This window comes from Erythrolamprus reginae, chromosome 5, assembly GCF_031021105.1.
Source record: "Erythrolamprus reginae isolate rEryReg1 chromosome 5, rEryReg1.hap1, whole genome shotgun sequence".
Lineage (NCBI taxonomy): Eukaryota > Metazoa > Chordata > Lepidosauria > Squamata > Dipsadidae > Erythrolamprus > Erythrolamprus reginae.
Genome location: NC_091954.1, coordinates 65,916,292 through 66,204,649, shown reverse-complemented (window position 1 = coordinate 66,204,649; position 288,358 = coordinate 65,916,292). Strand labels below are relative to the sequence as shown.

Sequence of the window (288,358 nt, the reverse complement as noted above, 5' to 3'; positions counted from 1 at the left end):
GTCAGGCATGGGGGAATTGAGATCCTCTTTCCCCCTAGGCCTTTACAATTCTATGCAGGGTATGTATGTATGTATGTTTGGTTTTTATATTAATGGGTTTTTAATCGTTTTTAGTATTGGATTACTATTGTACACTGTTTTATTGTTGCTGTTAGCTGCCCCGAGTCTCCCGAGAGGGGCGGCATACAAATCCAATAAATAAATAAATATAAAAACATCATTAAATGTATTTATATCATATTATCTAGAGCAGGGGTGTCAAACTGATGGCCCACAGGCCAGATACATCATGCGCAAGCCATTTCCCCCCAGTGCCTACACTGGAAAAACATCATGAAACATGTGAGAGAAACATGATGTGGCGAGTTTGACACCTGTGAGTATAGGACACCACATTTTTAAGGTCAAGGTTACATGCAGATGTGAAGGAGAGAATTTGAAGGATTAGGGAGGAAACTAGGCATTATGAAACCTTGTAGTATGTGTGTGAATGTCCAAAATAAAATCACATTTATCCCTCTTCTCCAGTATATAAAAAATCATAAGCAGGGGAGAATGCAACATTTAAGCATAAAACATATCAGGAAAGACTTCATGAACTCAATCTGTAGAGTCTGGAGGACAGAAGGGAAAGGGGGGACATGAATGAAACATTTAAATATGTTAAAGGGTTAAATAAGGTTCAGGAGGAAAATGTTTTTAATAGGAAAGTGAACACAAGAACAAGGGGGCACAATCTGAAGTTAGTTGGATCAGAAGCAACGTGAGAAAATATTATTTTACCGAAAGAGTAGTAGATGCTTGGAACAAACTTCCAGCAGACATGGTTGGTATATTCACAGTAACTGAATTTAAACGTGCCTGGGATAAACATATATCCACCCTAAGATAAAATACAGGAAATAGTATAAGGGAAGACTAGATGGACCATGAGGTCTATACTCTTTGTATAGAGCAGGGGTTGCCAAATTTGACAACTTTAAGACAACTCCCAGGATTCCTCAGCCAGCCATGCTTCTATTTTTGCCATTGTGCAAGAGTGAAACTGAATATAATTCTAGAGGGCTTTTACAAATGAATTGACCTTAAAAATGTAAATATAATGACCCTAAAATTGAGCATTGAATTGACCCTCTTTGGTTCTCAATTTGTGAACTAAGATTGGTGGATCCCTAATGTATCTATAAGCACGAAATGTCTTTGGAGTATCACAAGAGCCTCTCTGTTAAATGTTGATTGAGCTTAACATGCTTCCCATGTGTGATGAAGTGGAAAGTATGGTGCTGCAGTGAAGAGAGATGGGGACGGAGAATTAAACAATAATGAAGAGAATTACAGTGTTCCCTCAATTTTCACGGGGGATGCGTTCCGAGACTGCCCGCGAAAGTCGAATTTCCACAAAGTAGAGATGCAGAAGTAAACACAGTACACTGTTTTTGGCTATGAACAGTATCACAAGCCTTCCCTTAGCACTTTAAACCCCTAAATTACAATTCCCCATTCCCTTAACAACCAACAATCACCATGTTTATTTATTAAAGTTTATTAAAAAAATATTTATTAAAGGCGGACAAAAATTTGGCGATGACATATGATGTCATCGGGCGGGGAAAACCGTGGTATAGGGGGAAAAACCGCAAAATATTTTTTTATTAATATTTTTGAAAAACAGTGGTATAGACTTTCCGCAAAGTTCGAACCCGCGAAAATCGAGGGAACACTGTATTCAGAGAAACCAATGCCCTGCTGAAAACAAGTGCATGATTAAGGCAGTAAAGGAGAAGAGTGAGTTTAAAAAGAAACTCCAGGTAACAGGTTACTATTTTTCACAATTAACATTTATCAGACATTTTGAAAAATATTCAGCTGAACTATGTACTACCAACTAACGTTTGTATAGGTTTTTAGTTTCCCAAGGGTCTTTACGAGTCAATTTGGTATAGAGGTTAAATCATCAGGGTGAGTGACTTTGGGCTAATCATTCTCTCTCAGCCCTAGAAAAAAGGCAACAGCAAACCAGATCTGAAAAACCTTTGCCAAGAAAACTGTAGAGATTAATCCAGGTATTCACCAGGAATCAAAAGTGTGCATATACACACAGACACACACACCATGGGTCTTTGCTTTATTTCGGTTTTAGGTCCCGTCAACTAAACAATGTCGGTTGGCGGGCCCCAGGGGAAGAGCCTTCTCTGTGGCGGCCCCGACGCTCTGGAACCAGCTCTCCCCAGAGATTAGAACTGCCCCTACCCTCCTTGCCTTTCGTAAACTCCTTAAAACCCACCTTTGTCGTCAGGCATGGGGGAACCCGGGCCTATACAATTTATGTATGGTATGCTTGTATGTATTGTTTTTATTGTGTTGTGAGCTGCCCCGAGTCTACGGAAAGGGGTGGCATACAAATCTAATAAATAAATAAAAAAATAAAAAAATTTGCTTGACATAATTCTACCCAGAATGCTCAATTTCATGATGATTTGAATGGTGTAAAGTCCTTTCAGGTCTCACCGTAGAACTTTCTGCTTGTATAGAAGATATGGGGCCAAATTATAACATGAAACTAAGGATACTTTCTCACTTCTGGTGAAGATTCAGATTTCCTTTAGAGATAAAAACAAAGCCTTAATCAAAAGTGATAGACCACCAGACTAAGAACAGAGACAAAAACAAGCTTCTCATAAGAAAAATAGCATGGATGCTATGATTATGTTGTACATTTCATTTTCCTCAGTTAAAAACAAAAAACGGGATTAACTTAATTAAAATGGACGTACATTTCCAATAGAAATGGGTGTGTTTTCTGTCATGTTTTCACTTTTCTTTTAAATATCTACCTCCCTCCCTCCCTCCTTCCTTCACTTACCACTTTTGCCAATTTTTGCCACTTTTCTTAACTTGGAGATGTTCATATATTTTTTCCTATTGTCCCAATGCAGCAATTTCCAGGCTTCGACGTAAGGAAAGAGATGTACACCTCAGTGATTTGAAATGGACACCGAGAAGCAGCATCGCCTGCAGGCTAGAATGTCTCTAGATGGAAGCCCCAGAGTTTTGCTAATTCATTTGTTCAGTAAATCACCCACAACTGTGGCAGGAGCCCCAAAGGTTCTTTGATAAAGTTTGTTTAGGCTTCTTTTTAAAATATACACACACAGGTCTCAAGTTACAGTTTTCCTCACACTGACTTTTGTCTGAACTTTTCTGTCCTGCCTGCTTTTACATTTGATGACTTGAGCATACCAAACATTGTCTCTCTGACTGTTTCTCTAGGCAACAGCCTCAATTCCTATACATGTGGCTAATTCTGTGAAATAAGAATTAGGCTGACTTAAAATAATTATAATTCAAAGTGCTTCCTAAACAGTCCTAGACTGTTGGGTTGGGTTTTTTTTTTTTGCTGAACTGTCTTCATTTGCACTTTTTAAAAACTTATATACTGTTTTATATGCTGCAAACCCGAGCCTCCAAACTGTAACCTGAAAAGGCAGGGAGAAGCCTCTGTGGGGCCTCTCTAGGAATCTCCTGGGAGGAAATAGAGCCAGAAAAGATGGGGAGGAGCCTCTGTGGGGCCTCTCTAGGAATCTCCTGGGAGGAAACAGAGCCTCCACCCTCCCTGTGGTTTCCCCAACCCAGTGGTGGGCTTCTATGGGTATGGTAAGGTACGCAGTACTGGTAGCAAAATTTTGGTCAGGTACACAGTACTGGTAGCAAAATTTTGATTTTTTGATTTTTTGATTTTTTTGATACAAATCTAATAAATCTAATCTAATCTATTGGCTCACTTTGGAGTTAATCCAACATAGAATAGAATAAAATAGATTAGAATAGAATAAAGTCTTTATTGGCCATCTCCAGGACCGTCTTCTGCCGCACGAATCCCAGCGGCCGATAAGGTCCCACAGAGTTGGCCTTCTCCGGGTCCCGTTGACTAAACAATGTCGTCTGGCGGGCCCCATGGGAAGAGCCTTCTCTGTGGCGGCCCCGGCCCTCTGGAATCAACTCCCCCCAAAGATCAGAACTGCCCCCACCCTCCTTGCCTTTCGTAAATTGCTTAAGACCCACCTATATCGCCAGGTATGGGGGAATTGAGACATCTCCCCCAGGCTTATAGAGTTTATGTATACAGTAGTATGTTTGTGTTGTATGCTTTTTTTAAAAAAAAATGATGGGTTTTTAGATACTTTCTTTTAATATTAGATTTGTTACATTGAGTCTTCGGAGAGGGGTGGCATACAAATCTAATAAATTATTTATTATTATTATTATTATTATTGGTATTATTATTGTTGTGAACCGCCCTGTGTCTGCGGAGAGGGGCGGCATACAAATCTAATAAATAAAATAAATAATAAAATAAATAAGTGTGAATGGACACACAAGGAATTTGGTGCATGTGCTCTCAGTGTACATAAAAGAAAAATATACATTTGTCAAGAATCAGGAGGTACAACACTTAATGGTTGTCATAGGGGGTCAAATAAGCAATGAAGAAACAATCAATATTAATAAAAGTCTTAGGATACAAGCAAGAAGTTATAGTCCTACAGACTGTATGAAGCAGAATGAAGAAAGCCAGTACAGAAACACTGACATTTTCACTGGTGATCCCCTGCTCTGGGCTATTGTGTGTTTTCCTTCTAATAATCAAAGCAGGTAAATGAAGACTTGCTCCCATGAATGCTGCCCTGGGGCCATGTTTGTGCTGTGGGTACACACAACAAAGTCATTCCCATGGAGCATGCCCTACAAGGCCGGGGAGGGGACCCTCTGAGCCTGGGAGAAGCAATGTTAATTGGTCTTACAGCCTTGCCTGCGGCAACTGGGACTCACCCAGCCATGGCAGAGTTGTGCTGCTGTCACTATAAAGTGTTCCATTAATTTGGGTCTCCTTTTATAGAGGTGGTGGGAGAGATCATTGCCTGTGCTGTGAACTCTGAGATTGTTTTCGTTGACCCAGTCCCATCAGTTGTCCAGGTACTTCCTTGCCTAAGGTATAGATCTACCTTGATTTTCATGTGTCCCACATTTTGGCTTATTAAGGAAGAGGCAGACAGAGGGGGTGGGTGGTAAGGGAGAAAAGCACAGCAGTGGCCAAGATGGACCAACCATCATTTGAGAGGTTTAGTCCTTGGTTGAACTGGATGTCTGTTCTGGCCCTTGTGTGGGCCAAGAGCAGCCCAAGGGTTCTTTTATTTTATTTTATTTATTTGTTTTGTCCAATAAGGGCCGTGCATAAGCGCACCATTGTGCCTACCGTCCCTGTACTGTTGTCTACTTTTTATCATGACTTATCTAATGTTTAATATGTACAAATTATCACCCTATAATTGTTTGACAAATAAATAAATAAAATATAAAATAAATAAATAAAATACACAACAATACACGATGAGGGTTATAGAGGATATAATCAGGTAGAATGTATTAAAGGGGGAATAGAGGAGAAAATAAAGGAGTGAAATATAACTATGAGAGAATAGCAGAAAAAGATATAGGTATAGAAGAGAAGATATAGGAGATATAGGAGAGACAATAGGATAGGGGACGGTAGGCACTCTGGTGCAGTTATGTACGCCCCTTACTGACCTCTTAGGTGAGGTCAACCGTGGATAGTCTAAGGGTAGAATGTTGGGGGTTAGGGGATGATACTACAGAGTCCGGTAGTGAATTCCACGCTTCGACAACTCAATTACTAAAGTTGTATTTTTTACAGACAGGTTTGGAGTGGTTAATATCTATCTATCTATCTATCTATCTATCTATCTATCTATCTATCTATCTATCTATCTATCTATCTATTATTATTTATTAGATTTGTATGCCGCCCCTCTCCGTAGACTCAGGGCGGCTCACAGCAATAACAAAGACAATGTAAAAACAGATCTAATAATTTAAAAAACACTAAAAACCCCATTATTAAAAGCAAACATACACACAAACAAACATACCATGCATAAACTGTATAGGCCTGGGGGAGATGTCTCAGTTCCCCCATGCCTGACAGCAGAGGTGGGTCTTAAGAAGTTTATGAAAGGCAAGGAGGGTGGGGGCAGTTCTAATCTCTGGGGGGAGCTGGTTCCAGAGGGTCGGGGCTGCCATAGAGAAGGCTCTTCCCCTGGGTCCCGCCAAATGATATTGTTTAGTCGATGGGACCCGGAGAAGGCCAACTCTGTGGGGACCTAACCGGTCGCTGGGATTCGTGCGGCAGAAGGCGGTCCCGGAGATATTCTGGTCCGATGCCATGAAGGGCTTTATTTGTTTGTTTGTTTGTTTGATTGATTGATTTGTATTGTATGCCGCCCCTCTCGGCAGACTCGGGGCGGCTCACAACGATAATAAAAAACAATGTATCACAAATCTAATATTAAAAATTCTCTTAAAAACCCTTATTTAAAAAACAAGACACACACACACAAACATACCATAATATTAAGCTTGTATCTGTTGTGGGCTCTTGTGCTGTTGTGGTTGAAGCTGAAGTAGTCTTTGACAGGCAGGACATTGCAGCATATGATCTTGTGGGCAATACTTAGATCATGTTTGAGGCGTCGTAGTTCTAAGCTTTCCAGACCCAGGATTGTAAGTCTAGTTTCGTAGGGTGTTCTTGTTGCCCAAATGATGCTTCCCAGTCACCCAAATGTAAATTAGCAAAGCCAGCCAAGGTTTTACACAAGGTAGCAAATACTGTTTCTTATACATACCTCACTTCTTTTGGAGGGTTGTGTAACAGGAAACTGGTAAGAAATGAGCAGCAAAAGAAAACAATTTTGTTTGTTTGTTTGTTTATGTATTTATTTATTAGATTTCTATGCTGCCCTTCTCAAAGCGACTCAAGGAAGCGTACAACATTGTAAGTGCACACAATATATATGGAAAATATAATTATTTTAAAAGGACATATACAAAATTAATAAAAAATCTAAAACCCCTTATGCAGTCATCCAAATTCATCCAATTCAATTATTCATATCGTCTCGGGACAATTCCGTTGCTCACCGTCCCCATGTCCCCATATATTTATATATCTCACCCTATCCCCCAATTGAAATTGACCTAACTCAAGGCCTGGAGGAAGAACCAGGTTTTTAAGGCTTGATTATAGGTAGATAGGGTAGAGATCGTATAAAACTCTAGGGCAGGAGTATCAAACTGGCGGCCCACAGGGCAGATACATCATGCACAGGCCACGCCCACCCCAGCTCTGTGAAGGGGGAAAACGTTGCAAAACATTGTGTGATGGCAGCGGCAAAAGCCATGAGTTTGACCCCCGTGTTCCAGAGGACAATAATAGAGAAGTCCTTCCTGTCAACAACTACTTCAGCTTCAACCACAACAACACACAACAGTTTAAAGTAAACCACTCTAAATTTGACTGCAGGAAATACAGCTTTAGTAACTGAGTAGTTGATGCATGGAACTCACTACCAGGCTCTGTAGTTTCATCACCTATCCCCCAAAACTTTACCCTTAGACTATCCACTGTTGACCTCTCCCGATTCCTAACAAGTCAGCAAGGGGCGTGCGTAAGGTCACCAGTGTGCCTACTGTCCCCTGTCCTTATGTTTCTCTTTTACTAGGATCATGGACATAAATATCATTATATCTCTATATACCACCAATATGTACTTGAAAAAACAAATAAATAAAAATAAATAAAACATTTCCTGGGCCCTGTGTCGTGTTATTGCTTAATTGAAAAGGCCTGAAGTAATTCTGTTGCATCATAGAGGGCAGAGAGAAGCTATGGATGGTAGATAATAATAATAATTAATAATAATAATTTATTAGATTTGTATGCCGCCTCTCTCCGAGGACTCGGAGCGACTGAGGACTGGTCCCTCAGGGGACCTTCTATGATGGCTTAAAGGCTTTAAAGGTAATAGAGCCGGGGTGGTGCAGCAGGTAGAGTGCTGTAATGCAGGCCACTGAAGCTGACTATAGATCTATAGGTCAGCGGTTCAAATCTCATCACCGGCTCAAGGTTGACTCAGCCTTCCATCCTTCCGAGGTGGGTAAAATGAGGACCTGGATGGTGGGGGCAATAGGCTGGCTCTGTTAAAAAGTGCTATTGCTAACATGTTGTAAGCTGCCCTGAGTCTAAGGAGAAGGGTGGCATAAAAATCGAATAAATAAATAAATAACCAGCACTTTGAATCATAACCAGAATCTTACTCGTAACCCAGTCTTTTGGCTAAGACTAAGTGTAGTAACCCATGTAGCTCAGCAACAGGCAAAAAAAGGCAGAGGAACGTAAAGCCATCAAAATAAAAATTACACAAGCTCAACTACCCCCAAGCCCCCATGCCTGGGAAAACATCCAGATCTTAAGGGGTTTATGGAAGGCCAGCAAGGTCAAGGCCAATCAGTCTTGAGTGGAATGGTTTTCCAAAAAGCAAGTGCAGCAAGAGGAAAGGCTGACTCCCCTGGCTCCCATCAGAGGACACTCTTTAAGTGCCACTCTTTAAGTGTCAGGACCTGGAGCATGCTCCTCCTGTCACATCTAACGAATTGGAGATAAGCGCTCCCTTAAATATCCTGCTCCCACGAAATGAAGGGCTTTATGGGTGACAACTAACACCTAGAATTACATTTAGGAACTCTGGGGATTCAGTGCAATTCCTGAACCAAAAGTTTCACACAAATATTTTAAGGCAGTGATGGCGAACTTTTTTGTGTGCGTACATGCACACTATCGTGCATGTGTGAGTGTCTACACCCATAATTCAATGCCTGGAGAGGGCAAAAAACAGCTTCCCACCCCTGGAGGCTGGAAATGGACAGTTTCCCAATTTCTAGTTGTTGTGGTTAGCTCTGGCCCAGCTCCTGCCCCAAGGACTGTGGATGCGGGGGAGACATCCACATGCCGCAGGCCTGTTTTGCTCCCGGTGGAATCTGCTGATGAAGGCTCCTCTGACCAAGAAGACATGAGTGACATGGAGGAGGAGAGTGTGGCAGACAGCTCAGAAGGAGATCAATTATCTAGCTCCTCCTTGGATTCAGAACAAGAGTTAATGATACAGCCACGCATGCGGAGAGCTATGCATAGGCAGCAACAACTGAGAGATTATTATCAAAGAAAATGAGTCCACCTGTGGTTGGGTGGGGCTGTGGTCATTAGTGAGGCTGCTATAAATAGCAGCCTGTGGGTTTGGCCATTGTGGAGGATTATCTGATCGTTGTGTTTCGTGCCTGCCTTGCTGACTTCGACCTTTGTGTGCTGATTTTTCACCGCTTTGAAACTAAACCAGAGCAAAGTGTGTTTCACTTTGTGAAAGAAGAAGGACTGTGAACTGCCTCACAGCCGCAAGCCAAGAATCACAGAACTGATAAGGGACTTGTACAAATTACCAGTTTATTTGGAGACGAGTGCTCTTTGCTATACAAAAAGAGGGCTTAGTTTATTTGAATTTTCGGTATAAAGAACATTGTTTTGAATTTTCAAACGTGTGTGTGTCTGAAATTTGTATCTGTGAATTTTTGGGAGGATTCTACCAGAGAGCTCAACAGAACACTAGTGGGCCCAGTAGGGTTGTGTTTTGCCCTCCACAGGATCCAAAGGCTTCCCTGGAGCCAAGGGAGGGTAAAAACACTCTCCTCCATCCCTCCGGAGGCTCTCTGGAAGCCAAAAACAACCTCCCAGAACCTCTGTGGGAACCAAAAGTCAGCTGACTGGCATACACATGCATGTTGAGGCTGGGCTACAGTGCCAGCAGATATGGCTCCATGTGCCACCTGTGTCACCTGTGCCACAAGTTCGCCATCACTTAAGGCCTACCAATTGCTTTCATAGTATTCTCTATCCATTGTGATGTTTTTCATGACTTGCCCCATTGTGTTAAACCAGGAAATGACCGAATCACAAATGACTGTGGGGAATACTTCCTGATCCAGGAAGAGGCACAATCGATACACAGTGCCAAAATTGTGCAAAAGCCCTCCTGTCCACTGCTGCCTCCTGCTCTTTGAGTAGGAGCTGCAAGTCCAGTAGCTGCCACCCCAAACGGCACACTGTTTCTGGAGTGAATCAAGCCCAGCTGTCCCCAAACTACGGCCCGGGGGCCGGATGTGGCCCACTGAGGCAATTTATCCGGCCCGTAGCAGCCCACAAGATTTTATCAATAGATATAATAAGCTCCCGAATCTCCTGTCAACTAACCATGGTCTGCTGCTGAGCGAGGAGGCAAGGGGCAGGGAGGATAGGAGGGAGATAGAGAGGGAGGGAGAGAAAGAGTGAGAGATACAAAGAGGGAGAGAGAAAGAGAATGAGTGAGAGAAAGAAAGAGAGAAAGAGAGAGAGGGACAGAGAAAGAAAGAGAGAAAGAGGGAGAGATAGAGAGGAAGAGAGAAAGGGGGATAGATGGAAAGAGTGAGAGAGAGAGAGAAAAGAGAAAAATGAGAAAATGATGGAGAGGAAACGAGGGAGAGGAAAATGAAACAAATGAGAGAGAAGGAAGAAAAGAGAGAGGGAAGAAAGAAATGGAGAGGAAGGAGGGAGGGAAGGAAGGAAGGAGAAATGGAGGGAGTTTGTTGATTTAAGTTTAAATTTACTTGTTAATAAAGAAGTATAAATTGCTTTATTACTTAATTATTTAATTACTTCTTTATTTTAAATATTGTATTTGTTCCCATTTTGTTTTTTACTTTAAATAAGATTTGTGCAGTGTGTATAGGGATTTGTTCATTGGTTTTTTTTATAGTCCGGCCCTCCAACAGTCTGAGGGACAGTAAACTGGACCCCTGTGTAAAAAGTTTGGGGACCCCTGTGCAAACCCATCCAGTATTAAAGATCAAAATCACTCAATTCAGGAGGCCCTGAAACTCAAAGCCACTCAGTCTTCTTGTGTTCGAGTTGGTTGGTTGGTTGTTCCTCATCCAGACCCCACAGTTGTTTACTTATACATTTTAGAAATGATTAGCTGTATCCCATCCGTTTTAGCAAATAGCGATGCTCCTTCTTCCCATTTTCCATGGAATTTGTAACAAATACTTTATAACCGTGTGATGCTACAGTTGTGCAGCTGGTTCAGAAATATGAAGCGGTGGAACAGTTTGTCTTCCCAGGATTATGGCTGCTCCAAAGCTGGAGCCTTTCAAGAAAAGATTGGACCATCCTTTTCTCTGCTTTGGGCAGGGGATTGATCTCGAAGTAATCCAAGGTCCCTTCCAATTCTATGATTCCATTATTCTATTTTTAAAAATTGATAGGTTTTCTTTTTAATCTATTAAATTAGCTTGATGTATTATGAGGGTCGCCCAGAAAGCAATGCTGCAGCTGCCATAGCATAATGTTAGGATAGGATTTGATATCTGTACTTCTGACATAAATGCCTCATACACTCCGACTTCATTAGCCAGGAACAGGACTGCACGTAGGTCACAAAGTGAGTCTGCATTTCTGGTGAAATCTGCTTAGGAAGTGACTGGCCATAAAACGGTTCAAAGCAACTCTCCTCGAATAACAAGAATGTAAACAGGACGAAGGCTGTGATAAAAGACCTTGCTTTGTGGTAAACAGGAGATAGCCGTATTAACAACAAAGGGGCCCAGGAAATTGGCCATGAGAGACATTTGTTCAGTAGAAACTAGTTACGTGCCATATGTAGATGGGAAGGACTCGGAAGTTGTGTCATATCTTAGAGTTATGTTATTGGATGTTTGTATATCACTTGACATGTACGTATAATCAATCCCATTTGCATATTCCCCCCAATAAAAGGAGGTGCACGGCTCAGTACTGTGTCATTTCACCCGGAGAGAAATGTGTCCAAGTTTTTTTCTAGGATTCACGTTCGTGAGTGACCCCCCCATGGCTGGGGTTGCTCTAAGTCCCTTTGAAGACCTCGTTCCTTTCAGGGACTTTGCAGCATCCTCAGGATTTTTTTTCTCAGCCTACAGTAATGGTACGAATGCAAAACTTTAAATATACATTATTTGAATTGTCAGGAGTGAGTGTGTAAATTTTGTGTTTCTTCAGACAGATAGCATAGCTGTAGCAGTGTTTTGAAATGGCGTCTGTAAGCGATGTACGTTACAAGCAGCATGTCGTCATTGAATTTCTCACTGCGGAGAAAGAAACTGTTGGGAACATTCACAAACGTTTGTGTACAGTTTATGGAGAATTTGCAGTTGACAGAAGTACGGTTAGTCGCGGAAAACATTTTGAGGATGACGAAGAGGTGATTCGCACAGTGCAGAAATGGCTTAGTGACCAGAACAAGGAGTGGCATACACGCCCTTGTGTCTCACTGGAGGTTACGAAGAAAAATAGGGAGTGTAGAAGAAACATCATTCTTTCTTGTGTATAAGTTTCATTGTGTTCAATAAATGATTGTTGAAGAAAAAAAATGTGGTGCATTACTTTCTAGGCGACCCTCGCATCATATCATTGTTAATTTTCTGTTGCAGGGAACCTAAACGTTCATTTCCCACTTTTTCCTTCATGATATGAATGTCCAGGATTTTTATTTAGAGTGGCAAAAGGATACTATTAAGAACAAAATATTTATTTTATAGAATACTCATATGTTCTGTCGGGCTCTCTGGTAGAATCCTCCCGAAAATTTACAGGTACAAATTTCGGACACACACACGTTTGAAAATTCAAAACAATGTTCTTTATAATGAAAAGTCACTTAAACTAAGCCCTGTTTTTGTATAGCAAAGAGCACTCATCTCCAAACAAACTGGTAATTTGTACAAGTCCCTTATCAGTTCTGTGATACTTAGCTTGGAGCTGTGAGGCAATTCACAGTCCTTCTTCTTTCACAAAGGGAAACACACTTTGCTCTGGTTTAGTTTCAAAGCAGGGAAAAATCAGCATACAAAAGGTCAAAGTCAGTAAAGCAGTCACGAAACACAACAATCAGATAATCCTCCACAATGGCCAAACCCACAGGCTGCTATTTATAGCAGCCTCACTAATTACCACAGCCCCACCCAACCACAGGTGGCCTCATTTTCTTTGATAATAATCTCTCAGTTGTTGCTGCCTATGCATCGCTCTCCGCATGCGTGGCTGTATCATTAACTCTTGTTCTGAATCCAAGGGGGAGCTAGATAATTGATCTCCTTCTGAGCTGTCTGCTACATTCTCCTCCTCCCTGTCACTCATGTCATCTTGGTCAGAGGAGCCTTCATCATCAGATTCCACCAGGTGCAAAACAGGCCTGCAGCATGTGGATGTCTCCCCCACATCCACAGTCCTTGGGGCAGGAGCTGGGCCAGAACTAACCACAACACTATTAAGAACAAAATATTTATTTTATAGAATACTCATAAATATACAATATAAGAGAAACAATTTCCATAAAAAGCAGATTTACAAAGAAAACCATCAAGAAAAGGTTTATACATGTTAGTGCTTCCAGAGAAGCCTATCTAAAGTGTCATTCATGCTGATCTTTGAACAAACTAAAATGGAAACCAGAGAAGCCCTTAAAATGAACTGAATAAAATGAGCTTGGCAACACTGTGTTCTCTAAAAATTACAAGAGATCGATTCACTTATACCGCCAGGCATGGGGGAGTTAAGATATTCCTTCCCCCTAGGCCATTACAAGTTATGCATGGTATGTCTGTGTGTATGTTTGGTTTTATAATAAGGGTTTTTAGTTGTTTTATTAATTGGATTGTTACATGCTGTTTTTATCATTGCTGTTAGCCGCCCCGAGTCTACAGAGAGAGGCGGCATACAAATCCAATAAATAATAATAATAATAATAATAATAATAATAATAATAATAATAATTCTACTCTGGGTAGTGTGACATAAAATAAGGGAATGCACATAGCCCATTCTCATCCAAAATCCACGCCTGAATAATTATGACCAACCTTGTTGACACAAAATGTGGATGAATTTTGAATTTTTCTCATGAGCTCACCTAAAAAGCCAGCAGTGCTGTGATATTATGCAACAATATACAGGCTGTTCTATACCGCAAATAACGAATCTTTTGCAAAATGTCCTTATCAGATAATTCACCTTTGATATGCATCCAATTTTATATGTGAAGGCAATTGGGAAAAGATGTCTCATTTATTGGATTAGGATAGTCTTTCGTAAGCTCCTTAAAACCCACCTTTGTCGTCAGGCATGGGGGAACTGAGACATCTCCCCCGGGCATATTCAATTTATGTATGGTATGTTTGTATGTATGTTTGCTTAATAATGGTGTTTTTTTTTTTTTAAATACTTTAAATTGTAAATTATTAGATTTGTCATGAACTGTTTTATTGTGTTGTGAGCTGCCCCGAGTTTACGGAGAGGGGTGGCATACAAATCTAAATAAGTAAGTAAGTAAGTAAGTGAGTGAGTGAGTGAGTGAGTGAGTGAGTGAGTGAGTGAGTGAGTGAATGAATGAATGAATGAATGAATGAATGAATGAATGAATAAATAAATAAATAAATACATAAATAAATAAACAAATGAATGAATGAATGAATGAATAAATGAATGAATAAATGAATGAATAAATGAATGAATAAATGAATGAATAAATAAATAAATAAATACATAAATAAATGAATGAATGAATGAATGAATGAATAAATAAATAAATAAATAAATAAATACAGTGATCCCTCGATTAGCGCGGGGGTTACGTTCCAAGACCTCCCGCGCTAATCGATTTCCGCGTTATAGTGGTGCGGAAGTAAAAAACACCATCTGCGCATGCGCGCCATTTTTTTCATGGCCGCACATGCGCAGATGGTGGAGTTTGCATGTGGGCGGCGGGGAAGACCAAGGGAAGGTTCCTTCGGCCGCCCAACAGCTGATCTGCTCCGCAGCGCGGAAGCAGCGAGGAGCCGAAGATGGGGTTTCCCCGTTGCCCAGGCAAAGGGGAAACCCCATCTTCGGCTCCTCGCTGCTGCCGCGCTGCGGAGCAGATCAGGTGTTGGGCGGCTGAAGGAACCTTCCCTTGGTCTTCCCGCCGCCCAGGCAAAGGGGAAACCCCAAGATCACTTGCCGCTTGCCGCTTGCCGTATTGCAGCTTGGAGCCTTGCTTCGCCTCCTTCGCTGCAATACGGCAAGCGGCAAGCGGCAAGCGATCTTGGGGTTTCCCCTTTGCCTGGGCGGCGCTGGGGCCATGCGGAGCCGCTCATCTAGGGGGGCGTGGACCGGCAAGGTGCCCTCCGCTCTCTCTCTTTCTCTCCCTGTTACCGGTGTGGTATAAGAGAGAGAAAGAGAGAGAAAGGAGGGCGACTTGCCAGTCCACGCCCCCCTGGATGAGCGGCCCCGCATGGCCCCAGCGCCGGACTCCGCCGTTGCCTCCGCCCTTGTTCGGCTCTGCAGCTGAGAGGCCACATCCACCCCCTCCTCGGTGTCCCCGGCACCCAGCGTCCCCACGCCGCCTCCACCTCCCGGTAATGCGCCCGACCTCTGCCTCTCTCTTTCTCTCTCATATACCACGCCGGCAACAGGGAGAGAAAGAGAGAGAGAAATGATAGAAAAAAGTGGAGAAAAAAAGAGAAATAAGAAAATGATTGAAGCAGAGAATGACAGGAAAGATAGAGAAAGAGACAGAGAAGTGACTCTTGGTGATGACGTATGACGTCATCGGGTGGGAAAAACCGTGGTATAGCAAAAAAACCGTGGAGTATTTTTTAATTAATATTTTTTGAAAAACCGTGTTGTAGCGTTTCGCACTAATCGAGACCGTGCTAATCGAGTGTAGTCTTCTTTTCCAATTTGCCCTTTGCTCATTTGTTAATTACTGGAGGCAGGAGTATTTCCCCCCCTTTTTTTGTCAAATAGAAAAATGCTTATATAAAATTAGCTTATTTTAAGATTAGTCAGTATCAGAACGATGCACATTCTCTGGTTTTCCCTCCATCAGTGCCAGCAAAGGAAGAACTGTGAATAGTCTCATATTTTAATTAAAAGTCCTACTCTAATGCAATTTGATACCAGGGATTGTAATATATTTTAATATCAAATATCTAGCTTTGTCATGCAAGAAGCACAGAACTTCTGTCATTAAAGCAGACCTTGCAGAGATTCTGCTGCTAATTCTGGTTATCATGAAAATAATTGGGATTAAAATAGATGGGATGCAAACTAGAATAAAACTGAGAACAAGGGATAATTCAAAAGGAAATAGCTTGTCTTGAGATGAAAATATGGATAAATACAAGCAAGCAAAATAAATATGGTAACTGAAGATGCAAGAAATATGAAGATGTCTTGTTGCAAAAAAATATTAGAAAGGGATCTAAACTTATTTGAATTTTGGGTTTTGTTTTTCTTCAGGTCTGTAAAATGTCTTTAGAGGGGCATGAGTGCCACCTGGTGGACAACAACTAAGCTTACAGCAAGGGTATCATGCATAAAATGGTAAAGTGGCTTTCTCTGGAATTACCGTACATAGAAACATAGAAGTCTGACCGCAGAAAAAGACCTCATGGTCCATCTAGTCTGCCCTTATACTATTTCCTGTATTTTATCTTACAATGGATATATGTTTATCCCAGGCATGTTTAAATTCAGTTACTGTGGATTTACCAACCACGTCTGCTGGAAGTTTGTTCCAAGGATCTACTACTCTTTCAGTGAAATAATATTTTCTCACGTTGCTTTTGATCTTTCCCCCAACTAACTTCAGATTGTGTCCCCTTGTTCCTGTGTTCACTTTCCTATTAAAAACACTTCCCTCCTGAACCTTATTTAACCCTTTAACATATTTAAATGTTTCAATCATGTCCCCCCTTTTCCTTCTGTCCTCCAGACTATACAGATTGAGTTCATTAAGTCTTTCCTGATACGTTTTATGCTTAAGACCTTCCACCATTCTTGTAGCCCGTCTTTGGACCCGTTCAATTTTGTCAATATCTTTTTGTAGGTGAGGTCTCCAGAACTGAACACAGTTCTCCAAATGTGGTCTCACCAGCACTCTATATAGCGGGATCATAATCTCCCTCTTCCTGCTTGTTATACCTCTAGCTATGCAGCCAAGCATCCTTCTTGCTTTCCCTACCGCCTGACTGCACTGTTTACCCATTTTGAGACTGTCAGAAATCACTACCCCTAAATCCTTTTCTTCTGAAGTTTTTGCTAACACTACTCAGAAATCAAGATCACTATGGTCCTATTTATAACAGTTCTGTACAAATGTCTTCTGTTTCTCAGCACTTCCGATTTTTCATAATGCATTTGGTAAGAGTTCTAGCTTTTTTGACCACTTGAAGATCTTTTTCAACATCAGGATGCATGGTCACATTTATATATTTACGAATATTTTCTTCACACACACAAAAAATTACCCCAGTTTTTTGGGGGCAATTTGTTATTCTTTAACCATTCAGTTATTTTTGGCTATATTCAGTATGAACAGAATGCATCCACGACTTTCCTATTAATTAGAATTAGAGTTAGAATTTTTATTGGCCAAGTGTGATTGGACACACAAAGAATTTGTCTTTAGTGCAGATGCTCTCAGTGTACATAAAAGAAAACATAGATTTGTCAAGAATCATGAGGTACAACGCTTAATGATTGACATAGGGATCAAATAAACAATGAAGAAACAATCAATACAGTGATACCTTGTCTTACAAACTTAATTGGTTCTGGGACGAGGTTCTTAAGGTGAAAAGTTTGTAAGCTGAAACAATGTTTCCCATAGGAATCAATGGAAAAGCAATTAATGTGTGCAAGCCCAAAATTCACCCCTTTTGCCAGCTGTTTTTGTGCTGCTGGAATTCCCCTGAGGTTCCCCTTCATGGGAAACACCACCTCTGGACTTCTGTGTTTTTGCAATGCTGCAGGGGAGTCCCAGCATCACAAAAACACCGAAGTCCTTGAAACCCCACCTCCGGACCTCTGTGTTTTTGCGATGCTGCGATTTCACTGAGGCTCCCCTCGCTGGGAAACCCCATTTCTGGACTTCCGTTGCCAGCGAAGCGCCCATTTTTGTGCTGCTGGGATTCCTCTGCTGGGATTCCCCTGCAGCATCACAAAAACACGGAAGTCTGGAGGTGGGGTTTCTCATGGAGGGGAGCCTCAGGGGAATCCCAGCAGCGCAAAAACGGGTGCTTCAGTGGCAACGGAAGTCCGGAGGCGGGGCATCCCAGCGGTGGCGGCGGGTTTGTAAGGTGAAAATAGTTTGTAAGAAGAGGCAAAAAAATCTTAAACCCCGGGTTTGTATCTCGAAAAGTTTGTATGACGAGGCGTTTGTAAGACGAGGTATCACTGTATTAATAAAAATCTTAGGATACAAGCAACAGGTTATAGTCATACAGTCATACATTAATTGCTTCTTTAAGTCTTTATAAGCTCATGATTCTGTCATCAGTGATAATAGTCAGATTTCAGTGATTCTGCCAGTGCATGATTATACTCAATAGTAAATGTCTGGAGATTCTGGAACTGCAACTAGGACCTGCCTGATATCCCGTTAGTTCTGGTGCAGGAAGAGTATTGCTAAGACTGCCTGGCAATTGTAGTTCACCTCTGTTGCTCAATTGGACAAGGGTAACACTGTGTGGTCACAGTAAGGAGGAATGTCCTTTGATGCCAGACTTTGACAGTGAATTTTATACTACACTGGATTTTCTCTCTTCTTTTTTCCTCCAGCTCTTTTTCTTGGAAGTCTAGCTAATGTTGGAAGATTGCTGCACGAATCCCAGTGACCAGTTAGGTCCCACAGAGTGGGTCTTCTCCGGGTCCCATCAACCAAACAATGTCTCTTGGCGGAACCCAGAGGAAGAGCCTTCTCTGTGGCGGCCCCGACCCTCTGGAACCAACTCCCGCAAGAGATTAGAATTGCCCCCACTCTCCTTGCCTTTCGTAAGCTGCTTAAAACCCACCTCTGCCGCCAGGCAGGGGGAACTAAGATACACTTTCCCCCTAGGCCTTCACAATTTTATGCATGGTATGTCTGTATGTATGATTGGTTTTTATATAATGGGTTTTTAACTGTTTTTAATATTGGATTTTGTTATATACTGTTTTACTGCTGTTGTTAGCCACCCCGAGTCTGCGGAGAGGGGCAGCATACAAATCCAACAAATAAATAAATAAATAAGCTAAGCAAAAAATGTCACTTGACTGGCACTAGGAGTTCCTACAATAAGTTTGACTGAGTGCAGGTAGTTTATCCCCATGGATAACTAGGTCTGTTGGGAGCTACATTTAGACAAATTGGGGTTGGGTGAATGGACTAATTAACCTTTTTTTAAAATATTCCTTGGGCTTCTACATATTTTATAGTTGTATGTGTGTGTATGAGTGCGTATGAGTGTGTGTGTGTGCTTGCATCTATTTACCTCTCCCTCTGTGTGTGTGTGTTTATAATTTGGACATTATCACTTAGAGATTACTCACTTTTGTTGCTGGCAGTTTAGACATTAATACCGTGTTTCCCCGAAAGTAAGACAGTGTCTTACTTTCTTTTTACCCCCAAAAGCCCCACTACGTCTTACTTTCGGGGTATGTATTACATTGGAGGTGAGGGGCGCGTGGGGAGCTGCCGGAAAGGAGGCAGGTGAAGGAGGGCGCAGCTCCAGCCGCTCGCCTTGGAGCCGGTCGGCCGCGCGCCCCTCGCCTTCGCCTCGGCGCGGCGCCACCGCCTCTTCCCCTGCCGAGGCTCGGCTGCAAGCAGCCAGCGAGGCCGACCGGCTCCAAGGTGAGCGGCCGGAGCTGCGCCCTCCTTCGCCCGCCTCCTTTCCGGCAGCTCCCCGCGCGCCCCTCGCCTTCGCCTCGCCGCCACCGCCTCTTCCGCTATTCCGAGGCTCGGTTGCAAGCGGCCAGCGAGGCCGACCGGCTCCGAGGCGAGCGGCCAGAGCTGCGCCTTCCTTCGCCCGCCAGAAGGGAGGCGGGCGGGGAGCTTGGAAGCGACGTCATCGGGCTCCCCCCCCGGCAATACCCCCGTGTTTCCCCGAAAGTAAGACATATGTCTTACTTTCGGGGTACGGCTTATATTAGCCGACCCCCCTGAAACCCCCGATACGTCTTACAATCGGGGGTGTCTTACTATCGGGGAAACAGGGTAGCTGTTGTGTTATTTTGAGGGGACAGCATATTTACACTGTTATACAAGCTGTATACTCACTACTTTACATTGTAGCCAAGTGTCATTTCTTCAGTAGCCAAGTGTCACATGAAAATATATACGTAAATATTTACAAAATGTGAGGGGGTCAGGGGTGGGTTCTAGGTTACCTCGCTGCTGGTTCGCTTCCTCCTGTGCCACATAGATGCATGTGCGCTACACATACGGGAGCATGCGCAGCACTATTTTTTTAAAAAAAAAAAAACCCCTAAACGCTAAAACAAGAAATTTGGTTTCTGCACATGCTCAGAAAGAAAAAAACTCCAAAAGTTCCCCCCTAAAAAAATATCAAAAAATATATTTTTTAAAAAATTAAAAGACGGCGGCGTCCACAGACCCGCACTGACCCAACTGGTTCTGTGACATTGTTACATCATCAGCGGGTTGCTATCCGTTCAGGAAAACTGATCAGAACTGAGAGGAGCCCACCTCTGGAGGAGGTGTACTCACTTCTATGACATATTGTATATGACTTGAAGTCAGTGTTGATTCCTGGTGACTGCCTAGGCATGCTCCTGTAATTTTTCTTGGCAATAGAAACATAGAAACATAGAAGACTGACGGCAGAAAAAGACCTCATGGTCCATCTAGTCTGCCCTTATACTATTTTCTGTATTTTATCTTAGGATGGATATATGTTTATCCCAGTCATGTTTAAATTCAGTTACTGTGGATTTATCTACCACGTCTGCTGGAAGTTTGTTCCAAGGATCTACTACTCTTTCAGTAAAATAATATTTTCTCATGTTGCTTTTAATCTTTCCCCCAACTAACTTCAGATTGTGTCCCCTTGTTCTTGTGTTCACTTTCCTATTAGAAATACTTCCCTCCTGGACCTTATTTAACCCTTTAACATATTTAAATGTTTCGATCATGTCCCCCCTTTTCCTTTCTGTCCTCCAGACTATACAGATTGAGTTCATTAAGTCTTTCCTGATACGCTTTATGCTTAAGACCCTCCACCATTCTTGTAGCCCATCTTTGGACCCGTTCAATATTATCAGAAGCGATGTACCATTACTTTCTTCTTAGGACTGAGATAAGATGACTGGCTCAAGGCTCAACCCAGTTGGTTTTATCCCTAACTAGAATTCATAGAATTCACCACACTCACATGTCATATAGATCGTTTGATACATACTTTTTGTCTATCCAATCCAATTTATCCAGTTTAGAAAGAATCGTAATTGAAATAAGTATCACGGTTGACAGAAATCAAATTCCTTAACGTTTACCGAATTGCACATTCAAAATCTTTGATATCCAAAAATTCTGCAATATCCAAATAGGATGGCATACTTTTACTTCCAAAATGGAAATGAATCCAAGATAAGCAAAGTAATACCCTGAGGGAGGTAGAATTTGAAACTTGAAAAAGAATATGTCAATCTAAAATACCTTTCTACCCCCACCCACCCCATATTATCTACTAAAATGAAAATGTGAGCCTCATTTATTTGGGAGATGAAGGAACAAAGAAAAAACTGAAGCAAGCTGTGCCCTTCTTTTGCTCTTTGGGTCTCTCTCTCTCTCTCTCTCTCTCTCTCTCTCTAGGGGGGGGGCTCTAAAGAGAGGGGGGGAGGAGAGAAGCAGGGCACCAGCTCTTTAATCTGTCACTCATGGCTCAAGTTGACAGGAGCTGTCCTGGTGGCAAAAAGCACTGATTGCTGATTTGAGGAAACAAAATAGCAGTTGTAATTACGGGCCTTGATAAGATAAGGCCTTCTGAGAAGAGGAGGGGAGAGTCCTGAGCCATCACCAGCCATTTACACTGAATTAGCAGCTGTCACTCATTCCATCTTGGCCAGGAGCACAGTGGGAGCACCCTTTGTTTCCGTAATTTATTTGTAAGGAAGAAGAGCTTAGAAGGTACCTTAGCCACAGAAGAATCCTCTCCTCCTTTCCAAATTCTGTACAAGTGTGAATGGCCCCACACCTGACCTGGGATAAGAAAATAGATGATCTCTCTCTTTCTCTCTCTACCTCCCTCCCTCTTTCTTCGCTCCTCCTTTCTCTCCCTGAGTTACTGTATGTGAAAGACCTTCACCTGAGTTTCACTAATTCACTCATGCCACACTGCCTCCTGACCAATGGTAACACTTGCAATCCGCAGGTCCTCAAGAAAGCTACCCTTAATCTTCCTTAAAAGAGTGACAACCTTTTGTTGTTCTCCTCCACTGACAAGGACTTCTCTTGTTATGGGCAACCTGTGTTTGAAAATCAGGGGAAACTTTGAACAATCAAAAGGACTCAGATTACTATTCTACCTGGACAAAGTGGTATAATTAGACACAAAAAAGAAACTCAAATCAACAGTTGCGGCCCTATTTGGACAGGGAGTCATTGCTCACAGTCACTCATGCACTCATCACCTCGAGGTTCGATTACTGCAACGCTCTCTACATGGGGCTACCTTTGAAAAGTGTTCGGAAACTTCAGATCGTGCAGAATGCGGCCATGAGAGCCATCGTGGGGCTTCCTAGATTTGCCCACATTTCTGCAACACTTCGTGGCCTGCACTGGCTGCCGATCAGTTTCCGGTCACAATTCAAAGTGTTGGTAATGACCTTTAAAGCCCTACATGGCATTGGGCCAGAATACATCCGGAACCGCCTTCTACTGCATGAATCCCAGCGGCCGATAAGGTCCCACAGAGTTGGCCTTCTCCGGGTCCCATCGACCAAACAATGTCGTTTGGCGGGCCTCGGGGAAGAGCCTTCTCTGTGGCGGCCCTGGCCCTCTGGAATCAACTCCCCCCAGAGATTAGAATGGCCTCCACCCTCCTTGTCTTTTGCAAATTACTCAAGACCCACCTTTATCGCCAGGCATGGGGGAGTTAGGATATTCCTTCTCCTAGGCCATTACAAGTTATGTACGGTATGTCTGTGTGTATGTTTGGTTTTTTATAATAAGGGTTTTTAGTTGTTTTATTAAATTGGATTGTGACATGTTGTTTTTTATCATTGTTGTTAGCCGCCCCGAGTCTGCGGAGAGGGGCGGCATACAAATCCAATAAATAATAATAATAATAATAATAATAATAATAATAATAATAATAATAATAAGAGATGGAACATTATAAAGAAATATGTGTACAAATGTATAAATATATCATGTGTACAAATGTACAAGTGTATAAATATATAATATATCAACGTGAATGTAAATATATGGATGTTAACCCACCTAAAAGCATCAAGATGTAAATATTGAAAAAATCTATTAAAATATAATTTAAAAAAAAGAAAATCAGGGGAAACGTTTGCCTTAACAACGGGATGTCTATCTTACAGTTTTCTGAAATCAATGCAGACCTGGAATTTGTCAAGTGCCGAAAGAATGATTTGGTGCTGTGCAGTCCAGTTCTAATTTCTGCCTGAGTTGAATGGGATTAACTCCTAAGTAAGCAGACAGAAATTAAAATCAAAGTGGTGGTGAGCTAATTAGCTGGAACCACCATAGCAAAAAGCATTTTTCAAGTTTTTGTGGTGTGGCTCTTACTGAAGTCTTCAACTTCTCCTTTCATTTCTTGCAAGTGTTTTAATTGTCAGTGCTTAGCATATCTCTGCGAGGTCATTTGCCATCTACTTCTGAACAAGATTCTTCTCTGGTTTGATCCCCAGCAGATTCTTGTTCAAAATATGTCTTTGGTATTTGTGCACTTCAATGTTTTTACTGCCCCTTTGCTGTGTTTTCCCCTCCTCTCTATTTCATTTTTGCACAACCAATTGGACATTGTCAAGTCTTTTTTTTTTTTAACTCTTCTTTCCATTCAAAAACAAAAGCACTAGTTCCATATTTCCATACTGGGAAATAAGCTCCCTTGAACTTGGTGAGACTTAATTGTTTCCAAATGTAAAATAATGCACTTGGGGAAAAGTAATCCTCAATCTGAGTATTGCATTGGCAGTTCTGTGTTAGCAAAAACTTCAGAAGAGAAGGATTTAGGGGTAGTGATTTCTGACAGTCTCAAAATGGGTGAGCAGCATGGTCGGGCAGTAGGAAAAGCAAGTAGGATGCTTGGCTGCATAGCTAGAGGTATAACAAGCAGGAAGAGGGAGATTGTGATCCCCTTATATAGAATGCTGGTGAGACCACATTTGGAATACTGTGTTCAGTTCTGGAGACCTCACCTACAAAAAGATATTGATAAAATTGAACGGGTCCAAAGACAGGCTACAAGAATGGTGGAAGGTCCTAAGCATAAAACGTATCAGGAAAGACTTAATGAACTCAATCTGTATAGTCTGGAGGACAGAAGGAAAAGGGGGGACATGATCGAAACATTTAAATATGTTAAAGGGTTAAATAAGGTCCAGGAGGGAAGTGTTTTTAATAGGAAAGTGAATACAAGAACAAGGGGACACAATCTGAAGTTAGTTGGGGGAAAGATCAAAAGCAACATGAGAAAATATTATTTTACTGAAAGAGTAGTAGATCCTTGGAACAAACTTCCAGCAGACGTGGTTGGTAAATCCACAGTAACTCAATTTAAACATGCCTGGGATAAACATATATCCATTGTAAGATAAAATACAGGAAATAGAATAAGGGCAAACTAGATGGACCATGAGGTCTTTTTCTGCCGCCAGTCTTCTATGTTTCTAATTCCGATTAGGTATGCCAGTGATTAAGCATTTAATTTCTTGTAAGTACAGGTGAAACTCGAAAAACTAAAATGTTGTGCAAATGTTCATTTATTTCAGTAATGTAACTTAAAACGTGATACTCATAACATGCAAGTGGACTAACACCAGCAGATGACATGGCTCCCTAAATCAACACAGAAAGTGGAAACTTTTGCGTCTCATTTGGAAACCAAGGACCCAGAATATGGAGGAAGAATGGAGAGGTAAACACAACAAGATGCTGGAAGTCTAGTGTGGAGTTTCCACTGTGTTGATTTGGGGAGCCATGTCATCTGCTGGTGTTGATCCATTGTGCTTCATGAAGTCCAGGGTCAATGCATCCATCTACCATGAGATTTTGGAGCACTCCATACTTCCATCTGCATATGAGCTTTAGGGGGAGGGTGACTTAAATTTTCCAGCAGGTCTTGGCACCTGCCCACACTGCCAAAAGCACCGAAACCTGCTTCAGTGATCATGGGATTCCTGTCCTTGATTGGCCAGCAAACTCCCCTGACCTGAACCCTATAGAGAATCTATGGGGCATTGCTAAGAGAAAGAGGAGAGAACTGACACAGAACAATGCAGAAAAGCTGAAGGCTTGAGGCAGCAATTGCTGCAAAAGGGGCCCAAACAATATACTGAGTACATATGCATGCTTATACTTTTCAGAAGTCTGATATTGTTCTATGTACAATCCTTTTTTTATTGATCGCACATAATATTCTAATTTTCTGAGATGGGGGATTTGGGGTTTTCATGAGCTGCACCCCATAATTATCACAATCATGACAAACCACAGCTTGAATTATCTTGCCTTGCGTGTTATGGGTATCTCTCACATATTAAGTTTCACCAAGTTCAAGTTTTCGAGTTTCACCTGTAGGCAAAAGAATAAGGTAGATCCACTCATTATTTATTATTATTATTATTATTATTATTATTATTATTATTATTATTAATTAAATTTGTATGCCGCCCCTCTCCGCAGACTCGGGGCGGCTCACAGCAGCAATAGAAAACAATGTACAATACAAATCTAATATTACAAAGTTAAAAACCCATAATTTAAAAAACAATACAGTACCAGTTTAGTTTCTATAAAGGAGAACATGTGTCTGTGCCCCTCTTGAAATGGATATCTTTGCAAATACAAAAATTAATAAATTAACACAGAAGGATCAAAGCAGACAGTTTTAAAATGCTGTGCCTGATTGAGAATAAATGAACCCATACATTGATTATTTATTTTGAAAACTTTGGAAGTTTAAATTTACAACTGGTTTTTGAATGACAGTGAAGATATCACATAGCCCTGTTTAAATGGCGGAAACACCTTCCAGAGATAAGCCACCTATTATGCTGTATGAAATATAGAGGCATGTTGTGGTTAGCTCTGGCCCAGCTCCTGCCTCAAGGAATGTGGAGGTGGGTGTGGGGGAGACATCCACATGCCGCAGGCCTGTTTTGCTCCCAGTAGAATCTGCCGACGAAGTCTCCTCTGACCAAGGAAGTGTGAGTGACAGGGAAGAGGGGAGTTTCGCAGACAGCCCAGGAGGAGATCAATCATCTGTATCACCCCTGGATTCTGGACAAGAATTAATGACACATCCAAGCATGTGTAGAGTGATGCATAGGAGACAACAACTGAAGGATTATTACAAGAGAAAATGAGGCCACCTGTGGTTGGGTGGGGCTGCTGTAATTAGTGCTACAGATAAAAGTGCAGCCTGGTGTTTTAGTCTCATGGCAGTTTATCTGATTCATTGTTTCGTCAAGATCGTGGTTTTTGTGCTGTTCAAGATTGTGTGTGGACTCTCTGGACTTTAGAATTGGACTCAATTACCCAGTTATTGGGTGAACAATTGGATTGCATTTAGCCTGTGCCTTGTGTGTACCAGAAAATCCCTTTGACATTTAAAAAGGACCTTTTTCTGTTTTTCTGTTTATAAAAACTTTTGGCTTTTCCTTTTATTGTGTGGTGTGTGTCTTCCTGGACTAATTACCCTATAATTACGGGCAGTTGAGACACACCGGCAGAACAGAGGTCCTTGGTGCTCTGTAGGCTTAGTTGTTGCTTGCCGACATTTTATTACCCAACCAGGTAACACCATCAGTACAAGTGAGTGTGCAGTTTGTTTCCTGTTTATACATAGTAGCCCCACATAGAAGTATAGAGCCACAAAAGGCTATTCTCTTCCCTTCTTACTGAAGGCATATTTCAAATATGTGGATTGCTACTTCCAGACTGTTCTAGTCAACAATTAGTGTTGTTGCTGAGAGTGTATATATCTCAAGGATATTTACATTGTAAAGGTTGGGGTACAAATTGGAGAAGCTACTATAAAATTTCCTTTTAATTTTCAATTAATATTAATACTCTGGTTCCTTGTTGGTCTTTTCTCTAAAGAAATAGCCGATTTAATTATCATCCTAATAGTAACTGGAAACAGCTGAAATGTCATATTTTTAAAAGAAAATTATATGGCTTCACTTATTATATTCCTATTGGGATTTGATTGAAAATTTATATTTAAAGCAATTTAGTTATAATTCAAGGTGTCACTAAACAGGGGCATCCATTTATTTTTAAAATCAAGTTGACTGCAAAACTGTACAATTGAAGTTTTATCCCTTTTATATACAGTATGCTACATGTTAAATCGGAGTAGAACTTCAAGTGTATGATTTGGCTGCCATCTTGACTTTTTTTTTGCCTTTATCACAAACTGTCCCAAAGGTGCTTTCTCAAGAAGCAACTGGGCTTTCTGGGAAGTGCAGTTTCCTCTTGAAAAAAGCACCTTTGAGACAACTGTGGCCTAGATGACTGAGAATCTCCATAGACATGTATCACAAACTGTTTGAATGAGTTCTTATAGAGTGTAACCCCTTCAAAAGAATAATGAACATCCTTGTAGATAGAATACAGTGCTCTAAATTCACTTACAGTGTTCCCTCGATTTTCGCGGGGGATGCGTTCCGAGACCACCCGCGAAAGTCGAATTTCCGCGAAGTAGAGATGCGGAAGTAAATACACCATTTTTGGCTATGGACAGTATCACAAGCCTTCCCTTAAGACTTTAAACCCCTAAATTACCATTTCCCATTCCCTTAGCAACCATTTACTCACCATTATTACTGGTACTCACCATTGAATAAAACACTTGGTGATCCTGATATTTATAAACATAATTATTTATTAACAATAATTGGGGTTTTTTTGTCATTTATTTCCAAAAAATATTATTTTGGTGATGACATATGATGTCATCGGGTGGAAAAAACTGTGGTATAGAAAAAAACCCGTGAAGTATTTTTTAATTAATATTTTTTGAAAAACCGTGGTATAGGCTATTCGTGAAGTTCGAACCCGCGAAAATCGAGGGAACACTGTACTTTGAAATGCCTTTCTTTTTCATTTCCTTTGGATTTTGTAAAAGTTTGTAAATGTTTTGACAGATTAGATAGATAGATAGATAGATAGATAGATAGATAGATAGATAGATAGATGGGTGGGTGGGTGGGTGGGTGGGTGGGTGGGTGGGTGGGTGGATGGATGGATGGATGGATGGATAATGATGATGATGGATGGATGGATGGATAGATAGATAAATAATGATGATGGATGGATGGATGGATGGATGGATGGATGGATGGATAGATAGATAGATAGATAGATAGATAGATAGATAGATAGATAGATAGATAGATAGATAGATAGATGATAGATAGATAATGATGATGGATGGATAGGTGGATAAATAGATAAATAGATAGACAGATAGATAGAAAGATAGATAGATAGATAGATAGATAGATAGATAGATAGATAGATAGATAGATAGATAGATAATGGATGGATATATAATGATGATGATGAGGAGGAGGATAAGGATCGATTGGATAGATAGATAGATAGATAGATAGATAGATAGATAGATAGATAGATAATGATGATGATGATGGATGGATGGGTGAGTGGGTGGTGGTGGATGGATGGATGGATGGATGGATGGATGGATAGATAGATAGATAGATAGATAGATAGATAGATAGATAGATAGATAGATAGATAGATAGATAGATAGATAGATAGATGCACAGATACAGATATAGATATACTTTACAAATTGCCTGGAGTTATACAACTTTTATAGAATAGCCTACCCACACCTCTTTTTTACCTCTGAGATTTATAATGAGAAAACACCTTTTTCATTCAATCTTTACTCCTTTATATAGCTATCTGGGAAAAGGTGACCAAACCTTTAGATAATTGTTTTGGATAAAAAGGGATAGCTCTTTATACAGTGTTACCTTGCCAAAGAGACAACAACAATGAAGACCTCTCCTAACCTTAAAAGCTCTCAAACTTATTGTGGCGAATTAAAAAAGTTAATCTTTAAGGTAACAAGGCTTTTATAGCTGTTGTATAGTGGCCCCATGGATCTTTCAAAGAGTTACACTTCGGCGTGAACCATTTAAAACTGAATATACCGAATACTAGATCGGAGATGATTTGGGGTTTTTTCTAATAAACCGAAAAAGCATAGCAATTTGCAAAGGCAAAGTGATCTGAAAGGAATGTTCTGTATTTTAGATACCTCCCTGCTTCTCTCTATTCCCAATAAAGTTTGCAAGGCTGTCACACCATTGGCCTTATCAGCGCAGAGCAGATAGAGTTACCTTCCAGACAGAAGCTGTGCGGCTTCTGTTGTTTCTGGCCCTCTAGCTAACTGCATCCTTGCTTGATCTTAGCTTCAGCAGACAAGAGGAATCATTACTTTGGAACCCTTTAATGGTTTTCTAGGGGTTTATGCCACCAGTTTTCTCCCCCATTACCAAACCTGGTTTAAGCAGCCTTTAAAGTAGAGTGAAAGAAGTGGGCTAAGCGGATAATGAGACTTAAAACAGATAATAGCCTTGGTGGCTTATTTATTTGTTTAGTAGCATGTTCTTCCTCTCCCGAAACTCTTGTTCTTTACTCTAATCCTTTGAATGTCTATCACTTGCTGTAGGTCGCTTGTGTCGACTGCCTCAATCCACAAAACCAGATTTCCACAGCTCTGCGCATAATGATTCGAGTCCAGCACCTTCCTTCGCTCTGCTGCAGTGGGGTACGAGCATCCAAGCAACCTCCTCTAATCTAAGACTGGGCCGATTCCCATCCTCTTTAATCTGAAGTGGGTCTAGAGAAGGTGATGTTCAAAGCATCTGGGAGGCCGCTAGAGCAGGAGGCCTGCAATGTCGCGTAGGTTAAAACTGCAGCTGATGTCGCTTGTGAGTGTTGAACATGACAAGCCATTTGACTGTCAATGTGTGAACATTTCCCACTTCCCCCACAAACACTTGACTGCTCTCATTACCAGAAACAAAATTGCAATGGGACGGGGAAACACCCCTCCCCTGGCTACAGAAAGTCACACTATAGATTCTAAATTTGAAATTAAGGAGTTGCATAAGAAATTGTTATATAATCATGGGAAAATTACAGTACAGTGGTACCTCTACCTAAGAACGCCTCTACTTAAGAACTGTTCTAGATGAGAACCGGGTGTTCAAGATTCTTTTGCCCCTTCTTAAGAATCATTTTTTACTTAAGAACCCGAGCCCGGAAAAATTTCCCAGGAAATTTGAGAGCGGCACGAAGGCCCAGCCAGTTTCCTGCCATTCCCCCTGGATTTCTCTCTCTGGCGCAGTGTATGGGAGGCAGCCTCACGCTGGGTGTATAGGAGGTGCGTGCTTCTCCTCGCCACCTCAGAGTCCCTCTTTTTCTTTTTAAGCCTTAAAGTTTTGGATTTTTTTGATTTCCCTCACCTCACCTTCTTCCTTCGGCAGCGACTATCCTCTTCCTCTTCTTCCTCCTCCTCTTCCTGTTCTGCTAGCGTGTTTCAACCACCCGTAATTACAGGGTAATTAGTCCAGGAAGACACACACCACACGATAAAAGGAAAACCCAAAAGTTTTTATAAACAGAAAAACATAAACAGCTCCCTTTTTAAATGTCAAAGGGATTTTCTGGTACACACAAGGCACAGGTTAAATGCAATCCAATTGCTCACCCAATAACTGGGAAATTGAGTCCAATTCTAAAGTCCAGAGAGTCCACACACAATCTTTGAACAGCACAAAAACCATGATCTTGACGAAACAATGAATCAGATAAACTGCCATGAGGCTAAAACACCAGGTTGCACTTTTATCTGTAGCACTAATTACAACAGCCCCACCCAACCACAGGTGGCCTCATTTTCTCTTGTAATAATCTTTCAGTTGTTGTCTCCTATGCATGTGTGGATGTGTTATTAATTCTTGTTCAGAATCCAAGGATGATACAGATGATTGATCTCCTCCTGCCAAACTCCCCTCTTCCCTGTCACTCACACTTCCTTGGTCAGAGGAGGCTTTGTCATCAGATTCCATCGGGAGCAAAACAGGCTTGCGGCATGTGGATGTTTTCCCCACATCCACCTGCACATTCCTTGGGGCAGGAGCTGGGCCAGAGCTAACCACAACACTTTCCACCCAAATTCTGAGCTTTTCTTTCTTTCCTAATGGGTTTGCACATACTATTTGCTTTTACATTGATTCCTATGGGAAAAATTCCTTCTACTTACACACTTTTCTACTTAAGAACCTGGTCACAGAACGGATTAAGTTCTTAAGTAGAGGTACCACTGTATTTCAGAACATACCACCCAGTAGTAAGTTCCGAATGGAATGGTAAAGGACACTACACCAGTAGCAAAAGTTGACCTACACAAACATCTTCAGGTATCTTGTGTGTGCACGCGCACATGCCCCTGCGTGGTTTTGCTTCTGAGCATGCATGTGCAGGAAGCAAAGGAACCACCAAAATCTCTGTTGTGCGCATCTCCCCTCACAAAATTTAGTGCACCAGTAGTGGTGATAGGAGCAATCTGCCCCTGATGCTTCACCATCACCTAGTGCAGTGTTTCCCAACCTTGGCAACTTGAAGAGATCTGGACTTCAACTCCCAGGATTCCCCAGCCAGCGAATGCTGGCTGGGGAATCCTGGGAGTTGAAGTCCAGATCTCTTCAAGTTGCCAAGGTTGGGAAACACTGACCTAGTGAATGAATTCTTAGATGCTTTTTACAGAATGGTCTTCTGGTTTGGTGCTGCACTTTTCTGTTGTAGTTGTGGTTGTTATTGTTTGGTATTATTCTGTTTTGAGGTTCACAGGTAGACCTGAGAAAAGGGATTGTAAAATTTATCATATGTTATTACTGTCTACAGTCTCTGGGATTGATCTGTAACAAATGTACAGTACTTATTTCTAACAGCCAATCAGGGCAGCCTCCAGCTTGTGCCTTCTTGTTAACAGAATTGTGGTTGGGTACAAGACGATCAAATAACCAGAAATTTAAGAACAGAAGAAAAGAATAGAATAGAATTTTATTGGCCAAGTGTTATTGGATACACAAGGAATTTGTCTTGGTGCAGATGCTCTCAGCGGACATAAAAGAAAAAGATACATTTGTCAAGAATCATGTGGTACAACACTTAATGATTGTCATAGGGGTCAGAACATTAAAATAACAACTTGCTTAAGATGTATATTGAAATTGACAATTTGAATGACTTGAACCTTTGTATTGTCGATTAAGATAAGGTGGTAGAAAATATAATAGATGTACTACTGTATATAGAAATTAATAACCGAAACAATCTTTTTTCTTATACCAACTGTATTTGCCCAAAAAATGAACATAAGGAAAGTATTTGATGGAATGATATACTTTAACTTTTATACAGTATATACAGTATTTTTATTTTTCCTTTGTTCTGTAAATGTAGTATTGTTATGGGTATGTGTTTCCCGTTTTTTGTTGTTTGTATGTATGTTTGTTTTCTTTTAAACTTTTAAATTTCAATTAAAAATATTTTAAATTTAATTTTAAAAAAAATTCTGTAAAACATAGTTGCTTACCCAGAGGTTTTTCATTGGGGGGGGGGGGTGTGAAGGAGGAGGAAGAGGAAGAGTAGGAGGAGAAGAAATGCAAGCTTCTCTTTTCCCAACTTAGTATCTAGATCTGTGAGATGCTTACTATGATCATTTTGGAACCAGCTGTATTTTATTCATACTTACAGATGTGTTATGTTTGGATATAGTGTTCTAGCTAAGGTTGGGGCTTCGGGACCAAAGTTCAAATCTGGGGAGAAGGGGGGGGGGGTTGCAAGAGAATTCCAGGAGATGGAGAAACATATCCAGACTGATCTGTCAATTGGCAAAGACATGTTGGGTTGCAACTGGGCAGCTGTTGCTCTTTCCATTTTTTCTTGATAGGTGAACATATGCACATAGTTGCCCATGCTTATCGTAACAATTCTGTTTTAAAAATATGTTATTTCTTCCCATAATTAAATGATGTATATTCCATCATTTATTATTCCATTATAATACACATTATTCCAAAATAATGTGCATGGCTATTTAAAGGTAGGGGAGTGGAGAGGCAGGAAGATGATAAGTTATGGGTGTCATCAGTGTCTGGAAGGAATTCTAAATGAATGATTTCAGTTTTAAACAGAAGGGAAGGGTGGGGAACAATAGTCAGATATTTTTGGATTCCAATTCTCATCAGCTTCAACCAGCATGACCAATGCTACAGATTGACTAGGCCAGTGATGGCAAACCTATGGCATGGGTGCCGCAGGTGGCATGCGGAACCATGTCTGCTGGCACATGAGCCGTTGCCCTAGCTCAGCTCCAACATGCATGTGTGTGCCGGCCAGCTGATTTTTGGCTCACACAGAGGCCCTGGGAGGATGTTTTTGGCTTCCAGAGAGTCTCCGGGGGATGGGGAAGGACGTTTTTACTCCCCCAGTTCCAGGGAAGCCTTTGGAGCCTGGGGAGGGCGAAACGTGAGCCTACTGAGCCCACCGGAAGTTGGGAAACAGGCCATTTCTGGCCTCCAGAGGACCTCTGGGGGTGAGAGAAGCTGTTTTTGCCTTCCCCAGGCATTGAATTATGGGTGTGGGCACTCTCGCATGCGCGATAGCACCCGCCCAGACTTTTTCAGCACCCGAGGGAAAACAATAGGTCACTTGACCTATTGTCCAACAGCAATGGAAGCATCTACATCTGGGGTCCCCAATCCCCAATCCTCGATCCATAAACCAGCACCGGTCCACAGCATGCCAGAAGTGAGGCCACACAAACAATTGAAGCCCCATCTGCGGGATACAGGAAGCAGGTGAAATCATGACCCATCCAGTCTGTGGAACCCATCCATGGTGTCCAATAGGTTGGGGTCTACTGATCTACACTACATTCACTGCTGCTACCTCATAGGGGGTGGGACACAGTGGGGGTAGTAAGTCTATGCACTATTTATTGAATTCTTAATAGTTTTTTTATTGTCCTTCCTTCTCTAGTACCTTAGTATGATCCTTAGTTACTTGTAAAATAGGAAATAATTAAATAGTATGTTTTACCCATAAACGCTTTAATCATTTTAATGATTATCTAGAACTGAAGTTTTATAGCAATTAAAGAAAATCGAACTACTTGCCTAATCTGTTATCATACCGAACCTTGTGGGTTTAGTACAAAATCTTAAAATGTTACTGTGCTCCTCAACAAATAATGATGTCTATCATTTGCCCTTTTAGTGGCTGTTCGAATAATGTGACTTAATCAGCTGAAAAAGAGTCCAAGCACCTATTTGAGAACTTATCTTGGTCGGTAAGCCACTCCCACCCAGTTACATGACCTTTAAGCCACCCCCGGTCACATGATTGCCAAACCACTCCCAGCTGGTCACATGGCTGGCAAGCCACTCCTACTTGGTCACATGACCATCACAATAAGTCACGCCCACAGTGTGGCAGTAAAGATTTTGGCAACCCATCACTGATTACATCCCATCTTTCTGCTGCAAACAACCTGGAACCAACAAAATGGCTTCCTACATAAAGCCTCTTCTTTTTAAGAATCAGCTAATGGGGTTTTCCTCTGGGTAGGCACTTTGAGGTGGTGAGACTGGGTTAAGTGTAAACAAACATTTTCATTTTCATAAGCTTCTTTGGACATGTCCTTGTTTGTGTCATTTAGTTATACTGTAAAATGTTCCACTCTGTGAGGTTGCTTTGTTTTTATTGTGAGAGGGTCAATATTGTTGAAGTTTTGTGTAACGTTTTCAAATTGAGAGGGGCCACATTACAGGTGTGGGCATAGCTGGATTTACAGGTGAATTTGAGGTGGTGTTTTTTTCTTCTTTCTTTTGAGTAGCTGTTTCCATTTATTTCCTGAGCATGAAGGGAGGCTTCCCAGTTTTCAGTAGTCAAGGCCAGAAGGAGCTCTAAGAGTTGCAGTTGCAGGTTGCTCACCTACTTGCTTTATCAATCCTGATCAAGCTTCAGTTTGTGGAACTACAACTCCCAGAATTCCAAACTGCATATCTGATGGAGATCATTTGTTGGAGAAGACAACATGTACTGTATTGGGAGGAGGATAGACCCTCTTCCCTCTGCTTTGTCACCTAAGAAAATGAGAAGAGTCTTCTGTGTCATATACACTGCTCAAAAAAATAAAGGGAACACTTAAACAACTCAATATAACTTCAAGTAAATCAAACTTCTGTAAAATCAAAGTGTCCAGTTAGGAAGCAACACTGATTGGCAATCAATTCCACATGCTGTTGTGCACATTCAACTTTGTACAGAACAAAGTATTCAATGAGAATACTTTCATTTATTCAGATCTAGGTTGTGTTATTTGAGTGTCATTTGTTCTCAACACTTGGCCTTCTTCAGAGGAAATCTTTCCCTGAGGACTTTCATTTTCAGGACCATTATTTGGAAATTGAAAGGTCCTGCAATACTGAGATTAAGATATTGTATATAGAATCAATTCACAGGTTGTACAAAACCGCATTGTAGCTTATTTGCTTTTGACTCAGTATCATGTATGGATCCAATCACGATGGCTTAGCATTATGAGTAAACCAAGCCACGATGTTCAAGAACTTGTTCAAGAACTTTTTTTTGCCCATTCCATTTTTAAATCCTGGTTTAGCATTATGTGTGAATGTAGAGAATATATGAAGTTCTCTGTTTCAATTCTTTTCTCCCCCCCCCCCAACTACTATCTACTAAATTATTTTGCTGTTGGTAATTTCAAGGCTGCATTTGAGCCAATGGAATTCAGTTTGCTTCACTTTCTCCCCATCTTATAGTTAGAAAAGGTGGGCAGGAGCTGCAGTTTCACCATTCTTATTGTATTTTAATCTTCAAAGCGATTAATTTCTGAAATCCAGGAAGGTTTTCTAGCTGGTATGGAAGCTCAGCCTCCCCTCTCCTCTCCGCTTCTTTCCCTCTGTTAACTTAGGCATTGTTTGGTCTGCCCTGGCTGGGAAGCGCTGAATGGTTTCAGGTGTCTTAGAGCTGTACCACACCATTAAAACCAACCAGGGCTGAAGGGCAGGTTGTGTTTGTCTCTCTCTCTCTGTGTGTGTGTAGGTTTGTGTTCCTCTATGTAGTCCTAGGGTGAGGAAGCCATTTCTGGTTTTTATAGGTATTTGATATTGCTTCACACATGCTAACTGCTCACAAAGCACCGTTGATTGATCAGGTACATAATGCGTAGGTGTGCATGCTCATATATCTGAGCTCCCCGGCTTTATATCTATGGTTCAATGCTAAAGGAAGCTCCTTGCTTTGAGGAATTTCTCTGATGGTGTTTTTATTTATTTATTTATAGAAGCATAGAAGATTGACCGCAGAAAAAGAGCTCATGGTCCATCTAGTCTGCCCTTATACTATGTATGTGTGTGTGTGTGTGTGTATTTGTCAATCAAGTATAGGATAGTAGTTTATATAAACATAACATAGAAAGTAATGATAAAAAAGACAATAGGACAATAGGACAGGGACGGTAGGCACAATGCTGCGCTTTATGCACGTAGGATGTAAATGTAGAAGTGTTAGATGTAAATGGAGGGAGCGCTAAATACTCAGTCGCTCTTTGGAAAATCAGAAGTATCCCGAGGTTTGATCGGGCATCCCTCCCCCTTTAGTTTTCTTCGAAGCTGCTTCCCAGACTCCGCGCCGAAAGCCCCGGAGGAAAGCCGGCATTGGCTTCACCGCTCAGGTGGACCTCTTTCCCGGTACTTTCGCGGGGATTTCTCTACGGCCTTGCGACCTCCCTCTTTTACCCATCTTCTCCCTCAACCGTTTCTCCAACCGGTCGAGCAAATGCCCGGCCAGACTTTAACACGTGGGTGCAAAAAACGTCGGGCGGAAAGGAGCGCTGCGGTGCTCGCGGTGCTTCCAACGGGGAAAATCCCAGCCGCCTTTTACGCATAGATCCTGGGACTTGAAAAGGGGCCACACTACCCTCCTCCGCAGCCTTTTTCATCCCGGCTGCAGGTGTTACACCGAGGGGCAGAAATCCTGCCCGTGCGCAAAGCGCGTCCGTAGCCTCTTTCCCGCGGTCCAAGGCACCCCAGAAAACAGGCGGAGGCGTTTGCGAGCAGCTCTCCTCTGGCCAAAGCTGCGGGGTGAGCAAAGTTGGGGGTGGAGTGGGTGGAGGGAGGGGTGGGAAGGAAGGGAAAGTCCCTGGGAAGCCAGCGCATCGCGGCCAGCGGGATGCTTTCAAGCGCTGCTGGGCTGGTCCCGTCGAGGGCTGGATGGGGGACGATCTCTGTTGGGGTGGGGTGGGGGGGAGAGGTGGGGAGGACGCGGGTCTAGGGACATCCCCGGACAGATGAGAAGGGGCTGGCACATTGGCGAGCAGCGCACAAGAGGAGGGACCAGGGCTGGCTGGTGCGTAACTGCTCCTCGGGCGCTCCGAGAGGGGAGCGCACACCCACCCACACACCCGGGGCCGAGCGCCTTGCCTTTCTCCTCCGCGGCCGCCAACCTCGAAACGCCGAGCTCTCCCTGCTCCTGGCGCGGAGCTGTCAGCGGAGCCTTTTCTCCTCCTCCTCCTCCAACTCTCAGCTTGGACCGCGGAGTCTCCTGACAGCCAGCCTCCGGCGCGCCCAGCCGGCCCAGACCGAAGCTCAGTCCGGGACGCTCCTTCGAGGGATGGGCTGGGAGCGCCCGGAGAGCACCTCGCCCTGACCAGGTGGTTGAGCGACCCCCGGCTGGAGACGGTCTGCGGGCAGAGCAGCGCCCGGCGGAGGGGAAAAACGACGCCCGCGGAGAGGAACCGAGAGCCTCCGCACCCCTCTCCAAATCCCTGCTCCGGATTCCCGCCGGTTCACACAAGCCAAAAAGCAAAGCAAGAAGCGCCTGTTTCTGCGCCCGGAGCCAATCAAGTCCCCGCGCGTAAAGAACACCACCCAAAAAAATCTCTCAGGATGAATCTCTTCTCTTCCATATTCAGTTATTTGTAAGTATTGACTCTTGCCGCTTTGATGGGACCGATTTCGATTTCCCTTCCCCTCCCTCCCCCGAAAATAGTCTCCTCGATTTTCCATTTTTATTTCTGCTCCATTTCAATGGCGAAATTCATCTCACCATCTACTTTGTTTTCCCCTCCACTCCCCCTTTTCCATTATTCTAGGCTACTGCACTTGTTTGCTTTCTGCTTGCAGGCACAGGTAAGGAATTGTTTTAATCCTTTCTAAATAGCTGCGGTGTTTTGTTTTGTTTTTGTTTTTTAAATTGTACGGATAGAGCCAAGATTTCTTTCTTTTATTTTTGTCCTCTCTGCTTCCCCCTTAAAAAAAACAATCTGATGTAATAAAAAGGAGTCCCTGTGATTAAAGAGATTAAATGCGGGGAGTAGAGAATAAAATGCAATACGTGGAAATGGTGGAGTTAAAGTAAGAATAGATGCAGTTGTAAGTGTTGAAGAATCCCGATAGGAAATTAGTGATGATCTATTTAAATCTTAGCAAACTGTTTTTCCATCCAATTTCCAGACTTAAATAAGAGCACATTCCTTCCATTTTTTTAAAATTATACTTAAGAGATGTTACATTAATTATGGGAAAGACCTTATTCTTGCTTCCTAGAAATTAGAAACCTCATTAACATATGGAGCAACACAGTCCGATACTCTGGAATTTATAACCCTTTTGGTGTAGTATTGATGGCAAGTCCAGAGAGCGGAAAGCTAAAAGCTTGCAGAAACATTCCCCCTGCAAGAGGACAGGTGTAGGATTTGGAATTAAATCTGGAAGGATTCCCTTGTAAAACTGAGTAAACAAATTGAATTCAGTGGACCTGAGTGTAAAGAGAACGTAGGCTCACCGTGTTGTAATATTTGGGGACATGAGATGGAAATCAAAGAGTATTGTGGTCGGCCACATGGTCTACTCATTAGAGAAGGCAGAGATGTTACGGAAAGAAATACCAGTAGGAAACCCGTGCATCCCTCACGCAACACAGAGACAAAAGATAAGAGAGAGACATGATCAAGGGAAGGCTTCTATAAAGTCTGTCTTTCAGGAAGAAGCGGCTTCCCTGTATCTTTGGACAACTTTAGTAGCCGATACAGGGCTGAAGATGAGCGGGGAGGGAGGGAGGCTTTTTTTCATGTGCTGCCACCCCATGAAGTTGAAAGGAACAAATCTCCTCAACATTTGCTCAGAATACGTCTTTATAAATGTCAGGGGCAAACTAAAACCCTTCAGACTTAAAAGGGGAACTGGAGATATATTGGGGGTGGTGGGTGGTGGAAGAAGAGCAGCCAGAGAGAGGAGGGGAAACAGACACAGGAGACCCCGTGGCAAAGCCCAACTACATGGTTGCGATTGGACCTCAAATCGCCAGTTGTTGAACTGGCTAACAGACTCATCATGATAACTTTGAATGCAGGCGGTTGGGTGGGGGAAACCTCATAAATACAGTATTAGCGAGAGACAATTCTGAACTGCCTGGACTGCTGACACAACTGCTGTTTAAGGGGATAAAATACAGCCACCCCCATTCCACCCACCACCCACCACCCACCCACCAATCACTCAGGTCCAGGGCACAGATGGACAAAGCTCTCAGACGGACCAGTTGAAAGAGCCGAAGAGCCAATATCAAAGCGATAGAAACAAACCCAAGGGTTAAAAGCCTGGTTTCCAGGCAAGTAGGATGCATTGTATTCCAGGTGATTGTATTTAGGCCACTTCAAGATTGAGTAAGTCTTGCATGATGTATGATTGTGAATGATGGGGGCAGGTTCATTTGTATGTTTGTTTGCCTTGTTGAATTTTTCCGTATTTAAAATGCCACAAGCAGGATTGAGTTTAATAAACCTAGTTTAAATCTGCATAAGTCTAGACCGATCTCTGAAACCAAAGGTGAGCCATGTTAGTACAGTGTTCCCTCGATTTTCGCGGGTTTGAACTTCATGGAAAGTCTATACCACGGTTTTTCAAAAATATTAATTAAAAAATACTTTGCGGGTTTTTTCCCTATACCACGGTTTTTCCCACCCGATGACATCATATGTCATCGCCAAACTTTTGTCTGCCTTTAATAAATATTTTTTTTAATAAACTTTAATAAATAAACATGGTGAGTAATAATCTGAATGGTTGCTAAGGGAATGGAAAATTGCAATTTAGGGGTTTAAAGTCTTAAGGGAAGGCTTGTGATACTGTTCATAGCCAAAAATAGTGTATCTACTTTTGCATCTCTACTTCGCGGAAATTCAACTTTCGTGGGCGGTCTCGGAACGCATCCCCCGTGAAAAGCGAGGGAACACTGTACTCCGATTCCAAGCTGGACTCATCTTTATTTCCCCTCTGGCATGCTTGTTTCCCAGTGATCAATCCCTGGGCAGCCCAGTAAACTTTTCAGCCACTGCTAGAATCCTGGTCTTTGCTATATCAATGCCCAAGAGCCTCAACTCTACACTGCACCAACTTGGTGCCCCCCTCCAGATACGCCAGGAACACACCAAGATAGCCTTTCTCAGAGGAGTAGAGATTATAATGGTGTGTTGTGTATTTTTCAATTTCCTAAAGGTAACTGTTCAGTCCCCACCTAATTTTACACAGCATGTGAGGGAGCAGAGCCTGGTGACCGACCAACTAAGCCGGAGACTCGTCCGGACCTATCAGCTATACAGCCGGACCAGCGGGAAGCATGTTCAAGTCCTGGACAACAAGAAAATCAATGCTATGGCAGAAGACGGGGATGCTCATGGTAAGTCTGTCTGGAGCATCGGGAGAGCTGGGGGTGGGTGGGTGGGGAGGGAATGCACGGCAGCCCAGTAATTGATGATTTCCGTCCCCTTTGTTGGGCCAGAAATCATTACAAGCATTTGGCATGCAGAAAGCTTCTGAATGTGGGGATCAATATTTGCAATAACAGTATAATGCTTTCCCTTTGCGGATTGAGTCGGAGCTTCTGTGGAGGAGGTTGGGCTGGATTTTACACCTGATCATCGGCCACGGAAATGGTGGGATGAGTTGTAGGTTTGAAGAATTAAAATCACAGGGACTCTGGGAGAATAGGTGTCGTCTTGCGATATGTTCTAGCCTAACACTGCAGCGGAAATAAGGAAAGTGTGAGCATGCTGTGATGTTAGCCCCAGGTTTTGTAGAAATCACAGGCAAATCTTGCCTTCAGCTAAGGAAAAATAAGCTTTTAGGATGCACAAAATATTTTTCCCAAAGAAAAAAAGATGTAAGCATAGAAGACTGGCTGTAAAGTTTTAAATGAGACTTAGTTTTACAAATGATCAGTTCATCGGGAAAAAATAAATCCATGTTCTCCTTTCTAACTTTAATTATGCTTATGAAACACTGTACAATATTAAATGAGATGCTCCATAATTGCATTGTCTTCGATTTGTGGTCTGTAATGCACATCCTAGTATTGAATCTCCATATCGCTACAATTTATGTACGATGACTACAATTATTGACCTCTCGCATTAGCCACAATTTTCCTCTCTCCCATCAAACTAACCAGGCAGGCTTGCTTACATTTAAGCTGGCTGAAGATGTTATTAACATTTTTTAGCAGGCACTGACAGTGAGGGCAAGGTTTGCATGTTACAATGTGCAACTTTGCTTTCAAGGAAACTGTCCCGGCCATACTTGAAATATACAATATAGTTTTTGATTCTAAATAAAGAAAAAATGAGCATCCCTTCTTTAAATATACCTTTCTCTAAAAAGTTACTATATTTAAATAACAGCATCACAACATGCAGGAATGAATGATTTGAAAAAGAAAATATCTATTAAAACTTTTAAAGTTTTGTTAAGTTCAGCATTTGAAGCACAAGAAGCAAACCCAGCAGTGGTTTCAATAGAAGGAGCACACAAGCAGTTTTTCAGATGTACGGTTTTAGGAGAATTGCAAGTCTGTAAATGTTAAAATAGAGGTTCAGGATTGTTCTATATGAATCTCAGGAGAGACCCCCATGTCTGGAAGAGCTATTAAAAGTCTTCTTACTTTCACCTTTTTAAACATTTCCTGAATACTTTCTCCTCTTCACAGGCCAGTTAGGGGATCAAGTGTGCCTCGCTGCATTTTTCCTGCATCTACGTAGCCACTTTCCTTTCAAAGTTTGAGCATGAAACATAATTTTTACTGGGATAAATCTGTCACTAAAGAGAAAGAATAGAGTTGGAACTGTTAAGCTTTCACCCCTTCACTAACAAAACCAACTTTTCACACCCTTCACCCATCTTATGTTATACTTCAAGTTGTTTTGTTTTGCTTTTTAGTTATTGTTTTTCTTTCTTTCTTTCTTTCTTTCTTTCTCTCTCTCTCTCTCTTTCTTTCTTTCTTTCTCTTTCTTTCTTTCTTTCTTTCTCTTTCTTTCTTTCTCTTTCTTTCTTTCTCTTTCTTTCTTTCTTTCTTTCTTTTTCTTTCTTTTTCTTTCTTTCTTTCTTTCTTTCCTTCCTTCTTTCTTTCTTTCTTTCTCTTTCTTTCTTTCTTTCCTTCTTTCTTTCTTTCTTTCTTTCTCTCTCTCTCTCAAAAAAGTGATTTATTTCCACCAATGGCCATTTTCTCTGCTGTGACATTTTAATAGCTGATTTAAGGTCAGGTCCATTTTTCTTGGTTATCTGTCTTGATGGTCAATATCTGGCTCAGTTTTCTAATTAGGAGCACAGCCTATGGATCTTAAAGCTCGGTGTCCTTCTGTCTTGTACAGCAATCTGTAATCTGGCTTTGAATCACTACATCATTATGAAGAGGGAGCAGTGTTAGACGTGAATTATAAGCATTGCGTTCGTTTTCTGTTGCTCCTTTTGGGAAGCTTAGGAATAATAATAATAAAACCTACAACTTTGGAATTCCTTCTAATTATTTTAGGATTGGAATGGGCATTTTCCTAGTTCTTTGCAGGCAGGTTATCGTTTTCTCTCTGACATTTTCCGCTCTGCTTTCAGTCCCTATCTCTGTGCCAAAGCAATGCAGTTGGGTTTGTCAAGGCAGCAGCAATTCAGTGTTGGAGGGGGAGTCCCAGAAGAGGCTCGTGTGGTAAAGCTGACCAACAGGCAATAAATCAGAAAAAAAAAGGCCTTTGAAAAGGTAGAAGAGAGGAAAAGCATGTGGTGTTCTGCCTGTGTGTTGGGGCTGCTTTTCTATGCCTTTCCACCAGTCAGCAGAGGGAGAGCATGAAAACTGATGCTCTTTAAATGTTAACTGCTTTCTTGATCGACCTCCCTTACTCGTGTCCCCCAAAGAGAGATAAATAAGGGAACCTTGTCTATGCAGTTCAATGAAAAGGAGTCAGGGGTCCAATTGTCCTTGGGCAAGGAGGAGGTTACAGATGTTAATATTTTATAGACAAAAAAAAGCAATAAAGTTAAAGGGCTCATAATAGGTTAGAAGAAGAAGTGATGTGGTGCTGGAATTTAGCAGTTTTCAACCTGGGGATTAGAGTTGGTGAAGTCCAATGCCGCTTTGGAGAAGGCTACAGTGTTCACCCCGGGAAGAGAACTGGTCTTAATTGAGGCAGAAAGAGATGGTGAGAGGGGGATGACGTCAGGTTAGATGGCTTCAAAAAGGATTCATTAGGCTTACGGAAAAATTGGTGTCCATCTCAGTAGCTGAATTGGTGCCATGCGTAAAATGCCCTGCACACTTCCACTAGTAGCATCCATTTCCAATATTAGGTTTTTTTAAAAAAATACAATTTATTTTGAAAGATGTTCTCAAGGATCTGGGCCATGAAGTAGAAAAACTGAAGGCTCTTGTAAAGGGGGGAAAATGCTGTTGAGAAATTTCAAGTTATCTGTTTCTGCATGTCGTCTGGCGCGACCCAGGGGAAGAGCCTTCTCTGTGGCGGCTCCGACCCTCTGGAATCAACTCCCCCCAGAGATTAGGACTGCCCCCACCCACCTTGCCTTTTGTAAACTCCTTAAAACCCACCTCTGTCATCAGGCTTGGGGGAACTGAGACATCCCCCCCTTGCCTATGTAGTTTTGTGCATGATATGACTGTGTGTATGAATTTTATATATTGGGTTTTTTTCTTCTTAGACTTTTTAATGTAAAACTGTTATTTTAGATTTTTATTATTAGATTTGTTAACATGTATTGTTTTTATCACTGTTGTGAGCCACCCAGAATCTATGGAGGGGGGCGGCATACAAATCTAATAAATAATAATAATAATAATAATTAATAATAATAATAATAATAATTAAATATTATGTTATTGGACTTGTCTTACCATTATGGGAAATGGAGTTCTGTTCTAGACAGAACTTGATCTAACCCAGCAGCAATTGCAGCTATGCTTTAATGAGAATAAGAGTAGAATAATGTATTTTTATTATAGAACAAATTATGTTTCTGCAGGAAAGCATATAGGATGCTTGGCTAGGGAAAGGTAAGACAAGCAAGATCATAGGTAGCCAGGAGCCTTAAAGGGATTCCTACCTGATCAGTTTTGTGCCCCATTGTAATAGTGAGAAGGCTGTTTAAGATTTGAATAGTGGTATGTGTAATATTTTGGAGGAATTCATTGATGGCAAACCATCAAGGTTCTTTTAATCTCATTAGAGAAAGTGCTCCTTGTGAAAAGTAATAAGAACTTATAGTAGCCACCATCATTTCTTTTTTTAAAAAGAAAGAAAATATAATCTTTATTGAAGATAAATAGGTGAGGGGATACATGAAGCAAAATGTGAATATTGGTACAAATGATTTTGTGGTACAAATGGTACAAATATTGGTACAAATATTGGTAGAGATATTGGTACAAATGAGTTTTGAGTATACACTTATATATATAAAAGGAGAGAAAGCTAAAGGGAGAGAGAGAGAAGGAAAGGAAAAGGAAAAGGAAAGAGAAGGAAGGGAAAAAATAAAAAAGGAAAGAAAGAATAAGAAAGAAAAGAAGGTAAATTCATATCTATAAATTTATCAGATGTCGTAAATAGTGTTGACTTATCTGTTGACCCGATTACTCTACAGCTTTTAATATCTTTACTATCAGTATAAATGAAAGTTTTGAGTTTCTAAACTTGAGTTTAAATTTTGTTGTCTTGAATTTGTTCATCCTTTTATCAATGATTTGTAATGTTCTTTTATGGGTTCGTGGGATAGTTATTTGGGGGAAGGCTAAGAAGGGTGAGAGGCTCAACTCCACAATTACATACAACAGCCACCATCATTCCAAGCATGAGGTTTTCATCCCCAAAAGAGACATACAGTACTTATATTTAAAATATTTTCATGCTGCTGTCTTGTAGCATCTTCTTGCATCACCCAGCCACCGCATTATATCTTGAATCACTCCACAATAGTTGGATGTCTCTAGAAGATGTTGCAAGTTCCTAAGGGGGGGATCTGGACAAAGTTCAGTTGTAGCCCACAAACATTGCCCTGTAAAAGACATGGTCTTCTTTGTGACTGGATTCACTTTTTCACTTTTGCAATCAGTGCATTCTCGTTGTTGTGAGCCACTCCGAGTCTTCGGAGAGGGGTGGCATACAAATCTAATAAATTATTATTATTATTATTATTATTATTATTATTATTATTATTATTATTATTGTCACGATGGCCATATCCTGTAACTCCCAACAGCCAAAGTGAAGACTCTCTCATTTCTTTATTTTATTTATATATTCAATTTTTTAAAATGCCGCCCTTCTCCTTAGACTCAGGGTGGCTTACAACGTGTTAGCAATAGCACTTTTTAAAAACAGAGCCAACCTATTGCCCCCACAATCCGGGTCCTCATTTTACCCACCTCGGAGGGCTGGAAGGCTGAGTGAACCTTGAGCCGGTGATGAGATTTGAACCGCTGACTTGCAGATCTAGCAGTCAGCTTTAGTGACCTGCAGTACTGCACTCTACCCACTGCGCCACCTCTCGACCTCTGAGAGAGTCTGTACTTTTGAAGTAAAGCAATATCTCATCAAATTGGATTTAATAAACCAATCCAATCAGTTTATTTGGGCTGTTATGTGGCCCTTCTGAGATGAACGTTAGCATTGGAACTATGGTGGGGGAGGTAGGCAGGAGTTGAAGAGTTCAATAGGAAGGAGTACATGTAAGTCCTATATTGTCCATCTCTGTGGCATTAAAAAAATGGAAGGGGCAGATTATCATATCTCAAAAAGTGTTATAACCAGACTCTAGTCATTACAAGCTTCCATTAATTCAGGATACTCCTGAGGTTATTGGGGCAGCCTTGACTTGACGATAATGGTATCTTGACTGGCTTCCACTTAGTGTATTTATTTGTCCCAGTAGAGGGGCATTTTATGGGCATCTCACGTTGCAGGGCTTGTGTGTGGATTTCAGAGCAATGGATGCAGTAAATAACAAATAAACAAGTTCTTGCCTTGCAAGCTGCAAGATGAACAAAGAGAATAAAATCCAAGGCTTCATTAAGGTGTTGAGTTTTCCTAGACACAGAAGTGGTAGAGGATGTTTCAGTATTAACATAGTAGCTTGGGCACTAAAATGATAATCCCGTGAAATCTCTCCCTCTTTCTCCTACCTGAGAAAAAGATTAAAAGGAAATAGTTCGCACTTAGCTTGCTGCATGGTGTAGGTTCAAGAAGGCAGGTCAGAAATTGTTTTTAAAAAGAGACTGAAAGATCTAATCAACTCCTGTAGAAATGTTCATTTCTTCTGGAAAAAGCACATCATTAAGCTGAGGTTGAAAGGGTATTTTTTTTAGCCTTCCCTTGATTATTTATTAAATATGCACTCTTCCTTGTTGCAAAGATATCTTTCCTCTGCTTGAGGCAAGCATATCACACCATCAGAATTGATAGGATAATTGATAATAAATTGGTGTGGTAATTTATTGCTGCTAGGCAAACAAGGAACCCCTCCCAATCTAGCATTCCTGGGACACTCAGAATTCCTGGAAGTTACTTATAGTGGTTGGGAATTCTGGGAGCTGTGGTCCAAATGTATCTAATTGTATGCAGAACAATTATGGTTGGAAAATGTGGCTATTATTATTATTATTTATTAAATTTGTATGCCAGCCCTCTCCGTAGACTCGGGGCAGCTTACAGCAATGATAAAAACAATATATAATAACAAATCTAATAGTTGGAATCTAAAATAACAATAATACATTTAAAAAGTCTAAAAAACAAGAAACTCCAATATATAAAAACATACATACAGTCATCATACACAAAAAACTACATAGGCAGGGGAGATGTTTCAGTTCCCCCATGCTTGACGGCAGAGGTGGGTTTTAAGGAGTTTACGAAAGGCAAGGAGGGTGGGGGCAGTTCTAATCTCTGGAGGGAGCTGATTCCAGAGGGTCGGAGCCACTACAGAGAAGGCTCTTCCCCTGGGTCCCGCCAAATGACATTGTTTAGCTGACGGGACCTGAAGGAGACCAACTCTGTGGGACCTAACCGGTCGCTGGGATTCATGCGGCAGAAGGCGGTATAACGATTGGTTAAAAAAGAACAGTTCCTCCCACTGTTCCCAAACATCATGATGGTGAGTGAGGCAGTATGGCTACGGATGACTCAACCCGTGTTAACAAGAGCAGCATAAAAGCAAGATTATTGGAGAAAAGGCAGAGATTAATCCTCCAGGACTCATAAATCCTTCCAAATGGCTATCTGAACTGCAAAATTGTGGATGATGCTGACATGGCAGCCGAGAGAGACACTCTCTTTTTTTGTTTAATCATCTAGTGATTACTATAATTTTGCAGGGCAGTTTTAATAATTCTATTCTTTCCCCTTATACAGAAGTACGTCTTGTATTGGAAACTGATTAAAGAAATGATGACTTAAAAGAGATGGAAGTGAGGGAAAGATCATTAGGAAACATAGAAACATAGAAGTCTGACGGCAGAAAAAGACCTCATGGTCCACCTAGTCTGCCCTTATACTATTTTCTGTATTTTATCTTAGGATGGATTTATGTTTATCCCAGGCATGTTTACATTCAGTTACTGTGGATTTATCTACCACATCTGCTGGAAGTTTGTTCCAAGGATCTACTACTCTTTCAGTAAAATAATATTTTCTCATGTTGCTTTTGATCTCTCCCCCAACTAACTTCAGATTGTGTCCCCTTGTTCTTGTGTTCACTTTCCTATTAAAAACACTTCCCTCCTGGACCTTATTTAACCCTTTAACATATTTAAATGTTTCGATCATGTCCCCCCTTTTCCTTCTGTCCTCCAGACTATACAGATTGAGTTCATTAAGTCTTTCCTGATACGTTTTATGCTTAAGACCTTCCACCATTCTTGTAGCCTGTCTTTGGACCCGTTCAATTTTATCAATATCTTTTTGTAAGTGAGGTCTCCAGAACTGAACACAGTATTCCAAATGTGGTCTCACCAGCATTCTATATAGCGGGATCATAATCTCCCTCTTCCTGCTTGTTATACCTCTAGCTATGCAGCCAAGCATCTTACTTGCTTTCCCTACCGCCTGACTGCACTGTTCACCCATTTTGAGACTGTCAGAAATCACTACCCCTAAATCCTTCTCTTCTGAAGTTTTTGCTAACACAGAACTGCCAATACAATACTCAGAGTGAGGATTCCCTTTCCCCAAGGAGAATTAATAAACCAAGGTTAAGCAGTTTGTGCAGCTTCTCCTATGCTCATGTGTTTGCCCTTAATGTGTACTTTTATTCTTGTGCCACTGTTGGAAATAGTTTTTATATTGAAGACTTCTGCTGAATGTAGCATTTGGGGTAAAATACACTGAGCTGGTATAATTCCAGCTGTTCTGCATGTCCACCAGCCTGGTTTTTCACTGTAGAGCTTTGACGTCCAGTCTAAAAAGTGAAATACTAAAAAGATGCGAGGGACAACAATGGGTATCTTGGAAAGCATTGTGGCTTATCTCCATTGCTATACTTCTCCTTCTCTAAAATTCATTACAGGTGAATTAGTCTACTGCTGCTTTTGAAAGGACCTTGCAGATAACTATTCTGCAAAGGCTGAAGTGCCATTAAAAGCAATCATCTGGCTGGCTGAGCATGTTTGTGTTTATATTTCACCTGGCGTGATTAGCACAGCCTCAGTGAAGTCGGATTTGCATTAATGGATGTAAATTCAGGATCAAAGGTGATGCACAAAAGTTTTGTTTTGTTTTTTAATGGCAGTAACATTCTAGGTCCTTTTTCTTTTGGTAGGAGATAGGTAACTTTATGCTCTCCAGATATTTGGATTGCAACTTCCTTCAGTTCTAAAGCCGGGGTGGCGCAGCAGGTAGAGTGCTGTACTGCAGGCCACTGAAGCTGACTGCTAGATCTGTAGGTCAGCAGTTCAAATCTCATCACCGGCTCAAGGTTGACTCAGCCTTCCATCCTTGTGAGGTGGGTAAAATGAGGACCCGGATTGTAGGGGCAATAGGCTGGCTCTGTTAAAAAGTGCTATTGCTAACATGTTGTAAGCCGCCCTGAGTTTAAGGAGAAAATAAATAAATAAATAAAATAGTTGTCATGGCTGTGGCAAGAGACACGGTCAAAGGCTACCTGTTCTTAGACTCTTGTTCAGCACTGTTGTTCCTGACTGTAGCTCTGGGCTACATCTTTTCAATTCCTAACTTATCTTATGCCTTAAATATGAACATAGCATGTTCTAGCCCAGTGGTGGTGAAACTACGGCACGTGTGCCACAGGTGGCATGCGAAGCCATATCTGCTGGCACACGATCCGTTGCCCTAGCTCTGCTCCAGCGCGCATGTGTGTGCCAGCCAGCTGATTTTCAGCTCATGTAGAGGCTCAGGGAGAGCAATTTAGGTTTCCGGAAGGCCTCTGGGGAGAGAGAAGCCTCTGGAGCCTGGGGAGGGTGAAAAAATGGGCCTACCAGGGCCACTAGAAGTCAAGAAACATTTCCAGCCTCCAGAGCAGGGGTGGGCAATTAATTTTGCCATGAGGCCGCATGAGAAATTGGGATGGTTTTAGAGGGCCGGACTAATATAATTAACTCAGGTCTACTCTCTTCCTTGTTTTCTTTCTCCCAAATTACTCCACCCCCCCATACACACATACACACACAAAGAGTGCAAACCTCCCCCCGTTCCTTATTTATTTGCCCTTCTGCTCTCCTCCCCCTCCCCCTTTCACTTCCTCACTCGCGCTGCCCCTCCCCAGCAGGCCACCCCCCCACTTCCGGCTGGCCCTGCCCCTGCATTATCACACAATATTAACACACAATATAGCGCCCACCTACCTTCCTCCCCAGGTATTGAATATTGGGTGTGGGCATGCACTTTTGGCACCTGAGGGGGAAAAAGGTTTGCCATCACTGTTCTAGCCTGAGCAATCTGTGGTTTGCCACAATCTTCTCTAAACCCCTGTAGCGGATTGGTCAAACTGAATGTGAATGAATGCCTTCTGTGGACTCGTCCCAACCCTTAACTCATAATGGCTAGGAATACAAATTTGTAGGAATTATAGGGGAGAATATTTGGGAAGGCTAGAAGTAGCAACATAGAACTTTATTATCTATCTACAGTGTTCCCTCGATTTTCACAGGTTCGAACTTCGCGGAAAGTCTATAACAAAATATTAATTAAAAAATACTTTGCGGGTTTTTTCCCTATACCACGGTTTTCCCCACCTGATGACGTCATATGTCATCACCAAACTTTCGTCTGCCTTTAATAAATATTTTTAAATAAATTTTAATAAATATTTTTTAATAAACTTTAATAAATAAACATGGTGAGTAATAATCTGAATGGTTGCTAAGGGAATGGAAAATTGTAATTTAGGGGTTTAAAGTGTTAAGGGAAGGCTTGTGATATTGTTCATAGCCAAAAATAGTGTATTTACTTCCGCATCTCTACTTTGTGGAAATTCAACTTTCGCGGGCGGTCTCGGAACGCATCCCCCACGAAAAGCGAGGGAACACTATACTACAAAATATTTTGTTGTCGTGACCTTGACTGAATGAAATGGTGTATCATAAGGCAACAATTTTTGAAGCAAGGTACTTCAACTAATTTATAGAATGCATCCAAAATCTGAGACCCATGACTTTGAGGGAATGAAATTTGGAAAAGTTGTGGCTGCTTCAGTGCTACTGGCTGTTGCTGCGCTGCTAGGTTACCGCTGTGGTCATGTGATCTTAATTGCCAATGTTCAATGACAGTTTCCCAGTCAATCTCATAATTCCTTTGCTTCCTTCCTCACCCAGCAGATTTCTGATGCTCTTGGTCATTCTCTGTTTAGGTGAGGAGATATTTCTGAAACCATAACCCAATGGCCTGTCTATTTCATATTAAAAACAGGTCCTTGATAGAATGGGGTGGGGGAAGGTAAGAGAAAGAATCAAACATGGACCATTGTTGTTTTATCTGTACGAAATATGATGAATTCCAATCACAAGTGTGGATATTATTATAAAGTTACAGAAATTGCTCTCTGTCAGCAAAAGCCCTTGTCTGTAATGGCTCAAGTTTTATTGGAAAAAAAGAAGAGTGGGATGCAACTTAGAGATACGACATCATTTTATGATCAGAAATGACAAGTAAGAAGTCCACTTCTCCATAGAAATTTGGGCGCCCTGAACCCATTATAAAAGTTCCATGTAGAATCCTTTATTTCTTACAGACACAATAATATGGCAGAGTTGGAGTGCTGAGATAGTTCCTGGAGGATAGCTGGCTCCAAAACTTGGGGTTTTTGCAAAAGCAAAAAGAAAGGACAAGCTATTGATCTGTAATTTGCATAGCGACTCCATAAACCCATCAATGCCCATTAAAAAAAAGCTGAGATTAAATCAATATATCCTCTCAACTCTCACAAAGATAAAATGCATTAAGGGGTCAGATTTTCTCTGCAAAATCAGCAACCATCCAAGGAGGGAAGAAGGTGGAGAAGGGTCTTAAAATGTCTTCTGGTTCTTCATAGCCTACATAGAATAGAAATGCAATGAAGATAAGATAATTAAGGAAGAAATTCTAAATTCTTTTTGTTGCATAGAACATACTGTTAACTTTAGACTATACTGTTATTTTTGTATTTATTGCTGACCTAGCTTTTGTATTAACATCTGATTCTCTTGTCTCTCCATGTTTTGTGCTTTCACCATTTGTCCTGAGCACCGCAGAAGTATATGTGGGCAATATTTTTACGTGTGTGTTTCCCTGATGTTGCCTTTATCTTGTCCCCAGACTATGAGATAGACAGGCTTAATCTCTTCTTAGATGTTCCCATATGAACATTATGGAACATTATTAGGGAGATTATGATCCCGCTATATAGAATGCTGGTGAGACCACATTTGGAATACTGTGTTCAGTTCTGGAGACCTCACCTACAAAAAGATATTGACAAAATTGAACGGGTCCAAAGACGGGCTACAAGAATGGTGGAAGGTCTTAAGCATAAAACGTATCAGGAAAGACTTAATGAACTCAATCTGTATAGTCTGGAGGACAGAAGGAAAAGGGGGACATGATCGAAACATTTAAATATATTAAAGGGTTAAATAAGGTCCAGGAGGGAAGTGTTTTTAATAGGAAAGTGAACACAAGAACAAGGGGACACAATCTGAAGTTAGTTGGGGGAAAGATCAAAAGCAACATGAGAAAATATTATTTTACTGAAAGAGTAGTAGATCCTTGGAACAAACTTCCAGCAGACGTGGTAGATAAATCCACAGTAACTGAATTTAAACATGCCTGGGATAAACATATATCCATCCTAAGATAAAATACAGAAAATAGTATAAGGGCAGACTAGATGGACCATGAGGTCTTTTTCTGCCGTCAGACTTCTATGTTTCTATGTAACATAGTCCTTTCCCTTTATTTCAAAATTGGCCAAGGTCAATATCAGGGTAATCAAAATCTATAAGATTGTATTAATGTTACCTTGGAAGTAACTAGACGACTACAGTAAGTTGAAACAAAGAGTTGATGCAAGATAGGGACCTGCTATGGGGACAGCTAATTTCATGGTGGTGTAGGGTTTTTTTTCCAAATGAAGAATGGAAAAATAGTATTTCAATTTGGAAGTCATGAAAGACTGTCCATCACAGATTTCTCCCTGCTCCTCCCCTTTCTTCTCTTGTTTAGTTAAATTCTAAGAGGTCTAACTTTAAGAAGGTATAAAAAATTTAAATAGCCACATTGTTTGCTTTCTTTATTCTAACTTTTGGGCAAAGGCTGCTGTTACAATAATGAAATGAAAATTTTCCCCCTGTTGCTGCATATATACAACAGGGACTAATGCAAAGAATAATCTTGAGATGCCTTAAAAATTAACCGAGTTATTATAACATAATTCTTCATGGCTGGAAAAATTCCCCAGTCTTCCAGTGACAAGTGGAAAAACACATTGCAGTAGTGCTACTGATATCTTTCTTGACTCCCTTACCATAGGGGAAACATAATGTACAGTACAGCTTTTGGTTCCCTGTAAAACATATTCCTTTTTGTCTTTGCTTCAAATGGAGATCCTTAAATGAGATTTGGGTGTGGATGGAGTTTCAGCAGGCAAGTTGCTCTGTGTATTGAAAAATAAATGTAAGTGATGTTACATCCATATTCCAGAGTTTTACTCCTTATCACAAGAATAGCAGACAATCCTGAGACTCTTTTGTCTTTATAGTTATTGTACACAATGCCCAAGTACATGGAGAATCACTACTTTTCATTGTGCTACAACTGAAAAATTCTATCTGGATCTTTTAAAAATCCGGGACGTCTATATAATGTTGATCTTATAACTTGATTTATTCTTCTGTTGCCTTATTTTTTCCAGCTAAGCTTATTGTGGAGACTGATACTTTTGGGAGCAGAGTAAGAATCAAGGGAGCAGAGACAGGCTTCTATATTTGCATGAACAAAAAAGGAAAGCTGATTGGCAAGGTAAGAAGACAGACAATGAACTTTTGGGAAGATTGTATGAATATGGCTAAATTGTATGAATATGGCTGAAGCATGGAAAATTGTATGAATATGGATTGTATGAATATGGCTGAAGCAATGGAAAATAGCCTTATGCGAACAGGAGGTTATGTGACTGAAACTAGAAATTTGTTCATTTGCACACTTTCATTTGTTTTGGTAAATCTTAATGCAGCAAGTTTATCTTAACCTCAAGAATCCAGCATTTAAAGCAGTCAGTTAAACACAATTTTAGAAGGTGCAGAAAAGAGAAGAGGCTTAAATCAGTACTAGGCAGGTGATTTTTTTGGATTGGAAGAATATTTGGATAGACAAAAATATGTAGTGACTCTCCTAACGAAATAGTTAGCATTGGAGTACATATAAACGTGACTATTTACAAAATGTTTACACCATGGCAGATGTGACCATTCACAAAACACTTATTTCTATAATAGCATTTTGTTTTCCCTCTTGCTTCTCTTTACAATGCTATTGATTTTACTGGTCATAAATAGTCAAGAAAAAATTACATCAGTTTTAGATGCAATGTAAAATATAAATGGATGGGAAGACACCGCATATGACCTTGTAGCCATCTTATTGCATGATGAGATCTATCACAAACATGATACATCAGGATTTTTTTTTCAACCACAGACTATTCATTTTAAAAGATCAACCATTTTAACCTTAAGTCTTCTGCAGGTTAGCTGGAGACCAAAAATGTTTGTATTCTAGACAAAATGTGTGACCCTGACCCTTGTAGAAATCCAAATATTTGTTGAGTCAACTTATTTGATGAGGTGAGGAGAACAGGGAGATTTTAAAATTAAGAACATATAAGTACTCTGATGAATTTAAAATGAGAACATTAAAGCTAATTTTGACACAAATTGCCCACAAATTCTATAACTCAAAGGTAAGACCTTGAAAACAGTGGCTTATCTTTTTTCTGTAAAAGAAAATCATGCGTGGTGCTATAAAAATAGTGATTTGTAGAATGCACTAATAAGAAACTTAGAATTTGCCTCAGAGTTCCTTTACCCACCCTGAAAGCTATTATGTTTAACATCACCTTAAATCACAGTACAGTGTTCCCTCAATTTTTGCGGGGGATGCGTTCCGAGACCGCCCACGAAAGTCGAATTTCCGCGAAGTAGAGATGCAGAAGTAAATACACTATTTTTGGCTATGAACAGTATCACAAGCCTTCCCTTAACATTTTAAACCCCTAAATTACCATTTCCCATTCCATTAGCAACCCTTTAGATTATTACTCACCATGTTTATTTATTAAAGTTTATTTAAAAAAATATTTATTAAAGGCAGACGAAAGTATGCCATATGACGTCATCGGGCGGGAAAAACCATGGTATAGGGAAAAAACCCGTGAAATATTTTTTAATTAATATTTTTGAAAAACCGTGGTATAGACTTTTCACAAAGTTTGAACCCGCGAAAATCGAGGGAACGCTGTATTATGAAGCATTCTGTTTTTTTTTAAATTCTCCCCTTTTTCTATATTTATATGAAGTATTTACATGCTGTTTATTCCACTAATGCTCCATAGGAATACAATTAAAACAAAAGTACTTTTGAGTATAGTTCTTAAAATGTTATTAAAACATTAAAGGTTTCACAATAAATCAAAATAAGTTAAATATATTTAAGAAGGGTATCTACAAAAGACTTCGACAGCAGTCTAGTTAGGGACAAGCTGCGTGGCACAGCTACCACTTTTCTTCAGGGTTGACAGTCTAGGCTGCCCGAGGCAGTTAGTTCAGTCTGCTTGATGGTAGGGCCAGTTCCTTCCGATTAAATCCTGAGGAGTTAGACACAACATCAGCATCCTGATCCTTGGGGATTAAAGACGACACTGGGCATGACCATGCAGCCATCGCAAAAAGATTGAGGAAGGCCTTGGCCCCGGGGATAGACCAGGCTATTTTACTGCCTGAAGTAGAAGAGCAAACACAGTCTTTCCCCAGAGAACATGTGTGTGTGTGTGTGTGTGTGTGTGTGTGTGTGTGTGTGTGTGTGTGTAGGGAGGGAGGGAGGGAGGGATGAATCCTGGACAAGTTAGTTGGCACCTGAGACAGAAAATCCACAGACTTCTCTCTTAGGTGTAAAAATAAAGTAGCAATAAAAAAAAGCCTTTTCTTTCTTCTCGTGAAAACTATGAAAAATTTTTCCATGGATGAAACTAACTGCATGTACAGCCACTTTAAAGACAGAAATTGCAGTCTAGGGAGGTTTAATATTTTCTCCTGTTATGCTTCCCTAATTCAGACATTCCCTAATTCAGTCTGATAGATTACATAAAGAAAGAATTTAAACTTTTTTGTTTGGCATTGGGGATCTACCTGTCCGTTTCACACACACACACCATCACCCTTCACTTCCCCCTACTCCCAGAGGACATTTTGATCAGAGATCTCGTGTTGCATCTTCTCAACTTTTGAAAAGTTAATAAAAAAATCTAAAATTCCCAATCTCCATTATTTTTTGCATTAAGGAAGAATGAACCAGTTGCTTTCATTTTTGCTGAATTTTGACTCAAAAATGAAAATTCTGATAAAATCTTACTATAATTTCTTCCCCCATGGTAACATATGGCAACATTGCCACGTACGGTAATTCTTATGTGTATGTCTTCCTTAAAGGCAAGAAGTGGCATAGGAAATCTGCAGAAAAGAATGGTATTGTTGTAGCTCATTAACTTTTTCAACAGAAATGCAATCTAAAAAAAAACTACCGTAATCAGGATCAGACCTGTGAATAGTTGAGATTGCCTTGACATACCAGGGTTTTAAACCAAACTAGGAAATTGAGAAAATATCTTTGAATGGGCAAATACTAAGTGTCAAAAAATCCTATACTGTATATATGTCTCTGTAAACTCTGTACGGAGTTTATATATAATGTGTGTGTTTGTGTGTGTTTGTATGTAGGGGAGATTTGAAACTGAATGCAGTAACAATATCGTTTATTAAGAACTACATTTTAATAATGTATTTTGTATTCCCATTTTTTGTGTGTTTGAACTATGTTTCCCCCCTCTATCTTCACATTTTTAAAAAACAATGTAAATAAATTTTAATTTATTTCTCCCATTTCATGTGGGGGGTGGGACGACACATTCTTCTGTGGTTTATTTATTTCTCCCTTCCCTATTGTGGATGCATGTGAAATTTTGAAGGGAAAAAAAATATAAAAATTCTGCACCACAAAAAAAACCCACCTACAGATGGCCCTTATTTAATTCCTACTTGTCCAGAAACTCTTCAACCTTACAATGGTGCTAAATGAGTAATAGTTATGATTGGTCCTCAAAGTTTCGACTGTCACAGTCTCTCCGCAGCCCTGTGTTTACAATTCCTAACTTCTCTACTTGGGTCTGATAAGTAAAATCAATGTTGAAGCCAGCAGGAAGTCACAAGTTATGGTCCTGTCTTTACTTAAAAATGGCCATTGTGAGACTGCAAGAACATCCAATGCTAAATGGTGCAGTCAGATTAGTCTTTCAGCTTACGACTATGTTGTTTGAGGATACATTTTCTGGTCCCCATGAGCATTCTTGGGAAAGGACTGCCTTAGAGATGTTTACATACCTTATCTGCACATTCAATATAAAATATAGATGTTGCCCTTAGTTATGCACTTTTTCCTTTCTCTTCCCTGCCCTCTCTCTTAGAGCAGTCTTTGGTTCTATGTATTCCCTAATTTTTTATTTTTAAAATTGTGAAGACATCTGAGGCTCTTGGAACAGAACCTTGAGATAGATTTGCAAGCTAGACTTGGGTAACATGACATGGTTGAGGGAAATCAGGAAAAATCACCTCGAGGTTCGACTATTGTAATGCTCTCTACATGGGGCTACCTTTGAAAAGTGTTCGGAAACTTCAGATCGTGCAGAATGCAGCTGCGAGAGCAATTATGGGCTTTCCCAAATATGCCCATGTTACACCAACACTCCGCAGTCTGCATTGGTTGCCGATCAATTTCCGGGCACAATTCAAAGTGTTGGTTATGACCTATAAAGCCCTTCATGGCATCGGACCAGAATACCTCCGGGACTGCCTTCTGCCGCACGAATCCCAGCGACCGATTAGGTCCCACAGAGTTGGCCTTCTCTGGGTCCCGTCGACTAAACAATGTCGTTTGGCGGGACCCAGGAGAAGAGCCTTCTCTGTGGCTGCCCCGACCCTCTGGAACCAGCTCCCCCCGGAGATTAGAACTGCCCCCACCCTCCTTGCATTTCGTAAAGCTCTTAAGACTCATCTCTGCCGTCAGGCAAGGGGGAACTGACACATCCCCCGGGCCTATACAGTTTATACATGGAATGTTTGTGTGTTTGTTTGCTTTTAATAATGGGGTTTTTAGTGTTTTTTAAATTATTAGATTTGTTCTTACATTGTTCTTGTTATTGTTGTGAGCCGCCCTGAGTCTACGGAGAGGGGCGGCATACAAATCTAATAAATAAATATAAATAAATAAATAAATAAAAAAATATGTGCTAATATTCTGCAAAGGTTGTATTATATTAGTTGATGAAAAAAAGGCTCAACAGTATAAAAGCAAAGTGCATTCCTAAGCCTTGCCATATAGATGCATTTCTTCCCATGGATTCCACTGCTACTTTTAGTAAAACGTTCCACAATAGTTACAACATGTAGGGATGAGATGTAGCCAGGGGTGGGCTGCTGCCCAGATTGGGGGTTGGGAACGCAGTGGGATAGAGAAAATGGAGCTCCACCCCAGAGCACCCCATTTGCACTGAAAGAGGTTGAAAGAAAATTCAGGGTGTCCCGCATAAGCCACACCCACACTGTGGTAGTAAAAATTTTGGTAGCCCTTCATTGGATGTAGCGGTGTCTTGTGTTTTGAAACACAAGACCCAAGGTTTAAATTGTAGTCAACCAAATAAGGCTTTAGCTTAAAAGCGGCTAACATTACCAGTAAGCAAAGATGGTATCGAGCTAAAAGGATTAGGATCGTACCTGGTATAAATTGCTTGTCATGTTCCTATTGAAATGGTCCTACACTAGAATATGGGACCGTTTATTTTAAAAAGATACTGTTAGACTTCAAGGTCCTTTGGTTTCTTAGCAAAGCTTCCAATGTTGTTCATCTTTCCATTCAAATTATTAGCCCAGATTTAGATAAATAGATATATATGTTATTCCATGATGACTCTTGGTTGTCTTTTAGATGGCTCACTTTTGCTTTCATTATGGTTAGAAAGGATCAGCAACAGAGAGTGCAGAATTGATGAATCTAGCATTGAGATGTCTATACTGGAGCCTAACTACCTCTGTCAATCAAGAACCACAACAACACCATTCAATCCACTATGGATATGCTGTAGTGCATTCGGTTTTCTGAATGAATCTGCGTTCTTCTAATGGCAATTATTATTTGATATTTTAAGCGGAACATTTTAGGAATTATAGTAATTATACACACTCTAGATGTTTCTGCTTTCTTTTGACAGAAAATTTATTATATGTGGAGGACAAGAAATCCAGTCAGAGTAATCCCTTTTGGGCCCCCTCTGGATTTGCCAGTTGGTGTAAAGTGTTAGTGTTTTGTTTCCAAACACTCCTATTTAAATCTGTAATGAATGAGGCTACATTCAAATGAAGCGACACTAATTAGCGGCATCCCAAGTCTGCCATGTTTGTAATAAGTGCTAAAGATACTTGGCACCTTCTGCGAGGTGCCATCTTCTGCATCACTTCAGAGCCTAAGTATTAAGGCAGGGAAAGATGCATTCTACCTAGATACAGCTTTATTAACTAAAACATAATGAAAGGAAACAGATAAATACAAACTATAATTTATGCATGCAAGAGAGTGAAGTAAGTGGGGAAATATACAGACATGACAAGGACATATCAAATGCCTCTTTCAGTTTCTCTAACTTTACTTTTCTAGAAATAGATGTTTGTTGAATAGAGAGCCAAATGAAAGCTGCAATGTTTGTGCTACTGAATATATCCAGCATTAAAATTAGTACTCCGCAGTCTGCATTGGTTACTGATCAGTTTCTGGTCACAATTCAAAATGTTGGTTATGACCTATAAAGCCCTCCATGGCATTGGGCCAGAATACCTCCGGGACCGTCTTCTGCCGCACGAATCCAAGCGACCGGTTAGGTCCCACAGAGTCGGCCTTCTCCAGGTCCTGTCGACTAAACAATGCCGTCTGGCTGGACCCAGGGGAAGAGCCTTCTCTGTGGTGGCCCGACCCTCTGGAACCAGCTCCTCCCGGAGATTAGAATTGCCCACCCTCCTTGCCTTTCGCAAGCTCCTTAAAACCCACCTCTGTTGTCAGGCATGGGGGAATTGAGATACTCCTTTCCCCCCAGGCCTATACAAGTTATGCATGGTATGTTTGTGTGTATGTTTTGTTTTTTTTTAATAAGGGGTTTTTTAATGATTTTTTAATTATTGGATTTGTAATATATTGTTTATCTTGTTGCTGTGAGCCGTCCCAAGTCTGCGGAGAGGGGCGGCATACAAATCAAATCAAATCAAATCAAATATCAAATCAAATATCAAATCAAATCAAATGTCTTATTGTTAACAGACTCTAACTTTCAATACTAGTTTTTGTAAAAAGTAGGAGAAAAAGTTTCAAAGTGACATGTAGTATAGGTACACAGTTTGGTAGTTGAAGTATAAATAGATACTACTAATATTGCCACTACTAACAACAACAACACCACCACCACCAACAACAACAACAACAACAACAACAGAGTTGGAAGAGACCTTGGAGGTCTTCTAGTCCAACCCCCTGCCAAGGCAGGAATTCCTACATTACTTCAGACAAATGTTTGTCTAACATTTTCTTTAAAACTTCCAATACTGGAGCATTCACAACTTCTGGAGGCAAGCTGTTTTCACTGATATTATCACTATTCATAGAACTATTAGTATTCTGATTATCCACAATGATTTTGTAAAGTAGCAGTATGTAAAAATGTTTGTCTCTTAAATTAGAGTTTTGGGTAATATAAAAGAAAAGACATTGTAGTTGTATGGATAAAAGGATAATCAAAGTATGATAAATAACCAATAATCATGAGTGAATAGATGAGTACTCTATGTAATTATTATAAGTTTAGTTACTGTACCAGCCACTGCTCTCTGAATTTATGAAGAAAATATTTTTCTTCAGTCGTGAAATTATGCTATATCACAATCATTGTGAAGCTGCTTGGCATAATGGAGCATAGAAGATGGGGCATTTAAATTTAACATTTAAATATGTTAAAGGGTTAAATAAGGTTCAGAAGGGAAGTGTTTTTAATAGGAAAGTGCACACAAGAGCAAGGGGGCACTATCTGAGGTTAGTTGGGGGAAAGATCAGAAGCAACGCGAGAAAATGTTATTTTACTGAAAGAGTAGTAGATGCTTGGAGCAAACTTCCAACAGACGTGATTGGTAAATCGACAGTAACTGAATTTAAACATGCCTGGGATAAACATATATCCATCCAGTGAAGGGCTACCAAAATTTTTACTACTACACTGTGGGTATGGCTTATGCATTTTCTTTCAACATCTTTCAGTGCAAATTTGGTGCTCTGGGATGGAGCTCCATTTTCGCTACCCCACTGTGTTTAAGCCCCGTCCAGGCGGTAGCCCACCCCTGTATCCATCCTAAGATAAAATACAGGAAATAGTATGAGGGCAGACTAGATGGACCATGAGGTCTCTTTATGCCGTCAATCTTCTATGTTTGTATGACTGATACCTGCCCAAAGCGGCTTTAAGGACAATAGAGATGGATAAGATGAAAGATGTCAAATTATTCACTCTTTTTCACTTGCAGAGCAACGGCAAAGGCAAGGATTGTGTCTTCACCGAGATTGTGCTGGAGAACAACTACACAGCGTTGCAAAATGCAAAATACGAAGGATGGTACATGGCCTTCACCCGGAAGGGACGTCCCCGCAAAGGCTCCAAGACCCGTCAGCATCAGCGTGAGGTCCACTTCATGAAGCGGCTGCCCAAAGGCCACCAGACAACGGAACCTCACAGACGCTTCGAATTTCTCAATTACCCTTTCAACCGAAGGAGCAAAAGGACTCGAAACTCCAGTCCAAAGCCATCGCCCTGACCTGCCTCACCTGGTGCCACTCAGGACCACTTTCCTTTGCTGGAGGACATTGTGCAGAGACTCGGTTGACGGACAATAACTAGAGTCTTATCTATGATGATGATGACTATAAAAGGGGAATGGAGGAAGAGGGGGGGAAACAAAACTTGATTTAGTTGTTTATAATTGTTCAGTGTTTTTTTAAAAAGAAACAAAAGATGCTCTATTTTTGTATTCCAACTTTAATGCTTTTTTAAAAGAAAAAGCAGTATAATGTTTAAATACTCATGGAAGGTTGCGCTTCACTTAGGAAGATTTTGAGTTCTTTGGGAGGGGACATGCATTATGTTTTGTTAGATTGGTTTTTTACTTGTGGTAGGGATTGGTAGGAGTTAGTTGATCTAGGCATAAGCATAGAACATGCCCTCTTCAACAAATCATACACTTGGGACCAAATTTCTACCTCAGATAATGTAACTTAAGAGGATGGAGTCCATCCCCAATGCTTTGTACTAGGGGCTTATTTTGGTGTGTTTATGAAATGTCTCTGATACTTGCAGACGGTAATCTTCCCTGAAGTTAAGATTTGTTCAAATAAGTCTTTTAGGTCCTATCCAGAAGGGACATCTTCATCGTTTTCATTTTTGTGTAATAGAGAAGAGATGATGAAAACATAGTGATTGCCCTTGCTGAAGGAGATGCTAAAGGCCTTAGTTTGCTTTGTTCTTTCAATCCTAATTGTTTTTCCAAAGGTCTGAATTTTTTTTAAAAAAACACCATAGATTTTTTTTTGTATTTGTTGTCCTGTCAGTAAAGTATCGATAAGTTAAAAGTGATATTTCACTTATTATATTTCCATTTCTAAGGATATTCCATAAGACCAAATAAAATTCTCTACTGGGGCCATCAGAGTATTTTCAGCCCTTAGTTAATCCAAAGCAGGTTTCCAACCGTATCAACTTTAAGACTTGTGGACTTCAACTCCCAGAATTCCTCAGCTGAAGAATTCTGGGAGTTGAAGTCTACAAGTCTTAAAGTTGACAAGGTTGGAGACCCCTGATCCAAAGGACAAAAGAAGCCTTCTTTCTAGAAGGTTGGAAACTTTTAACCTCTCTGACCTAAAGTCATTCCTTGAAAGTTTTTCCTTAATCTTGCAATTTTGCCGCTCTAGAATTTGAATTTTATTTGTAAGCCAACTTCCCAAAATATACTTCGAGGAGAATTAACAACTGAACTGATTTGTGATTATTTTTGTTGCCATATTGTTAGCACATATCAGTTATTCTGAACCTGTAGCTACAGATGTGTAGGTATTGTGCTTCACATGAGGTTCAAATGATAAATATGTCAGCTGGAAAAATATCTAGAAATATTTTGCTGTTTTTATCATCTTTTCTAGTTTTCACTGAACAAACTAGACTATCGAGTCCTCAGAGAGGGGCCACATAAAAATCCAATAGATAAACAAACAAACAAACAAACAAACAAACAAACAAACAAACATTGGCTACCAGGTTTATACTCTATTAGGCCTGTGTTTATGTTTTCATACACTGCTCTGATTTGAAGATGGATTTTTAAGACAATGATGTAGGTTTATAAGTTTTTAAAATTTCCCTTTTACATTAATTTGATTAAAACCGAGGGGTAGGGGAGAATCATGCATGAGAGATATACTAAGTCCAAAGGGCTTAATTTCTCACAAACTTTTCCTGACCAAGCAAGCTTTGCAACAATATTAGAGTTTTCCACCATCCTCATGACTGTTTTATTCAGAATTTACGAAGCAACATTATTTGCCATTCTGTCTTGATTAGACTTCAAACTGGTTACTATGTGAGATGCTGATGGTTTCTACATCTTTTCCGTGCCATGCTTTAGTTCTTTATCTGGACAAAACATATTTTGATACAGTGCTCAAAAATGATATGTCCTGCCTAAACAGGGATTTCAGAAGGCTTCCATATCTCTGAGGAATGAGATTCTATGTCACAAATTTTAATAAAAAGTATATTTTCAAAGGGTCATTTAAAACAACACCAACAGAAAAAAGGTAGTATGTTAAAAAAGAGTATAAAAGCTATGAACAACCTTGCTGTAACAGCACATTTTTCTCTTCTTGCTCCTTCAGGGCTTAAAAACGTTTACTGTATACAAATTGAAACATGAAATTGTTGGAAATATTTATTTAATACGTGCATTAAAATTTCTACTAGTACAAATGAACTTAATTTTTTTGGCTTTGTGACTTACAGTAGGGACAAGGATCTCCTAGGAGTGGAAGATGAGACTTGGGGGGCAAATCTGCAAAAAACTTTGTTGAGAAAAAAAGATTCTGGCTCCTGATTTTGTCTCTGAGACTTTTAGAGCAGCTTGGATGCACTTTCTGCAGACATTCTAACTGTTCTGTCGGGCTATCTGGTAGACTCCTCCCAAAAATTCACAGGTACAAATTTCAGACACACACACGTTTGAAAATTCAAAACAATGTTCTTTATAATGAAAATTCACTTAAACCAAGCCCTCTTTTGGTATAGCAAAGAGCACTCATCTCCAAACAAACTGGTAATTTGTATAAGTCCCTTATCAGTTCTGTGATACTTAGCTTGCAGCTGTGAGGTAATTCACAGTCCTTCTTCTTTGACAAAGTGAAACACACTTTGCTCTGGTTTAGTTTCAAAGCAGGGAAAAATCAGCACACAAAAAGTCAAAGTCACTAAAGCAGTCACAAAACACAATGATCAGATAATCCTCCACAATGGCCAAACCCACAGGCTACTATTTATAGCAGCCTCACTAATTACCACAGTCCCACCCAACCACAGGTGGCCTCATTTTCTTTGATAATAATCTCTCAGTTGTTGTTGCCTATGCATCGCTCTCCGCATGCCTGGCTGTATCATTAACTCTTGTTCTGAATCCAAGGAGGAGCTGTCTGAGCTGTCTGCCACACTCTCCTCCTCCCTGTCACTCATGTCTTCTTGGTCAGAGGAGCCTTCATCAGCAGATTCCACCGAGGGGGGGGGGGGAACAGGCCTGTAGCATGTGGATGTCTCCCCCACATCCACAGTCCTTGGGGCAGGAGCTGGGCCAGAGCTAACCACAACACTAACTATGGTTTCCCACTCAGCCTGGGAGAATTTTAATGATCCTTAAAATTTTTAGAACAGTGGTAAGCAGGGTTGGGCATTCTCAGTAGGAGCCCAGACAGGGGAGAACGCAGTGGGGTAGCGAAAATGGAGCTCTACCCCAGAGCACCCAATCTGCATGGAAAGATGTTGAGGAAAATGCTGGACGTCCTCCATTAGCCACGCCCACAGTGTGGTAATAAAATTTTTGGTAGCCCTTCATTGTTGGTAAGCATCAGAGCAGGGAAATTTCAAATGCTAATTTTCAATAATTTAGAATGGTTTGCTAATGATTTAAATTTATTTCACTAAAACTTGATAATTTAATTTTTATTTTTTAAAAATTTTGGGGTTAATTTCATAAATTATATTTAAAATGATATTATTTAACAGCTTGTACTACATAATTTAAACTGAAGCTATATCATATTTGGAGGTAAATTCCATTTAACTCAATAGACTATTCCTATAAATAAGATTCCTCTATTAAAGAAGGTTAATATTCTTGTACCTTCTTTAACACTATATGGATTCAGTCGTCATGCATAATTAACTTACAGATTTCATTGTCAGTAGGAGCAGGGTACGTCATCTGGGCACTGCTAACAAACCTGATTTTTTTTCTTTAAAAAGCCAAAAACAAGATGGTGACTGTATGCACAGTGACAGAAACTTGGCTTCTGCACATGCTCAGAAGAAAAAGAAAAAAAATTGGGGGTAAAAATTAAAAAATTCAAAAAAAGATGGCGGCACGCACGGACTGGGTAGATGACATCAAACTGGGTAGATGACATCACCGTGATGTCACAGCGGGTTGCTACCAGTTCAAGTGAACCGGTCAAAACTGGAATGAACCCACCCTGAATGGGAGACAAAGCTTTGAAAAACTAGAAAAACAGTGGACGGTTCTATTAGCAGCATACGTTTTTATATATGGCAAAAAAAGGGAATAAGCTAATACCAGATATGAGTAGGATGGGGGTGAAAAAAATTACTGTGTGAGAAGCCACAATAGGCGTCACAATCCCAATAAGAAATGTTTCCTCTAAATGTGTTGATCTATGAGTCCTTGGAAATCAAACATTGAAACATAAGCAGGGGATCTGTAAAGCAGCATGCACAAGTTGAAGCTGAGGTAAAATAAGTGAAAACTTACCAGAGCTTACAAAACTTTCGCCAGACCCATCCTCAAATACAGCTAATCTGTTTGGAATCCATATCGCATCTCAGACATTAACACTCTTGAAAATGTCCAAAGATATTTCACCAGAAGAGCCCTTCATTCCTCCACTCGAAACAGAATAGGTAAGAAAGTGAAATATTTCTTCACCCAGAGGGCCTTTGGTTTATGGAATTCACTTCCAGAAGAGGTCATGACAGCTGTCAGCCTTGATAGTTTCAAGGCAGGATTAGACAGATTCATGGATGCCAAGCATATAGATGGTTATTGAAATGGATGTCCAAGTGGGTGGGTTGGGTAGGTAGGTAGGTAGGTAGGTAGGTAGATAGATAGATAGATAGATAGATAGATAGATAGATAGATAGATAGATAGATAGATAGATACCTCAAAAGGTTCTTTCCAATTCTGTAATTCTATATTCTGTGAGATTCTGGTCTAGCTGAAGTTATATACAGACAGTAATTATATTTCATGTTTCCTTGTGGTCCTTCTTTCTGTGAGGAATTCATGCTCGTATTGAGTGTTCATTGCCTTTTGAAAGGAAAAGGCCTTGTGCTGTTCTTTTCTTGGCATCTTGCTTTCCTTCGTTACTGTACCACCTTCAGCCCAAACAAAGATATGTACCGCAATTCCATCGACTTCTCTTGCCGTTTAACGACACGAAGGCTTTTCGGTTAGGCAGAACTTTTGGTAGACTCACCCCTGACTCACTCACACTCAGCTTCCTCCTAACGTCCCACTCTTTATGCAATGAATGAAGCCCTTACGGAACAAAAGGGACCATGGTGCCAGGACTGAAGATGGAAGCCCCTGAGTTAAATCTCCCAGGTGCCCTGATTCTACAACAGTGCTTGTTCTGTCTGGGTTCCCCCAGACCTCAACACCAACTGGAAAAAACAGCCAGACACTCTGGTAAAAGCCAAAAGTATTTTATAGCTGGAAAAAATAAGCACAGAGGAAAACCTGTTCTTCCCAACAGACAGGCTATAATACATTACAGCAGGGCCCTGATGTCCAGACAATACAGCAAGCTTCTTGCTGGCACCCCCCCCCCCCAAGGTTTCAATAGTCAAAGGCACAAACCAGGATTCCAAGACGCCAAAGTTCACAGCCAGGTCCCAAGACTCTCAAAGATAAAACTCCACAAGTCAGGAAGGGTGGGTCTGCCTTTTAGCCTTTCCCAAGAGCACCACACCCAAACCCAGCTGTTGCCTCTTTAATGCTGAAAGTACTTAGCCAATTGATTTCTTCTCTGAGTAGCTCTTCTTTGTCGCAGATCAATTATGGCTTGTGCATTTTCCTCTAAGGAATCCAGGCTGCTTGCTGGGGAGAGCTCCCCCTGGTGGGACTCTGGCTGTCCTCCCTCTTCTTCAGCCTGGGATTCCTCCTCCTCGTCTGTCTGCACCTCCTGTTCCTCAGCCTCTCCCTCTGAGCTGGAAACCGACAGAAGATCAGCCGTTCCCTGAGGGGCCTCAGACGGAACCACAACAAGTGCTTCTCAATTATATCCTGTTAAGCCCCCCCACAAGAGGAAGAAAACATTTTATGTCCTTCCCCCCAACTCTCCAAACTGGCCCCCAATGGAATTTTAGTGTTAATATTTATTTTAGCTGCAAGCAAACTATTGACTGGGGAAGGGTGCACTACCCACTTACCTGGGAGTAAGTCCCACAGAACTCCGTAGTATCTTCCCCTAACCCACAACATTTTACCCTTAGACTATTTTATTTATTTATTTTGTCCAATACACAATGAGAGCTTTAGTGTGTGTGTGTGTGTGTGTGTGTGTATGTATGTATGTATGTGTGTGTGTGTATATATATATATATATATATATATATATATATATATATATATGAATGATGAGGCAGCAGCCATCTCGATCACCGGAACATAGAAACTTTAATAAAACCACTTAGCTTTTGTTAGCGTGCTGCTAACTTCGTCAGAGTATTAAAATGCCATGGGAGACAATCACCTTTATAAAGCATTATTCAGTCTGCTCATTGCCCGCGTCATAGGGCCACACCCTTCCCTCCCCTCTGCGGCAAGCCTAATTGTGGGCTTGCTCATGCTGGCTAAAGGGGGATCTACCGCTTTTACTCGTGTCTGTTGCCTCTTTCTCTCCCCAAGGGAGGAGGTGGAGTTATGAGGCAATACTTCGGAGGTGTTCGGTATTACTTTCCCCCCCCCCCCCCATTATCGTTGTTACTTTCTATAGTGGTACATGTCTGCTCTTGCAATTTTTTTGCCCATGCCCTCGTCTTAGGTCTGCACTGTTCTAATCCCCCCTTGTCCCCTGTGTTGGAACTGCATTGTGCCCCTCCCCCTCTACCTCCATGTTGCTCCAGTATGTTCCCTTGCTTCCCGTTGGGGGTTGCAAAGGTTGCAGGTTCAAGTCCCAGTGGGTATGGCTAGCTGATGAGGCCAAAATAAGGCCGAAATAGATCTATCCTAGTCTCCCTTAATTTTCAAATTCAGCAAAAAAGCATGTGACACATATAGATAGAATTGTCGTCTATCAATAAAATTAACTGCCTTGGAAATGGCCCTGGGTTGGGCCAAGAGGCAAATAAGGAGCTATGATGTTCCTTCAATACACCAGGGTGATTCGACACAAAAAATATGTAACCCTTCCCTGGTGCAGAGCTGAAGGGATTGGATACTGTAGTCTAGAGGATAATTCTCTGCCTTACAAGGCCAAGGTTGCAGGTACCAGTGGATATGGCTAGCTGATGAGGCCAAAATAAGGCCGAAATAGATCTATCCTAGTCTCCCTTAATTTTCAAATTCAGGAAAAAGACGTGACATATATATATATATATATATATATACACACACACACACACACACACACACACACACACGTAGTAAAATACATGATGAAGGTTATAGAGGAGATACTCATAGTAAAATATATCTATGAAAGAATAGAAAAGAAGATATAGTAATAGAACATATCAATGAAAGAATAGAAGAAGAGATATAGCAATAGAAAAAAAGTATAGGAGATATAGGAGAGCAATAGGACAGGGGATGGAAGGCACTCTAGTGCACTTGTACTCGCCTATCTCTACTCTCAACTATCCACAGTTGACCTATCCAGATTCCTAAGAGGTCAGTAAGGGGCGTGCATAAGTGCACTAGCATGCCTCCCGTCCCCTGTCCTATTGTCTCTCCTATATCTCACATATCATATCTACTATTCTTCTATTCTACTACTACTATAAGTAGTATATTCTTATACTACTCTCATAATATCCTTCTATTCTCTCATTGATATATTCTATTTCTAAATTTTCACTTCTATTCTTTCTCTAATGTATTTTACTCGAGTGTAACCTCTACAACTTTCATTGTGTATTGTTGTGCATTGGACAAAATAAAATAAATAAAAAGAACTCAGTGGCACCTGTTTTCAGTTAGGGGAATCAATTGAGAGGGACCACGCATGTTCCCTGAGGTCGCACCCTCTGGCATTGCTCTGGGGGACCCCGCCCCACTATTTGAGAAACACTGCTCTACAAGAACAGGCCAAGAACATCTGTTTATTGCTTAGGACTCTGCTTTCAAACATCTTTCCTTTAGTCCTGTGTGTCCTCCTCCTGCTCCAACGGCCCTCCCTGGTCCTTTAATTAATTCTGGTTACAAAGTGCTGCTTTATTGTACCATAGAGCCAAGGGTTCCCCCGTGGGAAAAGTCACACCTTCTGAACAGCTTCTGATGCCATGCAAATGAAGGAGAAGTCCAGGAAATGCTTTCATGTGGGACTCGTCCAACCCCCTGCTCCATTAATTACACATGTTTCATTTGTTTGAGAGCAATTCCAATTGATGGGGGAGGGGAGGGAGGTAAAGGGGGCTTTGGGTTTGCTGCTAATTTCTCCTGCATTTTCTAAAGACCTCCCTCCTTTTCAAGAGATTTATAGCCAAACAGGGATTGTAAAAATCCCACCTGGAAGATTCCATATTAATTCCCTTTTTTCCCCATTCTCCACTTCAAACTGACTTGACTTGCAACCTTTTGCCCACTATTGCTACCTGCTGAATGTTCCAGGGCAAATTATATTCTTAGCACCTGTCAAGATAGAACCACCAAATAGTTACTGTCTTCATTCTTACTACTTTTAAAACTAAGGTTAGGAAGATTATATATCTGAAATCAGCAGACAAATCTTTGATCAACATTAAAATTGACGTGTGTTAAAAGTTACAAAGAGATCAGAATTTACCAGAATTTTTAAATATATATCTTTTGGGGAGTGGGGGGTGGGTAAAGGAACAAAAATTGGATTTAAATTTGTGTTATCTGGCATTTAAACCAAATACTGTACTAGATGATTTATCTGTTTAAATTGGATATCTTTGGAATAATATACGGATAGAGGACATTACATTTCCCTTCCAATTCTGAAGAAAACTACTCTCTTGTTCCACAATATGCAAACCAACAACAGTGATAGGAATTGGGATTTGTTGTGTTAACCCAATGCACAAAAAAATGTATATTTGCCTAGCCAGTCAACATGCATTTTCTCCGTTAATTGCCTAGATTTTGATTTCCCATCAAATTCAGCTCCTATGTACTTCATTGAAATCCTACCCAAATCAGTTGCTTCCATAAGGATGGTTTCCATTACTTAGCTCTCAAAATATGTTGTGTATTTATTCCAACTTCTTCTCTTTAACAGATTCCCTCTCTTTTTTAAAATAAAAACTGTGTATGTGTTTTGGGGAAAAAGACAAAAGAAGTGCTGGGGAAACAAAGAAGAATTACAAATTATTATTATTATTTATTAGATTTGTATGCCGCCCCTCTCCGTAGGTGAGAGGTGTTGTCTGGATCTCCATAAAATTTCACGACTAAAAGAGGTGGTTGCATGATAATCTCACACTTCCTAGCGGCCAATTAGAGCCCACAGGGTTGGCCTTCTTCAGGTCCCAACAATGCTGGTTAAACAATGTTGACTGGGACCGCATGGGAGGGCCTTCTCTTTGGCAGCTTTGGCTTTCTGGAACCAGCTTCCCCCGTACATCCGTACTGTCCTTTTCAATTCAATTCAATTCAATTTATTAGATTTGTATGCCGCCCCTCTCCGAAGACTCGGGGCGGCTCACAACAATAATAAAAACAATATTCCAGCGAAAACAAATCTAATATTAAAAAGCACATAAAACCCTATCATATTTAAAAAAGCAAACAACATATACATACCCAAACATAAATATAAAAAAGCCTGGGGGAAAGGTGTCTCAACTCCCCCGTGCCTGGCGGTATAGATGGGTCTTGAGTAATTTACGAAAGACAAGGAGGGTGGGGGCAGTTCTAATCTCCGAGGGGAGTCCCTCCTTACTTTCCGGAAAGCCTTAAAAACCTGGCTTGCTGGCAGGCCTGTGGTTGTTGAGCAAGAGCATCTAACTCCAAACTAGAAGTGATGAATGTTATTATAGAGCAGTGATGGCGAACCTTTTTTCCCTCGGGTGCCAAAACAGCATGTGTGCATGCTATCATGCGTGCAGGAGTGCCTATACCCATAATTCAGTGCCTGGGGAGAGCAAAAACAGCTTCCCCCATCCCCAGGCGATCTGTGGAGGCTAGAAATGGTCTGTTTCCCAAGTATTGGTGGCCCTAGTAGACTTGTGTTTCGCCCTCCCCAGGCTCCAAAGGCTTAGATTTGTTACATTATTATATTGTTACTAGTGATGGGCGAACCGAACCTGCACAATTCGGGTCCATACTGAATTTTGCTGTGTTCGGTATGCCGAACATGAACCCGAAATATTTTGAAACTTCAGGCAAAGTTTGGGGTCGTGTTCGGCGTTCGGAGCTTTGACGTCACCGGCAGGTTGCTAAAGACGCCAAGGTGATCACTTCCTGGATTCCATGGAATCCAGGAAGTGATCACCTTGGCGTCCTTAGCAACCTGCCGATGACGCCAAGGCTCCGCCCCCAGAATCTCTTAGTGGGAGGGATTCCTCAGCTCCTTCAAAGGGAGGTCTTCACGTAAAAATAAACATTGTTATTTTTACGAAAAAGGACACCGCAGTGGCGCTGCAAGCAAAGGGCAGTCCTTTCATGTAAAAATAAACATGTTTATTGTATGAAGTGATTGTATCATGATACTCAGACGTTCTATTCTTAGTCTTCTTTGCAGTTTTGTAAAGGTTGCTGATTGATACCTCTAGAACTAGGTGCAGTCCCCCCTCATAAGTCTCCATAGTGTAGACATTCCCAAAAGTGATAACCTTGAGCAATTAAACTATTAGCTAAATGGTTTTGGTGTATTTTAGGCTACCTTTGTGAAAATAGTTATGTGGGGAGCTTGATGAATGGTAGAGGAGAAGATCCAAGGAGTGGGACCAAATTAAATTTCTTTATGGCCCCTAAGAAATCATTTGTAGAGGTGGAGCTCTTGCTTCACAATCAGGAGGTTGTGAGTTTGATCCTAGGTAGAGGCAGGTTTCCTGCTCGGGCAGGGGGTTAGACTAGATGACCTGCAAAGTCCCTTCCAACTCTGTTAATCTGTTAATTTTTGTACTTGCTGGCACAAGTGAGTTGGTGCTGACAGACTGATGCAAATGCAGTAGTCTATTGTAGTTAAGAGGAGTTCAGGCACATAGGAGTAAAGGTGTCACCCAGACTGGATTCAAACAATGTATATTGGAAGCTGCTTCACTCAGACTATACCTTATAATCTTTCACTTGTCCTTTCAGTTTTCTCTGTTGACTAAGTTAATGCATTTTCAACTCTTTTCCACTGTTTGCCATCCCCTCCTAGTTCTTCAAAGAAAATATGTCCTGATATGGATTGGACTTTTCCTGTAGAGGATAGTGGAGCAGCAGGAGGCATTACAACCAGGGGGTTTGATTGTTGGGGGATGTCGAACAAGTTTTCACAGCCACTTTGCTAACAATTCTTAGTGTTTCTAGTGTAAATTAAAAATGCCACGCTATCATCATCTAACTAATGACATGATTTTCACCCTCTTCTTTAACAATGAAGGCAAAATAGAATTAAAGTAGGCACAAAGACAATTAATTCTAAATACTACCCACCTCATACCCAAGTTCTAGATGTCTTCCTTCCAAATTGTACTTCTGTTACATAGATTTTATGGCATGTATTGGAAAGATTTTCCTCTCTACACCAGCCAGTATATCATTGCAGGCAAGTATTGGATTTTTTTGTTTTAGATATTTATCCTGCATTTTTTTTCATGTAGTAGGTGGTGAACCCACAACAACCACCCTGTTGTGAGTTGAGCTAAGAGAGAGTGACTGATACAGATATGATGCCATCATTAATAGAGACAGAACTCAGTTCTGTATCACTCATATCTTTCTAACATTTTTTAAAACCTGTTTACATTTTTAAAATGACTGGGCATGTTGCTACACTGAACTGATCATTCAAATGAGGCTTCAACAAACTTTGAATGTTGGAAATTCATATTACTCCTGAGTCTAGTTATTGTTATTATTATTATTTATTGGATTTGTATGCCGCCCCTCTCTGTAGACTCGGGGCGGCTAACAACAGTGATAAAAAACAGCATGTAACAGTCCAATACTAAACAACTAAAAAAAACCTTATTATAAAACCAAACATACATACCAAACATACATACAAACATACCATTCTACTAGTGTAGAATCTAAGGTAAATTCTAGTGTAGAACGTAACACCAACACTTGCATTCAAAAATGGCTCTTAGGATCTTTGATGGAGATAAAACATGGTCTTTATTGGCATTTTTCAGTTGCTTCCAATTTTATGTTCCAAGCAATTTTGATTCACTCCTACTGTTTATGAAGTGCGTATGTAGCTTATCATTGTCCTAAAATTCTCTACATTCAAAGGGAGATGAGAGATGGAAATTAAAAACTGATCAATGATATCTTTAGTCCCTTTAGCTCCAACAATTTAGTCCAAAATGTGGTAGGATCACAGTTCTTAGAATCTCAGGTTGATGGGAGGTACAACTTTGGTGAAGAGTAAATATGTTAAAGGGTTAAATAAGGTTCAGAAGGGAAGTGTTTTTAATAGGAAAGTGAACACAAGAACAAGGGGACACAATCTGAAGTTAGTTGGGGGAAAGATCGAAAGCAACGTGAGAAAATATTATTTTACTGAAAGAGTAGTAGATCCTTGGAACAAACTTCCAGCAGACGTGGTTGGTAAATCCACAGTAACTGAATTTAAACATGCCTGGGATAAACATATATCCATCCTAAGATAAAATACAGAAAATAGTGTAATGGCAGACTAGATGGATCATGAGGTCTTTTTCTGCCATCAGTCTTCTATGTTTCTAAGAGTTAAGATATTGGTAATTAATTTAATATAAACTTTTTTTACTTGCCAGTAGCCTTTCATAGAGAAAATGAAACAGGCTGTTTAATAGATTTCCAAATGCAGTCTTCCCTTCAAGTGTCTAGCCTCAGGTCAATGGTAGACTAACTTTGAGAAGAAAATGGGTCCCAGTGCATTTAATCATTTTTCTAATGCTGGACAAAATCTTTTAAACAGGCAATGCTTAAACTGAATGTGATAATCCAAAGGGTGGTCTTCATTGAATAATCCACAATAAAGTCATCAAGCACCAGATTCATCTTTTATCATGAAGACATTGATTTGTTGCTTACAGTCCACATAAAGTGATACACAATAGGGAGAGAAAGACCTTTTGCTAATAGCTTGTGAACTTCTCTTTATTGCCCGTTATCACAGCCCTGCCTGCTAATTTTAACACAAGGTAAATTGCTGAGCATCTCATGTCTCTGTGAAGCAACTGCTGGAAACCAGCTCTTATTGCAATTAACCACCAGTTGGTTTCAGTTCAGCCTGTTAACTATCAGCCTCCTATCAGGAGCTGGTAATGATTGATTCTTAAATACTTGCAAATAGATAGAGAATGAAGACATGGGCCATGGAGTAGTTTTATAGTTTATGCCAGTTTGGGACTTGCCAAACACCCTTTCCATAATTCTAACCAGAATTACCAAGTGAATTATGAGATTAATGCCTTGCTGGGAGTTAAGGGGCTTTCTATCCATATAAATTGAGGCATTTTAATTTCCAGACTACCTTTTTGGGGAGTTATGGAAGTAAGATCTGATTGAGTCATGTTATCTGGGAATTATGGGAACTAACAAAAGTTACCGGTATATATAATTACAGAGTTGGAGGATACCAATTTGGGAAAGGCTGTTGAATGTACTGGAAGGAAGGAAAAACCTTTTTTCCTGGGAATTTAGATGGTGGCATGAGGGCCATGGAACATCTACTACCCCAAATTTCTTAAGAGTGATCTTAGAACACATTATCTGTGAGCTGCCCCGAGTCTTCAGAGAAGGGCGGCATACAAATCTAATAAATAATAATAATAATAATAATAATAATAATAATAATAATATTTATTTATCACATTGTTATGGTATAATTTTACCCTGTTTCCTATGGCATTCAATCTGTTATGGTTCTGGCTCATCCAATAATAAATGTTATAAAATTTTCTTCTTAGAAGTTTAATTACTTCTTTCAGTCATTTCCACCAATTGCAAAAACCATTCTCAAAAGGCATCTCCAAATCCATTAAATAGAGAGTTTATATTAGTATTTGTACTGAAAGATTAATGGAACTACAGTTATGGGGGGAAAAGAAGTAGGTGAAATTGGAAAAGGAAATTAATAATATAAATAATAAGGAGTTATTATTTTAAAAATGGAGTAAAATAGAAATTAATAATTTAACCGACCCTCTGAAAGCAGGTTTAGAAATATGGTTTAAATGGCAGGGGAAATGGGGAATTAGAAACTCAAAATTATCAACGTTACATGTATTGAATACAGGTAATGACGTTAACTTAAGCAGAATTATAAAAGAGTTAAATAGCAAAGGGATAATGAGAATTGAACAATTATATGAAAAGGACAGGAGAGTTAGCAGAACTCGGCTGGAATGGTGGCTGGGTCAACAGAAATGGCTGCAGATTAATGCAATAAGTAAATACTTAAATAAAAGTGAGAATAAAGAAGCTTTCTTGAGAGAAGAAAATTGTTTAGAGAAAATAATAAAAGAAAAGATTAATAATACAAAAGCTCAAACTAGCAATATATATAGAATGTTATTGCAAGCAGAAGAGGAAGTAATAAAAGGTTTGACAAGATGCTGGCAAAATGATTTACACATAGATGAAAGTGAAATGAAAGAAATAGTAGAAAATATACATAAGATTAAAAACACAAGAGTTAAAGAGATGAGAAGAAAAATCTTACACAAATGGTATTATACACCAGCACAACTTGCACACTTCCAGGGGAAAGAGAAAGGTAATTGTTGGCATGGTTGCCAAAAGAAAGGAATTTTCATGCATATGTTCTGGGAGTGTGTAGAAATTCAGAAATTTTGGAAGGAAGTGCAGAATGAAATAAATAAAATGTTAAATATTAATTGGACAATTACAAAAGAAATAGCGATTTTAATTAAACAAAGGGAACTAAGAGATTTTAAAGAAATAAAAACTGCAGCATTGGAAAGTGCTCAAGCGGTAGTGGTATTGGGTTGGAAAGAGTCTATAAAATGGACATTACAGAACTGGTACTGGTACATGGTGGATCACATACATTTTGAAATCATGGAAATAAGATTAAACAACTTTGATGAAAACAAACTGGAGAAGCTGATGGTACGATGGAATAAGGTGAAAGGTTATATGTTGAGTAGAATCTGTGATGCAAATGTGAAAAATAAACTCCAATCACTCTTTCAGTAATAACAAATGCAAAGTAGAGGCAAGGAAATATATATATATATATAAACTAGTAAATTTTCGAACCCCCCGCAATGGGTGGTGGTGGTGATGGGGGTTCTTTTGTCGGTCAGGTGATGGGCACATGCACTGTGCACTGTTTTATGTTTGTTTTTTATGTAACCATATTTACAAAATCAATAAAAATATATTTAAAAATATATATTAGTATTTGTACTCATATTCTATTTTACATGTTGCATTTGTAGGAAATTTCTTAGGGCTAATTTAATTTTAGTTTTAAATAATTGCCATATAGTTGTTAGACCAGCCTTACAAGAGAGATTGTTATCATTTGGTATATACACTTGACTTCAATGTAGAGAAACTCCTTTTAAGAGATATATTCTTAATTAAAACGTAAGACAAAAATTGATCTGGAATTCATAACTGCAAAGATTGTAGTAAGTGTGGCAAAAGATACTGAAGTAAGATAACCACTACTATTTGTGGACATAGAAATGTTGTAAAATAATAATGAATTATTTCCTCAATTATTTTTATCATCCTTCCTACAGGATAACATCTGTATAATTCTTTTCTCTAGTTTATCAACCATTCCATAAAACAATTAGACTAAGATACCCACAGTAGTCAATTGAAAATTTCCTGGGGAAAATAGTTAAAAGGAGTTTTGAATTCACTTCTCTTAAAGTAATCCATAGTTCCTGGTTCTTCATTATACAGTATTTCATTAAGACATTTGTTTGTGGATGACCCAAAATTCAATTCTGCTCTTGAAATGCAATTATTTTTACAAGGGGGGGAGGGTTGAAAGTGTCCACATACCTGAGTAACTAGGTAAAGCTCTTAAATACTTTGATAATGATTATTTTTGAACAAAATAAAACCCCCAATATAACATCTGAGACATTCTTATGTTTATGTTATGCCTTTCAGATGAATTTATCTACTGCATGCAAAATCCCTATTTTATAAAAGAAATGGAAATTGTGGCCATCAGTTGATCAAAAAACATCAGTGTGCTAAATAGGTTTATTGTCATGAAATTGCTAGAATGTAGAAGTAATGGAAAATTCAATTACTATGTTTACAAATCAAAGATTTTCCTTCTTTGTTTTTGCAAAAAGAGATTTATAAATAAATAGACTTTGTAGGCAATGGTAAATTTTACACATTTTCATATACCATTGAAAAGGGCACTAAGCATGCTAAACTATTGATATACGGTAATTAAATTATCGCTGAAAAGTAAACAGGAGTTTAAGCTTTCAATATATTTCTTTAGAATGTGTGTATAAATCTATATGATCAAGAACAGATTATTATGAAAGATTCTTGCAATGTTTAGGGGACAGATGTGATTCCAATGCAGTTTTCCCAGGCTTGTTTTTCAGAAGAGACAAAAATATTACATATTTTTATTTAAATGTAAAAACCTTATTTTAACATTGGAGAGAAAAATACGAGAGAATTTTCAATGAGGGGAAGGGAAGAAAGAAGCTTCTGGCCAGCTACTAATCTTCCCTAGTCTATTGCTTTACTCTTGTCTCTAGCACTACCTGATATATCTGACTTTGAGTCTACAGCATTGTTTCTGGTACTTAGGAGCTTTGCTTACACATATGATCAAAGCTTCTGGTTCAAGCTGTAGCATGTAAAGTGGTGGAAAGAGGCTGACACCTGTTTGAAAATATTTAGAAGACAGAGAGAATGCACCACAGTGATGGAATATCCCTGACCTTATGAAATGTAAAGAGATATAGCTATGCAGATGTTCATACCATCACGGCCAGGGAAAGTAGATAATGCAAAGATTGAATTATTGTATTAACTTCTCTTTCAGGAGCTGGACTTTGTCAGCATACTGTCATGTTTATGGATAATTCTTGGGGAGACGGACTAAATAAACTGCTAAGCAGTTTGTGGTTTCATTTGAGCAGAAATTATTACAGAAATTTGAAAACTGCTATATGTGACATGATAGCAAACCCTTAGGTAAACTCATTACAGATAAAGTGACAACTTCTGTTAAGTCCATTCTATGATGAAGGGAGAGTGAGTTTCCAGGAGAAGGGCAGCATAGAAAGAATAGAATAAATGTATTGGCAGTTCTGTGTTAGCAAATACTTCAAAAGAAAAGGATTTAGGGGTAGTGATTTCTGACAGTCTCAAAATGGGTGAACAGTGCAGTCAGGCAGTCAAGCAAGTAGGATGCTTGGCTGCATAGCTAGAGGTATAACAAGCAGGAAGAGGGAGATTGTGATCCCGCTATATAGAGTGCTGGTGAGACCATATTTGGAATACTGTGTTCAGTTCTGGAGACCTCACCTACAAAAAGATATTGACAAAATTGAACGGGTCCAAAGACGGGCTACAAGAATGGTGGAAGGTCTTAAGTATAAAACGTATCAGGAAAGACTTAATGAACTCAATCTGTATAGTCTGGAGGACAGAAGGAAAAGGGGGGACATGATCGAAACATTTAAATATATTAAAGGGTTAAATAAGGTCCAGGAGGGAAGTGTTTTTAATAGGAAAGTGAACACAAGAACAAGGGGACACAATCTGAGGTTAGTTGGGGGAAAGATCAAAAGCAACATGAGAAAATATTATTTTACTGAAAGAGTAGTAGATCCTTGGAACAAACTTCCAGCAGACGTGGTAGATAAATCCACAGTAACTGAATTTAGACATGCCTGGGATAAACATATATCCATCCTAAGATAAAATACAGAAAATAGTATAAGGGCAGACTAGATGGACCATGGGGTCTTTTTCTGCCGTCAGACTTCTATGTTTCTATGTTTCTAAATAAATTTTATGCTATGTTTGTTTGTCCCTGATATTTATTTATTTATCTATCTATCTATCTATCTATCTATCTATCTATCTATCTATCTATCTATCTATCTATCTATCTATCTATCTATCTACCTACCTACCTACCTACCTACCTATCTACCTATCTACCTATCTATTTATTAGATTTGTATGCCGCCCCTCTCCGTAGACTCGGGGCGAGTGTTCCCTCTAATTTTTTTTTGGGGTGGGCGGAAAAGTATAGTGTCTGAGCGGCAGTCACTTCGGGACTGGGCGGCACAGAAATAATAAATAAACAAACAAACAAACAAACAAACAAATAAAAAACCCACCCTGTTTTGCCTCAGAGAATTTCAAAATAAAATACTGTACTGTGTGTCTATAACAGTGAGCTCATAATAGGGCAACTCTATCAATATCAAAATGCCACTTAAATAGTTGAGCTAGTTTCAAACTAGATTTTGATTTTCTTTCTCTTCCTTACTCCCTTTCTTTTTCTTTTTCTTTTCCTTCCTCTCTTTTTTCTATCTGTTTCTCTCTCTTCCTCTCTTCCTCTCTTCCTCTCTTCCTCTCTTCCTCTCTTCCTCTCTCTCTCCTTCCCTCTCACTCTTTCCCTCTCGGCTTCTGGGCAGGTTTGGAAAACTCTGAGTTGATGATGATTTTTAAGTGAGCAATTGCTCACTGCTCAGCTTAGAGGGAACTATGCTTGGGGCGGCTAACAACAATAGTGAAACAATATGAACAAATCTAATATTTAAGTTAATTTAAAAAACCCTTATTTAAGAAACCAATCATACACACAGACATGCTCCCAATGACTTATTCATAGATCTTCTGTTGACAGAATTTACTGGGGTCATATTGGATTTCCAATTAGAATTTTATCCCTCAAAAAATATGTTTTGATTACAAAATGGTTTTGAAAGCAACAAGTTATTTAATCTTATGTCAGTCTACTTATGATGAGCAGAGGAGGCAATGCCCTTATGGGATCATATTGTGGTCAGAATTTCAATAAACTTTGAAGAACACAATATTAGCATTTATTCGAATTATTTATATCATGCCTTTAATATTTTCCAAAATTGCCTTATAAGCAATACAAATGACTGTAAATTAAAATACAGTCGTACCTCTACTTAAGAGCGCCTCTACTTAAGAACTTTTCTAGATAAGAAACCAGGTGTTCAAGATTTATTTGCCTCTACTTAAGAATCATTTTCTAATTAAGAACCTGAGCTCGGAAAAATTTCCCAGGAAATTTGAGAGCGGCACGAAGGTCTGACCAGTTTCCTGCAATTTTCCCTTTTATCCCAGCCATCTCGGGCTTTTCTGGGCTGCCAGAGGAGCCTTTCGGTGGTGTTTAAGGAGGCTTTGGCAGCCCAGAGCAAAGGGAACGTTTTCCTTTCTCTGGGCGCCACCTCAGAGTCCCTCTTTTTTTTTTTAAGCCTTAAAGTTTTGGAATTTTTTTTATTCCCCTCACCTCACCTTCTTCCTTCGGCAGCGACTGTCCTCCTCCTCTTCTTCCTCCTCCTCCTCCCACCCAAATTCCGAGCTTTTATTTCTTTCCTAATGGATTTGCATGCATTATTTGCTTTTACATTGATTCCTATGGGAAAAAATTGCTTTTACTTAAGAACTTTTCTACTTAAGAACCTGGTCACGGAACAAATGAAGTTCTTAAGTAGAGGTACCACTGTACAATTGTGTACATTCAATGAGGAACAAAGCAACTTCTTCCCACAGGGTAGTTGGTGGCAATGGCTCTATGGCTCAGGGGTGTCAAACAGGGGTGTCCCGCGGGCCAGATAAGTCACATCACATGCAGGTCACACCCGCCCCAGCTCTGCCAATGGGAAAAACATCACATAACATCATGTGATGACTATGTGATGCTGCAAGTTTGACACTCATGTTCTATGTGCTGAAGGTGATGTAAAGAAAGAGTCCAGATGAGCAAACTACAGGGATGATGGTCAACTGCCTTGCTCCATCATTTTCCAAGAATCCTGATCCTTCTCCTATCACAGGATGGTTGATAGCCATGGGCAAGTTGAGGCCAAAAGGTAATGTCCTGATGAACAGGCATCGCCTGGTGCACCAGTTGTGGCCCTATCTGGATCGGGAGTCACTGCTCACAGTCACTCATGCCCTCATCACCTTGAGGCTCGACTACTGTAATGCTCTCTATATGGGGCTACCTTTGAAAAGTGTTCGGAAACTTCAGATCGTGCAGAATGCAGCTGCGAGAGCAATCATGGGCTTCTCTAAATATGCCCATGTTACTCCAACACTCCGCAGCCTGCATTGGTTGCCGATCAGTTTCCGGTCACAATTCAAAGTGTTGGTTATGACCTATAAAGCCCTTCATGGCATCGGGCCAGAATATCTGTGGGATCGCCTTCTGCCGCATGAATCCCAGCGACCTGTTAGGTCCCACAGAGTTGGCCTTCTCCGGGTCCCGTCGACTAAACAATGTCATCTGGTGGGACCCAGGGGAAGAGCCTTCTCTGTGGTGGCTCTGACCCTCTGGAACCAGCTCCCCCCAGAGATTAGGATTGTCTCCACCCTCCTTGCCTTTCGGAAACTCCTTAAAACCCACCTCTGCTGTCAGGCATGGGGGAATTGAAACATCTCCCCCTTGCCCATGTAGTTTTTGTGTACTTGTTTTTTATATATTGGGGCTCTTTTGGATTTTTTAACTTAAAACTGTAATTTAGATTGCGAAATATTAGATTTGTTACTATGTTTTGTTTACCATTGTTGTGAGCTGCCCCGAGTCTACGGAGAGGGGCGGCATATAAATCCAGTAAATCTAAATCTAATCTAATCTAATCTGGAGTGCTTGTCACTTGCTTGCTTCTTCCTCTTTAAATAGATAGTTAATTACATATTTAATTACTTAAAAGGAGCTGCAGGGCCTACCATCCATTTTGCTTTGGATCTCTTGATGCGGAAGTGTTACTGAGGACCCCATTCCCAAAGGAAACAATTGGGAACATCAGATTTGCATTGAATGGGATTTCCTCTGAATAGAGGATGTCTAGTTTGGTCTTTGTAAACATGCTCCCATTTAGAAGTTATGCAACATAATCCTTCAGGTGAAAGAGAAGCAATGCAGACACTCCTATACCTTGGCAATATTGTCAAAAGGAAAGGAAATAACTGCAAGAAGAACAGCCACATGAAAACTCCATAGCTTTCTGATGAAGCATATAAACTTTGCCCCTTCTTTTTTCCTCCTCCTCCTCCTCATTCTGGAATTGGCTTCTGCTTGGGGAAAAAACAAATCTATTGGATTGCAGACAATTTTAATAATATTTGGTAACTCAGCATAAATTATTATTCAAACAAATTGTGGAGATATGTTTCTAGCAGACAGAGAAAGGATTAGCTGAGTCTCTCAGGGGTCAGCCTTCTGTTAAATTCAGCAATGATACTGGGGAAAGAGAGTGGGCTGATATAATACAATCCACAGATAACTACTGTTACAGGGAAAGAGCAGGAAATGAAGCAGGGTGGGTACAGATTATGTCATGAATAGGAGAAACAGAAAGAAAATGCAACCCGGTAACAAAAGAAGTACGGTAAGTCCATATTTTGTCATCATTTGGGGGCTCTTCTGCTTGAAAACCCGAGAGCAATGAAAGCCTATAACAGTGATGGCAAACCTATGGCACGCATGCCAGAGGTGGCACATGGAGCCATATCTGAGGGCACGTGAGGCATTATCATTATTACTGCAATTGACAGATGGAGATTTTGTCAATTCCAATGGTTTTCAAATGTCCGCTGATATCCTTCGGCACTGCGCCCAGCGTGCCAAGTACCACTGGGACCACTTTCACTGGCTTATGCCAGAGTCGTTGCAGCTCGATTTTTAGATCTTCTTATTTCACTAATTTCTCTTGCTGCTTCTCTTCAATTTATTATTATTATTATTATTATTATTATTATTATTATTATTACTATTATTACTATTACTATTACTATTACTATTATTGTTGTTGTTGTTATTATTATTATTATTATTATTATTATTATTATTATTATTATTATGTCAATACAACACAGCAAATGAGATCACTATGCTGGATTTCGTATTTCATCACCAGTCGGGCGCTTCCCAAGCACCTAGGACTGTGTGATGTAGCGGCGAATTATGTTTGCCGATCCCAGTAAAAGGGCATTTTGCAATTGACAGATGGAGATTTTGTCAATTCCAATGGTTTTCAAATGTCCGCTGAGATCCTTTGGCACTGCGCCCAGCGTGCCAAGTACTACTGGGACCATTTTCACTGGCTTATGGCAGAGTCGTTGCAGGTCGATTTTTAGATCTTCCTATTTCACTAATTTCTCTAGCTGCTTCTCCTCAATTCATTATTATTATTATTATTATTATTATTATTATTATTATTATTATGTCAATACAACACAGCAAACGAGATCACTATGCTAGATTTCGTATTTCATCACCAGTCGGGCACTTCCCAAGCACCTAGGACTGAGTGATGTAGCGGCGAATTATGTTTGCCGATCCCAGTAAAGTGGCCTTTTGCAATTGACAGATGGAGATTTTGTCAATTCCGATGGTTTTCAAATTTCTGCTGAGATCCTTTGGCACTGCGCCCAGTGTGCCAAGTACCACTGGGACCACTTTCACTGGCTTACGCCAGAGTCGTTGCAGCTCGATTTTTAGATCTTCGTATTTTACTAATTTCTCTAGCTGCTTCTCCTCAATTCTGCGGTCTCCTGGGATTGCGATGTTGATGATCCATACTTTCTTTTTCTCCACAATCATGTCTGGTGTGTTATGCTTCAGAATTCGGTCAGTCTGAAGTCAGAAGTCCCACAGTAGTTTTGTTTGCTCATTTTTGACCACTTTTTCTATTATTATTATTATTATTATTATTATTATTATTATTATTATTTAGATTTGTATGCCGCTCCTCTCCGAAGATTCGGAGCGGCTCACAATAATAAAGCACAGTACAAATACAATGATTAAAACAATTTTAAACCCTTAATATAAAAACAATCATACATCCCAGACATACCATGCATAAAAGGGAATGGCCCAGGGGAATCAATTTCCCCATGCCTGACGGCAGAGATGGGTTTTAAGGAGTTTGCGAAAGGCAAGGAGGGCGGGGGCAGTCCTGATCTCCAGGAGGAGTTGATTCCAGAGGGTCGGGGCCACCACAGACAACATTGTTGCGTTGACAGGACCTGGAGAAGGCCAACTCTGTGGGACCTGACCAGTCGCTGGGATTCGTGTGGCAGAAGGCAGTCCCAGAGATATTCTGGTCTGATGCCATGAAGGGCTTTATAAATATAGTTGAAGGGCTTTATAAATATAGTTCTTTCTACTTTTTAATAGCTTAAATTCTTATCTTGGATCAAAAAAGGATGGAGGTGTAGAAATCTTTCCTGTCAGTTAATACACAATCTAGAAATGCCTCAGCAAATACAATCCTATCTTTTGATACCACAATTTTTAAAATTTAAGTCCCTCCCCCAAACTCAGAGGTGTTTCCTCCCGATTCAGACTGGTTTGCCCAAACTGGTAGCAAAGTGCTGGTAACATCATGATGATGTCATGGAACCGGTTCTGACCTCTCTTTTTTTAATTTTATTTTGGGGGGATTTTTTTAAAAAAAATTCCTGGGTATTTTTTCTTCTGCACATGTGCAGGAGCCATGTTTTTGGCACTACGCATGAGTCGCCATCTTGTTTTTGGCTTTTTTTGAGGGGGGTGAATGTTTTGGGGAATTTTTGGCACTGTGCAAGTGCGGGTATGCTTTATGTATGCATGGCCAGATGATGTGGGCGGAAGCGAACCAGCAGCGAGGTAAGTTAAAAACGGGTGTGCTACTGCTTGGATGGGGGGAGGAACGCAGTGGGGTAGCGAAAATGGAGCTCCACCCCAGAGTACCTAATTTTCACTGAAAGATGTTGAAAGAAAATGCAGAGCGTCCTGCATAAGCCACACCCACAGTAAAACTTTTGGTAGCCCTTCACTGCTTAGAAACCACCCCTGCCCAAGCTTGACAGGTAGAGTTCAGTTTGCTCCTCCCCTCACACACATCTATGTATGTATGTGTATGTAAAGGTTGAATGGAGCATAGTCTCCTAGGTTTGGAATATTGTCTTAATGGACTACAGCATCCTTGGATCAGTAATATTACAAAAGAAACATCTACTCCTGACCAGCAGTAAAGACAGTAGTGCAACACAACATGGCTGCACAGGGCAGTGACCAACTATTGGAGGGAATTATATGTGCGCTGGCCGTCACAGCCAATCAGAGCTGAGGTTGTTACTAGAATGGAATGAGGAGCTGGAGAGCATTCTCTCTGAAGGGCTTAACATGGCTCTGGTGGGCACTTTTGAATAGGGCTGCTTGCAATGGATCGAGACTGAGAGGAATATGACATCATCTGTTCCTGCACACAGGAAACGGAGTAGCTTGTACTCCCTGTAGTAGAAAATATGGATTTTCCCTTAAATTTTTATTACTATCCCTTTTCTGAGTTTCTGATTGATGCTACTTTGGATTATTTGTTTGTTTGTTTGTTTGTTTGTTTGTTTGTTTATTTATTTATTTATTTATTTATTTATTTAATTTCTATGCCGTCATTCTCAAAGCAACTCATGGTGTTGTATAACATAGTAAATACAAACAATATATGTGTAGAAATCTAATTATTTTAAAAGAAATATACAAAATTAGCAAAATTCTAAAAAAAAAACCATGCAGAGTCATTCACATTCATTCAATTCAATCATTCATAACATCTGCTGAAGACAATCTCGTCACTCATGGCTCCCATGCCTGCCAGCAGAGGTAAGTCTTCAGAGCTTTACGAAAGGTAAGAAGGGGGGGGTACATATCTTTGTTCCAGAGGGCCGGGGCCACCACAGAGAAGGCTCTTTCCCAAGGCCCCATCAAACAAAATTTTGGACAGGACCCGGAGAAGGCCAACTCTGTGGGACCTAACCGGCCGCTGGGATGCATGAGGCAGAAGATGGTCTCGTAAGTAATTACTGAGAGGACAAAAAATTGGATTTCCCCCCCCACAGACAATTGAAAGTTTTGCTTTGTTTTATCTAGAGTTCTGGTGACTTTTTATAAATCCAGTTCAAAAGAACATACTTGTGCAATGCTTTTCAAAATTCTATCAGTCTCAGGTTGTTGCAGGAAAAAAAATGTTTAGGATGGTAAAAATTATTTTGTAATACATTTCTTGATTTAAAAAAAATAAGCCACAAGATTCCTTGTTATTTATGTGCAAAAACTTTTTTCTCCCCTGGCAGATGGTCTTCAACAAATATAGAATAAGGAGAAATTTTACTAGTTAAACTTTATTCAAATTTTTAAATTGTAGAATTTATCCTTGTAAGAAATGAAACGAAAGGTATAGGAACTCTGGAAAAGAAAAGAGATACACATTTTTTGTAAAGAAAGCATTTAAAGCAATGCATAGCTCATATTTTAAATTTTACAGGAGCATTAAAGTGTATAGAGCAACTTATTTTAATTCTGAAGAATCAATCAACTTTGTAATATCAATATATGTAGACTCCCCAGAGCAGATGCTGTTTGACTTTTACATGTACACACACATCTATCATTCACCTGTAACATAAAATATATCTTATGGGAACTCTATATTATTTTCAAATGCCCGTGAACATTTTTCGAGAATGAGAGATGTCTGTTTTTTTAAAAGAGAGAAAACGAATCTCTCCTACTTGATTGGTGCTAAGTGAAGATGGAAAGTCTCTAGTGGGATTTGAAAAAAAATCAGTTATCTACTTGCAGACTAGAGGAAGGACAACGGGGGAAAATTCACTTCAAAAGTAAAAAGTATGCGAAAGTCTCCTGGAACTGAATGAATTCCTACAGGTGATAAATTTAGAACTTGAGCTACCAAGAGTCAGATGCCTCCAATGGGGCTTTGTATGATTGGATTTATTCACTATTTATTCAATAAGACATACTTTCCTTAAACATAATTTGTTGAATTAGCCATAAGTGGGTGGAAAAATGTGAAACACAGCAAATTATGCACCTCTAATAGGGTACTGGGATTGCTAGTGCATCCACAGACGCCTTTCTGCTTTTCAACAGGCCATATTTGTTTAAGAAATGTTAATAATCAGAAAATTTTCCTAAACTAAGACTTTATTTCCAAGAATGCTCCTGGATCCTTGATATATTCTTATTTTTAAAAATGCTAGAGAATTAAAGTCTAGTATTTTGTTAGGAACATTGCTTGCCTATAGAAACATAGAAACATAGAAGACTGACGGCAGAAAAAGACCTCATGGTCCATCTAGTCTGCCCTTATACTATTTCCTGTATTTTATCTTACAATGGATATATGTTTATCCCCGGCATGTTTAAATTCAGTTACTGTGGATTTACCAACCAGATCTGCTGGAAGTTTGTTCCAAGGATCTACTACTCTTTCAGTGAAATAATATTTTCTCACGTTGCTTTTGATCTTTCCCCCAACTAACTTCAGATTGTGTCCCCTTGTTCTTGTGTTCACTTTCCTATTAAAAACACTTCCCTCCTGAACCTTATTTAACCCTTTAACATATTTAAATGTTTCGATCATGTCCCCCCTTTTCCTTCTGTCTTCCAGACTATACAGATTGTGTTCATGAAGTCTTTCCTGATACGTTTTATCCTTAACACCTTCCACCATTCTTGTAGCCCGTCTTTGGACCCGTTCAATTTTGTCAATATCTTTTTGTAGGTGAGGTCTCCAGAACTGAACACAGTATTCCAAATGTGGTCTCACCAGCGCTCTATATAGCAGGATCACAATCTCCCTCTTCCTGCTTGTTATACCTCTAGCTATGCAGCCAAGCATCCTACTTGCTTTTCCTACCGCCTGACTGCACTGATCACCCATTTTGAGACTGTCAGAAATCACTACCCCTAAATCCTTCTCTTCTGAAGTTTTTGCTAACACAGAACTGCCAATGCAATACTCAGATTGAGGATTCCTTTTCCCCAAGTGCACTATTGGGTGAGGTGGGGTAATAGCTGAAATGGGAGCAAGAATCTTGCAGATTTAGAGAAGGCAGCTGGAAGGAACCTTACCAATGTTTTCTTTTGATAAAGAAACTAGACTTACAATCCTGGGTCTAGAAAGTTTAGAACTACAATGCCTTAAACATGATCTAAGTATTGCCTACAAGATCATATGCTGTGACATCCTGCCTGTCAACGACTACTTCAGCTTCAACCACAACAACACAGGAGCACAAAACGGATTCAAACTTAATATTAAACGCTCCAAACTTGATTGTAAAAATTATGACTTTAGTAATCGAGTTGTTGAAGGGTGGAACTCATTACCGGACTCTGTAGTGTCATCCCCTACTTCCCAACATTTTGCCCTTAGACTATCCATGGGTGACCTCTCCAGATTCCTAAGAGGTCAGTAAGGGGCGTGCATAAGCGCACTAGTGTGCCTTCTGTCTTCTGTCTTATTGTCTCTCCTATACTGTATCTCATATATCTTTTCTTCTATTCCTATATCCTTTTTCTATTCTTCCATTGATATATTTTATTTCTATATCTTCTATTCTTTCTCTGATATATTTTACTACGAGTACAACCTTCATTCTGTATTAGACAAAATAAATAAATAAAATAAAAAATAAATAGAATGTCCATAACAAATTCCCAAAATTCCATGTGTGCCCACTTCTCTGTAAAGTTGAAGATCCTGTACTAAACTAATAAATTATGGTCTGCAAACTACATTGGCTTGGTCCTTACTATAAAGAAATCTCAAATCAACCACACATTTTAAGTTAGTATAACGTGTGTTATCCACTGTTATAGAATGATAAAGAAATCCAGATTGTCAACTTCATGAAAGAAGGCAAATGTATGTGTTCCAGTATAATGATGAATGGTTGAATCTGGGTCAGTCACCGGGACCAAAGATTTATTCTTCTGAGCTTTCGGATTCATGCTGGAGCTCATTTTCAGGGAGCTTCTATGTATTGGAATATATAATTCATGTTTATGTGGTGCCTTCCTATTGGCTTAGGAAAGCACCACATAAATACAACTCACGGACTAGCCCAAAGCAAGTATTCCAGTAGAGAGGAGTTCCTTTTAAGATGTGCTCCAGCACAATCTGGAAGCTTGGAAGTTTAAATCTCTGGTCCAGGTGACCGACCCAGATTCAGCTGTCAAGTTCACTTGTCCTTTGTATCTAAGAGTTTGCCAATTAGAGGCAATCTGTAGATGGATAGGTGGCAGGTGGATTTTTCTTGAAAAAAGAAATTAACATTTATATATATACATAGAAACATAGAAACATAGAAGACTGACGGCAGAAAAAGACCTCATGGTCCATCTAGTCTGCCCTTATACTATTTCCTGTATTTCATCTTACAATAGATATATGTTTATCCCAGGCATGTTTAAATTCAGTTACTGTGGATTTACCAACCACGTTTGCTGTAAGTTTGTTCCAAGGATCTACTACTCTTTCAGTGAAATAATATTTTCTCACGTTGCTTTTGATCTTTCCCCCAACTAACTTCAGATTGTGTCCCCTTGTTCTTGTGTTCACTTTCCTATTAAAAACACTTCCCTCCTGAACCTTATTTAATCCTTTAACATATTTAAATGTTTCGATTATGTCCCCCCCCCCTTTTCCTTCTGTCCTCCAGACTATACAGATTGAGTTCATCAAGTCTTTCCTGATACGTTTTATGCTTAAGACCTTCCACCATTCTTGTAGCCCGTCTTTGGACCCGTTCAATTTTGTCAATATCTTTTTGTAGGTGAGTTGTCCAATACACAATACATATAGAAGAGAATAGACATGAGATAATATATATAAAGAAAAATATAAAATAGAGGAGAAGATATATGAAAGGAAGAAAATATATATGATATATGAGATAAAGGAAAGACAATTGGACAGGGGACGAAAGGCATATGATTATGTACGCCCCTTACTGACCTCTTAGGAACCTGGAGAGGTCAATTGTGGATAGTCTAAGGGAGGAATGTTGGGAGTTAGGGGTTGACACTATTGAGTCTGGTAATGAGTTCCACGCTTCGACAACTCGATTGCTAAAGTCATATTTTTTACAGTCAAGTTTGTAGCGGTTAATATTAAGTTTGAATCTGTTGCGTGCTATTGTGTTGTTGTGGTTGAAGCTGAAGTAGTCATTGACAGGTAGGACGTTGCAGCATATGATCTTGTGGGCAATACTTAAATCGTGTTTTAGGCGTCGTAGTTCTAAACTTTCTAGACCCAGGATTGTTAGTCTATTTTCGTAGGGTATTCTGTTTCGAGTGGACATATAGGAGTGGACAAACAGAGAACCCCAAACTATTTATGGTTTGGATTACAAAGCCATTTTTTCATCCATGTCTGGCTAGAACTGCTAAAAGTGGTGAGATAGTCACAAAAGAAACATTCAAAATCTGTCGTGTACGCTTTGAAATAGGATTGACAGAACAAAATATCTGCAAATTTCCTCCAAACCCCAGAATCTCCCTACATATCTTCAGTTTCCTTACTTAGCATCATTATCCCCATGGCTCTTGGATATCTTAGAAATATTAAATGTGGCTCCAGGACTTTTCCAACCCTGTATTACAGTATTGTCTTTTTCTCTATTGTTACTGAACATAAACAGCACAATATGAGTTCTGCCATTCATTAAATTCCAGCTGGTTACTAATTGAAATACTTGTTAGGTGAAAATCTTATATGCTATGCTACAAGAGAAAAAAGTTCCAAAGAACCTTAGGTTGCAGTCTAATGCTACTTTACATGGGAAGTGAGCCCCTTATCCAGGAATACAATGAATGCATTGTAAGGTGTATAAATGGGATTCTCACATCATGCTGAGTCATAATGTAATTTGTCTGGTTTTAGCATGATGTGTGAACCAGACAACTGTGGCTGGTGATTTTCTATGGCAACACCACTACCTTTGTTTTGTTTTTTTAAATCAGGATTGCTGAGCCTCATGAGATTTTGGCACAAGAGCCACAGAAAGATTTTGAGCAAAAATACTGAAATCATGCGAAAGCTGACAAAATTGTGACATTTGAGTTTAAAAAACGGCAGAAACTTATTTTGAAGTTTCAGAGATGTCGTTTGAGAATGTTGTGAGCAACATGGTGCTGATGGGTACGCATGGTCAACTCCTGAGGTAGTGGGATACAGGACCCCAGCAAGTGGATTTTCACTTTTTCTTTACTTTCTAGTGCAGCCTCTCTAGCCAATATATATTAGATATTCCTCACATCTATTTTACCATATGTTCTTGAAATTTAGACCAGTGTTTCCCAGCCTTGGCAACTTGAAGATATCTGGACTTCGACTCCCAGAATTCCCCAGACAGCATTCGCTGGCTGGAGAATTCTGGGAGTTGAAGTCCAGATACCTTCAAGTTGCCAAGGTTGGGAAACACTGATTTAGACTGAAACAGATTATTGTCTACTAGTTGTTGTTGTTGTTGTTGTTGTTGTTGTTGTTGTTCTTTTTATTATTTAAAGGCATTTATGAACTTGTAGAACTCTGAAGTTTCCTTTTATTTGGAAAGTAGAATCCTAATGATTATCAAGAGTATAGGAACAGAGTTGGATACTGTTGTGGTTATCTCTGGCCCCAAGGAATGTGCAGGTGGATGTGGGGAAAACATCCACATGCCGCAGGCCTGCTTTGCTCCCAATGGAATCTGCCAACAAAGCCTCCTCTGACCAAGGAAGTGTGAGTGACAGGGAAGAGGGGAGTTTGGCAGACAGCCCAGGAGGAGATCAATCATCTGTATCATCCTTGGATTCTGAACAAGAATGAATGACACATCCACGCATGCATAGAGCGATGCATAGGAGACAACAACTGAAGAATTATTACAAGAGAAAATGAGGCCACCTGTGGTTGGGTGGGGCTGCTGTAATTAGTGCTACAGATAAAAGTGCAGCCTGGTGTTTTAGCCTCATGGCAGTTTATCTGATTCATTGTTTCGTCAAGATCGTGGGTTTTGTGCTGTTCAAGATTGTGTGTGGACTCTCTGGACTTTAGAATTGGACTCAATTTCCCAGTTATTGTGTGAGCAATTGGATTGCATTTAACCTGTGCCTTGTGTGTACCAGAAAATCCCTTTGACATTTAAAAGGGGAGCTGTTTCTGTTTTTCTGTTGATAAAAACTTTTGGGTTTTCCCTTTTATCGTGTGGTGTGTGTCTTCCTGGACTAATTACCCTGTAATTACGGGCGGTTGAGATATGCCGGCAGAACAGATACCAGTATATATGTGATGCACCTATGATACAAAGGCATGTTAGAGGGCTTAGTGTCATGTAGAAAGTGCAAATCATCCTAAGGGAAAAATCATAACCAGCAAACCTCAACACAAAGGTTATCCTCTTATGCTAAGTTAGGGTTCCTCCAAACTATATTGCCAACATAGCTTAGTATACTCATCAAGAATTGATAGTAGTTTTCTCACTCAAACATTCCTCTCTCAAAAGAAAGAAAAAGAAAGATGGACTTTTTATAGCAATCAATGTTCATAGTCAATCTTAGTATTGCTACATGCATGGACCTGTCCCTGCCTGCTAAGAGTCATGACCCCCAATGATTGGAGCCTTCACCTTCCACTCGGTATAAAAGCTGAATGGTTTCCAAGTCCTGCACTAGTCAAAACATATCATATTATAACTTAATGTGGTTTGTATAAACCTGTGTTCCAGTGTTTGGAATTCACTTTCCCAATGTAATCTATGAAAAGCACATAGATAGGAATGTTCTGATTCCTAGAGCTTAACAGTTTAAGATTTGTCCTTCAGCTCAGATAGTGATCCCAGTAATGCAAGTTATTTCACTTTAGTTTTTGTCTTAAAAACATAGAAACATAGAAGTCTGATGGCAGAAAAAGACCTCATGGTCCATCTAGTCTGCCCTTATACTATTTTCTGTATTTTATCTTAGGATGGATATATGTTTATCCCAGGCATGTTTAAATTCAATTACTGTGGATTTATCTACCACGTCTGCTGGAAGTTTGTTCCAAGGATCTACTACTCTTTCAGTAAAATAATATTTTCTCACGTTGCTTTTGATCTTCCCCCCAACTAACTTCAGATTGTGTCCCCTTGTTCTTGTGTTCACTTTCCTATTAAAAACACTTCCCTCCTGGACCTTATTTAACCCTTTAATATATTTAAATGTTTCGATCATGTCCCCCCTTTTCCTTCTGCCCTCCAGACTATACAGATTGAGTTCATGAAGTCTTTCCTGATACGTTTTATGCTTAAGACCTTCCACCATTCTTGTAGCCCATCTTTGGACCCGTTCAATTTTGTCAATATCTTTTTGTAGGCGAGGTCTCCAGAACTGAACACAGTATTCCAAATGTGGTCTCACCAGCATTCTATATAGCGGGATCATAATCTCCCCCTTCCTGCTTGTTATACCTCTAGCTATGCATCCAAGCATCCTACTTGCTTTCCCTACCGCCTGCCGTTGTAGAATGAAAGCTCAGAGAGCTACTTTCCTTTAGGGATGATGGCGAAACGTCTTTGGAATATATTTTAGTGCAAATCTATCCAATTTATTCTTTTTATAATGTACAAAATACCCAATATTTTTATTATGTGTTCACGCTGCGCAGAGTTATACTGAGTTGGGCAACTTTATAATTTTTTAAATAAAGCAAATGAACGAACAAGCAAATAGGTAAACTTTAATGCTTTTTATACCAAAATGGCCCTATTTTATATTCTTATAAAATTTAAGACATTTGAGCCACACTATGAACATGGTTTACCACTGCCATCTTCCAGGAGTTTTTTTTTAATACTCCCCAGCCTAGTTTACAATCTTAGAATTTTAGTGCACTAGGGATTCATAAATCCAATATTTCATGGTTGCTCTTTCATGATAAATGTGGGGAACATTATCTCATTTCTTTGTGCAGTGCACATGGCAGAAAGACTGTCTGGGTAGCCACAAGTTGCCATGTCAGTTTGTTCCTATTGCACATAAAACAACTTTTACCATCTATTAGTTTTCCCTCCATTGTCTTGTTAGGTTCTGCAACCTAGCAAGACAGACACAGAGGATAATCAGAACTGCAGGAAAAACTATTACTGCCAACCTGCCTTCCATTGAGGACCTGTATCCTGCACAAGTCAAACAGAGGGCCATGAAAATATTTACGGAGCCTTTGCATCCTAGACATAAACTATTTCAACTCCTACCCTCAAAATGTTGCTACAGAGCACTGCACACCAAGACAACTAGACACAAGAACAGTTTTTTCTTGAACGCCATCACTCGGCTAAACAAATAATTCCATCAACACTGTCAAACTATTCACTATGGAAGCATTACTATTACTGTACTGTTAGTTTTTCTCATTGTTCCTATCACCCATTTGCTCCCACTTATGACTGTATGACTGTAATTTACAAGGAAAGGTTGCTGGAACTGGGCGTGGATAGTCTAGTAAAAAGAAGGGCTAGGGGGGACATGGTAGCTGTATACAGGTACTTAAGGTGTTGCCACGGAGAGGAGGGGGGCACACTATTTTCCAGGGCACCAGAGAGTTGGACGAGAAACAATGGTTGGAAGCTGACCAAGGAAAGATTCAACCTGGAGATAAGGAAGAATTTCCTGACGGTGAGAGCGATCAACCAGTGGAACGGCCTGCCAGCGGAGGTTGTGAACTCCCCGACTTTGGACATTTTCAAGAGGGGATTGGACTGCCATTTGGCTGGAGTGCTGTAGGATTTCCTGCTCAAGCAGGAGGTTGAACTTGATGACCTGTAAGGTCCCTTTCAACTCTAATAAATAAATAAATAAATAAATAAATAAATAAATAAATAAATAAATAAATAAATAAATAAATAAATAAATAAATAAATAAATAAATAAATAAATAAATAAATAAATAAATAAATAAATAAATAAATAAATAAATAAATAAATAAATAAATAAATAAATAAATAAATAAATAAATAAATAAATAAATAAATAAATAAATAAATAAATAAATAAATAAATAAATAAATAAATAAATAAATAAATAAATAAATAAATAAATAAATTGTTGCTTATATCCTTATGATTTATATTAATATTGTTTCCCGATTGCTTACTTGATCCCTATGACAATCATTAAATGCTCTACCTCATGATTCTTAACAAATGTACACTGAGAACCTAAGCACTGAAGACAAATTCCTTGTGTGTCTAATTACACTTGGCCAATAAAGAATTCTATTCTATTCTATTCTATTCTATGCTATGCTATGCTATGCTATGCTATTCTCCCTGACTTTATATGAATGCACTCTCATGGTTAAATACCTTTACTATTTAGCAAGAATTCCAGATACCAAATGATAAAAATATACTGCTCAAAAAAATAAAGGGAACACTCAAATAACAGATCCTAGATCTGAATGAATGAAATATTTTCATTGACTACTTTGTTCTGTCAATGTTGAAAGTGAACAACAGCAGGTGAAATTGATTGTCAATCAGTGTTGCTTCCTAAGTGGACAGAAGTTTGATTTACTTGGAGTTATATTGTGTTGTTTAAGTGTTCCCTTTATTTATTTTTTTGAGCAGTGTATATCAGGTGATGTTTTTCTTAGATAGGTTTTTAGTGTGGCTGGAAGGGTATTGGTGAATGTCTGACGAAATGAAAAACTATCTGCTAGAAAGAATCTGCTAGGAAAAGCAAGAAACCAAAGCAATCTAGCCATAGCTTATGTTTTCTGCCAGCAGAGGGCGCACTATATCATTAACAAATACAATACTGTACATTGCTTTCTGGACTGAAGCTTGCAACTTGGGAAGCAAAAGCGAGAGAAATAGAGGTAGACCATGAGCCAAAGGCAACTGCAAAACTCCTTGATTTAATGCTGTGGACTAAAAGTAGAATGGACACAATGAAAAAGATCAGGAAGAGGTAATGCTGACAGTGTGAAATGTAAGCAGTTAAGCAAGAGACAGAATTTTTAAGTCTAGGAGAAACTAAACAGTGTGGAATTTCCCTTAGAAATTAATGTCCCTCTTGAGGTAAACGTTCACACACACACACCCGCATGTGTGTACTAGTCGTTTTCATATCCATTTCTAAGTCAAGTCTGAAGACATCTTGGTCATGTCAGCCACATGACATGCACGGAGCACTGTTACTTTCCCACCAAAGCGGTCCCAATTTTTCTATCTGCATTTTTACATCATTTTTGAACTGCTAGGTTAGCAGAAGCTGGAACAAGTAACGGAAGCTCACTCCATTATGCGGCGCTAGGGATTCGAACCACTGAACTGCCAACCTTCTGATCACCAAACTCAATGTCTTAGCCACCGAGCCATCGTTGAGTCACCTCATAGTTAGGCGCTATTAAGGTAGATCTGATTCCTGGTGACTGCACGGATAAATGTTTGCCATCTTGACCCTTCTTCACCAATAATTCAAAGCTCTTTCAAGGACATTCATTGATATTAAATTTTTAGCTACATTTTATTGGTAATCTATAGATATGCCAGATCCCAAAGACATAAAATTAAATGCTTTCTACTCAAGAATCAGTGTGAGCACTCTTATGTGATTTTTATCAGTATAAACTGTATAATAATAAGCTTTGGTAATGATATTACAGTGTTCCCTCGCTTTTCGGGGGGATGCGTTCCGAGACCGCCTGCGAAAGTCGAATTTCCGCGAAGTAGAGATGCGGAAGTAAATACACTATTTTTGGCTATGAACAGTATCACATGCCTTCCCTTAACACTTTAAACCCCTAAATTGCAATTTTCCATTCCTTTAGCAACCATTCAGATTATTACTCACCATGTTTATTTATTAAAGTTTACTAAAAAAAATATTTATTAAAGGTAGACGAAAGTTTGGCGATGACATATGACGTCATCGGGTGGGAAAAACCGTGGTATAGGGGAAAAACGATGAAGTATTTTTTAATTAATATTTTTGAAAAACGTGATATAGACTTTTCGCGAAGTTCGAACCCGCGGAAATCGAGGGAACACTGTGTATATAATTATCCATAATAACAATATTAATTAGCACTTAAAAATAATTTATCTTTGGTGTCGAGCACACCAGCACACACTTCTAATATCTTAAGACTATCTTAACAGAAAAAAAACCCTAACATGATCCAAACTACAGATTAAATGAGACCAAAAACAATTTGCTAGGTGTTACGATAAAACCTGATAGGTTTATTGAGAGTCATTTTGATTGCAATAGCATAGAAATATGTTAAGCCAACAAGGAAGCAAATAGATCACTCTAGGAGCCATTGGATTAAGATATCACATTGAAATCCAGTGTAGAAAAGTTGGTAGAAACCTATTGTGAAAGTTTATTTATTTCATAAATTTGACCTGAACTGTATGAGAGACCTTTTTAATGTATACAGTAATTACATTAGAATAGCTGATTCAAATTTATTTGCTTTGATACCAAATAATCTGTCACCAGGCAGCTATTACCAGATGCTTGTCTATTTTTTTTTAATAAACCCATACTAAGATGGGTGATTATAAATGGTATTAATTTCTGTAGCCTGTTGCCTAGTATTTCAGTTAATATTTTAGTGTCCATGTTGAGCAAATATATTGGTCTATAATTTACACATCCAGTAAGGTCTTTCTCAGGCTTTAATATTATTGCAGTACAAGTCTCATAAAAGAATAGAGATTAAATGATTGATTGCAGACCTTTAACAATATAGATGCCAATAGGGTTATAAAAGTTCTGTATCATTCAGCTGGAAATCCATCTGGCCAAGGGTTTCCCAAAGTTCATAAACTGGATTGTCTCTGTAATTTGCGGTTCAGTTACAGAAATCTCTGATTTATATAGCTGAGTACCACAATCGTACAACTGAAAATTATTAAATTGTGTCAGTAAATAACTGTGTATCAGCAGCCTGAATTCTAAATCAAAATTGTATTGCTTTTGTCATTTCAAATGATGAGTAATAATAAGTAACTTTACAATTACCTTTTACTGTTTTTATTTATAAACTGCCCAGAGTCAGATGGGTGAGATGGGTGATACAGAAATTAAATCAATCAATAAATTTTGATGCTCCCCCCCCCCCCGATATTCAGTGGAGAGAATATTCAAAGTACATTCAAATTCTTCTGAGAACAATGACTGCAAGTTAAACTTTGCTGCTACTGTATAAATGTTTGACATGATTCATCAGTGGAAGAAATATGGATATCATCTTGATAATATTCAGAAAACATTTATGGAACCTCTCTGATTCACCAGGATATAATATAGGGAGATAAAGGATAATCGGGTTGTAATATTCTTATTATGTCTATCTCAAAAAGCTATAATTCAAATTTTGAATGGATTACTGCAATGCATTTTCCATGGATCATCCTTGAAGACTACAGCTGATGTAGAGAACAGCGGCAGCAGCCTCAAAAGGCAGCAAGAAAAGCCGTCGAGCAGCTGGGAGGCTCAGCGGCATAGGCGGTGATTCCTGGGGGCCCGGGGCAGCAGTAGCGGCGGCGGTGGAGGCAGGAGGGTCGGTGGTGATCAGCCTCTGGAAGAGCGGGGGAATCCCTGGCATGACGTGGGCAGCAATGGGCCTGAAGGCAATTATTTCAGCAGGACTCCCCGTTGGCAGGGCACACGAGGCGGCCAGTGGCACAAGGAGGGCAAGGAGGAAAAGGCCTTACCTTGGTGCACACGTAGGTAAGTTACTCTCTCGTCGCCAGTTGTTAAATCTATACAAGAAAGAGACTTTGTAGGCTGGAAACCATTCAACCATTTATTATTATTATTATTATTATTATTATTATTATTATTATTATTATTATTATTATTAATTAAATTTGTATGCCACCCTTCTCCATAGACTTGGGGCGGCTCACAACAATAGTGGCAAAACAATGTAATACAAATCTAATAATTTAAACTAAAAACCCATAATTTAAAAACATGCACACAACACACCATACATAAACAATATAGGCCTGGGGAAGTTATTTCAGTTTCCCCATGCTTGACGGCAGAGGTGGGTTTTAAGGAGTTTACGAAAGGCAATACGGTTAAGGCAAACGGTTACTAGAACAAGTAATACAACAAAAACATGGCTGTGCATGGCAGCTATTTATATCCCTGTTGCCAGGCTGAGGTAACCAATCCTGATTCTGTATTTTCCCGCCCAAGGAATAAGGGTGGGTATCCATAGCATACTTACCTCTAGACACAACAAGTGGCATTTTACCATTTGGTTCCAGAGCAATTCAAGGTACTGGTAACCATCTATAATGGCAAAGGCCTATGCCCCCTACACACACACACACCACGCAAAACACAAATTTTGTTTCTATCTGTCACTACTGTAGCCTAGTCTAGCAAGTTGTATGAAGGGAGCCATGAATTAGTCATGTAGGGAGATTTTGATCCCCTTATATAGAGCACTGGTGAGACCACATTTGAAATACTGTGTTCAGTTCTGGAGACCTCACCTACAAAAAGATATTGACAAAATTGAATGGGTCCAAAGACGGGCTACAAGAATGGTGGAAGGTCTTAAGCATAAAACGTATCAGGAAAGACTTAATGAACTCAATCTGTATAGTCTGGAGGACAGAAGGAAAAGGGGGGACATGATTGAAACATTTAAATATGTTAAAAGGTTAAATAAGGTCCAGGAGGGAAGTGTTTTTAATAGGAAAGTGAACACAAGAACAAGGGGCCACAATCTGAAGTTATTTGGGGGAAAGATCAAAAGCAATATGAGAAAATATTATTTTACTGAAAGAGTAGTAGATCCTTGGAACAAACTTCCAGCAGACGTGGTTGGTAAATCCACAGTAACTGAATTTAAACATGCCGGGGATAAACATATATCCATCCTAAGATAAAATACAGAAAATAATATAAGGGCAGAATAGATGGACCATGAGGTCTTTTTCTGCCGTCAGTCTTCTATGTTTCTATGTAAACGAGAGGTGACCAAACCTTCTATTCCAAGATTAAATGTAGCTGATGCACCAGGTGAAATCAAAGGTATTCCTGGTTGGTGCCACTTTCTGACTTTGCAAGAGCAACACTGGATTCAAAACCAGGGGTAAACTGAGCACTCAGAGGAAGTGCGGGGAATAATACTACAGACTACAGGAGGCGGTACCTCCGAGACCGCCTCCTGCCGCACGAATCCCAGCGACCGATTAGGTCCCACAGAGTGGGCCTTCTCCGGGTCCCGTCAACTAAACAATGTCGGTTGGCGGGCCCCAGGGGAAGAGCCTTCTCTGTGACGGCACCGGCCCTCTGGAACCAACTTCCCCCGGAGATTAGAACTGCCCCTACTCTTCCTGCCTTCCGTAAACTCCTTAAAACCCACCTTTGCCGTCAGGCATGGGGGAACTGAAACATCTCCCCCTGGGCATGTTTAATTTATATATGGTATGCTTGTGTGTATGTCTGTTAGTATATGGGGTCTGTTTTAAATCTTTAAATATTTTTAAATTTGTCAAATTATTTATGATTTGTTTCCACGTGTTGTGAGCCGCCCCGAGTCTTCGGAGAGGGGCGGCATACAAATCTAAGTAATAAATAAATAAATAAATAATAAATCTCCAGTGGCTGCCCAAACCCTTTGACATTCTTGTTATTTCATCACACAGAATATCTGGGTAAGTTTCCTCTAGCTGTTTCAGCATTTGGGCCTTCACATGATCACCAGAACTGTGTTACTCCTTGCTTTGACCAAGTCCAAGGAGATGTAAATGTGTGAGCAATCTAGGAGGCAAGTATAAAAATGTAGACGTTTCGAAAGCATTTTACTACTGTGACCTCACAGCAGTTTTTGATACTGTCAACAATACTATCCTTCTGGATTGGTTCAGAGGATTAGGAGTTGATGGACAAAGTTTTGTTGGTTTGTCTCCTTCCTTCAAGGTTAATTCTAGTCCGTGATGACTGTGGAGGAGAGGTCCTGCCCTCAGCTCCTAGTATGGGAGGGCTACAGGTTATCCTTCCCTTTTTAATATCTATATGAGGCTGCTGGGTGAGCTCATTTATTGCCATAGGACAGTGATGGCGAACCTTTTTTCACTTGGGTGCCGAAAGCGCATGCGCACACACTATCGCGCCTGCACGATTGCCCACACCCATAATTTATTGTTTGGGGAGGGCGAAAATTGCCTCCCCTGCCCCCTCTGGAGGCCCTCTGGAGCCCATTTCCCAACTTCTGGTGGACCCAGTAGGCCTGTTTTTCACCCTCCCTAGGCTCCAGACTCCAGAGGCTTCCCTGGAGAGCAAAAACGCACTCACCCACCCCCAGGGCCCTTCCAGAAGCTGAAAATGCCCTCCCAGAGCCTCCGGGCAAGCCGAAAATCAACTGCCCGGTCTGCACATGTGTGCTGGAGTTGAGTGCCGGCTTCAAGTGGCTCCTTAAAACCCATCTCTGCCATCAGGCATGGGGGAACTGAGATATTCTTTCCCCCTAGGCGTCTACAATTTATGCATGGTATGTTTGTATGTATGTTTGGTTTTATAAATAAGGGTTCTTTAGTTGTTTTAGTATTGGATTGTTACATGCTGTTTTTATCACTGTTGTTAGCTGCCCTGAGTCTACAGAGAGGGGCGGCATACAAATCCAATCAATCAATCAATCAATCAATAAATCAATTTGCTTATTGGCTAAAGAGCACCAAGAAATATTTGGGAGATATCCAACTTACTGCAATCTGGAGATATATTGGGTGATTCACACCTCATGCAGGTGCTTATAGTCCTCACTGGTCAGCAATAGCTCTGTCTATGTGAGAAACACATTGGATTAAATGTTCCCTCCATCCAGTGAAGGACTACCACAATTTTTACTATCACACTGTGGCCGTGGCTTATGCAGGACGCCCTCCCTTTTCTTTCAACATCTTTCAGTGCAAATTGGGTGCTCTGGGGTGGAGCTCCATTTTCGCTACCCCACTGCGTTCCCTCCAGTCCAGGCAATAGCCACCCCGCCTTTATCCCACCCAAAATGAATGGCTAAACTTCTTTGGGTGGAAATGTTTTATACCAGGATTAGAACCAGAGGTGGAACGGTGACAGGTGCTCTCCCCTCTGTTTCTGAGTGCTAGCGGAGTCCAGTGCAATTATGCTACTGCACCTGGTCGGTGTGTCGGTGTGCGACTTTACCATCTGCCCAGGTGCAGTAGCATCATTGCGCTGGACTCCGCTATCACTCAGAGCCACAGGGGCGAGCACACGTCCAGGCAATAGCCACCCCGCCTTTATCCCACCCAAAATGAATGGCTAAACTTCTTTGGGTGGAAATGTTTTATACCAGGATTAGAACCAGAGGTGGAACGGTGACAGGTGCTCTCCCCTCTGTTTCTGAGTGCTAGCGGAGTCCAGTGCAATTATGCTACTGCACCTGGTCGGTGTGTCGGTGTGCGACTTTACCATCTGCCCAGGTGCAGTAGCATCATTGCGCTGGACTCCGCTATCACTCAGAGCCACAGGGGCGAGCACACGTCAACGTTCCACCTTAGCAGCCCACCTCTGATTAGAACACTCTTTCCTACTAATTGCTGGATCAGGACAACTGTATGTTTAAACACAGTGTTCTCTACAGAATGTTTGAGTTTCTTTTTACAAAATACAAACTGTTTTTTTTAAATCGCTTTTTAGCCCAATGCTAAAAAGAGTACCTCCGGAACCGCCTACTACCGCACGAATCCCAGCGACCGATAAGATCCCACAGAGTTGGCCTTCTCCGGGTCCCGTCGACCAAACAATGTCATTTGGCGGGCCCCAGGGGAAGAGCCTTCTCTGTGGCGGCCCCGGCCCTCTGGAATCAACTCCCCCCGGAGATTAGAACTGCCCCTACACTCCTTGTCTTTCGTAAATTACTCAAGACCCATCTATACCACCAGGCATGGGGGAGTTGAGACACATTTCCCCCAGGTTTTATATATATATATATATATATATATGTTTGGGTATGTATATGTTGTTTGCTTTTTTAAATATGATAGGGTTTTATGTGCTTTTTAATATTAGATTTGTTTTCGCTGGAATATTGTTTTTATTATTGTTGTGAGCCGCCCCGAGTCTTCAGAGAGGGGCAGCATACAAATCTAATACATTGAATTGAATTGAATTATTCGCTGGGCCATTTACCGATTTATCATGGAACACTGTCAGCTATTCTGGTGGGAGCATGAAACTCAGCCTGGCAGGATGAAAATAGCAGCGGACAAATGATCGTCCAAACCTGACTTTTGAAAAGGAGGCTCAATTTCTCCAAGATAAAGTGAGCCAAAATGAGCTGGAATGCCTTGCTAACCCCTCGAGACCATCGCTATGATAACAGTCGTTGTCCTGGAAATCCAATGCCTGCAAAAGGGTTAAATGCTGGCCAATGGGCGATATCAGTGACATGCCTCTGAATTGAACATGCTCCTAGAGTGAGACTGCGGACTGGTGTTTCTCAATGAATAGGGGCCACTCCAAGGGAGTTTTCCCTTGAATGGAATGGGGTCAGGGAGCCGCTTTGGGGAACAATGGTTGCCACCAGCAAGCTGAATTTCTTACAATCACACACCATACCCCCTGATCAAATAGCTCCTTTGTCAGGCTGATATAAAAACATGTCATACAATGATGATCTGGAAGAATGACATGGGCTAGCCTTTCATGGAGATCAGAAGGGCTTGTTGCGCACAAAAGGGAGCCCCTGTCAGAGTCAAGAATGGGGGAAAGAAACAGAGAATAAAAGGGAGCAAAGGGAAACAAATAGTAACAGCCACAGCAGCAACAACAACAACAGAAAAGGGACCGAGCGGGGAAGTCGCGCTTGGTTCTGCTGCAAGATGCTTCGGGGGGACTGAGAAAATTGCTCTAAATCTGCTGGGGTGTCAACAGATAATTCTAGTGGGTTCGGTCCGAGGGGCTCTATTGTCATTCTGCACTGGGACAGAAAAAATTGCTGGGTGGGAAAAGGTCAGCAGGCCCAAGAAACCTGACCCAAGCTTATTTTTTAAACTTTGCCTCCATCTCTGAGAAATCAGCATTCATAGACAACAATAAAGCAGATAAAAAGGAATTAACTGTTATATATAAAGAGGCAGAATTCGTTTCTCTTTTTTTGGGGGGGGAGGCAAATTTCCAATTTTTTTTAAAAAATATATTTATTAATTTTTTCCTTTTAAAAAAAAAAGTACATAGTCATATTTACAGATGAATCTACATCGTATATACATTCCTATCGACATTGTCTTCTAATTACTTTTAGATTTCTTGATGTTTTATTCCAATGCTTCTTTTAAGTTTCTTTTTTTTGTCCATTGGTACCATTTTGTCCAGGTTTCATAACAGTCCGATTCTTTTCGATTATTAAGTCCCATTGTCAATCTGTCCATCTCTGCACAGTTGTATATTTTCTTGATAATCTCATTGTCTTCAGGTATTTGCGGATTTTTCCAGTTCTGTGCAAATACAACCCTTGCAGCTGTTGTAATATGGAAGCTTATATATTTTACATTTTTAGAATAGTTACCTCTCATAATACCCAATAAAAAAAAATTCTGGCGTATATTCTATTTTTGTATTTGTTATTTGACACAACCAATTATTTATTTTTTTCCAGTATTTTCTTGTCTCTGGACATAACCACCATAGGTGAAAGAAGGTGCCTTGAGTGTTTTTACATTTCCAACACATCGGGCTGTAATTATTGTGCATTTTAGCTAGTCTTTTGGGTGGAAGATGCCAACGGTATAGCATTTTATATTGGTTTTCTTTGTATATTGTGGATTTTGTTAATTTGATATTTCTCTTCCAAATCTGTTCCCATTTCTCTATATATATATTATGGCAAATTTCCAATATTTTAAAGCCTAGTAGTAAATAAAAGTGAAAGTTAAGATCGAGAACACAGCTGGGGAAAAAAAATAATTTCCTGAGGATAGTCTAAATGTTTCATCACACAAGATTTTAAAGAAAAGTCTTAAATAAGTATCATTGGGGATTCTTGTAAAAATCGATACAACATATACAATGGACTATTATAGCTCTTATAGCATTTTACAATTATTACCTTTGGTAATAAAAGTAGGAATGAGCCATATGAATATTCTGATCATGGTTATCCCTTTTTGTTTCCTAGATAGTGGGAGATTATATGGGATTGCAATAGTATTTGCTATGTTTTCAAAACTTCTATCCACATTTGTCTTTATTTATCTTTGCTAAATAATAATTTTATTTCCCACTTTTGGCAAAAAAAAAAAAAAGATAAAAATTATGTCTCTTGTTTCCTGGTGATAAAAAATATAAAATGAATAAAATGATGAATAACATTAGTTATCTGATTACAATAACTTAATTCCATCAAGATGAACCGCATTTACTGAACAAATCATTTTTGCATGCTATCACAATTTGACTCTTAATAACTGGGATGAAATAAAATGTAATATTAAAGGTAGGCTATAAGAAGAAACTTTTTGTGTGACTCATGTGTTCATAGTTCCCTCTAAGCTGAGCAGTGAGCAATCGCTCACTTAAAAATCATCTTCAAATCAGAGTTTTCCAAACCTGCCCAGAAGCCGAGAGGGAAAGAGTGAGAGGGAAGGAGAGAGAGAGGAAGAGAGGAAGAGAGAGAAACAGACAGAAAAAAGAGAGGAAGGAAAAGAGAAAGAAAAAGAATGGGAGTAAGGAAGAGAGAAAGAAAATCAAAATCTAGTTTGAAACTAGCTCAACTATTTAAGTGGCATTTTGATATTGATAGAGTTGCCCTATTATGAGCTCACTGTTATAGACCCACAGTACAGTATTTTATTTTGAAATTCTCTGAGGCAAAACAGGGTGGGTTTTTTATTTGTTTGTTTGTTTGTTTGTTTGTTTGTTTGTTTGTTTATTTATTTATTTATTTATTTATTTATTTATTTATTTATTTATTTAATATTTCTGTGCCGCCCAGTCCCAAAGGGACTGCCGCTCAGACACTATACTTTTCCGCCCACCCCCCAAAAAAATTAGAGGGAACACTGCATGTGTTGGTTGCATTTCAGCTTTAAAATTAAACTTTCTGCAGCTAAGGTTAACTTACCATATTTTCAGAGTATAAGATGCACCTGAATATAAGACGCACCTTAGTTTTGGGGGAGAAAAACAGGGAAAAGAATCTGCTTACCAGGTATTCGTCTGGCTAGCATTCTTAGTCTGGTCAGCTTCAGCACATTATTTTATTTCCTGGTTAAGGGCTTAAAGAAAGTTATTCTGAGAGAATAACAAGTAACAAGCTTGCAAGCCAGTAAGAGCTGGGAACATCATTAGCACATGGAAAGAAACAGTCTGAGCAGGTAGAGCAATGGAAAAAAACCCTGCAAAGACTTAGGGCTTGGAAAACATTCTTCTTTGCAGAGAGTAACAATGAAAGAGCTTGCAAACCATAAGAGCTGGGAACATTAATAGCAGCTTGTTAGGGCTTGAAGGAAACATTTGGAGCAAGTAAAGCAATGAACCTCCCCCCCCCCCCAAAAAAAAAGACAGGGTTTTGGAAAAAATTCACAGAGAATAACAATGAAAGAGCTTGCAAGCTGGTAAGAGCTGGGAACATTGTTAACACTTGGTTAGGGCTGAAAAGAAACTTACTCAGAGCAAGTTAGAGCAATGAAAAAACCCTGAAAAGACTTATGGCTTGGAAAACATTCTTCGTAGAGAGAAACAATGAAAGAGCCTGCAAGGTAAGAGCAGGGAAGATCATTAGCTGCTAGCTAGGGCTGGGGGGGGGGAAGCTACATTAATAGTATAAGACACACCCAAATTATCAGTCTGTTTTAGGTAGGAAAAAGGTGCGTCTTATAAACAAAAAAATACGGTAATTTCTTAATATCCATTAGATAGCAGATTGTTAACAGAAGCTACTACACTCTACATCAAGTCTGCTAAAAATATAAAAGAATGGTAAATTATTGTTTTATAAGTAACAGACTTCAAATTTAGTTGCTGTCATTTCCCTGTTTTGGGAAAGATCTAGGACCGTGATGGCAGGCTTGACACAAGTGGCACGCAGAGCCAGGGATGGGCTGCTAGCCAGAATGCTAAATTGGGCTCACCGCCGTAACTCGGGAGTGCTTGCATGGCCAGTGAGATTTTGCTTCTGCACCTATGGAAGTAGCAAAATTATGTACGGAGCTACAGGTGGGGTAGGGGTTTTTTGCTTCCGCGCATGCCGAAACACGGGTGCACCTGTGGCTCTTTGTATGATTTTGCTATCTCCACAGGTGCAGAAGCAAAATCGCGCTGGTCCCTCAAGAACTCACAAGCCGTGGCGACGAACCCAATTTAGCATTCTGGCTAGGGCCCACCCCTGCGTGGAGCCCTCTCTGCAGGCATGAGGGTTGTTGACCAACTCAGCTCCACTGAGCATGTGCAAGTGCCTCCTGCCGGCCAGCTTCCCCCCCCCTCCCAGCTCCATTTGAGGAAAGAGGCTTTCTCCCCTCCCAGCTCCATTTCTTAAGAGGCTTTTAGTGATGTGGTTAAATTATTTAAAAATTGCAGTATTCATTTTGTAATTAAACAAACGTGGGGTATATTTAGCGGTGGGCTATGAGCTGGAACGCTAAATTGCACTCGCCACTGTGGCTCGTAAGTTCTTGCAGGGCTGGCGCGATTTTGCTGCTGCCCCTGCGGAGGTAGCAAAACCGTGCATGGAGCCGCAGGTGCACCTGTGTTTCAGCAAGATTTTACCTGTGCCTCTGTGTGTGATTTTGCTATCGCCACAGGTGTAGCAGCAAAATCGTGCTGGCCCCGCAAGAACTTACAAGCCGTGGCGGCAAGCGCAATTTAGCATTCCAGATCGTAGCCCACTGCTGGGTAGATTATATGTGCTATTTAGAATATTAGTATACTGTGTGGTAGGCTAGAAATAAAGGAAGGCAGAAAATATAAATCAAAACTCTACTCTCCATTTCAATACTGTCTTCTCTTTCAACACAGAGAAGACTCAGGGCGGCTCACGTGTTGTGAGCCGCCCCGAGTCTTCGGAGAGGGGCGGCATACAAATCTAAGTAATAAATAAATAAATAAATAAATAAATAAATAAATAAATAAATAAATAAATAAATAAATAAATAAATAAATAAATAAATAAATAAATAAATAAATAAATAAATAAATAAATAAATAAATAAATAAATAAATAAATTTATTTATTTATTTATTTATTTATTTATTTATTTATTTATTTATTTATTTATTTATTTATTTATTTATTTATTTATTTATTTATTAATTATTTGGATTTGTATGCCGCCCCTCTCCGAAGACTCGGGGCGGCTCACAACAAGTGTAAAACAAATCATAAATAATTCAATTAATTAAAATATTTAAAGATTAAAAAAAACCCCATATACTAACAGACACACACACAGACATACCATGTATAAATTAAATGTGCCCAGGGGGAGATGTTTAGTTCCCCCATGCCTGACGGCAAAGGTGGGTTTTGAGGAGTTTACGGAAGGCAGGAAGAGTAGGGGCAGTTCTGATCTCCGGGGGTAGTTGGTTCCAGAGAGTCGGTGCCGCCACAGAGAAGGCTCTCCCCCTGGGGCCCGCCAACCGACATTGTTTAGTTGACGGGACCCGGAGGAGGCCCACTCTGTGGGACCTAATCGGTCGCTGGGATTCGTGCGGCAGAAGGCGGTCTCGGAGATATTCTGGTCCGATGCCATGAAGGGCTTTAAAGGTCATAACCAACACTTTGAATTGTGACCGGAAACTGATCGGCAGCCAATGCAGACTGCGGAGTGATGGTGAAACATGGGCATACCTGGGTAAGCCCATGACTGCTCTCGCAGCTGCATTCTGCACGATCTGAAGTTTCCGAACACTTTTCAAAGGTAGCCCCATGTAGAGAGCATTACAGTAGTCGAACCTCGAGGTGATGAGGGCATGAGTGACTGTGAGCAATGAGTCCTGGTCCAGATAGGGCCGCAACTGGTGCACCAGGCGAACCTGGGCAAACGCCCCCCCTCGCCACACAAATTATTATTTGATCTGTATACACTTAGAAAAGGAAAGAACTAGTATCACATAGCTAGTTATATACAGCTTCTGAAACTACTGTAGCTCCAAAGTTTTTGAATGATTGCAGATACTGTATGATACCTGTTTTACCTCTCTCTCTCTCCCCTTTTCACTTAAATAATAAATACATTTATGTAATTAATAAATGGAAGTTTCTGAAAATATAGCCATGATGGGTAGTTAATCCAGTTATCCAAAATAAGTTTCTATATAGGTTGTGGTAGGGTAACTTTAAAAAATAAATTAGATCTGCTTTTGCATTAATACCACAGGAAGACATTAATGGGATCACTTCCTTTCTTTCCAGGAATTGAAGAACAAGAATTCTGTAAACTCAAAATTCCTTCAAACTATTATACTATACTCATTTAGCAGAGAAATGAGCTGGGGTGGCGCAGCAGATAGAGTTCTGTACTGCAGGCCACTGAAGCTGACGGTCAGCGGTTCAAATCTCATCACCGGCTCAAGGTTGACTCAGCCTTCCATCCTTCCGAGGTGGGTAAAATGAGGACCCAGATTGTGGGGGCAATAGCCTAGCTCTGTTTAAAAAGTGCTATTGCTAACATGTTGTACGCTGCCCTGAGTCTAAGGAGAAGGGCGGCATAAAAATCAGATAGATAGATAGATAGATAGATAGATAGATAGATAGATAGATAGATAGGTGGGTGGGTGGGTGGGTGGGTGGGTGGGTGGGTGGGTGGGTGGGTGGGTGGGTGGGTGGGTGGACGGACGGACGGACGGACGGACGGACGGACAGACAGACAGACAGACAGACAGACAAACAAATAAATAAGAATCAGAAAAAAGCATCTGAACATAAGGAGACTTGAATATTCACTGTACTTCTAAAAATGTTCTCATGCTTCAATATTCAATATTGGACAAAATAAATAAATAAAATATCAGATACGTGAACTTGCATGCATTAATATCAAACTATTAGTCAAATTTAAGATCCATCCAATGCCACAGATGCTATATCTACTATAGAAAATCCCACTGTAAAATTCCTACTACTGAGTTCCTGCAGTTGAATTCCTAATTATATTTACTCAGAAGTAAGTCCAGTTGAGCTGAATGGTGCTTACTTTGTGATAGGTATTCCCCAATGTTCACTGCAGACATAGGTGGACACATACAGTGTTGCACATTTGTTCTCTTGTAACCTTGCAAGTAATTTTCTAGTAAATCTGATCTCCAGTGCTATACCACAATGGATGCCTGGTGTCATGTATTATATTAATACAAAAGCACTCAGATACCATGGTGATAAGTGCATTAGAAATCCTTAAAACAGCTGCATTCTTATTCTGCAAATTGCACCCCTACCAACTCTGGGCATTTTGAACTGACGAGGCACTTGAAACCTATGAAAAAGACCTTGTGTTTTTACAAGAAACAGAAGCTGCTGGACAGTTCATTGCTATGGGGATGTAACTAAACTGGACTTGTTTAAAGCAGAGGGCACAAACTGAGAACAAAAAATAGACACAAGAGAGGGGGGAGAAGGAAGGAGCTGCATTGATTTCAGTCTGTTCAGGTCTAGCTAGAAAACACAATGCCACGAAACGCTCCCTTAGGCGGCAAATCTCTTTAGTGAGTTTTTTCCCAGGGTTTGAAGTAGAGTTGGGATGGTGCAACGGAGATGTGAAGCATGTCTTACAGAAGTGTAAAGTGCTATCTTTCTGCTATCTATCTATCTGTCTTTTTTGTATTTGTTTGTTGGCATACAGGTGAAGCAGAGCCAGGTAGATAAAGATGTCAGTCTTGTCTCATTGTAGGTGCAACTTCTAAAAGTTCTAACGCCTTTGAGGAAGTTGGTAGGAAAACTGATTTGATCGATTCACGAATCCTGTTCTCTTTTGTTATTCTGAGGCCTGTCCCATACTTCCTTCTTTTGTTTAATTTCTACTCAGATTTTCCTTTAATGTTTATAGTAAATGTAAAGTGCACTCTATGTTTCTTTCTTCCCATTTTTTTCTTTTTATGAGGTGTCAAACTCGATTGCATCACGTGATGTATTGCGATATTTTTTGCCTTTACAAAACGGGGGTGGGCGTGGTCTGCACGCGATACCTCTGGCCTGTGGACCACCAGTTTGAGAAGGCTGCTTTAATCCCTTTTCTTTGGGGTGGAGTTGGGGCGACTGAATGGAGTGGAGGATTTACTGGCTGGCTGCCCTTCCTGATGCCTACATGGAGTCCACAGCAGATTTATTTATTTATTTATTTGTTTGTTTGTTTGTTTGTTTGTTTATTTATTTATTTATTTATTTATTTGTATTCTACCTTTAACTAAGGAACACAGTAAATAGGTAAGATTTGAAAGAATATGTCACTGTCCTAAAGTCACTCCATAAATTAAATTACAATGTGTTGCACTCTCCTTAATAGCATTAGCCCTTAGACTTACTTATTTATTATTTATTTATTTATTGGATTTGTATGCCGCCCCTCTCCGTGGACTCGGGGCGGCTAACAACAATGATAAAAACAGCATGTAACAATCCAATACTAAAACAACTAAAAAATCCTTATTATAAAACCAAACATAGATACAAACATGCCATGTATAAATTTTATAAGCCTAGGGGGAAGGGAATATCTCAGTTCCCCCATGCCTGAAGGCAGAGGTGGGTTTTAAGGAGCTTACGAAAGGCAAGGAGGGTGGGGGCAACTCTGATCTCTGGGGGGAGTTGGTTCCAGAGGGTCAGGGCCACCACAGAGAAGGCTCTTCCCCTGGGTCCCGCCAAACGACATTGTTTAGTCGATGGGACCCGGAGAAGGCCAACTCTGTGGGACCTAACTGGTCGCTGGGTTTCTTGCGGCAGAAGACGGTCCCAGAGATATTCTGGCCCGATGCCATGAAGGGCTTTATAGGTCATTACCAACACTTTGAATTGTGACCGGAAACCAATCGGCAACCAATGCAGACTGTGGAGTGTTGGTGTGACATGGGCATATTTAGGAAGGCCCATGATAGCTCTCGCAGCTGCATTCTGCACGATCTGAAGTTTCCGAACACTTTTCAAAGGTAGCCCCATGTAGAGAGCATTACAGTAGTCGAGCCTCGAGGTGAAGAGGGCATGAGTGACTGTGAGCAGTGAGTCCCGGTCCAAGTAGGGCTGCAACTGGTGCACCAGGCGAACCTGGGCAAATGCCCCCCTCGCCACAGCTGAAAGGTGTTTCTCTAATGTGAGCTGTGCATCGAGGAGGACGCCCAAGTTGCGGACCCTATATTTTCTCTTTGCCTAGGATTTAACTCTCAACCCTCCGAGTTGAAGGTGAGCATCTTCACCTCCAGGCCTCTACACAGCTCTTTCTTTCCTCCTCTCTGCTATACTGTATAATTATTTCTATCCCCCCACCCTTCATATTATCAGTTGCTTTGCATTGACATGAATCATTATTTATCAGGCTTGTTTACAAAGTTACAACTGCTAGTTTCACATCTTGCTGCTAAGACATAAATTATTGCTTTAAAAATTACGTTAGTTGAGCTGACATGCTAAACCATTAATATGCTAAACCATATACGGGAATCCTTCTGTCTTATACTGAAGCTGTTTTCCATGCTATTTTCTCACTTGAAAGACATTTTATTTTCTTCATCTATTGAATGAGTCAGAATGAAGTATAATAAATATGCTAATGAAACTCAATGCCGTAATTTCTATCATTTCAATCAGTAAAATCCACAGGGTATCTGGTCTCAGGAATGAGCTAAATGAAGCCAATGAATTGAAATTCTGACAAGATTTAAGCTCTATGATTCACCTATTAATTTATGGACATTGGGTGTGTAAGGTTATAGACTAATGATGGTAAACCTATGGCATGGTTGCCACAGGTGGCACACGGAGCCATATCTGCTGGCACGTGAGCCATTACCCTACCTCAGCTCCAATATCCATGTGCATAACGGCCAACTGATTTTAGGCATGCCCAGAGGTTCGGGGGGGGGGGGGGGCATTTTCCGTTTTCAGAGAATCTCCGAGGGAAATTTGCCTATGGAGCCTGAGAAGGGCGAAAAACGGGCCTACTGGGCCCACCAGAGTTTGGGAAATGGGCTGTTTCAGGCCTCCACAGGGGAGGCCATTTTGGCTGTCTCCAGGCATTGAATTATGGGTGTGGGCACTCCTGCATGTGCACACGCGCAGGCGCTTTTGCCATCCAAGGAAAAAAAGGTTCGCCATCATTGTTATAGACCAGTGTTTCTCAACTTTGGGTGTTTAAAGATGGGTGGACTTCAACTCCCAGAATTCCCCAGCCAGCGTTGCTGGCTGGGGAATTCTGGGAGTTGAAGTCCACCCATCTTCAAATGCCCAAGGTTGAGAAACACTGTTATAGACAGTCTTACATACACCTTGAAAATCTGGTAGACTTCCTGGATCCGGTATTGTCACCTGCATAGAGCTGACTTCTGAGGTTCAAAGTACCAAATCCTCAGCTGTTTTATGAAGCATGTCAGCTGTAAATCAGAGATTGTCTGGTCATATTTAATTATGTTTCCATAGGTCCTTAAGTAGCCTACAGTACTGGTTAAAATATAAGTCAGAATGTTTCACTACTATAGTATGAAATGTTTATATATGTGATCAAATGACATCTTATTATATTTAAAAGAACTGCAGTTGTTGCCACATTATTTTTGTGACCATTGAAAGGTACAGGTGTTTTTCTTTAAAATATTAAGTACATGAGGCTAATTATTTAAAGAAACATTTCTCTCTATTGCTACCTTCCCATATTTTAAGTACCTTTTGTTCATATATTACAATGGCAATTTGTAAAATACTTTTCCCAGAGAGGTATCATTGTTGTAATTTAACACCAGTCTTTTTAAACTGGCCATCCTTGCCCAATATATTTTCTTGCCTTCTAAAGTTGGTTATTTTAATGAATTTTAAAATGTTATTTTCATGTCTGCATAGAGAGTCTCTTGATACAGATTGGTATAGACTTCCTATCAATATTAATTAAACTCCCCAATTAGAAGTATGGTCTGAACTGGCTTTAGATTTTTTAAATTATTATCTTATGTTGTTGCTATTCATGATATTGCCATGTTTATTTAATGTTTATCAAATTAATTAAAATTAAGTGAAATTATTGTATGCACAAAGATGGAATCATTCAGCATTACCCACAATGGAGAAATGGTCGGTGAAAAGGATGAAATGGCTAAATTTACTTCTTTGGTCAAAGAAATGACAATGTCTACATTTATTGCTGCCTGGAAACACTTTATAGAATTTTTTGAATGAAAGAGGAAAAAAGGAACTTATGATTTAAGGTTTTGATAATCAGATAGGAATACATTACATAAAGAAGGAAGTAATACTGCAACAATAGAGTAAGAGGTAAACTTTTAATTGGGTTTTACTGTTGTAAAGAAAATCAGGAGCTATTTCTTTGGGTTTCCTCCCCCTATTTTACTTTTCTTTTCCTTCTTATACTTATAGCTTTTTCTTTGACTTATTCCCTGTTTCTTAATTTATATTAGTTTGTATTAATTTTTATCTTCTCTTTAACAGAATAAAGATTTTTGGAAGTCTACTAGTCCAACCCCTTGCTCAACCGGAGACCCTACAGCATTCCATACAAGTGGATGTCCAGTGTCTTCTTAAAAGCCTCCAGTGATGTGCACATAATTTCTGAAAGAAAGCTGTTCCACTGTGAAGGAAGTTATCACCCATTCCTCTCCTGGAAAAATGAAATATCCTAGGAAGTATTGAAAAGGACAGTTATGTTTCCCTGGATGAGGAAGGGAGAAACATGTTCTTTTTTAAAAAATATTTTTTTATTATTTTTCATTAGACAGACAAAGACAGACAACATTCAACATTCAAGGAGCTATCATTGCTCCGCTTATCATAGAAGTCTAACTAATAAAAAAAAAAACCTAACTATAATCAGATCGATTCAGAAATATAACACTCTCACTCTATATTCTTATTAAATTTAACTCTGTTGTTTATACATTATAGATTATATAACTTTAATTAATTTTCTTATCTATAAAATATAAAATACTTAAATTAATAATACAATATTAAAAATAGTACTTTAATATTAGTGATATTGCAAAAATGCTCTATATTTTTATTATTTTTAAACTATTACATTCTATCTATTACTGTCATGTTATTTATTTAATTAATTAATATTTACTTATTTAATATAACTAAAAACAAAAAAAGAGAAAAAAAGAACACATTGTTCTAAAGACAAAGCAGCTTCCCACATCAGCTTCAGGGGGGATGAGATGAAGACCTTCACCCTTAGGACAGGATAGGATTAGCCCTCTATCCATTTTTCACCTGGGAAGATTGCATCAGGCAGTGAGGCTCAAGCAAACGTGGACTCAGGACAGCCTACAGAGTTGTCCCTGCATGGCCCCATGGGCAGCGGTGGGTTCCATTTACCTTAGCCACCGGTTTGCATTGTGATGTTTTGCAAGCATGCATACGAATTCTGTTTCCGTGCATGCTCAGTAGTTATGATCAGCCCGAAACACAGCTGAGGTTTGGGCGAAGTAAGTATAAACCCAGCGGCAGGGCTCTTTTTCAAGCAGCAGTAGAGAAAAAACTCCCCCCAAAAAGATGGCGGCGCCCACGAACTGGCACCAGTCAAATGGGGATCGTTGACGCCATCGTGACATCACCAGTGGGTTGCTATTGGTTCGGGCGATCTGGTCCAAAGCGGCAGGGACTCACCAGTGGTGGATTCCTACTGGTGCAGTCCAGAGCATCGCACTGATAGGAACCCACGGATGACACAATGTTTGGTGATTCTTTTTCCCCCAGGGTCTCATGCAAAGAAGGTTCTCAGCTGTGCTTCAGACAAAGAATAAAGGTCTGCATTAGGACAAGGGAGGGCAGGAGGGCTTCTTCCGACATGGAGATGCCGGGAAAAAATTGCCGAAAATTGCATCATCAGTGGGTTCCTACTGGTGAGGCACTCTGGACTGCACTGGTAGGAACCCACTACTGGAACCTACCTGTGCCCATGGCAGTCTGACAGCCAATTAGAGTGCATTTCTTACACAGGAGCAGAAGGCCCCATGCTGGGGCCAAAGAGAGGGCATAAAACAAGGGACTCTCAGCATCTCTTCCCTTTTCTCTTCCCCCAACATCTGGAAGCATGTGATCCACCTTTTCTGTTCAGGAACTCATGCCAGGTGCTCCTGTCCACCATTAAACTTTCTTTCCAAGCAACTTCCATGAATCCAGTGTCTTTTTCCCACTTAGATCTGAACCGAGAGGGACATTTCTTCCTACAACTAGTTAAGTTTCTCATCATTAGGAAATTTCTCCTTAGTTCTAGGTTACTTCTCTCTTTATTTAGTTTCCATCCATTGTTTTTTGTCTTGCCTTCTGGTGCCTTGGAAAATAGGTTGACCACCTCTTCTTTATGGGAGTCCATAAAAACAATAACTAAATAACATACACAATTTTCCAACTGTTCTTCACATGTATTAACAAGAATGGTTGCAGAAATTAAAATGATTAAAATATTTAATACAAGTATATAAAAATTAATTAAAAATTACAGAGTCAGTTTGGTGTAGTGGTCAAGGCATTAGACTAGAAGACAGGAGACCAGGCGTTCTTAGGCACAAAGCCAGCTGGATGTCCTTAGGCCAATCATTCTCTTTCAGCCTCTGTGGGCAGTGGCAAAGTACTTCCAAAATCTTGTCAAGAAAATTGCAGTCATTAGTCCACTGACAGGGAAAGAAGGAAGGAAGGAAGGAAGGAAGGAATGGAGGGAGGAAGGAAGGAAAGGAGGGAGGGAGGGAAGGAAGGAGGGAGGGAGACACTGGATCATTTAATAGTAAGTTTTCTTTGCACTCCAGATAACATTCTTTCATATAACATTCTTTCATATAACATTCTTTAAGTGGTTATTTATCCCCCCTCCCACAAAAAGCTAACATTTGTTAATTTTTCTAAGAACAGCATGATAAAACTGATCCAAATGTATGAAATAGTTTTATAAAAGAATGATGCATTGCGGGAATCAAAAAGTATAAAGAAATTGACCTAATCATCATTAGTTGAATCAGATTAGACCAGTGACGGAGAACCTATGGCACGGGAACCACAGGTGGCACGTGGAGACATATCTTAGGGCACGTGAGGTGTTGCCCTATGTCAGCTCCAGCATGCATCTGCGCGCTGGCCAGCTGATTTATGGCCTTCTTTTTTGGTGAAAAACTGACCAAGCTGAAGTTTGTTTTCAAACTTCCAGTTGGGCCATTTCTCACCGGCCCCAGGCTTCAGGAGCCCAGAGGCTTCAGTGAGGTCTCTGCACATGCGCAATTGGGTGGGGGTCGTGTGCATATGGGGGGGGGGGCGGCGCATGCACCCTTTTGGCACCTGAGCCAAAAAAGGTTCACCATCACAGGGCTAGATTCAATACTAGATCTATAGCATTCTGTAAATATTCAAAGCAGAGAGAAGAGTAGAATGGAGCCTTCAAAGTTCAGCATTCTACTCCTGAATTTATGCATCCTTTACTGTTTCGGAAGAGAGATTTAACATAGTTGAGTCTGGACTAAGAAAGGCAATCCTTTCAGAATATAATACAGTGACATAATGCATACATATACATCAAAAATTTGTGTGACCTGGCCACCCATTTCCTGGATCACAGATGTTAAAACCATCAGAAACGTCAGTCCTTGTAGTTCTGAAGAGAAACGTCTACTCTTTAAGAATGGGGTTGTTTTTTATGTAAATAAATAAACCCACAAAAGTACCATGCTTTTCAGTGGCAAGACTGACATATTACATGAAGCGAGCCTAACAAAATGTACTATATACTATCAGAAATATATTGCTTCAATGTTATTGATAAAAAATCAGGGTCTGCCCCCCAAAATGAAAGATCGTTCTATAAAATCTGTATAATTTGTCATAAAGGATAATAACTTTATTATTCCATATACTGTATACTGTACCTCTATTTTATAGCTATAAAGAAAGACAGCATATTCTGTCAAAATTATAAAAATGAAAAGAATGCAACATTTTGATTGGGTCTTGCATTGATATATTGATGTTTAATAACCTGCATTCCATTCTTACTAAAAAATAACTTACAACTATATTCTAGTGCTACTCCAATACACAATTAATTGTACTATTATAAATTATTATAATAAAATGCAGACTTCTCAAATGTAAATTTATTTATTTATTCAATAGTATATATTGATGTAATGTAAATCAGTCTTGAAAACACAACCTTGTAAATCATAAAGTCTGTAACTAGATGCTAAATTAATCATTGTATAGAAAGCATAGAATAAATGTTTAAATATATGTGTTTGCTGTTAAATCTACATGCAATATTTTAAATATTACTGCCATTTTAAACACACTTATCTGGGAGCAGCCCTCATTTATTTCAATAGGCCTTACTTCTGAATAGATACACAAAGGCTTACATAAATACAATTTTTTTAATGTAACCATATTTACAAACTCAATAAAAATATATATTTTTTAAAAATACAATGTTTTCCATCTTTTATCTTAGCACATTAACTTTTTTCTTTTAAACTATAAAGGTTTTATAAGAAAAGGGAAGGACAGTTGATAATATCAGCACTTTGATCAGCAAAGATTATTGTGGATAATACGAAAATACATAGGTGCTAAGCTATACATTTCTAGCAAATATAGCCTACTAAATCAATTTGTACTTATCGTTATAGGGGATTTATTGTTAAATTAAGCAGAAAATAATTTGTTGAACATAATTTTACATTTAAAGGACACATGCATGCCTGAGGATAGCAATGCGAATGAAAAGCTTTAAAAGGCCTGTGAATCTTGTATGTGTCTGGTGGGGGTGTGTGTCATATTATGGACTGTTTCTTTGACTCTTGCCTTTGCAGTAAATAGAAAGTAGGCTCAAGCAGTCTTTCTATGAAGTTCTAATTGTTCATGACAAAAGCTTTCAGCAGCCCACAAAAAATGTTCACTGAAATGGGCCCAATTCTGCTATCAAAGGAGTAGGTGGGATTTTGCTATTGATTTCTGGAAAAGCAAGGTCAGGCTTCAAGTGTGAAGGGGGGGGGGAGGCTTCTCTTAAAATAAATATCTTTGTAAGAGCCCACTAAAAAGACCCAGGATTCAAACACATTCCTTCTGGAGATCAAGGATGTCCGGCCTTTGAAGCCTGAAGGGTTGGGGCGTTTCACAGTCTGTGTGGCAGTCACACTGTGGCATTAGAAATTGTGCATTTGGAATTGTAAAGCATTTTAAATGGAATCTTTCAGAATTCCACAGCTGGCTGGTGAGTGACAACCTGATATAGCCTGGGGCACAGGGAGAGATGACATTGTTTGGATTAAAGTTAAAGTGATCTCCTTGTGAAGAGATACTTAAGAACATTTTGGTTAAAAAGAGGGAATAAAATAAAATTCAAGAACAAGGCCGAATGTTTTGTATGGTAACGAAGAAGTCTGGTCAAAAAATTAAATGGTTATACAGTGTTCCCTCGATTTTCGCGGGTTCGAACTTCCCGAAAAGTCTATACCACGGTTTTTCAAAAATATTAATTAAAAAATATTTTGCAGTTTTCCCCCCTATACCACGGTTATCCCCGCCCGATGACATCATATGTCATCGCCAAACTTTCATCCGCCTTTAATAAATATATATTTTTAATAAACTTTAATAAATAAACATGGTGAGTAATAATCTAAATGGTTGCTAAGGGAATGGGAAATTGCAATTTAGGGGTTTAAAGTGTTAAGGGAAGGCTTGTGATACTGTTCATAGCCAAAAATAGTGTATTTACTTCTGCATCTCTACTTCAGGGAAATTCGACTTTCGCGGGTGGTATCGGAACGCATCCCCCATGAAAATCGAGGGAACACTGTACTGCAAACTGAGCTGCATTAATAGTAACTAAACATATTTGTTAGACATAAGAGATACTGCATTTTATGGGATCTGGACTGTGTTTTTTTTGGAATAAACCTTCCCGAACTAAGTTAAACTTGTTTTTGTACAGACATGCATAGTAGAAATTTCAGTCTGCTTATAAATTATAAATTCATCTGTGGATTACAGTCAATCCCGAACCACTGTAGAAGAAATATTGAATCTAGATCAGTGTTTCCCAACCTTGGCAGCAACTTGAAGATATTTTGCTGGCTGGGGAATTCTGGGAGTTGAAGTCCAGATATCTTCAAGTTGCCAAGATTGGGAAACACTGATTTAGATGGATTTTGCTACATCTCTCTTTATCTTTTAAAACTGCTAATATTTACCCCTTTTATTTGTCATAAGAGACCAATATCTCTTTCAAAATACTAAGTCTGGAAAGGAGACAGGGATGTTTCCAATATGGTTCCCAATAGGTTCTATCTAAAGTTGTAACCAGATTCAACTGAATGTGAGTATTTTGTTCCCACAAAGAAGAGAAAATTGGAGTGTAGGCACTGCTTGTCTTGTTCTCTTTTTTATGCTTAATTTATGCTTTATGCTTAATATTTCAGGCACTGAAATATATTTAAGGTTGTACCTAGAGACATAAGCAGAATAACTTAGAGATGATAGGTACACAATAGATAGAACACAAGAACAAGGGGACACAATCTGAAGTTAGTTGGGGGAAAGATCAAAAGCAACGTGAGAAAATATTATTTTACTGAAAGAGTAGTAGATCCTTGGAACAAACTTCCAGCAGACGTGGTTGGTAAATCCACAGTAACCAAATTTAAACATGCCTGGGATAAACATATATCCATTGTAAGATAAAATACAGGAAATAGTATAAGGGCAGACTAGATGGACCATGAGGTCTTTTTCTGCTGTCAGTCTTCTATGTTTCTACTCATATAAGAGAAATTGTATCTTGGTTGGACTAGCTGATATGGATTCTTAGTAGAGTAGAATCCTCAGAGAGCAACCGTAGAAAATTACTGAACCTTTTATTGTTCCAAAGTTCTTTTATAAGAATATTCCAAATTTTTCTTATGGTCAGAATATTATATGTATTTCAGATTTCAAATCTGAAATCTATGAAAGGAAAGAGCCTTAAGTCTTAATTTTTTAAATTAATAAAGTTACTTAGATCTGGGAAATTGCTCAAAAGGTCAGAGGACATGGCTTTGGGGTTGGTTTCTGTCTTAATCGTTATAAATAATACTTTTTTTTAAAAAAGTCATACATGCAGAACAGCTCCCACTCTGTTATTTGCTGTGATTTGCTTTGCTACTTCTTCAGAGAAGTGAAATACATGAAGCATAATTTGGAGAGAAGACTGCACCCCAAATTCAATGCAACCTTTTTTATCCCTCTTAATCCTTTGATAATTTTTTGTGCTTCTCTAGTAGAAAAGCAATTTTGCTAATCACCTTTGTGCCGATGCCTGCATTCCTGACAATAGCGTGAACAACTTCCATCAAAGTCTTTGATGTGGGAAAGACACGCATGCACACACATATAATCTGAAAACAATTCCATTCCTTGCCCCTCAATGGAGAGCACTCTGCTTTAATAGAGAGCCGATTCTGTAGAAGTTTCTAATCCTTTCTGCCAAAGAAGAGAGGGACTCAGCCAGGTAGCCCACCTTATTCAGGAGTTAAAATAACATGGTTTTGCTCTCAAGAGAAAATCAAAACAACTCAAGATCAAAACCAGATTTCCCCAACCCTAACAGGGCAGCCTCTCTACTCAGATAACTCTTGATCTAAGTGTGTAACAAGTAACTGGCTTTAATCCCTCAAAGTGATGGCGTTACAGATAAGTACCTCACTAGTATCAGAGGTGTCTTGAATTTCAGGAATACACAAAAGTGTTAGCTGGAAAGAAAAACAAAAGAGAAAAATCTCATCCGCATGGCTAGTGTCATTTGCTGAAGAGGTAAAAAGCTTGAGCAGCATAAAGAGCAGGTCTTTGGGGGGGGAAACCCACTGCAAATAAAAGTAACAGTCAGGTAATGAAGAGGTAATTCTTCAATATAGTGCCTGGTGACTTTTGGTTATGTTTTAATATCTTTCATAACTGGTTGCCCTCTGGGTATATTGGACGATATTATGCTAACTAAGAAGAGGGGAAGATTAAGTCCAACAATGTAAAAAGCAGAGATTAGGGATAAATTTGTTCCATGTTCCGAAAACCACCTTATGCAGTGCATTGCATAAGCATATCTATGTAAATTCCTGTACATCTAACAAAAAGACGGGGAATCACTAACATATCCATTTCTTAACCTATTCTTAAGAGATAGTTCACATAAGATCTAATAAATTCATTATCAAATTTATTCATTTAGAGAACATGGGGAAATTGCTCTTGATAACTAAGGTTTTTCTCTCCCATCTGAAATCTTCTTAGGTCGGAAGCTCCTGCCACCCCACTCTACATTTTTTACCTCATAGACCAGTGATGGTGAACCTTTTTATCCTCAGGTGCCGAAAGAGCGTGAGCGCGGGCTGTCACGCATGTGCGAGTGCCCACACCCATAATTCAGTGCCAGAGAAGGACAAAAACTTCTCCCACTCCCCGGAGGCCGGAAATGACCTCTTTCCCAACTTCTGATGGGCCCTGTAGGCTTGTATTTCACCCTCCCCAGACTCCAAAGGCTTCTCTAGAGCCTAGATGATACAAAACACCCTCTCCCATCCCCATGGAGGCTCTTTGGAAGCCAAAAATCCCTCCCAGCGTCTCCATGTGAGCCAAAAATCAGCTGACCAGCACACACATGCACATTGGAGCTGAGCTAGAACAATGGCTTGCGTGCCAGCAGATATGGCTCCATGTGACACCTGTGGCACCGTTCCATAGATTCGTCATCACTGTCATAGACTTACATACCAATCAGAGTGTGACCAGTTCTTACAGATGGACATTTATGCCTATCAAATATGTGATCTTATTCTACATACCACAACTGAGGTATGCATTCCGTTTGGGCTTTCAAAATTGTTGTTTACTGTAAACAGGTTCCATGTTCTTCAAGGAAATTGGGCCTTGCTAATTCCCATCGCCCAGCTTCCTTTTAATCAGTTTCCTCTGTATCTTACCTGATCTCTAAAATGTTACCTTCTCAAAGTAGTGAAGAAACAAAATTATGTAACCAATCTGTAAATATAATCAAAACATTTTTCTAACACTTTGATTCTGCTGGTGTGCAAGAATAGCCTGCTTTCTATATCCGTGAAATGTATTTTATTTCATTTGAAAGTTCCATGGAGTTACTATCCATAACGACAATAGAAGCCTCACAAATGTTGAGTTCTCTATCAGGCTCTGCATGCTTGTCTTTAATTTTGCAGATAAAACAGAATTAATGCTGTAGTCAAGTGAAAGAAAAAGGCAAATTTATTAACCTGAGAAAACAAATAATGGCTGGACATCCGGAAAAAAAGGAAGCCTGCAACCACAAGAGACTAAATGTACCGTATTTGAAATGGCTATAGTGTGTGATCATGACTTTTTGCTGATTACAGTATAGGACAGACATGATGAAACTTTTCAAAATTTAATGCCTTTTGTGTTTTATTTATTTTAAGGAAACATGTTTTTCACATTTGGAAATAAAAATGAAGTTAATTTATTAATTGTATGCTTTCACCCAATTACTTGCATTTAGATTTGAATTCTTGCTTGATTTTCAGTTTTACTTTATGATAACAGTGATCTAACTGGTTTGGCACTGCAATGTATAACCAGTATCAAAAAGTGGACCAGAGCATCAGTAGATCTTTGGAGAGGGGCGGCATACAAATCTAATAAATAAATAAATAAATAGATAGATAGATAAATAAATAAATAAATATTTATGTCCATGAGAGTTATTTGTACAGTGCATCAAAGGCATGAAACTTCAAATCAGCGTGGGTTGTTTTTTTGGGGGGGGGGGGATCAAATATGGAGACCAAAGCTCAGTCAACCTATTATTTTAAGAAGCTGTTTCTACCCAAATTTTAGAGTTTTTTTTTTAAAAAGAATCTAATGTAACTGCTACTATTACTATTACATCATCCTAGGTACTCAGAAAATTAATACATTTGATTTCTCTTAATAGATAAGCACCCCAATATCATTTATAAGAGGGTAAACATATTCAGTCTCAAGGAAGCTCTTGATGTATTTTAAATGAATTTTTGTTAGGCAATATTTTATAATGATGTATATAATATATACAGTATATCACAACTATGTAAAAATGAATGAAAACTGGCCTTGGACTGTAATAAGGAGAATGCTTGCTAATGAAGATATTTCCAAATCTGTGACAACTTTAAGGAATACAATTTAACATTGTACTTTCATTCAAGGGTTACAATTTATTAGAATTGTGTATCTGTTTCAAACTAACAACTTTTCAACTCTCAGCTCCCCTCTATAAACATAGAGGTAATCTGTTTCAGGTATTTATTTACAGGATTTCTATTCAATACAATAAGATCCCTGATTCTAATTACAGTAGTCCCTCGCTATACTGCGCTTCACCTACTGCGGCTTCACTTCATCGCGGGTTTTTCAAGAAATATTAATGAGAAAAATCATTCGCGGATCTTCGCTGGTTCGCGGGTTTCTGAGGAAGTCGATCGGCAGATTTAAACAGCCCGCCAAACTCGATCGGCAGGTTTTTCAAAAAATATATATCTAAAATTGTAAATACTGTATTTAAATACTGTATCTAAAATAAATACTGTGTGGAAAGGGTTTATAAACACTTAAAACAATGAAAACTTACCAAACAATTACAATATAAATACTTAAATACCGTATATACTCGAGTATAAGCCGAGTTTTTTAGCCCCAAAAATGGGCTGAAAAACACAGCCTCGGCTTATACTCGGGTCACCACACGAGGGCGCCATTGCTTGAGCCAGAGCGAGGAGGCACCAGCTTTTGTCCCCTCTGGCACGCCGTAGTTCCTCTCCCTAGCTCAAGCAAAGAAGGCAGCCATTTGCAATGGTGAGTCGTATTAAAAAGGCCCCCTGCTGTCAGATTCTCCTCCCCCTCCTTTGAAAGGATTTAAACTGTTTAAAAAATGGTATTTTGTGGTAGTTGCTGTCCTTGCTTGGATAGGATCTAATAATGTGTTATGAGGCAGAGCTAGACAGGAATTCTTTTTCTATCTGTCTATCTTTCTATCTATCTATTTTTCTATCTATCTATCTATCTATCTATCTATCTATCTATCTATCTATCTATCTGTATCTATTTCTATCTATCTATCTATCTATCTATCTATTTTTCTGTCTGTCTATCTTTATATCTATCTATCTATCTATCTATCATCTATCTATCTGTATCTATTTCTATCTATCTATTTTTCTATCTAACTATTTTTCTTTCTATCTATCTATCTATCTATCTATCTGTATCTATCTGTATCTATTTCTATCTATCTATCTATCTATCTATCTATCTATCTATCTATCTTTCTGTCTGTCTATCTATCTTTCTATCTATATCTATCTATCTATCTATTTCTATCTATCTATCTATCTATCTATCTATCTATCTATCTATCTATCTATCTATCTATCTATCTATCTTATTTTTCTGTCTGTCTGTCTGTCTATCTATCTTTCTATCTATATCTATCTATCTATCTATCTATCTATCTATCTATCTATCTATCTATCTATCTATCTATCTATCTATCTATCTATTTGGTTTTCTATGCTGATAACCTCACAGCAGCTAATGCTGAAGCTCTTCTTTGGATACACTTATTTGTTTGTTTGTTTGTTTATTTATTTAATTGGATTTGTATGCAATCCCTCTCCAAGGACTCAGGGTGGCTCACAGCATATATAAAAACAGAACAATAATGTAAATCCAATTAATGATGAGAAGGAATCCAGTTTTGAAGGATTTTAACTCTTAGGTTTTAGCTTTGTTCCTGATCAAGCTACTTTTTTTACTTTTTAATTTATTGTTAATATTGTTAATTTGTTTACCCTCTTTTAAATTTACAGAGCTAGTTTACTGGTTTTCTTTAAAATAAATATTCTAAAACATGTCTCAATTAATGTAATTTTATTGTTTTCCATTTTTATAAGTTACCAGTAGCCACTGCATTTTCTAACCTCGGCTTATACTCGGGTCAATACGTTTTCCCAGTTTTTGTGGCAAAAATTGGTGCCTCGGCTTATACTCGGGTCGGCTTATACTCGAGTATATACGGTAAGTACTATCAGTCGATAAATTCCCCATCACGGATTTCACCTATCGCGGCCGGGTCTGGAACGTAACAGCAGCGATAGGTGAGGGACTACTGTATCACTAGATTATGTGACAGTATGGACAGCAACTGCATCCATTTTCTTTATACTTGAAAAACAACACTGTATTGATAACAAAATCTGTAGCCCATATTAACTGTCATTATCAATGTATTTCTTCTATGCTGCAGGGATTTTGGAAATAGCAACTATTCACATATCCAACTGTTTTGATAATAATACACATTTTGTTAAATACTTATATTTTTAATTCATTTGCTTGCCCTCTCCTGTGTACATAAAAAGAAATGAAAAATATGCAGATATTGGGCAAACATCAGTCAGTTATATTTTGAGATATTGATATTATGGAGATGATAAATATGGAGTGTCTAAGGACAAAAGGAAAATTAAATGACTATACTTAAACACATATACAGTGGTACCTCTACTTAAGAACTTAATTCGTTCTGTGACCAGGTTCTTAAGTAGAAAGGTTTGTAAGTAGAAGCAATTTTTCCCATAGGAATCAATGTAAAAGCAAATAATGTGTGCAAACCCATTAGGAAAGAAATAAAAGCTCAGAATTTGGGTGGGAGGAGGAGGAGGAGGAGAAAGAGGAGGACAGTCGCTGCTGAAGGAAGAAGGTAAGGTGAAGGAAATAAAAAACCCCCAAAACTTTAATGCTTAAAAAAAAGAGGTGGCAAGGAAGAGCACATGCCTCACATTCACCCAGCATGAGGCTGCCTCCCATACACTGCGCCAGAGAGAAACCCAGGGGGAATGGCAGGAAACTGGCCAGGCTTTCGTGCCGGTCTCAAATTTCCTGGGAAATTTTTCCTGGCTCAGGTTCTTAAGTAGAAAATGGTTCTTAAGAAGAGGCAAAAAAATCTTGAACACCCGGTTCTTATCTAGAAAAGTTCTTAAGTAGAGGCGTTCTTAAGTAGAGGTACCACTATATTTATTTGCATTGTTCCTGAAATCTCTCCATGATGGACAGTGGGATGTTTCTGAGATGTTGTTTGAACATTTGATTCTTCTTAACGTATAATAATTATTGTTCTTTATGAGGAGACATATCTAGAAACATACTGGTAAAGTATTGCAGTAAGGCTATATTATATTTATAAGAAGTGTAATATTGAAAGTAATCAGATATAAGTCCTGCATTTTGCAGAACTTTTTTCAAATTATGGCAGTTCCAAAATATGAAGTGGCTTAGAGACAGATTTTCACTTAGGAACTAAGGTTCCTAATTTTTTAGTAATTGTGATGTTCCATAACAAGAAAACTTTAGTTTGGAGTTTTAGTGTTCAGGGATGCTGTCTATAGAACAATTGCTTTCAAGTCCTATCTCAATACACATAGGTATAATTTTTCTGAAATGACAACTGAGCAATTCAAGCAACACAGATACTCACCACTTGTTTAGTAACCAGGAAGGTACATACCTACTTCTATTGTCTGTATAAGGTATAATGCCATTATATATTGGATGGATAGATGGATGGCAATTATTTTAAATTGAAATGTTTTTATACTGATTCATGTTCGTTTTTGTTGTGAGTCCCTAGGGAGTTGGGCGGCATAGAAATAGACATATTTATGTATGCATGTATGTATGCATGTATGTATGTATATGTATGTGTGTCACATATTTTTGCTGATAATTATATGTTTATGCATGTGTGTGTGTGTATATATATATGCATATACAGTATATATGTATATGTAGGTGTGTGTATATATATATGTGTGTATGTACGGATATGTATATATTATGTCGGATCATCCTGGTATATTGAAGGAACATCACAGCTCCTTTTTGCCTCTAGGCCCAACCCAGGACCATTTCAAGGCAGTTAATTTATTTATAGCCGACAACTATATTCTGTATGTGTCAAATTTGACATCGTAGATTTTTACGGGTACAGGTATGAAGGTCTTGCAATATTCATGTTTCTTCCTGTACGTTTCAGAGATTTCTGGCGACATTTTGACAAGGTCCCACTCGTCATCTTCAGGCTGGTGCTTTTGTCCTTGTGCTAGGGCGAACACATATACATGCATATACAGTATATATGTATATGTAGGTGTGTGTATATATATATGTGTGTGTATGTATGGATATGTATATATACACTGCTCAAAAAAATAAAGGGAACACTCAAAGGACACATCCTAGATCTGAATGAATGAAATATTCTCAATAATTTTGTTTTGTACAAAGTTGAATGTGCTGACAACATGTGAAATTGATTGTCAATCAGTGTTGCTTCCTAAGTGGACAGTTCAATTTCAGAGAAGTTAGATTTACTTCGAGTTATATTGTGTTGTTTAGGTATATATCCCGAGGGAGGAAAGTATTCAGAAAAATCTTGCAGACATAATGAATCTATCATAGCATGAGCAGGTTTTGCATAAGATACTTTATTTATTATTTAAATTTCTAAGCTGCCCAACCCCTTGAGGACTCTACTTAGCCATTATTAATCGACCCCTTTTCTGGACTTATGCATGAATTAAAATAATCGCTCAAGCTAGGTTCTCACAATATGCGAGTCTATGGAGAGGGGCGGCATACAAATTTAATAAATAATAATAAAAATAATAATAATTCTAGAGTATGTCTAAACTATCCTTGGCTATCACTTTATTAGCAGAACTAGGTTTGCCTCCAACTAAGTGTATCCTTACGATAAACATATGCTGGCTCTAGGGAGAAAAGAGTATCCAATTTTCTTTTTCTATTCTGAACTCCACGCAGAGCCAGCTCAGGCGTTTAATGCATTACCGAAGACCGGTCTTTGGAGGGCCGGGCGCGCTCATGTGACCGCTCCGGCAGGCGGGCAGAAACAGCGGCCCCGAAGAACGACGGCCTACCCGGGCCCGGCAAGCAGCAGCAGCAGCAGCGTTCCCGCTGTTGATTTTGTCGCTGCCGGGCCCGGCTGGGAGAGATCGCCCCTCCATGGGGAGGCCGAGCAGCCCTCTCCAGGCCGAGATCCGATCTCCGCTGTGGGCGCTGCCGGAGGAACTGCTGCTGCTGATCTGCTCGTACCTGGACGCGAGGGCCTTGGGCCGCCTGGGCCAGACCTGCCGCCGCCTTTTCCGTTTCACTTGCCGGGATGTGCTGTGGAGGCGCCTCGCCCGTTTCTGCCTCAACGCAGGCTTCAACGCGCTGGGCGCAGACCTGTAAGCGTCTAAAGCTGGGAAGGCCGGTTGGGAAAAACCAGGGCGTGCGGCCTAGCTCGTTGCTAAGGAACGGATTCTGAAATCAAGGCCCGCCCGCTCGCCGAGGAGGGCTGTGTTTGAAACGGCGTAGTCGGGGGGCGGAAGCAGGGGGAAATGCTGCTTTAAAGCTCTGGCTAGAAGCTTTGCTTTGTGCAGGTGGGAGGTCTCAGGTCCGCCTTGGGTCCCGCGCTGACTCTGAAGGAGCTTTGAGTTCAGTTGCTCAAAAGGGAAAACTTTCCCGTTTTAAGTTTCCCGGAACATAGTAGCGTGCTATATTGCAGTACTGTATTTCCCAATCTTGGCCACTTGAAGATATTTGGACTTCAACTCCTAGAATTCCCCAGCCAGCGAATGCTGGCTGGGGAATTCTGGGAGTTGAAGTCCAGATATCTTCAAGTGGCCAAGGTTGGGAAACACTGCTATATTGGATACGAGGTTGCTGGTGATTTTTCTCACTCCAGGTTTTTTTATAGTTATCCCACCCCGAGTTCGAATTAAAACCATAGTTTAGCATATTGTGAGAACCTAGCTCAGGCAGTTATTTTAATTCATGCACAAGCCCAGAAAACGAGTGGATTAATAATGGCTAAGTATCCTATGCAAAACTGCTCATGCTATGGTAGGTTTATTATCTCTGCAGGAGTAGTCTTCATACTTTTCTCCTTCAGGATTTATTTAGATATATACTGCTCAAAAAAAATAAAGGGAACACTCAAATAATACATCCTAGATCTGAATGAATCACATTGAATACTTTGTTCTGTACAAAGTTGAATGTGCGCAACGGCATGTGAAATAGATTGGCAATCAGTGTTGTTTCCTAAGTGGACAGCTTGATTTCACAGAAGTTTGATTTACTTGGAGTTATATTGTGTTGTATAGAATGTAATATAATAGAATAGAATTTTATTGGCCAAGTGTGATTGGACACACAAGGAATTTGTCTTGGTGCATATGCTCTCAGGGTACATAAAAGAAAAAGATACATTTGTCAAGTGTTCCCTTTGTTTAAGTGTTCCCTTTATTTTTTTGAGCAGTGTAGATATAGATATATATTGTAAAGCAAATCCGAGTTTAGGACAAGTTTAGCTGGCCCACTCTAAAGTGGGTCCAGGGAATAATAAACTGTGGCAGTTCATTTTGACGGGTTACCCTGTTTTTACCTACCTCTAAAAAAGATGAGGATGGCATTTTGCACTTTCCCCAGTTATTTTTCAGTGAAGCTTGGGTTTGCTTTTCCCCCCCAAACCTAAAAACATTATTTTAGGAATTTTGCTACAGTGTTCATATGTTTTTCCAATCAGAATAATTTTGGGCTGCCCAACTGGTTATTTATAGTTAAAGCACTTCCTTAGAAGCTGTGCAAAAGCTATTTGAGCCAATAGTTGCCTTAAATTTGAAACTTCAAAATGTTTGTAATTGTGTTAGAATGTGAGTTTTGTTGGGTCTGCAGGGTTATATGAATTTGTAGAATTTTTAGCTTGTGAAGTGAATGAAACTTCGAAATCTGCATTTGTTTCAACATGTCCCAGTCCATTGATAACAAGTATAGTAATAGCAGGGGAGGTGTTTTCTTATCTTTAGTGTGACAATCACACATACAGCATTTCTGAATTTACGTTAATCCAGAAAGAGGAAAAAAATGGAATGTCTTGCCATTGCCTGCTTTCTAGAGCTCAAAGAGATCAACGGGCCCAAAGTAACTCAACTGACATAGCTTAGGCAAAGGGTAGGCAAAGTTGGCTCTTCTATGATGTGGACTTCAACTCCCAGAATTCCTGAGCTAGCATGATTGGCTCAGGAATTCTGGGAGTTGTAGTCCACAAGTCATAGAAGAGTCAACTTTGTCTTACACCCCCTCCCCAGCCTAAGGGTTAGAACTCACTGCTCTATCCTCACACTTAACCACTACACTAAATTGGCTCTTTGTTATTAGATTAGTAATAGTATTTAAATGCTTCATAGAGTAGCTGGATGCTAAAACTACTACAGTCATACCTCGTCTTACGAACCTAATTGGTTCCAGGGGGAGGTTCGTAAGACGAAAGATTCGTAAGACGAAACATTGTTTCCCATAGGAAACAATGTAAAGTCAATTAATCCGTGCAACCCCCCAAAAAACCCGCAAAAAACCCGCTGCCGCCCGGCTGTGACCTTTTAAAACAGCCGCGCGGCTTCCCAGCCGTCTCCCGAAGCCGAACGCCAAACCCAAACTTCCGCGTTTGGCGTTCGGAGGCTGCTGGGAAGCCGCGCGGCTGTTTTAAAAGGTGACAGCTGGGCTGGGGGGCTTCCCAGCAGCCTCCGAACGCCAAACCCGGAAGTTCGGGTTTGGCGTTCGTAACACGAAAAAAGTTCGTAAGAAGAGGCAAATTTTTTCTGAACCCCGGGTTCGTATCTTGAGTTTTACCTCAAGATACGAGGGGTTCGTATCTTGAGGTACCACTGTATTAACATTCTAATGAATTAACTCTAAAACAAGTTTATCAGTAACAGCATTAAAGATAAATTGTAAATTATAATTACAATAATAATTGTAAATTAGTATTAGAGGAACCATAATTTTCTAATAGAAGATACAGAAGGTCCAGGTTTAATCCTTAATTGTTCAGTACAGACTCTGAGCATAGGGATTGTTCAGGAATGAGGGAAACTCTGAGATGGGGCCTCCAGTAGGCTTTCTAGAACCTCATCAATCCCTGAGATGCCACCTGCTCCCCTTAACATCCATGTGTTTGCTTAACAGTTGGATCAGGTGCAGCATGCAGTGTGGAATTGTTAAAGGAGGCTTTCTTGTTTAATGGCCATTACCACTTGGGATGGTAATGTGGAGGACTGCCTGTATATACATTTTCAAACGTATAGTCATAGTTTCTATTTGATTTATTATATTGCACCACACGGTCCAAAGAAAAGCAATCTAATTTCCTTTTACGCTTAACAAATTATTCAGTTTCTCATCTCTTGCTAATTCTTCTTATATCTCCTCTTATTTGGTGCCCACTGCATATGTTGCAACTATATTGGGAAATCTGATAATTCTAATATTGCCCGTTGCAAATAGACATATTATTTAATATGTAATGTACTTTATTTTGAATTAGCCTGCATAGGAATCCAGTCATGATCTGTAAACACATGGTTTTTTGTTTCACAAACATATGGTTAAAATATAGTTAAAGTAGTTAAAAGAAACTTACTGGTAGGTTTAAATTCATATCCTAGTTTTAGCTTACCCAAGTCTTAATCAGTTTCATCTGTTTCAGGCTGTATTCTTATTCATTGAAAAGGGGATTAAATTTTATTATAATAGATTGTCAGAAAATTATACATTATCATTAAAACCCTCAAGCGTTCAGGCAATATCATTAGAGTACAAATGGGATAAATAATGAATACATTATTTTTAACAATAGCCATTACATTTTTTCTATTGAAAATGTGCAATGCCAATCAAAAATTATATAACACTTAGAATTATATACCCTTTAGAATGATAGCATAAGTGATAGATAAGGAAAGTGCCTACTTCTTTCCCATAGGGTTAGCATGATGTCTTAAAGTATTGTAGGCAATATACACTGCTCAAAAAAATAAAAGGAACACTTAAAAAAACAGAATATAACTCCAAGTAAATCAAACTTCTGTGAAATCAAACTGTCCACTTAGGAAGCAACACTGATTTGACAGTCAATTTCACATGCTGTTGTGCAAATGGAATAGTTGTGCAAATGAAATCTTCAATGAGAATATTTCATTCATTCAGATCTAGAATGTGTTATTTGAGTGGTTCCCTTTTATTTATTTATTTTTGAGCAGTATATTATATTCCGGTATAGCCTTATCCCTATAAGCATTCTAATAAACTGAAATAAAAATAGACTTTTTATTGGATTAGTGGTACCAATGTATGGAGATAATGTAATATACGGAGTATAATAGATGCTGTTGAAAGTTTTACATGTTGAAGCTTTCTCAACATGTAAGTCTCAGAAATGGCAAGAAAAAGTTGGTTAAAATATAAGGGGAGAAAAAAATGCAGAATAGTTAATATGAAAGATTGCTACATGGCAGGAGCTGATCATCATTATAAAAATGTATTTTACATCTACAGATAAAGCTTATCTATTAGAGTCTTATCCTTAACTGGGTTTTAACCAGGGGTGGGCTGTTAGCTGGAACGCTAAATTGGGCTTGTCGCCGCGGCTCATGAGTGCTAGCAGGGCCAGCGCGATTTTGCTTCTGCACCTGTGTAGGTAGCAAAATCGCGCACGGAGCTGCAGGTGCGCCTATGTTTCTGCAAGGTTTTTTTGCTTCCGCGCATGCCGAAACACAGGCGCACCTGCGGCTCTACGCAATTTTGCTACCTACACAGGTGCAGAAGCAAAATTGCACTGGCCCTACTAGCACTCATGAACCACGGCGCTGAGCCCAATTTAGCATTTCGGCTAGCAGCCCACCCCTGGTTTGAACTTTTAAATTCACAAGCATTCTTAGAGAGAAGTGTATTGCCATTCCCACTATGCATATGCGACATTTGCTAATATAGGTTACTATGTCAGTCGCAATTTTTCTCCCAATAGTTTGTGCCCAGTTACAGTTATCCATCTGTCATATCATCTAGATTGGAGTTCAGACATTTCTTCCGAAGGTGAAATATCAAAATACAACTGCCAGACTCCCAAATGGAAACATTTGCTTTGAGCATATAGCATTAGTTTAATTCTGGACTCGGTTCAACAGATCAGTGTTGACATTTAAAATCTTTCATGGCTTGAGTCAGAGGACTAAAGGACTACCTAGCGATATAACTGGAGGTCCTTTTCTACCACATATAGAAATAACCATTTCAGAGACTGTATGCTGACCCTGTAGTGGTTTCCCTAGATAAAATATTCTACAGTCATCTTACTTTGATACTCAATAGAGATGTATTTTTTAAAATTTTCCTTGCCCTTTTTCAAAATTACTTTTTTATATTTGTATTTTTTTATATATTGCTCGGTCATGGAACAAAGAGTTGAAGGACAAAATGTAAATAGTCATATACAATAAAATAACTCCTTTAAGTAGGCTGCATTGAATAATATCTATCTATCTATCTATCTATCTATCTATCTATCTATCTATCTATCTATCTATCTATCTATCTATCTATCTATCTATCTATCTATTTATTTAGTCCAATACACAATGAGGGTTTTAGTGGGTATATATATATATATATATATACACATAGTAAAATACATGATGAAGGTTATAGAGGAGATACTCATAGTAAAATATATCTATGAAAGAATAGAAAAGAAGATATAGGAAAGAACATATCAATGAAAGAATAGAAGAAGAGATATAGGAATAGAAGAAAGCTATAGGAGATATAGGAGACCAGGAGAAGATTTCTAGGTGAAATAAATCTATATGTTTTGTGTAAAGCTGATCCCATGCAGAGGAATGCAGTCAAATTATAATGGTGACAAAGTGCCGGAAAAGGGAGTGGAACTGAAGAGTAAGAATAATTGAGCCACAGGCAATGGGGAAAGAGCTGGGAATACTGGTTTGGCCAGGCCTCAGGGCCAGGTTACACATTCTCCCATGCATTAACAGCCACAAGAGATCTTTGTTTAAGAGGGGTTTCCCTCCCCCTTCTTCTGGGCACTTTGTCATTTTTGAAACAATAGTAGTGCTTGGGAAAAGAGGTAAGAAGGATAACTGTAATTCTTCTACAGTGTCATTTAGTGGTCTTTCATGTGTCGTAGTTACAAATGTGATCTTAACTGAATTCACAAATAAATCCTTAGTAGAATATCCCAACTCATCCTTTAGTAATAATAAGCAGTAATAAATAAACTATTCAATTATTATCTGATTTAACAAAGCAAGCCAAAACCACAGATATGTGCAGACACAAATCCAAAATACACTTATTTGGGATAGAGCCCAGTTAAAAGAAAGATATGAATATGATTATTACAGGTTATGCCACTTACTTTATGTCAAACAAATTTTCAACACAGTGGAAAAGGATCCATTGTTAAGCAGGTTGGAGATGACAAAAAGAAAATTTCTCAAGACCATGAAAATTGACATACAACTTTCACTGTTTTGAATTGGCATGTTAAAAAAAAAGAAGTCATAAAATAAATATGATTTTAGTTGTCTTAAGTTTTACCACCCAGCAAGCAATGCTTAATATCCCTTTAATTCTAACATAGCCTATTGAGACACAAAAAGAAAACTCTTTAAAAGCACCACTTTTTGTGTGTGTTTCTATTGTTTTAAATGTATTATTCATGATTTTTGAGGTCTGTCCAGTGATGCATGAAAGGAGCTTTTTCTTTGTTATCCCTCACAGCTAATGGGAAGTTAGAGATCTTCAATTCAGCGTCATGTTTGACAGATGGAAAATCTCCAATTGCAGCCTTTTTGTTTGTTTATTTGACAGCAGAGCCTAGTTCATGTTTCCACTCCTACTTGTTTACTTATTTACATACTTCTATAACTATTTCTGTGATTGTATAGAGCAGGAGTAGTTCTAGTATTGAATTTCTAGTATAATAAAGAATGAAAGATGTCACAGAAAACGGCTATGTATGTCTCTGTTTTAAAGTAACTCTGTGATGGATAAGGATAGATGTCTTTAGCACGCATGAGTTTTGTTGAGCTATTTTGTGTTGTACTTTGTAATGGCCTTGGGAAGCAAGCCTTACTTAGGGTAGCAAGCCTTACTTAGGCCTTGCTTCCCAAGGCCATTGTGCAGTCGGGCGGTAGGGAAAGCAAGTAGGATGCTTGGCTGCATAGCTAGAGGTATAACAAGCAGGAAGAGGGAGATTATGATCCCGCTATATAGAGTGCTGGTAAGACCACATTTGGAATACTGTGTTCAGTTCTGGAGACCTCACCTACAAAAAGATATTGACAAAATTGAACGGGTCCAAAGACGGGCTACAAGAATGGTGGAAGGTCTTAAACATAAAACGTATCAGGAAAGACTTGATGAACTCAATCTGTATAGTCTGGAGGACAGAAGGAAAAGGGGGGACATGATTGAAACATTTAAATATGTTAAAGGGTTAAATAAGGTTCAGGAGGGAAGTGTTTTTAATAGGAAAGTGAACACAAGAACAAGGGAACACAATCTGAAGTTAGTTGGGGGAAAGATCAAAAGCAACATGAGAAAATATTATTTTACTGAAAGAGTAGTAGATCCTTGGAACAAACTTCCAGCAGACGTGGTTGGTAAATCCACAGTAACTGAATTTAAACATGCTTGGGATAAACATATATCCATCCTAAGATAAAATACAGAAAATAGTATAAGGGCAGACTAGATGGACCATGAGGTCTTTTTCTGCCCTCAGTCTTCTATGTTTCTATGTTTCTATGTAGTGTATTAGGCACTGTTATTCACTATTGGGTCATTCTTTGTCAAGTGGACCTATTCTGTGGACTGATTTTTGCAGCCTTATTTGAAAAGAAACCATCACAAAAACAACATATATGATAGAAAGAAATGTGCTCTTTCTAATGAAACTAAATGAAGATGATTGAAGGTGAGAAAACAGAGAACTCTGTTTCATCACCTTCAATCACCTTCACTTTTATTTCATTAGAAAGAACATGTTTTTTCCTATCATATATGTTGATTTTGTGATGGTTTCTTTTCTAATAAGGTTTCAATTTCACCTGGTCCACTTGACAAAGAATGACCCTATTGTAACCTTGTTTTAAAGGGCAAAGCTAGACCATGAGTATTTAATGGAAAGCAGATTTTTGTATGAAAATTTGTACAAAAATGGTGCATGCAGATATGACGAATTGATATGGATCAACATTGCTTTTGCTAGGCTTACTATAAAGTTACTATAAAGTTTCTAAAGTTACATGTAATGATATGGACTCTCTCCCTTCATACTTACTCTATCATAGAAAATCTGAGCATTTTGTTGAGTTCCTGGAAGTAAATATTTGGAATGATAGTAAAAAATATGTAAAAGGAAAGCTTGGAGTGTCTGGACCAACATATGCCAATAACTGAGCATTATTTGACAAAAATAAGTCATTGTTACAAGTAATTTTGAGGCCAAAATTTAGCAATAAGGATGACCAGAATAATAGGAAAGGAAAATGTGAAGTAAGGGTAATGAAGGATGGAACGTGCAGAAAAAACCTGCTTAATCTAGACTGTTGAAGTTGACGGTAGCTAATTAGCCTGAATTCACCTTTCTAGCTTCATGAGAACAATATCCTTTCAAATTTGTGTTAATAATAAACAGCTACAATAACTCTAGTTTTGCAGCTTGCAAATTTGAATGTGAGGGGGTCGGTGGTCAAGAGCTTGTTGATAGAATGCACAAGGCCTTGATAAAAACTTTTCTGGAGGTTGCTTCTTGCACTGTTTTTTAAAAGTAGTTTGATTTCATGCAGACGATTTAGGGGATACTCATTCTTCATTTTGTTAGTCCAGTGTTTCCCAACCTTAGCAACTTGAAGATATTTGGACTTCAACTGCCAGAATTCTGAGAGTTGAAGTCCAAATATCTTTAAGTTACCAAGGTTGGGAAACACTGTGTTAGTCCACTAAGTACTAAATTTATTATTATTATTATTATTATTATTATTATTATTATTATTATTATTATTAATTTATTATTATTATTTATTAGATTTGTATGCCGCCCCTCTCCGAGGACTCGGAGCGGCTCACAACAAGAAAAAATAGTACAAATCCAATATTTAAAAAACCAGTTTAAAACCCTTCACATAAAAACAATCATACATCTCATGCAAACCATACATAAAGTGGAAACGGCCCAGGGGAATCAATTTCTCCATGCCTGACCTCAGAGGTTGGTTTTGAGGAGTGCGAAAGGCAAGGAGTGTGGGGGCAGTCCTAATCTCCGGGGGGGGGGGAGTTGATTCCCGAGGGTCGGGGCCGCCACAGAGAAGGCTCTTCCCCTGGGTCCCACCAGATGACATTGTTTAGTCGACGGGACCCGGAGAAGGCCAACTCTGTGGGACCTAACCGGTCGCTGGGATTCATGTGGCAGAAGGCGGTCCCAGAGATAAATTTAAACTCTGACCTCTTGATAAGTGCTGGTTAAACAAAACCACTTTAATGTGTGACTGATCATTTTTCATTTAAAAATGAAATTCTTGTTTTCTTCCCTTTGTACTGTTTTTGGCCAAGTCCTATTTGCAGTTTATAGATTTGAGCTATAGTTATGAATATATTGCTCTACATGATGATTCATTGTGAACCACATGCTTTCAAATGAAACTAAACTAAGCACTGACTTGGAAAACAGGAATGAAATGTCCAGGAAAAAAAGGTTGTAAATTTAATATTGATCAGAAAAAGAAGCTGCCCAGTTTAGTAGCCAGTTTACTAAGCTGTTCACCTCCCACAAAAAATCAAATTGTGGAACTTAAGCTGTCATAAGACAAATTCTTTTTCAAATTCATACTTAAAGATACAACCTAGCTTCCTAAAATGGTGCACCAGAGTGTCAGAAGCATATGATAACTATGGGAAGAAATATTTTCTAAATTCATGGAAAATAATGACATACATATAACCAAGTCTGCTAAATTGCTGGAAATATGTACAGTCAGTGTAATGTGTTTGTCTGTCTGTCTGTCTGTCTGTCTGTCTGTCTGTCTGTCTGTCTGTCTGTCTGTCTGTCTGTCTGTCTGTCTGTCTGTCTGTCTGTCTGTCTGTCTGTCTGTCTGTCTGTCTGTCTGTCTGTCTGTCTATCTATCTATCTATCTATCTATCTATCTATCTATCTATCTATCTATCTATCTATCTATCTATCTACTTATTGGATTTGTATGCCGCCCCTCTCCGCAGACTCGGGGCGGCAAACAACAATGGTAAAACAACATGTAACAATCCAATTTAATAAAACAACTAAAAACCTTTATTATAAAAAACCAAACATACGCACAAACATACCATGCATAACTTGTAATGGCCATGGGGAAGGAATATCTTAACTTCCCCATGCCTGGTGGAAAAGATGGGTCTTGAGTAATTTGGGAAAGACAAAGAGGGTGGGGGCCGTTCTAATCTCTGGGGGAATTGATTCCAGAGGGCCGGGGCCGCCACAGAGAAGGCTCTTCCCCTGGGGCCCGCCAAACGACATTGTTTGGTCGACGGGACTCGGAGAAGGCCAACTCTGTGGGACCTTATCGGCCGCTGGGATTCGTGCGGTAGAAGGCGCTTCCGGATGTATTCTGGCCCAATGCCATGTAGGGCTTTAAAGGTCATTACCAACACTTTGAATTGTGACCAGAAACCGATATTTGTCCACTTCATCAGGTGTCACCAAGTCAAACTCCTCTCCATCTAGAAAATTTCAGAGTTTATTTGCTTGTTTACAAGGACTGCAAGTATATTCTATTGCAGTAAAGAGGATTATATTGACTGGCCAATTCTGTTTTTATTTTCTTTTGAAAACTGAACTGTAATAAAATCACCAGTTCTTTAGGGCATATCATAATTTTCATGAAGTCCTATCAGGTCCTGACTTAAATTGTCTTTTCTTTCCACAGAGCGGTAGGAGTCCCAGTGAAAGAAAGGGTCAAAGTTTCTCAGAATTGGAGGCTTGGACGCTGTCGAAAAATCCCACTCCTCAGATGGAAACGCAAGCAAGTGATTCCTTTTCTTTCTCACCCTACTATCTACAGCTAGAATTACCTTTCTTTGGAATTCATCCCATTTTTGGTCTCTATTGGGCTATTACATTGAATTTGGACATTTTACAATGGCTTATTGTAAGGCTCTATTAGCTTATATCACTAATATTTTTCTAGTACTCGAGTTCTCAAAATATTCTTAGTTTTATACTATCCTTTTCCTGTCACCTAAGTGGAGACAATGGTGATTACTAATTTTAAATACCACTGAGTGAAGGCTAGTTAGAAAATAGCCTCTCTTTCATTACTTTTTGCTTCCAAGAAGGGTGAAAGATTTTTCCACTACAGTAGATGAATGGATGGATGGATGGATGGGTGGATGGGTGGATAGATGGATGGATATAAGAAAGAAAGAAAGAAGGAAGGAAGGAAGGAAGGAAGAGAGAGGAAAAGATAGAGAGAGAAAGAGAGAGAAAGAAAGAAAAGAAAAGAAAGAAAAGAGAGAGAGAGTGAGAGAAGGAAAGGAAGGAAATAAACAAACAAACAAGCAAACAAACAAATAAATAAATAAATTCAGATGTACGTGGTGTTATGGTGTGGTTTTGGAGAGAAAATGCATTTAAAGATCTATTAGTTGCACAGCAAACTACTAATATGATATATACAATGTTTGCATTGATTTTTATACATAGTTTTGTATTTGGTATGAATAAATACCACGTGTAAATTGATTGATGTATTAATTTATTTATTAAATACGCTCACGCGCACACAAACACACACAAACATGTTTGTGTGTGTGCTTGTTAGTATATTGGGGTTCTTTTTAAAAACTTTTTTAAATATTTAAATTTATTTGAATCTATTTGGATTTGTACGATTTGTTTATGCCTTGTTGTGAGCCGCCCCGAGTTCGCGGAGAGGGGCGGCATACAAATCTAAATAATAAAATAAAAAAACAAACAAACACAAGGCTACCCAAATCGCACACACTGATTTCTGTTTAAACTATTTTCCTCTCCAGTTTAATGCCCTGGATGCAACTAGATGGTGATTGCCTCTATCTATCCCAAGCAGAAGACATCCACCTTTATTGGCTCCACCCTAAAGATACCAATTTGGTATGGTATCCTCAGACAGTTTTCTCTGGTCACCGGGAGGATGTGTGTCGTTTTGTAATTGCTAATGGCCATATAATCAGTGGAGGAGGGTAAGTTCCTTGTTGAAGAGAAACTGAGAGGAGAATGAAGATTATTGAGTGATTAGCATTGATATATAGATGAACTAAAACAGGTAGAACTGACTTTCAGAACACCTGAATTGTGTGATTGTTTTCTGTTATGAAGAGAGCTTTATAATAGTGAGCTATGTACTGTAGTTATGTACTGTAGTTCCTTGCCTCTTTCTGTTACATTAAAATTCAAATAATTATACCAAAAAACAAGACATGGGCATGGAATATACAGGGTGCATTCCAAAAGTAATGCAATTATTTTTTTAAAAAAGTAATTTATTGAACAGATGTGCACAAACACTTAAAATTCTTCAAAGTACTGTCCTTGGGCCTCTACACCTTTTTTCCAGTGACTCTGCCATGACCATCTCTTGCAAGGTTTTCGTCACGACTGATTGGATCTCTTCTATGGACGAAAAACGCATCTTGCCACAAAGCGCTACGAGTCCATGAGTTACTGGCCAAACACCAGGTGCCAACGCTGCCCCCCCCCCCCATAGTCCTGACGTCGCCCCAGCAGACTTCTTTTTGTTCCCAGCCCTGAAAGGAACCCATTTTTCGTCCATAGAAGAGATCCAATCAGCCGTGACGAAGATCTTGTCAGAGGTCCCCGAAGACGCCTTCCAGGGCACGTACCGGGCATGGCAGAGTTGCTGGAAAAATGTGTAGAGGCCCCAAGACAGTACTTTGAAGAATTTTAAGTGTTTGTGCAAATCTATTCAATAAATTACTTTAAAAAAAATAATTGCATTACTTTTGGAATGCACCTTGTATAATACTGAAATAAAGGAAGCTTATGAATATGATATATAAATAATCTGATTTTCTTAGTGCAAACTAGCCATTGAGTTTGCATAATAATGCAGTAATTTAATAAAATTGTCAACAAATGTGTCAAAGTATATCTGTACTGGTAATTTACATTAAATTAAAACTCTAGACTTGATTTAAATATACAGTATATATATGTATAACCTAAAAGAATATTTCAGAACCCTAGCTAGAACCTGAGGAACTATTCTTCCACTTTCTCTTTTCTGCTGTAATTTTGCACATATCTATTGTTCTGTCTGGGTCACTCCGGAAGCTATGACCAACCCAAAAAGATAAGCCAGACACACCGGTAGAATTCAAATACAGTTTTATAATGTTAAAGAGAAACAAAGCTAACAGAAAATGTCCTTACAAAGCAGGAAAACACTGGAACTCCAAATATATACACGAAGGCAATTGTCCATACATAAATATAGGATTCTTGCTGCCAAGACGAGGCTGTAGATCAGTGTTTTTCAACCAGTGTGCCGACATGGTCAGGTGTGCCGCGAAGCTCAGAGATAAAGAAAGCAAAAGAGAAAGAAAGAAAGCAAGAGAGAGAGAAAGCAAAAGAGAGAAAGAGTGAGATAGAGAGAGAAAGAGAACAAGAGAGAAAGAAAGCAAGAGAGAGAAAGAGAACAAGAGAGAAAGAAAGCAAGAGAGAGAGAAAGAGAACAAGAGAAAGAAAGAGAGAGAGAAAGAGAGAGAGAGAGAGACATAGAGGGAGGGAGAGGGAAAGAGAGCAAAAAAGAGAGGAAGGAAGGAAGAGAAAGAGGGATGGAGAGAGAGAAAGAAAGAGGAAGGACAGGAGAGAAAGGAGGGAGAAAGAAATAGAGCGAAGGGGAGGAAGAGAGAGAGAACTTTTGGTCCAAACTTTTTTTAACCCTCCCCCCCGCTCAATGTGCCCCAGGGTTTCGTAAATGTAAAAAATGTGCCGCAGCTCAAAAAAGGTTGAAAATCACTGCTGTAGATAACAGACATACACCTCCCACGGTTCTTCAAGACTGCTGGGCCACGAGCCAGGAACAGAAACGCTGAGAAAACAATGCAGGTTACAGCAACTCCAAACTGATAACACTCCACATGGCTTCAAGGGTTTGCCTGCCTTATAAACCCTTCCCTGCTAATGAGGACCACATCCAAGCCCTGGTGTTCCTTATTCAATGCTGATAATATTTCTTCAATTGATCTTTCCTTTGATCTAGACGTCTCTGTTGCATGTTAATGACAGCTTGTGCTTCGTCACCTAATGACTCCAAGGACTCCAAGCTACTGGCTGGGGAGAGCCCCTCCCCGGGGCTCCCATGCTGTTCTTCCTCATCACATTCCTGACTATACTCTCCCCCGTCCGACTGCCCAGCCCCCTCCTCTTCGCTGTCATCCTCCTCTGGGCATGGAGCCAGCAGAGACGCAGCTGGTTTTTGATCTGCCTCAGGCTGAACCACAACATCTATTGGCTGCAGCCTAGAATAATTTAAAGCAGAATCCAATAAATTGGCTTATTTACAGAATAACAGGTCCCTCATCTTGATGTGCCCAGCTATGAATATTCATGAATATTTATTTATTTATTTATTTATTCATTCATTCATTCATTCATTCATTCATTCATTCATTTATTTATTTATTTCTTAGATTTGTTTGCCGCCCTGAGTCTTCGGAGAGGGGCGGCATACAAATCTAATAAATAAATAAATATTCGTGATATGCCACCATATTACATGCCATATGACATGATCTTATCTGAAATGCTAATTTTCTTGCTTGTAATTTTATTTTCTAGAGATGGAAATATTGCCCTTCATAAACTTAATAGTTCCTTCAGTTTTAAGATCCGTGGGCATCAACAGGAAGTGAACTGTGTGGATTGCCAAGAGGCTATCATTGTGAGTGGTTCGCGAGACAGAACAGCAAAGGTGGGCACCTACATTATATTGTATATTTGTGATATCAAGTCAATGTACATACCAACGGTTATGCACTTCTTATATTTAACTCTCAGAACAGATAAAAACCCAGTGCCAAAGTCCTGCTAACTTCCAGTCCTTGGATAAGACCAACTGTTTAAAAGTCCAGAACAGAATATTTTATTTTTTTTGCTTCCTTAAATGTCCTAAAGGTGGGCCAAAAATAATCAAAATCAAAAACAGATTGGGAAAAGTACAGTTGGAAATGTATCTGTCTATTTTATATGTGCGATCAACATTGCACTATATTTATTAACAGAAAATATCTAGCTTGTTTAAAAAAAACAAAACCATAGTATTTTTCTCAGCTAAAGGAAAACTACTGGATCAAGATGGCAATGTGTTCATTTTCCTTAAATTACAGCAGTATGAATGTATTTTTGAACTTTGACATTCATAATATGCTACAACGTCTATAACAAAGATCTTTAAAACTTGGCATCTTTAAAATTTGGGGACCACATTGAAGCTGGCTGGAGAATTCTGGGAGTTGAAGTCAACAAGTCTTAAAGTTGCCAAGCTTGGAGATCCCTGTTCTACATTATATCTTAAGTGATTCCAAAAGCTTTGAGGAGTGAAGTGAAGTACAAAAGTTATGAGTACATGTCATTTTTTTAGGCCTCTGCCCTGGTGAAACAATGAAGGGGATCAGAGAGCAAGAGGAAGAGTTGCATAACATTGTTCTTCATTTTTTTCCAATTTCCTTTTCTTTCTTCCACCACCAAATGCTTTGAGATAATTATTTTTAGAACCAAGATTTATTTTTATTACTTTCTATATGTAGGTCAGAAATAATTTCTGTGTTTACTGAAAAACAGTTCTATGTAATTTGGAACTTTCTGTGTTCATCCTCAGAAGCTGTTGTAAAAAGCACAGATAAATATAACATGTGATACTGTTACAGCATTCATATGATATGAAATGGGACAGTGACCCAAACCATATAACCATAAAGAAACATGACTCAGTAGTACTGTGGAGACAGCGTATTTTGATATGGGGCATTTTCTATGTCACAGTTCATCTTGGAGGATTTTACTGACTTAAGAATAATAATAATAATAATAATAATAATAATAATAATAATAATAATAATAATACTTCTTTCACTAATTTCTCTAGCTGTTTCTCAATTCTGCTGTCCCCTGGGATTGCGATGTAGATGATCCATACTTTCTTTTTTTTACACACCAGACATCCTGATTGTGGAGAAAAAGAAAGTATGGATCATTGACATGGCAATACCAGGGGACAGCAGAATTGAGGAAAAGAAGCTAGAGAAATTAGGGAAATACGAAGATCTAAAAATCGAGCTGCAATGCCTCTGGTATAAGCCAGTGAAAGTGGTCCCAGTGGTACTTGGCACGCTGGGCGCAGTGCCAAAGGATCTCAGTGGACATTTGAAAACCATCAGAATTGACAAAATCTCCATCTGTCAATTACAAAAGGCCGCTTTACTGGGATCGGCAAACATAATTTGCTGCTACATCAAGCAATCCTAGGTGCTTGGGAAGCGCCCAACTGGTGATGAAATACGAAATCCAGCATAGTGATCTCGTTTGCTATGTTGTATTGACATAATAATGATGATGATGATGATGATGATGATGATGATAATAATAATAATAATAATAATAATTTATTAGATTAGTATGCGGCCCCTCTCCGGAGACTCGGGGCGGCTCACAACAATAATAATAACAATGTGACAATGTAAACAAATCTAATATTAAAAAGCATCTAAAACCCCATCATTTAAAAACCATACAACACAAGCATACCATGCATAAATCTATATAAGCCTGGGGGAGATGTCTCAATTCTTCCATGCCTGGCGATACAGGTGGGTCTTAAGTAATTTGCGAAAGACAAGGAGGGTGGGGGCAGTTCTAATCTCTGGGGGTCAGTTGAGACTTAATAGAACTGTAAAAATGCATACCAAGTTTTATGAGAAGATTTAATTATGGTGGATATTTATTCATTCATTTATTAGATTTGTATGCCGCCCCTCTCTGTAGACTCTGGGTGGCTCACAACAGCAATAGAACAATTCATAACAAATCTAATAATTTTAAAACATTTAAAAAAACCCATTATTAATCAGACATACATACAAACATACCATACATAAATTGTATAGGCCTGGGGGAGATATCTCAATTCCCCCATGCCTGGCGGCAAAGGTGGGTTTTAAGGAGTTTATGGAAGGCAAGGAGGGTGGGGGCAGTTCTAATCTCCGGGAGGAGCTGGTTCCAGAGAGTCAGGGCTGCCACAGAGAAGGCTCTTCCCCTGGGACCCGCCAAACGACATTGTTTAGTCAACGGGACCTGGAGAAGGCCAACTCTGTGGGACCTAATCAGATGCTGTGATTCGTGCGGCAGAAGGCGGTCCCACAGTACTACTGAGTCATGTTTCTTTATGGTTATATGGTTTGGGTCTTGGAGATATTCTGGTCCAATGCCATGAAGGGCTTTATAGATCATAACCAACACTATTCCATATTCCACTGTGCAAATTTCTGTAGGGTCCAGCGTGCTTGCTCTGCTATTCTGAAGTTGAAGGCATCCCATGACCTTGGGGGCATTTTGAAAGTCATAGAGAATTTTCCTTTAATTGTCTTTTTTGTTTTGTTTTTTTTTCTCAAGGCAGAAATGGAATCTGGCTCAACTAACACTCTTCAAGCCTGATCCTCATGAGCAGAGAATTGCTTTTATTTTTACCCTGACATTTTCCTTGTGTTAACTCCTAACTTGAAGGGAATCCCTATTAGGTCCCCTAATGGGAGCTGTAAGTGCATTGGGTGCTTTGGAAGGATAGCGAGTGTTGATTAGGGTTCAGCTTTGAGTAGCTGCTAATGCACATTCCACGTTGATAGGCCCCAGATAGCGTGCTCCTAGCAATATTTTTAACCTCTATGAGATAGGGATGCATTAAAAGAGCTAAGTTTTTTCTGCTGCTTTTGCTGACACTAGGTGCCAGATTCCTCACTGACACTGAATAGTCTGCAATCCTAAGCATTATCAATGTCAACAAACAAACACAAACAACATGCCCAACTTTGAATATCCCTAAGATTTTGACTATTGGGGTGGAGGGGATAAATGCACTGAGGACCAGATCTTAACATGTGAGAAATAGAATGACAATTTTGGAGAGTAAAGAGTAATTTTGGAATTTGAAACAAGTTCTGCAATGTACATCAATATTATTATTATTTTATTATTATTATTTATTCGATTTGTATGCCGCCCCTCTCCGAAGACTCGGGGCGGCTCACAACATGTAACAACAAATCATAAATAATCCAACAGTTTTTAAAATGTTTAAAGATTTAAAAGACCCCATATACTAACAGACATACACACACGCATACCATATATAAATTAAACATGCCCAGGGGGAGATGTTTCAATTCCCCCATGCCTGACGACAAAGGTGGGTTTTAAGGAGTTTACGGAAGGCAGGAAGAGTAGGGGCAATCCTAATCTCCGGGGGGAGTTGGTTCCATAGGGCCGGTGCTGCCACAGAGAAGGCTCTTCCCCTGGGGCCCGCCAACCGACATTGTTTAGTTGACGGGACCCGGAGAAGGCCCACTCTGTGGGACCTAATCGGTCGCTGGGATTCGTGCGGCAGAAGGCGGTCTCGGAGATATTCTGGTCCAGTGCCATGAAGGGCTTTAAAGGTCATAACCAACACTTTGAATTGTGACCGGAAATTGATCGGCAGCCAATGCAGACTGCGGAGTGATGGAGAAACATGGGCATACCTAGGTAATATCCAACTCTGTACCCCAATAGCCTATTTTTGTAAAATCATTCACAAACCATTTTACACTGGGAACAAATTATATACAGTGTTCTGTCGGGCTCTCTGGTAGAATCCTCCCAAAAATTCACAGGTACAAATTTCAGACACACACACGTTTGAACATTCAAAACAATGTTCTTTATCATGAAAATTCACATAAACTAAGCCCTCTTTTGGTATAGCAAAGAGCACTGGTCTCCAAACAAACTGGTAATTTGTACAAGCCCCTTATCAGTTCTGTCATACTTAGCTTGCAGCTGTGAGGTAATTCACAGTCCTTCTTCTTTCACAAAGTGAAACACACTTTGCTCTGGTTTAGTTTCAAAGCGGGGAAAAATCAGCACACAAAAGGTCAAAGTCAGTAAAGCAGTCACGAAACACAACGATCAGATAATCCTCCACAATGGCCAAACCCACAGGCTGCTATTTATAGCAGCCTCGCTAATTACCACAGCCCCACCCAACCACAGGTGGCCTCATTTTTTTTGATAATAATCTCTCAGTTGTTGTTGCCTATGCATCGCTCTCCTCATGCGTGGCTGTATCATTAACTCTGTGGTCTGAATCTAAGGAGGGGCTAGATAATTGATCTCCTTCTGAGCTGTCTGCCACACTCTCCTCCTCCCTGTCACTCATGTCTTCTTGGTCAGAGGAGCCTTCATCATCAGATTCCACTGGGGGGGGCAAAACAGGCCTGCAGCTTGTGGATGTCTCCCCCACATCCACAGTCCTTGGGGCAGGAGCTGGGCCAGAGCTAACCACAACAATACAGTATGGTATAATTACTCTTAATTGTATGGCATTCTGTTATTTCATTGCTATAAACAAAGTTATTCTCCTAAAAGCTTGTAACTAAAATAATAGAATAGAAGTTTTACATTAATTTAAGAACGTGTTCAAAATATCTCATTGGGAGGAATTTTCTTTTTCAACATAACTATTACTACATCCATCTTATTATGTCTCATTCATTCTTTTTCTCTCTTCAGGTTTGGTCCTTGTCATCGGGCAGGGCTGTGCAGTGTCTGCATACAATACAAACAGAAGATCGGGTGTGGTCTATTGCTATTAGTCCATTATTAAGGTAATGAAAAGGACATCAAAAAATCTCTCTTCAATATATGGATACTTCATATTTAATGTAGCATTTTTTTGTTCATAGAGTTGCCTATCCTACAATAAGAACAAGTTTAAAATTTTATGTCGTGAGAGAATCGGTTTTATGACTTAAAGCCTTATTTTGCAATGACATGTACAGTAAAATGATGCAAGTGGTTTGAATAATATTTCAGTTGTACATATTTCCCCACTGAACCGAACCTAAGATTTGAGAAATTCAAAGGTTTTGTTTTATTTTATAGTTATAGTTTATTAGATTTGTATGCTGCCCCTCTCTGAAGACTCGGGGCGGCTCACAACATAATAGTGATACAATACATTACAAATCTAATAGTAGAAGTTAAATCAATTTAAAAACATTAATACATAGTAAAATCCCTAACTATACAATCATACACATTCAACCTAATCCATCATACAGTAAGGCCGAAAACATAATAAAAAGGGGGAGAAGGTGGTAATTATCTCCACGCCTGGTGACAAAGGTGGGTCTTCAGCATTTTACGGAAGGCGAGGAAGGTGGGGGCTGTTTGAATCTCTGGAGGGAGTTGATTCCAGAGGGCTGGGGCCACCACAGAGAAGGCTCTTCCCCTGGGTCCCGCCAGCCGACATTGGTCGATGGGGCCCGGAGAAGGCCAACTCTGTGGGACCTAATCGTGGGATTCGTGCGGCAGAAGGCGGTCTTGGAGATATTCTGGTCCGATGCCATGTAGGGCTTTATAGGTCATAACCAACACTTTGAATTGTGACCGGAAACTGATCGGCAGCCAGTGCAGGCCGCGGAGTGTTGGCAAAATGTGGGCAGATCTTGGAAGCCCCACGATGGCTCTCGCGGCCGCGTTTTGCACGATCTATGCATTTAATGATTTATTTTTTTATTTAGTTCATTTGAGGTGGGGATGAAAATAATTTGACATGCAATCGTTGTTAAATAGGTTAAATAAATGACCAAGAGGTCAGTTCTGCTTACTTGAAACTACAAAATCAGCTTATTTCAGCCTTTTTCAAAAACTTTGAATAGCCATTCAAAGTTAGGAGTTGATTCTCTTAATAACAGCAAATAATACGTGTAAGAGCTGTATATATTCAGAATAATGTATAAAATCAGATTAAATATGGAGAAACTATTAATACTTAGTATTGTACTCTGTTTCCCCCATATGATTGAATCTGACTCACTTGCACAATGCGTTACATCTTCACAATTTCACGATCCATGTGCACTTTTACTTCCCAATATTTTTTAGATCACTTCAATTAAGTTTGTTTATTTGTTTATGTTTATGAGTAGTATTGGATTTGCTTTTGCCAGTAATCTGATTCCTGATACTGTTTGTAAAGGATTTATGCATAAGGAAGTTGTTATTTTCTTCTGCTTTCAGCCTTTGAATGAATGGTGTGGCTCACCATGCTTTTTTTAGAAGGCAAAGGTTCCATGTATACCCGCAGCAATGAATAATCATACTAATGTTTTATTTTTGTTTCTTCATATTTTGATGAGAGCGCACATTTTAATTGAATAAAAAGCACAGTCTTGCTTACTTTCAGAACTTCAGCACTATTCTTGCAGCCCGTGTTCTCATTATAAGCAGTAGTTTGAAAGCACGTATGATCTTTCAAGCTGTTTCTGTTTCTTCTCAATTATGATGCTATGCATTCTGTAACACTTAATTCTTGTATTACAAATGCATGACAGTCAATGCTGTATTCAATAATATGTCCCCGTATACAGTGGATCCTCGGAAATGGGATCTGTATGTATGAATTCTAATTGGTATATTGCTATTATAATGTCCTGCACTATCCAAATATTGTATTATTTAAAGTACAAATACAGAGCTTTGCTAAGAAGCTGAAACTCAAAAATAGCATGAAATGGAAAATTGCATTTGTACTTTTTGACCTCAGAATATTGCGATACTAAGTATCACATGACTAATAAACATCAGTATTAATTACAATAGCCTATAATAAACATCAGTATTAATTGCAATAGCCTCTATATATTATGTACAGTGTTCCCTCGATTTTCACGGGGGTTACGTTCCAAGACCTCCCGCGAAAATCGATTTTCCGCGATGTAGCGGTGCGGAAGTAAAAACACCATTTTTGGCTATGGACAGCCAAAAACTACCCCTCTCACCGGCTTTCTTCGGACACGGGTCCTCCTGCAGCAGCGCTGGCAGCCACCGTTCCCTGTAGGCACCCGCCCGCCCGCCGTTCGCCGTATCGCATCCGCCCTCGCCCGCCATTCGCCGCTCGCTCGCCCGGCCGGCCATTTCGCCCGCCACTTGCCCGCTCGGCCGTATTCGCACCGGCAGTTCCCGCTCGCTCACCACTCCGCCCACACCGCCCGGCCGTTTCGCACTCGCCCGCTCGCTGCTCGCTACCGCAGCCGCACGTCACGTTCCGCCTCCACACCGTTCACCGGACCACCGCCACCGCGCACGCTTCCGCTCGCTCGCCGCTCGCCCGCACCTGCTCGCCGCGCCCGCTCCACCTCTCTTTCTCCTCTGCTGCAAGAGAGGCAGCGCGCTCTTTCCCATCTCCCTGCCTGCACGCCCGCCCGGAACAGAGCGAGAGCAAGAGGGGGAGAGATAGAGAAAGAGAGAGAAGGAAAGAAAGAAAGAGATGAGAGAGGGAGGAAGAGAGTGTGAGAGAGGAAGAAAGCAAGATAGAGAAAGAGAGAGAGAAAGAAAGAAAGATGAGAAAGGAAGGAAGAGAGTGAGAGAGAGGAAGAAAGAGAGAGAGAGAAGAGTGGAAGGAAGAGAGAGAGAAATGATAGAAAAAAGGGGAGAAAAAAAGAGAAATGAGAAAATGATTGAAGCAGAGAATGACAGGAAAGATAGAGAAAGAGACAGAGAAGTGATTCTTGGTGATGACGTATGACGTCATCGGGTGGGAAAAACCGTGGTATAGAAAAAAAACCGTGGAGTATTTTTTAATTAATATTTTTTGAAAAACCGTGGTATAGCGTTTCGCGAAGTTTGAAGCCGCGAAAATCGAGGGATCACTGTATATATTTTGTATTCTGTATTTCTTAAATTGACAGAATTACTGTTGAACCATGTCCCTTCTAATTTCCAACATGCTACGTGAGAAAAATTTGTCTTGGGCAACTTTTCCTAAACAATGTTTGCTTCTCAAACCAAGAACATGACTAAATTGCAAATTTATTTATTTGTTTGTTTGATTGATTTTTTTAATGCCGCCCTTCTCCTTAGACTCAGGGCGGCTTACAACATGTTAGCAATAGCACTTTTTAAAACAGAATCAGCATATTGCCTCCACAATCCGGGTCCTCAAAATAACAATAGTTGAAGTCTTCACATATTTCTTAGTTAAAATATAGGAACTAAAAATATAATAATTTGCCACATGCACAGTTAAAAGTTGTTCCACCAAGGCATTTTTGACTCTTGGCAATTGCCTCCAGCATTGTTAGAAGTGGTTTGCCATTGCTTTCCCTCCTAGGTTTGAGAGGGAATGAGTAGCCCAAAGTCATCTAGATTGGACTGATGCAGAACCAGAACTCACAGTCCATTAGTTTCTAGCCTGATGGTTTAACCACTATACCAAATAGCTCTATAGATACTTGCTTATATAATATAATATAAACCCAATAGTTACTGATAATTATAATCAGTACTATGCAAGTACTTACAATTGGGGTCCCCCCCTCCTTTTTGGAATTTGATATTGTCATGAAAGGAAAAAATAGAAAAATGCAAAAGCCTCTTATTTTTCATTATTTCTCCATTTTTTCCTTCTTTGGTTATATTCTGAACTTACTGAAACTTTAATTATTAATTAAATTGAAATGTTTATACAGTTATAATGATTCTAGACCTTATGCGGCCAAACATTCAATATATATATATTAATTAATATATATATATAAATAAATAAATAATTCAATAACAGTATAGCAGAATTGGAAGGGACCTTAGAGGTTTTATAGTCCAACCTACATACAACCTGTTTTAGAGGGAGGCAGGAAATGAATGTCTATTTTATGCATTGGAAGCTGTGGGGTACGGAACAGGTTGGCTACCGGTATAAGACTAGGGAAGGACTGCCTGCTTTCCCAGGGAAAATTACGAAGCTTGCCACTTGCCTTACTGTAGGAGGGAGGGTTGCCTGGTGACTCTGTGCCATAAACCTAATGAATTTGCCTCTTTATACTAAGTTGTATGCTTGCTTGTTTGTTGAGCATATGGACTTGGTTGGAGTGCCTTATACTTGGAGACTGATTCCCTGGTTAGATGATCAATAAATAGCTTAAACCCAGGGAACACAGCTAAAAGAGGAGAAAGAGGAGACTAATTGGGAGCTTGTAATCAAGAGAGCAAATTAGAACAATGATTTTCCTTCCTTCCTTCCTTCCTTCCTTCCTTCCTTCCTTCCTTCCTTCCTTCCTTCCTTCCTTCCTTCTTCCCTCCCTCCCTCCCTCCTTTCCTTCCTTCCTAGGAGTTAGTTGGACCAGAAGAGTGGGGAGGAATGGTTTTCTTTTTTTGACACTAAGCGTCAATGAGTGGAAGACACAATTGTAAAATTAGTAAAAATATAGTGTAGGGGTTATCATTTTGATTAGAATTACTAAAGAATAAGAAAAACAAGATGATGATAATACAGGAGAGAGGGGCGGCATACAAATAAACAAACAAACAAACAAACAAACAAACAAATAAATAAATAAATACCTTGGAGATAAAATCAACAAACAAGTTAAAAAGGCAAACAGATACCAACAACTGCATCAGTGCAGTTCTGGGCGCTTCCATGGTACAAGTCAAAGAAATGCGACAAGAATGTAGTTTGGATTAAGGAGACGAATAAGGAAGCTTAAATGAACAAATGTGTAACAATAGCCAAGTGAAGGTGAACTGTGAATAAAATCCAAACTCAGTTGAGGAAATGCCATCTAGGCAATTAACACTTGGGCAATTCCAGCTATCAGATACACAGCTAGAATAGTAGACTGGACTCAGGCAGAACTAAAGTCCTGGATAGAAAAACTAAAAAAATAATGATCATGAACCATGCCCTTCATCCTTTCAGCAGTGTTGACATATTCTACCAAGGAAAATAGGTGGGTGTGGAATATTGCAAGTACATCAGGTAGTTGAGCATTACTAAAATACATGGGAGTACATTTAATACATTCTTATAAACATGGTTTGTACATAAGAAATAAGCTCTAAAGGAAATTCAAATTTCCTTTGCAAGTGGTTTTGATTTTTGCATTTCTGTTATAATAGTATGCATTCTACCATGGAAAAAGAATTGTTATGCAAAAAACAATCACTGCATCTTGAATAGTGTATTATCACATTTTTAAATTTTGAATTCCAATGTCTTTCAAAGTCAATTTTTTAATGTAATAAACTTGTTTTAAATTTGGAGCAATATTGTTTTTTATTATTGTTGTGAGCCGCCCCGAGTCTTCGGAGAGGGGCGGCATATAAATCTAGTAAATTATTATTATTATTATTATTATTATTATTATTATTATTATTATTATTATTATTATTATGTGATGTAGAATTTTTAAAGCCTAAATTAATAGTAGGAAATTAAAACAATGAAATACTCTGGGCTCAACAGTTGCGCTATCAGAACATTTTTTCTATTCTGTATTTTGGTGTGTCATTATTTATATATTTATTAGATTTGTGTTCTGCCAAATCTAGCACTGTTCTTCCTTATGGCACAGAGCCTGATTACTTGAAGGACCCCCAACTATTATCTGTTTCGCCATTAAATTAGACATAGTTGAGGTATTCTGGGTTTATTCAGTTAAAAAAGTGCCTTCAGTGTTGCATGCCTGCTCTCTCGAATGAGATTTCTCCTCAAATCTATGTGACTCCAACCCTGCTGGCATTCTGAAAAAGGCTTAAAGGCCTGGCTTTTCTCCAAGACCTTGGGTTAGGAGGGTTGCTTATTTCTGCTTTTCCATAACTATAAAATGATAGTTTTATTCTGTAATTTTATTTGACATGTTAATATGTTTGTGAGTGACATAGGGGAAGGTTTGGTAGGGAAGGTTTGCCTATTTGCCGATGACTCTAAAGTGTGCAATAGGGTTGATATTCCTGGAGGCGTCTGTAATATGGTAAATGATTTAGCTTTACTAGATAAATGGTCAAAGCAATGGAAACTGCAGTTTAATGTTTCCAAATGTAAAATAATGCACTTGGGGAAAAGGAATCCTCAATCTGAGTATTGTATTGGCAGTTCTGTGTTAGCAAATACTTCAAAAGAAAAGGATTTAGGGGTAGTGATTTCTGACAGTCTCAAAATGGGTGAACAGTGCAGTCAGGCGGTAGGGAAAGCAAGTAGGATGCTTGGCTGCATAGCTAGAGGTATAACAAGCAGGAGGAGGGAGATTATGATCCCGCTATATAGAATGCTGGTGAGACCACATTTGGAATACTGTGTTCAGTTCTGGAGACCTCACCTACAAAAAGATATTGACAAAATTGAACGGGTCCAAAGACGGGCTACAAGAATGGTGGAAGGTCTTAAGCATAAAATGTATCAGGAAAGACTTAATGAACTCAATCTGTATAGTCTGGAGGACAGAAGGAAAAGGGGGGACATGATCGAAACATTTAAATATATTAAAGGGTTAAATAAGGTCCAGGAGGGAAGTGTTTTTAATAGGAAAGTGAACACAAGAACAAGGGGACACAATCTGAAGTTAGTTGGGGGAACGATCAAAAGCAACATGAGAAAATATTATTTTACTGAAAGAGTAGTAGATCCTTGGAACAAACTTCCAGCAGATGTGGTAGATAAATCCACAGTAACTGAATTTAAACATGCCTGGGATAAACATATATCCATCCTAAGATAAAATACAGAAAATAGTATAAGGGCAGACTAGATGGACCATGAGGTCTTTTTCTGCCGTCAGACTTCTATGTTTATATGACATTGCCCACTGTACATTTGGAGTCAAGTGGTGCCTAAATTGAATAATTTGCTTCCTAATTCACCTCAATAATTTGAATTAATGAGCATGTAAGGGAGACCTGTTTCATTCTATTCTAATCCAGTAAGTGAGCACTGTTTGACATTTTCTTTGACTATGGAGTTAAAACCTATCAGAACCGCTCGATATTTCCAGCACCAACAGTGAATAAAGTCATTTAACAGATTTTTCTATTAGCTGCACCATATTTAGAATCTTTGAGCTCCTTCTAGAGTTTCAGGTGGTAAGCACTGAGTGAATTGCTATGGCTGGGCGTGCTCTTGTACTGCACACTGTTTTATCTTCCTAAGTGATGACCTGCAGGGCTGGCCTCTTGTCAGAACACTAACGTCTCTCCCTGGAGTGAACACACACTCTCTGTCACAATATTTACCTAGTGTGTTTTTCCCCCCACTGGGTGATAAATGGAAGCTTGCGGAGGGGCTTCTCTATCAGCCACCGGGTTTGGATCACTTGCTTGTTTTACGAGACGGCTGATCCCATCCCGTTTCTTTCTCCTTCCCACCCCCAGTATTAGAGACGATTAGCCACGTCATTAATTCTTCAATTTGATGGCTGATATAGCAAGGCCCGAAACACACTGCTGACCCTATATAATAGAACCCTAGCTCCTTAACATATTAATGATGGGAGAAGTTAATTAAAATTCCACAGAGAGAAGGTGTCAGTTAACCTATAAACCTGTCAGTTCCAAAAAACCCCCCAAAGAAAACAAAATCTATTGCTGCTATCCTAGAAAGAAGAAACAGTTTGTGGGGTGGGTAGCAAGACAGGTATACCAGGGTGGATTTTTCTTCATCCAACTTAGGTCTTTGAGTAAAAATAATATATATTAAATTTTTCCGTTTTTTTTTAAACAATACGTGATCGTATTTACAGATGAATCTACATCATATATACATTCCTATCAACATTATCTTTTGATTGCTTTTAGATTTCTTGATGTTTTGTTTCAATGTTTAGTTTGAGTTTATTTTTTTGTCCATTGGTACCATTTTGTCCAGATTTCATAGTAGTCCGATTCTTTTCGATTATTGAGTTCCATTGTCAATCTGTCCATCTCTGCGCAGTCGTATATTTTCTTAATGATCTCGTTGTCTTCAGGTATTTGTGGGTTTTCCCAGTTCTGTGCAAATACAATCCCTGCCGCTGTTATTATATGCAAGCTTAAATATTTTACATTTTTAGGATAAGTCCCTCTCATAATACCCAGTAGAAAAAACTCTGGCGTATATTCCATTTTTGTATTTGTTATTTGACACAATCAATTATTAATTTTTTTCCAATATTTTCTTGTTTCTGGACATAACCACCATAGATGAAAGAAGGTGCCTTGAGTCTTATTACATTTCCAACACAATGGGCTGTAATTTTTGTGCATTTTGGCTAATCTTTTGGGTGGGAGATGCCAACGGTATAACATTTTGTATTGGTTTTCTTTGTATATTGTGGATTTTGTTAGTTTAATATTTCTCTTCCAAATCTGTTCCCATTCCTCTATATATATATTATGTCCGACATTTTTCGCCCATGCAATCATTGTTCCTTTGACTATCTCCTCTGGTCTTTCATATTCCATCAAATATTTATATATTTTTGATATTACTTTTTCTTCCGGGCCTGCCAGTAGTTTATCTAGTGGTTGGGTAGTTCTTTCTATACCTGTTAAGGTGGATAAATATCCTAGTCTGGATTTAGATTCCTGAACTTCCTTGCTCTCCGCAGTCTGCATTGGCTGCCGATCAGTTTCCGGTCACAATTCAAAGTGTTGGTTATGACCTTTAAAGCCCTCCATGGCACTGGACCAGAATATCTCCGAGACCGCCTTCTGCCGCACGAATCCCAGCGACCGATTCGGTCCCACAGAGTGGGCCTCCTCCGGGTCCCGTCAACTAAACAATGCCGGTTGGCGGGCCCCAGGGGGAGAGCCTTCTCTGTGGCGGCACCGGCCCTCTGGAACCAACTCCCCCCCGGAGATCAGAACTGCCCCTACTCTTCCTGCCTTCCGTAAACTCCTCAAAACCCACCTTTGCCGTCAGGCATGGGGAAACTAAACATCTTCCCCTGGGCACGTTGAAGTTATATATGGTATGTCTGTATGTGTGTATGTTAGTACAGGGGATTTTCTTAAACTTATAATATTTTAATTAATTGGATTGTATTGGATTGTTTTTCACTTGTTGTGAGCCGCCCCGAGTCTTCGGAGAGGGGCGGCATACAAATCCAAATAATAAATAAATAAATAAATAAATAAATGCTCTGAACAAACACATGTTTTAAGCAAGGAATTATTGCCTGTATAATGGAGCATACATTTGCATTAATTCAAAATTGCTGATATGTGCTGTGACTGATCTTTTTCTCTTATAATATTTTAGAATTCTAAAGATTTGTGCTAGCCCTTCAAGCACTTCAGTAACCTACGGTAACTCTTAGAGTAGAAACATGTCCATCTCTATGCAGGGTTGAAATCAGAAGCCTCTTGAATACCAAAATGTATACTATCATGCAAGATAGGTTTGGTTGCCTCCTTGATATCTGTGGGTCAGATGGAAAGAGGGAGGAAAATAAGAGAACACACTATTCTGTTTTATGGGCTTTCATGTTAAGATAATTTAAATTACAACACAGCTTGCCAAATTTATTGAATCATATTTTTGAAGATTCCAAATTGCACTGCAAAATTCAATAGCAGAACAATGATTTTTGGTGGTATAGTTTTTATCTCCGTGCTTCTCTTGCTTATGTATGACTTAGATTTAAAAATAAGCATGAGCTTAGTAGACTTATATTCAGTTGACAAGGCCTTTAAAAAAGTGGCTGACCATTTCTCCTAATCTGTCCTTTTGTTATCTCTGTCCTGTGTGGCATTAGGAAGCTGAAAGCTCCTTAAAGTGTAACCTCCAAGAAGAAAAAAATAACCAACTTCTTTCCTAATATTCTGAACCCTTGTGATGTCCATAAGAACTCAGTAATGTCCATAAGAACTCAGTAATGTCCATAAGAACTCAGTAATGTCCATAAGAACTCAGTAATGTCCATAAGAACTCAGTAATGTCCATAAGAACTCAGTAATGTCCATAAGAACATTTCCATCTGTATCTGTATAACTACCACCATGTAAAGGAAACTGAAGTAATGAGTCCACCTAGATCAGTGATGGCGAACCTTTTTTGGTTTGCGTGTCAAAAGGGTGTGTGTGGGTGTGCTAACATGTGTGCACGTGACCATCCCCCTTCCATCCCCCTACCCATGCGTACCCCCATGCGCTGCCCCCACGCATGTGCACAATGCCCCCCCATCCCCATGCATGAGGCCTAGGAAGTGAAAAAACATCCAAACAGGAAAACCTGTTCGTAAAAACAGACTTCCGGTTTGCCAGTTGTGCAGTTTTTTGCACTCTGGAGGGTTCAGGGAAGCTTCCTGAAGCCCAGGAATGCAAAAAGCAGCCCAATGGGCAAACCGGAAGTGCTTTTTCCAAACTTCAGGTTTGTCCATTGGGTGGTTTTTTTTGCACTCCAGGGCTTCAGGGAAACATCCCTGAAGCATCCAGAGGGTGAAATTGACTTTCTCAAGGCTGAAAGTCAGCTGGCCAAAGCACGTATACATGCTAGAGCTGACACAGGGCAGTGTCTTGCGTGTCCTCCAATATGACTCCCCGCTGACATGGCCGTAGATCATCCTGCAACATCTAGCAGAGGAATACATGGTTAGAGCAGGATCTCCTTTATAGGCAATTTTATTGACTTTAGGTCCACCTTTGATTCAGTATTGAGAACTAGGCTATGGGAGAAACTTGCCAATTCCACCATAGATGGACACCTACAGTATCTCCTCAGCTATTTATTTTATTCATTTAATTGGATTTGTATGCCGCCCCTCTCCGAGGTAGATATCTGTTTACCTGAAAATTCTAAGTCAGTTTAATTTAATGCACAAGGTATCTAATTAAAGCAATCATTTCAATAAAGGGAGTTAGACAAGGCTGCACTCTCACACCATCACAATACAGGTAGTCCTTGAGTTACAACAGTTTATGTCAAGTGCCAGGGAAATCAGAAGAGCTAGGCAGTTCAAATGAGTATAAATATTTATTTCAAGCTTTAAGTTCCCTATAAGAATCTGAGCCTACTGACTTTCAAAGCAAATTGGGGGTAGATAAAACTGAAAGTAATTCAAGATGATCTCTTTGTGGGCACGAAGGGACTCATGATTGATTGATTATTCATTTGAACCCTCTCTCGTGCTCAGCTTGGTCATCTCCTGTAATTCATTTAGTGGCTGTTTGAAGTTACAATGGCACTGAAAAAAAGTTGATTTATGACAATTTTTCACAGATACAACCAGTGTTCCCTCTAATTTTTGGGGGGGGGGGCGGAAAAGTATAGTGTCTGAGCAGCAGTCCCTTTGGGACTGGGCGGCACAGAAATAATAAACAAACAAACAAACAAATAAAAAACCCACCCTGTTTTGCCTCAGAGAATTTCAAAATAAAATACTGTACTGTGTGTCTATAACAGGGAGCTCATAATAGGGCAACTCTATCAATATCAAAATGCCACTTAAATAGTTGAGCTAGTTTCAAACTAGATTTTGATTTTCTTTCTCTCTTCCTTACTCCCATTCTTTTTCTTTCTCTTTTCCTTCCTCTCTTTTTTCTATCTGTTTCTCTCTCTTCCTCTCTTCCTCTCTCTCTCCTTCCCTCTCACTCTTTCCCTCTCGGCTTCTGGGCAGGTTTGGAAAACTCTGAGTTGATGATGATTTTTAAGTGAGCAATTGCTCACTGCTCAGCTTAGAGGGAACTATGGATACAACAGTTGCAGCATCTCCGTGGTCACATGATCAATACATACGCTTGGCAATTGACTCAGATTTATGACATTGCAGTATCCCGGGGTGTTGTGATCCCCTTTTGCAGCCTTCTGACAAGCAAAGTCAATGGGGATGTCAGGTTCATTTAACAACCCTGTTACTCGCTTAACAACTGCAGTGATTCATTTCACAGCTGTGCCAAGAAAGGTCGTAAACGGGGCATCCTATTAATAACTCATTTAGCAACAGAAATTTAGGCTCAGTTGTGCTCATAAACTGAGGACTACCTGTGTTATCCAATTTTTGCACAAATTCTATGGTTGACCATCAGAACAATCTGACTATCCCTTCCCCAAATTAGTCCATAGACACTTACGCATGATTGTGAATGCTACATCTGTCCCAGAACTCAATTAGACGAAAATGTAAATTCTTGCAATGATGAAAAATTAGCATTAAATCATGAAAGAAGCACAAAAGTCCTCGTGTTTACTAAATGTCCAGAATCCACAAGTACCAATTAAATTGTCACAATATTGAACAAATCAAGAACTTTCAAATATTTTGGAATTGTTTTTCCAGTGGCAGAAGTATTCACTCAAATTAATCCAGAATAGCCAAAAATCAATCTTGGCAAATCAGAATGTACTATTGGTCAAGGATTCTATCAATCAAAGTATGTATTCCTAGTGTTTTAAAGTCATTTTCTGATGCAGTATTTTCTCAGCTACTGAACTGACCCTCTGGTAATTACCCCAAATTAGAAACTATATAATCTAAACTTCTACAAAGCATCTTTCAAATTCCCCACTGTGTCTCAAACACAATACTCTGCTGTGGTGTCCATGTAATTAAAATTAAAATGAAGTTTCAATCTGACTAATTTCCTTTCTTGCTGATTAAAGTTAAAATTTCTGCCTAGCAGGTAATTGTAGTGCTACATGGAGGAGATAATCTACCTGAGTAGCCACATTTCTGTGGGTTCTCAGAAAGACACCCCTTTTTCTAGGTATCAACAGACCAAAAAGTACTGGCACAATATGTGCTGGACATAGAAAGGCAATTTGATTGATCTCAGCCACCCAAATAGATTTTCTTAAGTAGTTGATCTTCCTCTCCCAAACTTGTAGGATACTTAAATGCTAAGAGTTTGATACTAGTTCTTCTCAATGTTCTGCTATCTGTTGCACTAGAGGGCAGGTATAAAAGAGTACCTTATGCCAGTGTTTCCCAACCTTGGCAACCTGAAGATATGTGGACTTCAACTCCCAGAATTCTCCAGCAAGCATTTGCTGGCTGGAGAATTCTGGGAGTTGAAGTCCAGATATCTTCAAGTTGCCAAGGTTGGGAAACACTGCCTTAAGCTACTTAGTTATGACTTTGTGACATAGGGTGCTATTAAATCTACTGCTCATGTTTTATTACTGTTTATGGCAGCTTTTAACAGGATTTCAGAATTCGCTTTATCTTTGCATGGCAAAATATCCCCCCCCCTCACTTTTTACCAGAAGACCTTTCCTTTTGGATCAGTCAGACTGTTTCTTTGGATGCTACTAAATTTTGCCATAAAATATTAAAATAAGGTGGGACTTTGTTAACTAATTTGTTCGAAGCAGCTCTTTTTTATGTTTTTCATGCCAGTTATCTTGCTGAATATTAAATAATCTGAATTGAATATTTGAAGACCGCATTGATTCATGATTTTTCAATATCATTCAATTCAATTCAATTTATCCGAAGACTCGGGGCGGCTCACAACAGTAATTAAACAATATTATAGCGAAACAAATCTAATATTAAAAAGAAGCATATAAAACCCTATCATATTAAAAAGCAAACAGCACATACATACCAAACATAAATATTAAAATATTAAAAAGCCTGGGGGAAAAGGTGTCTCAACTCCCCCATGCCTGGCAGTATAGATAGGTCTTGAGTAATTTATGGAAGACAAGAAGGGTGGGGGCAATTCCAATCTCCGGGGGGAGTTGATTCCAGAGGGCTGGGGCCGCCACAGAGAAGGCTCTTCCCCTGGGGCCCGCCAAACCACATTGTTTAGTCGACGGGACCCGGAGAAGGCCAACCCTGTGGGACCTTATCAGTCGCTGGGATTCGTGCGGTAGCAGGCGGTTCCAGAGGTACTCTGGTCCACTGCCATGTAGAGCTTTAAAGGTCATAACCAACACTTTGAATAATCAACTTTTTTCATTTTGCTAGTAAATAGGAGGACAATAATTTGAACTTCTGCTGTGTCAGAATAGTTATATAACTTAATAGATTTCCTTCATAAAAAGTAGATGAGAAATGTGATTTAATGGAAATTTATACGTCTTCATTTATTTTGATTCTCCTGTTTTTTTCTCTCCTGGTATTGTAATGACTTCCAAGGCTAGAGTTGCTTCCTGAAAGGTTAGGAGAGAAACCTATATCTTATATCATAAGGAGAAAATGCCCATATTAGGGGAGGTTTTTTTGTTACCTTGATTACATTTCATCCATAGGATTGCAGGTTCCCATTTCGAGTCCGTGATCTTTTCCCTTCATTTTTCAAACATCCAAGGGGAAGAATGAAGAAGGTAATTTTCCTGGGCCATGGTCGCTGTTTACTTTTGCTTGACTCTGCAGCATGCCTTTGTTTTTCCACCTTTGATCAGTGCCCTGCCAGCAGATAATTTAGCAATTGCATCCCAGAATTGAACTGTGGAGTTAATGTTAAAATTAACTTTCCTTTTTAAAAAAAACAACAACTTTACTGGTTGAAGAAGCAGGGATTACGAGAGAGGAGGCAACAGAGGCCATAAATTCTATTACTCATGGTGCTGTTGCAAAAAAAATAAAATGAAGCCTTCTGATGTCTCCACAGCACTTTCATTAACATTTAAATTAAGGTTTGTTTTTCAGCAGCAGCCAGGCCTTTCATGACTGAAGTCATGCAAAGCTGTTTTTCTAGTCAAGTACAATAGCAATCATTGTTTGTTTGTTTGTTTAAAACTCTTTGGGGGGGGGGGGAGACCTGACAAATGTTCAGTTTTTTTAGGCATTTAGCATATGGTTATGTTATATTAGCCAGGAGACTACAGTGTGAGTACAAAGGTAACCCACAACAAATCTGCCCAGGTATCAAGGCAGCTCTGGATGCTAGCTACTTTCCTACTATTAAAGTTATCCATGTTCCTTGCCCTTTTCCTCTCATCTCTGGTCTTCAAAGACTTTTGAGATCCACTTGATTGCTTTTTTGTGCATGAACATTGGATAACCTTTTTTTAAATTAACTTAAATATTAGATTTGTTTTACATTGTATTGTTATTGCTGTGAGCCGCCCCGAGTCTGCGGAGAGGGGCGGCATACAAATCTGATTAAACTTAAACTTAAACCTTCATGCTTCAAACAAGAACTTAGGGGTAGGGTAAATAACCTATTAAAGAAATGGAAAACAAGTATGGAGCATTCGTAATAGCATCATCTGTCCTATTTCTCTTTACCACTGCCTTTACCTTTGAGTTCTCATGTTAAAACTCCGAAGGGAGGTGAGCTGAGAGGCTACATGGCTAGATGGGTGGGAATGTACTGTATTATTAAAGGGAGTTAGTGGAGTGAAAGAATTAGGTCTTGATGTGTTAAATTTGGTCAAGAATTTTGATCATCTTCAGATGATATTTCAGTATAGAGTATTGCAGCAGATTATGTTATACAAAACAGTCCATCGTTTTTGAAAGCAGAACATAGTGTGCTCAGTGGAAATACAGGCGGGGGGGACGGGAATAGTCCAAAGATTTAAGTGGTAGCCTATAGCATATAATTCTTTCTTTCTAACCTAATCGTCTTATTTTCATATATGTTTTGTGTCTGCGACTTGAAAAAAGACCCAACCTTAGAAGAATTACAAGTGCACTAGAGTGCCTTCCTATTGCTCTCCTATATCTCCTATACCTTTCTTTTATTCCTATATCTCTTCTTCTATTCTTTCATTGATATGTTCTATTACTATATCTTCTTTTCTATTCTTTCATAGATATACTTTATTATGAGTATCTCCTCTATAACCTTCATCATGTATTTTACTATGTGTGTATATATGTATATTGTTGTGGTTCAGCCTGAGCCAGATCAAAGACCAGCTGCGTCTCTGCTGGCTCCATGCCCGGAGGAGTCTGAGAGCGGAGGGGAGAGTTCTGTACAGCCGGACAGTGGAGCCAGCAGTCAAGAAAGTGAAGATGAAGCAAGGCCTGGGAGCCCTGGGGAAGGGCTATGTCAAGCAAGTAGCTTTGATTCTCTGGATTCCCTGGAGTCCCTGCCGCCCCGAGTCCTCGGAGAGGGGCGGCATACAAATCTAAATAATAAATAATAAATAAATGATGAAGCACAAGCTATCATTAGTATGCGGCAGAGATGCATAGCTCAAAGGAGAACTCAATTGCGTAGATATTATCAGCGTTGAATGAGGAGCACCTGGGGGTTGGGTGTGGTCCTCATTAGCAGGGAAGGGTTTATAAGTCATGAGAACCATTTCGGCAGCGTGGAGTGTTATCAAAGAGGAGTTGGTGTTATCTGCATTTTCTCTCCGCGTTTTTGTTCCTGGCTCGTGGCCCAGCAGTCTTGAAGACCGGTGGGAGGTTTGGGTCTGTTAGCTCAACAGCCTCGTTTGGCATTAAGGATCCTGTTTTTCTGTATGAACAATTGCTTTTGTGTTTCTTTTGGAGTTCCAGTGCTTTCCTGACCTGTAAGGACATTTTCTGTTGGTTTCCTTGCTTTTTACCATTATAAAACTGTGTTTGGATTCAACCGGTATGTCTGGCTTATCTTTTTGGGTTGGTCATAGCTTCCGTTGTGACCCAGACAGAACAATATATATACCCACTAAAACCCTCATTGTGTACTGGACAAAATAAATAAATAAATAAAATAAAACTTCTTTTTTGAAGAATAAAAATGTAATCTCTTTTATCTGTCCATCCTGCAAATGCTGTAGTGCAAACAGCAGCATATTTAAATAATATGCTGCTGTTTGCATAGTACAAAAGGATTCTACACACCTTTTGTTACACCATATATTAAAAATTGGTCATATACTGAATTCTGAAGTTATAGTTCAACCAAATGTAAACCATGAAGGGACTTTGAAGATGGAGGGTGATGTTAAGTATGTACATTTCAGTGAGGAATGTACGTGATACCTTTTTTTTATCTTTACCTCTTGACTGAGATGTGATAGCACTTGCCCTCCAAAGAAGGTAAGTTACTTGTGCTATGTGACCAAATTACTTTAGTAGCTTACATGTTGCATCAGTTCCAGGAAACCCGATCAGTATTGCAAACACTTATAGTAACAAGGAGGTGAAAGCTGCCAGCCTCTGTCTCTCCAGGTGCTAGCTGTATTGAATTGCAGGGCTGCGATTAAAGCTACCCTGCCTGGTGCTTAATGTAGGATGCAGGGAATATCCATTCTTATTCTGCTATGGTGATAACTTTCTCCAAAAGCTAATTCACTAAATAATGTTTTCATCTATTTACCTTGAGCGAATCTTATTGAGTATCTTTTTCTTTGATGATATGTTTTAGTTTATTCTGTTTGTATCTTCAGTGGTACAGTGATCCCTCGATTTTTGCGGGGGTTGCGTTTCCAGACTGCCCGCGAAAGTTGAATTTCCGCGAAGTAGAGATGCGGGAGTAAAAACACCATTTATGGCTATGGACAGCCAAAAACTACCCCCGCACACCCTTTTCCAAGGCCGCGCAAGGAGCCGGGCTTGAAGTTGGGGGCAGGGAGCAACGAAAGTGCGGAGGCCCGCAAAGAATGTCGGCCGCTCCCGCCCCCCCAGCGCCTCCGGACCCCTCATTGCTAACCCCCGCCCACCCAATCCGCCCTTCTCACCGGCTTTCTTGGGGCATGGGTCCTCCAGCAGCGCTGGTGGCTACGGCTTCTCGTCCTCCTCATTCGGCTGCTAGCCGCTCTGAGCGCTTTGAGAATGCCTGTCCCACCCCTCCTGCAGTCCCTTAGCTGAGAGCGCTTTCGTCCCAGCTGTCAGCGAGGGGGCTGCAGGAGAGGCGGGGAAGGTGTTCTCACAGAGAGAGAGCAACAGACAGAGCGAGATAGAAAGGAGAGAGGGAGAGAGAGAGTGAGAAAGAGAGAGAGAGAGAGAGCAAGAGGGGGGAGAGTGGAAGGTAGAGAGAGAGAGAAAAATGATAGAAAAAGGGGGAGAAAAAAAGAGAAATGAGAAAATGATTGAAGCAGAGAATGACAGGAAAGAGAGGGAAAGAGAGAGAAGTGACTCTTGGTGATGACGTATGATGTCATCAGGTGGGAAAAACCGTGGTATAGAAAAAAAACCGTGGAGTTTTTTTAAATTAATATTTTTAAAATAACAGTGGTATAGCCATTTCGCGAAGTTTGAACCCGCGGAAATCGAGGGATCACTGTACATTGTTGCTGAACAATATGGAGGCATTGTCATGCTGCATTTTCCATGAGGAAATTTATTTTCTGGTGCATAAAGAATTCTGTGGGAGAACCTCTCTAATCAGAATTGAAGTTATGATTCTGATTCATGACTTATCTGGAAAGGACAAACCAGAAATCCTGATCTATACCTAACTTTAAAAAACGTGTGTCACTCAAGATTGCTTAGGTTCTTAGGTTGGCAAAAAGAAACAGTTAGAAGGAATTCTTTATTTATGAGGAGGAGAAATCTAAACGGCCTGGCTTGGTGTTGCCAGACAAGTTAAAACTGCCTCTCATAACTTTACGAATGTAAGTGGATCCAGGGACTTATTGATATTTATATTTGATGGAAATGAATTACTGTCTGTCTAATCTAGGTATTCAAGGAGTCAGTAATACTTTGAATGTGGGTTTGTGGGTATGTATGTGAAGTCCATGTTATGAGTTTCTGTTTTTGTCTTTCTATGGGTTTCTTTAATCTTGATGGAAAATTTTGGCCACTTACAGGCCATTTTGTTTTATGTATGGTTTGTTTGGGGTGTATGATTGTTTTTATACTAAGGGTTTTAACTATTTTTTAATTATTGGATTTGTACTGTGTTTTGTTGTTGTGAGCCTCTCCGAGTCTCCGGAGAGGGGCAGCATACAAATCTAAACAACAACAACAACAACAACAACAATAATAATAATACGAAGATCTAAAAATCAAGCTGCAACGACTTTGGCATAAGCCAGTGAAAGTGGTCCCAGTGGCACTTGGCACGCTGGGCGCAGTGCCAAAGGATCTCAGCGGACACTTGAAAACCATCAGAATTGACAAAATCTCCATCTGTCAATTGCAAAAGGCCGCTTTACTGGGATCGGCAAACATAATTCGCTGCTACATCACGCAGTCCTAGGTGCTTGGGAAGCGCCCGACTGGTGATGAAATACGAAATGCAGCATAGTGATCTTGTTTGCTGTGTTGTATTGACATAATAATAATAATAATAATAATAATAATAATAATAATAATAATAATAATAATAATAATTGATGATCCTTTGAATGGATTTTAGGAAGGCCCAATTAATATGTTAGCTTTGAATCACTGCTTTAAATTTCTGTCAAAATTGAATCTGCTTGTCTAGTATGGTTATGTGAATAGGGACTGCTGTGTCTCCTCTTTGCTTACAAGGTATAAATGTACATCAAGTAACAGTCCTGTATAGTGACCAGCATTCACTGGCCAACTCCAATTCCCTTTTTCTAGGAACAAATTAAACTGGCATTATTCCCATAGGCTTTTGGACCCTTAGTTTTGGACCCGCTATATAGAGCGTTGGTGAGACCACATTTGGAATACTGTGTTCAGTTCTGGAGACCTCACCTACAAAAAGATATTGACAAAATTGAGCAGGTCCAAAGACGGGCTACAAGAATGGTGGAAAGTCTTAAGCATAAAACGTATCAGGAAAGACTTCATGAACTCAATCTGTATAGTTTGGAGGACAGAAGGAAAAGGGGGGACATGATCAAAACATTTAAATATGTCAAAGGGTTAAATAAGGTTCAGGAGGGAAGTGTTTTTAATAGGAAAGTGAACACAAGAACAAGGGGACACAATCTGAAGTTAGTTGGGGGAAAGATAAAAGCAACATAAGAAAATATTATTTTACTGAAAGAGTAAGTAGATCCTTGGAACAAACTTCCAGCAGATGTGGTTGGTAAATCCTCAATAACTGAATTTAAACATGCCTGGGATAAACATAGATCCATCCTAAGATAAAATACAAAAAATAGTATAAGGGCAGACTAGATGGATCATGACGTCTTTTTCTGCCGTCAGTCTTCTATGTTTCTATGTTTCTAGTTGAATTTGGGCAATATTACTATTTATTATATTAATGTGTTGTATTTCGGAATTTTTGTTTGCCAGTCCAGAGTTTCTAAGACCTATGAAACCAATAATATGGGAGCTAGCAAAGGATTCATGCTGGATTTGTGCAGTGGTTAGAATGCAGCACTGCAGGCTGCTTCAGCTAACCGCTAGCTGTAATTCAGCAGTTCAAATCTCACCACCGGCTTAAGGTTGACTCAGCCTTCTATCCTTCCCAGGTGGGTAAAATGAGGACCCAGATTATTGGAGGCTATATGCTAATTCTGTAAACCGTTTAGAGAGGGCTGAAAAAGCACTGTAAAATGGTATATAAGACTAAATGCTATTGCTATCCAAAAATAAATAAAGTTGAAGGGTGTTGCTGCCAACTATTTTTGTAATTTTCTATCATAGGAGAGGTCCCAACCTATTCCTCAACCTTGGAAACCTCTCTGTTGCTGGGGGAAAAAAAATAAATCTATTCCATAGTATCTTGCACTATCATCCTTGTCCAGTGGCTTATAAGGGTCCAATGAATCTTTTATTAGGTGTTGTCAATGTTTTAATACTGTGACCTTAATAATTAGAAATGATTGGCAGATACTCTTGGCCAAAAGGGTGGCCAGTCCCTTTCATCCTCTGTAGTGTAGCTTGGAGACAATAGGCTCAGCATATTTTCCTTGTTGTTCCTCCTTTGAAAAGGGCCTGGTATCTCTACTAGGTACCTGTGACACGGGGGTCTTGATTGGGGTCTCATAAAGGGCTTTGCCAGTGTGTCTAAAGGCCAAGAATACAAAAGAGATCAGTGGGTGGGGGGCTCAGCTGACCGCCAAAGAAAGGAGGGGAGTGTCCTGAAGGCAGTGAAGGGAGAAGCAGACCCTGTTGGGAACTCTTCAGAAGAGGAGGGGGAGAGGAGTGGCCCATTTTTGTCCCAAACTCATCAAGCACATCTGCAGAATTGTCCCAGCTGCTGCCTCCCAGTTTCAAAAGAAAATGATCGTTTGATAAACCGGCCTGATTTGCCGCTTTCTCACAAGAGAGGGAGGCCCACCTTTGACCTCTATGATTTCACATCAGACCCAGCTTTCTTTTCCTTTTCAGTTCTTGGAGAAACTTTGAAATACATCCTTTGCTTTCTCTTTCTATCCCTTTACTATCTCTGCCTCCTTTTTCTCTTGCTTTGTTAAAGAGGGTTGGTAGTGGAGGGAACAGGCATGCAACTTTGCATTGTACACAAGTAATCAAAAATATTTCCTAATCCCCAAGTATCTATCCAATATTTCTCACTTTTTGTATGTTAGTGGGCATCTAAGAGAACCGATGACATTCTTAAATATCTCTCAAGCTGGCATCATCTATGTGCAGGAAGATTAAAGAACATGTGTGTGTTTGTGTGCGTTGGATTCTGTGTATTTTTGCAGAATGAATTTTTAGAGGGAAGGAATATGAATGAAAGACTAAGATCAGATGGAAGTATTGTTTCTACTCAAATGTTTATTTACAAACTTGACAGAAAGCAGGGAGAAAAGGAAAAAGCGTGTATTTGTTTAAATTAATGGAAGGGAGAATATTATATGGGAATTTGGGCACTGGATAATTTCTGATTTTTATGGCAAGAGGATACTCTAGTGAATCATATTTAATTCCACAATTCAATAAAATAATTTTGTGGGCTTGAATTGCTAAACCAAGAGTATATTTCTGCTTTTGGTATATAAGTTGTCCTCAATTTACTGTTGTTTGCTTAATCAGAGTTTGATTTAATGTCAACTTCTGAAAAAGGCAGTTATGACCTAAATTCAAACTGATGACTTTTGGCCTGCCCCCTGCAGTCCCATGATCACAATTAGAGTGCTTGGCAGACTCAATTTATAACTGGTTGTTATGTTCCTGGTCATGTGATTGCAATTTGCAATGTTTTTTGTTGGTTTCTGGTTAAAAATGGCAAAACTCACTATTGGTTAAATTGGACTTGCACTTACAACCATTTTACTCAGCACCTTGGTGTCTCAATTTGCGACTGTTATATTAGTGGTCATGAACTCAGGTCTGGTCACATGATACAAGTCTTCAGAGAGGGGCAGCATATAAATTTAATAAATAATAAATAATAATAATGATTTCAACTGATGACTACAATGACTTTTAAAGGAAATTCTGCTCCCAATCATGGTTTTAAATTGAGGATTATTTGTAATTGTGCAAACAAAAGTGAATTAATAGTTTGTTACAGCAATTAAAATGTGTATGTTGCAACAACTTATCTTAAAGAATAGTTTTTGTCACAAAATGATTCATATTTAAATACAAATTTTTTTACTTTGTTTTCAGAATCATATATTGCCTTCCTGAACTTAAATGCCTTACAGATGCATGGACATCCGCTCTGAGAATTTGTAGCAATGGCCAGACTAGACTTGAAATACTGGGGTTGAAGTCTGTACATATATTTTTATTATGAAAGAGGGTGATGTAATGATTAAGGAGTTGCATTATGGATTATGAATATAGAGACCCAGGTTCTTGTCTTCCCCTAAACATGGGTGGAAATCAGTTAGATCATCTTGTTTGTAATTTTCTTATTGAGATGGGGAGGTTATTTTTTTTTGTTTATGGTACATGTGAGAGGTACATGAAGTCTGATGATAATTTTCATTTCGAGTAGGAACGTGTTGTAGAGGTCATCAGTAGTGTAGCATTCAGAGAATAGAGTTTTCCAGTTTAATATTGAGAGGCGGGCTTCAATGAGTTCGTAGTTCGCTTTTTTGAAATTGAATTTTGGTGTTGTATTATTTTGGTGGATCATAGTGTGGCTTAAGTTGAGACTGAAGTTTATCATGCTGTGGTCGCTGTTGGAAAATGGTTCTGTTATTTGTAAGCCATATATTGCACTTTTGCTGTTGCAGAAGATGAGATCCAGACAGTTATCAAGTCTGGTATTGTTAGTTACTAGTTGGTCGAGTCCCAGATATCTTGTCAGCCCTAATCAATACCAGATACTAGCTGAAAAGGAAAATTTGTTACTTTAAATCTAGTATATGGACTGCAGTACAAAACAAGTGAACCTATTAACTAAATGGGAGGAATATGAGGAATAACATTTCTTTAATGGAAATAAAGACCAACAGCATTGAAAGGATTTGCATTTAGTTTCTGAATTTGCCATATCTAGTTCATCTAATAGTAGGAATCCCATAGAATGGTTTCTCCCTCTTGCTGAATGATTGGTTAACAGTGTTGAGGAGACCCAGTTCAAATCCACTTTCATCTATGGAAACTCACTGGTGGTTTTGAGACACTTAGCCCAGTATACCCCATGATCCTTTATCACTGGGATTGCAATGGAAAGCTCATGCAAGTTGCTTTAAACTCTTGGAGAAAATATGGGATAGAAAACTGTTAAATAGATAAATAGCAACTCTTTTGCTTCTATCCTGCCCAGGAGGAGTCTAATCTGTCCCATTTATCTCCATCCCTGTGATATAGGAGGTTGTTGTGGAAAAAATAGGAGAAGAAAGATGTGTTGACCTTGAGTTATTTGTAACACATATTGTTTGTAAAAATAAAAGTGGATATCAATAAATACATATAAAATATATGCAATTCAGCTTCGCAGGAGAAAATCCTCAAATTTTGTAATGAAGAAAATATTTTCAGGATAAGATATAGAATAGAATAGAATAGAATTTTTATTGGCCAAGTGTGATTGGACACACAAGGAATTTGTCTTGGTGCATATGCTCTCAGCGTACATAAAATAAAATATACATTTGTCAAGAATCATGTGGTACAACACTTAATGATTGTCATAGGGGTCAAATAAGCAATAAAGAAGCAATATTAATAAAAATCTTAGGATATAAGCAACAAGTTACAGTCATACAGTCAACATGGGAGGAAATGGGTGAAAGGAATGATGAGAAAAACTAGTAGAATAGAAGTGCAGATTTAGTAGCAGGTGTTTATGTTGCTGTTTGAATAGAGAAGTAGCGTGTAGGATAGATCCTAATCTGGGCCTTTGACTTTAAAATGTTTGTTTGTTTGTTTGTTTGTTTGTTTGTTTGTTTATTTATTTATTTATTTATTTATTTATTTATTTATTTATTTATTTATTTATATATATATATATATTTGTATGCCGCCCCTCTCCGCAGACTCGGGGCGGCTCACAACAAAGTGAAAAACAATTTATAACAAATCTAAATTTCTACTAAAAACATTTTAAAAACCCCATTTTCTAAACACACATACATACACACATACCATTCATAAACTGTATATGCCCGGGGGAGATGTCTCAGTTCCCCCATGCCTGACGACACAGGTGGGTCTTAAGGAGCTTACGAAAGGCAAGGAGAGTAGGGGCAGTTCTAATCTCCGGGGGGAGTTGGTTCCAGAGGGTCGGGGCCGCCACAGAGAAGGCTCTTCCCCTGGGGCCCGCCAACCGACATTGTTTAGTTGACGGGACCCGGAGAAGGCCCACTCTGTGGGACCTAATCGGTCGCTGGGATTCGTGCGGCAGCAGGCGGTCTCGGAGATATTCTGGTCCAGTGCCATGAAGGGCTTTAAAGGCCATAACCAACAGGAAACCAAAAGGCTTCTTACCAGTTCTCTGCTACTTTTCTAGAAAAAGGATAGAAGTATGACTCTTGGCATAGATCATATTGTATTATCTTCAGATCTTGAGGAAAAGCACTTCTGCCAAAAATAAAATGGGATTTTAATTAGAACATTTTTTTCCTGATGTGTATAAATATAAACCAATGAGGGCTTTTCATCTGTTTCTTATTTATCCCATGTTTTTAATAATTTTGTTACATTTTTTGTTACAAATATTTTTTTTTACAAGGCTGCACTACAACTGTGCTAGTTTGTAGTCATTGTACAATGAAACCAGTATATGTGTATTGTCTATTCCTTTAAAAGCTCACAAGGTGATCTGGGTAGGGCTTTTGGAAGTGGGTTTTAAATGTAGCATCATAGCTTACTGCATATTGTTCAAGTTTCCCCTTCTTTTTATTCTGCTTGGCAATTCATTGCTTTATATTCCAGTTCTTTGATACATGCCCCAAATATAGTTGAGCATAGATACAGTGGTTCACTGTATTCATTATGATTTTTTTTTCTTTATAAAACTAGCAAAGTTAATAGCTACAGTGGTGCCTGTTAATTTTGCTAGCTTTATAAAGGCTTAGGGGGGGGGGGGGATCTATAGTGGATAATTCTGTGAATTATCCAACTAGTCAGGATGACAGAATTGGAGACAATATACATATCAATACATTTTGGGAAATTTAGTGAGAAAATGTTATTGATGCTAATGTAAACTTCGTAGACCTACAAAAGTCTTGTCTCAATGCTATGGGAACAGAATTCTAGGAGGGAAGGGGCTTGTCTGATGCAACACAACTCTTGTATAAATTTCACGTCCTGAAAGGAAATTGAATTTGATTAAGTAAATTAATATAATCTACTTTGATTATGAAATTGAACTTCCCTGCCTTGACCCCCCCCCCCACTCATTCCATTGGATTACTTTTAGAAGAATGCATACTTCGTTCAACCTCCGTTGTATTTTAATGCCTGAAACGATGTGCTTGTGACGATTGTTCAAATTTTTTTTTAGCACTGACATATTTATATCACGAGCAAATAGTTTGATTTCCTTTGAAAGCAGGAGTAAGCACCAGTGATGTTTGAAGAACTTGATTGGTTCTAGAATAGGGAACAGTTCATTGAAAGTGGCAAGGTTGTGATTATATTAATGATTATTTTTCTTCACATTTTCCACTTGTTCTTCTATTGGGCAGGGGGAAAAGCTTTGATTTTTGTTCAAGACAGAGGTTAGAAAGGTTGCAGGGGGCACGTAGCCCTCTCATAGGGGTGTCTTGTCAGGGCGCAGCATGAAGGGCACAAACAGATCATAACCTTTAAATGAAAATGCAATGGAGGGGAGAGATGAAAGCATTGAAACAAATTAGATACATCTATAGGGAGTGCTCAACTGGAGAAAATTAGCATTTCTTCCTAATTGGTGTGCAGGGCATTCCATTTCAAGGATTCATTACTAGGGGAAGAGGGTGCCGGGCCTCTTCAACAGAAGGCTTTCTTAAAGAAAAATACTCATCTAAGTTTATACATTTACAAACATTTTAAAATAACGGACGTAAGAAACTTGGTCTTTAATTTATCAATACTTATAGATTAACATGCACAGCGTTTGATGTTTAAAGTTTATATGTTTTGTTCTACAATCCAGCTGTAGGCTACATTTGAAGAAGTGCATTATCTGTACTGCTTTTTTAAAGTTCTAAATATTAAGATTTCCATCAGGTTATGATAATGCCGAAAGAAAATGCTTAAAAATCTAAACAAAATTTCCAGCATCCATAATGTTTACTTGAGCATTTCTCATACCTTTAGAAATGAAATACAAGGGATTTTAATGGATCACAAATAATAAGAACGAGACTACCTGCTGATAAACTACCATGTATATCAGAATAGCATAGATCTTGTGCCTGTAATTGCCATGCATCTGAATCCCTGTATAATGTTTTGGACAGAATGGAAAGGAGTGTCAAGTTAAGAATGGAATTCATATTCATATAATGGCAGTTTTCTTATATATGTATGAGCTATTTGATTAGAATTATCGTTCATGAGTTAGATACAATGAAAGGCACAGCAATTATTAGGCATTTGGTTAAATAATTTTTAGGCAAGACAAGAACAATAGCAGTGGATTTAAATTTCCTTTCCTTTTCCAGGAAAACTGAAGAATTTACATAGAAAGCAAAAAGAAATAAAAGTATAAAGCAAGCAGACAGAGAAACAAAAAAGAAGAGGAAGCTGAAAACCATACCAAAAAGTTATCATAGTTATTGCGTGGAACTCAGTTTTTAAATACAACATTGAACTTAGAATAATAATCATTTAATAACCATTCTAATAATTTTTTTTTGAGAAAATAAGAACCAGTTCAAATATAGAAAGTAGATCTGACGTGGTACAGGCCAGGGGTGGGCTCCTACTGCTACGCTATGGTGCAGGGTTCTGGTAGTGGCCCACAGATTGCATAATTTTTGTGCGACTGCTTCGGTGCCATGCTTTGCATGCGGAGGAGCAAAATCTTGCGAGGGGACATGCATATGCATGAAATTTTGGTGATTTTTTTTGTTTCCTTGCATGTGTGGAAGCAAAAAATTGCTGAAATCATGCGCGCTGGCATGTCCCCTGACAAGATTTCGGTGATTTTTTGCTTCCTGCGTATGCGCAGAAGCAAAATTGCTCGTGAGAACCCCTGAATCGCCAGGATATGTGTGCAGTGCACCGGTATGCCCGTTAGTGCAGCCCAATCATAATGATTTTTCCAATTAAAATTGCTTACAAAATTGTTAAAGATTTGATGGTTGAGAGCAGTGTTCCCTCTAACTTCTTTTTGGGGGGGGGGGGGCGGAAAAGTATAGTGTCTGAGCGGCAGTCCCTTTGGGACTGGGCGGCACAGAAATAATAAGTAAATAAATAAACAAATTAATTAAACAAACAAACAAACAAATAAAAAACCCACCCTGTTTTGCCTCAGAGAATTTCAAAATAAAATACTGTACTGTGTGTCTATAACAGTGAGCTCATAATAGGGCAACTCTATCAATATCAAAATGCCCCTTAAATAGTTGAGCTAGTTTCAAACTAGATTTTGATTTTCTTTCTCTCTTCCTTACTCCTATTCTTTTTCTTTCTCTTTTCCTTCCTCTCTTTTTTCTATCTGTTTCTCTCTCTTCCTCTCTTCCTCTCTCTCTCCTTCCCTCTCACTCTTTCCCTCTCGGCTTCTGGGCAGGTTTGGAAAACTCTGAGTTGATGATGATTTTTAAGTGAGCGATTGCTCACTGCTCAGCTTAGAGGGAACTATGGTTGAGAGCCATGTATTTAATTTTTAATAAAGTTTATGTACTGTTCCTATTTCTTAATCTATACATTATAATTTCAGTAAAAGTAAGGAGAGAGACTTTCTTCTCTAATCAAACCACATAACTGGTTCTGAGTTAGATATGCTACAGAATAAATGATTGTGAGTTTGATGCACAGTTATCAGGCAGGGGTTGCTACATACCACCGCTACTGGTGTGCTTCTTGCGGAACTTTGTGTCCTTGGCGTGTGAGTGCACATGTCCGAGTGAGATTTTTCTTCTGTGCATAAACAGGAAGCAAAATCTCGCGAGAGGATTCACACACGAGATTTCAGTGATTTTTTTGGCTCCCGCGCATGCGCAGAAGCAAAATAGCAGCAGAAATCTCGCGCACATGTCCCCTTGCGAGATTTTGCTTCTTGCGCGTGTGCAGGAGCAAAATCTTGCTCAGTCGTGTGCGTATGCACGCCAGGGATTTTCGCTACTGGAACTATAGTGTGGCCCGTTCCGATAGCGACCTGCTACTGGTGGTTATGATATATTTTGATGTTGCTTATAATTTATTTGTATAGAATTTGATACTTCGCTGCTTGCGACCTGCTTAGACACCATATTATTGAAGTGATATTAAAATATTTGTAATAAATAAGAAAACATGCTGTACAGGATGGTTGGCAAATGCATGTACAGTATTTTAAACTTAAGATACAATATTTAAATATGAAGTATGATTCATTATGATTCATTTTACTTTATGTACGCTGAGAGCATATGCACCAAGACAAATTCCTTGTGTGTCCAATCACACTTGGCCGATAAAAATTATATTCTATTCTATTCTATTAGAAAAAGAAGTAATTGGGTGATGGGCCTTTTAAGTTCTGCTGGGAAACTTTGGAAGACATTTGGCAAAATGAGAGAAACATAAACTCACAAAAAAGTTTTGATCATTTTGAAATATCTACTAATGCTGGTATAGATTGATACAGGAGATAGTATGAAAATAGATTTTGGAAAAATAGAATATTTTCACTCTGCTTCTTTTCAATCTATTGTCTTCCCAAATTTTGATACAGCAGGCACTGCAAAGTTCAGATTATTTGGATATGTATATATGAAAATATTTCTTATGATACATTAAATTCAGTTTTCTTCCTCCCTGTCTCATAAAGTGCAATGTTTGCTTTGAACATCTTTTTCACCTGTTGAAAAATGTTAAATAAAGATTGTTCCATGGTTGGCTAATTGGAGGGAGAAGCCCATTTCCTCCGAGGAGTGCAGACTGCATAGAAGTGATGGATGGCTTAAAGATTTATTAGCAAATGCTTGGTGCTTAAAACCACCAGCAGCAGATTATTTCCTTCAGAAAAGGAATCAGGAGTCAGTGCTTGCTACCTTTCCCCACTCCAGAAAGATAAAGAAAAAAAGGATAATTGGAAGGAACAGTTTGTTTGAAGATAACTACAAGGCTGCTTTTCACTTTTTTTGTTTCTTTTTTTTAGATTGATTCTGACATTTCAAAGTGGAGGGCAGCTGTTTTATGGCACACCTGTTGCTTGAATCCTTGCTTCTTAGCATCCAACCATATAGCATCATTGCTATCCATTTCTTCTTCCTGCTTTATCTATGTGTTTCTGCACTGACCTATATACAATAGGTGGGCAGCCTTGGGTGCCTTTTAGAATTTGTTTAGAATTTAAGACATATAGCTCCAAATCTAGATTGATAGTTATGTCTATATAGAAATAGTACTTAGACTTATATACTACTTCCCAGTGTTTTACAACACTCTCTAAGCAGTTTACTGAATCACCATGTTGCTTCCAAAAATTTGGGTTCCCATTTTACTGACTGAAAGGATGGAGAGCTGAGTCAACCTTGAGTTGCTCAGAATTGAACTGGAGTGAGTAGGAATGAGTTAGCTTGCAGTACTGCATTCTAACCACTTAGTCACCACGGCTCTGTGTTAAATATATTGCGGATGTACTCAGGGCATGTGAGATATATAATAAATTGGGACAGACAAGGAACAAGTTATTTCTATATATACCTTGGGTACATCCACAAGATCTATAACCTGCCAAGATCTGAATTAATTTGAAAAATGGAACTTTGGTGAAATAAGTGTTAATGTCTCTTTGTAAAAAGGGTTTGTTGTTTATGCTGAAAAAAAGGTCATATATATTTTTTCTTTGTTGCATTATAATGGAGCAATTATAAATAATACCATCTCTAGTTAAGGAATTTCAGAAAGTATAAACCATGCCAATCTATTAATTTTTGCCCCTTCAGAACCATCAGGGTTGGAATGTCCCATGTCTCTTCTTCTACTAAGAAATGACATTTAAGGAAGCCTAGGAATTATACTTTATCTGTTACAGCACTTACCCTATGGGACAGCATTCCCTGAGAGAAGTGGGTAACCCTTTTTGCCTTAAATAACATTCCTTCAGACCTGTGTCATGGAGATTAACTTAAACCTGCTGGTAAAATTGTTTGCTTGGTCTTAAAAAGTTGAAATGGAATGTTTTATATCCAGACATATGTTGTTGTTGTTGTTGTTGTTGTTGTTGTTGTTGTTGTTATTATTATTATTATTATTATTATTATTATTATTATTATTTCAATACAACACAGCAAACGAGATCACTATGCTGGATTTCATATTTCATCACCAGTCGGGTGCTTCCCAAGCACCTAGGACTACGTGATGTAGCAGCGAATTATATGTGCCCATCCTAGTAAAGCCCAGCGTGCCAAGTACCAACGGCTAAATCTTCAAAGTAAAGGAACATCTCCAAACTGAACACAAATTATGAGTTGGACAATATTTATGAGTTGATCTTATTAGTGGAAATTGGGATTTGTCTTCGTTCCTTACATGTATGTGTGAATATGTGCAGTATTTGTATTTCTGTGTGTTTCTGGGGGGGTATTGCATCAGTGATTAAAGTTTTCAAGAATTCGCATAGTAATATAAAAGGCAGTGAGGCAGTTGAGGTTCCAGTTGATGGTTAGGTGGCTATGAAAGCATACAGAGCAGAAAAGGAGTTTAAAATGATGGAAAAGAGAGACAAAGCTTTGAAGGACACTTAACATTCCATTTACTTTATTTCTTTTCTTCAAGGATTGTCCTCATGTTGTTTGTTCAACATAATACTAAAATAAATCCAATAAAAACTGGAAAGGTCAGGATATTTTAATTTTTCCCTTTAAATAACTAGTTTTTTCCTTGCTTTAAATAACTGTCCTCTGTATGTGTCACAGATGACAGTAGGTGTACAAGTTAGATTTTCTTAAACATCTTTTGCATGCTGGAGCTTACGGTGATATTTTGTTTGACTCTTTCATGGGACAGATCTCAAGAATAAAACTAAGGATGATTTTTTTAAAAAAAGTTTCCAACAATCGTAATATTTTACATCATGAACAAGTTTCTAAGGAGAAAATTCCAGACAAAAGAATTATTCACTTTAATTTGTAAGTGAAATAGGCTGTTTTTCAGTCGTTTAGTTTAGTAGCACTTGATTATAAATTCTGCCTTGGGATATCAAAGTACAGTGTTCTCTCGATTTTCGCGGGGGATGCGTTCCGAGACCGCCTGCGAAAGTCGAATTTCCGCGAAGGAGAGATGCGGAAGTTCAATACACTATTTTTGGCTATGAACAGTATCACAAGCCTTCCCTTAACACTTTAAACCCCTAAACTACAATTTCTCATTCCCTTAGCAACCATTTAGATTATTACTCACCATGTTTATTTATTAAAGTTTATTAAAAAAAATATTTATTAAAGGCGGACGAACGTTTGGCGATGACGTATGACGTCATCGGGCGGGAAAAACCGTGGTATAGGGAAAAAAAACAGCAAAGTATTTTTTAATTAATATTTTTGAAAAACCGTGGTATAGCCGTTTCGCGAAGTTCGAACCCGCGAAAATCGAGGGAACGCTGTAATTAAAGTATCATAAGAAAATAGACTTTCTAATACTTTCTTTTCTTATAGACTTTCCCCTACTTTCTTTTTCACTCTGGTTTTGAGCTTGGGAGAAGTTGTGTCGCTCACTCCAAAGATAGGGGAGCTTGCCTTTTGTCATGGTACCTGTGCTTCAACCTTTGCATAGAGAACTCTCTGGCTAGAGGTGCCATTTCTCTTCACTCCCTCAACATGTTGATCCCCCAAGAAGCTTTTGTCTGCATCCTGCATGCGTGTCTGGCCTTGCTGTTCCCACATGGGGCACCCTCCCTTGGCAAAGTCGCACTATTCAGAGATGGCGGCTGAAAGAATTTTGGCTAATTATGCCGGACTGGAAATTACCACTTTGCTGTGCACTCCTGCTGCTGAGGCTGGGGCTGTATTTAGTGGGAACAAAGCCATCCTGCAGAGCAGGTTCAGTCCTAAGTATGAAGCTACAGGTAGAAGCTTTAAAATAAAGGGGGTAATTACCAGTGTCTCCAGGTGAAAGCCCCTCTGAACTTCAATAGCTCCATATAGCTGGTGTTGGCTGTGGGGGGAGAGGCAGAATTCCCATTCCCTAAATAAATGATTCCCACCAGGCAGTTAAGGGGAAATAATTTCACCCAGTGAAGGGTTAGCAAGCTGCTGCTTAGAAATTGTGGGTCTTCCCCCTCCCTCTCTTTTGCCCTTGTTTGTCATTGCATGAGGAAACAAGGAGGGAGGAATGATTCCCACATATATACCCCAATTTCCCTGGTTGTTAAGTGGTTTGAATGTACCTAGTGGGGAACAGAGGAGGGAGAGAGCAAATAAAGCACAAAAAGGAATCACTGGAGCTTTACACCTGAGCAGGCTTTGAAGATTTTGACAATGCCATTCACAGCCTCTTGTAAGATACGGGTGTGAGTGGGCATCTCAGCAAAGAAGTGGGAATGGTGTTCTCTTTCCACAGTGTGTGGAAGACATAGAACAATCCACATTCCACTCAGCTGTTAGAAACCTGCAGGGGAGTGAAGGACAAGGGGTAGAAGAAAATAAACAGAGCTTGTTTATATGGTCTATCACTGAGCAAGGTCCATTTAATACCGTCCTTTGATTTCTGGGGTAATTCTACCTTTAAAAAAAAAAAAAAAATAGAAACCTTGATATTGTTTATGACCATGTATTTTGGAAACAACAAAGAAACTTTACAGTTAGGACTATAGTACTTTCTCTTTTAAAACAGGAATGCGATATTTTTCTCAAATTTTAGCATACAGTGTTCCCTTGATTTTCGCGGGTTCAAACTTCGCGAAATGGCTATACCACGGTTTTCCAAAAAATATTAATTAAAAAAATACTCCGTGGTTTTTTTTTTCTATACCACGTTTTCCCCCACCCGATGACATCATACGTCATCACCAAACTCTAGTCTGCCATTGCTGATTGGCCGAAATCTCGGCCAATCAGCGTTGTCATCGCAAAAATTCTGCCCGGCATTGCTGATGGGATGAAAGCGCTCTCAGCTAAGGGACTGTGAAAGGGGTGGGGCGGCCATTCTCAAAGCGCTCAGAGCAGCTAGCGGCCGAATGAGGACGAGAAGCCGTAGCTGCTAGCGCTGCTGCAGGAGGACCAGTGCCCCAAGAAAGCCGGTGAGAGGGGTGGATCGGGCAGGCGGGGGGGGGGGGTAGCGGCGAGGGGGCCAGAGGTGCTGGGGGGGCGGGGGCGCCCAACATTCAAAACAATCTTTGCCGGCCTCCGCACTTTCGTCACTCCCCGCCTCCAACTTCAAGCCCGGCTCCTTGCGCAGCCTTGGAAAAGGGTGCACGGGGGGTAGTTTTTGGCTGTCCATAGCCAAAAATGTTGTTTTTACTTCCGCATCTCTACTTCACGGAAATTCGACTTTGCGGGCGGTCTGGGAACGCAACCCCCGCGAAAATTGAGGGATCACTGTATATGCATGAATGGTATTTTGAAACAATAAAAGAAATCGAATTTCCATCAGCTATGTTAAGGCTTATTTTGTTTATAAAATGGCTTGAACAATCATTCTTGTGAAGGGTTGCTTCTTTCAAGTACTAATTTTGATATATTCATGGATCAAAGATCAATCACAGTTTAAACTATTGCTTTGTCTCGAGAAGATGTTTTACCATGAAAAAAACTAGAAAGCTAAGTAAATAGGAGATAAAAATATACAATTTCTGATCTTAATATTTTCCTTAATGCTGGTAGAGATTTTACTCTATCTTTGGCCATTCCATAGGAACAGTTTAGAGAGTTGATAGCATTGTGTCTAGGCACCAGAACCTTTAAAAAGAGTAGTGATAAGACAATAGCATAATTATAGGTCAGGGATGAAATTTAGCAGGTTCTGACAGGTTCTGGAGAACAGGTAGGGGAAATATCATCTCTGGCTGGCCCCAGAGTGGGGTGGGAATGGAAAAGTTTGCAATATCATTCCCCCAGGAGTGGGGAAGGAATGGGGATTTTTCAATATACTTCCCCTGGATTTGGGTGGGTATCCTTCCACTGCCATCCCCACCAAGTCACACCCACAGAACTGGTAGGGAAAAAAATTGAATTTCTGGGTTATTCCATCTCTGGCAAAGAACATTGAGAAAGTAGGGGTGTCAAGCTCACATTGTCATTGTGATGTGATGTGATGTAACATATTAGGACTTTTCCCCCCTTCGCTAAAGTGGGTGTGGCCAGCACGTGACGCATCTAGCACGCGAGCCGGGAGTTTCAAGCCCTGCTCCAGAGGGTGTTAATTAGATCTGTTTTAATTGGCTATAATATAGTCTGAGGTCATTCTGGTCTCTTTCTGGAGTACTTATTGATCCTTGAGTATATGTACTTTATATTATGTCCAGGGATGGTTTGAGATCATAGTTGTTGTCTGTATGACAGTTGAGGAACAGCTGATACATATGATGTCATGGAAAAAAATGTTATTTTTAACAGACAGAATACCAGAGTTGGAAGAGATGTTGGAATTCTTCTAGTCCAACCCCCTGCTCAAGCAGGAGACACTATATCAGTGATGGCGAACCTATGGCACAGCTGCCACAGGTGGCACACAGAGCCATATCAGCTGATACATGAGCCGTTGCCCTAGCTTAGCTCCAACATGCATGTGTGTGCTGTTCAGCTGATTTTTGGCTCTGGGAGGGTATTTTTGGCTTCCAGAGAGCCTCCGGGGGGATAGGGGAGTGCATTTTTACCCTACCCTGGCTCCAGGGTGTTCTGTCTGGGTTCCCCAGACCTCAACACCAACTGGAAAAAACAGCCAGACACGCTGGTAAAAGCAAAAGTACTTTATAGCTTGAAAAATAAACACAGAGAAAAACCTGTTCTTCCCAACAGGCAGGCTAGGAGACTTTACAGCAGAGTCCTGATGTCCAGACAATACAGCAAACTTCTTGCTGGCACACCCACCACTGTAGAGCATAAGACCCCCACCTTTTCCCCCCAAGGTTTCAGTATTCAAAGTCACAAACCAGAATTCCAAGACGCCAAAGATCACAGCCAGGTCCCAGGACTCCCAAAGATAATACTCCACAAGCCAGGAAGGGTGGGTCTGCCTTTTAGCCTTTCCAGAGAGCACCACACCCAAACCCAGCTGTTGCCTCTTTAGTGCTGAAAGTACCTAGCCAATTGGTCCCTTCTTTGTGTTGCTCTTCTCTGTCGCAGATCGATTATTGCTTGTGCATTTTCCTCTAAGGAATCCAGGCTGCTTGCTGGGGAGAGCTCCCTCTCGGGGGCCTCTGGCTGTTCCCCCTCTTCCTCAGCCTGGGATTCCTCCTCCTCGTCTGCCTGCACCTCCTGTTCCTCATCCTCCCCCTCTGAGTAGGAAACCGACAGAAGATCAGCCGTTCCCTGAGGGGCCTCGGACGGAATCACAACACAGGGAAGCCTTTGGGTCCTGGGGAGGGCGAAACACAAGCCTACTGGGCCTACCAGAAGATGGGAAACAGGCTGTTTTCAGCCTCCAGAGGACCTTTGGGGGGTGGGGGAATCTGTTTCCACCCTCCCCAGGCATTGAATTATGGGCGTGGGCACTAATGCATGCATGATAGCGCGCGCACCCACTCTGCCGAATATCATTTTAGATGAGTGGATGTCCAGTCTCTACTTAAAAGACTCCAGTAATGGAGCACCCACAACTTCTGAAGGTGCAAGCCATTGCACTGATTAATTGTTCTCACTTCTCCTTAGTTTTAGGCTGCTTCTCTCCATGATTAGTTGTTTGTTGTCTTGCCTTTTGGTGCTTTGGAAAATAGATTGATCCCTTCTTCTTTGTTTTTTATTTTTATTTATTTATTTATTATTGGAGAGGGGAAATTAATGAAGATTATAGATGTTACAGTATTCATGAATATGTGAGTGTCGATTCCTGATCTTAGTAACTTTGTATACATAAAAACCAGGGATCTCACTTGAATTTTGTAGGCCTCTCCAGGAACTCATCTTCCTTCCTATTGTTTGGATAATTCATAGACTTTTTAATAATTGGCATAGAATCATAGGGTTGGGAGGGACCTACTCTACCGTGCCCCCACCCAAGGCAGGAGTCTTCATTCCATACCAGACAAATGTTTTGTGCAATGTTTTCTTTAAAACCTCCAAAAGTGGAGCACCCACAACTCTGGAAGACAAGCTCTGAATAAATGAAATATTCTCATTGAATATTTCATTTGCACAACTGTTCCATTTGCCCAACAGCATGTGAAATTGATTGTCAATCAAGTGTTGCTTCCTAAGTGGACAGTTGGATTTCACAGAAGTTTGATTTACTTGGAGTTATATTCTGTTGTTTAAGTGTTCTCTTTATTTTTTTTGAGCAGTGTATATAATACCCAATATATATGTGTGCCCACAGACACATGTTCACCTACATAGGTACGTACCAGGGGTGGGTTCTAGCTTATCTCCTCCCATGCTATGTGGCCATGCTTTGTGGGCATGCATTGCACACGCAGTAGAAAAAAATAAGGAAAAAAACTGAAAACAAGATGGCAACTCATGCACAGTTCCGGAAACTTGGCTTTTGCGTATGCGCAGAAAAAAACCCCTAAAAAAAAAAGTCAAATAAAGAAAAGATGGTGGCCTTTACGGATCATCATTGACCAATATGGATCCATAACATCATTGTGATGTCTGATACATACCCACATGTGTGAACACTTATTTATATAGCACTTTTATTATTTCAATAAATAATTCAAGGGGGCAAACATACCTAATACTCCTTCCTATTTTCCTCACAGCAACAACCCTGTAAAGTAGGCTGGGCTGAGAGAAAGTGATTGGCTCAAAATAATTCAACCTGCTTGCGTGCTTAAGATTTGTCTAGAATTCCCAGTTTCTAACATGGTACCCTAACCTCTAGGTCTAACAGGCTCTCACAAAAGATAAATTAGTCTGTCTAAAAGTGATGATAAAATAAACTGAGGTATCATCTTAGAGAAAGGCAGGTTCTATTTTAAATAATGGAAAACCATCCTAATAGTAAGATCAGTCTGACAAGTAGAATTGTTAACTAATCATTAATTAATATATTTAGGAGATTAAAGGATGAGAAACATTTAAATATGTTAAAGGGTTAAATAAGGTTCAGGAGGGAAGTGTTTTTAATAGGAAAGTGAACACAAGAACAAGGGGACACAATCTGAAGTTAGTTGGGAGAAAGATCAAAAGCAACGTGAGGAAATATTATTTCACTGAAAGAGTAGTAGATCCTTGGAACAAACTTCCAGCAGACGTGGTTGGTAAATCCACAGTAACTGAATTTAAACATGCCTGGGATAAACATATATCCATCCTAAGATAAAACACAGGAAATAGTATAAGGACAGACTAGATGGACCATGAGGTCTTTTTTCTGCCGTCAGTCTTCTATGTTTCTATACATAGTGAATCTTACTGCTAAAAAGGCCTGAAAAATGGGGGTTTGGCTGTTTTTCAGCTGACGTGCACCGGAAACCAGAAAAGCACATGTGTCTACAGAGAGGGCTCTGTCTGCCACCTCTGGCACATGTACCATAGGTTCACCATCACGGGACTATGGGCAAGTGAATTACACCAGTGTAGTTATGGTCCATATATCATAGAAAAGCACCTAAACTATATTATTAGTGATTGCTAACCATCTGTGGGTAGAGTTTTCACATGATCTAACAGAACTTTACTGCATTTAGAGAAGTAAAGTTATTATTATAATATGGTAAATAAAATAAATAAAATTTATCAGTGCTTAAGAAATTTGGACAAATGAGCGGTAATCAGATGCTAAAGTTCCTGTAAGGATGACATTAAATATGGGCTGCATTTTTGGGAGGTACCTGTGTCACAGAGCAGTGCTGTGCTGCTGTGCTTCAAAAGAACATCTATATTTCTCCTCCAGTAATGCTTTGTGATGGACATTAAACTAGCTCTGAATTAAGGAGTTGAAATGTGATAGATAAGAAGCTGTCTTGGAATGTAAAATGTGATTTTTAAAAATGAATATATCCTGTGGAAGAGCAGTAATCTGGGCTCAAGATAAGCATCACAGGGAAATCCACAATAATTCAATTTCATTACTGTTATTTTTTACCAAGAGGATATCAAGTTGTCTGTTAAAATTAGAAGGACCAAGCCAAATGGGTTATGAAGTACCTTTAGTTAAGTAAGTAAAAATATTTTATCATAGGCTGGATTTAACTTCACTGATCCTGCTTTGTGCCACAGCATAAAATTTGGAACACACCCAGGGGAAGACATTTCTTTAAAAATTGATAGGATAGCCTTGTTGTTAGTTATACAGTCCTAATTGAGTCAAATAACTTGATTGCAGCAGGTATAAACTGGTATCTTAGGCAAAATAATAAGTTTAAATTGCTGAAGCTGTTTTCTGTGCATTTAAGCTACAGAATCCAGATGAGCATTTTGACAGCTACAGGCTAGTAAAATTACTATTTAAAGATCTCGACCTACTTAATGATTTGCCCACCTTACTGCCAGATTCGCTGTTTTGGGTACTGAGATATATGGATCTTGTCTTGGAAAAGTCTATTATTAGAATAGAATTTTATTGGCCAAGTGTGATTGGACACACAAGGAATTTGTCTTGGTGCATATGCTCTCAGCGTACATAAAAATTAATTCTGCCTTATTGCAATATGAAAAGAGTGATCTCAACATTCTTTTAATTATAAGGATCAAAGACTAATTTACTGCTTTATTCGTATTTAATAAATTACTGATGTCCCTGTAGGCTAGCATTGAAAGGTGAAAAGCAAATAAGGTACCAGAGCATTTAAATGAAACTGGACCAACAGACATCCTTGTCTAACTCTTCTCCTTTAGTTAAATATATTTTTATTTTTGAAACAAATTTATTTCAGTCCAAAAACAGGATATAGGTTTTTAAACCCCCAGAAATGTTAATAGTAATGCAGCTACCTGACATTGTGAAAAAGAAAAAAAAGATCTTTTTAAAAAAAAACCAGAATCATAACAATTTATGTACACAGACTATCAAGAAATTAGATAAAAAATTAATTGCATAGACCTATAAAATAATGTTATAACTAAAATATCCAATGTACTGTAGACATTGTGTATAGTATTATCATTAAATGATGTACTAATCTTATGCAAGTCCATAACTAGTAGATAACTAGTAGAATATAATAAAAAATCCATGCTGTGGAAAAAGAAAGTAATGTTGAAAATAAATATATATATACAGTGTTCCCTCAATTTCTGCGGGGGATGTGTTCCGAGACCGCCCGCGAAAGTCGAATTTCCACGAAGTAGAGATGCGGAAGTAAATACACCATTTTTGGCTATGAACAGTAATACAAGCCTTCCCTTAACACTTTAAACCCCTAAATTACCATTTCCCATTTCCTTAACAACCATTTACTCACCATTATTACTGGTACTCACCATTGAATAAGACACTTAGTGATCCTGATATTTATAAACATAATTATTTATTAACAATAATTGGGTTTTTTTGTTATTTGTTTGCAAAAATTATTAGTTTGATGATGATGTAGGACGTCATTGGGCGGGAAAAACCGTGATTAAAAAAAAAACACCCGAAGTATTTTTTAATTTTTTTAAAAAAACCGTGGTATAGGCTATTTGCGAAGTTTGAACCCGCGAAAATCGAGGGAACACTGTAAATAATACATATAAATACAATACTTAAGCACTGAGACCAAATCACAGAAAATATAACAATGCAAATGTTTTTCTCTTCTGTTGCATTCTGATCTTACAGAGTATCTTTCAAGTATATTCTTGTTGCAGCAACTACTGATGGTTGCAGCAGCTACTGTTTCTTCCTCCTTCCATTCATAACTATATGAAAATAGAGACTGCTCTATGAACACTAATCTGCTGATTGTTTAATTTGCTGTTTGTGTGAGTTTTCACTGGAGAGAAGAACATTTTCTCAATGTCTAGCCATCTCATGAGAATATACAGACATGTGGAAATGCTCATCAATGCAGACACGGCTTGAGACAATTTGCTGTGCATTGCCTTCTTTCCTACTCTTGGAATATGTTTCTAATGTTATGGCCCTCTTTCCATCATTTTCCAGAAATAGCACCCCTCCCCCCCTTCTGCAAGTTTGTGTGACCTTAGCACTAAATATAACTCTAGGAATTACCTTCCATAATGATGTCAACTGATTAGGTTAGGAGGTTGATGGCAGCTACAATAAGACATGACATGTTCTAATGACTTATTTTAGAGGGACACAGAAGCAGCGTGGAGGAAGATACAGGAAAGACAGAAGGTCCACAGGTGCTGACAAAGACTTTAACCTTTGTTGCTATAATATCAGTATTTCACAGGCCAGGCGGTTTGGTAACCCACTTCCAGACCATCAAAAATTGATTTAATTGCAATTCCCCCCTCCCCCCCCCAATTCAAAGTACTGAAGCTTGACTAATTGGAGTAATAGAGAGTAATAAGGCCCTGATTTTAAAAAAGCTTCCCTTTGCCTCCTTTTGTATCTTGTGTCATTGCCTGTCAGAGGTCAGGGAGCCTGCATATTCCATGAGACTGGGTTGCCTTCATTTGGACAAATTAGTTTACCCAACAGTAATTAAAATGCCAATGTGTGTTGGGAAAAGCTGAATGCATTGATGGGCATGTTGGTGAAGGATCTGACAGCTTGGGTGGTTGCTCTCGCACTAACGTGTTGGTGCAGACTCAAAGGCTGCATAAGTTTACGTCTGTGTGGATAATACAGTTCTGGGGTTGGAAGAGGCTCTCTTGCCAGCGTGCTCTGTCCCTCTGTTTCTTTTTTTGACACTTAGGTTCATTCCTTCCCCATATCCAAACTCTTTGTCCAAGCAAGATGTTGTTAACCTACTTTGCCATACACCAGATCTGTTCCTAAGAAATGGCTTTTTCCTAGTTTCCTCTTGCTTCACTGGGTCTTTATATACAGTAGTTTTCAGAACGGGACAATTAGAACTAATTTACAAGATGTGAAGATGAGAGAAAGGGCTTGGATTAAAAATTATGGACTTAAAATGAGACAAAAGCTAAATATTTTTTTAAAATATAAGGAGATCCTTAGATGTTATCTATTTCAACCTGCTGCTCAGGATCTATTAGACTTTTTAAAAAAAGAGATTACCATCCAGCCACTGCTTGGAAACCCCAGAAAAGAGACCCAAGGGTGCTTTTTCAAGAGGCAGCTGAAGTTTCTGGTTTTTCTTTGAAGATGTTTCACTTCTCATTTAGGCAATGCATCCAGGAAAGAAAACTCAGAGTTTAATGTGGCAGCCACCTGTTCTGCTAGCAGACTGTTTATATAATCAGGGAAATCTTTCTGATATATAGCCTGAGCATATTTCCCTGTAGCCTTAACCCCATTGGTTCTGGTCCTGTCTCTGGATAATATAGAATCAATCCACTCTCCCTTCTATATGACAACCCTTCCGATGTTTGAAGACTAATATCCTATCTCTCTTTAGATCTCATTCATGCTATATTTGTGCCTTTTGTTTTTTGTTTGACCTGGATGTAAAGCTTACATTTCTTCTTATTACATTCAGTTTATTCATTTCATTGCATGTCAGATTTAAAGTGTTCATTATCCATTCTAGCTCTATGTATTCTGCAGACATGGTAAGCATTCCCGCAACACTTTTGTCTAAATAATTGATAAAAAAATGTTGAGCAGTATAGGCCTAGGACACAGCTCTATTGAACTCTACTTGGTAACGCCTCTCCATGCTGAAGTGGAGCACTCACTGGGTATAGTCAATTATGTCTTTAATTTTCAATTTTTCCTTCTTGTGGGAATTGTGGTTGCTTCTTTAGTACAGTATCTTATTTTGTTGCATTCCATGTACTCGTATTTCCTGGCCAATTTTATTTTTCCTACAAAATGCATGTTTATTTAAATTATATACGGTAAAATAACATACAGATAGATAACCTGCTAACTGCAGTGTCTTGGATTATATCACCATCTTACTCTGTAGTGTGGTCAGAGTTGCTGTTAAGAACATCTGGGCCTTAAGATTGCCTACATTTTATATGAGGTGGGCATAATTCTTTTCTGATTTCATCAGTTCCTCCTGGTTTAGACCTGTTCACTAGAACCGGTAGCAAACCGCTGGTGACATCACAGAGCTTGGTCGGTGCTGGTCCATGGCCGCCGCCATATTTTTGGGGAAATTTTTTTCGGGGAGGGGAATCTTTATTCTGTTTTTTTTCTTCTGCACATGTGCAGAAGCTGAGTTTCTGGCATTGCGCATGTGTGACTATCTTGTTTTTGGCTTTTGGGGGGTGAGGGTTAGAAAAATAGAGCCGGGGTGGCGCAGCAGGTAGAGTGCTGTACTGCAGGCCATTGAAGCTGACTGTAGATCTGAAGGTCAGTGGTTCAAATCTCATCACCGGCTCAAGGTTGACTCAGCCTTCCATCCTTCAGAGGTGGGTAAAATGAGGACCCGGATTGTGGGGGCAATAGGCTGGCTCTGTTAAGAAGTGCTATTGCTAACATGTTGTAAGCCGCCCTGAGTCTAAGGAGAAGGGTGGCATAAAAATTGAATGAATGAATGAATGAATGAATAAATAAATGAATGAATGAATGAATAAATAAATAAATAAATAAATAAATAAATAAATAAATAAATAAATAAATAAATAAATAAATAAATAAATAAATAAATAAATAAATAAATAAATTTTTGGCACTGCAGCAATGTGGTGTGGGAGGAAGCAAACCAGAGTTGAGGTAAGGTAAGTTAGAACCCACCCCTGGCTTTCATATCTATACAGTGGAACCCCGACATAAGAGCTGCTCTACTTAAGAGCAACTCGAGATAAGAGCTGGGAGGGGAGAGATATTTTTGTTCTACTTACAAGCCCAAATTCGAGATACAAGCGCCAAGGAGCTGTCTCCTGAAGCCAAACACTAACTTCCGCGTTCGGCTTCAGGAGACAGCTGCGAAGCGGCGCGCGTGTTTTAAAAGGTTGCAGCCGGCCTGGGGGGCTCGGGGGGTGCTTGCAGCTTTCTTTCTTGCTCTTTTTCTTTCTCTCTTTTACCTTCCCTTCCTCTATTTCTTCTTTTCTTTCTCCTTCCCACCTTCTTCCCTCCCTCCCTCCCTTCACTCATTCCTCTCTTACTCTCCCCTTTCATAAGTTTCCTTGCTTCCTTCCTCTGTTCCTGTCCCTCCCCCCTTTCTTTCTTTCTTTCTTTCTTTCTTTCTTTCTTTCTTTCTTTCTTTCTTTCTTTCTTTCTTGCTCTTTTTCTTTCTCTCTTTTACCTTCCCTTCCTCTATTTCTTCTTTTCTTTCTCCTTCCCACCTTCTTCCCTCCCTCCCTCCCTTCACTCATTCCTCTCTTACTCTCCCCTTTCATAAGTTTCCTTGCTTCCTTCCTCTGTTCCTGTCCCTTCCCTCTTTCCTTCCTTCCTACCCACCCTCCGTCCATTCATTCACCCATTCCTCTCTTGATCGCTTAAAGCCGGTCCCTGGTGCAAAAAGGGTTGGGGACCTCTGTCCTACAGGATTGGGTGGCAGAGAAGTTGAACATATGTAAATTTAAAAGTTTAAGAAAGTTTACAAGTTAAGTGAAAGAAACTTCATTATTCATTTATATGTACATGTACATTTCTTCATTAAAAACATGTCTTTCTGCATAATTTAGACTAACTTTGTGAGTTTTTTGAGGGCTGGAACCAATTAAAATTATTTACATTAATTCCTATGGGGAAAAGTCGTTCGAGATAAGAGCTGCTCGACTTAAGAGCCCAGGTCCGGAACGAATTAAACTCGTATCTCGAGGTACCACTGTATTCCTAATTTATGAAACATAAGGTTCTATCTTATAAAGGCCTGAATATTGAGGCCTCACCTCTACTTCTGAGATGGCTAGTTTAGTTTCCTGATTACCTACTACTGTTGAATAATGTGATTTTCAACAGTCAAGACTTTTTCAGCCCTTAAACTCCATTTTTCCTTTGATCATCATTTATATTCAGGAGGAAAACAGGATAGATCCGATTTTGGAACAGTGTCATTATTTCTATACAGTATAAGCAAGATAGTTGGCCTAGTTCTATTGCCTGTGGCTGTAATAAGTTGATTCTTCCACTCATATGTCACTGCCTCAGATATGCCTTCCCACTATTCTCTGTTCTGAAGACTTCAGGTTTTCTGTATGAACTCAAAGCAGCATGGAATAACTAGATCTTGCCGAGGCTTTCTACAAATGAACCGTAACTAGGGCAGACTAGATGGACCAAGAGGTCTTTTTCTGCCGTCAGTCTTCTATGTTTCTATGTTTCTATAACTAGCACTGTCAAGAAGCCCTCCCAAGTGCTTTTGGAAACTATATATGACTTTCTACCAGATTCTTTTCCCTCTAAAGGATCACCCAAAAAGCTAGTTGACAAAGTTATTGATTGTTTTCCCCTGACGATACTATTTTTCATCTGTAGTTTCTGTAATCTGATTTCAAAAGGTTGCTTTCGGGGTCCTAAAGTTTCTAATTGAGAAGTGAATTTTGGATTCCTGGCGTAAGAGATGCAAAGTAAAATATCTAATTGAAAAGGTTATTCAAACATAATTCAGATGTAATTCTTATTGCTATTATTCTGAAAGTTTTAAATCCCAATTCTAATTCTTCGCAACAAAACAAAGTATATAATGTTAGAGGAGCCAATGACATTTTCTTCCTTGTAATTACAGTTCAGACGTATAAAAATAATGTTTTTGTGCTAACAATAAAAGTTACAGTTGTAAAATGTGACACAACTGTACGTGACATAGGACTTTAGAAACATAGAAACATAGAAGACTGACGGCAGAAAAAGACCTCATGATCCATCTAGTCTGCCCTTATACTATTTCCTGTATTTTTATCTTAGGATGGATATATGTTTATCCCAGGCATGTTTAAATTCAGTTTGTACTTTATATTTGTCCTCAATATTAGAAATTACTTTTATTTGAATTATGAGAACTTTCAAATTCTTCTAGAATGGGAAGAACTTGTGGTTCAGATTCTGTGTAGTTTGCGGGAAGTGGGGCAATTTGCAAGCCAACCCACCAAGAAATTTCTAATCCCAATCACAACAGGCTATACAAGCAGAATAGCGGGGATTAGTGTTGATGGTCTCCACCCCTCTCTTCAGTCCTATTGACATACCTTGATGCTAATTTAGACCTGTGCAGCCACTGGAAGGATGTTGCATACCTTCTTCTGAAAGACCTGTGTGTCTGTGTTGAGCAAGGGAGAGAGAGAGAGAAAGCAAGACAGAAATCTTAAAAACTGAATTGCCCACTTCAGTGATTTCCAAGCTGCTATTATGTTTCTAACCACGGTAATTGGCTTTACCATTTATTAATGGCTTATGCTAAAGAGACAAAAAGAGACAAAATTCAGGATATTTTTTTTTTAGTTCTGGTCTCCATTGAGTACAAGACTGCTTGCTGACTTGGGGGATCAATTGATGTGCCGCCCTATATTTAAGAGCTTGCAGATGTTCTGAAGACTTATCTTGGATAGCCCATGAGGTGTGGAATGAAATCTTGTGTTTAGACATTTTGGTGAAAAGAATATGCTGCTAACTGATGCATAAAAAGCAGTCTGTTAGCTCAGGTTCTTCTTGGCATTCTCAATTGTGGATCTTAATGAAGCAAAATCCAAAAATTTAATAGGTTCTCAAAATGTGATAGAGAACTTATAAATTCTAGAAATATGCTTTCCTTTCAACAATATGAGAATTGTACTCCAGTACATTTAGACGCAGCAATTTAGGAATAGGTGATTTAATGTGTGAACTGATTACATTTTATCCGAATTTCTAGACCAACAAATATTTTGAATTTTTGAATTTATCTCTTAGATAGAAGGAGCCACACTTTCTTCCTAAATAGTTTTGAATATAATTTTAACTTCGTTAACTACATTACAAAGCCAGTAAAATGGATCATCAGTTCTGATCCATATAGTGATATTTATTTTATATTATTATATTTTATTTTAGAGAGAAGATGTGTGTAAAGATCAGTACCTAAAGAACAAATCTATAAAATTCCATCCAAGTTATGCTTTGAGAAAGAATTGGTATAAAATGCTTTACTGATGATATAAAATTCTATCATTAATATCCAAAATAGATAGCTCAATAAATGTTGAAAGCTCCACAAAAGAAAACATAGAAACATAGAAGACTGACGGCAGAAAAAGACCTCATGGTCCATCTAGTCTGCCCTTATACTATTTCCTGTATTTTATCTTAAGATGGATCTATGTTTATCCCAGGCATGTTTAAATTCAGTTACTGTGGATTTACCAACCACGTCTGCTGGAAGTTTGTTCCAAGGATCTACTACTCTTTCAGTAAAATAATATTTTCTCATGTTGCTTTTGATCTTTCCCCCAACTAACTTCAGATTGTGTCCCCTTGTTCTTGTGTTCACTTTCCTATTAAAAACACTTCCCTCCTGAACCTTATTTAACCCTTTGACATATTTAAATGTTTCGACCATGTCCCCCCTTTTCCTCCAGACTATACAGATTGAGTTCATGAAGTCTTTCCTGATACGTTTTATGCTTAAGACCTTCCACCCTTCTTGTAGCCCGTCTTTGGACCCGTTCAATTTTGTCAATATCTTTTTGTAGGTGAGGTCTCCAGAACTGAACACAGTATTCCAAATGTGGTCTCACCAGCGCTCTATATAAGTGGATCACAATCTCCCTCTTCCTGCTTGTTATACCTCTAGCTATGCAGCCAAGCATCCCACTTGCTTTTCCTACCGCCCGACCACACTGCTCACCCATTTTGAGACTGGCAGAAATCACTAAAAAAGAAGAAACTCCAAGAAGAAATATTCTATCTTAATGTGGTGGAGATGTAGCACACCACCTCCCTACCCAAAGTATTGGAGAAATGTTAACGGGACTACTCAGAGAATTTTAGGAATCAAATTAGACATGAAACCTCTTTTTACAAAGAATTTAGACATAATTAGGCTAGAAACCTGGATGCAGTGAGTTCTAGTGCTGCCCCAGCCACAAGGAAGCTAACTTCGGGTCAATCACTTTTTATCAGCCCTAGCAAGTTGGCAACTGGCATGTATTTATGATGGTTGCCATGTCTTAGAGCCATGTGATCACTTTTTGCAACCTTCTGACTAGCAGAGTCACTGGGGAAGCCAGATAACAACAGTGTTACTAACTTCAAAATGTCAATGATTCACTTAACAACTGGGGTAAGAAAGTTCGTAAAACTGGACAAAACTCAGTTAGCAACTTTCTTACTAAGCAACAGAAATTTTGAGTTCGATAATGTTAGAAGACTACCTGTATTATTTTTAGAGGTGGGTTTTTTTACCTTTTTCTTCTTTTTGGACATTTATAAACAATATAGTGGCAATGTTGACATTAAAATATACTTTTTATATAATAAAATGCTCAGTATATTATGCATATGTTAATGTTATGAGTAATAATTGTGCAATCCCAGTCAGGATCTGTTTAGTCATAAATATCTCTCTTGAAAATACATTTTAAATGTTATAAATACTATACACATTTAAAAAATGAAATGTAACGATTATGAGAATAAAAACAATAATTATATAAGTGTAGTTAATGTACTTCTTAAAAGTGAGAAATGTGATATATTATGTGTGTATGTGTGTATGTGTCACATGTTTATTGCTGAATTTTTAAAATTAAGGGAGACTAGGATAGCACTATTTTGGCCTTGTTCTAACCTCATCAACCAGCCATACCCTTACTGGGATTTGATCCTGTAGCCTCTGCCAGGACATTTCTGACATATATATATATATGAAGGTCTTGGCATATTCGGGTTGCTGTAGTTTGGCTTCTGGGTGGTGGTTGGAAAAGGAAAAAAGATAATTTGTATTTTTGTAATGTGTAAGCAGCCCTGAGTCTAAGGAGAAGGGCGGCATAAAAAAAATCAAATGAATGAATGAATGAATGATGAATGAATGAATGAATGAATGTATCAATTGATTATATTTACAGAGCTTAAACAAACTTCAACATAGCCTAGCTCTGTTAAAAAGTGCTATTGCTAACATGTTGTAAGCCGCCCTGAGTCTAAGGAGAAGGGCGGCATAAAAATCGAATAAATATATAAAATAAATAAATTGCATTTAATCTTTTCAATCCAGCTGTATTCCTATGTAATTCATTCTACCAGTATCACTTTTGTTTGTTCTACCTACCTACCTACCGGCCTACTTACCACACATCTCCCTCAGGGAAGGACTCTGGCTGGTCTACAAAAAAAAAGGTTAAAGCATAAAAGCTGAATATATAAAACATTTGAAATAAGGGCATGGGTTTTTAAAATTCAGTATTAAATATAAAAAGCAGGGGGAGGCCCTTCAGGACACTAACCAACCCTATAGCTGTGTGCTCCTCTTTCTTTAGATATTTCTAAAAGGACGGGAGACTGGGCCTCTTCGCCTCTTGGAGGAGAATGAATGAATGAATGAATGAATGAATGAATTAATTAATTAATTAATTAATTAATTAATTAATTAGATTTTTATGCCGCCCTTCTCCTTAGACTCAGGGCAGCTTATAACATGTTAGCAATAGCACTTTTTAACAGAGCCAGCATATTGCCCCCACAATCCGGGTCCTCATTTTACCCATCTCGGAAGGATGGAAGGCTGAGTCAACCTTGAGCCGGTGATGAGATTTGAACTGCTGACCTTCAGATCTACAGTCAGCTTCAGTGGCCTGCAGTACAGCACTCTACCTGCTGCGCCACCCCGGCTCTCAATGTCCCAAATGGACTGATATTACAGATATTAGGATGATTCATCTTGAAATAGTTTGCTGACAGATGCTTCTCTTGTTTTAGGAAATGTATATCATACGATCATTATGGCACAGTTATGATATCCCTTATATTACTGTTCTATGTATCAGAATTGATATTAAAAGAACAATTTTCCATATTCCTTATTTCAGTTCTCCCTAATCTGCTGCCTTCCAGTGATATTGGACTTCAATAAACTCAGCTAGCATGCAGGATTATACAAATTGGAGATGGTTGTCCTACTTAAATGACTTGACATGGACTTTTTGAGATTTGTACTATTCGTTCTTTGTTAAATTGTCAGGCGTGGAAACTTTTATGCATTGTATATTCACAAGTCTTTGGCATACTCATTTACTTATAGCACTGATATTTAATAGCAATACAAACCTAATATTCCTTGTTTTCTTCTTTAATAGTTCATTTGTGACTGGAACAGCATGCTGTGGACATAATTCACCTTTGAGAATCTGGGACTTAGGGAGGTAAGAATGGCATGAATAGGAACTAATGAAATCATTTAGTTCTTCTAAATAGGAAAAGAACTAGGAGCTCTGGTGGTGCAGTGATTAAAATGCTGTATTTCAACCAAGCTCTGCGTACTGCCTGGAATTCTATCCTGATGGGGCTCAAGGTTAATTCAGCCTTCTACCCATCCTAATGTATAAAACTATTTTTTTCTATGCTTTGTATTGTCCTAGTTCAGTGATGGCGAACCTATGACACGCGTGTCAGCACTGACACGCGGAGCCATTTTAGGTGACACGCGGCCGCCGGAGAAACAGGGAGCTTAGAGTGGTGAAGATGCAAATCTCCCTGCTTTCCAATTTCCCACCGACTGCAAGTACAGCAACTGCAATTATTATTATTATTTTTCCTCTCCCTTTAATTTTGTTTTGCACCAATTTTTTAAAAAATTGCGCCGGTTGCAATTTTAATTTCACTCCCAGGGCTATTTACCCGGGGTCCTACTTTGCTTACATTAAACTGCTCATCCCATATCGCTCCGCCAGGAAATCTACTCCAACCTCCCCTCCCCTCCTTCACTTCTTTCCCTCCACGAGCAGCGCATGGTGTCTCCTCACCTTGGGTCGATCACATCGGGGAGGGCTGAATAACTTAATTGCCGTTTCTCTTATAGCTGTTACAGGTAAACCCTTACCGGGTTATTAATTTGTAATTTAAAAAAATCATGCCGGGCTCACAAAAAAGAGAGTGGAAAAAAAAACCTGCGTGGACGTCGCGCCATTTGCTTCCTCCTTTGGCGGCTCATAACTAGATTTTCACAACCCCCCCACCCCCCTTGATAAGATTTTTCTTAAGTCTGAACAGTTTGGGGGGTTCACCAAAGAGAAAAGTGAAAGAGAGGGAGAGAGGAAGAGAGGAAGGAAGGGTTAAATATAAAGGGAGAGAGGGAGAAAAAGAGGGAGGGGAAGAGGGGAAAGATGAGGGGTTATTATTAATTTGTAATTTAAAAAAATCATGCCGGGCTCACAAAAAAGAGAGTCTGAAAAAAACCCTGCGTAGACGTCGCGCCATTTGCACCCCCCACCGCGGAGGGAAAGCATTTGGCATCGGCACCGCCAACCCCCCCTCCACGAGCAGCAAAAGCCTGAATGACGGCGCCAAAAGGCAAATGGTGCACCCCCCCAGAAGCAGCAAAAGCCTAAGCGGCGGGGTGCGCCGTTTGCCTTTCGGCTCCGTCGTTCAGGCTTTTGCTGCTGGTGGAGGGGGGGTTGGGGGTGCCAAAAGGCAAACGGTGCACCCCGCCGCTTAGGCTTTTGCTGCATCGGCGCCCACCCCTCCAGAAGCAGCAAAAGCCGCCCTAAGCGGCGGGGCGCGCCGTTTGCCTTTCGGCTCCGTCGTTCAGGCTTTTACTGCTGGTGGAGGGGAAGGCGCCAAAGGCAAACGGTGCGCCCCGCCGCTTAGGCTTTTGCTGCTTCTGGAGGGATGCACCGTTTGCCTTTCGGCTCCGTCGTTCAGGCTTTTGCTGCTGGTGGAGGGGGGGTTGGCGGTGCCGAAAGGCAAATGCTTTCCCTCCGCGGTTGGGGGTGCAGGGCAGGCGCAGTCAGCCCCAGGAGACAGAGGGAATGAGAGAAAGGAAAGAGAGAAAGGGAGGGAGAGAAGGAAAGAGTGAGAGATAGAAAGGATAGAGAGAAAGGGAATGAGAAAGGAAAGAGAGAGAAAGGGAGGGAGAGAAGGAAAGAGTGAGAGATAGAAAGGATAGAGAGAAAGAGGGAATGAGAGAAAGGAAAGAGAGAAAGGGAGGGAGAGAAGGAAAGAGTGAGAGATAGAAAGGATAGAGAGAAAGAGGGAATGAGAGAAAGGAAAGAGAGAAAGGGAGGGAGAGAAGGAAAGAGTGAGAGATAGAAAGGATAGATAGAAAGAGGGAATGAGAGAAAGGAAAGAGAGATGAGAGAGGAAGGAGGAGAGAGAAAGAGAGAGAGGAGGGGTAGCGAATTATGGATGTCAGAACTCACGCATGAGTAGTAGCGTGCGCCCACACTTTTTTAAAAATTTTAAAAGAACAAGAGAAAGCATGAGAGAGAGAGTGAGAGAAAATAAGAGAGAGAACGAGAAAGAGGAACAGAGAGAGAGAAAGAACAAGAGAGAGAAAGCATGAGAGAGAAAGAACAAGAGAGAGAGAGAAAGAAAATAAGAGAGAATGAGAGAGAGAGAGAAGGAAAGCAAGAGAGAAAAATGATAGCAAGAGAGAGAGAAAGCAAGACAGATAGGGAGAGGAAAGGAGAGCGAGAGAAATGAGAACAAAAAGGGGAGAAAAAAGGAGAAATGAGAAAATGATTGAGGCAGAGAATGAGAGGAGAGAGAAACAAAAGAGAGAGAGAGGTGATTCTTGAAGCATATGGTAAAAAGCATCCAAATAATAAGAACCCCCCCCAGCCCACACCTGTTTTTGAAAAGAATAAAAGATAAAAAAAACCCAGCCCTCAACTGGTTTTGGAAATGGTTCGAGTGTATACACACACACACACATAAGGGGGGGGAGAGAGACAGGGATGGAAAAAGAGGAGAAGTGAGAGGGAGAAGGAATGAGGGGAAAAGGGAGGAAGAGAGAGAAATGAGAAACATGAGAGAGAAAAGGGGGAAAGACGGGAGAAGTACCCAGAAATGAGACAGTGGTATAAATTTCAGGAGGGATGATTGATGATTGACTGTATTTATAAGGGGATGTTACATGGGATTGTATATATGAGGGGATTATTTATGTATGTATGTATGTATGTATGTATGTATGTATGTATGTATGTATGTATGTATTGATTGATTTATTTATTTATTAGATCTGTGTCATTTTGGTTGGTGGTGTGCCCCAGGATTTTGTAAATGTAAAAAATGTGCCGCGGCTCAAAAAAGGTTGAAAATCACTGATTTAAAGCATATGGTAAAAGCACTTAAATAATAACAGAGAAAGAAAAACCCCAACCCTCACCTGTTTTTATTAATAGTTATGTTTTTGAATTTGCTGGTTGTTTTAGTTTTAATAGTAATAGAGTTTGGTTTTGTTTTATTATTCATTTCTTTTAATAAAAAAGAAGGGATTTATTATTTATTTATATTTATATTTATTTTTTGTTTGTTTATCTGTCTATCTACCTACCTACCTACCTATATATCTACCTACATACATACATACATACATACATACATACATATATATATATATATATATATATACTTCTATGCTGCCCAGTTTTTTTCTCAAGGTGACACACCACCCGAGTTATGCTCAGTTTTTTGGCGAATTTTGACACACCAAGCTCAAAAGGTTGCCCATCACTGTCCTAGTTATTGGCAAAATGAGTCTGCGGGGTCTTCTTTTGTCTATTCTGCTATTTTGCTAACAGCTGGATTGTCTTCCATTTCTTTTCTGTCAAACAATTAAATTATTAGTATAATTTAATAGAATAAAATAGAATTCTTTATTGTTTAAGGGTGATTGGACACACCAGGAATTTGTCTTGGTGCATATGCTATCAGTGTACATAAAAGAAAAAGATACATTTGTCAAGAGTCATGTGGTACAACACTTAATGATTGTCATAGGGGTCAAATAAGTAATGAAGAAACAATCAATATTAATAAAAATCTTAGGATACAAGCAACAAGTTACAGTCATACAGTCCTAACTGGGAGGAGAAGGATGGTAGGAATGATGAGAAAAACTAGTAGAAATAGAAGTGCAGACTTAGTAAAAAGTTGACAGTGTTGGGGGAATTATTTGTTTGGTATAATGATAGCGTTCGGGGAAAAACTGTTCTTGTGTCTAGTTGTCTTGGTGTGCAATGCTCTGTGGCGACGTTTTGAGGGCAGGAGTTGAAACAATTTGTGTCCAGGATGTGATGGGTCAGTAAATATTTTCACTGCCCTCTTTTTGACTTGTGCAGTATACAGTCCTCAATGGAAGGCAGGTTGGTAGCAATTGGTTTTTCTGCAATTCTGATTTCCTCTGAAGTCTGTGTCTGTCTTGTTGGGTTGCAGAATCAAACCAGACAGTTATAGAGGTGCAGATGACAGACTCAATGATTCCTCTGTAGAACTGTATCAGCAGCTCCTTGGGCAATTTGAGCTTCCTGAGTTGGTGCAGAAAGAACATTCTTTGTTGTGCTTTTTTTATGATGTTTTTGATTTTAGGTGACCATTTTAGGTCTTGAGATATGATAGAGCCTAGAAATTTGAAGGTCTCTACTGTTGATACTGTGTTGTCTAGTATTGTGAGAGGTAGAAGGATGGAAGGGTTTCTCCTAAAGTCTACCACCATTTCTATGTTTTTGAGTGTGTTAAGTTCTAGATTGTTCCGGTCACACCACAAGGTTAGTTGTTCAACCTCCCGTCTATATGCGGATTCATTATTGTCTTGAATGAGTCCGATCACTGTTGTATAGACTGCAAACGTCAATAGCTTAACAGATGGATCGTTTGAGATGCAGTCATTAGTGTATATTGAGAAGAGAAGTGATGAGAGTACACAGCCTTGGGAAGCCCCTACATGTAATCAAATTCAATGTATGCCACTTAATAAATTCTGGGAATGTAAGCAACCAAACACAATATGCAAATAAGGAAATATATTTTTGTGTAAATGCAGATTTGTGATCAGGGGAAATCATTAGCCCACAGGTAGCATGAGATGCATATTGGCTCTTTTTCAACATAGAACATCCTCAGGAAATGAAAGTTATAAATCCCTTTCTCTCCTTTGTCCACCAGTAAAACGTCTAGATACTACATGTATCTGATGTGATTTTTCCTAGCTTCACCTGCTGCTTCCTGTCTGTTAGGAAGCTTGTGATAATCCATTTTATTGACATTATTGAATCTACATATATCAAGAAGTGACTAAATTATGCATGATTATTGCTATCATATTTGGTAACAACTTGTGGAATTTTTGGTCATTTAAATATAAGGAATAAAATACAGGACATGCTTTCAGATTTCTCACTCCCTGAGACATAAGTGCAACGATTCACAGAAAAACATTTTTGCAAAGCAAAATACTTATAAAATTAATTGATTATAGAGAATAATATTATAGTTTCTTTACATTTGAGAAGGCTTAATCTAAATGTTGCATTTAGACTATGGGCAGATGATGTCCCATATACTTCATGTATCCAGTCTCCTTGCCCATGAAATTTTTCTGGGTTACTGCACATAGAAATAATAACTCTTACAAGGCAAATAGGGAGTGGCTATGTCACCTTTTCTGCCTTTCCCAAGGAAGCTTCCAAAGATAATAAAGCTATGTAGAAAATAGGATTAAGGTAATGAACAGGCAGGATGGAGTTTGATCTTTCAATAAGGCGAAAGCCTGACTGACAGCCAAAGCTAAAGCCTGGGAGACTAGCCAATGAGATTCCTCCTACAGTGGGTGCAAATGCATGGATCCCTCCCTTTTCAGTTGTTGTAGTGGAATGCAGTATACCACTGGGAGCCCCACTTGGGCCTCTCAAATGGGGAGGAGTGGACATTGCATAATTTAGATATAATCTATAGTTGGTCAAGCATTCTCACACGAGGAATGGTTGCTGGTGAAAACTAGGCCTTTACACAGAAAAAGGATCAAATAGATGTGTCTATAGCTCTCTATGGATTACTTTTTTGAAACAAGGGCTATTTTTATTTGGGGATTTTTCTTTGGAGAGGACCATTTATTTTACGTCACAAAACTATGTCCCTCTCCATCTCTATTGTTATGAGTATCTTCAAGCATTCAAAATAATGCAACATCCACTACATCGTTTGTGGTATGATTTACAGCATCCTGCTCCTAAGTGATAGTACCACCTCATTTTTCATTGTTATTCAAAAATAATGTGGATTTTTAGATTTTTTTAAAAGCCCATTTTTATAATTTTATAAGTAATTCAAGGTGGCAACATACCTTCCATTTGCTCCTCCTGTTTTATCCACAAGAAGAACCCTGTGAGGCAGGTTGGGCTGAGAAGGTGACTAGCCCAAAGTCATCCAGCCAGCATTCATGCCTAAGGTAGGACTAGAACTCAGAGTCTCCTGGTTTCTAAGCCACTACATCACTGCATCAAATTAGTTCAATTTTTCAGTATGCTATCAGATTTTTTGTTTATTGTTGTCCTATTTCTGTAACCCTCATTGGTGTTTTGGTCCTCCTTGATATATGCCAGATACGGATGTATGTATTTTTCACATTTTTATATCACCCTCTTCTTAAACACATTGTAGTGTACCAAAATACAGTGATACCTTGTCTTACAAACTTAATTGGTTCCGGGACGAGGTTCTTAAGGTGAAAAGTTTGTAAGACAAAACAATGTTTCCCGTAGGAATCAATGGAAAAGCGATTAATGCGTGCAAGCCCAAAATTCACCCCTTTTGCCAGCCGAAGCACCCGTTTTTGTGCTGCTCCGCCCCCTTTCGCTGCTCCTCCCTACCCTCCATTCGCCTCCCTTCTAAAGTTTGGGATTTTCTTGAAGGATTTACACGCATTATTCGCTTTTATATTGATTCCTATGGGAAACATTGTTTTGTCTTACGAACATTTCACCTTACGAACCTTGTCCTGGAACTGTTTGTTTGTTTGTTTATTTATTTATTTATTTATTTGTTTATTTATTTATTTATTTAATTAATTTGTATGCCGCCCCTCTCCGTAGACTCGGGGCGGCTCACAGCAATGATAGAAACAATGTATAATACAAATCTAATAATACGAAGTTAAAAACCCATAATTTAAAAAACATGCACACAACACACCATACATAAATCATATAGGCCTGGGGAATATATTTCAATTCCCCCATGCCTGACAGCAGAGGTGGGTTTTGAGAAGTTTACGAAAGGCAAGGAGGCTGGGGGCAATTCTGACCTCTGGGGGGGGTTGGTTCCAGAGGGCCGGGGCCGCCACAGAGATGGCTCTTCCCCTGGGTCCCGCCAAATGATATTGTTCAGTCGACGGGACCCAGAGAAGGCCAACTCTGTGGGACCTAACCAGTCACTGGGATTCGTGCAGCAGAAGGCGGTCCCGGAGATATTCTGGTCCGATGCCATGAAGGGCTTTATAGGTCATAATCAACACTTTGAATTGTGACCGGAAACTGATCGGCAACCAGTGCAGACTGCGGAGTATTGGTGAAACATGGGTAATTAAGTTCGTAAGACAAGGTATCACTGTATATGAAATCTAATAACTATAAAATATGAAAATTTATCAATCCATTTTAAAAGACCCCATCTACAATCACACACATTCATCTAATCCAAGCATATCTCATATTGGCCGGAGACAGTCTCATCACTCACGCCTCCCATGCCTGCCAGCAAAGGCAGGTTTTTAAAGCTTTATGAAAGACCAAGAGGGAGGGGGGCGGTGGGTATCTCTGGAGGGAGTTCATTCCAGAGGGCCGGGGCCACCACAGAGAAGGCTCTCCCCCAGGCCCCGCCAGTCGACATTGTCTGGCTAACGGGACCTGGAGAAGGCTAATTCTGTGGGACCTAACTGACTGCTGGGATACAGGAGGGAGAAGACAGTTCCGAAGATAATGTTGGTGGATATATGCTTGATGTGGTTTGTATAATCTGGACATGAAAAATTGCATTGTCTCATTTTTGCCAATAGTCGGAGCACTTTCTGGTCAGGCATAGGACAGTAAGAGTGATGAAGCAATTAGGATGGTTTATTCCAGACACTCGATGGAGTCTGAGGATTTTCTGAAAGGACTTGGGGATTTTCTGGTAGGCTGCTCCATGTCACATTGCTCAATCTCTGAAAAAAGGAGAAGATGAGTGTATTGAACAAGATTGCTCCTGTGAAGCCTCTTCTCAGTTTCTGACAGTGAGATCCTTGGATTTGCAAAGCCCAAGTTCAAACTGTCAAAGTAATATACAGTGATACCTTGTCTTACAAACTTAATTGGTTCTGGGATGAGGTTCTTAAGGTGAAAAGTTTGTAAGACGAAACAACGTTTCCCATAGGAATCAATGGAAAAGCGATCAATGCGTGCAAGCCCAAAATTCACCCCTTTTGCCAGCCGAAGCGCCCGTTTTTGCGCTGCTGGGATTCCCCTGAGGCTCCCCTCCATGGGAAACCCCACCTCCGGACTTCTGTTGCCAGCGAAGCACCCGTTTTTGCGCTGCTGGGATTCCCCTGCAGCATCACAAAAACACGGAAGTCCAGAGGTGGGGTTTCTCATGGAGGGGAGCCTCAGGGGAATTCCAGCAGCGCAAAAACAGATGTGGGGCATCCCAGCGGCGGCGGTGGGTTTGTAAGGTGAAAATAGTTTGTAAGAAGAGGCAAAAAAATCTTAAACCCCGGGTCTGTATCTCGAAAAGTTTATATGATGAGGCATTTGTAAGACGAGGTATCACTGTATTTCTTCACTGTTATTTAGTCTTCACATTTTCACCCAGCTGCCCTGTTCAAAGTAACTCAGACATTCTTAGGAAAGCACAAATAGAGTACTGCTTCTGCAGATTAACTGAATATATGTTATGCAGGCTGCATTGGCTGCTGATCGGCTTCCAAATGCAATTCAAAGTGTTGGTTGTGACCTACAGTATAAAGCCCTACATGGCATCGGACCAGATTACTTACAGGACCACCTTCTGCCACGTGAGCCCTAGCAACTAGTTAGGTCCCACAGAGTTAGCCTTCTCCAGGTCCCATCAACTAAACAATGTTGCTTGGCGGGGCCTAGGGAAAGAACCTTCTTTGTGGTGGCCCCGGCCCTCAGGAATCAGCTCCCCCCAGAGATTCATACTGCCTCCACCCTTCTTGCCTTCCACCAAGACGCACTTGTGCCGACAGGCCTGGGGACATTAGTTTATGAATAAACGTATGTTAAATGGAATGTATGTTTGGTCAATTAGAAATGACTGGTTTTTAATTAAATTGGGCTTTTAGATTGTTTATTTTAATTTAACATTGGATTTCAGAATCTGTATTGTTTTGTTCGTATGCTATAAGTTGCCCCAAGTCCTTGGAGAGGGGCAGGATATAAATCTAATTAATACTAATTAATTAATTTAATTTAATTTATTAGATTTGTATGCCGCCCCTCTCTGCAGACTCGGACTAATAAACAATAACAACAACAGCAATAATAACAACAACAATAACAACAATAATAATAACATTTGCAGGCTTCTCTTCTTGCAAAGTTGTTTGTATTTGTTCAGTTCCCAATATCATTTGAGTGGAATCATGTAATTGTCCGGCATTGTTACATGGGATTCTTTTGAGTGGATAAAGAAAAAGAATCTACTAACAAAGTGGATAGGAGCTCTGCAGTATGAGCACTGCCACTCGGTGACCAGACCCATGCTGTCTCTCTCCTTTTAGGCAATTGTGATGTAATTAATGCTTCTCTGACCCAATGCCACCTACCTTGAAAAAGATGGCATTAGTCCTTTTCTAAAGAGGATTTCAACTGAATTAGACAAGTTTTAACTCTTTCATTTTTGAGAAAGGTTTTGAGAATATGTTGTCAAATCAACCTAAGCAGATTTTAGAAGTAGAATTGGGACACACAAATACTTGGAAGATATCAGTGGTTGTAAGGGACTAGATGAGGGGGTAGTTGAATAAGACTAAGCCCTGGCAACATGGCAATGATAATTGTCACTTGTGGCTCTTGCTTAAATAGGTGATGAAAGTTGCAGCCAGGGAAGCCTTTGCTGTTATTTGATCATAATAATGTATTGCTCTTATTACAATGTAACTAAATTATCATGCACTCCTAATGGAGTTGTGTTTGAAGATAACTTACATGGAGCAGTTGAAGAGTACCCCAAAGTCCATCTTATGCTATATACTAGTAATTCAGGCCCATCCTATATGAACACTCAAAGAAAGTGACCCAAGATTTTGCCCCTATAAGGGATATGTAAGGTACATTAGGAAGCTGTTTTCTCGGTGGTAATCCTTATTCTAGAATACACACACAAAAATTTTGAAAATTCTGAAATTTTGTAAGGCAAAGAAAACTAGATATTTAAAACACACTTGATATCTAGCCATTAACAATGATTATGTGCCATCAAGTTGACGCTAACTTTCAGCTACCACACAGATAAGATATTCTCCAGGACACTCCGTCTCCAGTCTGATCCTTTATGTTTAATTTTTTCAATGTAAAAATATGCAGAATGAATAAAAACAAAAATATAAAATTAGAAAGAAAAAGAAAAGGAAGGAAGGAAGGAAGGAAGGAGGGAGGGAGGAGAAGAAAGAAAGAAAGCACAACTATGCCGTCTACCTCTCTATCAAGTATCTTAAATTTTTCCCTAACCTTAATCTGCAAATTTTATTTTATTTTTTGTTTATTTATTTCTGATGTGATTTATTTATTTGTTTTGTCAAGTACGTATTGGTGGTATACACAGATATAATAATATTTATGTACATGATTTAAGATTTTCAGTCTTTCAAAAAAGTATCACTTTTTCTCTGACCAAACTTGTCAGCTTCACAATTTCTGCAAATTCAATTTTACAATAATAATAATAATAATAATAATAATAATAATAATAATAATAATTTATTAGATTTGCATGCCGCCCCTCTCCGAAGACTCTGGGCGGCTCACAACAAACGATAAAAAACAATATTATACAGGCACAAATCTAATATTAAGAAAAAACTAAAATCCCTACCATAATTAAAAACGAAACAGCACATACATACCAAACATAAATTATAATAAGCCTGGGGGAAAGGTGTCTCAAATTCCCCATGCCTGGCGGTATAAGTGGGTCTTAAGTAGTTTACGGAAGACAAGGAGGGTGGGAGCAGTTCTAATCTCCGGGGGGAGTTGATTCCAGAGGGCCGGGGCCGCCACAGAGAAGGCTCTTCCCCTGGGGCCCGCCAGACGACATTGTTTAGTCGACGGGACCCGGAGAAGGCCAACTCTGTGGGACCTTATCAGCCGCTGGGATTCGTGCGGTAGCAGACGGTTCCGGAGGTATTCTGGTCCAATGCTCAATCTGATCCTTTACCTGATTCGTTCGATAATGCCATAGTAACTGACTCCATCCTCCTTGTTGCTGGTTTTCCTCTTTTTTCTTCCATCTTTCTTAATATTACAGACTTCTACAGGGAACTAAGTTTTCTCATAAAGTGTCTAAAACAGTGTTTCTTAACCTTGGCAACTTGAAGATATTTGGCTGGGGAATTCTGGGAGTTGAAGTCCAGATATCTTCAAGTTGCCGAGGTTGGGAAACACTGCTTTAGTTAACTGGATAATTTTGAGCCACTTACTTTATCCCAACTCTAGGAGGAAGGCAAAAGGAAACCACTTCCCAAAATTCTGCCAAGAAAATTACATGACTGACTTCAAGACACACCCAACCTCTACAGAGTATTTTCCAATGTTTTAATAGGAAAGTTCAACATGTCATACATAAAACTGAACCCGGAGTTGATTTTTTTTTTTGCCATCTCCCTTGTGGAGAAATGGATGAGGTCCATACAAATTTGGAATTTGCATCTTAGCATTGATCAAGATAACCAAATTACCTTTTGTGTACAGTTTTGTGAAAAAATAAATACAGACCATTGAGGAAGGGGATATGTCCCTCCCACCTTCCCTTGTGCTGCATATCCAAAGGGTTTCTGGAAAATATAGTTGGAAGGTGGAATAGCGCTGAAGCCTTCTCTGTGGTGGCCCTGACCCTCTGGAACCAGCTCCCCCCGGAGATTAGAACTGCCCCCACCCTCCTTGCCTTTTGTAAAGTTCTTAAGACCCATCTCTGCCGTCACGCATGGGGGAACTGAGACATCTCCCCCGGGCCTTTACAGTTTATACATGGTATGTTTGTGTGTATGTTTGCTTTTAATAATGGGGTTTTTAGTGTTTTTTAAATTACAGTGATCCCCCGAGTTTCGCGATCCCTATCATTGCGAATCGCTTTATCGCGATTTTTCCACCCGATGACGTCACTCCCTTCCTTTCTCATCTTTCTTTCTCTCTCTCTTTCTCTATCTTGCTTCTTCCTCTCTCACACTCTCTTCCTCCCTCTCTCATCTCTTTCTTTCTTTCCTTCTCTCTCTTTCTCTATCTCTCCCCCTCTTGTTCTCGAGCGGCAAGTGAGCGGCCGGGCGAGCGGGTGACGGGCAAGCGGCAAGCGGCAAGCGAGCAGCCAGGCGGGCGGGCGAACGGGCAAGCGGCAAGCGAGCAGCCAGGCGGGCGGGCGAACGGGCAAGCGGCAATCGAGCAGCCAGGCGGGCGGGCGAACGGGCAAGCGGCAAGCGAGCAGCCAGGCGGGCGGGCGAACGGGCAAGCGGCAAGCGAGCGGCCGGGCGAGCGGGTGACGGGCAAGCGGCAAGCGATCTTGGGGTTTCCCCTTTGCCTGGGCGGCGGGAAGACCCAGGGAAGGTTCCTTCGGCCGCCCAACAGCTGATCTGCTCCACAGCGCGGCAGCAGCGAGGAGCCGAAGATGGGGTTTCCCCATCTTCGGCTCCTCGCTGCTGTTGCGCTGCGGAGCAGATCAGCTGTTGGGCGGCCGAAGGGTCTTCCCCGCCGCCCACACGCAAACTCCACCATCTGCGCATATGCGGCCATGGAAAAAGGGGCGCGCATGCGCAGATGGTGTTTTTACTTCCGTGCCACTACATCGCGAGTTATCGATTATCGCGAGGGGTCTTGGAACGGAACCCTCGCGATAATCGGGGGATCACTGTATTAGATTTGTTCTTATATTGTCTTTGTTATTGTTGTGAGCCGCCCCGAGGGGCAGCATACAAATCTAATTAATCTAATTAATAATAATAATAATAATAATAACAACAACAACAACAACAACAACTTCCTCAAATTTCATTCTCATTGCAGTCATGGATCCCAGCGTTTTGTAAGTTAGTCCACTTGAGTTATTTTGATTCAAAAATTGTTACCCTATACCAAACTTGGCAACTTTAAGACTTGTGGACTTCAACTCCCAGAATTCTCTAGCCAGCAAAGCTAGAGCACAGCTGCCTGGAGAATTCTGGGAGTTGAAGTCCACAAGCCTTAAAGTTGCCAAGTTTGAAGACCCCTGCTATACCCAGTGATGGCAAAATGTGTGGACTTGGTGCATCAAAACTAAGGAAAACTCCTAACTTGACTGTTACTAGTGTGTCTCTTTCATTCACACATATACCCTGAACAAAAGAGAAGCATTTGTACCTCACTCCCAATCCTTTCATGGAATTGCATTGATTTCTATGAAACATGTTTTCAAGAAAACATGTATTCCACCACAGCCTTAAAAATGTCCTGGGGAGACTTGAACTTTCTTTTTCTTAGCTGCTCTTTGTAGCATGGAGAATTCTTTTTCTACACATAAAGAACTCGAATGCCCTTGAGTTTTCCTTGAATTAATGACTTTTGACCTTCTCCATTCTTTTTTTTGGCTCCTATTCCATTGCTTACAGAGCATTTCTGTGACACCCAAAATAAATTATCTTCCACTATATATGAGAAGAGGTTCTTTAATTCTGAGCAGATTCATGTTTATAAAGCATTTTTGCTATTTCTTTAAATAATAAGCGAATAAACAAATCATAAAGGGCATCTAAATATGGTACAGGAACATTAATATTTTGTTCCTAGGTTTAGCTTGATCTTTCTTTCTTTCTTTCTTTCTTCTTTCTTTCCTTCTTTCCTTCTTTCTTTCTTTCCTTTCTTCCTTCTCTCTCTCTCTCTTTCTTTCTCTAAGACCTCCAAAGTGCGGACTGTTCAAAAAGAAACTATACTGTGGCTTATTCTCACACAACTCCCTACCAATTCTCCATACTACCCTCTCCCCATTTGAGAATTCCCCCACCTTCAAGACATTCTTCACATTCTTTGCAGAGAAAAAGGGTTAAACGTCTGAATTTGGGGGTCACCATGTTATACAAATTGCAATCTAATAGTTTTTACAAGAACACACGTGTGCTTGAAAAAAGGAGCTTGGGCGAGAAAGGCAAGGAGACAGACAGTTGGCTTTGTCCTTTCTCTCCTGAATGTTTCTTGCCATTGTCATATGGCCTTGTCTCTCTCTTCCCCCTTTGCTTCTGGGAGGGAGAGAATGGGTTTGATAGTTAAATTGGCCTGTAAAGCAAAAGGACTTAGTGCCATTTCTGTTTGTTTTCCCAAATAAAAGCCCCAGAGGGATCTCTTTTGCATCGTTTTGGCTTTATGTGGGGGAACTGCCTTTTTCCCATCGCTAGCTTGTCAGTTTATCCTCTGAACTTAACCTTACGACAACTAGGACAACAAAAATGCCCAGGGTCTCAGAGCTAGGAAAGGTAAAGAAATTGTATCTCTTTATTGGATCCTTTAAAGTGTGTGTGGGCTAATTCAGAGTCACCAGAAGAAAAGAGGGCAAAAGTTTTCTCTGTCTCCATCAGCGCAGCTATCATTACGATCCTAGCCAAACTAAAGACATGTATGCCTCCAGCTGGCAAAAGGAAGCATTATAAATGAGTTGCTGTCTAGAGTTAACAGAGAAGCGACTGCTGTAGCAAACTACAGTTATTGTTGTGTTCCAGATTGCCTTTTATGTTTATGATTTTATAAACAGTCTTGGAATACTTGTTAATTTATTAATAAACTTTTAGCTAGGAGTTCATCAAAGTACTGTAATAGATCGCTTTTTCTTCTGATTTATTGTTTCTCGTGAATGTCTTGTACAACCATAAAGTTTATTAGAAATAGGTATTGCAAATAAAAACAAAGAAAAATGATTCTTTCCCATCGTTAACATGTGCCAGGAGAGATATCTGGTTTTTAAAAATGGTACAACATGGCCATATTTATATACATACAAAGACACATGCTCCTGGAACATGATAAGTCCTGACTCCTGTTCACTGCTGTACTTGATGGAGAAAATAGTGTTTTCTATATTTAATGTAGCTTAACTACATTAAATGTAGTTCTCTTTTACTCTCTTTAACTATAGTTTCAATTTTTCTTCTTTCAATAAAGGAAAAGGAATCATTACTAAAAAATAAATGTACAATTAGAATTACAAAAATTAATTTATATTAAAATATTTATACATTGTTTATATTATTGCACACGAGTCAATTATATGAATGACATGATTGAAAATATTTAAAATGTGCATTTTGGGTATGACCGCACAGAATTAGCTTGGTGGAATTTTTACTCTAGTGCTTTATCCTTTAGGAAACATGAATGAAAAATAATTGTAGGAAAAGTGAAGCTGTCTTAGTGTTTATATAAGATAGGTTTTTAGTTTCAAAACTTATTTTTTACCTTTGAAATGTTGTAAAAGACATATATTGCTAATATTAACTTTTAATTTCAAAATTACTGTTGTTAGATAGCCACACATTAATAGTTAATTTAAATAAAAACCTGTATCTTTGGGTTATTAGTACACCCTGTTAATGAAAATAAAGAACAGGACACCCCCCCAAACCCCCCCCCCACTTTTATGTGTTCAAAGAAACATATTTGTTTTCCAATCAAAAGAGTGGAAAGAGAGAAAACGCAGGTGACCCTCAAAAAGCTTAGAAAGGAGAAAAAGATAATCATTCAAGTTTGCAAAATTGTAATATTCATTTGCTTTTCAAGAATAAATAAAAATTCTACAAAGTGTATAGACATCTCACAAATAACCCATTGCTATTTTACTTAACTCTGTAGGCTATCTAGAGATGTGTAATTTAAAATAGATTTTTGTCTGTGAAAATAAATGTCTGTCTGAGTGATTGTCAAATACTATAAGACACTCTATTAATGTCTCAGAACATGATTAGAGCTCACCTTTACACAATGAAGTACGTATATACAACAACAAAGATACAAAATCCAGTAATAAAGCTTTTACCGACTTATTTAATTCTGTTCTGGTTGTAAATAGTATGCATTTTTTTCCAATTAGCGAAATCTGTTGTTTAAGCACTATTTCAAGAAGAATACTATTGTGGCAAATTAGAACAAATTGATTCCTCCTCCAGATGACTGTGTATTCATCACTCCAGCTATTGAGCAGGCAACCTTTTGACTTTGTTAAGATGATAACTATGCTACTTGAAAAGAACTTGGGTGGTAGTGATAAATACAAGGGCTTCTTATCAACTGAAAAGAGACATTATTGGCAGGAATTCAGCCATTTTTGTAGTGTTTATGAACAGAAAAAGTATTTTCAGTATAGATTTAAGATAATTTAAGAACCTTCTCTTCCATAGACTAGTCAGAATGATGTTCAGCTAATATAGTATGAAGTGGGATTATGATTTACCTGTGATCTATAGAATTGAAGGGAGTGATCTTTTGTGCCAGCTGACCCATACGAGCACTTTATAAGTACTTATTTGAGTGGTTAAATCAATTTGTCAACTTGATCTTATTCCCATTTTTTTTTTGCCACAAAATACCATAATAGTTCAAAAGAAGAATAGAATAGAATAGAATAAGATAGAATCGAATAGAATATAATTTTTTATGGGCCAAGTGTGTTTATCTTGGTGCATATGCTCTCAGGGTACATGAAAGAAAAGATACGTCCGTCGAAAATCATAAGGTACAACACTTAATGATAATCCAGATACAAATAAGCAAAGCAAATCATATTAATAACCGGTCAATATAAATTGTAAGAATACAAGCGACAAAGTTACAGTCATACAGTCATTAGTGGGAGGAGATGGGTAAGGGGGACGATGAGAAGATTAATAGTAGTGAAGACCTTGTAAATAGTTTGACCGTGTTGAGGGAATTATTTGTTTACCAGAGATGGCGTTCAGGAAAAAAATGTTCTTGTATCTAGTAGTTCTGGTTTGCAGTGCTCTATAGCAGTGATTTTCAACCTTTTTTGAGCCATGGCACATTTTTTACATTTACAAAACCCTGGGGCACATTGAGTTGGGGGGGGGGGGGCGGCGGCTAAAAAAAGTTTGGACAAAAGTTTTTCCTCTCCCTCCCTTTCGCTCTATTTCTCCCTCCCTCTTTCTCTCCCTTCTTTTTTCTCTCTCTCCATCCCTCTTTCTTTCTCTCTTCCTTCCTTCCTCTCTTTTTTGCTCTCTTTCTCCCTCCCTCCCTCTATGTCTTTCTCTCTCACACCTTCCCTCCCTCTTTCTCTCTCTCTCTCTTGCTCTCTCCCTTGCTTGCTTTCTTTCTCTCTCTTGTTCTCTTTCTCTCTCTCTCTTTCTTGCTTTCTTTTTCTCTCTCTTGTTTTCTTTTTCTCTCTCTTGCTTTCTCTCTCTCTCTTTCTCTTGCTTTCTTTCTCTCTCTCTCTCTTTCTTTCTTTCTTTCTTTCTCTCTTTCTTTCTCTCTCTTTTGCTTTCTCTCTCTCTCTGAGCTTCGCGGCACACCTGACCATGTCTCACGGCACACTAGTGTGCCACGGCACACTGGTTGAAAAACACTGCTCTATAGTATCATTTGAGGGTAAGATTGAAACAGTTTGTGTCCAGGATATGAAGGATCTGTAAATATTTTCACAGCTCTCTTTTTGACTGGTGCAGTATACAGGTCCACAGTGGAAAGCACGTTGGCAGTAATTGGTTTTTTTGTAGTTCTGATTATCCTCTGAAGTCTGTGTCTGTCTTGTTGGGTTGCAGAATCAAACCAGACAGTTATAGAGGTGCAGATGACAGACTCAATTATTCCTCTGTAGAACTGTATCAGCAGCTTCTTGGGCAGTTTGAGCTTCCTGAGTTGGTGCAGGAAGAACATTCTTCATTGTGCTTTTTTGATTATGTTTTTGATATTGTCTATTTTAGATCTTGTGATATGGTCGAACCTAGAAATTTGAAGGTCTCTACTGTTGATACTGTGTTGTCTAGTGTTGTAAGAGGTGAAAGTATGGATGGGTTTCTCCTAAAGTCGACCACCAAATGAACAAGTGTCCAAAAATAATACTTTGAAGAATTGTTAGATTGAAGAAATGGCAAGCTACTTTCTCTCTTTCATCTATCCCAAAATATCCAGAACAATAACTTCTCCAGTTCTGTTGCTCTTTAAGAGAGCCAGGGTGGTGCAGCAGGTAGAGTCACTGAAGCCACTGAAGCTGACTGTAGATCTGTAGGTCAGCGGTTCAAATCTCATCACCGGCTCAAGGTTGACTCAGCTTTCCATCCTTCCGAGGTGGGTAAAATGAGAACCCGGACTGTGGGGGCAATAGGCTGGCTCTGTTGAAAAGTGCTATTTGCTAACATGTTGTAAGCCGTCCTGAGTCTAAGCAGAAGGGCGGCATAAAAATCTTGAATGAATGAATGAATGAATGAATGAATGAATGAATGAATGAATAATTCCCACTTTTCTGCTGATTTGATTTTGCAAAGAAATCTCTTGGAGCAAAATCCTACTTTGTAATCATTTATTGCGTGGATTTGCACCACATTCTGGTTTTATTGTTTTTCTGTGGCTCTGTTGCATATAACTATGATTTTGATCTGCTTATTTTGTCTCTGCCCTAGTACATTTTGCAAATATTTGATGAAATTTACTCCATCTTAATAATGCTTTGATTGAATAATCCTGTTCCTTGAAAGATTATTGTATTTGCAAATTCTATAGCTAACTTTTCTGAAATAATTTTATGAGAGATCTCAGGGTTAACTCTTAAGAAAATAAGTTAAACTATTTCTATCTGCCAGCATCTTTAAATTTTATTCTTTTGCGCCCTGGAATATAGGTGAGATGCTGATGAAGAAGCCAAATCTGGGACACAAGAGAAAATAAACACTTGTAAATGTGGAGTATCTCTTGCCAGGATAAAGCAAGTTCCTGTGGACATAGTTACAGTGTAGATTTCGCAGTAATGGGATCTTATAAATGGAAATATAGAGCATACCAATGTTATGCTCTCAAACTGATATGCCTTCCCTACCCCAGTAGCATTGCCTCTATCATGCTAGATAAACTTCAGTCAGCATCTGTCTGTCTTGTCTGAGAATAAAGCAGCTTTCTGAAACTGTCAGTCACAAGGTTTTTAAAACACTGTTTTCCTTTCCTTTCCTTCTTTTTCTTTGTAAGAGTAACTTAATTTAGTAATTTTACTAAATTTTAATTTTACTTTATTTAGTAATGTTACGATTTGTTTATGCCTTGTTGTGAGCCGCCCCGAGTCCGCGGAGAGGGGCGGCATACAAATCTAAATAATAAATAAATAAATAAATTTAGTGAATGAGAAAGGTGAATTATTTATGGTATTTAGCACTATTATGAATCCTGTGTCTTGCATTCTAAGGTTGATTAGTGTTGTTCTGTCTGGGTTTTCCCAGACCTCAACACCAACTGAAAAAACAGCCAGACACTCTGGTAAAAGCCAAAAGTATTTTATAGCTGGAAAAAATAAGCACAAAGGAAAACCTGTCTTCACAACAGACAGGCTATAATACGTTACAGCAGGGTCCTGATGTCCAGTCAATACCATAAGCTTCTTGCTGGCACCCCCCCCCAAGGTTTCAATAGTCCAAGGCACAAACCAGGATTGTAAGCCACCAAAGTTCACAGACAGGTCTCACGAATCTCCAAGATAAAACTCCACAAGCCAGGAAGGGTGGGTCCGCCTTTTATCCTTTCCCAAGAGCACCACACCCAAACCCAGCTGTGACCTCTAATGCTGGAAATACTTAGCCAATTGAGTCCGTCTCTGATTAGCTCTCCTTTGTCGCATATCTATGATATCTTGAGCATTTTCCCCTAAGGAATCCAGGCTGCTTGCTGGGGAGAGCTCCCCCTGGTGGGACTCTGGCTGTCCTTCTTCTCCAGCCTGGGATTCCTCTTCCTCGTCAGTCTGCACCTCCTGTTCCTCAGCCTCTCCCTCTGAGCTGGAAACCGACAGAAGGTCAGCCATTCCCGGAGGGGTCCCAGACTGAACCACAACAAGTGTAATACCAAAAATTGTGATGATAGTGATATTAATTCTAAAAGTTGAAAGTGTTTAGCTATTTCCCTCAAATTAGAATAAACCAGGTAAAACAAGAATGGAAAATCAGTATCTACATAGAACAGTTTACATGAGCAGCCCCCATTTCTGCATTTGTGGATATCAATTCTTGCTTTTGAACCTCTTGATAACTTGATAATTATAATAATACTAATAATCCTATTTTATTTTGTTTCCTGTTTTTTCTTTTTGTCCATTCTGTTGAATACTGAAAAGAGTAAATATTCTTTAAGCATATCCAATTGACAAACAGTCCCAATTGAAATGATAGAGTAGCATTAAAATATGCAAAAGGATGCCTGTTGCCCTCCTGAGATGAACTATAGTTCTCATCATCCCTAACTATAGGTGCAATTGGCTAAAACTAATGGGGCTTAAGAATCCAACATATAGAGGGTCACATGTTCCTCATACTGGACAAAGAGGCATCTGTCTGCTTTATGAGCAATCATGTACATAGCATTTTGGACTCTTTTTTTAAAACAAAGTGCCCCCCCCCGGTGCGATTTTGGAACTGGAATGTGGACAACATATCTGATAACTTTCAGTCCCACATTTTCCATCTGATCAATCCACTTGAGGAGTTATTTAAGCAAATAGAAAAATGTAGATCCTTGGAACAAACTTCCAGCAGACATGGTAGATAAATCCACAGTAATCCAAATGTAAAATAATGCACTTGGGGAAAAGGAATCCTCAATCTGAGTATTGTATTGGCAGTTCTGTGTTAGCAAATACTACAGAAGAAAAGGATTTAGGGGTAGTGATTTCTGACAGTCTCAAAATGGGTGAACAGTGCAGTCAGGCGGTAGGGAAAGCAAGTAGGATGCTTGGCTGCATAGCTAGAGGTATAACAAGCAGGAAGAGGGAGATTATGGTCCCGCTATATAGAATGCTGGTGAGATCACATTTGGAATACTGTGTTCAGTTCTGGAGACCTCACCTACAAAAAGATATTGACAAAATTGAACGGGTCCAAAGACGGGCTACAAGAATGGTGGAAGGCCTTAAGCATAAAATGTACCAGGAAAGACTTAATGAACTCAATCTGTATAGTCTGGAGGACAGAAGGAAAAGGGGGGACATGATCGAAACATTTAAATATATTAAAGGATTAAATAAGGTCCAGGAGGGAAGTGTTTTTAAAAGGAAAGTGAACACAAGAACAAGGGGACACAATCTGAAGTTAGTTGGGGGAAAGATCAAAAGCAACATGAGAAAATATTATTTTACTGAAAGAGTAGTAGATCCTTGGAACAAACTTCCAGCAGACGTGGTAGATAAATCCACAGTAACTGAATTTAAACATGCCTGGGATAAACATATATCCATCCTAAGATAAAATACAGAAAATAGTATAAGGGCAGACTAGATGGATCATGAGGTCTTTTTCTGCCGTCAGACTTCTATGTTTCTATGTTTCTATGTTTTCAGTTCATCAGGATGAATGATGTAGTGGGTATGTTGATTGAATGGATATGTATGTATTTTAATTGGTGCTTTAGTTTTTTTAGATGTAATTTTTAATTCTAATCATTTGAATTTCAATATATATTGTCTTTTTTGTATGTTGTAAGCCGCCCCAAGTCCTTGGAGAGGGGCGGCATATAAATCCAATAAACTTAAACTTAAATTTTTGCCCTTATAGATAAAGGAGCACCCCTATTAGCTGTCTAGCACTAGGCAGAGGAAGGAATCCAGGCTACACTGAGATAGATGCCTCTGTGAGCCTGTATACTTCATCACATTACTGGGCCCGATGCCATAGGATTCCTATCATGCCTCAGTTTTCTAGTTTCGAAGCCGATTGTAAATTTTTCTTCTTCAGATCCTCTTTTTTCTAAGATGATGATAATTCTACTTCTTACTTCCTTTTTTGAATTATGGATGCCTTTACTCCTTGACATAGATTGTAAAGCAAACTGGCTATGCTTCTTCCCTCCAAGAGTTAATATTTTAACAGCTTGTCTAGCGATTCCTGCCTTGAGAAACACAAAGTAATAACACAGCACCCCTGGATTCGGGTTTCAGAATGGGGGAGAGCAATGAGGATTAATTCCTATACTTGATGTTAAAGCTTGTCCGAGAGGTTTGCTTTGGGGGGGGGGAGCATTGCTAGGGCCGACTGGTCTTGCTAAATGGTTGCTAAGGCCCTGGCATTGAGGTCCAATGGAGTGGCCCACAGTCACGGTCACGGAGGGAATTACACAGCCACAAAGAAATTGTTATTCTCTGTAATCTGCTCTTTGGGAAGTGACTGGGGGAGATGGACTGGTCCCAGCATGCTGTCGGTACTGTGATCACAGAAGCGTGTTGGCTCTAGCGAACGGGTAGGGCTCACCTTCTGATCTGGGGGACACCAGTGCTGCTGGCACTAATCTGCTTTCTCAGCAATTTTGCTCCTCCGACACAACGGTGTTTACTTGTTTGAACATCTCCTGGGACTCTATTTCACCTATTGTGTGGTCTTTATCCCCCACCCACCCCCACCCCCATGGAGCTTTAGCCCAGATTACAGATGGAATTAGGCCTCTGGCTCGGGTGCCCCAGAAAGACTGATATGGGATCAAGGAGCAGAAAGTAACAAAATAACTAGGGGTGGGGGGGAGTCGTTGCTTTAGGGAGTGGAGGCTGCATTGTCCCATGAAGCGAAGGCCAGTGCACTAGTCTGAAAAGGCGTCCAGTGCTTTGTGTCCAATTCTGATTAGACTGTTAGGGAGGAGGAGGAGAAGGGCTGGGACCATGGGAGCCTTTAGTGGCTGAATGAGCTTCGTTGGATGCCGTTGTCTGGATGTTAGTGAGAATTGTGGCAGCCTGGGTTTCTCTTGCAAAGGGGATTTGGGGAGGGGAGGGATAGATGGGACATGTTGGTTCTCAATTATGAACGTGCATTAATTAATCAGAGCACCCTGTGCCAGGCAGACCTTTTAAGGAGCCTACTCAGCTGTCTTTATCCCAAATCCCCTGTTCCTTTAATTCTTTTGTTCTGCATAGTCTTTTGGTCTACCTCACCTTTTTATAGTTTTGCATTATTGATTTGTCCTGGGGCATGTAAAATCTAAAAGAGAGCAATCATGGGCTTCCCTAAATATGCCCAAGTTACTCCAACACTCCGCAGTCTGCATTGGCTGCCGATCGGTTTCCGGTCACAATTCAAAGTGTTGGTTATGACCTATAAAGCCCTTCATGGCATCGGAGCAGGATATCTGCGAGACCGCCTTCTGCCGCACGAATCCCAGCGACCGGTTATGTCCCACAGAGTTGGTCTTCTCCGGGTCCCGTTGACTAAACAATGTTGTCTGGCGGGACCCAGGGGAAGAGCCTTCTCTGTGGTGGCTCTGACAATCTGGAACCAACTCTCCCCAGAGATCAGGATTGCCCCCACCCTCCTTGCCTTTCATAAACTTCTTAAAACCTACCTCTGCCGTCAGGCATGGGGGAATTGAAAATCTCCCCCTTGCCCATGTAGTTTTTGTGTATGATTCGATTGTATGTTGTTTTTTTATATATTGGAGTTTCTTTTTTGGGACTTTTTAATCTAAAACTGTAACCTAGATTTTTAAATATTAGATTTGTTACTATGTATTGTTCTTCACCATTGTTGTGAGCCGCCCCGAGTCTGCAGAGAGGGGCGGCATATAAATCCAATAAATCTAATCTAATCTAATCTAAAATGTATCCTATGTCTGGCCTTTCTAAATCATCATCATCATCATCATCTAGGGAAGAACTTGAATGTATGAAAGAGAACACCAGCTAAAGAACTGGCTGCTGTGACTTCACATTGTTGTGATTTGTGATAGTAATAATAAACTTAAGATATTTGAAATAAATCTTCGGGTTCTGCAACTAACACTAGGCCTTTTTTCATTGTACAGATAATCCTTGATTTGCAACCATTCATTCAGCGACCACTTGTAGTTACTGCAGTGCTGAATCAAAGTTCTGGCCATTGCTGTACCTGTGATCAAGTGAACAAAATTTGGGCACTTGACAACCAATTTACACTTACATCCTTTGGTTATATGACTGCCATTTGCGATGTTCTCTGCCAGCTTCCCACAATTAAAGCCAATGGGGAAGCCAGCAGAGAAGGTTGCAAGTTGGCTGGGTAAGACTCTTCTCTGTCCTCATGGCCTTTCTTTGCTTCCACATAGACCTTTGCTCAGCACACAAATCTACTGGCATCCTTGGTCCCTGGACCTCTCTATACTAACAAGTACTTTATGTCCTCCTTAGGCTTTTGTTAGCTCACAAAGCATCTTCCACCTTCCTTCCCAGGGCTGCCTAAACTCACACACACCTATGCCTCCTTCCCCAGCCTCCCTGTGCTTGACCCACACAACATCTCCTCCTCCATCTCACATGTGGCTTTTGCCACGCCTCCCAGGGCTTCCCCACCTCCTTGTAGCACTCCTGCGCTCCTTACATGAGACTGCCACCACACATAACCAGGGCTGACTTGATTGCTATCATTAGTTAATGTGGTTGTGTGATTGCACATCACATTGCTTAGAAACACCCATCCTGGTCCCAATTGCTGTTGTAACTCAAGGACTACCTATAGCTCTGTGGAGAAAAAAAAAGCTCTAAAAATTCTGCAAACTTGAGCAGTGATTATGGAATTGGTTATTTGTGCCATAATTGCTTTTCACTAAATTATTAGAAATCCTCAATGATCTTTTCCATTATATAAAGCGGAAGAACAGTGGAAGGGAATTAATACTATTGATGACTTTGTTCCTTCCGATGTTACCTGCATTATTTCCTGTAGCCTTTCTAAAATCAATGTAAGAAAGAGAAACTTGCTTTAGGTCCTTCAAAATTCAAGTACTATAAGGATTTGCATAGTTTAATTAGGAATGTTTAATTTGGGGAATTGGGAGGGAAAAAAATCAGCAAATAATATTGTTGTCAATATTACATGTAAGAAATAGGCTGCAGGAAAAAAATCTGAGAATATAGGTTATTTAGAGTTAACAGACTATATGTCTGACCTTGAACAGAGTGTATATATTTAAAAATGCATGGGAAGGAGAAAAAAAATTGAACCTCTAAAATAAGATTTCTTTTCCATTTTAAACTCTTATATACAGATCATCAATGACTTCCAGTCATAATACAGTATACAGTAAATTTGATTTCTCCTTGTGTTGGTATTGATAGATAAAAGTGGATAGTTGCTTGCACTTATGCCTTGTTCTTAAGACTATTAACACAAAAATAAAAACAGATAAAAGTCTTAGAGAATCTAGATGTTTCCAGCATGTGTTAGATTTATAGTAGCAAATAAAAGTACCTTCAATCTATCAGGGAATTTTTTTAAATGAGCCAATATTTGTTGAAAATTATTATCCTTAGTAAATGCCTTGTGCACCAGTTGCGACCCTACTTGGACCGGGAGTCACTGCTCACAGTCACTCATGCCCTCATCACCTCAAAACTCGACTACTGTAATGCTCTCTACATGGGGCTACCTTTGAAAAATGTTCGGAAACCAGATCGTGCAGAATGCAGCTGCGAGAGCAATCATGGGCTTTCCCAAATATGCCCATGTTACATCAACACTCCGCAGTCTGCATTGGTTACCGATCAGTTTCCGATTACAATTCAAAGTGTTAGTTATGACCTATAAAGCCCTTCCCGGCACAGGACCAGATTATCTCAGGGACCGCCTTCTGCTGCATGAATCCCAGCGACCAGTTAGGTCCCACAGAGTGGGTCTTCTCCGGGTCCCGTCAACTAAAGAATGTCGCTTGGCGGGACCCAGGGGAAGAGCCTTCTCCCCCGGCCCTCTGGAACCAACTCCCCCCAAAGACTAGAATTGCCCCCACCCTCCTTGCCTTCCGTAAGCTGCTTAAAACCCACCTCTGCCGTCAGGCATGGGGGAATTGAGACCCTCTTCCCACTAGGCCTCTACAATTCTATGCATGGTATGTATGTATGTATGTATGTATGTATGTTTGGTTTTTTTTTATATTAATGGGCTTTTAATTATTTCTAACATCAGACTACTATTGTACACTGCTTTATTGTTGCTGTTAGCCGCCCCGAGTCCATGGAGAGGGGCGGCATACAAATCCAATGAATAAATAAATATTATTTTCTCTTTTTGCTGCACAGCACGCCATTCAATGTTCTCCCTAGTCCAGAGACAGCATATTGGCATGGGTAGATGTAGCAGCAGAGAACATGGAACACAGCATAAATATCCAAAAGAATTGTACTTTTCACACATGGACTATCAGTTACAATACAGTGATCCCCCGCTCGTTGCGAGGGTTCCGTTCCAGGAGCCCCCGCAACGAGCGGGTTTTCGCGAAGTAGCGATGCGGAAGTAAAAACACCGTCTGCGCATGTGCAGACGGTGTTTTTACTCCCACAGCGCTAGCGAGGAGCCGAAGATCGGGGGCGGGGCGGCTGTTTGCCGCCGGCATGGAGGGCTTCCTAGCAGCCCCCCAAACCCGGGTTGGGGGTCCGGGGGCGCTGGCTCTCGGCGCTTTTGAGCTGAATCCGGAAGCGAATTCGCTTCCGGATTCAGCTCAAAACCGGCGATACCAAGCGGCAAGGAACGGCTTCTCTCGGCGCTTTCGAGCTGACAGCTCGAAAGCGCCGAGACAAGCCGTTCCTTGCCGCTTGCTATCGGCGGTTTTGAGCTGAATCCGGAAGCGAATTCGCTTCCGGATTCAGCTCAAAACCGGCGATACCAAGCGGCAAGGAACGGCTTCTCTCGGCAAGCCGTTCCTTGCCGCTTGCTATCGGCGGTTTTGAGCTGAATCCGGAAGCGAATTCGCTTCCGGATTCAGCTCAAAACCGGCGATACCAAGCGGCAAGGAACGGCTTCTCTCGGCGCTTTCGAGCTGACAGCTCGAAAGCGCCGAGACAAGCCGTTCCTTGCCGCTTGCTATCGGCGGTTTTGAGCTGAGTCCGGAAGCGAATTCGCTCCCGGACTCAGCTCAAAAGCGGCGAGAATGAACGGCGTGGGCGGGCGAAGGGCGGGCGGCAGCGAGGAGTTTGCGTGGGCGGTGGGGAAACTCCTCGCTGACGCCAGCAAGAGGGGGAAGACCCAGGGAAGCCGCTGCCATCTACGCATGCGTGCCCGGCACGCATGCGTAGATGGTATTTTTGACTTCCGGGTTGAAAAATAGCGAAGTACCCTGTTCGCAATGGTTGGGGACGCAATAAACGGGGGATCACTGTAAATAATACTTTCCCTTGATTCTCTATCTACTGTATTTTCTAAATTTAACAATATAAATAGTACTTGTGCTTGCTATTCATAAAGGATGCCTAAAGTTTGAATGGTGCTAGTAACAGAACTGGGTTCTGTTTTATAATTTTAAACTGAAAATGGATAATACTAGTTTAATCTGATATGTTTTTGTACAACTTGTGATTGATTTTTCCCCCTAACTCACATTTACTCTACTTCTTTAATGTTTACTGAAAATCTCGTATGTGAAGATAAAAAAATTGGGTAATAGCCATGATACATAGTTAGTAAACAGTGGAGTTTAATTTTTGTTTATTTCTCTCCTCAGTGGGCAGCTGATCACCTGTCTTGGAGCAGATTTCCACCGAGGAGCTGGAGTATTGGATGTTTTATATGAAACACCTTCAACTTTGCTCTCTTGTGGATATGATACCTACATAAGATACTGGGATTTAAGAACAAGCACAAAGTTAGTTTGGAACCTGGCTTTTTAAAAAAAATGGAAATACAGTGATCCCCCACGTTTCGCGATCCCGATCATTGCGAAAGGCTATATCGCGATTTTTCAACCCGGAAGTCAAAACACCATCTGCGCATGCGCGCCCTTTTTTCTATGGCCACGCATGCGTAGATGGCGCCGGGCAGATCAGCTGCTGGGCGGCTTCCCTGGGTCTTCCCCCTCTTGCTGGCGGGAGGGCGAGCGGCGGGCATCAGCGAGGAGTTTCCCTACCGCCCACGCAAACTCCTCGCTGCTGCCGCGCCCGCCGCTTGTCTTGTCCGCCCGCCGCTTGTCCGCCGCCTGCCTGCCCGCGCGCCCGCCGCTCGCCCGCCCTTCGCCCGCCCACGCCGTTCGCTCGCGCCGCTTCCCAGCTGAGTCCTGAAGCCAGAAGGCAAAGGCGAACTTCCGCGTTTGGCTTCGGGACTCAGCTGGGAAGCGGCGCTGGGGTTTCCCCACCGCCCACGCAAACTCCTCGCTGCCGCTCGCCCGCCCTTCGCCCGCCTACGCCGTTCGCTCGCGCCGCTTCCCAGCTGAGTCCTGAAGCGAAATGCCCTCCCCTATTCCCCGGAGGCTCTCTGTAAGCCAAAAACATCCTCCCATAGCCTTCATGTGAGCCGAAAATCAAATGGCCAGCATGCACAAAAAGAGCCGGGGTGGCGCAGCAGGTAGAGTGCTGTACTGCAGGCCACTGAAGCTGACTGTAGATCTGGAGGTCAGCGGTTCAAATCTCATCACCGGTTCAAGGTTGACTCAGCCTTCCATCCTTCCGAGGTGGGTAAAATGAGGACCCGGATTGTGGGGGCAATATGCTGGCTCTGTTAAAAAGTGCTATTGCTAACATGTTGTAAGCCGCCCTGAGTCTAAGGAGAAGGGCGGCATAAAAATTGAATAAATAAATAAATAAATAAACTGAGCTAGGACAATGGCTTGTGTGCCAACAGATATGGCTCCATGTTCCACAGGTTCACCATCACTGCCCTACCCTTTCTTTGACATTTTTGAAAGTATTTTCCCATTGCCCCCTTCCTAGATAGAAGAGAGAATGCCGGCCTAGTTACCTAACTGTTTTGTGATTAAGGTGGGTCTGGAATTCAGTTTCCCCGTTTCTAGCCTTAACCACTGCAAACTGGCCCTTGACACAAGAACTGACAGTGTTTAGCGAAAAATATTCTAACATCTCACAGTATTTTGTTTACCATCAATTTCCTAGGGAATGTGTGAAGAAATGGGAAGAACCACATGACAGTGCCCTATATTGCATCAGAAGCAATGGCAATCATATGATTGCAAGTGGCTCCTCTTATTATGGAGTGGTACGTCTGTGGGACAAACGACAAACAAGGTGCTTGCAGGTGAGAGGCATCATCGCCATGTTCCCAAAAGTTGATTATGAAGAGAACTGCCTAACAGAGTCTAAGTGGGATAGTGTGTTCTTATGCTTTTCAAATAAACATGATGGATAGAATGTTAGAGAATGGGCAGAGAAGATGTGAGTTAAGCATTCACTGGCATGAATAATGAAACCCACGAATGTGGATTTTGGATAATAACAAGTGAACTTACGGTAACTTGAAAGTGCAACTGGAATTCCCATTGCTAAGCAATGCAGTCATAAACTGCAATTCCATTGATTAGCAATCCCTACAGTGTCAGCTGCCATCATTAATTGAATCTCATGGTCATTCCCACAACCAAGGCAGTGATGAAGATGGCAAGAAATTGGAAGTAACAAGTGGCTGTCAGGCAGGCAGGTTAGTCATGGCAAGGATGCACAAGGGTGTGATGGGTGCAGCAAGGCTTGAGGAGGGCATTGAGGGTGTGAAGAAGGTGCAGTGAGGCTCAGGGAGAGTGCACAAAGATTGAGGGGGATTTGGGAGGCTTGTGTGTGTGAGCAGGCAATAGAGGCCTGGAAAGGCTGGTAAGGTTCTAGGAGGCTGCATGAGGTTGTGGGGTGAAGGAGGGGACTGGAAAGGACCTACAGAGGTACTTGAGGCAGTAAGCATAGAGAAGGAGTGCAGCACAAAGGACTGAAGGAAGGTGCATGGGAGGAGAATCTTACTCCAGCATCTTGCAACCTTCCAAGCCACTGATTCACCATTGATTTTCTAGAGAACCAAATAGAGGAGGTTGCAAATGGTATTTCTGTTGGTTGCAAGTGCTGTAGCTAATCATGTGAGCCAGTTGCCCAAATCATGATCACATGACTGCAGGGGGGTGCGAGGATGGACAGAACTCTTAGAACCAGTCATAGCCACAACTGATCAGCACCATCATAACTTTGAACAGTTGCTGAACAAATAGTATTGTTGAAATTGTTCCTATACACAGTGTACTTTTATTCAACGTAGCACCAGAAATATTAATATTTATTAATTTATAGTTATTAGTTTATAGTTATGATTGCTGTTGCTTTAAGCTAATTTTGTCCAGAAAATAGATTACTAATATATGCTGTCTTTTGTCTTAGCCCAGTTCTAATAATTCTTTGCAGTAGGAAACGAATTACAAAATTTGCAATAGATGCAGGTTTACAAAATTGAATTGTGAAGATGCTGCTACTTGATTGACTCTATTAGGAGTTTAAATAGTTTACCTAGAACTATTTTTCTTACTGCTTTTGCAGAGTTTCTCCTTGTCATCACCTATCAGCAGTCCTGTATATTGTCTACGTTTCAGCACCACTCATCTCTATGCGACACTGGCATCGGCATTGTATGGCCTTGATTTCACTACCTCTTGACACGGATATGCTTGGACTTCAGACGTGACAGTCAGCTCAGGGAGCACAATGGAAGTGTAACATCTTTGAGACAATAAAACAGCAGTTGGTAAAGAAGATCTCATTTCTGCCTTCTGGTGTCAGTAAAATCTAATGTGTCTTTCCAACCAATATTTTGTACACTTTGATTTGGTTACTTTTCTTATTCCCAGAAAGGCAAAGCTTAGTAATTTTTAGGATGTGCATATTCTTTGGTACCAGCATAGCTTGGGTTTCTGAAAGTTGCATGCTCATATATATTTCATTATGATAATTTAATTGAAGAGAAAGCAGCTATATCTGGACAGTGAAGTAGAAGAAAATACTTTATTTCTGCTTTACTGACATCCAGAATTTTTCATGAATAAATTTTGGGCTAGAATATTGCAAACATGGTTGGCTCTCTGTAAATTAAATCAGGTATAAATATTATTGTTTGGCACCATATAAGAACTGCTTTATTGGATCAATGCTGACAGGCCGGTTTTGAATAAATTATCAAAGGAACATACAAAAAGTAGCTTTGATTTCAAAAAGTAATTGAATAGTCACAGTACATTTGACTTGATGCCTTTTATTCAGTATCATGATTGACTTTACATCTATTAACATACACAACAAGATGGGAATAAATATTCCTGAAAAATTATCACGATTGTGAAGATAAAGAAGGATACTTAATACTTGAAAAAACATCTAACCATGCAGATATCTGAGAGAAGATGCAAAAACATGGAGTGGTATCCTGACCTCTGTCATCACTTTGATCAAACATCTGTATTTATAAATGTAATACCATGAATACTATTACTTGGTGTTTTCTAAAGACAATGTTCTGTAAACCCTACAGCAGGGGTCCTCAAACTTAGCAACTTTAAGACTTGTGGACTTCAACTCCCAGAATTCTCCAGCAGCATAGCTAGCTGAAGAGTTCTGGGGGTTAAAGTCCATAAGTCTTAAGGTTGCCAAGGTTGGAGACCTATACCCGCAGTTTCTCTGAACAATACATTCCCCTTTTTGTACATATGAGTTTAAATATCACCAAATATGAAATTATTAAGGGACTCAAAAGTCTGCAGACACACTAAAAATAAGAAGCCAGAATGAAAATGTGTGAATGGAATAAATATTGGCTAGCCAAAACAGCCAACAGGAATGTCCCCACAGCTTAATTTTTATTCTAATTGCAATTATTAAATTGTTAAATGGGGAAATCTGTATAAGACAGAACTGTGTTATTTTTTGTAGAATTGAATGGAAAAATGACAGAAACACAAACATTTATTTCATTAATGTCTGATATATAAATCAGTGTAATTGAGACAAAGAGATTTTTTTTAGTAGATTGGGAGATGGACAAACTGGAATATAAACTCTGAATATTCTTCCATATTCCATGAGGAATTGGGAAACAAGAACAATGTCATAAAAATCCATTCTTATTTATTTATTAAAGAGATAATACCCGGGACAATGGGAGACTGTCTGCATACTATATTTACTGTACTTCTCCTCATATAGGTATTCTAGATTAGTCCTCATTTAGCAACCACAGTTGGAATCAGCGATCTTGTTTAAAACTACGTGGTCACTAAGTTTAAGTGAACTAAGTGATTAGGGGTTTCGCCAAGTAGTTTGCCAGGCTGCTGGCTCCATGACTAGATTGGTTAACAGGTAGTTTGGGAGTTGGGCTCATACCAGCTCTTCATGAGTTGAGCAAACTGTGTGGAACGGAAGTGTAGCTACTGCACCCTGGCAATATTGGGCCATAATAGAGTGCTGACCATTTCATGGTATTTTGGGCTTGTCTACATGCAGCACCTAGTTTTTGCTTTGGACCACTTTAGATCTGGATATGGAGAGTATTACTATTTCTCCCTTGTCATGGTCAGATCATTTCCTGGTCTAGCATAAGTTGATGGCTACCCATGACTTCCAGGGTGATGTCCATTCAGAGGATCCACTCTAGGCAGTTTTGAATCTGAATAGTTTGTGGTGAGTACTTGATTTTCCCAAAGATGTGATGTTTGAGTCTACCAAGTGCCTGTTTTGTTGCTCTCAATATTGGCAACAAGCCTTCATGAACCCTCAGTGAAACCACTTCTAAGCAGCTGCTGTTGCTATTGGGCCTATCCTTGGTGGCTGATGGGTTTTGGACTGCCAGCTGAGGAAGCAGTGGTTTTGGACTAGAGTTGAGGAAGCAGTGCCCAAGAGAGTAGGTGGAGGACTATCAAGAATGCCATTGAGCACAATTATGTACCCAGACCTGCACCATAGTTATAAGAGAATAAAGCATTCCTACTTCTCTCTTGTTGCATTGGCAGGTTGTCATCTAGAAACTTTTTGCAGACTGGTTAATTTCCTTTGGAGAAGGAGCCAGTTGCAAGAGTGACTATGGTGACCAGTTAGCATAGCATTTTGCCACAGGTTTGTTCAGATTCTCTTGACTGTGCTTTAGTATTGTGTAGCAATTTGATTAGAATGTCTTGCCAGGTTAACTGGGATTCTTTATATGTTCTCTATGGTCTGGACATCTGTCTCTCACATCTGCTTATCTATGGTCTGGACTTCTGTCTCTCACATCTGCTTCAGCTACTTATTTATATCAATGTAAATTCTGATTGATTCTGGGCTGCTCAACAATAAAACAATACAACAAATACGTAATGCACAAAAGAGACATAGCAATAAACAAGGTAGCATCTCTGGTCAAAAATATGTATCATACCACTAGCAAGGGGACCCAATCACCATAGTCCAATGCCTTCGAGCACAGCCAAGTCAATAAGGCCTGCCAGAATGCCATCAAGATGGAAGCCCTCTGGATCTCAAGAGGAACCACATTCTAGAATGCAGGTGCAATGACAAAAGACATGATCCTGAGGTTCCACTATGGTTAATGAGCCCCCCATTGGTTGATCAATGGAACATATAGTACATTAATTTTTCTGATTGATTGGGTCAACATCATAGTCCCTCAAGTAACAAGCACATTGAATTGTACCTAAAAACAAACTGGTAACTAATGTTGCTTAGAAAGCATGGTTGCCACTGCCACATGAGGATAGTTCAGGTGGGTGGACCTTATTCCCTGGATCTAGAAGATGCCTCTTTACCAGAATAGGTGATGCTGGGAGCCATAAAGAGACTCTGATATATTCCCTCCTTAAGAGGCCCTTTTTGGATTTTTGCATTTTCCAGTTGGCTTTGTTTTAGGTTTTTAGATACTATTCAATTGCATATTTTAATGTTCTTTCTGTAGAATTGGGGCAAGGTATAAATGAAATGAATGAATGATCCCCGTTCAACATAATTATTTAATAAAAATACAGACAATGCACTTCAAAACTCTTGATTACTGTGCCTTGCAGTCTCCTTCCCCATTATTAGCAGCTTTGGTGTTCTTTAGTTCTTTCTGCAGCTCCTCTTCGGCAGCTAGTATTTCTTTTGGCTTTTGATACTATAGGAAAGAAAATAGCCTGAATCTCTATTACCGCAAACAGAAATGCTATCAACATAGTGCCTCATTTGCAAAATTGAAAAAAAGAAGCAAAATCATTGGGATGTCATGTTCTCAGATTCATCCATTTAAGATATAATACTTAGAACAGTGATAGTGAACCTTTTTATTAGCACCCAGTGCCCAAACCAAAATCATGCGCACACTGGACAACTGGTCTTTGGGTTTCCAGCATGCACATGAGCACTGGCCAGCTGGTCCTCATGTGCGCTGGAGCACCAGAAACTTGAAGACCATCTGGCTGGTGTGTGAATGCTTGTTTTTGAGCCGTTTTCCAGACTTATTTGGGGACCATTGTTTGGGCTGTTTTCAAGTCATTGTTCAGACCATTTTTGATGGCCAAAAATGGCCTGGAAAATGTTCTGTTTCTTGGGCCATTTTCAGGCACTCCAGCACCTGCAAAAACCAGTTAGCCAGCGTGAATGCTCACATGCACACCGAAAACCAGAAGTGCAGCTGGTAACTATGTGCTCATAGAGAGGGCTCTGCATGCCACCTCTGGCACACGTGCCATAGGTTTGCCATCACGGACCTCGGAGATAAGGCTGTATCTCAAACACATACATTGCAATACACATATTTCGTTCAAATATTGAAATCTGCCTTATTGTATTTTTTGGTCCCATTTATCCTGCTGCAGAGTGAAATATCCCATGGCAGAGTGTGCACTTGAACTTTCCCAAGTGATACCTCCCTGTTCACTGAAGGAAATATTTCTGCACAGATCATTAAAAAAGATAATTATTTCAGGTTAGAAGGAAAAATGTGCAGAAATAGTGTGAATTTATTTTTTTCATCATAAACCTTACTGATATAATTTTCAATTCTTAACTTTCATCCCAAGGCCATTTCCCCCAAGGCCATTATCTCACGTTTTATACATTGCTCCTTAACTTACGAACACAATGGAATCCAAAATTTCCATTGCAAAGCAAGTCAGTTGTTAAGTGAGCTGAGTCCCATCTTATGACCTTTTCTGCCATAGTTGTTAAGCAAATCACTACACATGTTAAGTGAATAGGCTTTCCCCATTGACTTTGCTTGTTGGAAGCCAGCTGGGAAGGTTACATATGGTGATCATATGACCTCAAGACAGTGCAGCTGTCAAATACATGCCAGTTATCAAACTCCTGAATTTTGGTCACATGATTGATCTTGGGGATGCTGCAACCATTGTAAGTGTGAAACCCAGTCATATGTCACTTCTTTCAGTGCCATTTTGAAAAGTCATTAAATGAATGGTTGTAAGGTGAAGACTATATTTAAAAGCAACATAGTAAAAGCGGATTAATGCTAATAATGTCAGATTAGTTTTATGACAACTTACTGTGATAATCAATGTATTGTTGGCATGAGTAAAACTCAAGGCAGTGCTGTCCAAAGGCAACGGGAATCTGTCCAAATCAGGAATAGTGAATTTCTTGTAGTATCTGAAAGTAAATGTGGACATGAAAATAAAGACCATTCATTTTTTCACTAGTGGAAGAAAAAGAATTCCAAAATAATGTTTTTACATGAAGGAAATTTCAGAATTATTCCAAGAGTTAGAAGCTGGGTATCTTTCATTCAAGGCTGCAAGATTCCACTAAGAATTATTTTTAATATAGTAAAATGAGTTATGTTATATATGAATTATATTTAAAAATCTGTCTGAACAGATGTCACTATTAATTTAACCAGAAGGTTTTGTTTTTAAATGCAGCCGTATACTAAAAACTATAGTAGTAAGCATCAATCATTCTTTCTTAGAAAAGAGAAGGAAGGAAGGAAGCAGAGGCAACCATTTCCAAAAATGTTGCCAAAAAACCTAATCCAGCCATCAGGAATTAACCCTGTCTTAAAGGCATAAAAAATGGGCTTCCCAAACTGTGGGATACTTACTGAACAAACCATTGCTCATAGGAGAAGAGTTAGATAGGACCATTATGTTAACAGTTTGAATGTTAGTTTAATTTTGATTGCCTCAATTATGCATGGTGCTTACACTCTCATATTTATCAGGCACTTAGAATGATCCATCTTCTATTTTCAATTTAATTTAAGATAGAAGGTCAATATGCTTCCCTTCCATGAAACATGACTGCTATTTAGTTCTTTTGGGGGCTGGAACTCTTCCTTTATGAATGATGCTCTACAATTGATGTATGTTTAGTGCTCCAAAATGAGGCATAGGATATCAAACCTATGACCAATCCTTTTTGATTAAGTTAGTTTTGTTCAGAGGTTGATTGGTGGAACTAGTGGGACACAAACCACAAACCCTTTATTTTCCAAGCCCTGCTGAAAATGCATACAAAGACCCATCAGCCAGGGCTAACTTTGCCTGCTAAAGAAGAATGTTACCCCAGGGCTTGGAGACTTTTGCTTATATTTGGGAAAGGTGGCAGACATGGATAATAATGGAGATGTCAAAGGTTAAACAGCAAAGATTAGATGAACACAAAAGACAAGTTAAGGAAGTGTTAAGTTCTTACTGATTGAGACAATAAAAAAGCAACTCCCCAAATAGTCCAGTGTTTCAAAGAGCCTATGAAGCCCACAATGAGAACACCAACTTTATCTCCCCCACCCACCCAATAGGGCTGAGGCAGTGGGAAAATACCTGGTTTGAACTCCCAAGTAAAATCTGTGAAAGATCAAAGGAAAACAGATCTTCTGTTTTGCCTCCTCCAGCGTAATGTTAACTGCTACTCTCTCCTGCAATAACTGAATCTGCTGTGGCCAAGAAGGCTTTGCCTGTTTATTTGAAAGTTTGCTTTAATGGATTTGTTTTACAGCAAGAAGACTGAATCAAATCCCACCTCAGCAGCCTTTTGCTGTGGCTAAGAAGGGACATTGTTGAATGAGTAGAAATAGGTGGCAATATTTTTTAAGGTCCTTTGGGGAGCTATCTTCTCTTCCACCTTTACAATTGCAGAGTAGCCATTGAATAACTCCAGGTTTCTTCTGTTATATATCTTGGTAAAAGCTGCATCTGCTAAAATTCTAATTGTCATAAGCATTATGCCTTTGTCCTCCCTTTTATTTTTTTAATTTTAATTTTATTGTTTTATTTAAAACACATTACAGAATATACTAACATACCATATTTTTCAGAGTATAAAACACACCTAGATTTTAGAGATGGAAACCAAGGGAAAAAGTATTCTTAACCAAATGGTATAGTGATATATTATTTAATAAAATACCAGTGTAGCAGAATACTTTTTACAAACATGTACTTTTTACAAACTTCAAACTTGACAGCTTTAAGACTTGTGGACTTCAACTCCCAGAATTCCTCTTCCAGTCATGTTAGATGGGGTAAAATCAGAAGGCAAAATACCTCTGTTTTTGTTAAAAATGGGCCGTTTTTTGCCTGTTGTTTCACAAAAGTGAGGGCATTTTTGCCAGCACCCAGGAGTTTTCTACAGGCTTCCAAACCTCTGTCCATCCCATTTTTGCAAAAAACAGGCCCATTTTTCAGAAAAATGGGATGCAGGGGTGGGCTTTGGGACAGCAAAACTGGCTGTATTCAGTGCATAAGACGCACCAACATTTCTACCCTCTTTTAGGGTGGGAAAACGTACATCTGATACTCCGAAAAATATGGTATATTGATAGGAAGCACAGTTCCTATTTCAGTTATAGCTCTAGATCAGTCTATAAGTCTTTCTTCTATTTGTCATTTTCGTTGAATACATTTAATACATTTGTGATATATTTCAAATTTCCCACTATATATTTCTAGTTTCTGTTCTACCGTTTATAAAACTCTCTCTCTCCCTCTCTCTTTCTGTGTCATATACTTATAATACCGTTCATGTTTCTGATTCAATTTTGTAACCAATTATGAAACCTATTTGAAGTTGTATAGTATTCTGTTTCCTCCTTATTCTTCAATTCTTGTCCATTTCAGCACAATCAACAGTTTTCCTTATAATCTAATTTTTATTTGGTATTTCATTATTTTTCCATTTTTGTGCATAGACAATCCAAGCTGCTATTAAATAGGAATTATTAAACAATATATCCATTTTGAGTAATTTCTCAGCATAATTCCCAATAAGAAAATTTCTGGTTTCCAATCAATATATTTCTTTGTTACATTTTCTATCATCTTTTTAATCTTAATCTAACATTTTTTTAGCGTTTTCACATGTCTACCACTGGTGATAATATGTACCATATTCTTTCTGGCATTTTCAGCATGTGGGAGATTTTTTTTTAGACATTGTCTAAAAATGTGCCAGAGGAAGATGCCATCAATAAAACATCTTGCCTTGGTTTTTCTCTATATACCATTGATACTGTCAATTTTAAATTTGTCTGCGCATTTTTCCCTTTTGCCAATTCAATATTATAACCTAAATTTTGTGCCCTTTCTTCCCTTAAGCCAGGGTAAACAGTTTTCTCAGGATTGTAAGCCCCACCTTGCTTTTCCTACTAGCTGAAGTTAGCATCAGAGGAAGGGGCAGAACCTATACTTTATACTTTACCCTGAATCCCTGACTCTCACTCTAAAATACTATTGCTTAATATGACAGTAAATGGCTGAATTTAAGTGATACGATTTTGAATGAGTTTGGGAGGAATTTAAAAGTGGGACATTTTGGTGATTTGTTACCTAGAGTTTCCCTTCTTCCATTTTCATCTTTATCCTTAAGGGAAAAAAATGAAACAAACATTACTGAAAATTGGTAATTTTGGTAACTATTTTAGTAATATATCTCAGGAGGCTGGGATAAATACATGCAGCTGCCCGTTCCTGCCATAAAGGACTAACTAGAATCTCTCACATGATCAAGTCACAAGCACTAATGGGAATTGAACATTATGTAATATGGGGATTGGGAACCTGCGGGCTGGTCCCGGCTGGAAGTGGGAAGAAGTTGCCTCAGTTCCATCAGCAGCCCCACACAGGGAGGGAAAGATTAATATTGTGGGACATATCTGGTAAAAGAAGAACCTGGCTAGCAGTTTAGCAATAGGAAATCCCCAAGTTCCCATGTAGACTTCATAAAACCCCAGTTTTGGTAAAACAGTAGAATAATTTATGGGAGAATAAATAAAATGCAGATATATATGCAGTGCTTTTGTTGTTTTAGCAAAAAGGACAAGTTTCTGAATTGAAATTATTTTATCTTCTGCCTTCCTCACAATAAAGAACATGCTACAACGAATAATGGTATATAAAAGAGAAATCACAAAAGTCACATAATCCAAGTTCTATAAAAAGCCTAGCAGTTTTGTGGTGCAGCAATTTTTGTTGCAACACAACATAAATGAAAAATGTGTATTCCTCTGATAGAAGCCAATTCCACTTCTGAAGCTAATAATTGAAGTGTTTTCTTAAAGAGCTCAAATTACTGAAAGGCATGAAATAATCTGAGACATTAACTTTGTTCCATATGTGGGTTTTGGCTACTAATGATTTCTTGCTCTGTTTTTGATTGGATATTTAGGTGACAATTTTCTTTCTGCCTTCCAAAATTTCAGTGAATTGCATTGAAAAGAGCATTTTTAGCAACACATGCAGATATCCATTGTTAATGGCTTAGCCAGTGAATTCAGCCAATTATTCAGCTTCCCAGAATTGTGAAAAGCAAAGCATATAAATTTAATAAATATATTTCCATGTAATCAATAAATCATAGTTAAATCATGGCTAAGATAAATATGTGATTGAATGAAGTCTTTTGTTCTACCATCGGCCAACCAGAACGAATCACGTAAAAACTATTTACTGCAGCATTAATCCAACTTTTCCTAGTTTCTTTGATAGACAGAATAATTGAGATTTACTTTAGAATTTTTACTCAATCATGTCTGGAATTTCTAACAAGCCTAGCAAGCAAATATGTAAAATGTCTATACTAATTAAGGTATCCATCCCCTCCCCCCAAAAAATCTATATAAAGATTGTATTTTATATGCTAGGAACAATGGCGTCACTACTTCTGAATTGTCCAAAACATGTTAGACTATCTAAAATATACTGGGCTACTAAACGGTAAATGATTTCTTACAGGATCAGCTACACTGTATCTTTTTTTTAGTATTAGCTAACAGCCTCAAGAGGGATATGAAAGAAACAGGTTTCTCTTATTCTTTGCCTATCAGCAATTATAATTTAGAGCTACTTATTGCTGCACCTTGAGTTTTTAATTAAATATCATATCTAACACTTATTTGTCGTTAATTTGTTTAGTTCTTTTTGAAAGACATCTTATTAGTGAATGCAGTCTATGTCATAAACAGTAAAATGTATGCTTGTACTATATTTATGTGCAAGAGAACTCTGTCTTAATCTACCATAGGTTAAATTCATAGGTGATCCTGATTTAAAATGAGACTCTGCAGAAGGCCGAACATATTTAAGGACTGTTCAAATCAACAAATACTAAATTACATTCCTAACGATCAAGAGGAAACCCATTGAGCTTCAGGAACCTGATTCTGTACCTGCCAGTTCCAGTGAAAATAACAAAGATGCTAAATAGAATGACCCATAAGGTTAATGTAGTCTGGCCCTTATTGTGAAATGTTTGACAAGTCCTGACCATGTCCCTAGTTTTTTATTGTCATTGATTAATTATACTCTTTGCCCTCAGAAGAACTTTAGCCTAACATATATGGTAAAATAGAAAATAGAAGTTCTTGCCAACAGCACCACCTCTGGGTAAATATTAGGGATTGCATAAAAATGGAAAATAGGAAAAACAAACACTCTTTGTTCCAGGACTATAGCTTGATTCGCATATAAAATTAAGACGTCTCAATGTTTTTTTTTAATTTAGCATTGCATTCAAACCTATCCTTTAGGGGTATTTTCAAAATACAATACAATGGCTTGTTCAAAAATCAAACTCTTCATAGTGTTATGTGTGAATAATACAAAAAGCTCAGATTATGTATGGGATGGGCTGTTGGTTTATCAATTTAAAGCGCACTGACAATGTCTCCTTGAATGGTGAGAAAATGTTCACAACTCAATTGAAAAACTCGGAGCTGAAATCAACAGCCCAGCTACCAACCTGACCTATTAATAGTCAAGTGTATACGTCAGCTCAGATTGTTTTGTTAAACAATTATACATCTCCACCCCATGTCCAGTCAACGAAGCAGTGGAAGTGATGTGCCGGTGCCTGGAGGCTGTTGGGGCCTGGATGGGTGTCAACAAACTCAAACTCAACCCAGACAAGATGGAGTGGCTGTGGGTCTTGCCTCCCAAGGACAATTCCATCTGTCCATCCATTACCCTGGGGGGAGAATCACTGTCCCCCTCAGAGAGGGTTCGCAACTTGGGTGTCCTCCTCGATCCACAACTCACATTAGAGAAACACCTTTCAGCTGTGGTGAGGGGGGCGTTCGCCTGGTGCACCAGTTGTGGCCCTATTTGGACCAGGACTCACTGCTCACAGTCACTCATGCCCTCATCACCTCGAGGCTCGACTACTGTAGCACTCTCTACATGGGGCTACCTTTGAAAAGTGTTCGGAAACTTCAGATCGTGCAGAATGCAGCTGCGAGAGCAATCATGGGCTTCCCCAGGTATGCCCATGTCACACCAACATTCCAGTGTCTGCATTGGTTGCCGATCAGTTTCGGGTCACAATTCAAAGTGTTGGTTATGACCTATAAAGCCCTTCATGGCACTGGACCAGATTACCTCAGGGACCACCTTCTGCTGCACGAATCCCAGCGACCAGTTAGGTCCCACATAGTGGGTCTTCTCCGGGTCCCGTCAACCAAACAATGTCGCTTGGCGGGACCCAGAGGAAGAGCCTTCTCTGTGGCGGCCCCGGACCTCTGGAACCAACTCCCCCCAGAGATTAGAATTGCCCCCACCCTCCTTGCCTTTCGAAAGCTGCTTAAAACCCACCTCTGCCGCCAGGCATGGGGGAACTGAAATACATTTCTCCTAGGCCTTTACAATTTTATGCATGGTATGTCTGTATGTATGATTGATTTTTATATAATGGGTTTTTAACTGTTTTTAGTATTGGATTTTGTTATATACTGTTTTATTGCTGTTGTTAGCCGCCCCGAGTCTGCGGAGAGAGGAGGCATACAAATCCAATCAATCAATCAATCAATAAATAAATAAATAAATAAATAAATAAAACAATACAACTGTTAGGAAAATAAAAATTCAGAATATTACAATAGAGAACTAACATCATTTCCACATCCTACAAGCTTCCCACAAATACATCCAAATTTATCCCACCATGAGTGAATCTGTTCACTGACTTCTTATTTGTTGTGTGGACCACACAGTGACGCTGATCCTTTTCTACTGAAACACTGTAGACATCCTTAGGATATGGCAGGTTTCGGATCCGCCACTGGAAACTGCTTTTGGTGTCTTTTCGCACAAAGACAGGCTAGAGAAAAGAGAAACTGAATTCAGCCCAGTGTTGTTCAGTTCAACTAGACACCAGCTGTAATAACTTTACAACAACAACATGAATAGGATTTTCCAAAATTATGCATGCAAGTGCTGGATTCTTGTCTCAATTGAAGCAACACTAGATTTGGGAAAAATATAGACTGAAGTAAAAAAAATGGTTAAGGAACAAAAGTAGAACAAAGGTGGGGGGGAGAGTCCATTTCATAAAAGACTGCAATCCATTCAATAATTAATTACATTCAAGACCATAGTTCCTTCTAAGCTGAGCAGTGAGCAATCGCTCACTTAAAAATCATCATCAACTCAGAGTTTTCCAAACCTGCCCAGAAGCCGAGAGGGAAAGAGTGAGAGGGAAGGAGAGAGAGAGGAAAAGAGGAAGAGAGAGAAACAGATAGAAAAAAGAGAGGAAGGAAAAGAGAAAGAAAAAGAATGGGAGTAAGGAAGAGAGAAAGAAAATCAAAATCTAGTTTGAAACTAGCTCAACTATTTAAGTGGCATTTTGATATTGATAGAGTTGCCCTATTATGAGCTCACTGTTATAGACACACAGTACAGTATTTTATTTTGAAATTCTCTGAGGCAAAACAGGGTGGGTTTTTTATTTGTTTGTTTGTTTGTTTGTTTATTTGTTTATTTATTTATTGTTTTTGTGCTGCCCAGTCCCGAAGGGACTGCCGCTCAGACACTATACTTTTCCGCCCACCCCAAAAAAAAATTAGAGGGAACACTGTTCAAGACACCAAACTCCCTTCATACAAATATATGGGATAGTTCAGGTATTTGTACATACATGAAACGTACATACTTCAACTGAATATTGAATGTAATGGAACTATTTTGTTCCAGATAGAAGGGAGAGTGTACAAGGAGAAAGAAATCAAGAAAGAAACCAAGAACCCACACACTATGGATTGATATACGTACACATTTAATAAAACCATGAGAATTGGGTGATGGCACAAGGGGGAAAACTGCCGCTGTATCTAGGCATGCAATACCGAGGGAAGAAGCTGAAATGGTTTGTGTCCAGGATGTAAGCAGGGGTCTGCAGATATTTTCTCAACCCTTCTGATCTGTGCAATATACAATCTGTGGAAAGCAGACCGTTGCAATGATTCTTTCTGCAGTCTTGACTATGTGTTGCTCTGTACCTGTCCTGTTTGGTTGCTGAACCACACCACACAGTGATAGACTCAATAATTCTTCTGTAAAATTGCATCAGCAACTTCCCGGGCAGTTTGAACTTTCTAGGTTTATGCAGGAAGAACATTTGAAAGAGATTCTAACTTTAAGGCAGAACCATAATACAAAGCATAAACCTTTTTATAAAAATATTATTTAGCTCTTGGCATTTTTGGCTAAATTATAGCCAGTGCCATGGAATAAATCATCAGTGGAATTAAAGCATGCTTCCTCATTACAATTTAGGAAAGAACTGAAAACATATTTACTACCCAAGGGCTTACACTGCAACTGTTTTAGTTGATGTGTGTTATATGTATTATGCTTTGTATATGTTTTTATAGGTTTATTATACTTTGGAAGCCACCCAATTGCCCAGAGCCATAAAAAGATTGGAGAGCGCTTATATCCCCCAAAGCAATCAATATACCACGCTAGTGTTTTCAAACTCAGCAACTTTAAGATGTGTGGACTTCAACTCCCAGAATTCCCCAGCCACACATTTTTAGATTGCTGAGGTTGAGAAACACAACATGACACTATAACTGGAAGCACACATGATTTAATGAATGGCTACCAATCTAGTTCTAAAGCAGAGTTACCCAACCTTTTTGGCTTTGTGGCCCAGCAGGGCGGGAGAAGGGATGGTTCCACCCGAGTGGCGGGCAAGTACACAGCTCCATTTGTGTGAGCGGCGGGCACACGCACCTGCTTGTGCAAATGGAGCATGCACACGCTTGCCTGCTGCTTTTAACTAGCTCAAATATACCCGGTGACCTTCCATGGCTAAGAATGGACTTGAACATGAGTCTCTTGTAAAGGAGCCATATTAAACTTTTCATATTTACAAAAATGTCTCCATTCAATGTTAATTCAGCTCTTTTTGACTACAGTGAACTTTCAATTATAATTCCTCTGTTTAAATTATATTGAAATTTAAAGTATAGTTGCTATCTCTTAGCTCAACTTATAAGAATGCTGTGAGGAAAAATTCAAAGAAGCAAATGCTTCATAAGTTGAGTTAGACTCCTTGTAGGAACAGCATGGTAACTCATTTAACAAATAAATCTTTATAGATCAGGAAAAGACAAAGTAGAAAGGAAGAGCATAATGGACATTTCTACCATTATGGATTATTCGTGCAGTTTGGTATAGAAAGAAAATCTGATATACATTTTTTAAAATAAAAAAAATCAAGGTAGAAAAATTGGATAAAGTATATTTTCTCTACTATCAAATGCTGAGGTAGAAAATATTGTATTTACATTGGTATTGCTCTCCTTTATGAACTCACGGTCCAGTGCTCCTGCTGCAAGCAATGTGGGTTCTCCCACTTCAACCTCCCAATTGCCAGGTGCACCCAGGGCATTCTTCTCTCTCCATTTTCTTACTGCACAGAAAGGACAAAGATAAAGAGAAAAAAAATGAGATATTTATTTTTTCAGGGAAAAAAGTCCCAAATGAAATATTAAGAAATTAACAGGTGATTGCTATTAACAAATTAAGTCAAATACTTTTGAATTCAATTTATTTTTAAGTATGCTTCTTTCCTTTTGCAGAAACAGAATACAGGTGGGTTCTTGGCTTGTGATCACTCATTTAGTGACCATTCAAACTTGCAATAGCAGTGAACAAGAGGGATTTATATGTCCTCATAGTTTCAGCTGTTTGCAGCATCCTCACAGTCACATTATCACGATATGGGTGCTCAGCGCCCAACTTATGATACTAATATTGCACCAAGCTGCAGTCACATGATCATACTTTCCAACGTCCCCTGTTGGTTTTCCACTAGCAAAACCAATGAAGAAATTGGCAGGAAGTTGGAAATTGTGGTCACATGTGATCATTGCTTAACTTCCTACATGGTCTTCACTTATCAACAATAATGTGAACTGCTAGGACTGATTGATAAGCAGTGCTATCCCATGATGTCATATTTTATCACCATGTCACTTAGCGGCAGCAGTTCTAATCCAATTGCTGTTGTAGAGTTTTTGAACATATTATTAACATGAACATGTGTTAAAAGAGCATTTAAAACTGCTGGCTTTGAGCTACAGATTATGCAATTTACTAGCTTTGTCCTGATGGTTGCGCAACATTTCAGATCCAAAAGCAAAAGTTTGCTTCAGAATATATAGCATCAGTCACACTCCCTCAGTCCAACTCACCTCACAGAGTTGTTGTAATGGGAAACGTAGGAGCTAGCCAACTTGAATTGTTTATTTAAAAATAACAAAGGTGGGATAAAAATAAATAAATCAGCATGTAACTTTTTAAATCATGAGAATCTTTTTCCTGGGATTCTGCCAATGCATTCCAAAACACTTTATTTTTTCAAATCCAAAACATTGCATAGCTTTAGTCACATAGGCCCAGAGAATCAAATCATCTGAGAAGTGATCCAGGTTTCAATCCTACAGATAGCAACACCCATTGATACTTTCCAGTTCAATTCATGTTCAGGCACTAGTTTTGGAAACACTACTACACAGTGTGAAAAACAGGTTAAAAGCAAACAACTTGATTAGTCTAACTTATCCAAAACAAGGGGCAGTTGGAATTTCCTATCCACGTCTTCCTGGATAACAACAAGCTATTATTACAGTTATATTACATGTAACACTTACTTAACTACCTTAAGTAGGCTGGCAACTCCATCGCCAACATGAAACACATGACTGTTCAGCTTAGCTATGGCAGTTATGGACTTTTGTTCAATGAATTGCATGCAGTCATTAGAAAAGGATCCACCCATATCTAAGTCATTCTTGGAAGAAAGTAAGGGACTGTCTCCACTTCAATTCCCCTCTGCCCATTCCCCTATCTTCTACCCATCTCTGCCCTGTGGGTCATCCACCTATCTGCTGCTACCAGCTGCCCTTGCTATTTGCCTTGCTCCCTGCTGCGCTGCATAGCATTACTAGCTAGGGCAGGGATAGGCAAAGTTGGCTCTTCTATGACTTGTGGACTTCAACTCCCAGAATTCCTGAACTAGCACGATTCTGGGAGTTGGAGTCAATAAGTCATAGAAGAACCAACTTTGCCTACCCTGAGCTAGGGTCTTATTTTATGCTAGTGCAGCCATGTCCTTCTTTCACACCAATAACGAGGATGGGCAAATAAGGCCCTAGCCATCACACAAAAGAAAGCCCTGGCTGTTGTGAGAAAGAAGGACATCACCAGCATCCAAAAGAACAGTGCAAAAGAAAGGTTTAGTTTGTAGTGGTGAATGGTGCCACAGCACAATACATATCCACCTATTCTGTAGCTCTCATCCACTGACCTGTGGACCTTCATTGCAGCTCCCCTGCATGTGATGAGCCCAGCAGCCAGAGGCAGGAAAAGATGATGACAAAAGTCAGCTAGGAATGGGAGTAGGGCAATAGGAGACTGGTCATAAACGCAGGCAGATTAAATTTTGTTCATGTGACCACAGCAGCACTGTGATCACCAGAACTTCAAAGACTGTTCGTAAGTCCCTTTGTTCAATGCTATTGTAACTTACAATAGTTGCTGAACAAATGGCCGTTAACCAAGACTACTTTTAAACACCTGGGACAGAAAGATACAAGAATTCAAAGTTTGAATTCGCTATAAATAGAGCCTGTACTTGATCTATTGCAGATGGTTAAATTCTCTCTCTCAAAAAAAATGGTATAACAGCATTGTGCCCTTGATTCTCTGTGTGCACGTGTCTCTACAGTTTTGTCAAAAGAAATATGATAAAGCCATGCAGTCTCAGGAGTAATACCAATACAATGAGTGGATTAATTTTTAGTTTAATCGCAAACTGTAATATAAGAGCTGGGGTGGCGCAGTGGTTAGAGTGCAGCAATGCAGGCTATTTCAGCTAACTGCTAGCTATAGTTCAGCAGTTTAAATCTCACTACCGCTCAAGGTTGACACAACCTACCAAGGTGGGTAAAATGAGGACCCAAATTGTTGGGGGCAATATGCTGATTCTGTAAACTGTTTAGAGAGGGCTGTAAAAGCACTATGAAGTGGTATATAAGTCTAAATACTATTGCTATTGCTATAAACTGAGACATCAATGCTTAGAGTTAATGCTGTGGTTAGGAAAACAGATAAAGACATGTAGCTTAGCCCTGTAATCTCAGAGATAAGGCCAACTTTGCTTTCACTGCCCTTTCTTAGCATGGATCTCTTTCATCCAAAGTTCATTGCTTTACTGGCCTGCAGAATGTGCAAGACAAAATCTGTATTTCAAATCTACCGGGAATTTACCTATTCACCTTTCCAAGTTTGAACTAGAAGTAAGAAAAGTCAGTTGGACTTACAGAGTAGCTGATGTGTTTTCAGGTCATACTCTTCTGCCATCTCCTTTCCATCCTCAAACAAGTAATGGATTTTTCGTTTCCCTAAAGAGAACACAGTAGGTGGAGCTAAAAAGGAGAAATAGAAGGAAATCCCACTTCACAGATTTAATATATGTGCCCCCCCCCCCGCCGCCAAGTTTGGCCAGAGTGACTTTTAGAGATTGACAGCTCTCCATCCATATGACTCCTTTACTAAAGATGCCGGGGTGGCACAGTGGTTAGAGTGCAGCACTGCAAGCTACTTCAGCTAACTGCTAGCTGTAGTTCAGCAGTTCAAATCTCACCACCGGCTCAAGGTTGACTCAGCCTTCCATCCTTCCGAGGTGGGTAAAATGAGGACCCAGATTGTTTGGGGGCAATCTGCTGATTCTGTAAACCTCTTGGAGAGGGCTGTAAAAGAACTATGGAGCGCTATAGAAGTCTAAATGCTATTGCTAAACGCAAGTTTTGATGGAAATAATCTCCAATGTTAACAGGTTGATTTCCACATGCCCCCCACAGTGGTAAATAGAGTTCCGTTAGAAATAAAAGAGACTCGGGAATTTAAAAAAAATCTTTTAAAAAAAAACAAACAAACTTTAAAGAGATTTTTAAGTTGGCTCTTCAGTCTATCCCTATGAGGGGTCGGCGAACCCAAAAGCGAAGGCAACGCGAAACTACTACCGCCTTTTCGCTCCTTGGAGACCGGGAACTGCAAAGGCTTCTCCCACCTTAGAAAGCTTCCCCAACTTCACCCGCCACCCCTTTGCCCGTGGCCGGGGGCTCATTCCCCCAGATCGCCCCTATTCCAGCCCTCCGCCATCCCGTTACCATCGGCGAGCAGGGCGGTCTTGCGAGCACCCCGCAACCGCTCCAGCCAGCCGGTCCCAGCCATATTTGAGGCTCGGCTAGGCACGTTACCAAGGCAACGCCTCCTGGTCTTCCGGCCCCTGACCCGGAAAGAAACGCCCCGCGCGCGTCACAGCGATACCGTCGGTAAGGGAACGTTGCCCTCCTCGGTATGGTTCTCCTCGGCTTCTCTTTGGACGTTGCGTAAGGGCTCCCCTTCCCTTCTCCAGACAGAGGGGCAACGTAGGTAGATGGGTGGGTGTGAGGCAGCGAGGCGAGGCGGGGCGCCCCTCAGTCGCCTTGGAAGAACGGCAGTGGGCTATATTCCCTAGCCAGCAAAGCAAGAATGCAGCCAGCCAAGTAAAACTGGCTAGGGAATTCTGGGAGTTGGAGTCCTCCGGGCTTAAAGTTGCCAAGGTTGGAGACCCCTGGGTTAGAGAAGCGCCGCGGGATTTTGACCATGGTGTCTCTACTCCCTCCGGGTCGGGATCCCACAATCTGCGTTGATTTCAAAGGCTATAGTCCTTCACTGGCATGTCTTGTAAACCAAAGTTTATGGGAAGTGCATCTGAGTAACGCTAAATTGCGGGAGGCTCTCCTGGGTGTATGCGGGAGAGATTTCCTTGCAGACGCTTTTATTTGAAATCAGATTAACCGAAGTGCTGATACCATTGGCTTCAGCTCCTGATACAATTGTCCATTTAATTTTAATAAAAGGTTGTGCCATTTGGTTTAAAATGAAACAATATCATAATATTCAAAAGTAACAATATTGATATTGTTGTTACTATTTTTAGCTGCTATACTTTATTGGAGGTTTTGTATTTGAGGCTTTGATCACAGTTGGATAGAGCAGTGTTTCCCAACCTTGGCAACTTGAAGATATTTGGACTTCAACTCCCAGAAGTCTGGAAGTTGAAGTCCAAATATCTTCAAGTTGCCAAGGTTGGGAAACACTGGGATAGAGATTGCAAAAGTGCTACAAATTAAGATTCTCCGGTATTTCCCAACTCTTTAATCTCTAATAGCATGGCTGTTCATTATCCTTTTAATCAGGGGTCCCCAAACTTTTTACACAGGGGGCCAGTTCACTGTCCCTCGGACTGTTGGAGGGCCGGACTATAAAAAAAAACTATGAACAAATCCCTATGCACACTGCACATACCTTATTTTAACGTAAAAAACCAAAATGGGAACGTACTATTTAGAGGGGGGGGGGAAAGAAGTCTGAAATTCATATATGTTTATGTTTTGTTTTTAATTTTCTTTTGTTAACATCTGATTGGTTATACAAGGTTTTCTTGGTTTATAGAAAAATATATAAAAATATTTATAGAAAAATATATAAAGAAAGAAGAAAGCACTTTGGCATAATGGTTAAGTTAGAAATATAATTGGTGTTGTACTTTTTGAAGGAATATTAAGGAGGGAATTTAATTAAAAGAAAAGTATGTACCTGGATCACAACATTAGAAAAAAAACTTTTGCAACTTTTTTGATGATTGATATTAGTTACTGACAAAATACTGCATTTTATTCAGGGAAAATTAGATGGTACATTGTATTGTTTGAATGTATGTTGAGAGAATTTTTTAAAAAAATTTACACCGCCCCCCAAAAAAAGTCCTTCCTTCCTCCACCCCTCAATTCATTTCATTCTTCCTTCCTTCCTTGTTCCCTCCATTTCTTCTTCTTTCCCTCCCTCCCTCCTTCCCTCCTTTCCACTTCTCTCTTCCCTCTCCCTTTTCCCCCTTCTTTCTCATTTGTTTTGTTTCCCTCTCCCTCGTTCTTTCCCTCCATCATTTTCTCATTTTTCTCTTTTTCTCTCTCACATTCCCTCCCCCTCTCACTTGTTTTCTCTCCCTCTCTCTCATGCTTTCCTTCTCTCTCCTTTTCTTCTCTCTTCCTTCCTCTCTTCTTTTTTTTTCTGCCCTGCAACGCGCCGCGAGCCAGTCGGCTGCAAGCAGAAGCTCCAAGACAGTGGCACCGACGTCGGGTCGCAGTACATTGCTGGCGCTGCGCTTGGGTACAGGGCTGGCACTGGCCCGCTGGCTGGGCCGGGACGGAGGTGCCAGCCCCATGCCCAGCGCAGCGCCAGCAATGTAGGGCGTCCTGCAACACATCAAGCCGCCGGCGCCGGTGCCTTGCAGCCAACCGCCCCACTGCTGCCTTACAGCTACTGCTCAGTGCCCTCCCGCTCGACCCACATTTGGCAGCGCCACCTTCGCGGCTTGCCCTGCTGCCCCACGCCCGCCAGAGCTGCCCAGTGCAGCCGAAGCCCAGGGCGGAATAGGCGGCGGTGGCTGCTTCAGGCCCGCCCCCAAGCTAAGCTTCCTTTGGCTTCCTTCGATGCAAAGCTGCAAAGCTCACCTGCCGCCTCGAAGGAAGCCAAAGGAAGCTCAGCTCAACGAGGACCGGGTGTTGGTCCCTTGAAGCTGCCGCCGCCGCCACCCACCAAGGAGATCCCTTTGCCCGAACGGAGGCAGCGGCGGCGAGCTCAAGGAACCAAGAGCCGGTCTTTCTTGGCGCTGAATTGTTGCAGCTTCTGAGGCCGCCTCCGGGCGAAGGGATCTCCTCGGTGGGCGGCCTCGGTCCGAAAAGGAGCCAGTCCTTTTCGGACCGAGGCTGCCCATCGAGGAGATCCCTTCGCCCGGAGGCGGAGGCGGCCTCAGAAGCTGCAACAATTCAGCGCCGAGAAAGACCGGCTGTTGGTCCCTTGAGCCCGCCGCCGCCACCTCCGTTCAGGCGAAGGGATCTCCTTGGTGGGCGGCGGCGGCGGCAGCTTCAAGGGACCAACAGCCGGTCCGCGTTGAGCTGAGCTTCCTTTGGCTTCCTTCCTTTCTCTACCAAGGAGATCCCTCAGCCCGAACGGAGGCGGCGGCGGCGGGCTCAAGGGACCAAGAGCCGGTCTTGTTTATTGCCCCCTCCAGATGCTCTTGCAGGGCTTCCAGGCTCCCCACGGGCAGCGAAGAAGCAAAAAAGCAGCACTCTCCCGCTCTCTCTCTCCCTCTCTTTCTTGCGTTATTTCTCTCTCACACTCCCTTTCTATGTCTTCCTCTTTCTCTCTCTCTCTCTCTCTCCCTCTCCGCAGCAGACCCCCCACACGCCAAAAGTGCCCAAGCGCGCACAAACCTCACCGGTGCAAAAAAAAAAAAAAGCGGCACTGGAGGGACAAAGACGGTCTGCAGCTGAGCGTCTGGAGGAGGAGGAGGCGGAAAGCCAGGGGGCGGGGAGGAAAGCAATTGGCCAATTTCTTTCTCAGAGGAACTGTTGCTGCTCTGCCATAGGGTGCTTTCCTCCCCGCCCCCCCTGGCTTTCCTCTTCCTTGCCGCCGCCTGACGCTCGGCAGCAGAGTGGAGATGAGATTCGGGAACTTCGTATATTATAGATGGTAAAATCTTGTACGCTGCTGCGGGCCGGGTAAATGACCTCAGCGGGCCGCATCCGGCCCGTGGGCCGTAGTTTGGGGACCGCTGCTTTTAATGAAAGAGGTGGAACATTGAATCTGGGATTGAGGAACCATAGTTTATAGCCGTGATGGCAAAGCTACAGCACATGTGCCACAGATGGTACATGGAGCCGTAGTTGAGGGCACACAAGGTTTTGCCCTGTGTCAGCTCCAGTGCACATACATGCACTGCCAGCTGATTTTCGGCCTTGGGGAAGGCAGTCTTTGCCCTCCCCAGGGAGTGAGAAAAATGCCCAAAGGGAAAATCGGAAGTCCGTTTTTCAAACTTCTGGTTTGCCCGTTGGGCTGTTTTTCACACTGGATGTTCCTATTTCTGGCATGCAAGAACAAAAAGATTTGCCATTACTGGTTTATAGTGTTTGAGCACATGCTTTGGGTTCAGCAAATCTTAGATTCAGTATCTGTGGTCTTCATTTTTGCCAGGAAAACTTAGCCCAAGAATATTGATTCTACTGCACAGTGATCTGACTTATAGGTTCTGAATTCATAAAATATTTCTCAGCTTAATGCCCATATTTGTGGATCATACTGTCTTTGCTCCTCCTAATTTTAGGACTCTGTTCTAAGGCCAGCCAAAAAGTTACAATAAGAACTCTCATATATACAGTAGTGTAATACCATTCCTAAACAGGAAATCAATATACAGTTTATTACTTGCAATGTGTATATGATATACACTATGATATATATTGCAGTACATTTAAATATATTACAATTTTACCTATATGCTATCCCAAAGGAGATCTTTTAAAATCCCATTATTTTCTGTACCACCCGTATGTAGATGACATTCAACATTGATTTTCAATCCCAAACCTATTTTCTCTGCGTTTCCAGTGTCTTCCCAAATGTATCTGCTCATCTTCTCTAATCTTTAGCAAAATAACATTCACAATAGTGCTAAAAATATAAGCTGATAGTGGCAAAGAAATATTAGGAAATAGTTACTGTATATATAGTTACCAAGTACTGTACACAGATTTTGAAATGCTAATTTTACCAACACATCTAATACATCTTCAATTGTATTAGATTAGGTACAATGAAAAGGCTAATTTCTGTGACTGACTGGGATATGTACTAGAACTATTAATCTGTTCAAAAATGATAGAACAAAAGGATACCTATTGTTAAGAATTACCTGCCATTAAAATTATCTCTCATTCTCCTGTTAGGGAAGAAGATATCTATGGTCCATGGAACCTCAAGGAATTGTCAAAGCTTTCCGCAAACGAAAGAAGTTGAAGGATGAGGTACACACTGCACCTTTAAAGATTTGGAAAGAAGAAGCCAAGAATCACCAAGGTGATTTTTTTCTTTCTCACTTAGACATGTGAAGCTCTCATGGTGTGATTTACCTTGCTGTTAATTTTTGTGGTTTAATTTTATGACAAATGGTTCCTTTCAGAGAAATGACTTAATCCTTAAAAAGTTCAATCTCTACAATGCAGCAATATAATAACATGGCTATATGTTATAAAACACTAACTTCCACTATATTTCATCAAGTGATCAGATTTTCTTCACTCTGAAAAGATTTGTACCTTAACTCTATCTTATTGATCATCTTTCTTTGTGGTATTTTTACCAGGCTGGTTGGAGCCAATCACAGCTTATGTGTTGCAAGCAGGAATTGGCCAAGCCAGGGCTGAGATCTTCTCTAAGCAGATCATCCACAATGGAGGACACATCTGCAGCCATTTTTCCCCAGATGTGACACATGTAATAGTAGATGAAGACATGGATTTTGATCGGGCTTTTCGGCTCCTCAAACTTAAAAAGTTACCTCAGGGATTGCAGCTAGTGAAGGCATCATGGCTGAGTTCTTGTATTACAGCACAGCAGATCTTGGACACTACTGATTATAGACTCATCGTCCCAGAGAAGTAAGTCTCTCTCTTAAATACTTTATCCAGTTTAAATGGGGAATGTTTATGCAAAACTGATAATCCAAAATGCAATAGAAAAAAGAACTTTGTTTGATATTTTTAGTATCAACCATCGGCCAGTCTCAAATATCCTATTTTTTGATAAGGTGACTGAGAAAGTGGTGGTTTTGATCAATTGGATGCTGATTTTCTGAAGTGATTTTACTGGATATTTCATCTGGGAAATGACACTGAATCTGTTTTGGTAGATGAGCTAAGAAGAAACTACAGTTAATCCTCGACTTAACAACAGTTCGTTTAGTGACCATTCAAAGTTCCAATGGCACTTGAAAACATGAGTTATGACCGTTTTTCGCATTTACAACCATTGCAGCTTCGCCTTGGTCCCATGATAAAAATTCAGATGTCTGGCAACTGGCTAATATTTATGATGGTTGCAATATCCCAGGAGAAGGAAAATCAGTGGGAAAGCCAGATTCATTTAATACCTGCAATGATTCGTTTAATAACTGGCAAGAAAGGTTATAAAATGGGGAGGGAGAACTCTTAATGTCTCACCTAGCATTAAAAGTTTTGGGCTCAGTTGTGGTTGTAAGTCGAGAACTACCTGTATACGGGTGGAATTTCTCTTGGACCTCTCAGTAGTTTCTATAGCGTTGATCATGGATGGTATCCTTCAGATCAATGGGTTATATGGCAAGGTGGAACCTTGGGAGCGCTGTTTTGCAGTGATTCCAATTCTTCCTCTTAGAATTAGTCCAGAAGACGATGCTCAAATTCACATACAGTGTTCCATGGGATTCTGTCTTCCCCTCTGTTGCTTAACATATACATGAAAGCAGTCGGGGAGTTTAAAAAAATAAGCTGAAATATAACTGGATATTTCAGCAAGACAGCAGTCTAAAACATGCTCTTAATCAAATATGTCTTTCTTACTAAGTACATATTTGATTTGTCTGTTGATTTGTTTGAAGTGGGCTCCATATTCCACAGAGGGGGATATTATTTAATACATGTGAGGAATCTCAAACATATACCATGTGCAAGGAGATTAAGAATATTTCTGAACTAGAAGAAACTTGAACTAAAATGAGGAATGGAAGAAAATCCCCATACAAGAATAAAACCACTTACCTGCAGGAAAATATTTGGAAGCTGCAATTTTGGCCAATGGAAATGATATAAAATATTGAAAGAAAGGACACCTTTTTTTTTTCTTTGGCCATATTCACTGTTTCCTTATTTTGAATCCCCAAGTAACTGCATATAAGTAAGCATCCCCATTTTCAGAAAAAAATATGCTATTTTATGAATTCATTGGAATTTTTAAATTTGACATGAATGCCTACTTTTTTTCACTGAATTGTACCAATGTATGGTTGCAATGATGAACAATGTGACATACCGTGTTTCCCCGATAGTAAGACACCCCCGATTGTAAGACGTATCGGGGGTTTCAGGGGGGTCGGCTAATATAAGCCGTACCCCGAAAGTAAGACATATGTCTTACTTTCGGGGAAACACGGGGGTATTGCCGGGGGGTGAGCCCGATGACGTCGCTTCCAAGCTCCCCGCGCGCCCCTCGCCTTCGCCTCGCCGCGGCGCCACCGCCTCTTCCCCGGCTTGGCAAAGCGAAGGACGGCGCTGGTCCGAAGCGAGCCAAGCGGGCGGCGGCTTGCAGCGAAGGCGCTCATCCCAGCAACCGAGTCCTGCCAAGGCTCGGTTGCAAGCAGCCAGCGAGGCCGACCGGCTCCGAGGCGAGCGGCCGGAGCTGCGCCCTCCTTCGCCCGCCTCCTTTCCGGCAGGCAGGTGGGGCTGCCCAACTGCGCAGAGCGGCTCCTCCCCTCCAGACACACGCTTCCCCGACACGCGTCTGCGGCTCCACGCGTGCACGCCGCTTGGAGCCCTGAGGTTGAACTTGGAAAAGGGCTCACGAGGCTCCTGTCCCGCGGCTGCCGTTCTGGACTCTGGGGAGATGCCTTCGGGAACGCGACACTTTCAATTTTTTTCCAATGTAAGACATACCCCGAAAGTAAGACGTAGTGAGGCTTTTGGGGGGTAAAAAGAAAGTAAGACACTGTCTTACTTTCGGGGAAACACGGTAGTTGAAAGAGAGGCCAATGATATGTATAGGAGGTCAAAAAATACAGCAGAAACCTTAGAATTGGTTCTGTATAATTACAAATACCTAGCTGTGTGACTAATAGAATGTAAGTACATAAGATCATCTTTTCATTACAGTATGTGCCTGTTTAATATCCACAGCAAACAAGAGTCAGGATAGACCCTTCAGCTTTGGGGGGTAAAAAATCATGTATTTTGGAAGAATATATCTCAAATGAATTTCCTAGCCCCTTTTTATATTGTTCTTCTGCCTTTAGTTGATAAGAGAAATGCCCCAAATTCAATTATTTGTTGTTTATTAATTCTTGGCAGATATCTAGATGAGACTGGATTTTCAGTGGAACATTCACCATTGCTGAATGAGGATAAGGTCCACCCCAAAGCAGAGAACACAGTTATGGAACTGAAAGAAGAATCAAACACTGAGACCAGCTCTTTCTGTGATACTGTACAGGTAGTTTTTGATTTACGACCAGTTGCGTAATAATTTTTTGAAGGTACGAAGATTTTGGAAACAGTGCTTTAAAACCCTCCTAGCTATTGTAAAATATTGTATTATTTATTTATTTGTTCGATTTCTATGCTTTCCAATCCCGAAGGACTCAGGGCGGCTTACAACAATATAAAAAAGTACAGTTAACAATAAAAAGAAGTCAAGTATAAATGAAAACAGTAACCAATCAAAACATATTTATCATTCAATACGATTTGGCCATGAAAGATGTACAGTTCATGGCCCCCAGGCCTGCCAGCAAAGCCAGGTTCGTAGCCTTTCGGAAGGCCAGCAGGGTGGGAGCAGTACGAATATCAGGGGGGGAGTTAATTCCATAGATCTGGGGCGGCCACAGAGAAGACCCTCCCCTGCGGCCCCGCCAACCTGCATGGCATAGTCGATGGGACCCAGAGAAGGCTAAAACTGTATGATCTTATTGGTATCTGAGAGGTATATGGCAGGAGATGGGCCCATGTAGGGCTTTATAGATAATAACCAACACCTTGAATTGTGACCGGAGACTAATCAGTAGCCAGTGCAGCTCGATTGTATGCCTCCTTTGCAGTCCAACAATCCTAATCTGAGTACTGGGCAACCTATTTATACTTATGATCAGTTACCAAGTGCATGGCAATTTTATGATTACCATTTGCAATCTTCTACAGGTATATATGAGCTCTGTAGGCATGGGGCAGCAGTGTTTTTTTATTTCTACATTTTAAATTTAAAATATTTATATAAACCTAATAAAAAATGAAGTATTCCCTAGTAAACCTAGGCTCATAAAACATCTGTCTTTATTTATATTTGTTTTTCAGAAAAATATAGGACAATAGAATAAAACAATATGTTGTAAATTATTTCTGTTATTATGCAACCTTCTGTTTAAAGTATGTTGATGTACGTTCTATCTTTTTTTTATTTTGGCACTTATTTATTTATTTATGAAATTGATTTGCCACTCATCTTGTAGCCAAGACTTTGGGTGGCTTATAACATAGTTTCAGAAGGTTCTGTTTGCATTTTGTACATTTCATAAAGACCTTCATATAATATCTGGACTTCATTGAAGAAAAAGTAAAAACTACTGTTCAATATTTTCCTATTCTGAGCTGCATAGTATGGTACCCAAGATATCTCATATGGAATTGTGGTGTCTTCTTATGGCTATAGAATGTAGAGGTGGCAAATACCCTTTCCCCCACCAAATAAGACATCTCCTTATAATAAGCCCAATCAGGCTTTTGAGTGCATGGCAATAAGGCCAAGTGCTCATTTCAGGGTTCAAAAAAATATAAGAGAGGATCTTATTTTCTGGGAAACATGGGTACCTACTAAACACTGGTACCTACCTACAAAATATTCATTATTACTTTTGAAAATGCTTTGAACATAGGACACATTTACTGTGACAATCGATTGTATTTTGGTAATTCCAGATATTTTGCCATCTGTACTTCCTAATTTTTGATCACCATTACTAGGAACATAAATTGTAGATATGAAACTGCTAGTTCAATTGATATTTGCTTTGACTCTGGGTTTCTGTGATTATTTCTCATGGGTCTTAATTCTGCTCTATATTTTATTTTTATTTCTTTAATATAATTTTTATTGAAGAAATTTTAACAAGATAAAAGCAAGACAAATATTACAAAAGAAACAAAGAAATTGAAGAATGGTGCCCCATGCTTTACAATGTCTATATATCGTGGCAGAATGAGCTCATTCTGTGATTGGATAAAATGATAACTCAATTTCATTGCTCCCTCTTCTGCTTGGTCTGTGTATCTCAAAGAGGACGTTAGATGATGAAGAAATTGAAGAGGACAAAGCGCTTGTCACTCTGGAAGATCTGAAAGCGCTAAAGTCAGGCCAAGACCTGAACACTTTGTCAGAAGGCTCGTCAGTGTGCCATTCCCCTGGCAAGTGGGTTTGTGCTCAGTCTTCTGAAAGCAAGAAAATGAATCATAATCAGTGCATTACAGAGAAGCTGGAAGTGCTGGCTAAAGCCTACTCTGTCCAAGGAGACAAGTGGAGGAGTCTAGGCTACATGAAAGCTATTAATGCACTCAAGAGTTATCATAAGCCTGTCACATCTTATCAGGTAAATGAGACAAAATGTACTAAGCATGTCTGTTTTTCTGCTGTATATTTACTTTCTCCAAATCCCCTAAGACTTTTCTGTCTTAGTATTTTTTTCCTTGCAGGAAAAAATCCAATTTGTGTTCTTTTTAAAGTTGTGTAGACAGGTATCTTCAAACAGCTGTGCCCTGCATATCCCTATTATTTCATCCTGCTATTTCGAAAGTGTTTTACTAATTCTACAATATATATGCAGAATCTTTTACCAAGATTATGCTGAACTTCTGATCTTTTGAAAAGAGTGCAGAGAAAGGCTGAAACTGCCTTGAGATTCAGACAAAAGATCTGTGGGCCAAAAATAAAAGATACAGTGATACCTCGTCTTACGAACTTAATTGGTTCCGGGACGAGGTTTATAAGGTGAAAAGTTTGTAAGATGAAACAATGTTTCCCATAGGAATCAAAGGAAAAGCGATTAATGCGTGCAAGCCCAAAACTCACCCCTTTTGCCAGCCAAAGTGCCCATTTTCACACTGCTGGGATTCCCCTGAGGTTCCCCTCCATGGGAAACCCCACCTCCGGACTTCTGTGTTTTTGTGATGCTGCAGGGAAATCCCAGCAGCGCAAAAACGGGCGCTTCACTGGCAACAGAAGTCCGGAGGCGGGGCATCCCAGTGGCAGCGGCTTGGGTTTGTAAGGTGAAAATAGTTTGGAAGAAGGGGCAAAAAAATCTTAAACCCTGGGTTTGTATCTCAAAAAGTTTGTATGACGAGGGGTTTGTAAGACGAGGTATCACTGTACAAGGGAGTGTTTGTAATGCTTGTATGGTTTTCTAAATGCTAATCATAGTGTTTTTTTATAGGATGGGGGTCTGTATTAGAAAGTTGAATGTGTACTGGGCATAATGAAACACAGCATATCTAAAATACTCAGAGTAAACCAGTATTCGAGCTTTGCTTTTAACTCATTGCCGTTTCACTGTTCTCTTTTCAGGAAGCTTGTAAGATTCCCGGAATTGGAAAACTGATGGCAGAAAAGATCGTAGAAATCCTGGAGAGTGGGCACCTTCGAAAACTAGACCACATCAGTGACAGTGTCTCAGTGCTAGAACTATTTTCCAATATATGGGGAGCAGGAGTAAAGACTAGCCAGATGTGGTACCAGCAGGTAATTCTCTCTCCTCTATGTAGCAATAATTCTCTGATCATTGCCTTCTATTTGTTCACATTATGTCTTTGCTGCAAGGCATATGAGTTTATATTGGTATTGCTACTGTTTTAGTTATGATTTATTTGGGGGAGATTTTATACTGTCTGTATTGGACACATAGTGCTACCTTATAGTATGTATCACTTCCTACCTTATAGTATGTATAAATGTGTTAACTTTATTTGTATCAATCTTTTTTCCTTTATTACCAATATCAACAGTTTATATATTCATTGTCTTATCTTGCGAAAGGGTCAAATTCATACTGAATCACTGTGGTGTTTTCCAGTAGCAACACTGTGTGCTCTCTCTCTCACTCTCTCTTTGTGTGTGTGTGTGTGTGTGTGTGTGTGTGTGTGTTGAATGAAAATGTGCATGTGTTCCTGAAAAAAGAATATGTGATTTGCAGGGGGAAATCAGGACAATGTTACAAATAGTGCATCGTGTGTTGCCATGCCTATTAAACCACATCAGTGGTGGGTTCTAGGTTCTATGATATTGCTTATTAAGGATGACTGAAAACAGAATTCCTCTGAGTCTGTGACGTGTTCCCGCCCAGGGTTTTCGCACTCTGGATGACATCCGCACTAGGGCCTCTCTCACCAGCCAGCAAACTATCGGCCTTAAGTATTATGAGGACTTCTTGGATCGCATGACACGGCAAGAAGCTGCCGAAATTGAACAGACTGTGAGTACCTTGTTGAAACTACAGCAAGATGTTGACAGAAGATCATAGACTATTTTTTACCAGATTGTAATCGTAAGGCTATTCCGTCTTGTTTTATTATTATTATTATTGTTGTTGTTGTTATTATTATTATTATTATTATTACTATTATTATTATTATTATTATTATTATTATTTATTAGATTTGTATGCCGCCCTTCTCCGCAGACTCGGGGCGGCTCACAGCAACAATAGAAACAATATATTACAAATCCAATAATTAAAAAATCATTTAAAAATCTCTTATTAAAAAACAAAACAGACACACAAACATACCATGCATAACTTGTATAGGCCTGGAGGGAAAGGAATATCTCAATTCCCCCATGCCTGACGACAGAGGTGGGTTTTAAGAAGCTTGCGAAAGGCAAGGAGGGTGGGGGCAATTCTAATCTCTAGGGGGAGCTGGCTCCAGAGGGTCGGGGCTGCCACAGAGAAGGCTCTTCCCCTGGGTCCCACCAGACAACATTGTTTAGTCGACGGGACCCGGAGAAGGCCGACTCTGTGGGACCTAACCGGTTGCTGGGATTCGTGTGGCAGAAGACGGTCCCGGAGGTATTCTGGCCTGATGCCATGAAGGGCTTTATAGGTCATAAGCAACACTTTGAATTGTGACCGGAAGCTGATCAGCAACCATTGCAGACTGCGGAGTGTTGGTGTAACATGGGCATACCTAGGGAAGCCCATGATTGCTCTCGCAGCTGCATTCTGCACGATCTGAAGTTTCCTAACACTTTTCAAAGGTAGCCCCATGTAGAGAGCATTACAGTAGTCAAATCTCGAGGTTATGAGGGCACGAGTGACTGCGAGCAGTGAGTCCTGGTCCAGATAGGGCCCCAACTGGTGCACCAGGCGAACCTGGGCAAACGCCCCCCTCGCCACAGCTGAGAGATGGTTTATTGACGACGCATCTTTTTTCCACTTAGCAATTTCCAAATAAAACTCGTCAAAATATTTCCCAAAGAGATACCACATTAGAGGCACTCATATACTTAAACACTGACACCTTTTCTATGTTGATTCCACTCATCTTCCAAACTTTTTTTTTTAATTTTAATTTTTTTTATTTACAAATATACAAAACATAAAAGACAATCATAACAGTTGATAGTAGAATCTATTACACTACAATATATATATATATATATATATATATATATATATATATATATATATATATATATATATATATATATATATATTATAGCAGTGATTTTCAACCTTTTTTGAGCCACGGCACATTTTTTACATTTACGAAACCCTGGGGCACATTGAGGCGGGGGGGAATATTTGGACAAAAAAATTCTCTCTCTCTCTCTCTTCCTCCCCTTCGCTCTATTTCTCCCTCCCTCCCTCTTTCTCTCCCTTCCTTCCTCCTCTTTCTCTCTCTCTCCATCCCTTTTTCTTTCTCTTCCTTCCTTCCTCTCTTTTTTGCTCTCTTTCTCTCTCCCTCCCTACCTCCCTCTATGTCTTTCTCTCTCTCTCCTTCTCTCCCTCTCATTCTCTCTCTCTCTTGCTCTCTCTTGCTCTCTTTCTTTCTCGTGTTCTCTTTCTCTCTCTCTTACTTTCTTTCTCTCTCTCTTGTTCTCTCTCTCTCTTGCTTTCTTTCTCTCTTTCTCTCTCTCTTGCTTTCTTTCTCTCTAGCTTTCTCTCTCTCTTGCTTTCTTTCTCTCTGAGCTTCGCGGCACACCTGACCATGTCTCACGGCACACTAGTGTGCCACGGCACACTGGTTGAAAAACACTGTATTATAGCATTCAGTAAGCATATAGACTTACGAAAGGGCAAGAGAAAGAAAATATGAAGAAAGGAAGAAAAAAAGAGATAGAGAGGAAAGGAGGAGAGGAGAAAAAAAAGAGGTGAAGAAAGAGAAGAGAAGAAGAGGGTGGGCGAGTGTACAGTGAAGTTGTGTTGAGAATGTGAACTAATTTTAACTTTATTAGCTCATTACCTTAGATCAAGTTTAGTCGTATAGATAGAGAAAAGCCAGCGTTGAATTTATCCCGGTATAGAGATTTGGAACTAAAAGTGAAATTTTATCTTTATCTCTTTATCTCTTTATCCATTATCTCTTGTAGCATTTGAAATAGAAAATAGAAAAGTTTTATACTAGATTTGTGTCTAATCTAATATATACAGATCGATCCATTGTTTAATCAAATTATTCTCTCTTTTTTAACCACCTATAAAAGGGATCCCAACATTTGTTGAATGAAGATTCGGTTTCATTTCTAACTGCCATGGTTAGCCTAGTCATCTCTGCACAGTATTTAATTTTCCTTACTATAGCATCTTCTGGGGGTATATCTTCATTTTTCCACCACTGCGCGAAGGTTATTATTGCTGGCATACCTAGTTGGGTATTCCCCCCCTGCCTCCCCCCCTTTACTATTTGAAATGCTAAAACTGGGAATCACCTTGTCCTGCAAAGAGCCAAGATACCACAGCAGGTATATATGCCGTCGACCAAGGATTGAATGAAGGGACATTTCATTATGTAGAGTGTAGAGAGTAAAGAAGATGACTTTGATGAAAATATCAAGAGCTATTATCAAGGAAAAATGAGTTGATTTAAAAAAAAAATCCAAAGAAGCAAGATTACGTTTGGAAGGGACACAAGCAGGCACCTCATTGGTTCATACCGTGTTTCCCCGAAAGTAAGACAGTGTCTTACTTTCTTTTTGCCCCCAAAAGCCCCACTACGTCTTACTTTCGGGGTATGTCTTACATTGGAAAAAATTGAAAGGGTCGCGTTCCCGAAGGCATCTCCCCAGAGTCCAGAAGGGCAGCCGCGGGACAGGAGCCTCGTGAGCCCTTTTCCAAGTTCAACCTCAGGGCTCCAAGCGGCTTGCACGCGTGGAGCCACAGACGCGTGTCGGGGAAGCGTGTGTCTGGAGGGGAGGAGCCGCTCTGCGCAGTTGGGCAGCCCCACCTGCCTGCCGGAAAGGAGGCGGGCGAAGGAGGGCGCAGCTCCGGCCGCTCGCCTCGGAGCTGGTCGGCCTCGCTGGCCGCTTGCAGCCGAGCCTTTGCAGGACTCGGTTGCTGGGACGAACGCCTTCGCTGCAAGCCGCCGCCCGCTCGGCTCGCTTCGGACCAGCGCCGTCCTTCGCTTTGCCAAGCCGGGGAAGAGGCGGTGGCGCCGCAGCAAGGCGAAGGCGAGGGGCGCGCGGGGATCTTGGAAGCGACGTCATCGGGCTCCCCCCCCGGCAATACCCCCGTGTTTCCCCGAAAGTAAGACATATGTCTTACTTTCGGGGTACGGCTTATATTAGCCGACCCCCCTGAAACCCGCGATACGTCTTACAATCGGGGGTGTCTTACTATCGGGGAAACAGGATAGGAATGTACAAAGGGAAAAGATGTACAATCCAGACTTGCAAGGTTTTGTTATAGCTAACAAATTTTAGCCTGCCCGTGGAGTTGATTTCTCAGTGTCGTCTTTACGCACCACCTACGTCAGAGATCTTCAAACTTGGCAACTTTAAGATTTGTGGACTTCAACTCTCAGAATTCTCCAGCCAGCTAAGACTTGAAGTCCACAAGTCTTAAAATTGCCAGGTTTGGGGACCTCCGACCTAAGTCTTTATGACCTCATATTCTTCACAACTGGAAAGGACTCCCCCCCCCCTACTTTCAAATAGCACAGGCTGAGGAAGACTGGTTTAGTTTACTTCCTTTCATATACTGGCCATCCAAGCCATATCTTTTCATGAAACTTTTTATTTGAATGCAGTGTTCTCTCTCCATATTTCTTCAAAAGCAAGAGAGCGTGGCTCTAAATCAGTGGTCCCCAACGTTTTTTCCACAAGGGACCAGTTTCAGCAAGACAATTTTTCTATGGCCCGGTGGGGGCGGAAAGGGGTGTGGTTGGGGGCGGGATTAAGCATGGGGGTGCTGGTCCTCCCCGCCCCTCTTTCCCGCCATCGCCCTATGGCCGGCAGAACCTGCCTCCCAAGCCCTCTTGCCCAGCGGGAGCTAAGCGCTGGAGAGAGGGGGTCAGGCTGGCCCTCCTGCCTCCCCCAAGCCAAAAACGCAAAAGCGCCCCGCGGCAGAAGCCAAAAGAGGCTTGAGCCTCTCAGTCCTTCCCGCCCCTCTGTCCCGTCCATCGTCCCGTGGCCGGCAGAACCTGCCTCCCGAGGCCTCTTGCCCGGTGCGAGGCGAAGCACTGGAGGGAGGGGGTGGTGGCATGAGGGCCGGCAGCTGCTGACTCCACGGACCGGTGCAACATGCCCCGCAGCCCGGTACTGGTCCACGGCCCGGTGGTTGGGGACCCCTGCTCTAAATCACACCCAGATTTCTGCCTATCATAAATCAGTTTCCCTTTTTAGGCACGTATACAGTGTTCCCTCAATTTTCGCGGGTTCGAACTTCACGGAAAGTCTATACCACGGTTTTCCAAAAATATTAATTAAAAAATACTTCGCGGGTTTTTTCCCTATACCACGGTTTTTCCCACCCGATGACGTCATATGTCATCGCCAAACTTTCGTCCGCCTTTAATAAATATTTTTTTTTTCCCTATACCACGGTTTTTCCCACCCGATGACGTCATATGTCATCGCCAAACTTTCGTCCGCCTTTAATAAATATTTTTTTTTAATAAACTTTAATAAATAAACATGGTGAGTAATAATCTAAATGGTTGCTAAGGGAATTGGAAATGGTAATTTAGGGGTTTAAAGTGTTAAGGGATGGCTTGTAATACTGTTCATAGCCAAAAATAGAGTATTTACTTCCGCATCTCTACTTCGCGGAAATTCGACTTTCGCGGGCGGTCTCGGAACGCATCCCCCACGGAAATCGAGGGAACACTGTACTGCAAAAATCGAAGATTCCCTTTTCCCCCCAAAGTTTGGAGTTCCTTACAATTGATTGAGAAAAAAATTCAAACCTCCATCCACGTTGATTTATTTTTATTTCTATACTCCGCAAGCCTTTGTACCTGACCTAAAATCAATTAGTTTACCAAAATCAGTTCTGCTTTAATTTTCACTAAGGAAGCCTTGATAAATCCCCAATATCTTATGCCAAGTCTTCTCTAAAGAACTCTCAGATAACTGGTAGGGTGATTGACAAAAACATCTATGATTTTACTTTGTTGCTCTCTTGGTAAGGAAAGAGTGCTTTGCACTATCTAGCCAAATGTTTTTCCCTCCCTTTGTTTTATATGTTTGGGCTGGACCATGCCTCAATTTCATATATTAATGCAGTTCTTTAAATTCAGAGATCTAAGCCATTCTTTTTTTCTTTTTTTTTAAAAACCCTTTTCATTGTTCCTCCTGTACAGTGGAATTGCTATGGCAGCACTGGGCAGCATGACGCTGTCACTCAGTCACAGTGCCTGCCCCAAAAGAATGCACAGTTGCCAGGTAGGGCATCACCCCTTACATAGGATTAAAGTTCTTTGGGGAGCCTTCGCCCTTGGGAATGGGCCTTTTGTGGATTTGATGGGATTACCCTTCTCCTGCCAACCTCGGGGAAGAGACAAGAGAAAGAAGGGATTAGCTGCTGTCTGTCGAAGATCCAAGGTGCGGTATGGGGTTTGCTGCTTCCAAGAAAACTTAATTGGGGAAGCAGAGCCGGAAGATCTGCATTAGAAAAGCCATGAAGGTGATTCCAAATGTTGCAGGGCAAAGGTTAATGGGTTTATTCCTCACTAATGAAGGATGATCCCGGAGACTGACAAAGGGCACTCATCCTCTAAACTGATTTCTTCCCTCCCTCTTTCCCCCTACTCCCTATGTTCTGAACCGGTAGCTATGTCTTTGTTTGTTAAAATGGGTGATTGGCATCATAATACCGATAATCCTGTATGCCGAAATCGCCTTCAAACCATGCTTTAATAAAGACAGTATAGAAAGGAGGCTGACAGGGAACCTATCTTTGGGCATATGCCCAAGGAGTTCCAGTCCTTGATATTTAAGAGCAATTCTGAAAAAATGGGTCAGTTTCTTGTGGTTAAGATTCCATACCTGATACTGAAGTAAGAGGTGCAAGAGAATCACCCATTCTCAGACAAGGATAAATTGATGTGGGGTCTTCTGTGGTTCTATATATTTTATACAACCCACAACCCATTGGGTTTCAAAGTCCTCGTCGAAAATGATGTATGAACATCATATTCAAAGAAGAAGAACAGATTAAATCTAATGGGATTTCCCTTTATTTCCATGACATTACTGTTTATTAGAAAATATTTGGGTTATGGTGACACTTAACTTTTCAGTTTCTTTCATTTATCATTATTTATTATTATTATTATTATTATTATTATTATTATTATTATTACTTAACATGCATTCAAGCAAATGAGATGCTAGGCCATTGGATTACATATAGTCCTTGACTTACAACCATTTTTAATAGCTGCTTGAAGCTCTGAGGGTGCTAAAAATGTGACTTACTACTACTTACTACTACCATCACATGTCCTCACAGTCATGTGATTAAAATTTGGGCACTTGGCGACTGGCATGTGTTTTCATTGGCTGCTGTGTCCTGGGATCACACGATTGCCATTTATGATCTTACCAGATAGTTTCCAACAAGCAAAGTCGTTGGGGGAATCCAGGTTCCTTAAACACTTGCTTAATGACTGCAGCCAAAAAAGTTATAAAATTGGCAGTGGCTCCATTATTTCGCTTTGTGGTTGTAAGTTGAGGATTGAGGCATTCTTGGTAGTGTCTGAGCTTGGTTATTTTCTAGTGCTAGATTGCAATGCTAGGTAGCATCACTATAAGACTGATGATGTTACTTAATTTTGGTAATGAAATGTCTGGAAGAAAACAATCAAGCTCAGAGAGCACCAAGGATGCCTCATTTCTACCCTGAGCTACAAATACTCTCCTTTATAAGTTGAGAATTGCCGGTATTTCAGCTGTGGCGAGGGGGGCGTTTGCTCAGGTTCGCCTGGTGCGCCAGTTGAGACCCTATTTGGACCGGGAGTCATTGCTCACAGTCACTCATGCCCTCATCACCTCGAGGCTCGACTACTGTAACGTTCTCTACATGGGGCTACCTTTGAAAAGCGTTCGGAAACTTCAGATCGTGCAGAATGCAGCTGCGAGAGCAATTATGGGCTTCTCTAAGTATGCCCATATTACTCCAACACTCCGCAGTCTGCATTGGTTGCTGATCAGTTTCTGGTCACAATTCAAAGTGTTGGTTATGACCTATAAAGCCCTTCATGGCACCGGACCAGAATATCTTCGGGACCGCCTTCTGCCGCACGAATCCCAGCGACCGGTTAGGTCCCACAGAGTTGGCCTTCTTCGGCTCCCGTCGACTAAACAATGTCGGCTGGCGGGACCCAGGGGAAGAGCCTTCTCTGTGGGGGCTCCAACCCTCTGGAACCAGCTCCCCCCTGAGATTAGGATTGCCCCCACCCTCCTTGCCTTTCGTAAACTCCTTAAAACCCACCTCTGCCATCAGGCATGGGGGAATTGAAACATCTTCCCTTGCCCATGTTGTTCTGGTGTTTGATTAATTGTGTGATTGTTTTTTATATATATTGGGGTTGTTTTTATGAATCTCTTAACTTAAAATTGTAATTGGATTGGTGGGTATTGGATTTGTCACTATGTACTGTTTTTGCCATTGTTGTGAGCCGCCCCGAATTTGTGGAGAGGGGCGGCATATAAATCCAATAAATCTAATCTAATCTAAGTGATACTTGAGTACAGTTAATTTCTCTAATCTGTCTCTTTAAGGTTAGAGAAACAGCTCAGTCTATTATACCTGAACTAATGTGTATAGCATGTGGCTCTTTCCGGCGTGGAAAACCCACTTGTGGAGATGTGGATGTATTGGTGACTCATCCTGATGGACACTCCCACCAAGGAGTATTTAACAAACTGCTCAACAGTCTTCATAAAAGTGGTATGAGAATATCAGTTGGTTCTGTGGTGGGGGTGGGAATTAAGCTTTGTTGAGTTGATCTTGGCAATTTTTCCTAAAGCTGAATACTGTAGACCAGTAATTGCTGTTATACTGGGAAAAGCTTTTCATTTTTTTGCTTGGACTTTTGGGATTTAGGATTGGGCTATGTATTGTTTTCTAAGGTAGTTTTTTTTAACTTGTCCTTCATGTTTGGGGAGCCTGTTCCTTTTCTTTTGCTTTTAGTTAACAGCAAATCATCATGAAAAGGTAGACCAGGTCACTGTGAACAGTGATGTCTTTGTGATGTCCTGTCCTCCAGGAATATTCCTCCCAATTACAGCGTTCCCTCGCTTTTCGCAGGGGATGCGTTCCGAGACCGCCCGTGAAAGTCGAATTTCCGCGAAGTAGAGATGCGGAAGTAAATACACTATTTTTGGCTATGAACAGTATCACAAACCTTCCCTTAACACTTTAAACCCCTAAATTGCAATTTTCCATTCCCTTAGCAACCATTTAGATTATTACTCACCATGTTTATTTATTAAAGTTTATTAAAAAAATATTTATTAAAAGCAGACGAAAGTTTGGTGATGACATTTGACGTCATCGGGTGGGAAAAACCGTGGTATAGGGGAAAAACCCGCGAATTATTTTTTAATTAATATTTTTGAAAAATTGTGGTATAGACTTTTCACAAAGTTCGAACCCGCGAAAATCGAGGGAACACTGTACCATGATCTGGGAGGACCTGAGACTGATATAAATAAGAGGGTAGCTCCTAGTGTCCTTTGCAATAATATTGCAGTATTTGTCTCACGTATTGTGCTTTCCACTCAGGCTTTCTCACAGATGACCTGGTGAATCAGGAAGACAATGGAAACCAGCAAAAGTACCTCGGAGTCTGCCGACTGCCAGGCCGAGACAGGCGTCACAGGCGCCTCGACATCATTGTGGTGCCCTACGGAGAGTTTGCCTGTGCTTTGTTGTACTTCACAGGCTCAGCCCACTTCAATCGCTCCATGCGAGCCCTGGCCAGGACCAAAGGCATGAGTCTGTCGGAGCATGCCCTCTGCAGTGGTGTAGTGCGAGGATCAGATGGCCTCAAAACTGGATCTGGGATTGTCCTGTCCACACCTACTGAGAAGGATGTGTTTGCTCATCTGGGGTTGCCTTACCGGGAGCCACATGAGAGGGACTGGTAAAGGCAAGAAAAAAAGCAGCTCCAGTTAGATACAGAGACTTGCATGAAATTTTCAAACATATACTGTATACACTGTATTTTTCAGAGTATAAGACACACCTTAGTTTTTGGGGAGGAAAATAGGGAAAAGAATCTGCTTACCAGGTATTCATCTGGTTAATGTCCTTAGTCTGGTCAGTTTCAGCACATTATTTTAGGTGGTTCGGGCTTTAAAAAAAACATATTTGGAGAGAGTAACAATGAAAGAGCTTGCAAGCCGGTAAGAGCTGGGAACATTGTTAGCACCTGGTTAGGGCTGGAAAGAAAAACTTTGAGCAAGTAGAGCAGTGAAAAAAAACCCTGCAAAGACTTAGGACTTGGAAAACAATCTTCGCCGAGAATAACAATGGAAGTGCAAGCTGGTAAGACCTGGGAACATCATTAGCATCTGGTTAGGGCTGGAAAGAAACATTTGGAGCAAGTTAGAGCAATGAAAAAAACCCTGCAAAGACAGGGCTTGGAAAAAATTCTCAGCAGAGAGTAACAATGAGAGCGTGCAAGTGGTAAGAGCTGGGAGCATCGTTAGCACCTGGTTAGGGCTGGAAAGAAATTTACTTGGAGCAAGTTAGAGTAATGAAAAAAATTCTGCAAAGGCTTAGAGCTAGAAAACATTCTTTGCAGACAGTAACAATGAAAGAACCTGCAAGATAAGAGCTGAGAAAATCGTTAGTACCTAGTTAGGGTTGGGGAAAAACAGCTTTGGAAAAAAAGCTGCATTTAGCACCTGAATTTTCAGCCTCTTTTAGGGAGGAAAAAGGTTTGTCTTATATTCCGAAAAATATGGTACGTTGCTTGTTTCCTTGAGGCATATTTTCAAATCAACGGACTTGGGTTGCTTTATTATTTATTGTTTTCCCCCATTGGCTGTGAAAATCCCCAAGATTTTTAAAGTCTTTTATTAGTTTTGAAAGATTTCAGTGAGAGGAAAATACTATAAACAGATCATTCAGTTATCAATTCCAAGAATGAGAGGCTATGATTGTAAATCATTTTTGCACATTAACCAATTAATGTCTACTTAAGGCAAATAGGAAATGTACAAAATTTTACTAATTCTCAAGACATGAATTGCAGGGTTATCCTTACAGTATTTTGGTGGTCTATGGGAAAGGCCACTTTAGAAGATTACATGTACATTGTAAAGTTGCTTGGAGGACTTGGAGGGCTAATTACACTCTCAACCTAATCAACCTCATAGGGCTGGTGTAAGAAAAATAGGCTTACATAGGAGCTTAATGCACATCATCTTGAATTGTACAAAATAAAGATGGGGTGTAAAACTAAAAATTTAAAAATTGCTGGGGCTGAAGGACAGAGCTTTCTCTTTTTGTCACCAAATTTGCTTTTTTGCAGGCTGCTAGAAATCTGATAATTTTCAGACTCTTGAAAGTAGGCAGAGGGTTGCATGAAATTAGGCCAAGAATCATATATAGTCCTAGAGCTGCATTTGATCTATGGAAAGAAAAGGTGAACTCATTATTTGCACTACATAATACATTTCTTATTAATGATTGTAACTTATGTTCTGTTTTAAGGAATATATTCAAATAGTAATAATATCATTGAAACTCATTTCTGTATTTGCAGAGTACATATTAATCATAAAGACTAATGTGGTCTAGAATTTCCTTGAAGTCAAAGAGGGAGATTAAATTACCATATTTTTCAGAGTATAAAACACACTTTTTTTACCCAAAAGAGGGTGAAAACCTGTGTGCGTCTTATGCACCAAATGTAGCCCCACTCAGCCATCCCACCCTTTGGCCTCTGCCTCCCAGCAATTTACCTCCTTGCAGCAAACAGAATAAAACCTGTTAAGCTAAGCAACTGATTATCAGCTTCCTGACAATCAGCTGATTTGAGACCATTGCTGAACTGAAAGTGAAAGTAAAGTTGCTAATGAGACTGTTGAAACGATGCAAGGAGGTAAGTCAATAACTATAAATGTATGTAGAATGTTAAAATTATTAGACTTATTTTTTAAAGACTGCCTTATTATTGTTCTAGACAACTTAACAAAATGAAGAAGCTTTTTAAAATAAATGCTTGATCTGAAGAGGCCCAGTGGTATTGTATCTTCTTTTAAATAGCAGAGAATAACTATACTTCCAGAAAGCCACATCAATTTTACCAACATCTGTCCAAGGATAGTCTGAAATGTAACAGTGTCCTGTTTTAGTATTAAGATAAGGCAGCTGAGTGAAACCTTGACTTAGTCATGTTTAGAGTGGATCTATTTAAATAATTGGGAGGAGTTAACTTTAAGAAAACTTTCTTGTACTCCAATTTCTTGTACTCCAATTTCTCCAATTCTTTGCTATTTCTATGGGTCAGGCACAAACGCACAGAAATACACAGCAAACAGTGTATATCATCTGTATTGTTTGCTTTGTGCTGGAAGACAAATTTATTTCTTTATTTATTCGATTTTTTAAAAAATGCTGCCCTTCTCCTTAGACTCCGGGCAGCTTACAACATGTTAGCAAAAGCATTTTTTTAACAGAGCCAACATGTTGCTCCCACAATCCAGGTCCTCATTTTACCCACCTCGGAAGGAGTCAACTTTGAGCCGGTGATGAAATTTGAACTGTTGGCCTGCAGATCTAGCAGTCAGCTTTAGTGGCCTGGAGTACTGCACTCTACTCACTGCGCCACCTCGGCTCAAATTGCTGGGAGGCAGAGGCAGGTTTTCCTCCCCTTGTTTTCCTCCCCCAAAACTCAGGTGTATCTTATACTGCAAAAAAATATAAGTGGAAAATATTGCAACAACATAGGTTTTTACTTGTCTGCCTAGGTAAACAAGAAAAGGGGCAGAAATGTACAGGTAATCCTTTTTTAGCCATCACAATTGGGACTGGCAATTCAGTTGTTAAGCAGTCACCAACTGAAAAGACCTTATTTCAACTTTGCTTTGCTTTGTTGGTCTGATAGGATTGGTGCAAAGTTACTCTTTTATCCCTGTCCTAACTTCAAGCATTCACTGCACAAGGCAGTCACTAAATGTATTTTTCTCTGATTGTTCAACCAATAGAACAACTATCCTTTAGATTAGGTTTCCTAAATTCTCTGACAAATAGACTGATTTGTTAATTATAAGTATAAAAATTAGCAGAGTGCTGGATTCCCCCTCCCAAGAAAGGCTATCCAGACAAACATAGAACTATGATTTTTTTAAAGCTGCGTTCATTGCCTTATGGACTAAAAACTTTCTGTTTCCTTTCCCTTTTCTAATTTTTAATGGTATTACAATTCTCATTCTCCTTTATGATTAGATAGAATGGAAACAGCTAAATAGGTGTTACCATGAGTAAAGACAAAGTCATAGTATTTTAGGAAACTGCACCATAGAATCAAATTATTGAGTGACAATAGCAATCCAAAATCTTGTGTGGCTGTTTTTTTTCATCATATGCTGGTGGACAAAAGCTGAAGACTGAGTACAAAATAGGCTATTTCATTGGGTTGAGACCCTTCCCTAGTTTCCATTTTAGACTATTGGACTATTTTAGCATAATATTTGACTAATGGTCTTTTCCAGTATCTTGCCATTCTATTTTTATGATGTCCAGCCTTTTTACTTTAGAGACTCCTAGAGAATTTCTTTGCTTTTAATGTAATGTTTTGTGATAACTTATGATAATTTAATGATGAATGCAGAAGGAGGCAGGGATTATCAGCTATAAGCTGCACGTTGACTACGAATAAAGGATTTTGAAAAAAGGTGCAAAGAAGGGAAAGCTTAATGAGTGGGCAATGTTTTGGCTTGCCTGAGCTGCATTGAGTTTAAGGAATTATCTTGAGCCACATATACTATATATAATGCCGCACGAATCCCAGCGACCAGTTAGGTCCCACAGAGTTGGCCTTCTCCGTGTCCCGTCAACTAAACAATGTCGTTTGGCGGGACCCAGGGGAAGAGCCTTCTCTGTGGCGGCCCCGATCCTTTGGAACCAACTCCCCCCAGATATCAGAGTTGCCCCCACCCTCCTTGCCTTTCGTAAGCTCCTTAAAACCCACCTCTGTCGTCAGGCATGGGGGAATTGAGACTTTCCCTCCCCCTAGGCTTATAAAATTTATGCATGGTATGTTAGTATGTATGATTGGTTTCTAAATTGGGGTTTTAAATTAACTTAAATATTAGATTTGTTTACATTGTATTATTATTGCTGTGAGCCGCCCCGAGTCTGCGGAGAGGGGCGGCATACAAATCTGATTAATAAATAAATGATTAATAAATAAATAATATAATAAATCCTGAATCCGAATCCTGAGGATGAAACTCAAATACTTTGGCCACTTAATGAGAAGGAAGGACTAAGTGGAGAAGAGCCTAATGCTGGGAGCGATTGAGGGCAAAAGAAAGGGATGACAGAGAATGAGGTGGATGGATGGAATCACTGAAGCAGTCAGTGTGAGCTTAAATGGACTCCAGGGGATGGTCTATTTTGGAAGGCCTGGAGGAATGTTGTTCATGGAGTTGCAATGGGTCGGACATGACTTCACAACTAACAACCACAAGAAAATATAATAAATTACATAAATCACATAATGATAAAAGTTAATAATCTTGTGGGGCCACTTTACCAGCTGTTTAGGCCCTTGTGGCCTGCATGCTGTGGATTGGATGTACCTGATTTAAAGACTTGACAGGTGCATGCTGCTTGGTTTGGCAAACAAACTGAAAGGTACTGGAGTTACTTGTAAAATACACAATATCAAGGTTAACCAAGAGACTCCTAGAAGATAGAAACATAGAAACATAGAAGATTGACGGCAGAAAAAGACCTCAAGGTCCATCTAGTCTGCCCTTATACTATTTCCTGTATTTTATCTTACAGTGGATATATGTTTATCCCAGGCATGTTTAAATTCAGTTACTGTGGATTTACCAACCACGTCTGCTGGAAGTTTGTTCCAAGGATCTACTACTCTTTCAGTGAAATAATATTTTCTCACATTGCTTTTGATCTTTCCCCCAGCTAACTTCAAATTGTGTCCCCTTGTTCTTGTGTTCACTTTCCTATTAAAAACACTTCCCTCCTGAAACTTATTTAACCCTTTAACATATTTAAATGTTTCGATCATGTGCCCCCTTTTCCTTCTTTCCTCCAGACTATATAGATTAAGTTCATAAAGTCTTTCCTGATATGTTTTATGCTTAAGACCTTCCACCATTCTTGTAGCCCGTCTTTGGAGATAAAAATACAAGGTAATTTATGCCACAGTTGAACTAATTTCAATTACTATTTCTTTGCAACTGGATATTGTATGTGAACCAGTTGAGGACTGATAGTACCAATGATAATTAGAAAGGTAGCCTGCTTTGGAAGGGTTAGTTCTCTAAGTTGTAGTGATACAACTAAAGGGTTAAATAAGGCTCAGGAGGGAAGTGTTTTTAATAGGAAAGTGAACACAAGAACAAGGGGACACAATCTGAGATTGGTTGGGGAAAAGATCAGAAGCAACGTGAGAAAATGTTATTTTACGGAAAGAGTAGTAGGTGCTTGGAACAAACTTCCAGCAGACGTGGTTGGTAAATCCACAGTAACTGAATTTAAACATGCCTGGGATAAACATATGTGCATCCTAAGATAAAATGCAGGAAATAGTATAAGGGCAGACTAGAGGGACCATAAGGTCTTTTTCTGTTGTCAATCTTCCATGTTTCTATACATTTTTGAAGATAACATCAGTTGAATGTTTTGGTTATTGTGTGAATTGAAAGACAATTCTTGACCCACTCAAAGGCAAGACTAGATGATCCTATTGAAGGTAATGATTTTCCCCCCTCTACCACCCTTTTTCTCTTGATCTGAGTTCAGAAGGAATAATTCTTGTTCTACCTTTTGTGCGGGTGACAGGGAGCCACAATTCACACCCAGGTACTAACAATAGCTCTAAATCATCAAAGCTCCCACGATGAATGATTTTTTACAAATAACTGGAATCTGCAGTTGGGCAACCAGGTGGTGAGTCAAATGAAGGGTTGGGGTCCGTGGCCTGCTTATAGCTTTCGTAGGCTTCAGTGAAGCCTCAGTCCTCAATTTTATGAGGGGCTCTCAATTCAACTCTGATGGCTGCAATCCTCTTTTATAATGGATTTTTGTTGGCCAGAGATTTGACCTGGATTCCGTGAGAAAATTCACAGTGCTGGGTCACACGTAGTTGTCAAGTAATTAGCCACTAGTTGCATTTTCACTGTACCATCAACTTTTTCTCCTTAAGTTGTAAACTCTGCTGTAGAAGAGCTCCATTAGTTTTGTCCCAAGAAGTATATGCCAGGCCTAGATTTTAGGAATCAGTTCAGATTTCTCACTTTACCGTGAAACCCATTGAATAATGTTGTTGATAGATAGACTAGTGAAGATTGGACTTAATCCCTGGATAGTTCAGTGGATTTCAAGCTGGCTGAAGCGTAGACATCAGAGAGTTATTGTTAATGGCGAGTATTCTGAGCAGAGACAGGTTACAAGCGGTGTGCCACAAGGGTCTGTCCTGGGTCCTATTCTTTTTAATATGTTTGTGAGTGACATAGGGGAAGGTCTGGTAGGGAAGGTTTGCCTATTTGCCGATGACTCTAAAGTGTGCAATAGGGTTGATATTCCTGGAGGGGTCTGTAATATGGTAAATGATTTAGCTTTACTAGATAAATGGTCAAAGCAATGGAAACTACAGTTTAATGTTTCCAAATGTAAAATAATGCACTTGGGAAAAAGGAATCCTCAATCTGAGTATTGCATTGGCAGTTCTGTGTTAGCAAAAACTTCAGAAGAGAAGGATTTAGGGGTAGTGATTTCTGACAGTCTCAAAATGGGTGAGCAGTGTGGTCGGGCGGTAGGAAAAGCAAGTAGGATGCTTGGCTGCATAGCTAGAGGTATAACAAGCAGGAAGAGGGAGATTGTGATCCCCTTATATAGAGCGATGCTGAGACCACATTTGGAGTACTGTGTTCAGTTCTGGAGACCTCACCTACAAAAAGATATTGACAAAATTGAACGGGTCCAAAGACGGGCTACAAGAATGGTGGAAGGTCTTAAGTATAAAACATATCAGGAAAGACTTAATGAACTCAATCTGTATAGTCTGGAGGACAGAAGGAAAAGGGGGGACATGATCGAAACATTTAAATATGTTAAAGGGTTAAATAAGATTCAGGAGGGAAGTGTTTTTAATAGGAAAGTGAACACAAGAACAAGGGGACACAATCTGAAGTTAGTTGGGGGAAAGATCAAAAGCAACATGAGAAAATATTATTTTACTGAAAGAGTAGTAGATCCTTGGAACAAACTTCCAGCAGACGTGGTTGGTAAATCCACAGTAACTGAATTTAAACATGCCTGGGATAAACATATATCCATTGTAAGATAAAATACAGGAAATAGTATAAGGGCAGACTAGATTGACCATGAGGTCTTTTTCTGCCGTCAGACTTCTATGTTTCTATGTCTATGTTTCAATAACCATACACTCACTCAAAGCACACAGAGTTGTTATGTGGTTGTTCTAATACTATAGTATCCTGCCTTGGGCAAGGTGATATGTATCAATAAATTTTTACATTTTACGTTTGACCTGTTGGGTCCCAGAAGGCTCCATTTTATTCCTTGTTCTGTTGAGTATTTATGGGAAAACGCAAGACGTTTCCCTGAGTTTTGCAATGAGAGGCCATCAGTACAGTCTCAGCCTCACTGCTCCTTGCCATCTCACTCCAAGGATTTAGCCAATTTTCTGAATTTGTTCACTTCTCTGAATCATGAACTGACCAAACAAACTAAACTGGTCCAACTCACTAAGGGTGCAAAGTACAACACAGACAACCAGGGTTTGTGTAAATGCTGCCATTAGGTCTTTAACTCAGGGGGTCTCCAGCCTTGGCAACATTATTATTATTATTATTATTATTATTATTATTATTATTACTACTACTATTATTATTATTATTATTATTATTATTATTATTATTATTTATTAGATTTGTATGCCGCCCCTCTCCACAGACTCGGGGCGGTTCACAGCAACAATAGAAACAATATACAGTATTACAAATCCAATCATTAAAAAATCATTTAAAAACCCCTTATTAAAAAACAAAACATACACACAAACATACCATGCATAACTTGTATAGGTCTGGAGGGAAAGGAATATCTCAATTACCCCATGCCTGATGACAGAGGTGGGTTTTAAGGAGCTTACGAAAGGCAAGGAGGGTGGGGGCAATTCTAATCTCTGGGGGGAGCTGGTTCCAGAGGGTCAGGGCCACCACAGAGAAGGCTCTTCCCCTGGGTCCCACCAGACGACATTGTTTAGTCGACGGGACCCGGAGAAGGCCGACTCTGTGGGACCTAACCGGTCGCTGGGATTCGTGCGGCAGAAGACGGTCTCGGAGGTATTCTGGCCCAATGCCATGAAGGGCTTTATAGGTCATAAACAACAGAATTCCCCAAAGTTGGAAGTCCTCCAGGCTTAAGAGTTGCCAAAATTGGAGACCCCTGCTTTAACTAACCTAGTGAAACATTGCTCAAGAGAGAAGCGATGGTTTCATGGGAGAGGAAGGGAGGGGAGCATCTTTTCATGTCTGGCAAAAGAAGGACGTTGTTTTTACCACTAGGCTATTCTGCCATTGCTTTGAGCCATAATCTTTAGAAAGAGTAATCTTTTGACACTTAAATTTCCTTGAGCATTTTGTTGGTACAAGTTGCAACAGTTCAGTCTTTGGCATTGTGGCCTGTTAAATTTGTAAGGAGAGCCTTAGGAATTTTGTGCAGTGGTTGAGCATTAGACTGTAAACTAGGATATTATGAGTTCTAGTCTCACTTTAGTCATGAAGCCAATTGGGTGTCTTTGACCAGTCACTCTTGCAACTCTGGGACAGTGGTCTCCAACCTTGGCAACTTTAAGGCTTGTGGACTTCAACTCCCAGAGTTCCTCAGCCAGCTTTTTTTTTTTTTTTTGCAAACTTTCTGGCTCCCAGGATCATATTACTGAAATTCTGTTATCGGTTATCAATTCAATTCAATTTATTAGATTTGTATGCCGCCTCTCTCCGAAAACTCGGGGTGGCTCACAACAATAATAAAAACAATATTCCAGCGAAAACAAATCTTAATATTAAAAAGCACATAAAACCCTATCATATTTTTAAAAAAGCAAACAACATATACATACCCAAACATAAATATAAAAGAAGCCTGGGGGAAAGGTGTCTCAACTCCCCCATGCCTGGCGGAATAGATGGGTCTTGAGTAATTTACGAAAGACAAGGAGTGTGGGGGCAGTTCTAATCTCCGGGGGGAGTTGATTCCAGAGGGCCGGGGCTGCCACAGAGAAGGCTCTTCCCCTGGGGCCCACCAAACGACATTGTTTGGTCGACGGGACCCAGAGAAGGCCAACTCTGTGGGACCTTATCGGTCGCTGGGATTCGTGCGGTAGCAGGCGGTTCCGGAGGTACTCTGGTCCAATGCCAAGCAAAAGCAGCATCCTTTCTCGTGAATTTTCAGTGGAGGGAGAGGAGGAAATTGGGATATTAAGTTTCAGTTGGTTTTTTAAGTTAGATTAATTGAACATCCTTTAAAGTGAGATATCTGTCTGTTTTGCAACTGCTTTTAATAATAAAGTGGAACAGAAATTTTATAAAAAATACTCAAAAGAGAAAAATTGTTCCTTCCCTCCCTCCCTCCCTTACACTTATTTAGTACACTGACATTAGGCAAACTGCGATTTACAATATTTCTAACAACAAAATAACACCTAGAAACAATGTTGTTAGAATAATATCTTATTGAATATGATGATGATGATGTTTGTCCATTGTATTCGAAGAGGACCTAGACATAAATGATGTCAAGACTTGCACATGAATTGGATTAAAGTGAGGGAGAGATGCTCATAGTCACCCTCACTCTCTCTTTCCAGATTCCATCTTACTCCAAATAGCAGGAAAAGAGTCAAGACTGTTAGAGATGGGCTGGGCGCAGTGGTTGACTAGGGCATCTTTCGTGTCTTGCCATGCTCTTAGCCTACACAACGCTTGCAGAGATCGCCTTCATGACCATTGTCCTATTCTAGTAGGTTTCATCTGCTCAGTCCACCAGAGTCTGTCTTCACATGCTCAGGATAGACATGTATTTATTTATTTATTTAAGACAGTGTACAATAATAATCCAATACTAAAAACGATTAAAAACCCATTAATATAAAAACCAAACATACATACAGACATACCATGCATAAAATTGTAAAGGCCTAGGGGGAAAGAGTATCTCAATTCCCCCATGCCTGGCGGCAGAGGTGGGTTTTAAGTAGCTTACGAAAGGCAAGGAGGGTGGGGGCAATTCTAATTTCTGGGGGGAGTTGGTTCCAGAGGGCCAGGGCCGCCACAGAGAAGGCTCTTCCCCTGGGTCCCGCCAAGCGGCATTGTTTAGTTGACGGGACCCGGAGAAGACCCACTCTGTGAGACCTAACTGGTCGCTGGGATTCGTGCAGCAGAAAGCGGTCCCTGAGATGTCCCTGTCTCACTGAAGAGCAATGACCCAACAGCTACTCTCAACCTGGTTTGGCCGCTGTGCATGCTACAGCTGCTAGGAGCCACAGGTGAGAGCTGAGTGACAGGTGGGGACCCTAAAACCTGCCATAAAATGAGATGCCATAAAGGGCCCGACATGCTCCTATACCAGAGGTGCTACCCCTTCTTGAGTACCCCATGCACTCCAATCTTATTGAATAAGGGATTTGGGACTGATTGAGAACCAAGGTCAGGACCCAAAAATACTCCTTGTACTCACCCATGAGATTCAGTTTGAACTGGGAGAATTGAAGTTCAGCACTCTAGCTCTCTAACTAGAAAACCGAAAGTATATTCTTTTTAAAACTTTACTTACACACCCAAATGAAAGAAGAAGAAAAAAAAAAGCATCAACTCTTAAATTGCTTTGCATTCTTATCCAGTTCTGATCATGAATGTTCTCTAAAGTGAGGGTGCCCTCTTGTGGTCCCTTATGATATGCCATTTTAACAACAACAACAACGAAAATGTAGCCCGCTAATCGTAAACTCTTTTCTCCAAGTGGGATCATCTAATGGTTGTTCTCATTAATGCAACTGTAAAGTTCCTCTCTTGTGTAGCCAATTCTTTTGGTCAGATAATAATTCTTGAAGGAAATAGATAATATTGTTCATCAACTTACTGTTGTTGTCCTGTGACATATCCCCCCCCCCAAATGTCTTTACTTGTGTGAAGCTGCCAGTGGAATTTGTGGAGATGTCAAACAACGCATTTCAACTGGACAGACCATCTTTTTGATCTCATGACTCCTCATGACTTTTTTATTTATTTATTTATTTATTTATTTATTTATTTACTTATTTATTTATTTATTTATTTATTTATTTATTTTGTCCAATACACAATGAATTATAGAATTAAAGGTTATAGAGGAGATACTCATAGTAAAATATATTTAAGAAATAATAGAAAAGAAGATGTAGTAATAGAACATATCAATGAAAGAATAGAAGAAGAGTTATAGGAATAGAAGAAAGGTATAGGAGATATAGGAGAGCAATAGGACAGGGGACGGAAGGCACTCTAGTGCACTTGTACTCGCCCCTTACTGACCTCTTAGGAATCTGGATAGGTCAACCGTAGATAATCTAAGGGTAAAGTGTTGGGGGTTTGGGGATGACACTATGGAGTCCGGTAATGAGTTCCACACTTCGACAACTCAGTTACTGAAGTCATATTTTTTACAGTCAAGTTTGGAGCGGTTAATATTAAGTTTAAATCTGTTGTGTGCTCTTGTGTTGTTGTGGTTAAAGCTGAAGTAGTCACCGACAGGCAGGACGTTGCAGCATATGATCTTGTGGGCAATACTTAGATCTTGTTTAAGGCGTTTTAGTTCTAAGCTTTCTAGGCCCAGGATTGAAAGTCTAGTTTCATAGGGTATTCTATTTCGAGTGGAGGAGTGAAGTATCTTTGGACATTTTCAAGGGTGTTAATGTCTGAGATGCTCTGGTAAGTAGTGTGAGATTGCCAGAGCAGAAGCTACGTATGACTCAGAATGGGAGAACCCTAAGGAGTTGGAAAGAATTCCAGGAGTTTTGTCGAAATTATTGTAACTGATTGACCTTAATGTATTGTATTCTCCACGGTTCCATCAAAATTCATTTAACTTTTATATTTGTTTAATTGTCCTGTGGTGAGCTGGTATGTGAAGAGTTGGCCACAGAAGTTGGACGCAAAGCCCTGGACACAGCATTCTGTAATAATAGTAGCTACATCCATGTTTTCTTGGCAACAATATGGAAGTGTTTTGATGTTATCATTTTCTGGGAATTCCTACACACACACACACACACCGGTCTCATTCTGTTCTATAACTCTGGGATTTCTTATGCTCTTCAGCTAGGTTCTAACTAGGTCTGACCTTGCTTAGCTTTTTAAAGATTTGTGTCAGTTATTTCTTAATAGCCAATATTTAAACATCTCAAAGAGGTTTCAGAATGTATATTTTTCAATATCCTTTTAATGAATCCTTTCACCCTCTATGGTTTTATCTTCTGAAATTAAAATACACTATGATTCATAAATTGCACAGTTTTTAGAATATGTAAATGTACTTATTTGTGTAGAAGCCAATTTTCTTAATAAGTTCAACTCTGCATCTTCTAGAGGGAGAATGAAAAATCGAATTCTAAAACCACAGCTAAAGATTTAGTTATAGGCAAATTGCTATTAAATCAAATACATTCTTGCATATACTGTACATGATACAGAAATATCCCAAAGTCCTCTTGGATATGAAGGATCTACAATTATTAAAAAAATTATGCTAGTGAAAGCTGTGTTCCATAACCTACATTAAAAATGTGTGATCAAAATTTTCCATTGTTGATGGATTGTTGGTATTTTTTTAATTTCAATTTTTAAAAATGTTTTTGCACAATTAGTTTTGACTTTTATAGCCAAGAAATGTTCCTTAAGTTCTGTGTACTGTTCCTCATCACTAAATGGTTTATTCAACCCTTGCATTTCATTTGGCATTTAATCAGATATTGCCCATGACTTTTCAAGCATATTTTCACATCTAAAAAGATTTAAAATCACTTCAGATTCTACAAAGAATCATGGTCATGAGGCAAATGCTTTTGTCCAGATTTCCAAAGAATTCTAGTGAGGTTCTTATGGAATAATTCATTCTTTGGAGTTTTAGTGGTCTATTCTTGAGAGCACTTCCTTCACAGAGATAAATAAATTCCACAGCATCTCTAAGATGTACTCAGTAATGCTTTAATACTTAAGGTTTCCTAAATGTGTATTGCTGCTGCTTAAACCATTGTCCTTTGCAATTGTACCTATATTTACCCTTATTCTCCCTAGATACTGCATATAAATACTTTAATCAATCTTTGTTCACAATAAATAGGCCTTTCAGTTTTTTCCTTGTCCTGCATTCCATTTTAACTCTGTATAATTTATGAAATGTCTACCTCTATGCACAACATAGCTCAGTGCTTCATCTTTTCCCCTTGGTGGCAAAAGCCATGGTCCTTGCTGGAGCAGCATATAATAAATATTTCCAGGAGTGTCAAACCTACGTCGTCACGTGATGTATTGGGATTCCCCCACCTTTGCTAAACCGGGCCTGGTCTGAGCCAACAAGTGACATAGCTGACCCACAGGCTCTAGTTACACAGTTGTCCTGATATACTCACAAATTTTTAGAGCATTGCTACTTCATTAGAAACAGATGCTACCTATCTAAAAGCATCTACAGATTGTGAATTTTACTACAAAGGAGGTAGCACTGCAGAAGCTGAGATTTTGAGCGATGAAGTCTTGGATTATATAAAAGGTTCTTGAGAGTTGAAGGTTTTGAGAAGAATAACAATAGTAGGCAGAGAAGAATCACAGGGTTTATGAGGTTGGGCTCTTTGTCTCTTTCCCTGCATGGACAGGTACACATGGAGGAAGGTGTCTGAGTAATTGTGGCAGGCATGGGCCAATGGTAAATCCAGGAGTTGTGGATGGGTTTGGCTTATAGTAGCCCTGGAAATCTCCCTGGTGTCTAGTTTCCATCTATGAATGGCTCTGAACAAGTGATGGGCTCTTACAGGTATGGTGAGGTATGTAGAACTGGTAGAAAATTTTTGAATGCCCCCCCCCCCCTTCTGGGCTCTGGGTGTGTTTTTCCTATTGCAGTAAATGAGGTTGAATGTGTATAATTTTAGAAGAGCTGTGCATGTGTGTGCGTGTATGTGTGTGTGTCTACATACACATACAGTCTGTATAGTAGATAATGTATATTTTTGTGTGCCTGTGTGTAATAGGTATGCACACATATGGCATGTATACATAGAATTAAAGATTATATTTTAGATATTCAGTAATAGCAAATAGATGGGGAAATTGTATCTCAGAATATATCAGAATACTTTCGGAACTGTCTTCTGCCGCACGAATCCCAGCGGCCGATAAGGTCCCACAGAGTTGGCCTTCTCCGGGTCCTGTCAACTAAACAATGTCGTCTGGTGGGCCCCAGGGGAAGAGCCTTCTCTGTGGCGGCCCCAGCCCTCTGAAATCAACTCCCCCCAGAGATCAGAACTGCCCCCACACTCCTTGCTTTTTGTAAGCTATTGAAGACCCACCTATGTCATCAGGCATGGGGAAATTAAATTACCCCAGGGCTTATATTGTTTATGTATGGTATGATTGTGTTGCATGGTTTTAATAATGGGTTTTTAGATGTCTTTTAATATATTGGATTTGTCACATTGTTGTTTTTGTTGTGAGCCGCTCCGACTCTCCGGAGAGGGGCAGCATACAAATCTAATAAATAAATATAAATATAAATATAAATATAAATATAAATATAAATATAAATATAAATATAAATATAAATATAAATATAAATATAAATATAAATATAAATATAAATATAAATATAAATATAAATATAAATATAAATATAAATATAAATATAAATATAAATATAAATATAAATATAAATAATATAAATAATATAAATAATAATATAAATAATATAAATAAATAAATATATTTGAGGCGAGGAGAGGCCAGGCACCCTAACCCAAATCCTTGATGTGAGTGATGTCAAGTTGGCCACCTTTAAGCCAGTCACATGACCTTTAAGCCACCACCACCCGTCACATGATTGTCAAGCCACTTCCATCTGGTCACATGGCCAGCAAGCCACACCCACAAAATAAGCCATGCCCACAGTGTGGTAGTAAAAGTTTTTGCACTGCTTCACTGCTCTGAACCATCTCATGCATATCTAAATACCATTATTGAAAGCTTTTCATTGTTAAAAAAAAAAAACCCAGTGCAGAAAAGTAGGTGCAAAATTGGGTGGAAGTTCTTCCCATGGCTCCCAGATCCACAGACTCAAGCTATCATTTGTGAGAGAAGGAGAGGGGGAGAGACAGAGCGCATTCAGAAATTAAGATAGGTTAAGGAGCTCATTACAAGGACTCTGATGCTGGGCTGTTCTTTTTTCTGGGAAGCTCCTACTCCTGCTTATAGACTGCAAGTCTGATGATCCTGAAAATTAAAATTCAGCTAGATGTTGCAACAGATTAATGGAAGAGGAAACCAAATGTGATTTGAGGCTTCCTGGGGTGGATTGACAATTCTCAGGGCTCTTAGCCCTAAAGAACACTGACGCTCTTTCTTTCTTTCTTTCTTTCTTTCTTTCTTTCTTTCTTTCTTTCTTTCTTTCTTTCTTTCTTTCTTTCTTTCTTTCTGTATCCAGCAGTAGAATTAGCAATATGCTTACACTCTATTACTCTTACATTAACTGTGTATTTATATGTAGATATAATGTGTATATACACAAATACAGTGATACCTCGTCTTACAAACTTAATTGGTTCCGGGATGAGGTTTGTAAGGTGAAAAGTTTGTAAGACGAAACAATGTTTCCCATAGGAATCAATGGAAAAGCGATTAATGCATGCAAGTTCAAAACTCACCCCTTTTGCCAGCCGAAGCGCCCATTTTTGCGTTGCTGGGATTCCCCTGAGGCTCTCCTCCATGGGAAACCCCACCTCTGGACTTCCGTGTTTTTGTGATGCTGCAGGGGAATCCCAGCAGGAGAATCCCAGCAGAGCAAAAATGGGTGTTTCGCTGGCAATGGAAGTCCGGAGGTGGGGTTTCCCAGAGAGGGGAGCCTGAGCGAAATTGCAGCATCACAAAAACACGGAAGTCCTTGAAATCCCACCTCCGGACTTCCATGTTTTTGTGATGCTGCGATTTCGCTGAGGCTCCCCTCGCTGGGAAACTCCATCTCCGGACTTCCGTTGCCAGTGAAGCACCTGTTTTTGCATTGCTGGGATTCCCCTGCAGCATTGCAAAAACATGGAGGTCCGGAGGTGGGGTTTCCCATGGAGGGGATCTTCAGGGGAATCCCAGCAGTGCAAATTGGGTGCTTTGCTGGCAATAGAAGTCCGGAGGCGGGGCATCCCAGGAGCGGTAGCTTGGGTTTGTAAGGTGAAAATAGTTTGGAAGAAGAGGCAAAAAAATCTTAAACCCTGGGTTTGTATCTCGAAAAGTTTGTATGACAAGGGGTTTGTAAGACGAGGTATCACTGTACATACCAGAAGGTTGTAAATGAAATATTTCCTCCTCCTTCTCTTTCTCTCTCTTTTCTGCTAGTTAGTTTTTCTAAAACCTAGAAGTTTAGTGGCTTCCTTGGGATCTTGTTAATATGCACAGCAGGCAGCTCTTATATTGTTATGGTTGATTATACCATCATCATATGTTTAGATCAGATTTGGCATTTTTGTCATCCTATCAAGTCCTTGCCAAGAACTTGGGGTAGGCAGATGTTGCTATTATTATTTTTGGTTACACAATCAATCAGATGTGGATTAGATCTGATATTTTTATCCACCTATTGAATCTTCCCAAGCATCTTGGATAGGCAGATGTTTGATGGTCTTAAAGTTATCATAAAAGGATGTTACCTATTGCAAGTAAAACTGCCATTTCAATTAACTAATGCTTATTTTACCTTTACCAATGGTGCTCAAGTGATGCCTCAGATGTTTTGGGATTGCATCTAAGATGCCTCTTATTATTGGTGTCCTGAGTGGTCCATGTCTGGATCAGCTGGTCACGGATTTTAAGGAGAATGAGCCGGGTCCGTCTGGATAGCCTAGGCCAATGTTCTTGCCAGCTGAGTCTGAGAGTGAGAGTGAAGAGGAGTTGGAAGCAGGGGAACCTGGGGGACCATAAGAGACTGTAGAACCCCCAGCTATGGTAGCGTCTCAGTCAGAGGATGATGAGGATATTGGGGATCAGGAACCCCTGTTAGATGCAAGGGTCAGGAGGTTAAAATCCAGACAAGAATATCTCTATAGAAGAAGGCCTTGGAGATGAATATCTCTATGGGACATTTGCCCACTCCCTAGCAGTATTTAAGAAAGGCTGATGGGAAAAGAGGGTGTGGAAAACCAACGTTGCAAACATGTAGCTGAGAGCTTTTCCTAGTCTCCTGGATTTTGAAATCCTGCTTTTGACTGTAGTTACAAAAAACTATCTCTGAACTGAGGGAGTAATTAATTGAAACAAAAATATCATGACTGAGGATTTATGACCGTATATTTGACTGCAATCCCGAACTGTGCTGAGAACGGCTAGAATGCTGCCAAGCTTCACCTTCAGTTGCGCTCATCTCTGTATTACAGGTTTTGACTTGATAAAGAGATTTGGTTTATGCTCTCTTCTGAATCCGAGTCTAATTGGGTCATGATTTATGATAATTGATCGGGCCAGACAGAACAATTGGCACTATCTTTGCTTTCTTTTGCTCCAGTCGTTCTACTTCGATTTGAAGCTCTTTGTAGTCTGTGATTTTCTTCAATTCCTTATCTGTTATTGTGCTTTTCCCAAGTATTGCAAATTTTATTATCCAGACTTTTTTTGGGGTGGTGGTGGTGGTTCTTGTCAAAAATTATTAAGTCTGGGGTGTTATGGGGCAGGTGCTTGTCTGTTTAACTTTTACAGTCCCAGAGTATTTTTTTACCTTCTTCGTTTTCTATTGCTTTGTCTATTTTTGTGACCCCACTGCTTCTTGCTTGCAGGCAAATAGTATTTCTTGGAGATACAATAACCATTGTTGCTACTTTGTCATGTCATTGTGTGTAGTCAGTCTGTATGATCATCTTGCATCAACTAACTAGGGGGTTCAGTGTTTCTTCAGCTTCTTGGCAATGGTGATATTTGCTGTCTGTTACTGTTTTATTTCTGGCTTTGAATCTGTTGTAGTTAGCTCTGGCCCAGCTCCTGCCCCAAGGACTGTGGATGTGGGGGAGACATCCACATGCTGCAGGCCTGTTTTGCCCCCCCCCCCCGGTGGAATCTGCTGATGAAGGCTCCTCTGACCAAGAAGACATGAGTGACAGGGAGGAGGAGAGTGTGGCAGACAGCTCAGAAGGAGATCAATTATCTAGCTCCTCCTTGGATTCAGAACAAGAGCATAGCAGCCTGTGGGTTTGGCCATTGTGGAGGATTATCTGATCGTTGTGTTTCGTGACTGCTTTACTGCTTTACTGACTTTGACCTTTTGTGTGCTGATTTTTCCCTGCTTTGAAACTAAACCAGAGCAAAGTGTGTTTCACTTTGTGAAAGAAGGACTGTGAATTGCCTCACAGCTGCAAGCTAAGTATCACAGAACTGATAAGGGACTTGTACAAATTACCAGTTTGTTTGGAGACGAGTGCTCTTTGCTATACCA

At 39.9% G+C, this 288,358-nt stretch overlaps 4 protein-coding genes across 7 annotated transcripts; 3 read left to right on the top strand and 1 right to left on the bottom strand.

Moving 5' to 3' along the window:
• The first annotated feature begins 38,008 nt into the window (after nucleotides 1-38,008).
• FGF8 (fibroblast growth factor 8) lies at nucleotides 38,009-62,048 on the top strand. Its single transcript, XM_070754021.1, has 5 exons — nucleotides 38,009-38,040; nucleotides 38,215-38,251; nucleotides 40,619-40,799; nucleotides 53,792-53,898; nucleotides 61,761-62,048. The coding sequence occupies exons 1-5, from the start codon at nucleotides 38,009-38,011 to the stop codon at nucleotides 62,046-62,048; spliced, it is 645 nt and encodes a 214-aa protein (XP_070610122.1).
• A 67,972-nt stretch (nucleotides 62,049-130,020) lies between these two features.
• On the top strand, nucleotides 130,021-230,735 carry FBXW4 (F-box and WD repeat domain containing 4). Of its 2 annotated transcripts, XM_070752877.1 has the most exons (9): nucleotides 130,021-130,452; nucleotides 141,046-141,141; nucleotides 142,154-142,339; nucleotides 144,960-145,092; nucleotides 149,940-150,034; nucleotides 199,780-199,845; nucleotides 227,290-227,430; nucleotides 228,671-228,812; nucleotides 230,084-230,735. In XM_070752877.1, exons 1-9 carry the CDS (start codon nucleotides 130,229-130,231, stop codon nucleotides 230,198-230,200), a joined length of 1,200 nt encoding a protein of 399 aa, XP_070608978.1. In that variant the 5' UTR covers nucleotides 130,021-130,228; the 3' UTR covers nucleotides 230,201-230,735. The 2 variants fall into 2 exon arrangements, with proteins under 2 accessions (XP_070608978.1, XP_070608980.1); XM_070752879.1 differs by lacking the exon at nucleotides 199,780-199,845 and having other exon boundaries at nucleotides 130,132-130,452.
• Nucleotides 230,736-230,776: 41 nt separating this feature from the next.
• Nucleotides 230,777-248,573, bottom strand: DPCD (deleted in primary ciliary dyskinesia homolog (mouse)). The gene is made up of 6 exons (XM_070752881.1): nucleotides 248,469-248,573; nucleotides 247,620-247,700; nucleotides 244,581-244,705; nucleotides 241,974-242,107; nucleotides 235,066-235,168; nucleotides 230,777-233,678 (listed from the first exon to the last, which is right to left on the bottom strand). The coding sequence occupies exons 1-6, from the start codon at nucleotides 248,530-248,532 to the stop codon at nucleotides 233,574-233,576; spliced, it is 612 nt and encodes a 203-aa protein (XP_070608982.1). The 5' UTR covers nucleotides 248,533-248,573; the 3' UTR covers nucleotides 230,777-233,573.
• A 51-nt stretch (nucleotides 248,574-248,624) lies between these two features.
• POLL (DNA polymerase lambda) lies at nucleotides 248,625-271,653 on the top strand. Of its 3 annotated transcripts, none has more exons than XM_070752874.1 (9): nucleotides 248,625-248,656; nucleotides 253,131-253,260; nucleotides 253,547-253,841; nucleotides 256,281-256,422; nucleotides 258,260-258,568; nucleotides 259,540-259,713; nucleotides 260,315-260,443; nucleotides 268,192-268,360; nucleotides 269,198-271,653. In XM_070752874.1, the coding sequence occupies exons 2-9, from the start codon at nucleotides 253,152-253,154 to the stop codon at nucleotides 269,560-269,562; spliced, it is 1,692 nt and encodes a 563-aa protein (XP_070608975.1). In that variant the 5' UTR covers nucleotides 248,625-248,656; nucleotides 253,131-253,151; the 3' UTR covers nucleotides 269,563-271,653. The 3 variants fall into 3 exon arrangements, with proteins under 3 accessions (XP_070608975.1, XP_070608976.1, XP_070608977.1); XM_070752875.1 differs by having other exon boundaries at nucleotides 248,653-248,690; XM_070752876.1 differs by lacking the exon at nucleotides 248,625-248,656 and adding an exon at nucleotides 248,826-248,903.
• The last annotated feature ends 16,705 nt before the right edge of the window (nucleotides 271,654-288,358 follow it).

What these genes read in the sequence shown, in the direction of transcription:
- FGF8 (XM_070754021.1), top strand. Translation starts at nt 38,009, where the DNA reads ATGAATCTCTTCTCTTCCATATTCAGTTATTT. An exon ending in CTTTCTGCTTGCAGGCACAG is followed by an intron (nt 38,252 to 40,618) that starts GTAAGGAATTGT and finishes AATTTCCTAAAG; the next exon opens with GTAACTGTTCAGTCCCCACC. An exon ending in AGAAGACGGGGATGCTCATG is followed by an intron (nt 40,800 to 53,791) that starts GTAAGTCTGTCT and finishes TATTTTTTCCAG; the next exon opens with CTAAGCTTATTGTGGAGACT.
- FBXW4 (XM_070752877.1), top strand. Translation starts at nt 130,229, where the DNA reads ATGGGGAGGCCGAGCAGCCCTCTCCAGGCCGAGATCCGATCTCCGCTG. An exon ending in CTCCTCAGATGGAAACGCAA is followed by an intron (nt 141,142 to 142,153) that starts GCAAGTGATTCC and finishes TTTCCTCTCCAG; the next exon opens with TTTAATGCCCTGGATGCAAC. An exon ending in GACAAACAAGGTGCTTGCAG is followed by an intron (nt 228,813 to 230,083) that starts GTGAGAGGCATC and finishes CTGCTTTTGCAG; the next exon opens with AGTTTCTCCTTGTCATCACC.
- DPCD (XM_070752881.1), bottom strand. Translation starts at nt 248,532, where the DNA reads ATGGCTGGGACCGGCTGGCTGGAGCGGTTGCGGGGTGCTCGCAAGACC. An exon ending in GAAAACACATCAGCTACTCT is followed by an intron (nt 244,706 to 247,619) that starts GTAAGTCCAACT and finishes CTTTCTGTGCAG; the next exon opens with TAAGAAAATGGAGAGAGAAG. An exon ending in GTCCACACAACAAATAAGAA is followed by an intron (nt 235,169 to 241,973) that starts GTCAGTGAACAG and finishes ATTTACTTTCAG; the next exon opens with ATACTACAAGAAATTCACTA.
- POLL (XM_070752874.1), top strand. Translation starts at nt 253,152, where the DNA reads ATGGAACCTCAAGGAATTGTCAAAGCTTTCCGCAAACGAAAGAAGTTG. An exon ending in GCCAGATGTGGTACCAGCAG is followed by an intron (nt 259,714 to 260,314) that starts GTAATTCTCTCT and finishes GTTCCCGCCCAG; the next exon opens with GGTTTTCGCACTCTGGATGA. An exon ending in CTGCCGAAATTGAACAGACT is followed by an intron (nt 260,444 to 268,191) that starts GTGAGTACCTTG and finishes TGTCTCTTTAAG; the next exon opens with GTTAGAGAAACAGCTCAGTC.